The 214,698-nt window shown below is 45.9% G+C and overlaps 7 protein-coding genes and 1 pseudogene across 9 annotated transcripts; 7 read left to right on the forward strand and 1 right to left on the reverse strand.

Moving 5' to 3' along the window:
- Window positions 1-22,914: 22,914 nt before the first annotated feature.
- On the reverse strand, window positions 22,915-65,718 carry LOC122746409 (zinc finger protein 850-like). The gene is made up of 8 exons (XM_043991987.1): window positions 65,381-65,718; window positions 64,146-64,222; window positions 59,928-60,016; window positions 56,606-56,732; window positions 55,935-56,033; window positions 48,922-50,040; window positions 47,692-47,695; window positions 22,915-26,204 (listed from the first exon to the last, which is right to left on the reverse strand). The coding sequence occupies exons 1-8, from the start codon at window positions 65,491-65,493 to the stop codon at window positions 23,045-23,047; spliced, it is 4,788 nt and encodes a 1,595-aa protein (XP_043847922.1). The 5' UTR covers window positions 65,494-65,718; the 3' UTR covers window positions 22,915-23,044.
- On the forward strand, window positions 34,466-35,255 carry LOC122746251 (annotated as a pseudogene).
- A 2,048-nt stretch (window positions 65,719-67,766) lies between the features above and the next one.
- LOC122746408 (zinc finger protein 420-like) lies at window positions 67,767-97,567 on the forward strand. The gene is given in 6 exon segments (XM_043991986.1): window positions 67,767-68,294; window positions 72,599-72,725; window positions 73,428-73,523; window positions 77,445-78,847; window positions 95,898-97,301; window positions 97,303-97,567. Coding segments are annotated over 6 exon segments (3,270 nt in total). The 5' UTR covers window positions 67,767-68,258; the 3' UTR covers window positions 97,507-97,567.
- Window positions 87,052-91,851, forward strand: LOC122746407 (zinc finger protein 69 homolog). 2 transcript variants are annotated; one of them, XM_043991985.1, is made up of 4 exons: window positions 87,052-87,178; window positions 90,210-90,336; window positions 90,766-90,861; window positions 91,196-91,851. In XM_043991985.1, the coding sequence occupies exons 1-4, from the start codon at window positions 87,143-87,145 to the stop codon at window positions 91,405-91,407; spliced, it is 471 nt and encodes a 156-aa protein (XP_043847920.1). In that variant the 5' UTR covers window positions 87,052-87,142; the 3' UTR covers window positions 91,408-91,851. The 2 variants fall into 2 exon arrangements, with proteins under 2 accessions (XP_043847920.1, XP_043847919.1); XM_043991984.1 differs by having other exon boundaries at window positions 91,258-91,849.
- A 6,081-nt stretch (window positions 97,568-103,648) lies between the features above and the next one.
- On the forward strand, window positions 103,649-113,624 carry LOC122746400 (zinc finger protein 345-like). The gene is made up of 5 exons (XM_043991973.1): window positions 103,649-103,791; window positions 104,063-104,189; window positions 104,484-104,579; window positions 110,339-110,513; window positions 110,840-113,624. The coding sequence occupies exons 1-5, from the start codon at window positions 103,696-103,698 to the stop codon at window positions 112,374-112,376; spliced, it is 2,031 nt and encodes a 676-aa protein (XP_043847908.1). The 5' UTR covers window positions 103,649-103,695; the 3' UTR covers window positions 112,377-113,624.
- A 6,758-nt stretch (window positions 113,625-120,382) lies between these two features.
- LOC122748489 (zinc finger protein 420-like) lies at window positions 120,383-161,861 on the forward strand. The gene is made up of 12 exons (XM_043994109.1): window positions 120,383-120,471; window positions 121,507-121,591; window positions 123,782-123,877; window positions 128,533-128,659; window positions 129,272-129,367; window positions 132,546-133,928; window positions 147,772-147,939; window positions 148,006-148,249; window positions 148,469-148,745; window positions 151,099-151,225; window positions 158,791-158,965; window positions 160,613-161,861. The coding sequence occupies exons 1-12, from the start codon at window positions 120,383-120,385 to the stop codon at window positions 161,472-161,474; spliced, it is 3,729 nt and encodes a 1,242-aa protein (XP_043850044.1). The 3' UTR covers window positions 161,475-161,861.
- Window positions 161,862-165,196: 3,335 nt separating this feature from the next.
- On the forward strand, window positions 165,197-173,229 carry LOC122748490 (zinc finger protein 483-like). The gene is made up of 4 exons (XM_043994110.1): window positions 165,197-165,681; window positions 166,355-166,421; window positions 166,638-166,764; window positions 170,098-173,229. The coding sequence occupies exons 1-4, from the start codon at window positions 165,197-165,199 to the stop codon at window positions 170,487-170,489; spliced, it is 1,071 nt and encodes a 356-aa protein (XP_043850045.1). The 3' UTR covers window positions 170,490-173,229.
- Window positions 173,230-182,910: 9,681 nt separating this feature from the next.
- Window positions 182,911-197,535, forward strand: LOC122746396 (zinc finger protein 345-like). Of its 2 annotated transcripts, none has more exons than XM_043991968.1 (5): window positions 182,911-183,398; window positions 183,877-183,943; window positions 184,200-184,326; window positions 184,547-184,642; window positions 195,197-197,535. In XM_043991968.1, the coding sequence occupies exons 2-5, from the start codon at window positions 183,908-183,910 to the stop codon at window positions 197,248-197,250; spliced, it is 2,313 nt and encodes a 770-aa protein (XP_043847903.1). In that variant the 5' UTR covers window positions 182,911-183,398; window positions 183,877-183,907; the 3' UTR covers window positions 197,251-197,535. The 2 variants fall into 2 exon arrangements, with proteins under 2 accessions (XP_043847903.1, XP_043847904.1); XM_043991969.1 differs by having other exon boundaries at window positions 182,911-183,295.
- The last annotated feature ends 17,163 nt before the right edge of the window (window positions 197,536-214,698 follow it).

The raw sequence follows: 214,698 nt of genomic DNA on the forward strand, positions 1-214,698 counted from the left end.
TAGGGTCACACAGCCCGGTGTGGAGGCAGGATCAGAAGCCAGCCCTCGGTCCCCGGGGGTGAGGGGGGGGGCAGAGGCGGAGAGGCAACAGGGCTTGCCTCCAGGGGGCTTATAGTCTCTTCTCTCCCAAGAAACAGTCTAAGTAAATACAAAATTAAAGGATTGATCCATCCACACACTTTTTTTTTTTTGGTGAGGCAATTGGGGTTAAGTGACTTGCCCAGGGTCACACAGCTAGTATCCACACACTTTTAAATAAGCACTTACTCGTGAGAGGAACTGTGCTAAGGACATGGATACAAAGAAAGGCCAAATCACAACAAAGGCCCTGCCCTCCAGGAGTTTACATTCTAAGGGTTGGTTGAGCCAAGTAACTAAACAGGCAGGTGTGAAAGACTTCGAGGAGTGGCTTCCTCCTCCAAGGGCTTGTAGAGACTGTAGACGTGAGCGGTCCAGGGGCAGAGGGAAGAGGAGCAAGCCAGAATTCCAGACACAGGACGCCCAGTGCAAAGGGGATGGGTCTCTGTGCCAGCCTCACTGGACCGGGGAGTTCCTTGCACAGAAAAGGGTGATCAACAGGGTCAGATGCAGAGAGATGGAGAAAAAGCCTTTGGATTTGGCAATGTGTTCCTTGGTAACTTTAGAGAGGGCAGTTTCAGCCGAATGATGATGTTAGAAGCCAGATTGCAGAGGGTATAGAAGAATGTGAGAGGGGAGGAAGGCGAGGGGCCCAGTCTAGATGACCTTCTCAAGGAAATTAGCTGAGAAGCGAAAGAGAATTATAGGATGATAGGTCTCAGGAGGCATCATCATTCAGTCATGCCCAACTCCTGGTGACCCCAGGGGCCGTAATATCCACCGATTTGTCTTGGCAAGACATGGGAGTAGTTTGCCATTTCCTTCTCTAGTGGATTAAGTGGCTTGACCAGGGTTACAGAGCTAATGTCTGAGGCCACATTTGAACTCAGGTCGTCCTGACTCCAGGACCAGGGATCTATCCACTGAGCTGCCTCACTGCCTGCTAGCCGGAATGGTAAGATCTAAAAAGAATATTTTTAATGATGAGGGAGATTTGAGTATATGCAGATAGGAAGGAAGGGAGGTGGGGGGGGGGACTGAGAGCTGGCCCTACCACGAGCGGACAACTCTTCTCACCTAGGTAATCCCATGGTCTTATTGCTGTGTCTATTCTTTCTGGCTTCAGGTTCTATTGACCCTGGGCAAGTCACTTAACCCTCATTGCACTGCAAAGAAGAAGAAGAAGAAGAAGAATTCATTTAAAATATTCAAAAGTCTCAAATGCATTAGGTAGGTAGCTCAGACTGGATGCCCAGTAGACATTTAAAACCAAACATGACATGTCTAAAATGGACTCCTCGTCTTGCCCCAGCCCTCCCCACTCACACCTGCCATTACTGTGGGGAGCACCCAGTGGCAATTATAGTCATAGTACTGCCAGTTCCTGTTCAGATGGAGAAGCCATGACTTTCCTCCTGAAGGCAGTGCAAAGAGTCCTAGTTCTTGGTGTCTGTGAATCTGGGTTCAAATACCACTTCTGAGGACGCTAATTTTTTTTTTTGGCAAGGCAATGAGGGTTAAGGAACTTGCCCAAGGTCATATAGCTAGTAAGTGTTAAGTGTCTGAGGCTGGATTTGAACTCAGGTCCTCCTGACTCCAGGGCTGGTACTTTATCCACTGTGCCACCTAGCTGTACCCCTCCCCCTAAAAAAAATTTAAAGTGATTTGCTCAGGGTCACACAGTGTCTGAGACCAGATTCGAACTCAGGTCTTCCAAACTCCAGATGCAGTGCTCTATATACTGTGCCACCCAGCTGCCCCTGAAGATGCTGCTTTTGATCAAGTCTCTTCACTTCCCTGGCCTCCATTTCCTCACCAAAATAAGGGTTGGAATCCAATGGCCTCCAACATCCCTCCGAGCCTTGGAGGCTCTTCTTGTTCAGGGACAGCTCAGGGGCCTCCTGCACTTGGGCTTCCCAGGTTCCTGAAATGACTCCGCCTGGTGAAATGGAAGGTCCCAGTTCTCAGGGACTATTCTGCTGGTTCCTGTCCCCAGCTCCAAACATAGCCCCTTGCCTCTGCTGACTCTTGCACCTCCTGTCTCTTATCCTTCCCCCACCCTGACCCATCTCTGATTCCTTTGCAGGTCTATCAATTTCCCCTCTGCAGCATTTGTCCATTCTATCCTCTGACTCTGCCCCCATCCTGGTCCAGACCCTCAGCACCTCATAACCTGGATGTGTTGGGGGAGGGTCTGCCTGCTTCGAGTCTCTTCCCCTCTAATTCATCATCCTTTCAGCCACCAAAGTGATTTTCCTAAGGCCCAGGTCCGATGATGTCACCCCGACTCAGTAATCTCTAGTGTCCCTATTGCCTCCAGAAGCTCAGTTTTGTTGTGGGCCTAAGACAAAATGAGGATGCTCTTCCTGTGGAAAAAAGTCACTGGGTAAGGGGGGCAGGCATATCAAAGCTACCAAGGAAATTAATAGCAGGAAGCTGTTATGGGGTTCGGATTAAAATTAAACTGGCCAGCTAAACTGAAGGACACCTTGAAGGGATAAGCCCATTGGGTATGGCTGCTGCCTGAGTGGTGCCAAGGGGGCAGATAACTCCAGAAGTCAGGCCTACCTCCCCTTATTCCAGCTTCCCCCACCTGTCAGACGATCACCCCATCTATCCCTCCACCATCTGTCCTCTGTAAAAGCTTTTGCCTTTCTCCTGTTCAGGGAGACTGGTATCTTGGAGAACCGAGTCTCTGACCCATCTCCCCATGAGAAAAGTGCAAGCACTTCTCTCTTGGTTTCCTTTCTCTAGAGCCTAAATAAAAGGTTATTTTTTTCTAATTGGATTTGTGTGTGTGAGAGTGTAATTCTTTAAAGAGGAATACCCAAGGACCCCTACTGTGAGGGAAAAATCCATCCTCTTCTCAATAATTCTCAGGAACTCAGCAGCGAGGTGACAAAGGCTTTATTTTCTTCTCATGAGAAGGAGGCACCCTAGTGTGCAGCTAGTGGGTGCCCCAAAAGGGGGCTCGCAGGCCCTGTTTTATATCCTAGTCCCTAACGCGAATGGACTCTCCCCTTTTTCATCACTGGTCGGGGTTACAATCTATGAGCAAAAACTAGCTCATCAGAACGCAGTATTCCCACCCCTCTTCCTTGTATGGGCATAACTCAGGAGTGGACCTTATACTTCCTTATATGGACAGAACTCTGGAGAGGACCTATTTGAGACCAGGGCTCCTTGAACCATGTGACCTTGCTAACCTGAGGGGGAGGAGGGGATGTGAGACCTTTGTCCTACAAACAGGTCAGGGGGGGTATGACTGACTGTTATATCCACATTGAGAGGAGACAATTACCCATTTCTCACACCTACCAACCATTCCTCTCCTCCCCCCACCCAACAAAGACAAATGTTAATCAGGTGTGCTTCCTGGTGATAACCCAGAATTCAGGAATGTGGCCTCAACTGTTCCAAGTATCACCCAAACCCTCTATAAAAGCATGGTCTGTCTTCTCTCTGGTGGGGAGAGGTTAAGTCTTAGACTTACCTCCCAGCTACATTCCCTTGTGCCAAATAAAAACTTTTCTTTTATCTTTGATCAGGATGTATTTTTATTTCTTTAATTGAGGAAATCCAAGAAACAGCACTTCACCTCCCCCAGACAGTTTGACACTCAAAGACCTTCCTAATGTCATGGGGTGCAGAGCACCCCAGAAGTCTCTGGGGCACACCAAGGAATCTTCTCCTTGAGAAACTAAACCAGAGGACAGATACGCCTAGAGAGATAAGCTGAACCAAATCAGACTGAGCTAGCTTGGGATTCCCACCCTTCATTCTGGTCTCCCTTGGTGTCCTGAAGAGAAAGCCGAATTCCTTTAGTCACTACCAGTGGGGGATGGTCCTCCCTCACTAAAGGAATTTTCCTCAGTCAAATGGTCACCCCTCCCCCCATCAGTCCTCTATAAAAGTACCTGCCGGTCTCCTGTTCGAGGAGACTGGTACCTCTGAGCCACGTGCTTTGTGCCTATCTCCCCATGAGAAGTCCAGGGATTTCTCTTGGTTTCCCTTCCCCACCCTTCCCTTCCCTTGCCCCTAAATAAACTACCACCTTATTCTAACTGCTTTTGTGTGCAAGAGGGTATAATTCTTTAAAGAGGAATTCCTAAGGACCCCAACCCCTAACCCAACACCATACCCCATTTCCCCCATTACACTAGCCTAGCCGCCTCCTCCCTTTTTAGTTCCTGATCCAGTGACACTGGCCTCCTGGCTGTTCCCCCAAGACCCTCCATGTCCCCCTCTGGGCATTCTCCTCCTCCTGCACTGCTGACATCCCTGGCTTCCTTTTAGTCCCAACTAAAATCCCACCTTCTAAAGGAAGCCTGCCCTCAATCACTTTTTGTTTTGTTGTTTTGTTTTTTTTGTGGGGCAATGAGGGTTAAGTGACTTGCCCAGGGTCACACAGTAAGTGTCAAGTGTCTGAGGCCAGATTTTAACTCAGGTCCTCCTGAATCCAGGGCCAGTGCTTTATCCCCTGTGCCATCTAGCTGCCCATTCCCCAATCACTTTTTTTTTTTTTTAGTGAGGCAATTGGGGTTAAGTGACTTGCCCAGGGTCACACAGCTAGTAAGTGTTAAATGTCTGAGGCTGGATTTGAACTCAGGTAATCCTGAATCCAGGGCCAGTGCTCTATCCACTGTGCCACCTAGCTGCCCCCCCCCAATCACTTTTAATTCCAGTGCATTCCCTCAGTTATTTCCCATTTATCCTGATACAGTAGTTTTGTATATATTTATGTGCATCTTGTCTCCTCCATCAGAATGTAAGCTCCTTGAGGGCAGGGACTGGCCTTTGCTTCTTTTTGTATTCTGAGCACTTCGCAAGGAACATGGCCGCCCTTCAATGTCTACTCATCAACTGAGCCATCACAAAATGTGTTGCTATAAATATTGTGCAGTATAAGGGGTCTTTCTTCTTATTGATGGTTTCCTTGGGACATAAGCCCAATGCTGAAGTCTCTGGATCAAAAGGTATGGGTGTTTGTAGACTATTTATATAATATCAAATTGCTTTCCTAAATGGCTGGACAATTTCATAGCTCCACCAACAATGTATTAGTGTGCCTAAGCTTCCACAATCCCTCCAACATTGATGATTACCATTTTTTGTGATTCTAGTCAATTTGTAGAGTATGAGGTAAGACCTCAAAGTTGTTTTGAATTTCATTTTCTCTTATTATTTGAGATTTGGAGTATTTTTATGAGTGATTGTAAGTACTTTTCAGTGCAGTTCTTTTGAGAACTCTTTGTTCATATTGTTATGGGCCTAGCATACCGCAGAAGTTCTCTGGGGTAAATCAAAGAACTTTCTCCTTGAGAAACTAAATCAAAGGACAGACACACCTAACCAGTCTCCCCCACCCCTTGGGGAAATAAGATTAGGTGTGGTTGCTGCCTTTGAGGAGCAGAGTGAGATGGCTTGAGAGATCCAGAACTGACCCTCACCCAACTTCTCCCAGCCACCACCAGTGGGGGATATTCCTCCCTCAGTAGGGGAACTTTCCACAGTCAGAGGATCTCCTCATTGGACCACCATCGGACCTCTATAAAAGTATCTGCCTATCTCCTGCTCAAGAAGATAGGTATCTCAGAGCCACACCTCTGTGGCATGCCTTCTCCCCATGAGAAGTCCAAGGATTTCTCTCTTGGTCTCCTTTCCCTAGCACCCTAAATAAACTATTATTTTATTCTAATTGGATTTGTGTGCAAGAGGGTGTAATTAGTTAAAGAGGAATTCCTAAGAACCCCTATCCCGAACCCCTATCTCAAACCCCTACCCCTACTCCAAACCCCCATCTATTTCCCCATAACAATATTCTTTGACCACTTATCTAATGGGGAAATATTCATGTAGGCACATACATAGAATCTATATAACTCTTTCTCTATAAAACTCTGTGTGTGTGTGTGTGTGTGTGTGTGTGTGTGTGTGTGTGTGTGTATAATTTAAAACCTTGGATACCAAACCCTTATCAGGAAAATTTGACATAGAGATTCTTTTCCAATTCACCCACTCTCCTTATTCTAGATGCATAATATTATCTCTACAGAAACTTGTAAGTTTTGAGTAATCTTAAGTTTATCTATTTTATCTTTTGTAATTGCCTCTCTCGTTTGGCCATCTCCTACCCATGGCTGTGTGGTAAAAACTTTCATATTTTTTTACCACATTTATTTTAAATCTCACAGCTGTGAGAGGTATGTGATCTGTTTCTCTGCTAATTTTTTTTTCATAAAATGATCTTTACTATTAAGGCCATATATTCCTTTAATGTACTGTAAACTGTAGTATATGGTGTTGATCTAAATCCAGTTTCTTCAGGACTACTTTCTACTTTTTCCAGCAGTTTTTTATCAAATAGGGAGTTTCCTGAGGTATTTTACATTTTCAACAAGCACTGGTTTATTGAGTCTGATTGTTTCTGAATCTCCCCTTATGATCTATTCCATAACACATATCAGATGGTTTGATAATATAGTTTAAGGTCTAGAAGTGCTATCTGCCCTTTAGTCTTACTTTCTTTTCATACTTTCCCTTGATAGTCTTGTTCTTTTATTTTTCCAAATAATATTTTCATTATTTTATCAAGTTCTTTAAAGTATGTCTTTGGCAATTTGATTGCCACACATTAAAGGCACACGTTAATTTTGTAGTATTGTCATTTTTCATTATATTATCAGCCTCCATCTATTTAAATTGTTCTTTAGTTCTATAAGGAGCACTTCATAATTGAATCTATACAAGTCTTTTGGGTGCTTTGGTAGATTGGTTCCCAGATACTTTATACATCCTGTAATTATTTAGAGTGCAACTAGGGGGTGCAGTTTATAGAGTGCCAGGTCTGGAGGCAGGAAGATTCATCACCCCAAGTTCAAATCTGACCTCAAACACTAGCTGTGTGACACTGAGCAAGTCACTTAACCCTGTTTGCTTCAGTTTCTTCATCTGTAAAATGAGCTAGAGAAAGAAATGGCAAACCACTCCAGTATCTTTGCCAAGAAAGCTTCAAATGGGGTTATAAAGAGTCGAACTTAACTGAAATGACTGAACAACAAGTTATTTAGAGTGGGATTTTCTTTTTTATTATTGCTTCCTGTGTTCTATAATTGTTATATAGAAATGATGTTGATTTTAAGGGTCTTTTTTGTAGCTTACAACTTTATCAAACCTATTAATTGTCTCAGTTAGCATCTTTGCTGATTCTCTGGTATTTTCCAAACAAACCATCATATCTCATCAGTGAGCCAGGATAATTTACCTCCTTTTTGCCTATCTTCATTCCTTTAATTTCTTTTTCTTGTCCTACTATTGTTGCCAGTTATTTCCATAAATATATTAAATAATATTGGGAGGAGTGGGCATCCTTGCTTTTCTCCTGTATTCACTGGACTAGGTTCTAGTGTATCCCTATTCTAGATGACGCTTGTTTGGGGTTTTAGATAAATAATTTTTATGATATTTTAAAAATCCTTCTATGCAAACATTGTGCACAGAGACAGCATATTGTCTGATGAAGAACTGTGAATGACTTTACTATTTTCAACAATACAATAATCCAAGATAATACCAAAGGACTATTGATGAAACATACTATCCATCTCCAAAGAAAGAACTGATGTTGATGGAACAGACTGAAGCATGCTCTTTTTCACTTTCTTTCATTTTTTTCTTTTAAGCAAGTTTTCTTACACAAAATGACAACTACGGTAACATTTTACATAATCATACATGTATAACCCATATCTGATTGCTCACTGCCTCAGGAGGGGGGAGGGGAGGAAGGGAAAGAGGGATAAAAATTGGAACTCAGGGGGGCAGCTAGCTGGCACAGTGGATAAAGTGCTGGCCCTGGATTCAGGAGGACTTGAGTTCAAATCCAATCTCAGACACTTGATACTTACTAGCTGTGTGACCCTGGGCAAGTCAATTAACCCTCATTGCCTCACCAAAAAAAATTGGAACCCAAAACTATAAATAAAAATATTTATTACCAAAAAAACCCCTCTATGTCTATGCATTTTATGTTTTTTAGCATAAAAGATTGTTGTCCTTTGTCAAAGGATTTTTCTGCATCTATGGAGATGATCATGTGATTTTTTTGTGTTTGTGTTTTGATTATTATGTTAATGTTTTCCTAATGTTGAACTATCCTTGCATTACTCATATAAATCCCAATTGGTCATAATAAATTGTTTTCTTAGATAAGTCACTACAGTGTGATAGCATTTTGTTTAATTTTTTTTTAAATGATTACTAATGATATAAGCCTATGATGTGATGTGTGTGTGGTTTAGGTATTAGGACTATATTTGTTTCATAAAAGGATTATGGCAGAATACGTTTCAATTTTTTAGAATAATTTATGAAGTCTGGGCAATGTTTTTAAAAAATTTGATAGAATTCTATGAATCCAAAGGGACTAGCTTTTTCCTTGGGTAGTTACTTTGTAGCTAGATCTTTTTATTTTCTGAGATTGTGTTATTTAAGAATTCTGTCTGATCTTCTGATAGTTTTATTTTTGACAGTATTCCTCTATTTCTTTTGTGTTCCCAGTCTTAGCATGTGCACAATATGTTCTCATTATTCCTTTTATTTCTTTGGGCTTTCCTGTGATTTCACTTTGCTTATTTTATTGATTTGAATTTCTTTTTTAATCAGAGTAGCTAAGCATTTATTATTTTATTAGTGTTTTCAAAGAACTAGCTTTTAGTTTAATCGAACATTTCTTTAGTTTTGTTTCAAATTAATCTAATTTTTAATATCTCTTCATTTGTGCTTATTTTAGCATTATTTACTGATTTCAAAAATTAATGCATATTCAATTCATTAATCCTTTCCTTTTTAATGTTGTTAATGTACATTTTGTAAGGATATGATTTTTGCCAAGGACTGCATCTCAGAAATTTGGGGATGTTGTTTCATCATTACCATTTTCTTTTACAAAATTTTAAATTATTTTTATGATTTGTTCTTTGACTCACTTAATATTTAGGTTTCACTGTTCAGTTTCAACATGAGTTTGTATCTTTTGTTTTTAGTTCCTAACCCAAATTCTATTTTTATTTTGTTATGGTCTGCAAATAGTATATTAACTATTTCTGACCTTTAAAATTAGTTTGCAATATCTCTATGCCCTACATGGTCAATTTTTTAAAAAGTTCCATGTGGTGCTGAGAAATATATGAATATTCTTTTGCTATGCCTAAATACTTCCTCTGCCCATAAATCTGACAGATAATTCCATGCACTCTTAATTTGCTTATGTGTAAATCATGTACCCATTTTGACCTTATTTTACTATATAGTGTGAGATATTGGTCTATACTTAGTTTCTACCATACTGTATTTTCAATTTTCCCAGCAGCTTTTGTCAAATAATGAATTTTTGTTCCAAAAGCTTGGGATATTTGGGTTTATCATATACTAGATTACTATAGTGATTTACTATAGTGTAATTTGTACCTATTCTATTCCACTGATCCACCTTTCTATTTCTTAGCCAGTAACAGATGGTTTTGATAATTACCCCTTTATAATACAGTTTGAGATTTGCTCCATCTAGACAACTTTCTTTTGTATTTTTTCATTGATTCCCATGATATCCTTGAATTTTTGTTTTTCCAAATGAACTTTATTGCTATTTTTTCTAGCTCTATAAATTTTTTTTGATAGTTTGATTGGCATAGCACTAAATAAATTAACTTAGGTAGGATTGTCATTTTTATTATATTGGCTCGACCTACCCATGAGCAATTAATATTTTTCCAATTATTTAGAGCTATCTTTATTTGTGTGAAAAGTGTTTTGTAGTTCAGGTCATATAGTTCCTGTGTTTGTCTTGGCAGGTAGACTCCCAAGTATTTTATATTGGCCACAGTTATTTTAAATGGAATTTCTCTTTCTATATATTGTTGCTTGACTTTGTTGGTAATATATAAAAATGCTGATGATTTATCTGGGTTTATTTTGTATCCTGCAACTTTGCTAAAATTAATAATTTCAAGTAACTTTTTAGTTGATTCTCTAGGATTTTCTAAGTGTAACATCATATCATCTGCAAAAAGTGACAGTTTTTCCTCATCTTTAAAAAGTCAAACTGACCAATGATTTGTTTTTTCTATTTTCTTAAAGCCAACTCCTAGTTTTATTCATTAACTCAATGTTTTGTTTTTAGTTTTAATTTTATTAATCACTCCTTTGATCTTCTGGATTCCTATTTTGATTTTTAATTGAGAATTTTAATTTGTTCTCTTTAAAAAAAAAAACAAAATTCAATGCCCAATTCATTAAGCTAATATTTCTCGTGTTTTGAGATATATTTTCACCTAATCATCATCTTTATCATTATCTTTAATGATTGTTCTTTTTATTCACATACAACTGTAATGAGTTATCCATCATATTTAACTTATCTAAAATGCTATTCATCTCCTTAACTTCTTAATTTTGTGGATAAATTTAGAGTAACTGAGATCCTCCACTAATACAGTTTTCCTCCAATAATTAATTTAACTTTACCTTCAAGAATTTCAGTACTGTGATTTAGTGGATATATTTCAATATTCCCATTAATTCATTGTTTATGAAACCTTTTGGTGAAATGTAGTTTGCATTATTATTTTTAATTAGGTTTTTTGGGGGGTTTTTTTTGGGGGGGGTTGTGAGGCAATTGGGGTTACATGACTTGCCCAGGGTCACACAGCTAGTAAGTGTTAAGTATCTGAGGCCGGATTTGAACTCAGGCCTTCCTGAATCCAGGGCTGGTGCTCTATCTATTGCACCACCTAGTTTAAAAAAAAATTTTGCTTTCTTTAATCATTATTGTTACCCCTGTGTGGGATTTAAAATTGGATATAAGATCATTAAACTTCCCTTTTAACTTTTTCCCTTATATATCTCCCAGACCAGTAAGAAAGGAAGCCTCTGAGCTTTAATCAGAGAAGGATTAGCTTTTATTGTTTGGGAATTACTTAGCCAACAAACAGGTGATACTGATTAGGGAAATAGGAAAGTAGAAATACAAATCAATAGTCTTAGATCTAAGCTTAGTCTATATTCTTTTATAAAACCCACCGAATCCCAAAACTGCCTCTCAGGCTAAGAACCAGAGTCAAGCGCATGCCGCCACCAAGAACCAGAGCCATCAAATCCGAGCCAGCGTGTGCGAGCCAAGAGACTACTTCCATTCTCTACCCAGTTTTGTGGGGTTTTTTTGTTTTTTGGTTTTTTTTTAGTTAGGCAATTGGGGTTAAGTGACTTGCCCAGGGTCACACAGCTAGTAAGTGTTAAGTGTCTGAGGCCAGATTTGAACTCAGGTCCCCCTGACTCCAGGGCCGGTGCTCTATCCACTGCGCCACCTAGCTGCCCCTCTACTCAGTTTTTTAAGCTGGCGCCCCGGAAATCTTGGATGCTTGGCCATGCTCTCCTGGGCAGCAGCAGGCGCATGACTGTTTGTCACGGTCTCCTCCCCAAAAGGGCGGTCCTTCAAAAACCATTTCAGTAGTATGCGTTCAACTCTATTTTTTTGCCACATTCCCCCCTTTGCTTTCATTTGAAAAACGAAATATCCAAAAATAATATCCTATGCTATCTAATAATATGATAATATCAATATAGAAAAGAAGAAACGTTTTGTCCAGAGGGGCAGTCCCTCATGAATGCGACACTTTGAATTTGAAAAAAATACAGGAGTGCGAGGCTTCTCTGAAAAAGCATGGCTGGGAGAGGAGGGGATATTTATATTCCCTTGTGTAATTACCTTGCTGGCTCCTCGAAAAAGAAAAATAGAAAATCCACAAAAGCAAAGCATTAGCATGATCTTATCTCCCATTTGTCTGGTTAAACAGACTAAGATAAAAAATAGGGTAATTAGGGAGTTTAAAAGGTCCATTTGAAAAAATTTAAAGGGAAAACACCCGGCAATTCAGCAGTACTTCAGATTTAAAGGGACAGGGTAGGGAAAATTTCTTACCCAACCGGAAGATCAGAAGAGTGAGGCTCAGCTTTCCTCTTCGTGGTCAGCCATCTGTTAAGGGCTAAAATTCTAGCTAAACTATCTAAAATATCTAATGAGTGGTCACCAATAAATTATAAGCTTCAGCAAGAGTTAGACTTTTAAGCATTTATTGAGGAGAATAAGAATTTGGTAAAGAGAGAGAATGGCCTATATTCATCTATCTATTAAAGGGAGAGCACGTTTCTAGCTCCGCTCTCCACCAGAGTCCCCAGGAAAGAGAGCAAGACAGAGTGCCCAGCTCCCCCTTCCTCCTCCCACCAGCAAACATCACTTCCTGATGCCAAAGAAAAGACTCCTGGTCTTGCCCTCAAAGACCTTCACTTCATGGCAAAGCTTTTCTATAGTAAGTCTCCAGTAGGTGGCGTCATTCCAATCATTACACCTGCCTTTTTTTACTTTAGCTGAAGCGTGATAGATTTTGCTCTAGCCCTATTTAATTTTGTATGTGTTTTGTGTTTCCTATAAATAACATATTGTTGGCTTATGGTTTCTAGTCCGTTCTACTATCCACTCCTATTTTTATTTTTTATTTTTATTTTTATGGGTGTTCATCCCATTCACATTCACAGTGATGGTGACAGTGTATTTCCTTTCATCCTATTCACTTCTATTCTTTACTTTTATCCTGTCATCTCAAGTCTGTTTTGCTTCTGAGCACTGTCTCCATTAATTTCCCCTCTTTTTTATCACTCCATCCCCTCTTTTAGCTTTTCCTACTTTCCCTATTAGGTAAAGTGAATTTCTATACACAACTCTGTATTTATATTCTTTCTACTCTGAACCAGTTCAGATTAGAAGTTCGAGCATTGCCCACTTCTTCCCCTGCCCCAACCATTTCTCCCTCCATTGTAAAAACTCTTCCTTGTGGACTCTTTTATGTAAAATAATTTTCCTCATCTTTATTCTTTCTCCTTCTCACCCTTACACTTAGCCCCTCTTTCTCACTCTTCCATTTTTCTTTTGAGATCATTTCAACATAGCAGACTCACACCCATGCCTTCAAAACAGACTCCTTGGGGCAGCTAGGTGGTTCAGTGGATAGAGAACTGGCCCTGGAGTCAGGAGGACCTGAGTTCAAATCCAGCCTTAGACACTTGACACTTACTAGCTATATGACCCTGGGCAAGTCACTTAACCCCAATTGCCTCACTTAAAAAAAAAAAAAGACTCCTTCTAATTGGCGTAATGATGATAAAGTTCTTAGGGGTTATATATACCATCTTTCCATTTGGGAATCTAAACAGTTCAATGTCAAGTTCTTTATGATTTGTCACTCATATTTCTTTTTCTGCTAATTTTGAGCCTTGTGCTTGAATGTCAAATTTTCTATTTCATTCTGGTCTGTTCATCAGGAATGCTTGCAAGTCCCCAATTTCATTAAGTAACCATTTTTCCCCTTGGAGGATTACACTGGGGCAGCTAGGTGGCACAGTGGATAGAGTGCTGGCCCAAGAGTTAGGAAGACTCATCTTCCTGAGTTAAAATCTGGCCTCAGATACTTACTAGTTGTGCAACCCTGGGCAAGTCATTTAGTCTTATCTGCTTGAGTTTACTCAGCTGTAAAATGAGCTGGAAAAGGAAATGGCAAGCCACTCCAGTATCTTTGCCAAGAAAACCCTGTGATAAAATAATGGGATTTGGCAGATACCCAGGGGTCCCACCTGAGGATTGGTTTAGTATTGTTTGAATTGGGTGAGACTGAGAAACTAAGTACCTACTTAAGGGTGATTGGATAGAGACCACGCCTGGCTGGCCCTGAGTGATGTGTTATTTTCAGAGGCGGTATACTACTGACATCAGCAAGAGACCACTCTCAACTAATCAGCTTGAAGGACCTCCCCTTTCAGGGAGGGAGAGAGGAACTAGGAAGGAAAGGTTAGGGTACTGCCCCTTCATCTTTTTCGTTGAGGAACCAGCGTGGCAGCAGATGGAAGAAAAAGAAGGGTCCCCTGGTCATCCAGGACTTTTGGTGTGGTGAGGGATTTCACGTGGGATACTAGGAAAGGAAGAAGGCTTCTTTCTCTCTGGCTATATCGAATATATCCAAGCTAGGATTTTCATGCTATAAGGAATCTGTTCTCAATCTCTCTCTCTTCACTAACTTATGATATATCTTAATAAATCCTTAAAAGCCTAAACTCTTGCTGAATTTGTCAGTGATTTTAGCCAGCTTCCCCACAAAAAACTGGGGGGTGAGGCAGATTAGAACCCACATTTAGATTTTAAACAACACAACCCCAAATGGAATCATGAAGCATCAGACACAACTGAAAGGACTGAATAACAACAAAAGATTACACTGTTTATCTAAGTAAATTGTTCTTGATTGTAATCCTAGCACTTTGCCTTTCAGAGTAACATTCCAAGTCCTCTACTTCTTAAACATGGTAGATATTCAGTCTTGTGTGATCCTGACTAGGACTCCATGACATTTTTCTTCTTAATCTGGGAGCACTGGAATTTGGCTATAATATTCCTGAGAAATTTTACTTTGGGAACTCTTGTGTGAAGTGATCAGTGGAATCTTTCCATTTCTATTTTGCCCTCTGATTCTAGATTTTCAGGAGAATTTTCCTCTATAATTTCTTGAAATATGATAGCTATGGGGCAGCTAGGTGGCACACTGGATAGAGCACCGGCCCTGGATTCAGGAGGACCTGAGTTCAAATCCAGACTCAGACACTTAACACTTATTAGCTGTGTGACCCTGGGCAAGTCACTTAACCCCAATTGCCTCACCAAAAAAAAGAGAAAAGAAATATGATAGCTAGGGTATTCTTTTCCCCTTTAATCATAGGTTTCACATTGTCTAATAATTCTTAAAGTATTGCTCTTCAAACTGTTTTCTAGGAAAATTGTTTTTTTCTGAGGTACTTCCCATTTTGTTTATTTTTTGTCTTTTGACTTTGTTGTTTCTTCACAACCAATGTCATGGAATCATTAGTTTCCTCTTGACAAATTCTAATTTTTAAGAAATTATTTTCTTTGGTAAGGCTTCATCCTTTTTCATTTGGCCAATTATAAATTTTAAGGAATTATTCAGTATTTTTGTCTCTTTTATGAAGTTTTTAATTCTCTTTTCATAAATTTAAAATTTTTTTCTCATTTCTTACTCAATTTTTCCTCTATGACTCTTTTTGGTTTTTTTTTTCATCTTTTACTTTACTTTTTAAAAAATCTTAGTTCTTCTAGAAGTTCTTGTTCAGCTTAAATCCAATCTGTACTTTTCTTTGAGGTTTTGCTTATAGATGTTGTCAAGTCATTGTCTTCTTGATGTGTCTTGAGCTTCTCTGTCACTATAGCAGCTTTTTACACTTAGGGATTTTTGTTGTTGTTTGCTCATTTTCCCAGCCTATTTCTTGACTTTGGACTTTATGTTAGCATTGGGCTTTTTTTATCTCCAAGGGAGGTGACTAGACTGAATTTCAGGCTTTTATGTCCTTTTGTTTCCACAGCTAGGTCTGAAGTTCTGTCAATTTTCAGTACTTTCAAGGTGGTATGATCCAGGGAAAGTCCTAGCCACTGCCCTGGTCTGTGCTGTGGTTATTTCACAGATGGGGTCCCTGCTTCCTCAGCCTCAACTCCTCTCTGCCCTTGAACTGTGACCCATACCCACGTAGGGCCCTTGTTCCCTTGTGAGCACAAAACCACTTCTCTAACCTGAAAATGAGACTCATAAATGGGTGATGGGCACTGGAATTGCCAAATGATGTCTGGTCCTGTGCCAGGACTAGCACAGCATTTCCCTGTGAACTTTCTGACCAGGTGTTCAATCTCTTTAAACCCCCTGGGTGCTGAGTGCTCTTGGTACTGTTACTGCTGCTATCACTGCCTCCAATGCCCACAACTGGTGCCACTTCCATGCTCCCAACCAGAATTCATATTATTGCATACAAACTATTCTGTCTTCCTAAGTGGCAGTGGGTTAGAAAAATGACTGTCAATGTTTGTTGGTCATCTGTCTTAGCATTTAATTTGATGCACTTTTAAAAGTTGCTTAAAGGGGGTAGCTAGGTGGCACAGTGGATAGAGCACCAGCCCTGGATTCAGGAGCACCTGAGTTCAAATCCACCTTCAGACACTTAACACTTACTAGCTGTGTGACCCTGGGCAAGTCACTTAACCCCAATTGCCTCACCAAAAAAAAATTGCTCAAAGAGGAATGTAGGGAGAACTCAGTGAAAATGTTCCCTTTATTCTGTCATCTTGGCTCTGCCCCTCTCCCATCTCAACTCCCAAGGGCCAAATTCAGGCCCTTCCCTGGACTATTTTAATAGCCCCCAATTGTTCTATTTCTCCTTCATCCCTAATTCATCCTAAACAAAACTGATGAAGTAATCTTTCAAAGGTGTGAGTCTGACTCTATCATTCCCCTACTGACAAATCTTTGTTTCCTTCTTACCTCTAGGAGAAAATAGGACCTCCTCACCATAGAATTTTAGGCCCTGTCCAATATGGTCCCTGCCTACTTCACTTCTTCAACATGCAATTGGATAACATTAATTAAGTACCTGTTATGGGGTGGGTACTATGTCAAAAGCTGGGGACAAAAATAACAGACCCTTTCCTCAAGGAGCTTATACTCTAAAGGGGGAATATGACACAGTTAGAAAAGGGGGATGCCAACTGGGGAAACCTAGCATGGGGTATCATTACATTACTTGGAGTTCAAACCAAGCAGAGCTACAGATAGAAAATGGAAAGTTAGTTGGAAAGTCTCTATCAAGCCCTGCAATCAGAAGAAAGAGGAGGCTGAGGGAGTTGGAAAGGTATTCAGTATCCAGTGTTGAATTAAACAACACGATGATGATATTTCAGGTGATCAAGCCCCTGGATGGAGCATCATGTTCCTTGGAGTTCAAAACAATCAGAGCTGCTGATAGAAGCTCATCAGTTCTTCTGGTGTACTAACCATTCCAGGCAAAGTGTTCCTCCCATATGACATGCCATCTCTGCTATGACTGAAAAGTGGACTGTAATTCTGTAATTCTGTGACTTAGCCAAGAAAATGTTCTGCAACTTTTGGTCACAAAGGTTTCATAGTGGGGGCGGCTAGGTGGCGCAGTGAATAAAGCACCGGCCCTGGATTCAGGAGTACCTGAGTTCAAATCCGGCCTCAGACACTTGACACTTACTAGCTGTGTGACCCTGGGCAAGTCACTTAACCCCTGCTGCCCCACAAAAAAAACAAAAACAAAAACAAAAGGTTTCACAGCCATGTTCATTGCCCAAGTGGAGTGTGGCTAACTACTCCTATAGTCTTACAAATGGACATAAAAGACAAAGCAAAGTGTTTTTTTCCTCCTCTGTTGCTTTGAACCCAGCCACCTCCATGAATGACACCAGAACCATCAGAACCAAGAATGATATAACAGATTTCTTCAACATAAAACAGATAGTTAAAGATGTCTTTTATCCTGGAAAGGTCACAGTGCCCAAGGTCAAGGCTGAAATTTGAGAAAAACTGACCAAGATATACAAGTCTATATGTCATTTTTGGCTTTGAATTCAGAACCCATTTTGGTAGTGTCAAAATAAAAGGTTTTATGATTTATGATTCTCTTGAATATGGAGGGAAAAAATCCAGAGTAGATTCAAAGCATGGTCTCTATGAGAAGAAAATGGCATCAAGAAATAAGTAGAACACTTTTGGTTTTTGGTAGTTCACCTGCCTTTTAACCCATTCATTCACCAAATTGTACCTTGTTAACCAAGCATTACAAATGAACATTTCAGAACAACCTGCATATTTATAGTACTCTACTCGTATTAGGCAAATCACAGGAGTCAGTGCACGCACTGCTAATGGAATTAGCATGCGTTCATTTTTTGGGGGCATAGCATTTTCAAAGTACAAATCAAAATTGGGCACCTGAGCATGTTCATTGTTTTCCTGTACCTTGTGAAGTTTTCACTCGTAAATTCTAAGCCAGTGTATTTTTTTAAACCTGGTTTGTGTATATATAGTGATTATGGATACTAATTCATTGTAATTTACAATTTTCTATGTCAGTATAAAAATCCACCCGCCTTCTCCAACAGCAGAAGAGATGGGCCGCATGTCGCCGTGTCGTCCGTCTGGTGAAGGGGTCACTCCTACGTTACCTCTTGCACTCTTAGATGGAAATCAATTTTTCATTTCTGTAATAGAAAGTTCTTCACCTATTTTTACGTCATTTGTTTTTTCCTGACCAGTATTTAAAACCAAAAGGATACTCTGAACAATGGCCAACGATTTTTTAGAAATAGCCTCCCAAGCAGCGTACCTAAACATTACATTACATATAGAAATTTAAAAAATCAAATGTAAAAAAAAAAGAAATAAGTAGAACAGGGGGTAGCTAGGTGGCGCAGTGGATAAAGCACCGGCCCTGGATTCAGGAGGACCTGAGTTCAAATCCGGCCTCAGACACATGACACTTACTAGCTATGTGATCCTGGGCAAGTCACTTAACCCTTACCGCCTCACAAAAAAAAAAAGTAGAAGAGCAGAACTGTCTGTCTACTGGCTGCTTCCCTGGTGTCTACAAACATGTCCAAGTCTCCCCATCTTTAAAAAGAAAAAAAAAAATCTTACTTGATCCTCCCATCCCCACTATCATCCCTTGTCCCTTCTGCCTTTTGAGGTTATATTTCTCAAAAAAAGCCATCTGAAACAGGTACCTCCACTTTTTTTTCTTTCATATTCTCAATCCCTATTTGGTTTCTCAACATTCACCAAACTTTTCTCCAAAGTTTCCAGTGGTGCCTTAATTGCCAGATCCAATGGCCCCTTCTCAGTCCTCATTCCTCTTAACCTCTTATCAGCTTTTGACACTGCTGTTACACCTCTTTTCCTTGATATTCTCTTTTAGGACATTATTCTCTCTGGTTCTCTAACCTAACTTCTCATTTTCTCTCCTTTGCTGGATCTTCACCCAGGTCATTCCCACTAACTATAGGTATCCCACAGGGCTCTGTCCTGGGCCTTCTTCTGTTCTCCCTCAATCCTATTTTGCTTGTTCTCATCAGCTCCCAAGGATTCAATTATCATCTTTATGCTGATGATTCTCAAATCTACTTATTCGGCCCTAACTTCTCTGCTGACTTAGTCTCACATCTCCAAATAAATGCCTGAGACATCTCAAACTGGATCTCATAGACATCATGAACTCTACAAATCCCAAACTGAACTCATTCTTTCCCCACAAACTTTCGTATCAATGCTATGAACACTACTATTCTCCCAGGACCCCAGGCTCACAACCTAGGTGTCATCTTCAACTTCTCACTTAACTCCCTATATCCAATCTGTTCCCAAGCCTGTCAATTTCACCTTCATAACATCTCTTGCATAAGTCCTATTCTCTCCTCTAATACCACTCTTCTAGGCTCTCATCTCCTTATACCTGGACTGTTAAAAAAGCCTGCTGGTGAGTCTGCTTACCTCAAGGTTCTCCCCAGTCCAGCCCATCCTCCAGCAATTTTCCTAAAGCAGAGGTCTGAGTATGTCACCTTCCTACTCAATAAATTGCCTCCAAGATCAAAAACAAAATCCTTTGGTGTTCAAACCCTTTTATGACCTAGCACCCATCGTGCCTTCAGTCTTATACCATACACACCCCTGTACTCTTCATTCCAATGACACTGGCCTCCTTGCTGTTTCATAAACAAGACAATCCACTCCATGGAACTCTTGCCATTTTCTCTGGATGTCCCCCACATCTGAAATGATCTCCCTCATCTCTACCTCCTTGCTTCAAGTCCCAACTAAAATCTCACCTTCTACAAGAAATTCCCCAACCTCTCTTAAAGCAAGTATCTTACTCTGTTAACTACTTTCTTTTGATCCCATATGTATCATTTGCACATGGTGGTTTGCATGTTGTCTCCATTAAAATTATGAGTTCCTCCTTCCTTTGTATCTCCAGTGTTTGACACGTAGTAGGTACTTAATAAATGTGTATTGACTATTGATTTGAAAAACATAAGAGGAAATTAACTGAAACCAATGCTATGGGAAATCAAACGACAATGTGCTTCCTCTAAAGGATTTCTACTCATTCAGATATTCTGATTTTACAGTAAAGTATGCTCTGACTGAAATCCTCACATTCATTACATTCATTTTGGGTCTTTCTTTAAATTAATTTTTATTTTGCATTTATTAATCTTCACAAAACACTTCATTACACAAAAAAACAAAAGGTGATTGTATAGGGACCATTAAGTTCTGTTCACATAGCTTGCTTCTTTAAAGCATATATAAATTTTAACACAGTAATAATAAAATTAGCTTGAACATCTTTTTGGGGGGCTGAACTCTTTAAATGTTTTAACAATCCTTTAAAAAATCACAACCTATTATTATTCACAAACTCACACCAACCTGAACAGAAGCTTTCCTCATAATAGATGCAGTTTAGCAAAATAAATTAACATATTACCTATGTCTTGTGGTAAAGTCTTAAAATGATTTTCTCATTGTATACCTCCAGTCTATCACCTCTCTGACAAGGGATGGGTGGCATACTTCATTGCCAGTTTTCTGAAATCATGACTGGTCATTGCTTTGACAAGTACTGCCTTGCAAAGTTGTTTTATTTTAAATTATTGTGATCACTTTGTAAATCTGTTTCCTAGTTCTGTTCATTTCATTTTTGATCAGCTCATACAAGTCTTCCCAGCTCTCTCCAAATTTATTATGCTCATTTTTCCTTACAGTTTAATAATATTCCATTTCATTCACATACCACAATTTGATCATCTCGCAGTTGATGGACACCTGTTTCATTTAGGATACTTTGCTACAACAAAACATGCTGATATAAGTATTTTTGTACAGATTCTTTATATCTCTAATCTTTTGAAGATATATGCTGAGATATATGACTAGATCAGTTGTTTAGTGAATTTTTGACTTGTTTCAAATTGCTTTTCAGAATAGCTGGATCAATCCTTACCTCCCCCAAATATTACAACAGTACTGACTCACCACAGTCCATCAAACAATGCACACTTTTCATCTTTATTCATTACATTTCATTAACTCTGCTCTACAGTGGGCATGCTCATAAGTCTTCTCTGCAGTAGGCATTTTTGATTAAGAGTAAGAACTATCGGGCAGCTAGGTGACACAGTGGATACTGGGGGTAGAATCAGGAAGACTCATCTTCCTGAATTCAAATTTGGCCTTAATTTATCTATTTGACCCTAGACAAGTCACTCAATCCTGTTTCCCTTAGTCATCTGTAAAAAATGAGCCAGAAAAGGAAATGGCAAACCATTTATCTATCTTTGCCAAGAAAACCCTCAAATGGGATCACAAAAAGCTGAATGTGACAGAAACAACTGAACAAAGTCTGTGTTTTGAAGGGCTTTCCATACTGATTAAAAGTAAGTTTTCTCTCTTCAGTAGATAGATGTGAAAAGTAAGGCATTTGGAGGAAAAACTTTCCCTTAATAATTATTCATTAAGTTTCTCTCCAATGTGAACTCGCTGAGTAAAACACATTCTCAGTTGAAAGGACTTCTCATATTCATTAGGTTGCTCTCTAGTAACAATTATCTGACATAAAATAAGGCATGGGCTCTAAGGGAAAAACTGCTGATGCTCATTACATTCATAGTTTCTATGTAATAAGAAACATTTGATGTTGAATAAACTACAGCATCACCTTGAAGACTTTCCCACTCACTTTATTTACTGTCTAATGTGAATTCTTTGGGGAGTAAATTCTGTGTTCTAGTAGAAAGCATTCTCACATTCAATGAATTCAGGCTTCTCTCCATATGAATTATCTGATGTACATTAAGGTTTCCTCTTTTATCAAAAACCTAAGGACATTCATTACATTTTTAAGGTTTTTCTCCATGAGTAATTCTCTAATATATATTAAATTGTAGGCTTAGGCAAAAAGCGTTCCTGCAGTTATTAAATGTGTCAGACATCACTAGTATAGATTCTTCTTTTTTTTTTTTTTTCAGAGCAATGAGGGTTAAGTGACTTGCTCAGGGTCACACATCTAATAAATGGCAAGTGTCTTGAGGCTGGATTTGAACTCAGGTCCTCCTGAATCCAGGGCCAGTGCTTTATCTACTGTGCCACCTAGCTGCCCAGCCAGTATCAATTCTTAAAGGGCAAATATAGCATTGTGAAGTCTCAAAATCCAGAAGGCCTGGTTGCAAGTACCAACATTGACACATACTTAACCTGGGGAAGCCACCTGGTTCTACCAAGGCAACTCTCTATAGTTCAGGTGCAGAGAAGGCACAAAGCCTAATTTGATAGAATTTACTCATCTAGGAGCTTCCTGTATCAGCGAAGCAACAGGTCCAGTCCCTATGTGTAGCCCTTATGAGTTTTCTAATGTACATTATCATTTCCTCTCTGGCAGATCTTTGCACATTCATTAAATTTTAAAGAATTTCCCCTAACATAAATACTATGAGGTACACTAAGTTGTCAGCTCAGAGAGAATGCCTAATCACCTTCAATATATTTATAAAGTTTCTCTTAACGAATTGGTCAGAGGGCAGCTAGGTGTCACAGTGGATAGAACATTGGCCCTGGATTCAGGAGGACCTGAGTTCAAATCCAATCTCAGACACTTGACACTTATTAGCTGTGTGACCCTGGGCAAGTCACTTAACCCTCACTGCCATGCAAAAAAAAAAAAAAAGTAAATAGTCAAGAATGAATTGGCTGGGGGCAGCTAGGTGGCCCAGTGGATAAAGCACCAGCCCTGGATTCAGGAGGACCTGAGTCCATATCCAGCCTCAGACACTTGACACTTACTAGCTGTGTGACCCTGGGCAAGTCACTTAACCCTCATTGCCCCCCCCCAAATACGAATGAATTGGCTGATGTCAAAGAGAAAGGAGCTCTGGGCTCTGAAAGACCTTCTCACATTTATACAGCATCTTTCAAGTATGAATTGTCCAATGCTGAATAAGATTTGAGGTCTAGTCAAATTCCTTTCCATGTTCTTTAGGTTTCCCTCTGGTATGAATTATCTGATGTGCAATTAGATGTGGCCTCTGGCGGAAGAACTTCCCACATTCATTACATTTATAAGGCTTTTCTCCAAGATGAATTCTCCGATGAAGAAAAAGTTGTGAGCTCATTCTGAATGCCTTTCCACATTCCTTACAGTCATAAGGCTTCTCTCCAGTATGACTCCTCTGATGGGCAGTAAGATGTGCAGTCTGGCGGAAGAATTTCCCACATTCATTACATTTATAAGGTTTTTCTCCAGTATGAATTCTTTGATGGAGAATAAGCTCTGCATTTCGGCAGAAAGTCTTCCCACATTCATGACATTCATATGCTGTCTCTCCATTGTGAATCTTCTGATGTAGAGTAAGACTTCTACTCCGGACAAAGACCTTCCCACACTCACTACATTCATAAGATTTCTCTTCTACAGTATGAATTCTCTGATGTCGATTTAGGTCTGAGCTCTGGCGGAAGACCTTTCCACATTTATTACATTTATATGGCTTCTCTCCAGTATGAATTCTATGATGTGATATAAGATGTGCATTTTGTCGGAATGACTTCCCACATTCCTTACACTTATATGGTTTTTCACCAAGATGAATTCTTTGATGGAGCATAAGTTGTGAGTTTATTCTGAATGCCTTTCCACATTCCTTACACTCATAAGGCTTCTCTCCAGTATGACTCCTCTGATGTGCAGTAAGATGTGCAGTCTGGCGGAAGAATTTCCCACATTCATTACATTTATAAGGTTTCTCTCCAGTGTGAATTCTTTGATGGAGAATAAGTTCTGTGCTTCGGCAAAAAGCCTTCCCACATTCATCACATTCATATGCTGTCTCTCCATTGTGAATCTTGTGATGAAGAGTAAGACTTCTGCTCTGGACAAAGATCTTCCCACATTCACTGCATTTGTAAGACTTCTCTCCTCTGGTATGAATTTTCTGATGTACCTGAAGGTTTTTCTTCTGACTAAATACTTTTCCACAGTCATTACATTTATAAGGCTTTTCTCCAAGATGGATTCTCTGGTGTATATTGAGTTGTGAGCTCAATTGGAATGCCTTCCCACATTCCTTACAGTCATAAGGCTTCTCTCCAGTATGACTTCTCCGATGTACTGTAAGATGTGCAGTCTGGCGGAAGAATTTCCCACATTCATTACATTTATAAGGTTTCTCTCCAGTGTGAGTTCTCTGATGGAGAATAAGTTCTGTACTTTGACAGAAAGCCTTCCCACATTCATTACATTCATATGGTGTCTCTCCAGTATGAATCTTCTGATGAAGAGTAAGACTTCTACTCCGGGCAAAGGCCTTTCCACATTCACTACATTCATAAGGTTTTTCTCCAGTATGAATTCTCTGATGTTGAGTTAGGTCTGAGCTCCGGCGGAAGGCCTTTCCACATTTATTACATTTATATGGCTTCTCTCCAGTATGAATTCTATGATGTGAAATAAGATGTGCATTTTGTCGGAATGACTTCCCACATTCCTTACACTTATATGGTTTTTCACCAAGATGAATTCTTTGATGAAGAATAAGTTGTGAACTCATTCTGAATGCCTTTCCACATTCCTTACAGTCATAAGGCTTTTCTCCAGTATGACTCCTCTGATGGGCAGTAAGATGTGCGGTCTGGCGGAAGAATTTCCCACATTCATTACATTTATAAGGTTTCTCTCCAGTGTGAATTCTTTGATGGAGAATAAGTTCTATGCTTCGGCAGAAAGCCTTCCCACATTTATCACATTCATATGATGTCTCTCCAGTGTGAATCTTGTGATGAAGATTAAGACTTCTGCTCCGGACAAAACCCTTCCCACATTCACTGCATTTGTAAGATTTCTCTCTTCCAGTATGAATTCTCTGATGTTGAGCTAGGTCTGAGCTCTGGTAGAAGGCCCTTTCACATTTGTTACACTTATATGATTTCTCTCCGGTATGAATTTTCTGATGTATCTGAAGGTTTATCTTCCGAGTAAAGACCTTCCCACAGTCGGTGCATTTATAAGTTTTTTCTCCAAGATGAATTCTCTGGTGTATATTAAGCTGATGAAGCCTCTGATGTTGAGTAAGGTCTGAACTCTGGTAGAAGGCTTTTTCACATTTATTACATTCATATGGTTTTTCTCCAGCATGAATTCTCTGGTGTATCTTAAGGATTGTTTTCTGACAAAATACCTTCTCACATTCGTTACATTTATAAGGTTTTTCTCCAAGATGAATTCTCTGATGTAGACTAAGTTGTGAGCTCAGTCGGAAAGCTTTCCCACATTCATTACATCTGTGAGGTTTATCTCCAGTATGAATTGACTGATGTTCAATAAGCTTTGCTCTCCTTTGGAAGACCTTTCCACATTGATTACACTCATATGGCTTTTCTCCACTATGAATTCTCTGATGTTGAGTAAGGTGCGAACTCTGGTGGAAGGCTTTCCCACATTTATTACATTCAAAAGGTTTCTCTCCCGTGTGAATTCTCCAGTGAAGATTAAGGTTTCTGCTCTGGCTGAAGGCCTTCCCACATTCCTTACATTCATAAGGCTTCTCTCCAGTATGACTTCTGTGGTGTACAATAAGATGTGAATTCTGGCGGAAGAACTTCCCACATCTATGACATTCATATGGTTTTTCTTCAGTATGAATTCTCTGATGGAGAGTAAGTTCAGTACTTCTGCAGAAAGCCTTTCCACATTCATTACATTCAAAAGGTCTTTCTCCAGTATGACTTCTCTGATGTACTGTAAGATGTGCACTCTGGCGGAAAAACTTTCCACATTCATTACACTTATATGGTTTCTCTCCAGTGTGAATTCTCTGATGGAGAGTAAGTTCTGTACTTCGGCAGAAAGCCTTTCCACATTCATTACATTCATAAGGTTTCTCTCCAGTGTGACTTCTCTGATGTACACTAAGGTGTGCACTTTGGCGGAAAAATTTCCCACATTCTTCACATTTATATGGTTTCTCTCCAGTGTGAATTTTCTGATGGCGAATAAGATTTCTGCTTCTGCAGAAGAATTTCCCACAATCATTACATTTATAAGGTTTTTCTCCTGTATGAATTCTCTGATGCTGAATAAGCTCTGAGCTCTGATGGAACACCTTGCCACATTCACTATATTCATGAGGCTTCCCTCTAGAATGCATTCTATCGTTTTCAATAAGATCTGAATTGTAACTTAAGAAATAACTAAGTTCATTATGCTTGAAAATAATCTTATTCTTGGAAGAAGTCCTATCATCATATTCTTTTAGGTCTGAACATGGGCTTAAGCTGCCTCTAGAAATATCACATTCATATAGACTTTTTCCAATGCTTACACTCTGTGGTAGAAAAAGTACTGGTCGTGGTATTAAGTGTCTGTCATTTTTATCATATTCATTGCCTCTCACTTCATCTGGAGGTTTGTTTTGGATCATTTTTACTTGCTGGAAAAGTTTTTCCTTACTGCTCTGCTGTCTTTCTGACCTGGCATCAAATTCACAGGCTTCTTTCAACTTGAAGACGCAGGAATTATCCCTTATAAATCTTTCCTGGAATGAGTCTTCCAAAGAGAAGCCCAGCTTTAGAGATGACCTCTTGGTTTCAGTCCTAGTCATCCAATCTGAAAGAAATCAAACACATAAATCTCCTCTCATCTGTGTCCTCCATCAAGACTGCTACATTTGATTTGAATGAAAGAAACAAACCACCAGTAACATAAGCTTCTGTTAGGGAAAGAGTTGTGAAGGAAACTCTATCAGAAAGCTTCAGAAGCTCTTTATATGTGAATGTATTCGTACAAGTCAATATAAATTATTATTAACATTATTTAGAGGGAGCATCTAGGTGGCCCAGTGGATAAAGCACTGTCCCTAGATTCAAGAGGACCTAAGTTTAAATCCGGCCTCAGACACTTGACACTTACTAGCTATGTGGCCCTGGGCAAGTCACTTAACCCTCATTGCCCCACCAAAAAAAAAAAATACTAAAATAAAAATAATAAATTTCTAAATGGCAGAATATGGACAGTTAGAAGCTAGATGGAGAACACTCTGAGCTCAATGTAAATAACAAATCTGTTAATATTTACAACTTTCTGGGGCAGCTAGGTGGCACAGTGGATAGAGCACTGGCCCTGGATTCAAGAGGACCTGAGTTCAAATCTGGCCTCAGACACTTAACACATACTAGCTGTGTGACCCTGGGCAAGTCATTTAACCCCGATTGCCTCACCAAAAAAAAAATGTTTACAACTGTCAAACATCAGATGAAATGATCACTGAATGTCCAACTCCCTCATTTTAAAGAAGAAACAACTGAGACCAAAATGTTAACTAATTTGCTCAAGATCATAGCACTAATTAGCAGCAGTTCTCATCCTTGATCTCCTAAAACCTCCCTGTGTTCTTTTCACCACAATAGGCATACAGTAATTTATCAGATCCTGAGTTTTGACACAAAGACAAAAACTGAGGTCCAAACAGTTTAAGGTCCCCAGCACTCCAAGGCAGCAGACAGGTGGCACAGTGGATTGAAGGTTGGGCCTGGAGTCAGGAAAATCTTAATTCTAATCTGGTTTAAGACATTTAGTCGCTGTGTGACCATAGGCAAGTCCCTTAATCTCTCTTTACCTCAATTTCCCCAACTGTAAAACAGGGATAATAATAGCTCCTAACTCACAAAACTATTGTGACAAACAAATGAGTTATTTGCAAAGTGCTTTGCACAGTTCCTGGCATCCAGCCACACAGTAAGACATGCTTTTCCTTAACCCTTCTCTTATACTGCTGTGCCAATTTTGTAACCAATTTCCCGACTTCATGGCCTACTCCCCTCCTCTGTCCAAGGGGTCTGCAGCATACTCCTATAGCCATAGTCATAGTGAAATTTTCTCATCTCTCTCCATTCTTAAGGTTTCTCACAAGAAGATGTGTTCTCAAAATATGCTATTCTCCCATCCTTTCTTTTAACTCTATTTCCCTCCCATTAAGGAAGAGACATCTGTATGGACCTCAATTCTAGTCAAGAGTAGTCTCATGGACTGAATTTCATTGAGTCGTATTTACATATACTAGTTTAAGTTATTATGCTTTGCAAACAGAAAGTGGTCCTTCTAGGGGAGGGGGAGTGGTATATAAAGGATTTACATGATTATGGGATACATGGAAAATATAACAATCACTTTCATTACTTCCAATAACAGTAAACTTACATAAAAAAAATCTAAATAGAAACCTCATTTACAGAAACCAAAAAACAGGGCAGCTGGGTGGCACAGTGGATAAAGCACCGGCCCTCAATTCAGGAGGACCTGAGTTCAAATTTGGCCTCAGACACTTGACACTTACTAGCTGTGTGACCCTAGGCAAGTAACTTAACACTCATTGCCCCACCAAAAAAAAATAAAATAAAATAAATTGAGGAATTGAGCTAAACAGAGACTGAAAGTGGCTATCTTCCTCAGAGGAGAAACAGGTCCTCTTATTTAAAGTTAACATACAGGAAAATCACAAATACTGCAGAGATTGTAAGAAGAGTCAAAGTCACACAAGCCCATTGTGATAGAGGTGAGAATAAGAAGCTGCTGGAAAACAATTCAGAACTATACCCAAAATGTGACTAAACCGTGCACACCCTTTGAACCAGTACTAAGCCTATGCACGTGCAAAGAGCAAAGAGAGACCAAAAGGGCCCAATTTGTATGGAAATATTTACAGCAGTGAGGGCGTGTGCACACTAGCATGCTCACTCTCTCTCTCTCTCATCTCTCACTCTCTCCCTCTCATCTCTCTCTCTCTCTCTCTCTCTCTCTCTCTCTCTCTCTCTCTCTCTCTCTCTCTCTCTCTCTCTCTCCCTCTCTGTAGCAAAGAATTGGAAACTGTGCTTAGCCACCAACTGGGAAATGACTGAAAAAATAATGGAATACGAACATAAAAAAATACCACTGTTATATAAAAATGAAGCCAGAGACAGTTTCGAAGAAACCTAGGAAGACTCATATGAGCTAATGCAGTTAGAAGTGAGCAGAACTAGGGCATCAGTTTATACTGGAATAGCAACACTGTAAAATACTAAGACTTAAGAATTCTGATCAACCATAATTCCAAAGTCTCATGGTGAAACATGAGATCCACCTAGAGGTGATGGACTACTGCTCAGAATGAGGCATGCCCTTTCAGACAGAGCTAATGTGTTTTGCTTGAGTAGGCATATTTGTAACAAGTCTTGTTTTCTTAATAACTGAGAAAAAAATTAAAAATAAAAAAACCCTTAATAACTCAGAAAAAAATTTAAAATAAAGTTAACATCCACATTAAGGAAAGAGACTAAATGAATAATAAACTGTCCATGGGGGTCAAGACAAGAGCTATGTGGAGAATATGGAAACCCAAACGAAGGGAGGCAAAAGGATCAATGCCCTCTAAGGGCCTCTCTCTCCCTGAGCCCAGCAGGACACATGAGATCACATTTCTCAGAATCAACTGCGACTCTATGAAGAAGCTCATCCCATGTAGCCTTCATCAGTCCCTATGCTCCTGGGGGTCTGGCACAGGGACCCCCCTCCCATATTTAAAATGTTTCCCCATGGGAAGCAGCAGGACATGATGGAGAGGTTACAGGACAGTCAAGAGGTCTGGGATCCAAAGCCCGCCACACATACTTTCTAGCTGTCAACCCAGCAATGTCCCTGTACCCCAGCCAGCCTCAGTTTCCTCATCTGTAAAATGGAGATAAGGACCACAGTAGCACTGATCTCACAGGGTGGATGGGAGCCCAATGAGGTCAGCCGTTAGGACAAAGAGCAGGCTGCCCAGCAGCTGCCTGGGGTCACTCACTCACTCACCTGGACCACAGCTCCTTGGGACAACTGCCCGTGGCATCCAAGGCGCTTCCCCTCGCTCCAACTGCTCAATCACATGTGGTTTGGAAACTGCCAGTCCTGCTCAGGGGAAATGGGAGAGGGCTGGGGCCAGAGAAGAGCTCAGCGTCCCATCCCTAGGGCCCCTCCAGGACAGGTGGGCAGAGCTGGTCTGTGCCAGGCCCTGGTAGGGGGGCAGGCCCCGCACGTGGGGGGACTGACCCTGGGCTCAGAGAGAGATCTCATTCTCTGGGCCTGGGCCCCACTCAAAGCCTAAGACTCCCTCAGGGCTGCAGGTGCTGAACTGCCCAGGCCCTGGAGGAAGAATCTTGGGTCTGTAGGGACCAGTAGGGGAGAGAGGCCTGAGCCCAGGGTGCCCAGCTGTCTGAGGTCCTGAGGTCACCCAAGGATGAAGGACCTCTGGGCTCCTCTGCCCACTCCTCCGGCCCCCCAGGGCATGGACTCAGGGCGGGGAGCAGAGACCAAGTCCCAGGGGAGCCTCCTTACCCAGGCACACCAGGTTCCCATAGTTCTCCAGCATCACCTCTCGGTACAGCTCCTTCTGGGCAGGGTCCAGGTGACTCCACTCATCCTGGGAGAAGTCCACAGCCACGTCCCCGAATGTCACAGAGCCCTACAAGATGCAGGACACGTGGCTTCTCAGGAAGGAAGCTGGACAGCAGGCGACCCTTCCCACTGATGCCCACTCGGCTGTGGGGGATGGCAGAGGGGTCTGATTCTTGGTCCTGCATTCCAGGCCTGCCTCTGACCCACAGGACCCTCTGCTCTCATAGGCCCAGCAGGGAGGCGCCCCGGGCAGCTGCTCTGGCCTGTGTCCAGCGGGCTCTGCCCTCCCCAGGCAGACCCTCGGGGACTCCCCCCCCACCCTTTTGCAGATCGCTTGGCAGTCACTGTCCGGGGATGACAACAGCCTTGACCACCGAGGACACCCCCGGGAAGCCTGACAGGGCCCCTCTCTGGTATCCCCGGGAGTCTCTGCAGGAAGACCCTTCCCCAAAGCGAATGTCAGTGGGTCTTGGAGGCAGCCCCCTAAGGACGAGCCTCCCCCGTGGGCTCATGCCCAGTCCTGAGCCCCAGAGGGCCCCTCACCTGGGGGGACACAGGCGCCATCTCCTCCTCCCTCTGGGCCGCGTGTGCTCGAGGATGTCCAGCTGGGGAGGAAATGGCGAGAGGAGGGGTCAGGCTGGGCTGGGCAGCGTCTGGCGGGGCCGCGGGGCCGGCCCTTGGCCGCAGGGACAGGGGCATGGGCGCAGGAGGAAGCCCAGAGGCCCGAGGCTGGACGGGGGTGCCAGGGAGAGGGGGAGGCAGAGGAGCCTCGGGCCTCCTACCGGGGAGCGTCACTGCCCCCCGGTTTACAGGCGGGGAAACTGAGGCCGGTCTGGACTCTGGGCTTCCGGAGGGAGCTCTGGGCTGGGTAGCAATGTGCCCTCGGTCCCGGAACAGGTCAGAGCGCAGGCGCCCCTCAGCAGCCCAGGGCGCATGCGTGGAGGGGCTCAGGCTCGCACTGCGCACGCTCAGTTTAGCCTAACGGGAAAGAAGCCTCCCTTCAGCACCTGGAGCACCAGACTGGCCCCCCAGGCTCAGGGCTTGTGGCCCCAGCAGTGGCCTCAGCAGGGACTCAGGGAGCTGACGGAAATGACTCTAGCCCCTGAAGCTCGCGGGCCGCATGGCCTTCTGGGGAATGTAGTTCCATGTGCCTGGTCTTGCTGGCCCCTCCTACTCTCTGCCTTAGTCCCGGCAACTGGAGCCGGGCCCGCACGTGGAGGGAGCTGGGCCAGAGGCAGTGCCGCCTTCCAGCCGGGCAGGAGTTTCCTCCTCCTCCACCTCCTCCTGGTCCCGCCCCCCCACCCCAGGAAAGCCTCCCCTGAGGTCTTCTTTCCCCTCGGCCCCCTACTCACCTGGTCTAGGGAGCCCACTAGAGGAGCGGTGTGGAAGGGGAAACCAGCCCAAGTAGGACGGGGAAGTCTTGGTGTAGGCCGGAAGTGACGCTTCTTCCATCGCCCCGCCCCTGCCCCGCCCCGCCCCTCCCTGGTGTAGCTACCAACTTGCCTTAAGGAGAGGGGCATAGCTGGCGTTTGCCTGAGGCCAGGCTGGGTGTCCTTGGGCCTCAGTTACCCCATCTATGAAATGGGGGTTGAAATGCTCCTGCTGGGCCTCTGGCAGCCCTGTTTTTATTTATACATTAGAGAGATGTAAATATAAATATAGATATAGGGTATATTATATATAATATGTAATATAGAGAGATGGCTATAAATATAGATATATAGTATATCATATGTAATATAGAGATGGATATAGATATATAGTATATAATATATACAACAGATAAATATATAGTGTATTATATATAATATAGAGAGATAGAGAAATATTTATCTCTATCTGTGTATGTGTATGTGTATATGTATGTGTATATGTATATGTATATGTATGTGTATGTGTATGTGTATATGTATATGTATATGTATATGTTATAGGGCCTAGCATCCCAGAAGTTCTCTGGGGTACATCAAAGAACCTTCTCCTTGAGAAACTAAACCAAAGGACAGACACACCTAAAGAGATAAGTGGAACCTGATCAGGACTGAGCTAGCTCTGGGACCATCACCCTTCATTCCAGTCTCCCCCACCCCTGGGAAGATAAGATTAGGTGTGGCTGCTGCCTTTGTGGTGTGAAGAGGAGAGAGATGGCTTGAGAGATCCCAGTCACCCCCTCACCCAATTCCCTCAGCCACCATCAGTGGGGGATGGTCCTCCCTCAATAGGGGAACTTTCCACAGTCAGCCCATCACCTCATCAGACGCCATCAGACCTCTATAAAAGTATCTGCCTGTCTCCTGCTCCAGGAGATTGGTATCTCAGAGCCACGCTCTGTGCCATGCCTTCTCCCCATGAGAAGTCCAAGGATTTCTCTCTTGGTTTCCCTTCCCCAGCCCCTAAATAAACTATTATCTTATTCTATTGGATTTGTGTGCAGGAGGGTGTAATTCTTTAAAGAGGAATTCCTAAGGACCCCAAACCCCTACCCCTATCCCAAACTCCCTCCTCTATTTTCCCCACAACATATATATGTGTGTGTGTGTGTGTATGTGTATATATTATATATGTATGTATATATGTATATATATATTTAGAATTTTATTTTACCAAATGACATGTAAAAGACAAATTTTGATATCAATTTTTTTAAAACTTTGTGTCCCAAATTCTCTTCCTCCCTCTCTCCCTACCCCAAGCAATTCAATATAAGCTATATATGAGCAGTCATGCAAAACATTTCCACATTAGCCAGGTTGTAAAGGAAAACAGACAAAAACAAAACTTCAGATAAAGGAACCAACAAAAAATTATGCTTCCATCTGTATTCAGACACCATCAGTTCTTTCTCTGTAGATGAATGGAATTTTTCATAAGTCCTTCAGAATTGTCTTGGATCATTGTATTGCTGAAAATAACCAAGTCATTCACAGCAGAAAATCTCACAATATTGTTGTTATTTTGTATAAAATACATTTCACTTTGCATCAGCTCATGTGGGTCCTTACAGGTCTTTCTGATAGCATCCTACTCATCTTTTTTTTTTAAATAGTAAACTACATTTATATAGTACTTTAAAGAGAAATAAACCCATTGATTGTTGCAAGAACAGTAATAGATAACATTTATATAGTACCTTATACTTGACTAAGAATTTTCTTCACAATAGCCCAGCAAAGTATCATACATTCTGTCATAATCATCAATCAATCATCATCCATCAATCCTCATTAATCAATCCTCCTCTTCCTCCAACCATCAGCAATCCATCCACCAATCAATTATCATCATCAACATCATCACCTGAGATTACTCTTGCCTCTGCTTCAAAATTTTGTTCAGTTACTATTGTTAACTGTCTCCCTCCACCCTATTCCCTCCCTGTGATATTTACTCTATTTTCTATCTTCTTTCACCCCTCCCTCCTTAAAAGTGTTTTGCTTCTGACTGCCCCCTCCCCCACTCTGCCCTCCCTTCTTTCACCCCTCACTCCTTTTCCCCTTCCCCTCCTACTTTCCTGCAGGGTTAGATAGATTATGCCATCCAATTGAGTGTGTATGTTATACCCTCCTTGAGCTAACTGTCATAAGAGTAAGGTCTTTGAGCCAATTATGATGAGTGTAAGGCTCATTCACTACCCCACTCCTCCCCCATCTCAGTCCTGTTTATCTTAAGCAAGCCCTCCCATCCTCCCTTGGGCAAAGCTGAAGTCATTTTGTTATCCTCATCTTCACCATCTCCTGATGTCCACTCCCCTCAATCCTGACACCCCAAAGTCCCAACCCAGTGTCATTCACCACCTGACATGTGCCCTCTGGAATGTCTGTTCCATAGGCAGCAAATTTTCTTTCGTCTTAACTCATTTCCTCTCTCATTGGTTCCATCTTCTAGCAATCACTGGGACCCAGCTTCCCCTCATTCCCCTCATTCCCCTCATTCACTTTGGCTCATTGGTCAAGGTGGAGAAGTTGCAATGTGTGAGCCTAGTTCATGGATGACAGCAGCAAAAGTGCTCCCAGGTCTGCATTTATGTATTTATAGCAAATCTCATCTTCGAAGTAAGCTACAGGATCGTATCCATTTTTTTTCAACTTCCAATCTCTAATTCATTGCATTGGGAAGTTACAGTGATATAACAAAAGCATCAAAAGTATTTTAGGGACCGGCTCGCTGGGGGCTGTGGAGGCAGAGGACAAGGCTGGCTTTGCTCCCTCTGCCCTGGGCACTCAAGAGCAGCGAGTGCAATGCCCCTGGAGCCTCTGCTGCATATGAAAGAGAATTGTAGGCCTTTCAAGAATGTGGAGATTCAGGAGGAATGTGGTTTGGAGAAGAAAGTATGAACCAATTAATCAGGTGGATGGAAAAATGCAAGATTCCATTGGATGCATTTGTGCTTGACATTGGAACTGGACACAGGATCTTTCTGGCAAAATCGGGATACTCTGATATTACTGGAATTGATTATTCCCACTTGGCAATACAGCTTTCTGGAAGAATAATAGAAAAGGAAGGTTCATCTACCATCAAGTTACAGATGGGAAGACTTTGGGAAGCCTTCCACCAAACTAACTAGATTTCATATTTGCATTGACAAAGGAACCTTTGACGCCACCGGCCTGAATCTGGACCATGCACTTGAGAAGAGGAAGCAGTGTGTGAAGTCACTCTCCAGGGCATTGTGAGGTAACGGCTTCTTTCTCATAACTTCTTGTAACTGGACCAAGGATGAACTGCTAAATGAGTTCAGTGAAGTGCTGATATAACTGTACTCAAAACCAAGATTTATCTGTGGGTCGGCTTTGTGCTGATGAGTCTCCAAGCTTGAGCTGCTTGTGTTGTCTGTCCTTGGACCTGGACTTGAAGCTTCTCCACCTTGGAAAAAGCAGTGCTGTGGATAGAGTGACAGCCCAGGAGTCAGGAAGACCTGCATTCAAATCCAGCCTCACTCACTTACTAGCTGTGTGCCCCTGGGCAAGTCACTTCAGTCTGTTTGCCTCAGTTTCCTCATTTGTAAAATGATCTAGAGAAGGAAATTGATAGCAACCACTCCCAAGAAAACCCCAAAGGATCGCAGAGAGTCAGACATGACTAAACAACAACATGGGCCTATCAGAGCTTGTGTTCTATTGGCATAACCTCCTGGGACCCAGGGTTACCAACAACCCATGCGGAGGCACTGGACCTGGGTTTCAGACAAGGAAGCATTTGAAATAACAGGAATTCTTATAGGAGTGGCCGCCTTCTAGAAACAGAGAATTAACCTGGGTTCAACTCTCACCTCTGCCACTCACTGTTTGGGTGACCCTGTGCAAGCCACATAAATAAACCCTCAGTGTCCCAGGCAGACCCTGAAAACCCACTTGTAGAAGAGGTTCCCTGGTACACACGAGGCCTCCAGAAGTTCCTCACTGGCGATCTCTGATGCAGATGAAACCACAGGGTGTTCAAAAGCTCCAAACCGAACCAGGCTCCCTGTGGTTTTTAAATGAAGGCACATGTTCATGAAAAGGCTGCAGAAGTAAAGGGTGTCTGGTGGGGGGCAGACCGGCCGGACGACAACGTGGGTGATTCTTGTGGCCTTTCACTCATAGCCCCCAGTTCATCTGATTGGTGAGAAGTGGACACTTGGAAAGGAAGCATTGGGAAGAGTTTGGAGTCCAAGAAGCTGGAATCAAATTGTGCTCGGTAACAACCTTTATGACCTTGGGCAAGATACTCCTTTTTGGGTCGAATATGACCCATGGTCTCTAAGATCTTTTTCTGTTTGCAGTCCTGCAATCTTAGCTCATATCCTATTTCCTCTTCAACATACTTTCCTTTTTAAATTAAAATAAAAATGATACTTATTTCTCATTACAGTAAGTACCCTGTGTCCAAACAGAGCAGTAAGGGTATTTAGTAACATGTATATTATAGATAAACGAATAACTGAAAAAAAAGAAAAAACGATTTTTAAAAGAATAGTGGCAGAACTGCTAATGCTACGGAGAAGCAGAGACTTATGAGGAAACCCAAGGCGACGAAAGGTTTTTGTTTTAGTTATATTTGGGAAAAGAGGGCTTGGATCAAGGAAGGAATAGGGTCAATCAATCAACAAGCAACTCTGATTGGGCAGGCATTGTGCTAGATCCTGGAGACACAAGGACAAGAATGAATCATTCCTTGCCTTTAAGGAGCTTATAGCCTAGCCAAGAGAATACACCTAGAGCTTTATTTATTTGTTTGTTTGTTTGTGGAGCAGTGAGGGTTAAGTGACTCACCCAGGGTCACTCAGCTAGTAAGTGTCTGAGGTAGGGTTTGAACTCAGATCCTCCTGAATTCAGGGCCGGTGCTTTATCCACTTTACCCCCTAGCTGCCCCTAGAGTTATATTTAAAACAAAAGCTGAGGGGCAGCTAGGCAGCGCAGTGGATAAAGCACCGGCCCTGGATTCAAGAGGACCTGAGTTCAAATATGACCTCAGACACTTGACAATTATCTAGCTGTGTGACCCTGAGCAAGTCACTTAACTCCAATTGCCCCCCCCCCAAAAAAAGACCTGTTTGTACAAAACAGAAGCTGATTCAGGGTGAACTGATCAGTAGCTGTCAGGGAAACAGGAAAAACTTCATGTAGACAGTGACGCTTGAACTGAGTCTGGAAGGAAACAAGGGATCTCTTAGCAGCAGAACTGAGAAGGAAAGGCATTCCAGGCAAAGGGGGAGCTGGAGGGGAATGAATGGGGAATAGCAAACAGGCCAGTTTGGCTGGATCACAGTGTGCAGACGGAGAAATAAATTATGATAAGGTTGTCCATAGAAGTTGGAGTCAGGTATAAAGGGTTTTCTCTTTGATCCTAGAATATTGAATAGAGGGGTGACATGGTCAGGACTGCCTGCCCTTTAGGAAGACCACTTCAGTGATGATGGGAAGGAAAGACTAGAGTGAGAGACTAAACCAGAGGAGGGAAGCATGAGAGGAGACAAATTCTAGAGATCTTAGAAAAGGAGAAATGACTGTTTTTGTCAGCTGACTGGCTGTGGGAGGTCAGTAAGAGTGAGGGGTCAAGAATGACCTGAACTTGGTTGACTAGAAAGATTGTGGTGTCCTCAACAGAAATGGTAAAGTTTGATGGGGGTGAGGGGGTGGGCTTGGGGGCAAAGATAATGAGTTTTGGCTTAGATATGTTGACTTGGACATACCTATGGGACAACCAGTTTGAAATTTCTAGTAGGCAGTTGGTGACACTGAACTGAAACTCAAGAGACTAGGACCAGATCATTGGCACAGAAATGATCATTAAACTCATGTGAATTGATGAGGTCACCAAACACGGTTATAATTAGAGAAGACAGCCCAGTACAGAACCTGTGGGTATACCCAGTTAAAAGTCCTGATAGGGATAGCTGAGAAGCTGTTGTGATTACACTGGGAAATAAGGGAGGGGCCTCAAGGGATTGGCGGGCTAGTGCTCTGGTGACTAAGAGGACCCCCTTAGAGTGGGCTGTGCAGAAGCAGGAAGTCCTGGAGCTCAGATATCTCCCCTTCCTTCCCTCAGAGCTGAGCTCCCTCTGCCTTCCCTGTGGCTGAGAATAGTTTTCTCTTAACGATGAGGCTGGAAAGTAGAGTGCAAGGAGTTAAGGGGTGAGAGGAAAGTGGAGCACCGGATGTAGATGGTCTTCTCAAGGAGCCAACCACAAAAGGGAGAAGAAAAACAGGCTTACAGGGGCCACAACAGGATTGTGTTTGCAGGCAGCAGCCAATAGACAGGGACAGATTGAAAGTGTGTGAAAGAGATGACAGAGGGGACAGTGTTGGAGGAGATGGGACTTGTCCAGGTGGATGAGTCCACTTTGGCAAGAAGGGCCACTTCTTCATGTGGGATGGGGGTAAAGGAGGAGAAGGCATCGCAGTGATGTGAGATGAAGAGGGGAGAAAAGAAAGATCTCAGAAAATAGCCTCAAAGTTTTCTGCAAGAAATTGGACAAGTCTCTTCACTGAGAGGGTGGGGGAAGTGGGAGACTTGAGGAGGGATGAAAAGGTTGGGAAGAATCACTGTGGAGAGTGGGAGAATGAGTTAATTAGGGAGGTGTCAAAGGACTGCCCTGCAGGTGAGGTGCTCACCTAAACACACAGCTGTGTGATGTTCTCCACCTACATTCAGCAGCATGTACGCAGGCACGGAGGCAGAAGATGATGGGAGCAATGCAGGGTTGAGGTATTGGTAGGTTTGTGCGAAATGTTTATTGACTGACTTACAGCTTGCTGTATGTACTTACAACCACTGCCTGAATCAATGAATTGAGGTAGCGCTGCTCAATGTCCACTGGGCTTGTCTGCTCTACCAGACTGCACGATTGTGAGGGTGGAAAGAGAGCCTTCCTGGCGCTTGATGCCCAGGAGAGTCAGGGAGAGAATGTGAATGTCCAACAGACTGGAGGAGCTCACATCCCTCTCAGAAGAACCACGCCCCAGGCTGCAAAACAAATGCAGAATGCCATACATAATGCTGGATCATTGATCCCTTAAAAAAAAAAAGTTTAATTGATACTTAAAAGAACCTGTTGTCATTTCTCAATGCCTCCTATTACCCACCCCACACTGGCCATCCAGTGAATCCTCCTTTGCAACAAAGTAGAGTTAAGGTAAATGGACCAACCCACTGACCACATTTGACAAGGTGTGTCACATTTTGTGGTACCTTCTGTCTCCCACGGCTGGAGCATCACTGAGTCAACGGGTATGAACAATAGAGCCCCTTTCAGGCAGCTAGGTGGCACAGTGGATAGAGTACCGGCCCTGGATTCAGGAGGACCTGAATTCAAATCCAGCCCCAGACACTTAACACTTACTAGCTGTGTGACCCTGGGCAAGTCACTTAACCCCAATTGCCTCACCAAAAAAACAAAAAACAAATGAGCCCCCTTTCTAACTCTCAGATGCTCCCTGACTCAGTGATCTCATTAATGTATCTCCACCCATGTAAATGTTGTCCATGACTTTTCTTGGCTTCTAGCCCAGTTCTGGATTACTTTCCAGAAAGGATGAACCTGTTCACAGATCCACCAACCATGTATTGCCTTTTTTCCTGCAATCTCTCCAATGTTCATTGTTCCCACTCTTTATCATGTTGGCCAGTTTGCACAGTGAGACAAAAGCAAAGAGATGTTTCCATTGATCAGTTAGAAATTTGCTTCCATGGAAAGAGCACCGTTTTCTGAAGTGGAAAAAACTGAGTTCAAAGCCTGCCTCTGATGCCTCTGACACCTGTGTGGCTTGAGGCAAGTCACAATTTCCTTTGGCCTCAGTTTTAGAACCTTCCAACTCTAAATCTACAATTCTGTGACCCTATGAAGACATTCAACAAAGGAAATCAAAGCTCCCCAAAGGGATCTGTCTCATCCATGGTGTCCACAGCAGAATTCAAACCTGTATGGATGAGGCAGCTAGATGGCGCAGTGGTTAAAGCACTGGCCCTAGAGTCAGGAGGACCTGAGTTCAAATCCAGCCTCAGACACTTGATACTTACTAGCTGTGTGACCCTGGGCAAGTCACTTAACCCCCATTGCCCCGCCAAAATAAAACAAACAAACAAAAAAAAAACCCAGTAACTCCTGAGCCAGATAGACCAATCAGGAATAGTCACCTACTGAAGTTGGTAGGACCACATACAGAACCAAATCTGAAGCTATACTATAAAGCAGCAGTCATCAAAACTATTTGGTACTGGCTAAGAAATAGAGTGGTGGATCAATGGAATAGGTTAGGCACAGGAGACAAAGTAGTAAATGACTTTTGTAATCTACTGTTTGATAAACCCAAAGACTCCAGCTTCTGGGAGAGGAACTCAGTATTTGACAAAGACTGCTGGGAAAACTGGAAGAGAGTATGGCAGAAACTAGGCATAGACCAACATCTTACACCATATGCCAAAATAAGGTCAAAATGGATACATGATTGAGACAGAAAGGGTGATACGATAGGTAAGTCAGGAGAGGAAGGAATAGTTTTCTTCTGAGATCTATGGAGAGGAAAACAATTTATGTCCAAACAAGAGATAGAGAATATTATGAAATGCAAGATGAATCATTTTGATTACATTAAATTAAAAAGTGTTTGCACAAACAAAAGCCATGCAGCCAAAATTAGAAGGGAGGCAGAAAGCTGAGAAACAATTTTTACAGCCAGTGTTTCTGACAAAAGCCTCATTTCTAAAATATATAGGGGGGGGATTTTTAAAAACAAACAAAAAATATATAGGGAACTAAATCAAATTCATAAGAATGCAAGTCATTCTCCAATTAAGAAATGGTCAAAGGATATGAACAGTTTTCAGATGAAGAAATCAAATCTATCTATTGCCATATGAAAAAAATGCTCTAAATCACTATTGATTAGAGAAATGCAAATTAAAATAACTCTGAGGTACCACCTCACACCTATCAGATTGGCTAATATGGCAAAAAAAAAAAAGGAAAATAATAAATGATAAATGTTGGAGAAGCTGTGGAAAAATTGGAACACTAATGCATTGTTGTTGGAGCTGTGAACTAATCCAACTATTCTGGAGAGCAATTTGGAACTTTGCCCAAAGGGCTATGGGATAGTTCATACCCTTTGACCCAGGGGCAGCTAGGTGGTGCAGTGGATAAAGCACTGGCCCTGGATTCAGGAGTACCTGAGTTCAAATCCAGCCTCAGACACTTGACACTAGCTGTGTGACCTTGGGCAAGTCACTTAACTCCCATTGCCCCACACAAAACAAAACGAAACAAAAAACATACCCTTTGACCCAGTAATACCACTGCTCGGTCTGTATCCCAAAGAGATAATAGAAGAGGGGAATGTTTATAGCAGCTCTCTGTGTGGTGGCAAAGAACTGGAAATCGAGGGAATGCCCATCAATTGGGGAATAGCTAAACAAGTTTTGGTATATAAATGTAATGGAATACTATTGTGCTGTAAGAAACGATGAGCAGGAGGAGTTCAGAGAAACCTGGAAGGACTTACCTGAACTGATGCTGAGTAAGAGCAGAACCAGGGGAACATTGTACACAGCAACAGCAACATTGTGTGATGATCGATCAACTGTGATAGACTTGGCTCTTCTAAGCAGTGCAACGATCCAAGACAATTCTAAAGAACTCAGGATAGAAAATCTTCTTAACAACCAGAAAAGAGAACTGTGGATTCTAAATGCAGATTGAACCGTACTGTTTCTACTTTGGGGCTGTTTTTTATTTCCTTTTTTGAGGTTTTTCCCTTGTGCTCTGATTCTTCTTTCCCAATATGACTAATGCAGAAATATGGTTGGTTTGGGGTTTTTTGTCTGTTTTTGGTGAGGCAATTGGGGTTAAGTGACTTGCCCAGGGTCACATGGCTAGTAAGTGTCAAGTGTCTGAGGCCAGATTTGAACTCAAGTCCTCCTGAATCCAGGGCTGCTGCTCTATCCATTGTGCCACCTAGCTGCCCCTAATGCAGAAATATGTTTAATGTGATTGTACATATATAGCCTATATCAGATTGCTTTCTGTCTGGAGGAGGGGGGAGGGAAGAGAGGGAGGGAGACAAATTTGGAACTAAAAACTTACGAAAACAAATGTTGAAAACTACCCTTACATGTAACTGGAAAATAATAAAATAATTTTAGTTTTTAAAAAGGAGCATTTGTGGATAGAGCACCGGCCCTGGAGTCAGGAGTACCTGAGTTCAAATCCGGCCTCAGACACTTAACACTTACTAGCTGTGGGACCCTGGGCAAGTCACTTAACCCCAATTGCCTCACCAAAAAAAAAAAAAAGGAGGATTCATTCTCCTAGAGAAGACAATGCAGTGTGAAATGAACAACTACATGGGAATTTTAGGGTGGAGCTTAGTTATCCATCACCAGCAACCATCTACAGATGCAGTGACCAGAGTAATTCAGAGGGGGTGGGCAGGGCAGTCCCTGCCAGGGGGAAGGAGAAGAGCTCGTGCTGGGCAGCAGAGAAGCTCAGGAGCCCCTTCTGCCAGATACCAAATGAACTATCCTCACTGTTGTCTGAACACTTTTCTGCTTAGAACAACGTCCAAAGTGACCGGTCGCCTCATGACTCCACATGAAGTCACAAGGGAAGTTTTACAATGTGATCGAACAGCTGCAGAGCTTAGGGGAAGGCAGCAGGTAGCAGTTTGCCCCACCAGCTAGAAGTCATTCAACTTCTAGGCCAGACTTGGAAAATCATTTCCCCAAAATGCCCCAGTTATGCCGGCACCCAGCAGATTTCCCAACGCACAGCGGGGCTATGACTCTGGCTTCCGTGCCTGTGCCCTGGCTCTCCTCTGGCCTTTCGGTGCTCTGAAGACCCCAGTGCAGGCCACACATTGTGCTTGGGTCTCTGCAACCAGCTTGGCCATAGCCTTTCAGCAACAAAAACCTGCCTGGGCCTCCAGCCTGGAAGTGGCTTTGCTACAGAATGCTGAACTACCCTCGCCAAGGAAAATGGGCTCTGAAGGCCAGTGCCAGTCCAGAGAATGGAGCGACTGAGGACACAGGACAGGTCACCAGACCTGGGGGGGGCTGTGCCACCCTCCGCCATGCCTGAGGGAAGAGCCTAGAATCCACTTGGGCCACTTCTAAGCACCCAAATCAGTTTGGACAGAGACCTAGACTGTTGAACTGTGACTCGCCCAGCGTGGGAGCAGTCTGGGATCTAAAACCAATGAAGGAAGAGGGAGCAAAATGACCCTTTGTCTTCAGCAGATCTCTGCCAAACTAGGGCCCCCGAGAGCACGCTCCCAGGAAGGACTCTCTAGTGGCTTCCTGCAAATGCATAGTGGACCAAAGACATCACCCTGCTTGAACTCCCGCAGTGTAACAGGCACCTGCTCCCTGCTTAGACCCCCACTTAAGGGATGGGTCCCAAGCCAGTGGCTCTGACTCTCAGTGCTAAGGAGAAGCCTGTGGGGTCTACACCACTAACGCTCCAGTGCATGAGGGCCCCCTGACATCAGCAGTTCCATGCCCTCCAGAAACTTGGCCTGCCTCTCCCACAGATCCAGATGTTATCAGTGTCTGAGTGGTCTCAAAGAGAGCAAGATGGTGGGGAGGCGTGTGGGGAGACAGCGCTAAGAGGAAAGTGACTGACATCTGCTGCTGGAGGGTTTGCAGGTCCATCCTTCCACAGGTGCCTGGGCCTGCCCCTGTGGGCCCCTGGGGCCTGTTCCCTTCCACAGCCAACGCTCGAGCTCCAGGCTAGCTCCTGGTCTCCACTCCCACTGATGCCCCAGCAGCTCTGAGGACAGGGCTGTTAGGAAGGGGAGGACACTATGCCCCTCCTCCTGCCCACTCCCATCTCTACAGGCCTGTGGTCTCCTTGTACAGCTGCCTCCGCCTCGCAAATGGGAACTGATGGATTTTGTCCTTCTGTTTAAGGCCCCCAGAGGTGTGGTCCTCCAGTTTGCTGAGGGGCCGGAGATGCCCCTCTGGAAGCACATCAGTTACTCTGATTCCATCCTGGGCCTGCTGTGACCCTCCCAGCTGAGGTGGAGAAAGGAACCTTGGCCCCCTGGACCAACCCAACTGTGAGCACAGTCTATCTAAAACAAGAGCATCTTCTACTATACCCATGATGAAAAACTCACATAGTGTCCCCATTTAGAGGAATCCTACCTACAGAAATAATCGTCACAAAGCAAGGCAGCAGCAAAAGGGGATTTTGGCACCAGGGAAGTCAGACTCAGCACCACACGAAAGGAAACGGTTTTGCCAAATCAGTTCAGAATCACCAAGGACATGCATGGGTCGTGTCATTTGTGACTACCACACGTCACCCCATAAGGGACGTTTTGTGAGTGCTTATGCCTCATCCTCTAACATAGAATAATAAGAGCTAGCACTTACGTAACACTTTACGGTGCCCAAAGCATGTTATAAATATCTCGTTTGATTCTTATAACAAGCCTGGGGGGTAGGTGCTTAATGAGGGTTATGGAGGTTGTTCAGTAGAAGCAGCTAGTTGGCAGAGTGCTCGGAGGCAGGACCACTGAAGTCCCAATCTGCCCTCAGACACAACGCGCTTTGTGACTCCAGGCAGGGAATGTCACTCAATCTCTCTAGCCTCAGTTTCCTCCTTTGTAAAACAGGGATCATAGCTCCTATCTCACAAAGTTGTTGTAAGGATAATGAGACTATACTATAAAGTTTTGTTTTACAGAAAGATAGGCACACACACACACACACCAAAGACGTAGATCTCTGTTGCTCTGCAAACTCTGAAGTGATATGAAGGACGGCTTTTCCTGTTCTTGTTATTCTCTGGAGCCAGCTGAGGTATGTGGAGGGCTGAGGAGATGTTCCTAAGATCTAGGTTTTGAGTGGGAGCTCCTGCCGCTGGCCAGCAGCAGTGTGCACCTTTGGGGAAGAGGGTAGGGGCCTGGAGGCAGAGTCAAATCACATTTCCAACACTCCCTAGTTCTGTGACCCTGGAGCAAAGCAATCCCCCTCGGCCTCCTTGTCTTTGACTATAAGATAAGGGCATTAGGCTGGGTGGTCTTTTGAGATCCTCCCTGCTCTCAATCTGTTATCTTGTGAATCATGAAAATGGGGGAGGAAGTGGCAACCCTACACCTGGCAGGAGGTGTGTGTGGGGGGGGGCGCGCAGCACCAAAGCTGGCTGGCTGCCAGTCATCCTTACCATGCAAGCAGCAGAAGCCCCAGGCATTTCCCACAGCCAGTGGGTGCAACAGTGGGGCTGGGAGAAGGTACAAGCATCCACATTACCTCCAGAGGGTGAGTATCATCACATTAACATCACCAGCTGGCAGCAGTTGGGGCAGGAAGAGAAGCTTGAGCCCTAGATGGCTCACAAGCCTCTCTGCTACAAAAGGCCCTGTTGCTGAGGCATGCTGCAGGTGGAACACCAGGCTCAGAGGGCCCCCTCTCACAAGAAACTCCGGCCCTGACTTCACAAGGTTCATCCCAGAGAGGAATCAGGCTGTGTCTCCATCTCTGGCTCACTGTTCCCCGTGCTAGAGAAACTCCAGGAAAATCTCCAGAACAAAGCTAAAGCATAGCTTACGTCTCATCTTCCCCCAAAAGGACTCAATGCACAAAATGGGTGAGTTATAGGAAAGCTTTTTATTTCCTCCACCACAGAAAATGCTTCAGATACAAAAGATGAAAAGGCGAGCATTCACAAATGAACCACATTCACACCCCACTGACAGCCAGACTGGTGGAGCAGCTGTTTCTGGCCAGACCACAGCTTCCTTAGTCATCTCGGCTGCAGCACTCTCCTAGTGACTGGGGGGAAGGGGTTGATGGGCGAGATGGTGTCATTGTGAGGAACTCCTTCCCTCTGAGCAGGCAGCACCAACACAGAAACTTGGATTCGAGAACTCCCAGAGCTGGAAACATTGACCTCTGGGATTTGCTAGCGGAAAACAGGAAGCAGAAAGCAGCCAAGCACTCAGGCTTGCCCCCAAACACATTCTTATTCTTCTGTGTGTTCATGCCATACTGTGTTCACAATCCATGGAATATAAACACTTAAGGGATTCTTTATTCAACCAAAGTACCCAGACAAATCACCAAATGGCAGGAAATAAACGTAAGGCTACATCTCCCATCTACTATAGTGAAGGATGACAACTGACCATGGAGAGAACAGCTGCTCCAAACTCATGTTTGGTCAAGAGGAATGCCATCTGCACTTGAAATGACAGAATAATGATGGGAGTTGGCATCCAGCAAAAAGAGGCTGAAGAGAGCACCTGGCTGACCTTAGTAACCTGAAGTGACTGGGCCCAGATAAACAGAATCCTTAAGTACTGAAATTGCAAGCGTGATGTTCAGAGGTCAAGGGACCACTGAACTGGAGGACAAATGATGTTCTTCTATTCAAGAGCAGAAGAAAATGGAGTCTATGAACTATAGACCAGAGAGCTTGACTTCAATTCCTGGGAAAAATTCTAGAATAGATCATTAAAGACATAGTTGGCAAATATCTGGAAAGTGAAGCAGTGATCACAAAGAGTTCCATCAAGAATACATCCTGGGGGGCAGCTAGAATGGCACAGTGGTAAAGCACCCGCCCTGGATTCAGGAGTACCTGAATTCAAATCTGGCCTCAGACACTTAATACTTACTAGCTGTGTGACCCTGGGCAACTCACTTAACCCCAATTGCCTCACCAAAAAAAGAAAAAGAAAAAGAATACATCCTGGGGCAGCTAGGTGGTACAGGAGATAGAGCGCCAGCCCTGGAGTCAGGAGGACCTGAGTTCAAATCCAGCTTTAGACACTTAACACTGACTAGCTGTGTGACCCTGGGCAAGTCACTTAACCCTCATTGCCCTGAAAAAAAAACAAAAACAAAAACAAAAATACATCCTGGCAGACCATCCTCATTTCTAATAGGGAGAGGGCAGAATAAACTAGTAGATGAGGAGAGTGTTGTAAATATAGTTTACCTAGATTTTGGCAAGGCTTTTGGTAAAATATTCCATGAAATTCTTATGAAGACTGTAAAGGGATGCTTATTATGTGATAATCCAGTCAGATGGGTTAAGAATTGGTTGGATGGTTGGACTTGAGTGGTTGTTAGTGGCTCAATGTTAATCTGTTAGGAGGTCTCTAATGCAGTGCACCAAGGATCCTTGCTTGGCCTTGTGCTATTCAACATTTTTATCAACGACACGGATAAAGGCAGAGATGGTTTGTTGATATGTTGGGAAGGATTGTTAAATATAGTGGATGACAGTCAGAACTCAAAAGGATCATGCCAGGCTAGAGCACTGGACCAATTCCAACAAGATGACATTCAGTAGCGATCAATGTAAAATCTGGCACTTGGATACCAAAAGAAAAAGTAACTTTACAAGTTTAAGAAGTGGAGGCACACTGGGGCAGCTAGGTGGTACAGTAGATAGAGCACCAGCCTTGGATTCAGGAGGACCTGAGTTCAAATCCGGCCTCAGACACTTAATACTTACTAGCTGTGTGACCCTGGGCAAGTCACTTAGCCCCAATTACCTCACCCAAAAAATATATAAATAAATATTGTTAAAAAACAAAAAGAAGAAGAAGGGGAGGCACAGCAAGAGAGCAATTGTGAAAAAAAGACTGGGAGTTTCAGTGAAGTGTAAACTCATATGGATCAGCAGTGTGATGTGGTGGCATTTTGGGCTACTTTTAAGAGAGATATAGCTGGGGCAGCTAGGTAGCACAGTGGATAAAGCACTGGCCTTGGATTCAGGAGGACCTGAGTTCAAATCCAGCCTCAGACACTTGACACTTACTAGCTGTGTGACCCTGGGCAAGTCACTTAACCCTCATTGCCCTGCAAAAACAACAACAACAACAAAAAAAGAGAGAGAGAGAGAGATAGCTTCCTGGAATGGGAGAAATGCAATTGTACTCTGCCCTAATTGGACCACCTCTGGAATTCTGAGTGTGGTGTTTTATGAAGGGCATACAGAGGAAGGCAACATAGACAGGAAAGGGCTGGAGTCCATCCATCTCCTAGGAAGATGAACTGAAAGAAGTGGGTGTTTGACCTGGAGAAGAGAAGACTGGGGGAGGGGGTCAAGATAAGGCTCTTCAAGTACTTGGAGGGCTAGCATGTGGAGGAAAGATGAGATTTCTGTTTGACCTGAGAGACAGAACCAGGAGTCACAGTGGCAAAGAGGCTAATTTAGGCTGAGATCAGAAAAAACTTGCTAACAGTGAAAGCCATCCAAAGGTACAATGAACTTACAGAAAGGACAGATCCCCACTCCTTGGAGGTGACATGGCACCTGGATGGCCACTTGTTAGCTATGTTAGAGATTCCACTGGGGTAGTTGATGAGATCTCAAAGAACTCAAGATGTCCTATGATCCTGTTTTCTCTGAAGAAAAGCCTTCTCTCAAATATTCAATCCAATTCAAATATTTATTAAGCACTTTATTTCTTCCAAGGCCTTGCTAGACCCAGAGGATATAGACAAAACTGAGATGATTACTGCCTTGTAGGCACTTCCCACTACTGGAGGAAAACAATATGGATGTGCTAAAATAAGGACAAGATACACATCAAAGTTCTTGGGGGTGGGCAGGGGCCAATAACTGGGGAAGTCAGGAAATGGTTCTGGTGGAAGACACTTGAGCCATGCCTTAAAGGCAGGGAAGGATTTCAAAAGGAGAAGTGAGGAGAGAAGGCATTACAGGCTGTGCAAATTGATGGAAATGGGAGAGGAATGTCATATACTGGGACAATAAGCAACCCAACTTGACTGGAAGGAAAGATGTTGACCAGATATCTCTGATGTCGGCCAAACCGTATGCTCCAGCAGGCCACTCCACATCATGACATCTCTAATGCTGAGTAAACTTCTGACACTAATTACGTTCATAAACTTTCTTTCCACAATGAGTTTTCCGATGCTCAGAAAGTCCTCTGTTCTGGCGGAAATACTTCCCACAGTCACTACATTTATAAATTTTTGCTCCAGTATGAATGTTCTGATGATCAGTAAGTCCTGTCCTCTGGGAAAAGGCTTTACCACATTCATTGCATTTGTAAGGCTTCTCTCCAGTGTGGATCCTCTGGTGTCGAACAAGATCTGTCCTCTGACTAAAGGCCTTCCCACATTCATTACAGTCATAAGGTTTCTCTCCAGTGTGAATTTTCTGATGCTCCGTAAGTCCTTTCCTCTGGGAGAAGGCCTTACCACATTCTTTACATTTGTAAGGCTTCTCTCCAGTGTGAATTCTCTGATGTCGAATAAAATCTGTCCTCTGACTAAATGCTTTCCCACAGTCAGTACATACATATGGTTTTTCTCCAGTGTGAATTCTCTGATGCTCCGTAAGTCCTTTCCTCTGGGAGAAGGCCTTAGCACATTCACTGCATTTGTAAGGCTTCTCTCCAGTGTGAATCTTCTGATGCTCAGTAAGTCCCTTTCTCTGGCGAAAGGCCTTCCCACATCCATCACATTCATAAGGTTTCTCTCCAGTATGAATTGTCTTATGTTCAGTAAGGTGTGAGCTTTGCCGGAAGGCCTTCCCACATTCCTCACACACATAAGGCTTCTCTCCTGTATGAATTGCTTGATGTTTAATGAGCTGTGATCTCCAGCAGAAAGCCTTCTCACAATCATTACATTTATACTCTTTTGCTTTAGTACATATTCTCTGATTTTCAATAGGGGCTAAATTATACCTCAAGGATTTCCCACATTTGGTACACATAGAAAATATCTTCTTTGGGTACATTTTATTGCATTTTAACAAATGTGTGTACAGTCTAAACTTCTCTCTGTGTGTATCACATTTGCAGAAATCCTTTTCGACAGCTATTTTCTCTTGGGTCACATTGATTGGCTGGAGACCGATGCTTTGATCACCACTGATATAGGACGGTTTCTTCTGAGTGACTTTTACTTGCTGAGGGTGGCCCGCATGATTTCTCTGCTCTTTTGCTATCCAGGAGTCAGACTTCCAAGCTCCTTCCAAGTTGGAGACACAAAGACCATCTCTTGAGAGTCTCTTCTGGGATGACTGTTCTGGTTTTAGAAGCGATACCCTGGCTTCAAACATAGTTTCCCAACCTAAAAGAAAAAACAAATCTTGTAAATATCCCATTGGTCCTGCTGTATCACAAAGGCTTGTCTTCTATGTCCTCTCCATTAAGAAAAACTGACTTTTTTTTGTTTTTAAAATAAGAAACATTTTTCTTTATAGTTTTGAGTTCCTTTGTTTTTTTTGTGTGTGTGTGAAGCAATTGGGGTTAAGTGACTTGCTCAGGGTCACATAGCTAGTAACTGTTAAGTGTCTGAGGCCGGATTTGAACTCCTGAATTCAGGGCCAGTGCTCTATCCACTGCACCGCCTAGCTGCCCCTGGAGTTCAAATTTTTATCCCTCCTTCCCTCCCTCTCATCCCCCCTCCCTGAGGCAGTAAGCAATCAGATGTGTTATACATGTGCAATTATGTAAAACATTAGCATAATAGTAATTTTGCACAAGAAAACTTGAAAAGGAAAAAAAATTAAAGAAAGTGAAAAATTGCATGCTTCAGTCTGTGTTCAATCAATATCAGTTTTTAATTTGGAGGTGGAGAGTATGCTTCATTGTTAGACCTTTGGGATTGTCTTGGATCACTGGATTGTTGAGAATAGTTAAGTCATCCATAGTTCTTAATCAAACAATATTGCTGTCTCTGTGCACAATGTTCTCTTGGTTCTGCTCACTTCACTATACATAGAAAACTGACTAAGCCAATTTTAGCAATGCTCATTCCCTCAATTTATTTTTCTTGCTTAATTGCTACTGACAATATTTCTTATGGTAGGTCAAAGAAGAGTGCAAGGTGCATTCCTGACTTCCCATTAGATCTTTTTTTTTTTTTTTGCAGGGCAATGGGGGTTAAGTGACTTGTCTAGGGTCACACAGCTAGTAAGTGTCAAGTGTCTGAGGCCAGATTTGAACTCAGGTACTCCTGAATCCAAGGCCAGTACTTTATCCACTATGCCACCTCGCTGCCCCCCCCATTAGATCTTACTGACAAATTGTTCAATGTTTCTACCTTCCAAAAAATATTAACTCTTAACTGTAGATGAATGCTGTGAATCAAATTAAGGAAAGGTCCTTCAATTACTATGTGTTTTTAAAATAATTTTTAACATTTGTGCTATTTTGTTAAAGGTTATGTTTCTGAGAAAATTCTGTAGATTTTTGTTATTAATGTGATGAATTATTCTGGTTATAACAAGCTGAACCATCCTTGTATTGTTACCATAATTTTTAAAAATTGGGAATATATAACGATTTATTTAAAAATTTTTCATCGATATTCTTTAATGACATTGATCTCTAGTTCTCTCTTGTAGCTTTATCTCTTTATATATTCCCTTGCTTACCCCCTCCACTTTCTTGATATTGTTGAGGACACCTTCCTCCCAGTTCCTCCCAACCTAGAATTCATACTGGATTTCTTAGCATCTCTTACCAATCTGCTACCAAGGCCTACTGATTTCACCTGTGCAATATCTCCTCAATACTTCCCCTTCCAGCTGAGCCAGGAGAGCAAGCTGGGGTACTTCAGAGGGGGCCTGTCAAATGGACAGAGCAGAACGGCCTAAAGACCCAGCTCTGCTGAAGAGACAACAATGGCTGCTATGGCAGAGAAGGGGACAGACAGATGCAGCTCAGGAGCACTCCCCCTCTGCCTGCCTGCCCAACCCAGAGTACCTGATAGGCCAGACTGTTGACAGACTCACTTCTGGCCCACAGAAAAGCTAAGAACTGGGTCCTTTGCCTCATTCACTTGGACTGGACAGAACTAGTCTGTTTTTATGTTTTTTAAGTTTTAAGAAAAATGTTTCACTAGTGTTTTATATGGAAATGATATGACAGAAATTTAATCTTGTGCTGTATTCTTTCCAAAAAATGTGTTTTAAGATGATGCTATAAGGACAGCTAGGTGGCACAGTGGATAAAGCACCAGCCCTGGATTCAGGAGGACCCAAGTTCAAATCATGTCTTGGACACTTGACACTTACTAGCTGTGTGACCCTGGGCAAGTCACTTAACCCTTATTGCCCCGCAAAAAAAAAAAAAAAAAAGATGATGCTACTGGAGATATTTGTTCAGTTTCATATGCTGGAATATTAAGAATTTGAAGCACTTCTTATTCCTTATTCAGGAAGTTTTATGTGAGGGCATCTTAGCCCACTGAATTGGCAAATGGACACACATGAAATGCTTATGTGAAATAAACCCTCATTTGACTGCTGAATAAAAAGTATATGACCCCTTCTCTCAGCACCCAAAATAGATATATCAATGGAACAGACTAGACAAGGGAGAACCAGAAACAATAGAACTCAATAACAATCCAGTATCTGATAAAAACATAAGTTCCTTAGGGGGAAATTCTCTCTTTGATAAAAACCACTGGGAGAACTAGAAAGTTGTCTGGCAGAAATTAGGGGTGTAGATCAACACCTTATGCCACCCTCCCCAGTACTTTCTAAATGGATATGTGACTTTAATATGAAAGATTCTACCATAACATAGACCTCTCATAGCTATGGGCAAGAATGTATTCTTGGCCAAACAAGAGACAGAGGCAATCACCAAAGATAAAATAGATAACTTTGACTACAGGAAACTGAAAAGCCTTTGCATGAACAACATGACTACATCTAGGATAAGCCAGGAAGTGGTCTAATGGGGGGAAAAAAATCTGTGTATCAAATTTCTCTGATAAAGATTTAGATCAAAAAATATAAACAATGAACAGAAAGACCAATCGACATGCACAACAAATGTGTTTGAAGGATATGAACAAACAGTTCTCAAAAGAAAAACCATAAAATATTCACAACCACATGAAAGGTTGCTCCAAATCACCAATAATATGAGAAATAAAACCCCAAACCACCCTAAGGTTTCATCTTGCATCCTGCAAATTGGCAAAAATGACCAAAGATGGTGACAATCAGATGGGGAGGTTGTGAGAAGCTAGGCAATAAAACAAGAGACAAAATGGTTTCCAGAGAAGAGAATCTGTTTTGACAGACACTAAGGATTCTAATTAGGGGAGGGCATTTCAAGCCCTGGGGACAATGCAATGCCATGTATGGGGAATAGATGCTACACCATTCTACCAGACCAGAGAGGAAGTGATCAGAGATCAGACTGGGCACCTAAGGGGAAAACAGATTGGGGAAGGCTTGACATTTGAGTTCAAGGATCTCATGTTTTATCCTCCAGATCATTGTGACTGAGGACTGCCAGGCTGTAGGGGACCAAAGGGATGTATGTCATGGCTCTCCTACGCACTGGGAAGTTGCTGTGTTAAGTCAGCTTCACGTAGGCAAGGAATGTCAGGCTCTCCGGACCAGAATCAGGAGAGCAAACTTCAGCTACCACAGGTACCAAGGCTGGCAAACTTTCTAACCACGATGCTTCTGTGGCTGGTCACAGCCACGGCAAGCTTGTGAACCTGGGTAACTAGAAGGAGAGAGAGTGTCCGCAAAAGAAAAGAACAAATTCTGGAGAACAGATGGGTTATGGGGGGTAAATAGAATGCATGTTCTTTTGCTTTTACACTTTCTTTCCTGAACATGACAAACTTCAACATTTCCATGTACAAAAAGAAGGCAAAAAGAGAGTTGTATATGAGGCTGTGACCCTGTCATGTATAACTGGGCTCTACAAGTATGGATTAAATGTAACATGATAATACCAACACTGCCCCCTAGTCCGTCAAGGGAATGCTGGCTCCAGGGGGAACATTTATACCATATAAACACTGCAGAACTAGGCTAGGGCTACCAGTGAGGACTTGGTTTATTCATTTGCAGATTGCTGACACTTCAGTGACAAAGAAAATGTTAATCAGTTGGATTAAACATAAAAGTGACAGTGTCCCCTCCTGAATTCCCTCCAGCTACTCTTCGTGTGTTTTTTCCCAGTGTCACTGATGCCCTTTCCTTTCTTTTGGTAACCCAAGCACCACCATCTCCCCACCCCTGTGGTCACAGATAACTGCTGTCACACCCTGGTCCTCTGACAATGTCTGTACAGATGATGCCTCTTGGACAAGTGGACTATGTGGGCAACATAGTGGGTCTTCTGGAGACACAGCTGGACCCGTCACTGACCAGAGTTCATAGGTCTTTCCAAGGCCTTCCCTTTACATCCCTATAGCTGCTCAATGCAGTGTTCCCTTGGCTCTGCATCAGTTCAGGCAAGTCTTCAAAGATTTCTCAAGTCATCCCTTTGTTCCTTGTGATAAAATAATATTACTTTATTCACAAGACATAATTTTTGTAGCCATTCTCCAATTAATGGGCACCACTGTTTCCAGTGTTTCCTTTCTGCATTGCTCTCACCTCCTATGTTTTTGTCCCCAAAATGTTCCCTAGCTTTGGTCTTTGTACTGGGGTTGTCTTGCCCAGTTGGGACAGAAGCTCTTTGAAGCACATTTATTCATTCCTTCATTCACTGGTGGGTGAGCTGTGGAAAGCAGGAATACTGATAGCCCTCTGGTAGGGCTATGAAGTAAATTTCAAATAGATCTGTCTGTGTGTGTGTGTCTATGTACGTATGTATGTATGTATGTATTTTATATATGTGTGTGTATATATATATATATATATATATATGCATGCATACATACATACAGAGAGAGAGAGACTAGGAAAAGTGACTCAACTGTCTGTGTAATTTAAGATTCTAAATGTGGATTCTAATCTGTTCCCCCAGTTTTGGGGAAAACTGACTAAAATCACTGATAAAACGAGTTTAGGTTTTTAAGGGTTTATTGAAAAATAGAAAGAGAAAGATTGAGCACAGAATTCCAACAGCCTGGCATTGCTATCTTTCTTCAAATTTCCTGTGAAGTCCTCTGCCGCCACCACCCCCATCCAGTCAGGAACCCAAAAGCGCAAGCGCTCTCCGCGCAGGCTCTCTTTCCTCCTTCCTGTCTCCTCCCAGAAAATAGGAGGCTCCTCGAGTTGATTGGCTGGTAGCCTTGATAGACAGCACCCATGAGCAAACGTCACTTCCTGACGCCAAGGAAAAGCCACATGGCCTTGCCCTCTGAGGCATTTTCCTCATGGTGGAGCTTTCCTATAGTAAGTCTCCAGTAGGTGGCGCCATTCCAATCATTACACGTCACAGACCCAAACTTCCAATATACAGTATACGTTTAACCTCCATCTTTGTGGTAGCAAAACACTAGAAACCAAGGGGGTGACCGACCATCCATAGGGGAAAGGTCAAAGCCCAGCCTAAGGGGGGGGACAACATGTGAGCGACAGGATGACTTGGGAGGTGATCTCTGAGGAAAGGCAGTAGTTAGCCAAGAGACACGACGAGCAGAGCCACGTGCAAACCAGTCATCTTCCCCCTTGCAGCCTTCACTCCTCCTACCAAAGGCACCCCCCCCACCATCCCCGTCTCTTGGTTTGGAGTCTCAGGATTTTCCAGGACTCTGTCTCGCTCACCCCCACACCCAATCCCTTGCTGTTTCTGCCTCTGTGATGTCTCTTGCGTCTGACTCCACAGGCCAGCCTGACTGGCCTTCCTCACACGACACTCCATTTCCCATCACCTTGCCATTCCCCTGGCTGGCCCACACGCCTAGAATGAACTGCCTCCTTTCCTTTACAATGAAGCTCAAATGCCATTTTTGACATGAGCCCTTCTCGACCCCTCCCAAACTACTCATGTGCACAGATGTGTGTTTATTCACATAAGATGCTATGTTTTTGCATGCCCTTGTCTTTCCTATGTGAATGTATCCTCAGGACCCAGGGCAATGCCTGGCACCAAGGAGCTGCTGATGGACTGAAACTGAAAACTGGGGGCTAAGGCTGGTCTACGCCCCAGGGAAGGCAACAGAGAGAGCTGCCCAAGCATGTCCGCAGGGTCCCAACAACAAGAGGCCATTCCCTGCCGGTGGGCCTGGGCTCCTCGGCATCCCTCACTCACCTGGGCAGTGGCTGTTCCCTGAGTCATCTCCCTTGGGCATCCATGGGCCTTCTCCTCGCTCCAGCTGGTCAATCACCTCTGGCTGGGAAACTACAAGTCCTGTTCATTGGAAATGGGAAAGAGCCACAGAAGGCAGCTCAAAATCGGTCCCAACTCCCTCCTTTCTGAACCAGAGGCCCAGAGGGCGCTGGGGGCACAATGGCGAGGACAAGAAGTATGGGAAAATGTGCCACAGAATGGATTTGGGCTCAGAAAAGAAACGAGTGCACGGGACCGATGGCCTACTAAGAGGACGGGAGCTGGTCACTTCTCCGGGTGGTGCCTTGGGGGAGGGCACAGTGTCCAAGGGTGAATGGGCTACCAGTGGAGCACTGTGGCCCAGGCCCAGGGAAGGACCACAAAACACCTTCGGGTGTCTCTGGCCTGCAGTCCTCAGGCTACAAGCCCCTGCATAGCTCGCTCACTCTCTGGCCCTCCAGGTTTGGTCTTTACAACAAGGCCTCAAAAGTGCCTGCCTTCCAGCTGCAAACCCAGGAGCCTGTGTGGTTTTCTCTTGGGCACAAAAGAATTAATAACCAATGATGAACCTCTTATTTCTCTGGGCCAAATAACAAATTACTTGATGGGGAGGTGGCACAGACAGAGCCGGGGTCCCCAAGGAGCCCCCTTACCCAGGCACACCAGGTTGCAGTAGTTCTCCAGCATCACCTCCCGGTACAGCTCCTTCTGGGAAGGGCCCAGGCGCCTCCACTCTTCCCAGGTGAAGTCCACGGCCACGTCCTGGAATGTCACTGACTCCTGAAAGAACACAGGCATTTGTTCCCCTGACAGACTTAGGAGGGATTATGGGAGGGGTTCTCACTCCATTCAGTAAGTTCTTACTGTGTGCCTTGCACTGTGTTAACCACCGGGGTGACAAGGACACAGCCCCTACCTTAAGGAGATCCCCCTGGAATGGGGCAGACCACATGCAAACCACTACATCCAGACAAGATAGAGACAGTGGAAGTGGAGGTAATCTCAGAGGGGAGGCATTCAGTGTTAAGGCGGAGGGGAAATTGGGGTAGGAAAGCCTCCTACAAAACTGAGAATGGGAACTGAGCTAAGTGCTGAAGAAAGCCCGGGAAGCCAGAAAATGGAAGGAAAGAGCTCCAGGAATAGAGTTGGGAGACAGCGAGGGGGCCCAAGACCCCCAAAGTGAGTGGGCAAGGCCAAGGAGAGGTCAGAGAGGCAGGAGGAAGCAGCCTCCTTAAAGAGAAGAAAAGGGGACCGGCGCTGTACAAAGCTGCAGAGAAGTTCAGGCTGAGGGGCCCCTGGCACACACAGTTGGAAATACCCACTAGGCAACAGTGGAGCTTAGCAGAAAAGAAGCAGACCTACAGATGTGGGCATCGTCTGCATGAAGGTCACCGCCAGAGTGGTTCTGGGGAGACCGTGCTGATGCTGGGGCCAGCCGCTCGGCTTCCCTCAGCTCTAAACTGAGGCTAAGAAGAGGATAATCTAGAGGTGGCTGCTTTCTTCTTTAAGGACAGTCACATGTCGGTTTAACCTCCCAGCCAATGCCTCCATGCCAAGGTCTGGGACGCTCGAGGTGGACCAGGTTTCTGTCTGAGATGGGAGACCCATTGTCTTTGCCATTGCTTTTTCTTTTTTCATGGGGTCAGGAAAGGCCGTTTGAGCACCAAATGGGGACCGGTGAAGTGCTTTTGTAAATTTGTAAGATGCTTGTTTGGTGAATCTGCAAGACTCAATACTGGGGAAAACTGACTGCTCTGAGATGTTTTTCTGAGGCACTGCTGATGTCTCCCAGAGCCCCCAAGGGACTGTTCTGAACTGGGGACAAGAATCCTGTCCAGCGAACTCCTGTCTATTGGCTTGAGACATAAGAGAGGAGGGAAGAGGTTACGGGGCCTGGGCACATGCCCAGATCTCCTAAGATGGAGGCACTAGAGGCTGCGCAAACACTCAGATGTTCCACATGGCCTGCCACGTGGGAGGAAGTACCTTGGAAGGAGCTGTATGGCCCCACATTAGCTGGCTACATAGCCAGGACTGACGACCCATTTATCTACCTGACTGAGGCAGAGTAAAGGCCCTGGAAACTTGAAGCCAAGGATTCCAGGCTGGATGATGCCGCCAGCCCAGAAGGGAGGCTCCAAGAAGCCCAGGTCCTGAGGCAAAGCCCAGGGAGGCACCTTGGACTTGGAATTTGGTGGGACATACTGGGCAGAACCTCCCCAGAAACTGAGGGGCATAGAGGATGGTGTCCTCCGGGCATCGTGGGAGAATGTGTATTTGTTCTAGTTATAACTTTGAAATATTCCTCTGACTGTTAAGGGATAGATGGACCTGGTGTGCCAATACTCCTAACACTGGGGGAACACAGTGGATGGGGGCTTGAGCTAATGGGAGAGAGGAGAAAGGTCTCCCTTCCCCCAACTCCCAAACGGAACCAGAACCTGGGAAAGGGGCAAAATGTAACCCATTTGACCTTCAGGCAACAGGGAACAGAGAACCCATTACACATGAATTTAATGAAATATGTCTGTGAGGTCAAACTAATGACTGAATTACAGAGAAGCATGGGAAGATGTGCATAAACCGATGCAGAGCGAAGTGAGCAGAGCCAACAGAACACACAGCATGACGACAATAGTGCAAACAGAAAGTACAAGACAATAAACAACTGAATCCAGTGTCATTACAATAATCAAGCCTGGCCCCAGACAAGAACCAAAAAGGCATTTCCTTCTTTACAAAGACACCTCAAACTAGTTGTCTCACAGGCATCTGAAACCCAGCACGTCCAGCACAGAACTCATTTTCTTTCTCCAGAACTTCTCCCCCCCCCCCACCTATTTCCCTATTACTGTGGAGGGTAACCCCTTCCTCTCAGTCCCTCCCCAACCCCTCCCCACCAAAGCCAAGCTACTGCCAAGGCTTCTCACCTCCACCTCTACAGCATCCTGCGGCCGCCCTCATCACCTCTCCAATAGCCCCTCCTCCCCTCTGACCCTGCCCCACCTGGTGCATCCCCTCATGCCGTCATCCTCTGTTCTGCTGCCAATGTGATCTTTTTTGAGTTTAACTCTGACCCTATCACTCTTCTACTCGATCACCAAGGGGAAATCAATGTGAGCAGTGGGGAGGGGTTCTCTTTCTTCATCATCACCAGCCACAAATGCTGACCCTTGAGTACAAAGCGCTCAAAATCACCATCTGAGGAAGCAGCTTCTGTGGAGAAGGGGCCCACAGCCCCACCAAACCCTAACCATTTCCAGAGAGCAGGAAAGCCCGCTGAGCCAAAGCATCAGGGCACATTAGAGACTTGAGGAGCTCCCCTCAGACCCTGATGGAGACAGCTCTGAGCCTAAGAGCCTTGGCAAGGGCCAGACTTCCAGCCCAGTGGCCTCAGCCAAGCTGCTGGGAGACAGCCCCTGGCCTGGGAAGATGCATGCTGAGGGTGAACCACTCCTACAAGGGCTGCAGTCAAAGCTACTGAAGACCTAGAAAGGAATGTTCTAGACGGTAAAGTCCTTGGCCCTGTCCAATGGTTCCACATTAGAAACTGGCATCCCTTTTCAGTGGAGATGACATCTGCTTTGCAGCTTCCCCCAGAGGCCCAGGGGACCTTTGCCTCTAATTTGTGGCTGAAACCTTCCCAGGGTGTCATCTCCCCCATCAGAATGGGAACTCCCAGGGAAGAGGGGCAGGCGAACTGTTCTATCTCTGCCCCCAGGGCTGGGCAGACACTGAGCATTTAATCAGTGCTTCATTCTTTCAATCCTGTGACCTCCAGGATCAAACAGGGCTTTGGCTTTTAAACAGCCTTTTTACACTTCACTCCCTGTATGGATTCTACTAGCCAGTCACACCAGCCTCCTAGGATGCCCTCACTGCCACCTCCTGGCATCTCAGATCAGACCCCACCTTCTACAAGAGGCCTTTCCCAGTCCTTCTCAGGGCACTCCCTGAAAAAAAGTACCCAGTTACCTTGTATCTATCTTGTACGCACATTGTTGTTTGCATGTTGTCTCTTCTATCACAATGTAACCAAAATGTGGATGGTAGCACTTTCTGTACTATCAAAGAATTAGAAACAAAGTAGATGGACACTGATTAAGGAATGGCTAAACAAATTGTGGTATACTTATTTACTTTTTTTTTTTTTTTGCGGAGCAATGAGGGTTAAGTGACTTGCCCAGGGTCACATATCTAGTAGTGTCAAGTGTCTGAGGCAGGATTTGAACTCAGGTCCTCCTGAATCCAGGGCCGGTGCTTTATCCACTGTGTCACCTAGCTGCCCCTTGGTATATTTATTTAATGTAAAATTACTGTGTTGTACAGAAAGCTAGGAAACAATTTTTACAGCCAGTGTTTCTGATAAAAGCCTCCTTTTGAAAATATATACAGGGGGTGGCTAGATGGCGCAGTGGATAAAACACCGGCCCTGGATTCAGGAGTTCCTGAGTTCAAATCTGGCCTCAGACACTTGACACTTACTAGCTGTGTGACCTTGGGCAAGTCACTTAACCCCCATTGCCCCACAAAAAAAAATTTATATATATGTATATATATGTATATATATATATATATATACATATATATATATATATATACAGAACTAAATTTATATTGAAAGTCATTTCCCAATTGAGAAATGGTCAAAGGATACAAACAGGCAGTTTTCAGATGAAGAAATCAAAGCTATCTATTGCCATATGAAAAAATGTTCTAAATCACTACTGATTAGAGAAATGCAAATTAAAACAACTCTGAGGTACCACCTCACCCCTATCAGATTGGCTAATATGGCAAAAAAGGAAAATAACAAATGTTGGAGAAGCTGTGGAAAAAAATGGAACACTAATGTATTGTTGGTGGAGCTGAATCAACCATTCTGGAGAGCAATTTGGAACTATGTCCAAAGGGCTTTGAAGCTGTGCATACCCTTTGACCCAGCAATACCACTATTAGGTCTTTATCCCACTCAGAAACCAGACTGAAATGAATGGAGATGAGGAAGCAGAGGCTCTCCCAGGAGTTTGGCTGTGATGCCTTTAGGAGACAGCAGAGACAATGGAGTTTTAAGCATGAGAGAGACCTGGGCTTATGTGCAGGTGATGGGGAAGATGCCACCAGGTGAGGAGAGACAGACAACAGAGAGTAGTGAAATGACTGAGTGTAAGTTTCTGCAAGAGATAAGAGGGTTTAGATCAAGGGTACAAGGAAAGTAGATAAGAAAGAGCTGCTTCTGGGATGACACCAAGTAAAGAAGATGAGAGTTTGGGCAGGGAAGATAAAGATGATGGGATCTGAAATACAGAAGTGGGAAGAAGAGACAGCTCCTCATGCAGATACTTTGTTTCTGGTTGCATCCGTCAGTAAGCATTTCTTAAAAGCCTACATTGTGTCTAGGATTGTGCTAGGTCCTGGGAATTCAGAGACAAGAAGAGCTCAATCTAATGGGGAGATAATATGCAAACAATACAAACAGGATAATTGGGAAATAATCGAAAAGGAAAGCACTAGAATTAAGGGGAACTGAGAAAGGCTTCCTGTAGAAGGTAGGATTTTATTTGAAACTTGAAGGAAGCCAGAAAAGCCAGGAGGCAGAGAGGCATTTGAGGCATGGAGGACAGAGAGAATGCCCAGAGCTAAGAGATGGAGGGTCTTGTTCCTGAAACAACCAGGAAGCCAGGGTCACTGGATCAAAGAGTACACGTCAGGGAGCAAGGTGTAAGAAGACTGGAAAGGTAAGGGGGCCAGGTTAGGAAGGGATTTCTCTGAATGCCCAACAGAGCATTTTGTATATGTTCTTGGAGGCAATAGGGAGCCACAGGAGTCAGTGATATGGTCAGATCTGCACTTTAGGAAGATCACCTTAGTAGCTGAATGGACGATGAACTGGAGTGGGGAGAGACCTGAAGCAGTCAGACCCACCAGCACCTGCTGCCATAGTTCAAGCAAGAAGTGATGAGGAACTGCACCAAGGTCAGGGGAGTGTGAGAAAAGAGAAGGGGACATATTAGAGAGATGCTGCAGAGGTGAAATGGACCTGAGATGTAGTAGAGGTGAAATGAACCAGAGAAACTGCAGAGATGAAATGGACCAGAGATGCTGCAGAGGAGAAATGGACCAGAGATGCTGCAGAGGTGAAATGGACCAGAAATGCTGCAGAGGTGAAATGGACCAGAGATGTAGCAAAGGTGAAATGGACAGGTAGAGAGAGAGAGAGAAAGTGAGGAGTCTAGGATGACTCCTAGGCTGGGAGCCTGAGGGCCCAGGAGGAGGGGGGTCCCCTCAACAGGGATTGGGAAGTGTTAGAATATTTTTAAATTGACTAGCCAAATTTCCACAGAAGGTAGGAGGGAGGAGAGTTTGGGGAGAAAGATCATGGGTTCTGTTTTGGGAATGTTTAAGATGTCTCCTGGGCATCCAGCTTCTGATGTCTGAAAAGCAACTGGAGATTGGAGGTCAGCAGAGATCTTAAATCCATGGAGGTTGAGATGATCAACTGAAGCACTATGGAGGGAGAAGAGAAGAATGCCCAAGACAGGCCTGAGGAACACCCACAGTTAGAGGGGTGATCTGGAGGAGGATCCTGCAGAGGAGACAGGAGTGCTCAGCTCGGCAGGAGGAGAAGCAGAAGGGAATGGGTGTCCTGGAAACCCCGAGAGAATTATCAGGGAGCATGACCAGCAGTGTCAGGCAGCAAAGAGGCCAAGGAGAGTGAGGACTGAGAAAAGGCCACTTCAGTGGAAGGATGAAGTTTGAAGCCCAGTCGTAAGAGGTCAGGGAGAGATCGAGAGGAGAGAACGTGGAGGCACCAACTGCAGACAGCCTGCCTTTGGGAAGACCCACTGCACAGGGCAGAAGAGCTACAGGATGCCAGCAGGGATGGAAGGATCAGGACGGAGGAGACACGGGGGTGTGTGGGGAGCTGGGAAGGAGCCGGGGCAGCAGGACCTGGGAGATGAGGAGCATGAGTTAAGTTTTTGCAGCCTGAGGTTTCCAAGAGCCAGGGAGTCCAACAGTGAAAAGTCACTGAGTTGTTGGGAGCCCTGAGAGCTAGGCTAAGGGTAGAGTCAGGGCTGTGTGGCTTCCTCTGGGCGTTTAGCTGGGGGTGGGGAAGAGAAGAAACCCTAGGGCAGGTTGTGCCAAGGGCTGACAGGTAACAGAACATGCAGGATGGCAGGGATTCGAAAGCAGAGAAGACCCTGTCAAGTTGACTGCTTCACTCTAGCAGCTCGACCTCAGTGGGCAGAGCCAAGAGCTCTTCCCCAAACCTGTCCCTGCGGCCTCCCTCCGGGCCTGGTGCCAGGGGCCCACCTCACCACCCCTTCGTCCTTTCCAGCTCCCGACCCTGAGGGGTCTCAGCTCCTGGAAGGGAGCGGTCTTTCTTTTTTGTATTTGGAGCCCCAGCACTTAGCACAGGGCCTGGCACAGATTTTCTGACGAAATTAGAAAACCACCCTAAGCAGATGTCAGACTGTTATACTGAATTTTAATAAGACATGTGAATTTTAAAATTCCAAGTCATTCTTAGGTAAGTTTGTAGCATTTATCCTCCTGAAGCTGCGAAAGCTTCCAGCAGCACTCACACTTTTGGGACACCCCGCACACTTCAGTGGGTCTTGGCTCAGAAGAGGCAGAGCTCAGGGACCCTGAGAAAAGCAGCATTTTCTCAGCCTGGAGTCCTGGCTCAAGCCCATACATGGGGCAAATCACTGCCCAGGCCCATCTCAGTCTCCTCATCTGCAAAATGGGAGTGCCCACGCAGGGGCTGTGTATCAAGTACAAAAGGACAAGCCAGACGTCTTTTCCATCCTGTGAAACCATTCAAGTTCAGGACTGCACAAAGAGGAGCCACAAACTGAGTGACAGAGTCCTGTGGTACAGGCTAGCGGGCAGCCCTGCCCAGAGGGCATCTCCCAGGGAGGCAGCCCTCTGGGGGCATGGTCAGGTGTCTGTGCCACCAGACTCGGCAGCAAGGCACCAAATGCCCAAAATCCTACCTCAGACGCCTCCACCCCTCATCCATAACAGGGGGGGTCACAATAACCTGCCTCCCAGGAGGGTGGTGAGGAGGGAGTGCTGCAGCAATGCCAACAGACAGGAACACATCCTCTGGAGATCCTGTTTTCACTCTTACAGAACGAGTGGGTTGGGAGGGAAGCTCCATCCAAGAAAGGTCTAAGCCCCACTCACCTGGCAGGCCCTGGGAGTCAGGCACACGGGGGCCATTCTCTCTCCTTGGGGAAGAGTGGTGTTCTCCCGGGGCACAGCTGGGAAGAAAAGAGATCTATGAGGGGGGCCCCCGGCTGGGTCCCCCGGCCTCATGCCCACAGGCCCCTCCAGCCTCCCCAGGGGTACATGGGGGTCTGTGCTGCCTCCAGCTCGGCAAACATTTCTTAGGCTCTTCTCCATAAAAAGCCACGGGCGCGAAGGGGAGGCTAGGTGGCGCAGTGGATAAAGCACCGGCCCTGGATTCAGGAGTACCTGAGTTCAAATCTGCCTCAGACACTTGACACTTACTAGCTGTGACCCTGGGCAAGTCACTTAACCCCCATTGCCCCACCCAAAAAAAAAAAAAGCCACGGGCCCTGGCAAAGGCAAAAGGGAAGAAGCAGAACGTAAAGAGATATGGAAATCATTCCAATGGGCAGGGGAAGAACTCGGAACCAAGCCTGGAAGGAGTATGAAACATGGGGGACCGGGAAGACCCGGGTTCAAATCCAGCTTACGACACTCGCCAGGCAAGCCGCCTCCTCCCCCCTCTGCCCCAGCGTCCTCCCCGGTAAACGGGGGCTTATGGCACCTGCTCCCAAAGTTGGGGCGAAGATCCAATGAGCAGCCTCTGACCCAGTGAGTGCTACCCAAGTGCCAGGGGGCCCCATAATGGGGGGGCCGGGGAGGGGGGGTCATCCCCAATAAAGGTCACAGGACCCACACAGGGAAAGAGAACATCGAGGTCAAGGAGCCTGGGGGCCGGGAGGGGCTGGGGAGGTCACCCAGGCGGGGGAGGGGGCGGGAGACGTCTCCCAGCCCAAAAGGAGGAGGAGCCACAGCAGGCGCAGGAGCCCGGCGGGGAGGGGGGCCTCACCGCGCCCCCTCCCTGGAGACCCCTCCCCTCCCCACCCCGAGAGGACCAATGGACACGCCCGATAATACGGGAGGGGCGCCTGGTGGGCGAGGCAGGGAGGTCCCCGGCGCATGCGCCTCGATGGCAGCATCTCCTTCCCCCCCCCCCATGTCCCCCTACTCCTCGACTCCAGGGCTTTGCGTCCGTCCTCCCGCCCCGCCCGGCTAAGTTTCTGGCTCCCCCCTCACCCTGGGTTGGGGTGCAAGCCCCGGCCTACGCGACAGCGACGGAACACTTGGGTCAAACTGGGGCGGCCCCGACACCTAAAACGTGAAGCGCAGCGAAAGCGGAAATGACGCACTAGGTGGCTGCTGCCTTCTTCCTCTCGGCTCCATGGCGATTGAGTTGGTCGCCGAGTAGCATCCTGGGAAACGTAGTCTCAGACTGGGCCGCAGGTCCTTGTGCACTTGTCATTAGCCGGCAGGAGCTGCGCCCCCTGGGAGCCGTCTCTTGTTCTGGCCGGGTCACCTGTGGGACCGCATGAACCCCAGGACCCTTCCTAGAAACTTGAGGCGGTCCAATAGATAGAGCAGGGACTTGGGTTCAGATCCGGCCTCAGACACTTTTTGACCCTGGGCAGGTCGCTCAAGCCTCTGGCTCAGTTTCCTGCGCTATAAAACAATGAGAGCATATTTGTAAAGCACTAACCCTGACACTGGATAAATAAATGCCAGTTGTTGTTATCATCGGGTAGCTGGTGATGCATGTGGATGGAGTGCTGGGCTTGGAGTCAGGAAGACACTTCTTCCTGAGTTCAAATCCAGCCTCAGACACTTGCTAGCTGGGTGACCCTGGGCAGGTCACTTCACCCTATTTGCCTCGGGTTCCTCATCTGAAAAAGGAGCTGGAGAAGGAAGTGGCAAACCGCTCCAGCATCCTTGCCAAAAAGACCCCAAATGAGGCATGGCACATAAAAAGTCCTGAGACATTGTTTCTGGGTAATTAATCATGTCATTAATCCTGCTAGCAATAATCAATAAAAGGGGTCAGTGACACTCAAATGTCAGACCCTAGCATGACCTGTCAACAGGCAATCACAAATGCTCTCGAAATCCAGAAAAAAAAGAACTGTGGTATCTAGATGCAGATTGAACCATACTCGTCCCATTTAAAATTTTTTTCTCTTTTGAGGTTTTTGCTCTGATTCTTCTTTCACAGTATGACTAATGCAGAAATATGTTTAATGTGATTGTACATCTATAACCTATATCAGATTGCTGCTGTCTTGGGGAGGGGGGAGAAAAATTTGAAACTGAAATCTTATAAAAACAAATGTTGAAAACTATCTCTACATGTAACTGGAAAATAATAAAATACTTTTATGAAAAAAAAAATGTCACCTCCATCTACCCCTTTCTCTGACACTGCCACCCTTCTGGTGCACCTCACCTGGGCTGTGGCAATATCTGCCAGAGCATCTGCCTGCCTCAATTCTCTGCCATCTTCTAACCAGCTACTAAAGTGATTTTCCTAATGCCCAGGTCTGGTCATGTGATTCCCTACCCTATAAACTCCTCTGGCTCCCTATTGTCTCCAGGAGCAAATAGAAACCCTTTTGGCATTCAAAGCCTTTCCTGATCTGGCCCCTTCCCTGCATCCTACTCCCTCCCACAAAAAGAGTCCGCTGCAATCACGACACTGGCCTGGCTGTTGCATGCTCCATCTCTCACCTGAAGACATTTTCTCTGGCTCTCCTCCCATCCCTGGAACCCTCTCCCTCCTCCGATCTCACTACTGACCTCCCTGGCTTCAAGTCCCAGCTCCAATCCGACCTGTGTGTGGGTCAAGAAGCCATAGTTAGAACCTAACAGGGGACAACTGTTTGGTTTAAGGTTGGGAAAGGAGTACAAGGCTCTGTATGGCCACCACTTATGTCTCGGGCTCAACGATCTCTGCGGGCTCTCTTGCCCGCTTCGTCACCGTTATGGTTGGGCCGTGAGAGGCGGACTATAGGGAGAGCTGAGCGCCGCAGAACCGCTGCTTCTGAAGGGTGGGGCTGGAGAACTTTGGGGAGTCCCTTGGACAGCAAAGAGCTCGTCAGTCAAAGCTTAAAGGAAGGCGCTTTGGTCCAGCGTCCCGGAGATGGAAGGCAGAAGGGCCCTGGGGTCCCAGAGAATCCGGCCTCCTCGCGGAAGCCCCACCCCACCCCCACCCCTTGATGCCGGAGCGAATTCTCTTCCATTTCCTCGGTGCTTTGTCTGTCCGTGGCTCCGAAGCTAGACCTGGAGCTCGGGGAGCGGGGACTGCCTCGTGGATGGATCCCGGGGGCTTAATCGGCGCTTACTGAATGAATGGATAAGGGCTTAATAAATGCCGCGCACTGCACGGGGCTGCCGCCAGATGCGGGGGGCACCGCGGATCTTTGGGGCCCCTCGCTTCGGGGTTGGCACGGACAGCATTGGACTAGGTAAGGACCGGGGGCTGAGCGCCACCCAAGGCCCCCGGGCTACGGGCAAAGACGCGGGGCTCCCGGGCCTGCGCAGTCGCCGTCCCGGCCCCATGCCTACATTTCCCGGAAGCCCTTGCGGATGCGTCCGGGCAGGGTTTCGTCACATTCGCCCCGGCCAGCTCGGCAAGCGCTTGTGGCTGCTTCCGCTCCACTGGCGCGGAGCTCCGTATCCCCGCGTCTAGGGCGGGGTGACTCGGGGCCGGGGCCGGAAGGGGAGGGCGGACAGAGAAGACCCAAGGCCCGGTTCGCCCGGCGCCATTCTGGGGAGGGACCTGGAGAAGAGGAGCCGCGCTTCGTCCCGCCTCCCCGCACTCATTGGTCAGGCCGGGGATGGGGAGGTCTGTGACCAATCAAATATCACCTTGAGGACCTGCTTGTTCGAGGCGCTGAACGAATCGCCTCTCAGCCTGCCTAGTCTCGCTCTTGCCCCTCCCCTCCCCGCACGCCTGCTCCAGGATGCAGGCTCCCATTGGACAGCTCCCGGGGGTGGGATCAGGGCTGAGCCCGCCTCTCTGTCGGGTTTGGGCCCGTGCAGCGCGAGCGCTAGGTCTGCGGCGCGGCCGCCTGGCTCCCAGCTGCCAAGGTCAGTGCTCCGACCTTGGTCTCCCCGGCTCCGGGGCTCTCGGGCCTTCCCGGGGCAGGGGCGGAGGCGGGGCGGCCGCTCTCAGGCTTCCCCTCCCCCCGAGAAGACGAGGAGGAAGAGGCGGCGGCGGCGGCGGCGGCGGCAGCGATGGGCCCGGGGACCCTGCAGGCCGGGGCCAGCCAGGTGAGGGGCGGGCCCTTTGGGCCCGGAGCGGGCGCAGGCCCCTTTCCCCCGGCTCTCTCTCATTTTACAGAAGAGGAAGCCGAGGCCCAGAGCGAAAAGGGCCCGGGGAGCAGAGCGGCCTTACAGTAAGCAGCGGGGCCAAGACTGGAACCCAGGTCCTTACACTGTGGTGCCCCAGGTGCAGCCCCCCCCCAACCCTCCCCGCTCGGTTAGGGCCCCCCCTTCCCGAAGAGAATCCTCCGGCCTAGGTCAGTGCCCCCTCCCCCATCAGAGAATCCGGTCAGTGTCAAAACCCCCCCCCGCCCCCATTCATTTGTTTACGTGCCCACATCTATTGGATGAGGAGCTTTTCGTTCTAAGGGAAACGAGTGTAATAACGTGTCAGAAGTCAGTTGGGGAGAATATAGCCGACTCCACTCTGGTCCTCATGGTTGTTATTTTCATTCATTCATTTTTTTGGTCTGTTTTTTTGAGGCAATTGTAGTTAAATGACTTGCCCAGGGTCACACAGCTAGTAAGTGTTAAGTGAGGTCGGATTTGAACTCAGGTCCTCCTGACTCCAGGGCCGGTGCTTTATCACTGCCCTCTCATGGTTGTTATTACAGTTTCCTTCCTGCGTGATGCTCTTTGTCAGCTTTGTGGGGGCGGGCGGCTCTGCATTGGTACCTGCTTCTTTCTTCCCTGTCTATTTACATTTGCAAGACAAAATTCTCTTTGAATAGTTTCCGGAACCCCTCCTCTTCCCTTTATCTCAGACAAAGCCTGTGGCCTAGTAAATGGTGATTAATTCATTGACCTTTCCTTTGGTCCGTGCTCAGTAACATTTTTTCTTTTGTAATCGGTTTGATTACCAAATCGTTTCCTTTTGAAAGAAGTATACCCTTTAATGCCCATGTACCCTACCCATCTCTGTGGGTAAGGGAAGTCAGGAGGACTGTCATCTGTGTGATTGTGAGACACAGCTGGTGCTGTGTCACACTCTTAAGGTCTGCCTGGCTCCTTTGTTGGCTTATTTGTGCAGTGGCCAGTGAGAACCCTGAGTCTTGCAACAAATACCGGCAAATACTTGCAGCACACTTGGATTGACAAAGTACCCATCCACACAAGTGGCTGGTAGTTTGAGTCATGGTTATTCCTGTTTTATAGATGAGGGTACTGAGGTTTGGGAGAGAAAGTGACTTCCCAGTCAGTAGTGAAACATCCTTTGCCCCATCATTGTTATACTTTTATCATTATTACCTATGGGTTTTTTTGTTTTTGTGGGGCAATGGGGGTTAAGTGACTTGCCCAGGGTTACACAGCTGGTAAGTGTCAAGTGTCCAAGGCCAGATTTGAACTAAGGTACTCCTGAATCCAGGGCTGGTGCTTTATCCACTGCGCCACCTAGCCGTCCCCTAGGCTTTTTTTTAGTAGTCTTTTCTCCATCTCTGATGAAACTCTCCCTTGTATCACAGAAAACTTCAGCAAAATAAATGAACAAGCTCTGCAAAAGACTGGCCACCTTACTTCACCTGGGGGGACTGCCTTTCAGGCTTGTTTTCATTTATATAATTGTAGTCACTGCATATTTTGTTCTCTGGGTTCTGTGTATTTCACCCTGCATCAGTTTATGGAAATCTTCCAACATTTCTTTGAACTCATTCCTTATTTCTTAGGGTCCAATAACATTCCCTCATGTTCATCTACAGTTGGCCAACTGTTTCCCTGTCAGTGGAGATCTACTTTCTTTCTAGTTCTTTGCTGTCATCCAGTGCTACTATGAGTATTGGGAGATTTATTGGACCATTCTTAATGCCTTTGCCTTCTTTGGGGTATATGTATGCCCAGTATTGTGGGTCAAAAGGTGATTTTTCTTGCATCATTTCAGATTTTTTTTGGGGGGGCAGGGCAGTGAGTGTTAAGTGATTTGCCTAGGGTCACACAGCTAGTAAGTGTCAAGTGTCTGAGGCTGGATTTGAATTCAGGTCCTCCTGAATCCAGGGCTAGCGCTTTATCCACTGCGCTACCTAGCTGCCCCATATCATTTCAGATTTGATTTTTCAGAATGGTTGTAACTCCACCAGCCAAGTGTATGAGTGTGCTCGGCTTCCCTTAATCCCTCCAACACTGACCATTTCTGACTTTTTTCAGCTTTGCCAATTGGAGGTGTGAAGTGAAATCGCAGATTTGTTTTCATTTGTATTTTCTCTCACTGCTTATAGCAGTTTTTCATATGGCTGATGTGAGTTTGTAATTCTTGTAACTGTTAGTGTCTTTGGACACCCATAATTTATTGGGAACATCTCATTTTACAGAAGAGGAAACTGGCCTGGAGAGGGACATGACCTTCCCAATGTCCCACAGGGAGAGAACAGTGTGGGCAGGGGCAGAGAACCCGCAGAACTCCTTATAACCTTTCCTTTTGCCTTTTTCATCACAGCACATTACTAATGGCTGCCACCATGACCGAGAAGGGCTTTTTCTCTCTCTTTTGTCTCACCGTTTGAGCTACTCAAGGCATTACCTCCCAAGCCATAAGTGACTTAACAGCTGTTGTACACAGGATGGGAATGTTCTTAAAAGTATCTAACTTCTGGGCAAGGCTGTGTACTTTAGGGGATCTCCCTGGAAGATGTGACCTAGAGAGAAAGAGGTGATGGCAGAGGGGGATGTGCTAGTGAGGGGACCCTGACACTGACGTTCTCTTTGGAATACAGTTAGATTTTAATATCCAATGAGTACTGTGTTGTCTCTAATGGGAAGTTAGTATTTGGAGCAGGATGTATCTTCGTGTGCTGATGATCTCCAGTGTTTCATCCTGAGCATTAAGGGTCCTGGAGATGACCAGAGCACCCCCTTCCCTAAAATATTTTTGAGCGCACCCTTAACCTAGGCATATTTGCTTATTCATAAGGGATGTACGTGTATTGTACTATTAATTGTGCGCAAAAACTTGCATAAAAACCGAATGATTACAGGAAAAGTATATTGAAAATAATATTTGTTAGTGGGATACCACCCTTTTTGCTCTCATACAAATTATTATTAATAATGCTGTTTTTGTTTTTGTTTTTAGTGAGGCAATGGGGGTTAAGTGACTTGCCCAGGGTCACACAGCTAGTAAGTGTTAAGTGTCTGAGGCCGGATTTGAACCCAGGTCCTCCTGACTCCAGGGCTGGTGCTCTATCCACTGCGCCACCTAGCTGCCCCAATAATGCTGTTTTGATGAGAGCAGCGTATTAGAATGGGTTTTTTTTTGAGATTTGGGGTTAGTACTGTTTGGCATGCGGGCGACTTGAAGGTCGACTCTAAGCTTGTTTTATTTCAATAATACTTGTTTTTAGTGGCTGTCTAGCCTGGAGAATACTTCAGATCCAGATGGAAGAAGGGTGTTATTGGCAGGCTCACTAATTCCAGAGACTCACTTTTCATCCCTGCCCCCTGGTTCTATATATTTGTAAAGTTTTTGTTTTTGAAATTCAGGTAGTAAATTACTGTCTTCAAGGTGTTGTGTTTTTACGTTTCTAACAAATGAGTTTATAACCCACTGAAACTCTTCCTTTATGAGATTTTAAGATAAGTTAGAAATCTCCCAAATTTCCGTGGTAGATTTTAGTGCTTTTATCACTGATACATGGCATTTTCAGCACTCCACAGAGAAGAGGGTGATTGACCATGTCAGAGGCCACAGAGAGGTCAAGGAAGATGGGCGTGGAGAAGGGCCACTGAGTTTGGCAATTCTGAGATATCGGTAACTAGGAAAGAGCAGTTGCTGTTGAATGAAGAGTCTGTGATCATGAAGTTTGAGGTCCTGGATGACTAGAGGAGGAGGAGGAGGATGGGCAAGGGGGGGGGGGGTTGGGCAGAAAGACAACTTAAAACTTAAAGACACCTCTGGGTGTCGCTCATCCTGGCATGAGAGCGTGCCAGAGAAAATGGGGGTCCAGACTAGGTGATCAGCAGCAGGGGAGGAGGGTGTGGTTGTTCCCCCCACTCTCAGATGGGTCAGGCCCCCACCTTGGGGGCATCACGTATAGTGGTAAGAGTTCCTGCCCTACCCTGCTGGTGGCCTCTTGTGGAGGGAGGGGTTTTGTCCTCTGTGCGGTGAGGGTGCCTTCTCTGAGTTGTTGTGGAAAGGACTTTTTGTAAGTCAACCAGTGCAGCATAAGCCTGGGCCGCCGCGACCTTTCTGACATCTGATTCTCAATAAATATTTGACTTGGAGCATCTGGAGCGGCAGGGGATGTGAGCATCACTTCCTGTGCTTCCTCCCTGCCATTGGAAGGATGCTCCCTGGGCAAGCATGGCTGTCTTTGGTCTTTCAGGAGTCGGTGACCTTCAAGGATGTGGCTGTGGACTTCACCCTGGAGGAGTGGGAACACCTGGACCCACTTCAGAAGGAGCTGTACTGGGAGGTGATGCTGGAGAACTACAGGAACCTGGTGTGCCTGGGTAAGGAGGCTCCCCTGGCTCCCAGGCTTAGGCCTGAGGAGGGTCTGTGTGTCTCTGAAGGGGTCTGCAGTGGGGGGGGCATTTCCTGCAGAGACCCAAGGTGACTGGTCCTTTGGGGGCCGAGACACAGGGCACTGGTGCTACTTGCTTCAAGCGAGTGGATGTGAGATCCTCAATTTTACAGTGGACAGTGGGGGCCCAACCCCCACTGTGTTGTATTTGAAAACATTGTATTGATATCATGTGTATCCCCTTCCCTTCTGAGTATACCCCTTTCCCCTCCCTCCCTAGTAGGCCAACCCTTGAATAAAAAAGAGGAAAAATAATTAAAAGGTTGTTCCCCATCTCTAGACCCTGGGAATATTCTCTGGCTGTCCCCCGCACATGGAGCTTTCTCCCTGCTCACCCCCACCTCCTGGTCCCTCACACACCTCCAAGGCTGAGAGGATTTGAGCTCAGGTCCTCAGCTCCCCATTTGGTACCATTTCTGCTGACCCTCCCTCTCTGCCTCCTGCAGGCTTGTCCCTGTGGCTGTCCCTACCCGCCTCTCTGGTCCCTCAGATCCAAGGTTCTCCCATAATGCCATGAAGGCTTCTCATGCTCTTAGCAGGGTGTGGGTCAGATGGAAACATCTGGGGGCTGGCATTGAATTCAGAGGTGACAGTTCCCAGCCCTTAGCCCTTTGCCCTTTCCCCTGAGCAGGACTCGCAGCTTCCAAGCCGGATGTGATCGGACAGCTGGAGAGTGGGGAAGCACCATGGAGGCCAGGGGGAGAGGACCCCAGAAGCTGCTGGGCAGGTGAGTTATTCTGGGGCTGGGGCTCCCGCACCACACCTGCCCTTCCCTCCAAGAGGCCGTGAGGTCTCTTCAGGATTCCATCCTTTCAACCTGTTCTGTCCCTGGTCTGTGTTTCCTTCTGACCCTCCCTCCCCCACTCCCTCTGTGCTCCCCTTGGAGAAGGGCAGAAGGAGAACAAAAGCCCGGCCATAGCATTAGACAATGAGCAAGGTCCCTGTGGCCGCCGAGCTGCCCCTCAGCTCACCGGACAGTGTTAACAGTCCAGCTTCTGCTCACCTCCCTCTGCATCTGTTCAAGCAAGTCTCCCCCGGCTTCTCTGCAGCCTCTTCTCTGTGGGATTCTTCCCATCCTGTTCATGTCCACGCACAAGGCCTTGCTCCCACCTTGCTGCCAGCCCTCTTCTGCCTTGCAGCCCTTGATTCACCCAGAGGGTCAGTTAAGTCAGGAATGAGGACACGTCTTATCAGTCACTTCTGTATCTCTAAATCTTTGTGTTTTTAAGAAGGAATGTTTATGGATCTCTTTGGTTTTTTCCCCTCCCATTTAAGGTCAGTGCCTCACAATAGTCTTCTTTGTGCTGTCAGAACTTTTTTTTAAGTAGTTTTGGTCTCTGTGGTTCTTGGATTCTGCATTCGTCATTCCGTGTCATTCTTCATCTTCCCATTATATTGTGAAAAACAAACATCATGAATCTCCTTTGGTTTTGAATGACTTTTATTTTGAAGGTGTCCCTCCCACTTCCCTTACCTAGGTGACCGTCCCTTCTAACAGAGTGGAAAAGAGTGGACACAGAGCTGTTCAGCTGAGTTAGACAGGATGTGCACTATTAGTGAGGTGGCTCAGTGACACCTGGAGTCAGGAGACCTGAGTTCAAATCCAGCCTCCAGCACTTGCTAGCTGGGTGACCCTGGGCAAGTTACTTCTCTGTCTGCCTCAATTTCCTTACAAGTAAAATGGGAGTCATAGCCGTAGCTGCCCCCCCAGGGTTGTGGGGAGGTTCCATTGAGATAAGACTTGTGAAGTGCTTCTCACAGTACCTGGCACATAATAGCCCCTTAAGAAATGTTCATCCCCTTCATTCACTCTTTCCCTCCCTTCTGTGAAGCGTCTTAAGGACGGGGACCTGCCACCTCTGGGGGCCACCCATCCCTTCCACTTTGGGCAGCTCAGATGAATAGCAAGTTGTCCCTGCCTTCAAGCCTGAGTCACTCCTGCTTCTGCCAGAGAAGAGAGGTTGGATTCCCCTTGCACGCACTGTCCTGCTTGCCCCTCCTTCGCCTCCTCTGCCCTCCTGACGCAGCCCACAGGCACATGCTCTTCTGGGCCACATCACGCTCTGGGCTTGTGGAGTTGGTGCTTCCCTCGCCCTCACATTTTCAGAACAAGAAGGTGGTCTAACCATGCCTTGTTCCCATTAAATTTCGTCTTGGAGCATTTCAGCCAATTGCATCTTGTCAGTTTGGGCCCAGATCTCATTCCATGCCAAGATGTTAAATTCTGACTGCGCCTTCCTCTCTCTTGCTCTTCAACCTTCAGTCCTTTGCCAATCTGGTGAATGTGGCTTTTGCTTTATAAAAGCCAGTGATACAAACAGCACAGGACCACACACCAAGGCTGATCTTTTCTCCTTCATGGAAATATCAGATGACTCAAAGCTGTTCAGAACCCACCTGTTTGCTCTAACGTCCAATCCCCTTCTCTCTGTCCTTTCTCCAAAAGTAGCATAAGAGCCTTTTTCAAATGTTCCCCTAAAATCTAGGTGTGCTCACTCTCCAGCATCCTCCATGAAGCCATGTTGGCTCTTTGGAATCGCTTTTGGAATTCTTTCTAGATGTTCTCCAACTGACCACTTCCAGGTGTAGTCTAGAATCTTGCCATCACTGGTCTCTGCTTTGCAGGCTCCCTTCTCTTCCCTTTCATGATGATCAGGACCACATTTGGCTTTTACTCTTCCTGAAATTCCTCGGCGGGTTGGCGCAGTCTTTCAGAGACTTGGATAGTGGCTCAGCAGCCCCATCTGCCAGCCATATCAGGATTTCTGGATACATGGCTCATCTGACCAGGGCCCTTGAGCTCATTTGGACGACTAAGTCCTCTTGCCTGCCCTTTATTCCCTTTAGCTCTGTGCCTCTCCAGTCTGGAGATCTCTGCAGAGAAAATCAGGGTAAGAGCTGAACCTTTTGACCTCTCTGTGCCTGTCCTGTCTTCCCTTATTCCTTTGAAACTGTCCTTTCCTCCAACCAGCTTTAGTTCATGCTGATCTTTTTTATTCCTTTATTCCTTGATCCTCTTCTGAAAACACCCACTCCTCTATCCATCCCCCATTCCCCACCCATGTCAGCCAGCTCGCACCCATTACTTACCATCCAAATTGTCTTTCTGAAAATAGGAAACTTCTGGGGTTGTCCTCACCTTGATCCCTCATGTGCTGGTTTCCCCAGTGGAAATATATATGTCAGATTGCTTTCCCTCTTGGGAAGGAAGGGAGGGTGGGAGAAAAATTTGGGACCAAAAATCCTATGAAAACAAATGTCGAAAACTATCTTTACATGTAACTGGAAAATAATAAAATATTTTTATGATAAAAAAAAGTAAACAGGTGGCAGCTAGATGGTGCAGTGGATAAAGCACCGGCCCTGGATTCAGGAGGACCTGAGTTCAAATCTGACTTCAGACACTTGACACTTACTAGCCGTGTGACCCTGGGCATTTAACCCTCATTGCCCCACCAAAAAAAAAAAAAAAAAAAGGTAAAAAGGCAGACAAGTCTGTGTTGAGGGTATCCCCACCCCACAGCAGCTGCTTCAGCAGTCCAGGCCTGAGGTGATAAGGGCTTACAGTAGGGTGGGGGCAGCGTCAGAAGAGAGGAGGGGGTGCATATAAAAAGACAGAATTCACAGATTTGGGCAAGATTGGATATGGGCAGGGGTGAGAGAAAGTGAGGGGCTGAGAATGACACCTAGGTAGTGTGCATGGGTGTTTGGAAGGATAGTGGTGTCCTTGACAGTCATAGGGAAGGTAAGAAGAATTTGGAGAAAAGACAATATGACTACAACAATACATATTTGTGTAATGTTTTATGGTTTATAAAGCACTTTCCTCACAACAGTGCCCAGACAAAATGGTAGTGCTTGTCTTTCCTTTTAAAGTCCAACAGTCTTCTTTTTTCTTGTTGGAGGTCACGAAAGACAGAAATGGTTACAATAGAGAAACAAAATATTTACTTTTTTTTTTTTAGTGAGGCAATTGGGGTTAAGTGACTTGCCCAGGGTCACACAGCTAGTAAGTGTTAAGTGTCTGAGGCTGGATTTGAACTCAGGTACTCCTGACTCCAGGGCCGGTGCTCTATCCACTGTGCCACCTAGCTGCCCCAAATATTTACTTTTTTATCATAAAAGTATTGTATTGTTTTCCAGTTACATGTAAAGATATGTAAGGGGTAAAATTCTAGCTATACTGTCTAAAATATCCAATGAGTGGTCGCCAATAAATTATAAGCTTTAGCAAGAATTAGACTTTTAAGCATTTATTAAGGAGAATAAGAATTTGGTAAAGAGAGAGAGAAAGGCCTAGATTCCTCTATCTATTAAAGGGAGAGAATATTCCTAGCTCCGCTCTCTGCCAGAGTCCACACGAAAGAGCGAGCCAGCCTTCCCTTTCTTCCTCCCACAAGCAAATGTCACTTCCTGACACCAAAGAAAAGACACGTGGTCCTGCCCTCAGAGGTCCTCTCCTCATGTCAGAGCATTCCTACAGTAAGTCTCCAGCAGGTGGCATCATTCCAATGATTAAAGATAGTTTTCAACATCTGTTTTTATAGGATTTTTGGTCCCACATTTTTCTCTCACCCTCCCTCCCCAAAACAGAAAGCAATCAGATATTTTTACTTATTTATTTATATTTTTAAAAACTATCTTTCAGATTGGAAGAATAGCCTTGGGATGAATGAATCACCTCAAAAGCATTGCCTCTCCATGGAAGACTCATCTTCTGGAAGACACACAGAGGATGTTCCCTTTGTTTCCACATTGGGAGAAGCCTGGGAATGGGATGCCAGGTTGGAAAGGCAGCAGAGTGACGAGGACAGATATTCTGGACAAGGAAAACTCACCTGGAAGAAACCTTCCAATAATTTAAGAGGCAGTGAATATAAACAATGTGGCAAGAGTTTTGGACTGAGGACAGGTCTTTCACCACAACCAGGTGTCCGTAAGTGGGATACACGTAGTCGAGGCTTCAGACTATACTTAGAGCTAAGAAGATGTTACAGAATATTCTCAAGGAAGATATTCTCTCAGTACAATGAATGTGGGGAATCCATAATTTGTAACTCAAGTCTTTTTGAAAATCATAGAATATATACTAGAAAGAAACCTTTTGAATGTAATGAATGTGGGAAGGCCTTCTACCAGAGGGGACAACTCACTGCCCATCAGAGAATTCATACTGGAGAGAAACCTTATGAATGTCATCATTGTAAAAAGGCCTTCGGGAGGAAAACACACCTTACTGTACATCAGAGAATACATAGTGGAGAGAAACCATATGAATGTAGTGAGTGTGGGAAGGCCTTTCAACGGAATGCAATGCTTATTCAACACCAGAGGATTCACACCGGAGAGAAACCTTATGAATGTAGTGAGTGTGGGAAGGCCTTTCACCGGAGCTCAATGCTTATTCAGCACCAGAGGATTCACACCGGAGAGAAACCTTATGAATGTAGTGAGTGTGGGAATGTCTTTCGCTGGAGGACCTATCTTACTGTACACCAGAGAATTCATAGTGGAGAGAAACCTTATGCATGTAATGAATGTGGGAAAGCTTTCAGCCAAAGGTCACAGCTCACTCTGCATCAGAGAATGCACACTGGAGAGAAGCCTTATGAGTGCGATGAATGTGGTAAGGCCTTTTACCAGAGCACTGGACTGACTCTACATAAGAGAATTCATACTGGAGAGAAACCTTATGAGTGTGCAGAATGTGGGAAGGCATTTTACAGGAACAGAGGACTTAGTGCACACCGGAAAATTCACACTGGAGAGAAACCTTATGAGTGTAAAGAATGTGGGAAGGCCTTTCGACAGAGGTCGCAGCTGAGTCTGCATCAGATGATTCATACTGGAGAGAAACCTTATGAATGCAATGAATGTGGGAAGGCTTTCCGCTTGAGCCAAGGGCTTACTGAACACCAGAGAATTCACACTGGAGAGAAACCCTATGAATGTAATGAATGTGGGAAGGCCTTTCGACAGAGGTCTCAGCTTACTGTACATCAGAGGATTCATACTGGCCAGAAACCTTATAAATGTAGTGAATGTGGAAAGGCCTTTGGCCAGAGGGCACAACTTACTCGACATCAGAGAATCCACAGTGGATGTGATCCTTAGGAATGTTACATGTGCAAAGGCTTTCTGACAGAGCATGTGATTTACTGAACACCAGAGGATTCATGCTGAAGACAAACTTATGAATGTGGGAGTCTTCTAACAAAAAATGGGACTTTGTCAATATAAGATAACTCTTAGGGAGACATACTTAATGAATGCAATGATGTAGGTGCTTTTTTTTTTCATGATAGGAGAGGTTATAAATTTAATGTGGAAATCCTTTCATCAAGATCATAGAACTTATTGAACATGAAATAATCCATATTGGAGAAAAATATTATGAATACAAAGATTTTAGCCAGAGCCACAGTCCTTTAACTAAGAATTAGGGAATTTAAACTAAAACTCTGTAAGAGAAGTATATCTTTGACAATTATCTGTAAAAGTTCTTAAAACCTCTTCTCTCACCAGCCACCTTCCTCGAACATAGAAATTTGTGCATATCCAATTGTCATTTGCTATCTTACCCCCTTTCCTGAAAAATTCTGTGAATTGTCATCTATGGTGTTAGTCCTTCCTGTTACTGAGGAAGAGCCATCTCTACACTTGGCTAAAAATTCCTCCTTCCATACTTTTGCAGAATTCCCTCTGACTTCTTCAAGGACCTACCTTCAGCAGTCATCCAGTATCATGCCTCTGACCATCTACAGACATGCCCAGGTATTTTACTAGATAACAACCCAAAAGCAGCTATCCTTGGATCTTCTGCACCAGCCAGCTACAAGGCAATCTCTCTCCTGACAAGCCTTAAAAATCTGTCTCCAGGGGCAGCTAGGTGGCACAGTGGATAGAGCACTGACCCTGGAGTCAGGAGTACCTGAGTTCAAATCCGGCCTCAGACACTTAACACTTACTAGCTGTGTGACCCTGGGCAAGTCACTTAACCCCAATTGCCTCACTAAAAAAAAAAAAAATCTGTCTCCATCCAGTCCTTACCGTCCTCATTTCTTTCCATGCTTGGAAGGTCAGCTTGTGTCTCACACCCTATCCTGAAACCATTCCTTCAAAGTTCACCAATGGCTTCCTTTTCAATCCTTATTCTCTTTTATGCCTGTAAGATATCAGAAAGTAGGGCAACGTCTCTTCCTGGATAGTCTGTCCATCTTTGTCTTTCAGGAAACTCTACTCTTTCACTTCATAATAGCAACAGCTCATACTTTAAGTCATTTGATGTGAATAACCTCTTGAACCTCCCCACATGATCATGCCCAAAACCTCCAAATAATGCCAGAGGACAATTCCTGGAGCAGCAGAGTACACAAAAGGAAAGGGTGAGATCACAATCTGACGAGAGGGCTGAGTGGTTGGCTGGGAGAGGAGATTACAGGAGTCTCTGCTGGCACTGAGGTGGAATTTGGTAGTTTTACCCCTGCTGGGAACCAGGAAGCATTCTTGAGTGGTGGCAACCCAGGTTGGGGAGCGGCGCAGGCTTGCTGGAGCTAACAACCCAGAGAAACAATTTTTTTTCCTGGTTGAAAAGCACGTTGGCCTGGGGTTATTTACAGACCAGAGCACAGGCTAGATGAGTGAAGAACCTGCCTCTCCTTAAATCATACCATCTTGGACCCCCTGAAGCTTGGGACAGTGCATCCTGGAAGCAGTGTTCCACTTTAAGAAAGAATTAAGGGGGGCAGCTAGGTGGTGCAGTAGATAAAGCACTGGCCCTGGATTCAGGAGCACCTGAGTTCAAATCCAGCCTCAGACATGTGACACTTCTAGCTGTGTGATCCTGGGCAAGTCACTTAACCCTCATTGCCCTGCCCCCAAAAAAGAGTTAAGTCAAGAAATAAGATGGCAAGATGAGCAGACAGAAAAAGATGTGGACAAAAGAATGTTTCTTTGGTGACAAAGATCAAGGTGCACCCTCAAAAAAGGATAGCAACATCAGGGCTCCTACATCCAAAGCTTCCAAGAAAAAATATGAATTGGTCTCAGGCCATAGAAGCACACAAAAAGGACTATGAAGATAAAGTAAGAGAGGTAGAGGGAAAAAATGGAAAGAGAAATGAGAGTTGATATAGGAAAGTCATGAAAAAAGTCAACAACTTGAAAATCCAAATGGAAGCTAATGACTTTATGAGAAATCAAGACACAATAAAGCAAATCCAAATGAATGAAAAAATAGAAGGCAACGTGAAATATCTTCTTGGAAAAACAGCTGACCTAGAAAACAGATCCAGGAGAGATAATTTGAAAATTACTGGACTACCTGAAAACCATGATCAAAAAAGGAGCTTAGATATCATCTTCCAAGAGATTCAGAGAAAATTGCCCTGATATTCTAGAGGCAGAAGATAAAATAGAAATTGAAAGAATCCACTGATCACCTCCTGAAAGAGATTCCAAAATGAAAATTTCCAGGAATATTATAGCCAAATTCCAGAGATCCCAGGTCAAGGAGAAAATATTGCAAGCAGTCAGAAAGAAACAATTCAAGACCTGTGGAGCCAGTCAGGCTAGCACAAGATCAAGCAGTTTCTACATTAAAGGATCAGAGAGCATATGGAATATGATATTCCAGAGGGCAAAGGAATTGGGATTACAACCAAAAATCACCTGCCCAACAAAACTGTGTATAATCTTTCAGGGGGGAAAATGGGACTTCAATGAAAAAGGACTTTCAGGCATTTGTAATGAAAGGACCTGAACTGAATAGAAAATATATATGACTTTCATATACAAGACCCTAGAGAAGCACAAAAATATAAACAGAAAAAAGAAATCATGAGGGATGTTAAAAGCTTAAACTGTTTACATTCCAACATGAGAAGATGATATGTCTAACTTATAAAAGCTTTCTCAGTATTGGGGCAGATAATAGGAATAAATTTAGACAGGGCACAGGTGGGAATTGATTATGAAGGGGTGATATCTGTAAAGCATTTATTTGTTTATCAATTTTTTTGTGGGGTGGTCAGGGGTGGATGACATGCCCAGGGTCACACAGCTGGTGGGTGTCTTGTGTCTGAGGCTGGATTTGGGCTTGGGTCCTCCTGGGCCCAGGCGGGTGCTTTGCCCACTGTCACCTAGCTGCCCCATGATGACATCTTTAAAATAAGGGGGTGAGAGGATTGCATTGGGAGGAAGGAAAAAAGGAAGGTGGAATGGAGTAAAGAAGGGAAAGATGGGGGAGGAGCAGGGGAGTGAATGAGCCTTACAGTCATCAGAATTGGCTCAAAAAGGGAATAATATACCCACTCAAGTGGATATAGTAATATATCTTGCCCTGTGGGAAAGTGGGAGGGGAAAGGGAAGGGAGGGGAGATTGGAGATGGGGCAATCAGAAGCAAAACACTTGAGGAGGGATACGGTAAAAGAAGGTAGAAAATAGAGTAAATATCATGGGGAGTGAATAGGATGGAGGGAAACAGCAGTAGTAATGGAAAAAATTTGAAGCAGAGGCAAGAACAATGTAAGATGATGGTACTTTGCTGGGCTGTTGTGAAGAAAATTCTTTGTCAGGTATAAGGTACTATGTAAATGTTAGCTATTGTTGCAATAATCAATTTCATGTGTTTTGTAAGGAAATCTCCTTTGAAAGTACTATATAAATGTAATTTACTATTTAAAAAAAAAAAAAAGATGAGCAGGATGCTATCAGAAAAAATCCTGGAAGGACTTACATGAGCTGAAGGAAAGTGAAATGTAGTATACCATATTCAGGTGCATGCCCTTTCTGGAGAAAGAAATTTTTTCTTTTCTACTTTCACCTACTCCAAGTTTTTATTTTGAGTAAGTGGTTGTTTTGTCCCACTCACCAATCACATCATTGGTGGAAAATGACTTTCAGGGATACTCCCTAAGATGTAAAGGGATAGTTTTATATATGTGGCTCATGAATCTAATCAAAGTGCAGGGATCATCAGTAGGAGTCTCTTTTGCCCCTTCTGGGTATTGGTTCTTGGCTGAGTTAATGATTAAAGAGAAACCTGAGGAGTTGTTGGAAAGTGCTTCAGGTACATGGGAAGATGTGGACTCCCTTAGGTGGCCCTTGCTTTCCATGAAAGAGTTCACTGAGCCCTTCTCACCCAGTCATCAGTGCAGCTATCAATAAAGTCTGTCCTTAGTCCAAGAACCCAGTTTTGGATTGCAAAACTTGAAGCAAAAACCCAGAAAACACATAAGCATGCTTCTGTTTTCACTATTGCCACTAGATGTCGCCCGAGACCATGTGCTCACATTTCCCCAGCTGGACACCATGTATACCCAAATACATATAAAAATCAGATTGGGGGCAATTAAGTTTTGGTCCCTAACATCACCAGCTAGGGCAAAAAACCCTTAATACTGCCAGACTGGACAAGCACCAAGGTTCCAGTAGAGATATAGGACATCCCTCAGCACTGTGCATATTTAAAGTTGGTTACTTTGGCCCCCTAACCTATTTTTTTTGTTTGTTTTTGCGGGGCAATGGGGGTTAAGTGACTTGCCCAGGGTCAAACAGCTGGTAAGTGTCAAGTGTCTGAGGCCGGATTTGAACTCAGGTCCTCCTGACTCCAGGGCTGGTGCTTTATCCACTGCACCACCTAGCCAACCCCCCCCCAACCTATTTTGAGAGACCTTCATTAAAGGATGAGACTGTCTCGTGGAAACCAGACTGAACTTTTACATTCATCCATCCCTCTCCAATATTTCCAAATTCAAAAGTGGCACCTATTAATACAAATACATTCAAAACATACAAAATGAACCCCAACTTACTCTCTTGTCCAGAGGATATCTGAGTGTTCAATATTCTGGTGTAGAACTTAAGCAGTCATGGAATTTATAACAGAGAAATTTTCCCTTAGTGGAAAAATAATCCACTTGGGCCCAGAAGAGGGAAAAGGATTTTCTTTTGTTTTTTTCCCAAAGGCTCTGGGGGGAAGCTCACCTTGCCAAATCTCACCACTACCACCAACTGTCAGCATGTGATATTTAACAAAAAGGTAAATCGAGGTGTGTTTATCCAGGCAAAATTATGGTTTTATTAGTAGGGGTGCACCCCACCAGTAAAACAGGTCTCTTGAAGAACAAGATAAATCAGCTAGCAAGGGATCATGATTGGTTACACTGTGGAAGATGTGGGATTGAGACCATCTCTCTAAAGAATGCTTTTCCGAATTTTTATGGATCCTAGCTGCATCCTGACATCACGGCTAGGGACTTGGGGATGTAGACACACTGGTGACTGGGGATTAGATAAAACCATCTTTTAATTGACAAGGCCAAGGCTAAAGATGGGACATGGTCAGTTACTCCAATTCTCAAAGATAACATACAAACCTTGAAGGTGGTGATAAGATCATGTTTTATGAGAGTGTTAAACCTATAACAGGGACCGTGGGATAGCTTAGACTTTTGGCATTTAATTAGCTAGAGAGGATTAACCATTGAACTCATGAGCTTCACACAAAGAGGGTCATAGAATATGATTATGTAATAAAACCACTTACAGGGCAAAGTCAATTATAAGAAAATTATTTTAACAATACTATGTTTTCTGTGTTGTGGGCATTCTACTTAATGGCTCAATTGGTCTCTGCACATCAAAACCTATCTGGAGCCCATAGATTTTTGACAATTCAATAATATCAATCTGCATGTATTCAAATGGCAGGGTTGCTCATTTCCTTTCCTGCTCCCCTTTTGTCACAATTTCTTCCATGAGGAGTTGAACTGTTGACCAAAAAGGCAGCTAGTAACCACATGATGAGGCTTTGCATAAACGCTGGGGACAAGCCATAGCTGATTAATTTGTAGTACAATGGCCTTGGTTCCCATGTCTCTGGTCATGGAATTTTTTTTTTTTTTATGCAATGGAGCCCCAATCTGTCATGACCCACAGACCATTTCTGGTTACTCAGATATCAATTTCAGCACCTGCGACTAGTCAGTGGTCTGACTAGTCCAAGGGCTAAGGTTGAATGTTCCTGGAACTCCAGTTACCAAACTTCTACTGAGAGGTGATCTATCTTAAGGCCCCAAGTGATTCTCCTTCCTGTGTGGTGAAGTACAGAGAAGGGAAAGAGAAAACTGCACTGTGGCTACATCCTAAGAGAACTAAGAAAACTGGGCTCGGTCAAATAAATAAAGTGACTATACAGCTTTTTTGTACTCCTTTTCTAATCTTGAAATGAATCAGTTTGTTCCATGTAAGATTTTTAATTGCTGCTATTTGGCCCACATACAGGTTCCTCAGGAGACAAGATGATCAGGGACTCCAGTCTCTTTGAGGACTTGCCACATTTTGTTGTGATCCACACAAAGGCTTTAGTGTAGTCAATGAAACAGAAATAGATGTTTTTCTGGAACTCTTGCTTTCTCCATAATCCAATGAATGTTGTCTCTACTTCCTCTGCCTTTTTGGAAACCAGCCTGCTGGTTGAGGCAGTTGGGGTTAAGTGACTTGTCCAGGATCACATGGCTAATACGTGTTAAGTGTCTGAGGCTGAATTTGAACTCAAGTCCTCCTGACTCCAGGGTCGGTGCTCTATCCACTGTGCCACCTAGCTGCCCCTGGAGTGTGATCTTTTTTTTTTTTTTTTGCAGGGCAATGGGGGTTAAGTGACTTGCCCAGGATCACACAGCTACTAAGTGTCAAGTATCTGAAGCCAGATTTGAAGTCACATACTCCTGAATCCAGGGCCCCGTGCTTTATCCAATGAGCCACCTAGCTGCCCCTGGAGTGTGATCTTAAAGTACAGACCTTCTGCTCAGGATTGTTGACCAGTCAGGCCCCTGTGTTCAGGGGCAGACTCTGGAGAGGCAGCTATGGCCACAAGATCCATCTCTGGCCACGTGTGAGGTAATCCCAGTGAGACAAGGGAACAAAGACGGGGAGAGGGTCTCTGCTGTGAACAATCCTTAGCAACGGGCTCCATGGAAATAACACAAAAGCCCTCTTGTGTTCTTTCTTTAACCCAGAAGCCTCCTTCCCTAGGGAGAACACCTTGTCAGGCTCCCCTACACCCACAAGCTTTGTTGGGGAGAGGGGTGTTGTCATTCCTTCTTCATTTTCAAAGAGGATAATGTCTTGACTGGTTCCTGAATTGGATTTGGGTGAGCCAGAGTTGCACAAAGTTGTAGACCTCACTGTGTTTCAAACTCATTGAAGTCCAGTGGCAGGACAAAAGTCAGGGCAGCTGGCCATGGCCCTGGATGCAGTGAATGACCTTGGCACCTGCTTTATAGCCAATGGAACCAATGGTTCTCATCTGTCCATTCATGGGGGAAAGTTTTCCCATACTTGGGCTAGACACCCCCCCCCCCACCTCGCTGGAAATGAGCAAGATGGTAATCCACAAACCTTTTTGGAAGGGGGGAGGCGCTGTGCCTGCCGAGTGGCTTGGGACCTGGGGTGGCCCACGGTGGGCCCCAGGAAGAGGGGAGAGGGAGGGGGCCTGTACCAGGTCCTGGGGTGTCGGCAGGAGTTGGGGTACCCTATGAATCTGCACAGAGCCCCTTGGGGCTGGGGGCGGAGCATAAGTAAGCGTTGATTTCACACCCTCGGAGTACCAGACGTGCTTCCGGCTGTTCTTGTGTTCCATTTTCACGCCGCTGCTCTACCCAATGCCAGTTAGCTGCCTCTAAGACTGGGGGACGGAGGGGGAAAGGGGTTTTGTGTGTGTGAGGGAGATGGAGGAAATGGGGAAGTCCAGGTGGGCTTCCCCGGGAGGTGACGCCTTCTCCCGGCCGGGAGAAATTCGCAGTCGGGCTTAGGCGGCAGTGCCCGCAGGCTCAGGCATGCGCACATGTTATTTGAGCCTCCGGACTACGTTTCCCAGAAGGCTGCGCTCCCGTGGCTCCCGGTGGGGAGGGTGGCCTGAGAGTGGAGAGGGCTGCGCGGCTTTCACGCTCCTCCGTCACTTCCATCCTCTCCCGGGTGGACTCCGCTGCGTCCTTGGCTGTAGCCCCGGCCCCAGCCCTCGTGTCCGGGGCGGGGGTGAATGAGAGCCGGAGCCGGAAGGCGGGCCGAGTGAAGAGAGCGGTGGGGCCGAGGCTCAAGGCACCGGCTCCAGGAGCTGTGGGAACGGGAGGGGGAGGGTCGCCGGCGCGGATCAAGCCGAGCGTGCGCAGTGAGTCCTTCTTCAAGGTGCTTCTGCTGCCACGCTCTCCCGCGAGCGGGCGCGCCCATTGGCCAGGACCAAGGGGGTGGGGCCGCCTCGGCCCCAATCCGGAGCCAGCGCGAGGACCGGGGGCGTGGCCGTCTCTCGGCGTTTCATCCTCCTTTTCCATCAGTGTTGGGCAGGGATGGCCCCTGGGCCGCTGCCGGCAGCCGCCCTCCAGGTGAGCCTGCCGGGTAAACTGAGGCCCGGGCGACCCCAGGGGTGGGAGGTGTTTGGGCACAGAGGGGGCGGGGCTGGGGAGGACACCTCGCCCATCATCTCCCACCCCTTGCGTCGGATCTCTCTGTGGGCCTGGACTGGACAGCTGCCCCAGGACCCCAGGCTAGTGGGGTGGTGAGGGCGAGGTGGGGGAGATGCGGGCACAGACCCAGCCCCGCCCTGCAGATACCACCCCCAAAAGTGACACCTCCCTCCCCAAGCATCCTCCTGAGCCTCCCAGGGGGCTGCCCCTTCCCACCCACAGCCTAGAATCCTGCCCCCTTGGCCTGCGACCTCCTTCAGCCCAGGGCTTCCCTGCTGCCCACAAACAGCCCCCCATCTTTCCCTCCCTCCCCCCATCATTCTGTCCCCTCTTTTCCCTCGTTCTGCCCCATCTTTCTGTCATTCCCCCTATCTTTTCTTCCCCATCTTTCCCTCCGTCCCCCCATCTTTTTTTTTGTGTGTGGGGCAGTGGGGGTTAAGTGACTTGCCCAGGGTCACACAGCTAGTAAGTATCAAGTGTCTGAGGCCGGATTTGAACCCAGGTACTCCTGAATCCAGGGCCAGTGCTTTATCCACTGTGCCACCTAGCCACCCCCAACCGTCCCCCCATCTTTCCCTCCCTCTCCCCCCTTTCCCTCCCTTCTCAGCCTGATGCTGACGGGACTTTGGCCAAAATGCTCCCCTGGGTTTTCCTTAAGGGGTTTCTTCCAGACAGTGACTTTTCTCCTTACACTTCACCTCCTGGACAGTCTTCCTATTCTTATGACAGAAATGACACATAGATTCATAAAGCGCTTTTCAGGAATTACAGCGAGCACCCTCCCAACTCTGGGAGGGAGGCACTGTCAGGATTCCCCATTTTACATTGAGGAAGCTGAGGCTGGCAATGGCGATGGGACTGGGGTCACAGCTGGTAAACAGCTGAGGCTGGAGGGGAGCTCCTCTTCCTGGCTCTGGGCCCAGCCCAGATGCCCTTGAGCTTTCTTGATCTGCTTCTCTTGTTTTGCCGGGGGATCCCTGCCCTGGCTTGAACAAGGTTTGCTTGGTGCCTCTTGGCCAAACTGCTGGTTCTCCTTGTGATTCTTTCTTCCCTAGTTCTCATTTCTTTTCCTTCCTCCTCCTCTAGCACTCTCATTTAATTTGCGAAAACATTTTTGTATTTTCTAAAAAAGTTCTTGCTTCCTTTCTTTGAGGAGTTCAGCTGAATTTGTGCTCAAGCTGCTTTTCCTTGAGACTTGGCTAGTAGATGTTTTGGAGGCCTTCTCTCCTCCTGGATGTGTCTCTTGACCATCCCCGTCACCACAGTAACTTTTTCTGGAGCAATTCTTGTTTGTTTGTTTCCTCATTCTTCCACCCAGAGTCAGACTTTATATTAGGACTAGAGGGGAGGTGGCTACTCCTGATACTGCTGACAGATTCTAGGATCCAGCTCAGGCTGTTCCCCTGCGAGCTTTCAGTGTTCCCAGAGTGGTCTGATGCAGGACAAGGGCTGCTTGCTTACCCCTCGCTCTGAGCTCTACAACTTCCTGACCTGGTTTGGGGTCTGAGCAATATGCCTGTGGGCTTGCCACGTTTAGGGGTTCCAGTGGGACTGCCGTGGGACCCGGCTACTCTCGGCCAGCTGGAACGTTCTGCTGGTTCAAAGGAACAGAACTCTGGGCTTCTCTTTGGTGTGGGATTCCTTGAGGGCTTTAGTCTGGGCTAGAGGCTGGAACCGAGACCCTCCAAAAGGCTCCTAAATTGCTTTCATGGTCCCCCGAGTCTTCTCCTCCACAGGATGTGCATCCCAGGCCCTTCAGCTGATGCTCCGGAGGCCCCTCCCTGTCCTGGCCACCCTCCCCCACTCTGCCCTGCTTGCTCTCTGGCTCATCCAGAGCACCCTAGGGACTGAGCCCAGAACACAAGACTCTAGACATGGGGATGCTGTGGTTTGCTCCCAAACTTGGTCCTCCCTCAGTACACAGTCCCTTTGCTGAGGTGCCCCCCTGGGTGCAGAGCCCTTCCTCTAGCTGCTCTGGAACTGGGCAGCGAACCACCAAACTGCAGGTTGGGATCTGCCTTGGCACCCTGCCCTAGGTCAGGACCCCTGACCATAGACCTCTCTGTCTGACTCCTTTCTGCCATCTTGGCTACGCTCTGTAAAGTGCTTTGCAAACTTGAAAGCATTTTATAGCTTCTGCTGTTGTTAGTGTTGAGCATAAGGTGAGGGAGGTATATCTGTACTGGGCGGACTGAAAAAGAGCCAGAGGTCTTAGTAGACTGCAGACTGGACATGAGACAAAAACACAGCAGGAGAGCTGAGGGCCGGTGGATCCTGTGTTGGGTGGGCGTGGTGTCCAAGGGTCTTTCCGGCCTCTGCTCAGGCAGCATCTGGACTTCTATGTTCTGCCTGGGAGCGAACAGCAGGGGGCGGCCAGGACAGGGAAGGGTCCTGAGCTGAAGGCAAATCCTGGAGAGGAGAAGACTCTTGGGGGGAGGGGGGAGTGTTGAGGATGGTGGAAGGAGATAGAGCTGCTTTCTTGCTGAAGAGAGAGTGGGCTTGTTCTCTCTTGTTCTACTTTGACTTTTAGGGAATTAGAGCCATCCCCTCGTGGAACGGGGTGTTTCGGCTCCTAGCAGGCCACCCCTCACAAGGCTGGGTGAGCACGTGCCAGGGGTGGTGTAGACAGGATTCTTGTTCCCATGTGCTGGACCAGGCGGCCCTAAGAGTCTATGGTTCGGTACAACAGAGGCCTTGGACTTGCTGAGCTGTTGGGAGTTAAGAATAACCAAAAAGAGCCTCGTAAAGATGAGCTGTTCAGATTCTTGTGGTTGCATGACACGGTGTTCAAACTCAGCCTCAGAGAGAAACTCTAGAAATGATTGACCGGGACTCCCCGAAGCCCAACCTCCGTGAGAACTACTTGTCATCCCCACCAGCTTCCCCCTCTCCTCCCATGTTCTCCAGCGGGGCCGTCCTTGGGTGAACCCACGTGGATTTGGTATTTCAGGAATCCGTGACCTTCGATGACGTGGCCGTGGACTTCACCCTGGAGGAGTGGGGGCACCTGCACCCTCCTCAGAAGGAGCTGTACCGCGAAGTGATGCTGGAGAACTACAGGAACCTGGTCTGCCTGGGTGAGGACCCCTGCTGCTGCCCCTGGGACCCGCACTCGCCCGGGCAGTGACTCTGTGTCCTCTTAGTAAATGGTGTCAGGCTTCTTGGGCAATTGTCTGGCATCCAGAGCCGGAGATGCTCCAGAGAGAGGTTACTGAGGCTGCCCGATACCCGCTCTCAGGCGAGGGGTCTTTGTTTTGTGGCTCTGAAAACTGACTGCTTGACTATGTTGTCCCTCTTACGGTTCCAGGAATCTGCACGCATCCACAAGCCCTGTGGTCTCAGCAGGGGTGGGGCCTTGTTCTGAGGTGGGTCCGCTGTGTCCAGCACACCAACAAGAGCCCCCTGAGGCCATCTCTGTATCTCATCTAGACCTCCCGGGCATAGCCTTGTTCTCCCAAAATGAGGAAGGGCTCTTTTCCTAAGTCTTCCACGTTTTCACTTAACAGGCCTTGCTCTTTCTAAGCCAGATGTGATCTGCCAGTTGGAGAGAGGAGAAGCCCCTAGGCTGGCGGAGGGAGACGCCCCCAAGAGTGGCTGTGCAGGTGAGTGAGGGAAGGGAACAGGCCCGGTGTCCCTGTGACTGAGGCTCTGTCGTTCACTCCTTGGGAGTGGCCAGCCAGGTCGCAGCTCCCTTGGCACCTGCAGAGCAACGTCCTTCCAGACGGGCAGCTCTGCATGCACTAACGTGGGGCACCTAGAGTCGAATCCAGTCCTGGGAGGGCGAGGATGGCCCAGTGGTCACCTTCCTCATTGTGCTCTCCAACTCTCTGGAGGCGGGTGCCATTGCATCAGTCTTGGGCACTCCCACGGCATATACCGTTGACTCACCGAGACACCCACTGGGAGATTTAGCCTCATCTCCTCCTTTCCTTCCAGAGTTGGCTTTTGGAGCCCAGGTTCACCTCTTGACATTTGTCCCCGTTTCATTTAACCTGCAGTACCCACAGCCAGGTGTGGTCTTCTGGGTTCTGGGTCCCCCAACCTGCGGGCCTCAGAGCCCTGTGAACGAGGAGGAAGGCTCCCAAGCATCTTCCTGCTCAGGGCAGGCCTCAGCCATTTCTTTGAGAGCCCCAAAGGCCGGCTCATAGGCCCATGCTTTGTCTTCTGCCCCCTCTTCCCTCTGGGAGAAATCTGTGCCACTCTGGTCCTTGCCTAGTCTTGTGGCCCCTCATCAGTCAGCCAGCCGCCCGTGGGAGCCTTGGCGTGTCACCAGGAGAAGGCTGAGTGGTCTGCTAGGCCACCTGCAGCCTCCACAGCGGGCATTGGCGCAGAAGGGCGCTCCAGCAGGCCTGCGCTGGGCAGATTGAGGAGAGGGGGGTGGGTTAGGAGCCAGTGCCAGGCCTTGCTGCCCCGCACCCAGTGGTGTGTGCTCCTTCCCCTCAGGCCCGTCCTTCCCTGCTTGACTTGTCTCAATCCCCCACATCCCTGCTCCTGCCCCCATCCTATTTATTAGTGTTCCCCTTCCCTCTCTACCTCTCCAGTGTCTCTGACAGGGCTGTCTGTGTAGGCCATCAGAGGCATTGTTATTCATCTTCTCTTTCCCCCAAGTTTTAGTGACTTAAACTCTACAATAAAGTATTGCTGCTCACCCCCCAAGGCTCATTCTTTCATTCTGAAACTTGGAAACTTGCTACCCCTGAGGTCCTTAGTTCAGGAGCACATGCGGAGGGAGGATGAGGGACCAGAGAAGAGTCACAGAGGGGTGGGGCAGGTCAGCTCACCTTCCTGATGCTCAGGTGGTGACCTGGGAAGCTGGACTGTCCAAGTATCACAGTCGAGCGGGAGCTGAGGGATGAGCCTGTCACCCTCCAGGAGAATCATGAACCACGCTCTCTTATTGATGACCACCCACCCTCCGTGTCTCTTCTCACGGGGGAAGGGAGAGGAGCCAGTCTGGGACCTCCTGGGCTGGTCCTGCCTTCAATTGATGGTGTGGAGAAGCTGTGGGGCGGGTGGAGGCCTCGCAAGCCTGGAAAGGCCTCTGGCCTCGGCTTGGGCAACCTCGGGTGACCAGGAGAACTGCTCGAGCCTAAAAGGTATGTCCCTAGACTGGCAATATTTGGAGGAGCAGAGAGACATAAGTGCAGTGTGACACCCCTCTCAGAGGAGAGCTGGATGGACGCCCGGGGACCCCATCTGCTTCCTTCCAGGCAGGGGCCGATTAAAACCTCTCCTCCCAGCAGAGCATGTGTGTACACCTCCCAAGGACAGTGCACACTCACGCACGCACACGCATACAGCCACACACATCTGCACTGAGGCTCTTCCCAGCCCTGCCCCTGTTCAGGGCTCACTGCTAGAACAGGACACTTCTAGACTTTACCCCGTTGGTTCTTGGTGCAGCATTTTGGAATTTTGCCCAATAAAGCCCATAGAGCACAGACGGGCTCCTGGAGCTGCCGTGGGGGCTGCTGTGGGCACAGCCTGCCTTCAGCACTACCCTTAGCTGGCCAGGGCCTGGGGCTCTCCTCAGTCACCCGTGACTAGGAAAGGGGCTTGTATTTCGTAGTCCTTTTAGTCTGATGGGGGCTTTTAGACACCAGTGATTGAAACAGTTTTAAGTGGACGTGGAAGCTTAAGAAGAGAAACCCTTAGAATGTGTCAGCCCAAGCCAGGCACAGGCCTCACTCATAGGAGGCTACACAGCCATCTTGATAGCGGCTAGAGAGTAGGGGTGCCTGACCTCAAATTGGGGGGGTCCTAGATGACATTGGGTCAGCCCCCAAACACTATAAGCCTCGATTTTCTCATTTCACAAAGAATAACTGACTCCCCCAGCACCCACCCCCAAAAAGGCTAAGTTAGAATGTTGGTTGGAACACTTTATGATTGACAAATGACTATAAAAATATGAAGTCTCACCTTGGGCAAGAGATCTTTGGTAGACACCCCCCACCCCAGACTAACCCCAGGTTCTCCTGCTTGGACCTTGTTTGCTCACAGCTGGGCACATGGCCCGTCAGTCTGGGAGCTGCCTGAGGGCAGGGACGGCCTCTTTTGCATCCTCACCACTTAGCCAAGTACCTGGCATACTGAAGGTGCTTAATAAATGCTTGTGGCCACTATAACTTCTGGCCATCATATTTCTTGTTGCGGGATGCAGGAGTTAGGCCTGAGGAAACAGGAGTTACCTTTCTTCCAGTCTTTAACACGTTTGTTTGGTTTTTCCAGATTGGAGGACAGAGCCTGATGCCAAAGAGTCAGCTCCAAAGTTCAGGACTTTTCTGGAAAAATCAGCCCTGGATCAGCTCGGAAGGGATCATTCCCATGTGTCCAGGTGGGAAGAAGCTTTAGAATGTGATGCCAGGTGGGAAGGAAGAAAACAGCACTCTCAATGTTTTGGTGTCCCGTCTATGGGGGGAAGGGGTGCATGCACGTGTGTGCATGTGTGTGTGCATTGTATGTTTGTGTGTGCATGTGTGGGCATGCATATGTGTGTTTGTGTGCGTGTGTCCATGTTTGTGTGTGCTTGTGTGTGCATGTTTGTATGCACATGTGCGTGTGCGTGTGTGCATGCCAACATAGTTACAGGCATTGATGCTTGAAGGAAGAGTCAGATGCCACAGTTTTCATTTAAATCCTCCATCCCCAAGCAAGGTCTTTATATATTTAACGTATTCAGAAACAAATACAATTCCACAGTTGTTTCTAAGCAAAGGAAGGGAGTATAGGTAACCGTCTTTAGTTCATCAGATAGGAGAATAGTAACTTAAAATGTCCCAGGAACCTGGAGACTCGTTTTCTTGTATTTAGTCCAGTCAAGAATGGGGGGAAGGAAGATGGCTTTTTTCTGGATGAATCAAAGGAGCTTCATCAGGTCACGGCCCTAAGCGTTCTCCAGAGGCATCTGAGTTCTTTCCTGAACTTGAACTTACATTGATTTATCTTTTTGAATAAGGGTTCCTAACCTGGCGTCCATGAACTTTTGGGGTTTTTTTGGTGAGGCAATTGGGGTTAAGTGACTTGCCCAGGGTCACACAGCTAGTAAATGTTAAGTGTCTGAGGCTGGATTTGAACTTAGGTCCTTCGGACTCCAGGGCCAGTGCTCTATCCACTGCGCCACCTAGCTGCCCCCCCCCCCCCGTGAACTTATTTTGAAAAATATTTTGATAACTGTATCATCATACCATTGATTTCCTTTGCAATCCTAGGGATTTTATTTTGTGCATACAAAAACATGATTCTTTTTTTTTTAAAGATTCATAATTTATTGAATGCTATATTCACCAGCTAAATTCACCACTCAGTAAAGTAAAAGCAATTCTCTTTTTTGACCTTCTTGCCCCTAATTTAGGATAATTAAAAAAAAAAACCCTCCCCACTCCCCCTTCCCAAACACATTCAACTCAACATTCCATTATATTGTCCTTGGTATTCAATGCCAATCTCAGCTTGTACTAGGTTTTAGTTTTCCTGACATTCTTTTTTTTTTTTAAACATGATTCTTAAGCTTTCCTAGACTGCTGTGGGGGGTCTAACATACCCAGAAAGGTTAAGAACTTGTGCTTTACAAACAAGGATGTTAGAAAAGACTTTCAGGCTAGGACATTGTCTCCTTGGCATTCACGTAAGTATTGGAAAGGTTTACTAGATGAGTCCAAAGGCTTTAGGGGAGAAAATAGGTCTTCCTGATACATCTAAAAGAGGGAATGCAAGGTGCCTTTGTGTGCTTCCACAAAGGCTAAAAAAATGGCATCCCAAGAGATAGGTTATAGGAAATTAAATATTCTAAAGAAAAATCCCAATAAAGTAAGGGACTGCAAAAATATGTCTGAAGCCACAGTCTATGGCCAGTTCTCTTCCCTCAACAAAAAGTCTGTAGGGAAGAAGCCACGTGATTTTGGTTCCCAGAGAAATAATTATTCAATGTAATCTGTCCCTGCTTCTTTACAGAAGTGGAGGATCATGAGTATGGAGCATCGCATCTAACTTTTTTGATATATTGATCAGTTTTATGGGATTTTTTTCTTTATTATGAGAGATGGTTCTCTGGGAAGAAGGTTGGAAGGGATACAGTGGGAAACAGGCAATGAAAAATAACACAGGTGACTTAAAATACTAGGTATAAATAATTCATTTAAAAGGTTAAAAATATTTAGTTTAGGTCTTCACAAATGTAACAGAATCTGCTCAGAGTAATTATTTTCAAAGACTAATGACTATTTGCTATAATCAAATTTATAATCCAGACTCTGTTGGGCATTATAGGATGCATACTTAAAAGTTTTTTTGTTTTGCTTTTTTGGTGAGGTAATTGGGGTTAAGTGACTTGCCCAGGGTCACACAGCTAGTAAGTGTTAAGTGTCTGAGGCCGGATCTGAACTCAGGTCCTCCTGAATCCATTGCCGGTGCTCTATCCACTGCACCACCTAGCTGCCCCACTTAAAAGTTTTAAATGTAATAAATGTATGAAAGCTTTTAACTACAGTTCATCCATTCCCTTCACAGAATTCATACTTCTGAGAAAGCCTATAAATACAATGAATATGAGAAAACTTTCCACAAGAGCTCACAACTTATTGTACATCAGAAAATCCATACTAGCAAGAAACTTCATGAATGTAATGAGTGTGGGAAGACCTTCAGTGTGAGAACAGGTCTTACTCGTCATCAGAGAATTCACACCAGAGAGAAACCTTATGAGTGCAGTGAATGTTTGAAGGCCTTCAATCAGCGATCACACCTTACTCAGCATCAGAGACTTCATACAGGAGAGAGACCTTATGAATGTAACGAATGTGGGAAGACCTTCATTGTAAAAACAGGACTTATTCAACATCAGACAACTCATACTGGAGAGAAACCTTATGAATGTAATGAATGTGGAAAGGGCTTCAGTTTGAGGACAGATCTTACTCGGCATCAGAAACTTCATACCAGAGAGAAACCTTATGAATGTTTTGAATGTGGGAAGGCTTTCCACTGGAGCTCACACCTTACTCAACACCAGAGAATTCATACTGGAGAGAAACCTTATGAATGCAGTGAATGTGGTAAGGCTTTTCACCAGAGGTCAAGCCTTAATGAACATCAGAGAATTCACACTGGAGAGAAACCTTATGAATGTAATGAATGTGGGAAGGCTTTCAGTAGAAGCTCACGACTTATTGTACATCAGAGAATTCACACTGGAGAGAAACCTTATGAATGTAGTGAATGTGGGAAAGCCTTTAGCAAGAGCTCACAGCTTATTGTACACAAAAGAATTCATACTGGAGAGAAGCCTTATGAGTGTAATGAATGTGCAAAGGCTTTCAGAAGTAGCTCAGGACTTATTCAACATCAGACTACACATACTGGAGAGAAACCTTATGAATGTAATGAATGTGGGAAGCCCTTCAGCCATAGCTCACATCTTATTGTACATCAAAGAATTCATACAGGAGAGAAGCCTTATGAGTGTGATGAATGTGGGAAGACCTTCCGTTTGAAGACAAGTCTTACTCTTCATAAGAGAATTCATACTGGGGAGAAACCTTTTGAATGTAATGAATGTGGCAAGACCTTCAGTGTGAGAAAACGTCTTACTCTACATAAGAGAATTCATAGCCGAGAGAAAACTTTGGAATATTTAGAATGTGAGAAAACCTTCCATGGGACATCACAACTTACTCTACAGGAGAGAATTCATACTGGAGAGAAACGTTTTGAGTGTTTTGAATGTGGCAAAGCCTTCCATGGAAGCTCACAGCTTACTCTACATTGGAGAATTCATACTGGAGAGAAACCTTTTGACTGCAATGCCTGTGGCAAAGCCTTCAGGCAGAGATCACAGCTTACTGTACATCAGAAAATTCATACTGGAGAGAAACCTTATGAATGCAATGAATGTGGAAAGGCCTTCATCCGGACAACAGATCTCACTAGGCATCAGAGAATTCATACGGGGGAGAAACCTTATGAATGTAATGAATGTGGGAAAGCCTTTAGCCAGAGGTCACAACTTATTGTCCATCAAAGAATTCATTCTGGAGAGAAACCTTATGAATGTAATGAATGTGGGAAGTCCTTCAGTCAGAGATCCCAACTTATTGTACATCAAAGAATTCATACAAGAAAGAAACCTTATCCTCCTTTATCTTCTTTCAACAGTTAAGTATTTGACTCTAAGTCCTCTGTATGTCTGTATATTTCTCTCCTTTGTCTTTAGGTCATCACAGTTAAAGTTTTTCCCCTTTCATCTTTAACTGCACCTTCTCTCTCTTTGTTGTGTCTTGGTTTTTTTCTCATATGCATTAAATTGATTGTTCTCCAGGATGCTGTCCTGTTGCCTCTTCTCTTTTCCTTTTACTCCCTCTGTTGGGAGTCTACCCTGTTTGGGTAACTAGCATGTTTAACAACAAAAAAAAAGAACTTGTTGGGAAATAAGTCAAAGCCACGAGAATGAAAAGTGAAAGCTACAGGGTGACTTTGAGCAGTGGTTGGGCTGAGCCCCTTTCCCTTTTTGAAATGACTTCTACATTGTCTAAGGATTTTTCATTATTTTTATTGTGTTGGGGGAGAAGGCATAGAAATGGGGTGATGACTTTATCGTGGCATGGGTGAACTTTGTTGTCCCTTTAGTCTAAATATGCCCACTGCCGTTGTCAGTATCCTGCAGATCTTATTCTCTTTACCTGCAAGCCTGCCCTCTTCCAAACTTCTCCATTACCATTGAGGACATCGATACCTTTCCAGTTATCTGGGCATCATCCTTGTCTCCTTCCTTACACAACTTGACATTTCTTTTCTCTACAACTCTGGTATTTGTCCCCTTCTCTTCGCTCCCCTCACTCAGGCCTCTGCCACCCTTTTCCTAGATTATTGCAATAGTCATATTTTGTCTCACTGCCCCAAGTCTATAGCTAATCTGCTCCCCACACAACTGCCAAAGCACAGATCTGAGTATGCTACATGTCTACTCCCAAATGACTCCCTATTTTCTCCAAGATAAAATATAAAGCCCTTTGACCTTTATCCTTCTCCCACAACCTGGTACCTTTTGGCCAGTTGTATTTTTTAAGGAAATGTTTTCTTCAGTCAGTTTTTGTGCTTCCTTTTCCAAGCTTTTGACTCTTTTTAAATAATTTTCCTGCATAACTCTCATCTCTTTTCCCATTTTTTCTTCTACCTCTCTTATTTGATTTTTTTTTTTAGTGAGGCAATTGGGGTTAGGTGACTTGCCCAGGGTCACACAGCTAGTAAGTATTAAGTGTCTGAGGCTGGATTTGAATTCAGGTCCTCCTGACTCCAGGGCCGGTGCTCTATCCACTGCGCCATCTAGCTGCCCCTTATTTGATTTTTAATATCCTTTTTGAGCTCTTCTAAAAAGGCTTTTTGGTCTTCAGACCAATTCATACACTTCGAGGCTTCACATTGTAGGCACTTTGACAGTGTTGTCCTCATCTGAGTTTGTGTTTTGTTTTTCCCTGTCACCATAGAAGCTCTCTATGATAATGGTTCTTTTCTGTTTCTTACTCATATTTTAGCCTATTTTGTGACTTTTTTGTTTGTTTTTTGCGAGGCAGTGGGGGTTAAGTGACTTGCCCAGGGTCACACAGCTAGTAAGTGTTAAGTGTCTGAGGCCGAATTTGAACTCAGGTACTCCTGAATCCAGGGCCGGTGCTTTAACCACTGCGCCATCTAGCTGCCCCCCTATTTTGTGACTTTTAAAGTTGAGGTCTGCTCCTGGGGCATGGGGGCCACTGTTGCAAGCTTCTTGTACTGGGGAATAGGGGTCTGGTCACTGGAGTTCCTCTCTGAGGCCTCTGTGGCTTGCAAATTCCTCACTGCCCTGGACTTGCTCCCTGCACTGGGATGGCTTGGCCTAGTCAAGCCTGTCCTATGGATGGTTCTCTGGCTGGCAGTTTGCCCTCTCAACTGGGGCTGGGGGGGGGTGGTCTCACAACTGGCCTGCTGCACCACCAGCCTGCTGAGCCAGGACCAAGGGGCCTCAAGCTGCTCATCTGTGCTGTGGCCAAGAGCCTCCTGCTGACTTGCCCACCCCGCCCCCATGCTGGGCTGAGCTGGGCTGTGCTCCCCTTTCACCCAAGTGAAACAGACCTTTCCTGAAGTCTTCTAGATTATCTCAAGTTGGAAGATTGTCTCTCTCCATCTTTTTGTAGGTTCTGTAGTTTCAGAATCTGTTTAGAGGCTCGATTTAATGTTGTGTCTGAGGGAAACTCAGGAGAGCGCAGGCAACTTCCTGGCTTCTCTCCACCTTCTTGGCTCCACTCCCCCCCTACCTTTCTACCTTTCTGATCTTATACTTGACTTGCCTTGAAGCACTACTTGCTGTTCCTTAAACATAACATCTTTTGTCCCCACACCTGTATACTCCCTTTTTCTTAGGCCAGGAAGGCTTTCCCAACAGTCCCCTGACCTGTCCCACTATTTCCTTATTAAAGGAGCAGGTAAAGGGCCTTTCCTGGTACCCCTGGCCACTAGTGCCTATCTCCCATCGATTTAGTCCCTATGTTGTATGTACTTATTTATCCACGTCTCCCCCATCTGAATGTTACCTCCTTCAGGGTAGGGACTGTTTGGGTGTGGGTTGGCACATAGTAAGCATTTTTTAAAGTTCCTCTTAATATTTCAGTTAATCAAAATTTCCATGGTTCCATAGAATTAATCCATGATCCAAGATTAATACCCCTCATTCTATCCTCTCAATCATGCTGGTCTTTTCTGCATTAAATCCTGCCATTTGGTGTGAATACTGCACAACTCTGAAACCACTAAAAGGATGGGCAATGTATAAAGCTACGAAATGCTTCTCCAAAAGTTTCATTTGTGCTTCGTGTCATTGCAGTCATTTCTAGATGTTAACTTGCTCCCGACTCTCGCCTCTTCTGAACTTCACTATTTCTGCCCAGGGTGCTGCATCATTCCAGCCTCATGATCTCCCAAACCCGCAGCTATCACTCTCCCTAATCCCCCAGTATCCAATCAGTTACCAAGTCTTGTTGGCCCTCCCTCCCTCACCTCTCACACCCATGCTCTTCTCTCTCCATCAGCATGACGGCCAGCACTCTTGTCCCAGCCCTCAGCACCTTTCTCCTGTCCTAATCCCCCGGTCTCCTCACTGCTCTCCCTGTCTCTAATACACCCTCCACATATTCTGAAAGTTCAGAACTGATCATGTCACTCCTCAACTAGGGGAGAGCATTATGCTTTAAAAATGGGCTTGGCTGCGAAGAGGTAATCACTGCCAGATGTTGGAGATGGCTTTCCTGGTAAGGCCCTACATGAGTAGGAATTACTCATTACAAAGGAATTATTCAGCCACCTCTTGCTAGCAGTTTACTGAGATTAAGATGGATATTTGGGGACATGTGGAACATTTGGAAGCATGCTACTTTTCGGTAGCATAGGATGGCACAGTGGATGGAGTGCTGGGCCTGGAGTCAGGAAGACTTGTTTTCCTGAGTTTGAATCTGGCCTCAGACACTTACTAGCTGTGTGACCCTGAGCAAGTTACTTCATCCTGTCTGCCTCAGTTTCCTCATCTGTAAAATGAGCTGGAGAAGATGGCAAACCACCGCAGCATCTTTGCCAAGAAAACCCCAAATGGGGTCACAAAGAGCCAGCCACGATTGAAACAACCAAACAACAACAACACACTTTTCAGTACCATTAGTAAACTACTATTCTAGTATGGGGTATGAGGGTCCTATAAGAAGCACCTAGCATAGTATTTAACACACAACTGGTACTCAATGGTTGAATAGTTAACACTTGCCAAATATGCCCAGCATACATGTTACAAGTACTATACTTATTTCAAGGAAATTCTATGATGTGTGGATTATAATTACCCAATCTGCAAGAAAAACCACTGAGGGGCAGCTAGGTGGCGCAGTGGATAGAGCACCAGCCCTGGAATCAGGGGGACCTGAGTTCAAATCCGACCTCAGACACTTAACACTTACTAGCTGTGTGACCCTGGGCAAGTCACTTAACCCCAGTTGTCTCACTAAAAAAAAAAAGAAAGAAAAAAAGAAAAACCACTGAGGCAGGGCTCTGAGCCAATGGTACTTTATTAAAGGATCCATGGTCCCCTCTAGTTGGGACCTCATATTTTCCTCATGAAGTGAGATGCCTCCTTCCAGGGCTTTATTTTTATAAAGTTTGATACCAGACTTGAACATTTTAGAGGGGTTGGTTACACAAAATACAGAAGCCCTTGCTTCAAGGACAAAAATAATGTATCAGCCCCCAAATGGTCTAACAGTAGGGGGGTCTTGGATTGGGTGAAGCACAGGACATCTCCGCTGACTAAGTGGTCATGAGATAGTCACCTGCTCATGTTGGATGAGAGAGTGGTCCAGAGTGCTAGAAACATAAACTGAGGCACAATTCCCAGGCTGATGGATAAAGCACCGGCCCTGGATTCAGGAGGACCTGAGTTCAAATCCGGCCTCAGATACTTGACACTTACTAGCTGTGTGACCCTGGGCAAGTCACTTAACCCCAATCGACTCACAAAAAACAAAACAAAAAAGAATGAGTCAGGATAGTGGAAAAGTAGGGGCTGGTATTGTTTTAGGTCTTTAGGATCATTTAGCTTAAATGACTCCATATTGGAGTCCTATCATTTATAACTGCCACATCACACAACATATTTTTAAAAACTAGAATTATCACATTCTCCCTCCCGTCCACACCTTGCCGTTAGAAAAGAAAAGCCAAACCCTAATTTTAACTAGAATACTTAGTCAAGCAAGACAAACTCATGTTGGCTGTGAGTCATTCTACATGCAGAATCCATCTTTTCAAGAGGCAAGTAGTATGCTTCATCAGCAATCCTCTGGAATTGCTGGTCACAGTCAATAAATGAGAGGGAGGGGCAGCTAGGTGGCGAAGTGGATAGAGCACCGGCCTTGGAGTCAGGAGGACCTGAGTTCAAATCCGGCCTCAGACACTTGACACTTACTAGCTGTGTGACCCTGGGCAAGTCACTTAACCCCAACTGCCTCACTTTAAAAAAAATTTAAAAATAAATAAATAAATGAGAGGGAACCACTAGAGTTTACTGAGTAGGAGGGTTGACGTGGTCAGACCTGAGGGAGGATGGTTGGAGTGGGGAGAGAGGCAGGCGGCCTCCCGCAGCAGCTGCCGCAACGGTCCAGATGTGAGGTGAGGAGGCTCTGCGCCACCAAAGGGCAGTGTCACAGCAGAGAAGGGAGGGGGTGGTATTCAACAGATGACCTGAAGGTGGCACCACATGGGATATAAGGGGTGGGGGATAGCGAAGGGTCCAGGATGACTTCTAGGTCGTGAGCCTGGAGGACCCGGAGCATCCATGGTAGTGCCCCCTTCTCTAATAGGGCAGGTAGGTGGGGGAGGGGGGGAGTCGGGGGAAGGAGCCTGGATTCTGCTTCAGACGTTGGTGTAAGCTGTCTACTGGACGTGCAGTTCTAGATATCCGGAAGGCATCGGGAGATGCGGGGCTGGGGGTCAGCACAGGAGCTGGAGCAGGGCAGGGAGACGGGAGAGTCTTTGGCATAGATACGGTCATTCGATCCATGGCGGAGAGGAAGAAGAGACCAGGGTCAGGGACTGACCCCTGAGGGATGGTGGGGTTAGAGGAGGAGAAGGAGGAGGGACAGGGCGCTGTTTCTAGAAGGAGCGAGACCCCTGAGAATGAGGGGTGGGACCCCAAGCGAGGCGCCTGCGGCGGAGGACAGTGGGGAAGGGGCGGGCGGCGGGGGAAGGACTTGACAGCGGGCCGGCCATCTGCAGGAGGGGGCGGCTGGAACAGAACGGCCGCCTCTCCTTGAGACGCAGGGGATGGAGAAGACACTGACCGAAGACGTCTGGGACGTGTGAGAGGCGGGAGCGGGGCGGGGTTGAAGGCGGTCCGGCGGGAGCGGAGGTCCAGCGCCGTAGCCCGCCCTCCGCTCTCCGCCTTTCCCCTTCCCGTGGAGCCGCCCGACTACATTTCCCAGAAGGCCTCGCGGGCGCGGCTGCAGTACTCTGGGTGCGGTTCCGGTGCAGGAGCACCGCCTCCCCCATTATGCGTAACTTCCGGCCCTCCGTTCTGGGCGCAGGCTCTTGGCCGCCTCGGCTCCGTTCCTACAGCCATCGCTGTCGCCGGAGAACGAGCACCACTTCCGGGGGCAGGTGAGCGAATGCTGCAGGCCGAGCCGGGCCGGAGGAGGCGGGGGTCGAGATCCTCCCGGGAGGAGGGGGAGGGGAAGCGGAGGCGCTGATTGGTTAGCTAAAAGGGGTGTGAGGCCAGGAAACCAATCAGCGGCACGGCCACCACTGCGACGGGTTCTCGGGGTGGGGGGGGGAGAGTGAAGTCTGCTCGCGCACGCGCAGATCCCTCCCCTCCCGCCTCCCGGGGCCCCGAAGGACGGGGCGGGGGCGGGGCTGCCCCGAGCCCTGCCCCCATGCACGTGCTCACGGTTCCCTTTCCCTTCCCAGCTCCGCCCCCAGGACTCGGCCCGTCCCCCTGGAGAGAAGAGAGCATGGCCCCCGGGCGCGAGGTGAGCGAGCTGGCCAGCAGGGGGCGCTACCACGTGGGCACGGTGTGGGCGGGCTCTTGTAGGCACCTGGGTGCCCTGACGTAGCCCAGTCTTCTCAGCCTCTCCCCTGCCTCGCTCCCCCCCTCCCCCCTCCATCCCTCCTCTCCTCCCCTCCCTCCTCCCTTCCCCCCCAGGCCGGGGTGTCAGTGACAGCCAGGAGAGCCCCCCCCAACCCCCACCCCCTGTGGCAGGGCCAGTGTTCGGGTGAGCAGGTGTGCCCTTGGTGTTTCAGGGGGCCGTGAGCTTCCAGGACGTGGCTGTGACCTTCACCCCGGAGGAGTGGGGGCGCCTGGCCACCCCCCAGAAGGAGCTGTACCGGGAGGTGATGCTGGAGAACTACGGGCACTTGGCCTGCCTGGGTGAGGGGCCAGCTTGTGCCTGGGCGTCTTCCTTTCTTAGGATAAGCCCTGGGGAGCCTGACCCCCAATGATCCCCCTCCTTCCCTGGGCCTCCGGGCCCACCTGTTCCCAGGGGAAGGGTCTCGGCCGCCCCCTCCCACTCGGTGCTCCTTCAGCCCCAGGGTTCTGACCCGGCCCCTGCCATGTGGCACCCCCTGCCACCAGGCACAAAGTCTAGAGCATCCTTCAGTGGGGCTGAGGACCACCCTCTGGGAGCTCCTTGGGTGGCTGACAACAGATCTTTTCTGTGAACAGGCCTGGCCATCTCCAAGCCAGAGGTGATCTGCCAACTGGAGAGGGGGGAAGCCCCTTGGATGCCAGGGCGGGACAGCCCCCAGAGGCTACACGGAGGTGAGTCATCATCTGATCAAGCCGCAGCTCGATGGGGAAAACCCTTCAGGATGGGCCCGGTGGCCCTGTAGGAGGCTGCACAGAACCAGAAGGCATGGTGGGGCATTCTGAGCCTTCCCTTCTTCTCTCTGCTGGCATCCCTCCTGTCTCAGAGAGCTGAGCTCTCCCTCTTCCTCTGTGCGCAGTCAGCCCTGTGAAGAGGCAGCCACCTCTGGGTGCACCAGGCTATATGTGGTCACCTGGTGGGTGCCGGGCCTTGAGGCCCAGGGCAGTCTGCAGCCATTTTTCTGAGAGCTCTGAATGTTTTGGGAGGGTCTCTTTCCTTTGATTAACTTGGGCCTTGGAGGCCCGTCTTGGATGCAGGAGCATTGAGTGTAAGGGTATGGAGGGACTCTTAGCTCAAGCTGCCCATGGGCACCATCTTTTCTCTGTGGTCCCTGGAAGAGGGAGAGTGAGAGTGTTAGGTGTCCAAAGAAGCTGGAGAAGGCAGCTGCCTGAAGTGAAGGAGTTCTCTTGACAAGGACAAATTACTGATTCACCTGACAGATTTCCATTGGGCCAGAAGCAGGGGCTATTTTCTGTTTTAATTTTACGTAAACTATGAAGAGAGCGAATTTGAATACATTCAGTCCTTCCTTATCGCCCTAATGGGGACAGGATGGAGCCAAAGCAGTGTATTTGTCTGGTGTCTTGTGAATCTGACCAGAAGCAGGAGGGAGGTCCTTGTCTAGGCGTGTCCACCAACTTAGAGATGGGCATTGATGCTCCCCAGAAAGGGGCCTTGGTGAGGCCACAGTCTGGGCAGTGACAGAAGCAAGATGAAGGAGCGATCCCAAGGAAGAGCAGTGTGGTAGACCTCAGGACTTCACTGAGAGTTGGTAGGCTGAGATCTGTGATGGGATAAGTAAAAGGGGAGGGTGGGGTTGCTTTAACTATTAAGAAGCTATTGGGGGGGGGGTGCAGCTAGATGGCGCAGTGGATAGAGCACAGGCCCTGAAGTCAGGAGTACCTGAGTTCAAATCCGGCCTCAGACACTTAACACTTACTAGCTGTGTGACTCTGGGCAAGTCACTTAACCCCAATTGCCTCACTAAAAAAAAAAAAAGAAGGTATACAGGGCAGCTAGGTGGCGCAGTGGATAAAGCACCAGCCCTGGAGTCAGGAGGATCCGAGTTCAAATCCAGCCTCAGACATTTAACACTTAACTAACTGTGTGACCCTGGGCAAGTCACTTAACCCCAATTGCCTCATCACAAAAAAAAAAACACACAACAAATTTGGCTTCAGACACTTCCTAGCTGTGTGACCCTGGACAAGTCACTTAATCCTGTTTGCCTCAGTTTTCTCATCTGTAAAATGAACTGGAAGAGGAAATGGCGAACCACTCCCACATCTTTGCCAAGAAAACCCCAAATGGGGACATGAAGAGTCAGACATGCCTGAGAAATGACCCCATATATTTAGAGGTGAAGAAATCTGGGAGCCAGAAGGTGGAGACCGTGGGATGAAGGTCAGTAGAGGGACATTGTCCTCAGAAAGAGCTACTATAAACATTTTTGTTCCCAGAAGACTTTCTCCTCTTTCTTTGATTTCAGGCACAGACCTAGCAGCAGGACAGCTGGGTCAAAGGGCACCCGCTGCTTGGTCACTTTGCCTGTATCATTCCAAGTTGTTTTGCAGAGTAGTTGTAGATCCTCTAGCCGGGCATTGAGGTACCTCCAACATGTGTCATGGCCTCTTTGCCCATCTGTTGAGCGTGAAGTGGAATCTAGGATGTGGGGCTTCCCTTGAAAAAAAGCCTGTTCATTTCCTCATTAGGAGAATGGCTCTTATTCTCATCATTCAATTTGAACAATAATCATGACCAAAAAAAATCATGACAGCATTCCTACTGCCCTCCCTGTGTGTCAGGCCCTGTGCTGAGCACTTTACAAACACTGTCATCTCAGCTGATTTGCACAAGCACCCTGGGAAGTCGGTTTTATTGTTACTCCCACTTACACAAAGGAGAAAACTAGGGCAAATGGGGGTTAAATGACCAGGCCTGGTCCCTTCGCTAGGCAGTATCTGAGGCCAAATTTGGAGTCTAGGCCAAGTGCTGTGTCCACCATGTCCTCCCCTGTGCCTGACCCACATGCTTCTGTCTCTTGTCAATGCAGAGAAGCTTGCCGCAGAGTCTTCCCTCTTTATTGTTTCTTTTTTCATCTTGGCTTGATTGGATTTGTTTGTGCAAAGACTTTTTCATTTTGTGTCATCCAGATGATCCATTTTATCGTGATCCTTGCTATCCTTCATTGGGTCATGAGCTTTTCAGGTCTGTATCTGTTATTTTTTCCACGTTCCTCTAATTTTTTTGTGATATTGGTGACATTTTATATTTTGGTCACATCCCATTGGAGCTCATTTTGGCATATGGTGTGAAGTATTGGTCGGATCTCATTTCTTTCTCCTACTGTTCAGTTTTCCCTGCAGTTTTTGCCAAATAGCTGGTGCTTGTCATAGTGGATGGGATTTTCTGTTTCTCTAATTGAGTACTAGATAATTTGCTTTTGTATGCTGGGTACGCTGTCGTTCCCACTAATTGATCTTGCTGTTACTGAATCTTTTTAACATCTCTCATCTCTTGCCACCTCCCTGACTCTCATCACCTCACACCTGGACTATTATAGTAGCTGCTAGGGTGATCTGGAAGGGTCTGCCTGTCTCAAGTCTCTCCCCACTTCAGGGGACTCACGTGGCCTGTATTCCCCCATGTCCTTCCCTCTCAGAAAATCATTCCTTATGATAAAGCATTTAAGAAATTTTAGAAAGAGGAGTATGGAGAAAAAAAATTTCAGCAGAGTCCGTCAACATGTCAAACCACCTCATGTCAGATGGGATGTTCCACACTCATTACTCCCACTACTGCAAGGGAAGGGGGGAAGTAGCTTCTTCTGCCTCATTTTGGGAGCCAAGCTTGTTCAAACCACTGCCAACCACCTCCCCTCAGTCCCTGACGGAGATTAAGAGCCCCAGAAATCACAGCATCCACCAGCCCACAAGCCCTCCTTCTGTCCCAGCCCTGCAGCCAAGATCCACCAACCAGACCCTTGTGGAAGACCCAGAAGAGAAGGGCCTTGGCCCTGCCACATGCTTCAAAATCCCAAGTGGGTATGGCTTGACCAACAGACATAACATGAAGGAAGAGGAACCTCTGAGTGCTCTGTCTCTCCACATTACAATGTGAGTTCCTCTGGAGCTCTTTTTGTATTTCCAGAGCTGGGTGAAGCGCTTGGTATACAGTAAGTGCTTAATAAACCCTTTTTGTTCAGTTAGTCATGATAATGCTGTGACATTCTGTTCTCATTGTCTTGTGGTGGCACTTCTTTCTGCTTCTCTTGTAATTCTTATATGGTGCAGGGGACAAGAGCGTTCTTGGGACCCTGGGCCAGTCACTTCACCCTCTTTGCCTCATTTCCTCATCTGTAAAATGAGCTAGAGAAGGAAGTCACAAATCGCTCTAGTATCTTTGCCAAGAAAACCCCAAATGGGGTCACCGAGAGTAGGACACGACTGAAAAATGACCCAACAAAAATCCTTGTGTATGCTGTCTGTCTGACTTGTCTCCCCTCTCCCCCACCTCTATGTACCCTGTTTCTTTTTCTTTTCTTTTCTTTTCTTTTTTTTTTTTTTGGTAAGGCAATTGGGGTTAAGTGACTTGCCCAAGGTCACACAGCTAGTAGTTGTTAAGTGGCTGAGGCCAAATTTGAACTCAGGTCCTCCTGAATCCAGTGCTCTATCCACTGTGCCACCTAACTGCCCCTGCCCTGTTTCTTTTGAGGATGGTATACCTGTCCAAGCTATATGTAGTCCATCCATTCACAGGCTTCATTCGAGTCTCAGGCCTCTGTGATATTCCTTAGGGGAAATTTGGCTGCATGTGTCAGGACCTCTGCTTCCTGCTATTTGTGACTAAGTTTGGTCATTTGTTTATGCAGGCTTGAGTCCATGGGTTTGCAAATATTAACTCATTTGATCCTCACAACAGCCCTGGGAGGGGGGCGCTATTATAATCATTCCTATTTTATACTTGAGGAAAATAAACCAGACAGTCAGAAAGCATCTTCCCCAGAATCACAGCTACAAAGTGTCTGACTCCAAGCATGCTGAGCCACCTTGCTGCCAAAGGGTATGGATGTTTTAGTCAGCTTAATTCTATACTGCTTTTTAGAATGAGTGGACCAACCTGCTATTCCCCCAACAATGCAGCGGGAATCAAAGGCAAGTTTGATGGTCTGTAGCTTGTAAATTTCACCCTTTTCCTATTTTTGATAATCAGTGCAGTTTTTCCCCTCTGCTCTGGTGGCAACAATCCCATTCTCCATCTTCTTTCAATGATCACCTACAATGACATCCGCCAGTTATTTTAGTACACTGTATGTCATCTGGGCTTTTTTACTTTAGAGAGTTAGAAAGAGATAACCCAGTTCACTCCTCTGCAGGCTGCCCTCACTCCAGACTTTCTCTACCATGCCCTTTCACTGGTACCAGCCTCTATTCTCCCTTCCTCCATTTCCCCCTCCTCCTAACCCTCTTTTCAGCTCCATTTTATGTGTTGTCTTCCCTTAAAATATCTTTGAGGTCAGTAACTGTCTTTTCAATGATATTTGTATCTCTATTGCTTAGCACAGTGCCTGGCACATAGTGGTGTTTAATAAATGTTCATTGACTGGCTTACTGAATGTAGAGAGCAGGTGGGAGTTTGGCTCAGAAAAGAGAGGAGGGGACTGGGGTTTTGAGGGAAGGGAAGAAAAGAGATAACTGAGCCCCTTTGTTACTCTTGTCATTGTTCTAACTCTTAGCTTTGCCTTTATGATGAACAAGAAGGGTTTAAAGTCTTAGAAATTTAAAATCACCAGGATACTGAGATAGCCCAGTGTTACCTCACTTTAGATGCAAGAATACTCCAAATGTTCCCTTGAATTGGTGGCCATCCCACCTCTGCTTTGATGTTTCCAGATTGAATGAGAGCAATTTCTAGTGGAGAGGCAGTGCAGTGGGAGGAAATGAGCAGTGGGATGGAAGTTATTACTCTTCCTAATTTTGAGTCCTGTGATCACCAGCAAGTCACTTAGCCCCTCTCAGCTCAGTTTCCTCATTTGTGCAATAAGGGCACTGGCTAGATCAGGGATTTTTAAGAATTTTTTTTTTCTCTTGGACCCCTTGGACAACTTGGTGAAGCCCATGAACCTATTCTGACAATAATTTTTATGTAATGGAAAGAAATACTAAGTCTCAATTAGAACCTAGTGAAAATAAAGATGTCATATTCTTCCTTGACTTCATGGACCCTAAAAGGTTAAGAATCTCTAGACTGGATGGTCTCTGAGGTCTAGTCCAGCCCTAAGAATGGACAGCACTTATTGCTGGAATACCAGTCCTTCGATTAAGCCTAAAGGGGTCCCTGTGTAGTTTCTACTCTTTGATCCTACCTCTGCATGTCATAGGAGCACAGAATAAATGCCTGCTTTGTGGAGAAAGATAGTGTATTCTGATGAGAAATGCATGGAGCTTGTAGTCAAAAGTCCAGTTCCCTGGACTCAGCATTGACAGTGGTATTGGCATTGTGACCTTTTGGCAAGTCAGCAAATCATTCTAAACTTCACTTTCCTCATGTGGCAAAGGATTATGAGTGGGAAAGCTTTTGGTGAGTTCTAAAAACTGCAAATATAAGGTGGTATCAGAGAAGCAGGGTTATTGACACATTTTATTTCTTTCAGACTCAGAGGTGGTGTCTAAAACCAAGGAGCCAACTCCAAAGATTGCCGTTTCTGTGGAGGGATCATCCTTGGGAATGCTCACAAAAGACCTTTCCTGTGTCTTCAAGTTGGGAGAAACTTCAGAATGTGATGCCCAATTAAAGAGGAAGCAGAGACATGTGGAAAACCATTCTAGGCAAGTAAAAACCATCCTAAGGAAAAGTTCCATTTAAGCAAGAGGCCATGAAAGTAATAAAGATGGTAGAAGCTTCCATCTAGGGTCAGTCTCTTTTATACAAGGGAGAGTTTCTATAGGAAAGATATGTGTGATACCCAGATAAAAGAGTTTAAGATTCAAAGAGTCAATGAAGTTATTTTCTAAGTTAGAATGAATTGTGAAGTGCTTCAGTAGTCATTTAGGTCCTCTTGGTAATCATAGGATACATAATTAAAATAAACCTCATCAATGTAGTTAATGGGAAACCTTTTTAACTACAATTCATTTATTATTTCCCATCACAGAATTCACACTGTAGAGAAGCCCCGTAAATGTAGTGAATGTGGGAAGCCCTTTCGCCAGCGCTCACAACTTATTGAACATATGAGAATTCATACTGGAGAGAAACCTTATGCATGTAAGATATGTGGGAAGACCTTCAGACGGACCACAGGACTTATTCAACATCAGACAACTCATACTGGAGAGAGACCCTATGAATGTAATGAATGTGGGAAGGCTTTTACCCGAGTCACAGATCTTACTCGACATCAAAGAATTCATACTGGAGAAAAACCTTATGAATGTAAGGAATGTGGAAAGGCCTTCACCCAGATCATAGACCTTACTCGACATCAAAGAATACACACTGGAGAAAAACCTTATGAATGTTTTGAATGTGGGAAGGCCTACCATGGGAGCTCACAGCTTACTCGACATCAGAGAATTCATACTGGAGAAAAACCTTATGAATGCAATGACTGTGGAAAGGCTTTTAGCCAGAAGTCACAACTTACTGTACATCAGAGAATTCATACTGGAGAGAAACCTTATGAGTGCAAAGAATGTGGGAAAGCCTTTAGTCAGAGTTCACAACTTACTCTACATCAGAGAATTCATACTGGGGAAAAACCTTATGAATGCAAAGAATGTGGGAAAGCCTTCAGTCAGAGCTCACAACTTACTTTACATCAGAGTGTTCATACTGGAGTGAAGCCTTATGAATGTAATGAATGTCGGAAGGCCTTCAGTTGTTTCACAATACTTACTGAACACCAGAGAATTCATACTGGAGAGAGGCCTTATAAATGTAATGAATGTGGGAAAGCTTTCAGTCAGAGCTCACAACTTACTCTACATCATAGAATTCATACAGGAGAGAAACCTTATGAATGTAATGAATGTGGGAAGGCCTTCAGTCGTTTCACAATTCTTACTCAACATCAGAGAATTCATACAGGAGAAAAGCCTTATGAATGTAATGAATGTGGGAAGTCCTTCAGCTGGAGTACAGGACTTAGTAGGCATAAAGCGATTCATAATGGAGACAAACCTTATGAATGTAAGGAATGTGGAAAGGCCTTCCATGAGAGCTCACAGCTTATTCGACATCAAAGAATTCATACTGGAGAGAAACCATATGAATGTTTTGAATGTGGGAAGGCCTTTAGTAGGTTCACAATACTTACTCAACATCAAAGAATTCATACTGGAGAGAAACCTTATGAATGTTTTGAATGTGGAAAATCTTTTAGCAGGAGCTCACAGCTTACTCTACATCAGAGGATTCATACTGGAGAGAAACCTTACGAATGTTTTGAATGTGGCAAGGCTTTCAGCCAGAGTTCACAACTTATTCTGCATCAGAGAATTCATACTGGAGAAAAACCTTATGAATGTAATGACTGTGGGAAGGCCTTTCGTGATAGTTCCCAACTGTCTCGACATCAGAGAATTCACAATGAAAGGAAACCCTATGAATGTCAAGAATGTGGGAAGGCCTTCTGCCAGAGAATGGAGCTTACTATACATCAGACAATTCACATTAGAGAGAAACCTTAGATCTATTTTTTAGAAAAATGTGAAAAGGTCTTCCCTCCAGAGACCAGAACTTATTTGTCCTCAGATAATTCAAATTCATACTGGAGTATAGCCTTTAATTGGTAAAGCCTTATGAAAATAATGAATGTGAGAAGGATTTTATCTAGTGCATACTCTGATATTTATACAATATAATCTAGTGGGAAAATTATAGATAAAGCAAATTTCTGCCTAATTTTTCTTAGTGGCCATTATAAAACTTTTTATCTCCCAAATTCCCAACTATCTCCTCCCAATTCCCACACTGAGACTAGACTTCATTGCAAAAGTTGTGGTTATAATTTTTTGTTCTTATTTGTTTTTTAGCCAGTCCTTCTCTTAGCCTTTTTTTTTGCTACTCTCATTTTATATTTTAATATGTTTTTTGTTTTTACATTACAGTAATTTCTCTCCCCTTCCTTCTAGATGAAAATCTTTGTGTAAAAAAGAAAAACAATTGAGTAAATATGGACCATATACAACAGTATATAAGCTATTCTGAGATAGTCCATGAGCTCTCTGCTATGAGAGAAGCTCTGTTTCACGATCTCTCTCCTAAATCTTCATTGGTTTTTTTTTTTCATTTTTCAGAGTTCAACTTCCTTTTAGTGAACTTTTAATTGTCATTGTTGTCATCCTTGTTTTGTAGTGTTATTTGCATCTTCTTTTGCTCTGCACTACAAGTCTTCCTGTATTTCCTAGACTGCCTCATAATTATTAATATTCCATTACAGTTACATTAACAGTAATGAATTGGGAAAATCTGATTAGAAGTCAGCTCTTTCTACTCCTCAGATATTCTCAGAATCACTTTCTGCTTTCTTCAGGTTTCTAGTCACAGAGAACTCACAAATATAAAATTCTCTACCTCCAAACTTCACCCATCCTCTTTTAAGACCATTCCGGAAGCCATATCTTCTTATACTACTTCAGTCCATCTTCTACTGATTCCTTCCAAGCTGCTTACACACAAGGTCAGATGTCACCAATGCTTTTTTTAAAAAAAGCCACACTTGATCCACTTACCCCTTGTTTCTAAGCCAAGTCTTCTATTGCATCTGCTTCCTTGGAAGTCCTCAGAGACCTCATGCTCACTAAACATAGTGGCCATTTGTCAATTTTTATTTTCTTCTTTTCTTCTATGAATTAATCACCTTTTTTCACTGCCCTGTACTTTTACATACCTGGCCTCTAGGTGGTGCAGTGGATGGAGCACTGGCCCTGAAATTGGGAGGATCTGAGTTTAAATCTCACCTCAGACACTTTCTAATTGTGTGACCCTGGTCAAGTCACTTAACCTCAATTGCCTTAAAACATCTGAGACCATCTCTAGTCATCCTGATGTATATCTTGCCACTGGACCCAGATGGCTCCGGAGGAGAGACTAAGGTTGGTGACCTTGCACAGCCCTCCCTCACTTAACTCCAATTCAGTGCAAGTCATGACATCATCCTGATGTCATGGTCCTATTTGAGAATGAAGGACTAACAACAACAACTTTTACATACTCTCTACTCCCACTTCAGAAACATCCTACGTCGTTCTCCTGGGTCTTTAACTGACCCTTTTCTGTTCTTTCTTCTGACTATAATCTTTTCTTGATTCCTTAAATTGAACAGTTACCAAGGTTCTACTCTTGTCCCACCTTTTCTTTTCCCTGTATCCTCCCTGTTAGGAACTTCTTGCAGCCCTTTCAGAGTGTAAGAAGTAAAGGACAAACTTGCCAGCAAAAACACCCAGAATGCTCTTCATTACAAATCAAACCAAAAAATAAACAAAAAAGAAGTTAAGGAAGTGAATAAAATTCTGGAAAAAAATAGAATGGGAATAGAAAGAAGTATACCTTTTTCTCAGCAGTACATGGTACCTACACAAAATCCTCTTCATTGGTTTCCTAGTTTTTCAGTTACTTGGTGCCCACATTCCTTTTAGGATAAATGCATTCACTTTGTATGTTCTGTTTCCATTCTACATTAGTTTATAGCAACCTTTCCTTGTTTTTTCTGAATTCAATTAATAAGCATCAGTTAAGTGTATGCCAGGCACTGTGCTATGCTCAGGGCATACAAAGACTAAACTAATAAATCCCTTCCCTTGAGGCACTTACAATCTATTGGGGGAAACGCTAAGTCTATACAAAATATGTACACGTAAATACAAAGGAAGTGTCCAGAGTTTGGCAGCAGTTTTGGGGGTGAGGGGAGTGAGGAAGGTCTCAAGGATGAGGAGTTGAACTTTGAAGTTCTTCAAGGATTCTGAGAAGCAGAGCGGAAGAAGGACAACATTTTAGGCATGGAGTTCAGCCAATACAGAGCCAAACAAACAGGATAGGGTACCTTGTAGGAGGAGCAGCAAGGTCATTTAAGCTGGACTCCAGAATGGAAGGTAGGATAAACAGGAAGGTAGGTTGTGAACTGTGGAGTCTATATTTTATTCTAGAGGCAATAGGGATCTGTTGAAGCTTGTTCAACAGGGCAGTGGTATGGTCTAGAACTATTGCAGTCATCTGGGAGAGAGGGGATGAATGCCTGAACTAAGGAAGTAGCTGTGGGAGTGAAATGAAGGACACTGATTTGAAATCTAATGGCAGACTTAACCTTATTTGGTTGGGGGAAAGAGGGAGACTGAGTTGCAAAGGAAAATACTGAGGCTTTGAACTAAAATAGACTGGGTGATTAGCATGGTGATGATGCCTTTGATACAAACAGAGAAGTTTGGAAGAGGGTAGGATTTGGTGGAGGGAAAGACAGTACTTTTTTGGAAATGTTGCATTTGGAATGCCTGAGACATTTGGTTGGAAATGTCCAATAGCCAGCTGATGATTGTAGGATTGGAGCCCAGTGAAGGGACCAAGGCTGGATAAACATCTGGAAATTCTTCATATCTGTTACTTGCTACTATACAATATTCTATCACATTCATATGCTACAGTTTATCTAGCCATTTTCTAATCAATGGACACCTGCTTTATTTTCTGCTCTTTTGCATTCTTTCTCATCAGCATTTTATCTCAAGGAATATAGAAAATATTAGAACCCCAGACTGAGTAGATTTCAGCAAGAGGAGCCCACTCAAGGAGGCTCAAGAATGCCATCTTAGCAGGGAAGAACATGTTGGGGTTAAATAAAAGCTGAACCAAGGCTCTGAAAAGCAAGTGTAGTAAGGCTGTGACCTGGATGAGGGAGTGAGGGTCTAATCCCTGAAGTTTGGACTGGCCATGGGCAAGACTTTGCCCTGGATACCAAGGCCATCAGATTAAGTGTAATTGACAAAACAATGGCTGGAGTGACTTACGTGGAGGTCTTCCTGCTAATGAAAGGAAGGAGAGAGATGCCTTACTGAATATGGCATCCTGTAATTCTGGGAGAAGGGGAACCTTGACTCTTTTCTTAGAGGTGACAGCTGAAGCTGTTTAGTGCATCTCTCTGTGATCTTAGTGGCCCAAATGCAGGGAGTTACAAAGGCTTTAATTATCGCAGATGACCTACTGACTTCAAGACATGTGACTTCACTGGGTCTATCAGACATTCTTCCAGTCTCCCATGTTCTAAGCCTCTAAGGTCCTTTTTTGCTCTTCACACACACACACACACTCATTCCCAGTCTTGTCAATTTTTTTGTTTGTTTTGTTTTGTTTGTTTGTTTTAGTGAGGCAATTGGGGTCAAGTGACTTGCCCAGGGTCACACAGCAAGTGTTAAGTGTCTGAGGCCGGATCTGAACCCAGGTACTCCTGACTCCAGGGCTGGTGCTCTATCCACTGCGCCACCTAGCTGCCCCCCGTCTTGTCAATTTTACCCCCATATTACTACTCACATCTTTACTGTTGTTTCTGTAAGCTCCTAGCTGCCTCACCAGTCTGTAAACTGGCTGGAGCTTCCAATCTGTAAGGGTTTTTTTTAAAAAGATCCCCCAGGTTTGTTAAGCCCTGTACAGACAACCAATCTGTTAGGGCCTGCCCCCTCCCCACTGGCTTCTCCCAGACTGATAAGAAACAAGATTAAAAAGCCACCTTTCAAAAAAAGCAAAAACCAGAGCTTATTGAGGTGGAACAAACTTACAGATAAGCATAAAGAAAAATGGGAAATATGACCATAAATTTGATACACCGGACTCAGCTGCTTCTCTATCCCCTTGTGCGTCTCTTACCTGCCACCATGAACTCTTGATCTCTCCCCCTCTGTGGATGTGGCTGGCTGCTGCCACTGCCACCCTCCTCTCCCTAGCCCTGTAGTCGCTGCCTGCGCTTCCTCTCCTCTCCTCCCCATCACTCCCCTCTCTACTCGGTCACTCGCCTCTGTCTACCATCCCCTCTCCTCTTAAAAAAAAAAAAAAACCCTTCTCTCTCAGAAAACTCGGGCTGACCACCCACATACCCCAACCTAATTCACTGGCACCCCCAGGGGCTGAGCTCAAGGCTGGCTGGGGCATGGAGCCTTCGTTCAGGGCACGCCTGGAGGAGCTTGAGGTTTCCATGCATACCCCCCGGCTGGGTGGAGGGACCCGGGGCATGGCATGCCCAAGGCTTGCAGGGGAGGGAGGGGGGCGGAGGGAGCCATACGGGGCACCCCAAGGCTTGCTAATTTTAGCTTCTTACATTTCCCACTGCTACCTCCTCAGGAGAGGTCTTCATTATCACCTGTATGGTAACATAATGCTGCCTCATCCCTGGTTCATTTTTCTCTGAATTTTTCACATTCAGCATTTCTTATAGTGTAATAATATTCCATTATATTCACATACCACAATTTATACAGCTAATGACTAGTCAATGAACATCTAATGTGTTTTTAGTTCTTGGATACCACAAAAGTATCTTCAATTTTTTGTATACATGGGATACATGTATCCTCTATCCGTGACCTCTTTGGGGTTAAAGTTATATAGAGTTTAATGACTTTCTTCATCTGCTTCCAAATTGTTTTCCAGAATAATAGGACCAATTTACTGCTCTGTTAATGGGTCCTTAGTGAGATTGTCTTTCCATAGCCACTCCAACCCTTGCAATTTTTGTCTTTTCTAAAATTCTGTTTACCTCTTTAACTTCTTTCTTATTTATTTTATCTAGTTCTGAGAGGGAAAATTCAGATCCCTCACTAGTTTAGTTTTGTCTGTTTCCTCTTGTAACTCATTTAACTTGTCTAAGAATTTGGATGCTATACCACTTAGTGCATATATGTTTAGTGTTGATATTACTTCATTATCCATGGTGCCTTTTATCAAGATCCAGTTTACTTCTCTATCTCTTTTAATTAGATCTAATTTTGCTTTTGCTTTGTCTGAGATAAGGATTGCTACCCCTGCTTTTTTGACATCAGCTGAAGCAAAATATATTCTGCTCCAACCTTTTACCTCTACTCTGTGTGTATTCCTCTGCTTCAAATGTGTTTGTTGTAAACAACATATCTTAGGATTTTGGTTTTTATCTTTTTTTTTTTTTTTGCAGGGCAATGGGAGTTAAGTGACTTGCCCAGGGTCACACAGCTAGTAAGTGTCAAATGTCTGAGGCCAGATTTGAACTCAGGTACTCCTGAATCCAGGGCCAGTGCTTTATCCACTGTGCCACCTAGCTGCCCCCAGGATTCTGGTTTTTAATCCACTCCACTATTCGCTTCCATTTCATGTGACAGTTCATCCCATTCACATTCACAGTTATGATTACTATCTATTTCCCTCCATCCTATTTTCCCTGTTTGTACTCTTAAAAAATTCTTTCACCCTATTCCTCTTCACCAGTGTTTTGCTTCTGACCCCTGTTTCTCCCAACCTGCCCTCCCTTTTATCAGTCCCCCTTTTCTTTCCTCCCTGCTTTCCTCCCCTGCTTCTGCCCTCCTTTCTGTCAGTACCACCCCTTTCCCCTTACCCTTTTACTTCCTTAAAGAATAAACTAAGTTTCTTTATCCAAATGGGTATATAAATTATTCCCTCTTAAACCAAATCTGGTGAGATTAAGGTTCAAACAATGCTCACCCCTCCCTTCTTTCTATTGTATATGTGCTGCCAAAGTGAGCACCCCTTCTTTCTATTGTAGTAGGTTTTATGCCCTTCATATGATGTAATTAACCCCATTCCACCTCCCCTCCTTTCCCCCCCCATTCTCCTTTTATTCTGCCCCTTAAGTTTCTTTATATCATCACATCAAAGTCTGTTTAGTAACCATACCCTAGTAGAGATACAGATCTCAAGAGTTAAAAGTATTATCTTCCCTCATAGGGAACCTTATTGAATAACATTTTTTCCCCCATTTACCTTTTTATACTTCAGTCTTGTATTTGAAGATCAAATTTCTGTTCAGTTCTGGTCTTTTCTTCAGGAAACCTTGGAAGTCCCCTATTTCACTAAGTGGCCATCTTTTCCCCTGAAAAAGAATGCTCAGTTTTGCTGGATAGTTGATTCTTGGTTGTAATCAAAGCTCCTTTGCCTTCCAGAATATCATATTCCAAGCTTTGCGATCCTTTAATGTTGAAGCTGCTAGGTCCTATGCAATCCTGACTGTGGCTCCATGATATTTAAATTGTTTATTTCTGGCTGCTTGTAGTGTTTTCTCCTTCACGTGATAATTCTGATTTGGCTACAGTATTTCCTTGGAGTTTTCCTTTTGGGGGTCTCTTTCAGGAGGTGATCAGCAGATTCTTTCAATGACTATTCTATCCTTTGATTCTATAATATTAGGGCAGTTCTCCTTGATAATTTCCTGGAATATGGTATCTAGACTCTTTTTCTGATCATGGCTTTCAGGTAGTCCAATAATTCTCAAATTATCTCTCCTGGGTCTATTTTCCAGGTCAGTTGTCTTTCTAATGAGGTATTTCACGTGTTCTTCTATTTTTTTTATTCTGTTTGACTGATTCCTGGTGTCTCATGGAGTCATTAGCTTCCATCTATCCAATTCAAATTTTTAAGGCATTATTTTCTTCAGTAAATTTTTTTACTTCCTTTTCCATTTGACCAATTATTTTCCCCATTTGACCAATTGTAATCCATTTGGCCAATTATATTTTTTAAGGAATTGTTTTCTTCATTTTTCTGCTTCCTTTTCCAAGCTGTTGATTCTTTTTATATAATTTTCCTGTGTAACTTTCATTTCTCTCATTTCTTTTCCCATTTTTTCTTCCACTTCTCTCATTTGATGTTTAAAATCCTTTTTGAGCTCTTCCAAGAAGGCTTTTTGGTCTTGAGACCAATTCATCTTTCACCTTGAGGCTTCACATGTAGCCATTTTGAGGATATTGTCCTCATCTCAATTTATATTTTGGTCTCCCCTGTCAACACAGAAGCTCTCAATGGTAAGGGTCCTTTTCTGTTTCTTACTCATATTGTGGCTTACATTTTTTTTACCTTTAAAGTTGAGGTCTGCTCCTAGGGCACAGGGGCCACTGTTGCAAGCTTCTTGTGCTGGGGGATAGGAGCTGGGTCACTGGAGTTCTGCTCTGAGGCCTCCCTGCTCTGGGATGGCTTGGCCAAGACACACCTGTTCTTTGGGTGGTTCTTTAGGTGGTAGTTTTTCTTCTCAACTGGTGCTGGTGGCTCTCACAAGTGGCCTGCTGAGCCAGGACCAAGGGCCTCAGATGTTGTGCAGTGGCCAAGAGCATCCTTCGTGCTGCACTGCCCTGAGCCACACTGTGCTGCCCTGAGCTGCTCTGCACTCCCCTTTTGTGCAAGTGAGACCAACCTTTCCTGAAGTCTTCTAAATTATCTCTAGTTGGAAGATTATGTCTCTGTCTTTTTGTAAGTTCTGTCATTTCAGAATCCATTCAGAGGCTTAATTTAATGTTGTTTTTGAGGGAAACTCAGGAGGGAGAGGTCAGGTAATTTCCTGATTTCTCTCCATCATCTTTCCTGGTCTCTCTTTGCAATTTTTGTCTTTTGACAGTTTTTTAATCTTATGCAAATGAGTTGAAACCTTAGAGTTTACAAGAGGTCTTCAAGCAAAAGCTGGATCAGCACTAGTCATGGACCACCATGTTGTAGGGAGGATGGGTTGGAATAAATGAACTTTGACATCCCTTTCAACACCACATCTGTGAAAGTGCTTTGTAAGGCTCAGTACACTTCCTATACTGAGCCTCCAACTGACAGGTACACTAACCCATCCTTGGGTAGTAGGAACTGGGACATGTAAATACGAATGTCATTCAATGGACAATCCTTCAGTGGTGCAAGAGAGAAGTGAGAGAAGTAGAGTGTGATAAGTTGCCCCATCCTCCCAAGGAGAGAACCTTGGGGGATACTGTCACACAGTCATCATAATAATCTGTCCAGCAATAATGCTCAATAGCCCAGATAAGGCTGTCTGTAGTAATGGGAAAGTGAGGGGGTTCACTTGAGGGGAAAGATAATGAATTCTATTTTAGATTAATTGAGTTTAGCATGTCTACTGGGCATCCAGAGATGTCTGGAAAGCAATTGGAGATTTAAGACTGGAGGTCAACAGAGAAACTGAGGCAGGAAAGGTAGATTTGAGAATCATTATTTGAGCAAGAAGAAAAGGGGGCCCAGGAGAGAGCCCTGAGGACACCTATGGTCAGAGGGTGTGGTCTAGAGGACGATTGGGCAGAGGAGACAGAGGAGTGGTGGCCGGATCAATTGCAGGGCTAGTCAGAGGGTTAGGTTAGGGTTGGAGCTGGCTGTGTCTCAAAAGCCTAGAGAGAAGAGAGTATTAAGGAGGGAGAGAGTGACCCACCATGTCAAAGGCTACAGAGAACTCCAGGAGAAGAGACCATTACTAATTCCCTCTAGGCAAGGAATCCAGAGGCTGCCTTCCCTAGGGTCCAGACCAAAGGTCCAGCAGGGACCAAACCACGTTGGCTTGGGATGGGCTCAACACCAAGGTCAAGGTCAAAATCAAGGGTGTATCTTGAGGGATTTGCTTCTGTTCACAGCCCATGGAGAGGAAGCAGACACAAGGGCCAGAAGCTCTCAGCCTTCCCAGGCTCTATCTTTCCATGCATGCCCTGCACTCTCACTTATCCATGGCTGGGATGCTGGGGCGGGGAGAGGGAAAGAGGAAGAGGGGGGGAGATAAGAGGGGGGAAGGAGGGGGAGGGGAAAGAGGAGGAGGCCCTGGCCACTAGACTACGTTTCCCAGAAGGCCTTGGTCGTTGGGTGGAGCAGGTCCAGTTGCTTTTCCTCCACGTGGCAGCTGGCTCTGCCCTCAGTTGCCCCGAAGGCAGAGAAGTGCAGTGCACCCAAGGCCAAGGTGAGTGGGAACCAGAGGTGGGCGTTGGCTGTGGCCTCCCTGCCAAGGGTCTGGGAACCTCCTAGGAACCACAGACGACTGGGAGGGTTTGGGCGCTGGGCGGGGAGGCTGGCGCGTGTGCAGTAATCCCCCGCGCCCATTGGCCAGGCTTGGGGGCGCGGCGCAGGCTTGGAGCCAATCAGCTCGCCCCGGCTTCATCCCGCCCTCTTTCGCTCAGCAGACTGTGAGTGTTGGGTTCCTCGCCTTTTCTTCTTCCCAAGGTAAGGGCCTCCTGGGGACCCCGCCCATTAAGGAGTAAGCCCTGGGGGAATGAGACTCCCTCGGGGCGGGCACGGCCTAGGCAAAGGCCTGGAGGCTGGAGGTGCTGCGCAGTGGGGAGGCCGCCTTGGCCCAGTCATGTACTGCACTGAGGGCCTTGAAGGCCCATGCTGAGGGGCCTAACAGCTGTGCCCCAAGAATTCTGGGGGCACCAAGCGGAGCAAGAGCGGCCAGCACCGTCCGCGGGAAGGCGCAGGCCCCCGGGCAAAGCGGGCCTCTCTCCCTGGACGTCTTCTGCAGCCTGGTTCAAGACCCCTTCCTGGGGCAAAGCCCCAGGCCCCAGGCCCAGTGGGTGCAGAAGATGGGAGGCTGCAGCCTTGGGCACCCAGCTGTGGTCCTGGAGGCCCGGCGCCACGTGGGCCGTGCTGCCGCTCCCCAACCCTAATTTCTCTCCCCCCCCCATGCTACCACCCACCCCCTCCCTCCCCATGCTGCCGCCCCCCGCCTCCCACTCCCCCAGTGGAGGAGACGGCTGTCCCCTCTCTGCAGGGGTGGGGGTCACCAGAGCCACGGCCCAGGGGACGCTGCCCCATCCTGGGATGCGAGGAGGTTAAACGGCTCTCCTGGGCCCAGGGGCTAGCCGTGGCCAGGCATTCATTCATTCAGGACCAATGGGGCCCCCACAGGAGGAAGCCAAGAGGACAGTCCCGGGTCTGGGAGCTCACAGTCCCCTGCAGAAAGCTTGGAGATGACCCCAGAGGGAAGGGGTTCAAGAAGGCTTCTTAGGGGAGGCAGCATCTAAGCGGGACTGACGAAGGAGAGGCCGGGAGAGCGCTCTGGACCCTGGGGACAAGGCGACCAGACCTGGGGTGCAGAGAGAGGCGGGGTCGGGGCGGGGTGAGGAGGTGAGACCTGTGCTGCAGGGCAGGCAGGCAGTGGGAGGGACGCACCAGAAACTGGGGAGGGGGATTGCCTGGGAGGGTGCTGGCACTCTAGGCACCTTAGGGAGGGGTGATGACAGCAGATTGTACCAGCTAAGGGCGTGTCTGAGACGGGGAGGGAGGGGGGGGAAGAGACCAAGGGGAATCATCAGGGTCAGTGTGGAATCATGGCGGGGAGGGTGAAGTCCCTTAAGGTGAGGCTGTGAGCCACCCAGGGGAAGCCAGGGGAGTGTCCCCTAGACATCAGCCCAGATTGGAGTGACCCTCCTTGGAGAAGAGGCTACTGAGTGGTGGTGGCAGGAGAATGGGGAAAGGGTCCCAAAGAACAAGAGACACCCCGACTCCCCCCTCCCAGCAGTGCGGAGGGCATCCGGAGGAAAGGGCCAGAGGATGGGAGGGGGGTGGGGCAAGGCACCACAGGGAGCCAAGGGTAGGAAAGGAGAAGGGGGGGGTCTGGGAATCCCCGGATGGGGCTGCTGACCAGTGGAAGTGTGTTCAGCCTCGAGGATTTCCGGCTCCTATTCCTCCTCCACACCCACTCCTGTGCAGACTCCAGAGCGATGGGGGGGGGGGACAGCTGTAGATGAGCTGGGCCTAGGGCAGGGGGCACCCCTGTTCTCCCACTCCTCCGGCCGCACAGTCTTGGAGGGATCCTGGACTTCTCACTCTGGTCACGTGGGAGGACGTACCCAGTGAGCTCCCCGTGAATGCCGCTCAAACCTGACAGATGAAGACTGGGCAGGACCGTCCCTGAGGGCCCTCTTGGGCCACCTCCTCCCAGAAGCCTTCTGGGAGCTCTCCTTCTTGCTCCTTGATCAGTTGTTCCCTCCGCCCAGGGTCTCACACAGTAGGTCCCTATTTGGGGGGCTGACTTGCCTCCTTGCAGTATCCTGAGCTTCCCCCATCCCCTCAGCAGCAGGGGGGCACTGAAGGGTGTTTGCGGTGCTTGGGGCCCTGGGCCAGCTTGTCATGCTTCCCTTCTCCTTCCCAGGTCTGCATCTTGAGGACCCCTCTGTCCTTGCACAGCAGGTGGGAGCAGCCGGGGAGGAGCATGGCCCCTGTGCGGCTGGTAGCCCAGGCCCCCAAGGTGAGTGAGAGCCTGCTTTGCAGCGTCCTTCCCTCCCCCATCCTGGGACCCTCTGAATGGGAGAAAATGGAGCTGAGAGCTCATCCCTTCTTCTCTGTGCTTGTTTATTCTGCGCTGCTTCCTGATTGACCGTAAGCCCCTTGAGGGTGGGCACTGTGGTTTGGCCCCTGCAGGGTGGCTGGTCCAGCCAGCTCAGCTTTCCTAGATCGATGCATGTAGGGTTCTGGGATTCCTCGGGCAGCTCTCTCAGCGCCCCCCCCCACCTCACTTTCCCTCTCCCTCCACCCCAGGCCCCTCAGCCTGGGCCAGTCCTGGACTCAGGGGGAACACGCTGACTCCAGGCTGAGCAGTCTCTGCTGTCCCCATCCTGCACCTTGGCACGGTGCAGAAAGGAGGTCCTCCCGTGGGCACCTGAGAAAGATCCTGTGTCAATGGAGAGAACCTAGGGAAAGGCCCAGGTCGTGGGGTGGACCCAGACTAGGCTTGGGAGCCGGGAGGCATTTATTAAGCTCTTACTGTATGCTGGCCATGGGGCTGGGGTTACAAAGAGGGGCAAAGGACCTCACAGTGTCATGGGGGAGGTGCAGATGAGAGTCACAGCAGGGACAGGGAGCCGATGTCTGAGGGAAGGTCCAGCCATTGAGGGGGGGTAAGGAAGTGCCTGGGGCCGTGGGAGCCGAGGTGAGGAGAAAGAGCATCTAGTCCGGAGTCCGCCGGCCTAAAGGCTTCTGCCTGGTAGGTGGGGTACCTTGTGTGCAGAAGGGCTGGAGGGAGGCCTAGGAAGCCTGGGAGGGGAGCCAGCCTTTGTGGGCTTGGGTTCCATCTCAGAGGCATTTCTCTGAGTCGGGGGGTGATGGAGCAGCTCACTCAGAGGCTGAGTGGGGGAAGATAGACTGGAATGGGCAGAGACCGGGCAGGCAGGCCCCCAGCAGCCATTGCAGCCTCCCCAGCATGAGGAGGGGGGGCTTGGCACCGGCTTGGCATGGAGGGTGACCCCAAAGTGACGCACCCGGAGCAGTGGGAGGATACAGAAGATGGGAGGGGGCGGGGTTCAGGGGGCAGATCCCGAGTTTGGTTTTAGATGCCCTTGGGACACTCAGTAGGTCACAGACAGACTAGAGGTCAGCAGCAGGGATATATATGTGGGGCAGTGAGAGTTAAGTGACTTGCCCAGGGTCACACAGCTAGAAAGTGTCAAGTGTCTGAGGCCAGGGCCGGTGCTTTATCCTCTGCACCACCTCGCTGCCCCCTAGCAGGGATATACAAACATCTCGATAGTGCCCGCTTCATTCCGGGCACTGTGCTCTTAACAAATGCTCCCTCATTTGATCCTCCCAACAATCCTGTCGTTTGACACTTGAGGAAACTGAGGCAAACAGAGACACCCCCAGCTAGGAAGGGTCCGAGGCTGGATTTGAACTCGGGCTTTCCTGACTCAGTCCTAGTGCTGTGTGTGCTTCTGCCTCCAAGAGAGGTTAGCCCTGGATGAGTAGATTGAAGAGTCACCGGCAGAGAGATGGTCGCTGGATCCATGGGGGCTGATGAGATCCCCCAGGGAAGCTGGGCAGAGGCCTAGGACAGAGCCTGAGGGGCCCCTGTGGTTAGAGGGCATGGCCTGGAGGAGGGTCCACCCCCCCTGTCAGACAGGAAGGAGGAGAAGCGGGCGAGCCCAGGTGTCCTGAACAGCTGGAGAGGAGGCTAGTCACCATCGTCCAGGGCCGGAGAGGTCCAGGAGAAGGGGCCTCCTGGGGCCTTTGGAGAGGGCAGTGTGGGTGGGAGGAGACGCTGGGGCCCACGAGAGCTAAGCGGGAGGGAGGAGATGGCTCACCCATCGTAGACGCCCTCCCCGAGTTGGTGAGAGAAGAGGAGAGAGACCGGCCCCTGGGTATGTTTGGGGCCAGGGGAGCCAAGACCATAAGAGGGCCACAGGGAGGCGCTCCCCAGTCCTTCCCCAGGGTCTGTGTCTAGAGTGTAGCTGCTCCGTCCCAAATGTCACCCGGGGTGCCACCAGGCACAGAGTGCCAGGCCTGGAGTCAGGAAGACCCGAGACCAAACACTGATCAACTGCCGCCCCCCCCCCCTCTGCCTGCCACGGTTTCCTCAACTGTAAAATGGATGGCAGCCGCCACTTCCCAGAGTTGCTGCAGCGCTTAGCACAGTGCCCGGCACTCGGTGGGCACTTCACAAATGACTTCCCTGCCCCTCCTCTCCCTCCCCAGCTTCCTCTGAGTGTCCCTTTGATCATTGCTCACAGCACAGCCTCTTTACGTCATGTTCATAGACCACAGTTTGTTTAGACCTTTCCCAGTTGGCAGGTGCTCCCTTGACTTCCTGTCTTTACCAAGACTAAAGAAGAGCTGTAGGGATTCCCCACTTTCTTTGATCCCTTTGGGGCACAGGCCTAGCAGCGTTACCCTGGCAGAAACAGTGCCACGCCTTGGCGCACAGTCCATGTTGCTCACTGGAACAGCTGGACCGCTTCACAGCTTCCCCAATGGTGAATCTGTTTTTCCGTCCACCGATTGTCATCTTCCTTTTTGGTCACCTGATGCCTGAGTCGGAACCGCAGAAGTGCTTCGTGTTTCTTTAATAAATAGTGGTTTGGGGGGCAGCTAGATGGCGCAGTGGATAGAGCACTGGCCCTGGAGTCAGGAGTACCTGAGTTCAAATCCGGCCTCAGACACTTAACACTTACTAGCTGTGTGACCCTGGGCAAGTCACTTAACCCCAATTGCCTCACCAAAAAAATAAATAGATAGATAGATAGATAGATAGATAGATAGATAGATAGATAGATAGATAGATAGATAGATAGATAGATAGATAGATAGATAGATAGTGGTTTGGGCTATTTTTATACCGTTGTTGATAGCTCGGGTTTCTTCCTTGAAAACTGCTTCTTCACATCCTTTGGCCCTTGATCTGTTGAAGGGTGGATTGGGATCCGTTCCTTTTATGTCTTGGAAATGAAGCCTTTCGCTTCCTACCGAGTCGCTTGGAGGAGCTTCCTACCAATGTGCCCTCCCAGTTCCTTTTGCATTTGAACTTGGTTAGTTTGGTTTGTGCACAAGCTCTGCAATTTTCAGGCGTCCGGAGGCCCATGTTGTCTTTGTCGTGTGGTCCCAAGTCTTCTTTCTGTAGCCGCGAAACAGACATTTTCTGCCTTCCTCTTTTCCCTTGTTTTTGATGTGAGCCTTTATAGACACATCATGGACCCCAAAGAACTTCTCTTTCTTGGTAGCTGGTGGGAGATGCTGGTCTGTGCCTCATTTGGGCCACATTGCTTGCCAGTTTTCTCAGCGTTTTCTATTGCCCCTGGTCATCGGGGCTTGGGGGTTCATCAGATTCTATGCTCTTCTCTTCACTTCTTCCATAGGTAGTGTGCTTGATCTGTTCTGCTGACCAACCTCTCCATTTGGATGATGGTTGCTTCATAGTATAGTTTGAGATCCCCTTTCCTTCCCACTTTTTTTCAATATTTCTCTTGAGTTCCTTAATCTTATCTTCTTCAGATCAATTTGTTATTCTTTTTTCTAGCTCTATAAAATAACCGCTTAGTAATAAACTGGTAAATCGTGCCAAATAAATAAATTCATTTTGGTGGTATTGTCATATTTCTCCAAATGAATATTACTAATATTTTAACTATTTCTACAAAGTTCCAACTTAGCAATTTATTATTGGCATAGGAAAAAACCTCTGGTAGCTCAGCCCAGTCTTTGGTACAAAGTAATCACTTAATAAATGTCATTCAGTCGCTCGTTCACAGTGACGCAATCCTTCATTGCCTCTGATAACCTAGAGTGCAGAAATGTGTCTCTGCATGAGTCTGACACTGAATTCAGACTCAGTTTTCCCATCTACAAAACGGGACCTCCCTCACGGAGCTTGATTGTCCTTCGTTTCTAAGGTCAGGCTTACAGTCAGGGGCCGGGAGACTGTAAGCCCGGCTGGATCACTGCTCAGAGCCCCAGATGACCCTCAGCCTGTCAGTCATCAGATGAGTCACCAGCACGGGTGGGAGGTGCCACCACAAGTTCCTTCCATTGAGGAAATCTCAGGTGGGGGATGACCAAAACCAGAGTTTGTCCCTCTGAACTGTTAACAGCCTCGCCTTGTTGAGGGATTCGAATCTAGGACAACGTTGACCACCCAGGACATTCTCAGAAGCATATGGCCATCTGCCCAACCGCCTGACCTCCAGCTGCCCACCCTTGGGGCAGCTCCTCAGCGGGTACCTGGGACAGCCATCCTCATCCATGAGCTCCTGCTCCCCGACACCCGTAGCTCCTTTCCTAGCAGGCCCAGCAGTACTTTCCCAGCCATCTCCTGGCTGCCCTCCCTGCCAGGGGCCTCTCCATCCCTTCTACCTCTCCCAGCACTATGGGGGAGGGCAGGTCCAGCCGGTCCCCCTCTACATGGGATTCCCCCTTCTGGTGGCAGCGACTGTCCTGCTCTTTTTCTCTTTGTATCCCCACTGTATATTAATGCAGAACCAGGCACACAGTAAGCGCTCAATAAGCACTTTTTCATTCATTCATTCATTCATTCATTCACCCACCGTGAGCCCTGCACCCTGTACTCCTGCAGAGTTCTCTTCCCAGGTCTAGAGGTGGGAGGATTCCTGGGTAAATACAGATGTTTGGGTGTTTCAGGTATCAGTCACACTCCAGGACGTGTCCGTGGAATTCACTGGGGAGGAGTGGCGAAGCCTAACCCAGGCTCAGAAAGAGTTATACAAGGATGTGATGCTGGAGAACTATAAGAACATGGTCTACCTGGGTAAGGATGGCTGTCCCCTGTCTGAACCTGGCTCTGTGCCTCCTCCCTCAGTGAGTATTTGGGGGCAGGCATCTTGAGCTTTGAACACGGATTGTTTGACCTCGCCTTGTCACCAAGAGCCTCGTCATAAGGGGTCGAGTCCTGCTTAGCACCACTGGAAACTGGAACTCAGACTTGTCTGTGAGCATGTGCCTCCCTCCCTCACTGGTGCTGTGGGTTCAAAATTCTCCCTTAGCCTCCCAGGGTCCGTAGCTTACCGTGTCAGCTCTGAAGCCACTCCCCTGTGTTTCCTAGCCAGACAACGTAGAGCATCCTTTGGCAGCCTCGGGTCTCCCTGGCAGGCCTCCTTCCCCTCCACAGAGAGGGGACTGTGGCTGAATTCTTTCCCTATGTTTTTGCACATGCTTTTTAAAGATGCCACCCTCTGTTGCTGAACACCATCCCGCCCCAGTCCCATTGAACTCCCATGGGGAACAGGGTTAAACAAAGCCAAGCAACCAGCAGCCCCCACAGCATAAGCAGCCTCCGGTGGGTGCACAGGCCCACCCCTCTGCCTAGAGTAGGGAGGGCTGTCTTCCTTCTATTCCCAGCATCTCCATTTCCCCTGAGCAGGATTCACAGTCTCTAATCCAGATGTGATGTCCCAGCTGGAGCGAGGGGAAGCAGCTTGGACACCAGAGGGAGGCCGCCCCACAAGCACCTCTCCAGGTGAGTTTGGGAGACGAAGCAGCTCTGTCAGTCGTCCTCGCAGCAACCCCAGCATCATGGGCAAGCGCCAAGGTGCCTTCCTACAGCTTCGTCTCGTTGAGTGTAAGCGATCCTGGTGCAGCTGTCACCTCGGATGTCCCTCGGTCAAGGACACAGGGTTTCCTTTTCTGCTTTTCCTTGGCATTACCATGTCTTTAGCAGCTATCCTCATGTTCCACCTGCATCCATTCAATCTCTTTTTTTTGGGGGGGGGCACTGAGGGTTAAGTGACTTGCCTAAGGTCACACAACTGTCAGTGTCAAGTGTCTGAGACCAGATTTGAACTCAGGTCCTCCTGAGTCCAGGACTGGTGCTTTATCCACTGTGCCACCTAGCTGCCCCTGCCTTCATTCTCTTTTAATGAGTGTCTTACCCTAAAACAATTTGTAAATACCCTTCCTGCTTCTGTACCCCCTTCTGATGTTTCCTGTGTATTTTGAAGACAGATGTTGCTACTATTTAAAAAACTGTCTTGTCATCTTCATCCTCCTTTCTTCAACCTGAGTCACTTCATTCCATTTCCCCTTCATCCCATTTTCCCTGCTTAATGGCTGGGCCCTCAGAGCTCTGGGTTCATCTGCCCAAACTTGTTCCAGTTGTAGCCCCATTATGGGACTCAGATTTTGTACCCTCATTTTACCATTTCACATAGGGCTGCTATGAATACCTCTGGAGAGAGAGAGGTCTTGGTTTCCTTTTTTTTTGGACGGAGCAATGAGGGTTAAGTGACTTGCCCAGAGTCACACAGCTAGTAAGTGTCAAGTGTCTGAGGCCGGATCTGAACTCAGGTCCTCCTGAATCCAGGGCCAGTGCTCTATCCACTGTGCCACCTAGCTGCCCCCTAGGTCTTGGTTTCCTTGGACACTTGTAGGATGTACTTGTAGGAGCCGAATCGTGGCATGGTCAGTTTTAAAGCACCAGCCATATATTGACATGTTGCTTTTCAAAATTTTGCCCGTTCACAATGCTGTCATCAGTAGAATTGACTGTGCCTGCTTCTTGATAGGCCCATCTACAAGTTTATCATTTTTAACTGTTGTTATTCATCTTATCAGCATGTTGTGTGTGATGTTTAAAATCTAAATTGTGGTCGCCTTAAATTAGAAGCTTTAGCACCAGTCCTTGGGCATTAAACATTTATTAAAGCATACAGATGTTCTCATGGAGTTCAGAAAGTTAAGAAAAAAGCCTATTTAGCCTAGAGTTCCAGCCTGGTTGGGTTCTTCCTCAGGTCCTCCTCCACAAGCCTGCTTTAATCAGGAACTCTCTCCAGCAAGCTGATTGTGGAAGCTTTTTATAGGTCTGGAACAGAGGCGGTCCTTACACGCTGCTTCAAGCTGATTGGTTGGCATCATCAAATCCATTGGTTCTGAAGGTGTTCTCAAGGTGTGATTACAGTCCAGTTAACTTGAAGTAGGCTAATCAGCAGTTAATCACTCTCACTTGATTCAATCAGTCTAGATTAATCTCCAGGTGGGTCTTTGAGTATCTGCTAAACCTCATTATTTCATCACATGTGGAAACTCAGAATTGTTTTTCTTCTAACTTCTCTGATCATTCAAAAGTTTGACTCATGTTTCAGATTGTTATTGATAATTTGTAATGCCTGCTTTGACCATTTAAGTTTTTGGAGTTTGGACTCTTAAAATTCAATTCAATTGGGCAGCTAGGTGGTACAGTGGATAGAGTACAGGCCCTGGATTCAGGAGGACCTGAGTTCAAATCTGGCCTCAGACACTTAAAACTTACTAGCTGTGTGACTCTGGGCAAGTCACTTAAGCCCAATTGCCTCACTTTAAAAAAAAAATTCGATTCAATTACCATGAAGTCTGGAAATCAGATTTTTAGCAGAAATGTGTAAGGTAACAATGTTTTCATTGTATCTATTTCTTCCCCTTTTATCCTGGATGCCATGCCTTTTGTCGTATAGAACCTCTTCAGTTTGCTATAATCTAATTCATCTTCTTTGTCTCCTAGAATTTCTTCTATCTGTTGAATGGATAAGAATTTCCCTCTTCTCCACAATTATGATAAATGTTCCACAGTAGGAGGGATAACTTTGCAGAGTTCTCAGATCTAGAAAGAAGAGTGGGCCTGTGGGGTGACAGAGTCAGGATCCAAGAAGAATATGATGGGCTGGAATCCAGGGCCAGTGTAAACGGGAAGCCTCCCACCTGGGTGCCACCGAGCTAAAGGGCCGGCCGCCTTTCTTTAAAGAAAGAACTGGAGATTCGCACACTGGAAGCTAAATGTAATTAAAAAGCATGACCCGGTGCCAGGAAAGTGACTATGACCTGAGGGTGCCTGAAGGGAGGTGGCACGGGCAGAGGGCCAGGCCTTCTAGGCCAGCTGGAGAAGTGACCCTTCTCTTGGAGTGGAAAGTGAGGAGGGCTCGTTTGGGGGAAGCCAGGGAGCTGTTGGGTACCTGCCTCAGGATGGAGAGGATGCTGGAGAGACAACCGTTCAGCGGGGTCCTGTCATGGCATCACTGAGATTGTAGGGAGGTGTGTTCAGCAGCCTTGTGCTGGACAATAGGAGGGGAAGGAAGAAGATGCGGCCCCTACCAGGAGGCTCCTGCTCTGTGAGGTGATGAGTCCACCCTGTCTGCATCATTGCTTGCTCATCGCCCAGCAGTTCCCCTTCTCCTTCTTTAGTCTGCTCATCTGGTGACTCTGTCTCTCCTTGCCCATGTCCCCACAACCCCATGTCCATGTATTCCTCCTTCCTTCCTTCTTATCCTCTCCCCTCCCCCCAATAAAAGGAATGTATCTGCAAGTTGAAAAGCCATTCACTCTCTGTAGCTCTTATCTTCCATTTCCTTAATTCATTCAGATGTCAGCCACTTATACTATAGCAAGGCCTTGTTCATAAATCAAAACATTCATCCTTCTAATACTGTCCTGGGAAATCATTTAATCTTGAATCCATGTTTATTTACATGTCTTCATTGTCTGCCATCATATCTTTCCACAACATATACTGAGTAGCCTAATGCAAAGACAAAGGGAGCTGTGCTCCACCCACAACCCCAAGAGAGCAGGCTGGAGAAAAGTGACAAAGCCTGTGAGTAGCCAAAGGCCTGGGGAAGTGGAGGGAAAGAGACCAGGCTAATCATTCCCTTCCTTGTTCTTCCTTTCAGGGAGTAAAAGAGTTATTCAGCAGCAGAAAGTTTGTACGTCAGAGAAACGTTATCGATGTAATGACTGTGGGACAACATTCCTAGACTACAAACAGCTTGCCCAACATCAGAAAATTCGTCCTGGAAGAAAACTTTATGAATGTAATGAATGTGGGAAGTCCTTCCTGGAGAAATCCAAATTTATTGTGCATCAAAGAATTCATACTGGAGAAAAACCTTTTGGATGCAACAAATGTGGGAAGGTATTCCGCCAGAACTCGCAACTTATTCGACATCTGAGAATTCATACTGGAGAAAAACCTTATGAATGTATTAAATGTGGGAAGGGCTTTCACCAAAGCTCAGACCTTATTCGACATCATAAAATTCATATTGGAGAAAAGTGTTATAAATGTAAGGAATGTGAGAAGACTTTCCTTGAGAGCTCAGCACTTGTTCGACATCAAAGAATTCATAAAAGAAAGAAACCTTATGAATCCAATGAAAATGAGAAGACTGTCCATGAGTGCAAATACTTTACTGAACCTCAGAGAGTCCACGCAGGAGAAAAACCTTCCAAATGTATGGAATCCATTGGCAAGGAATTCAATTTAAAGAAACATCAGAAAACACATACTGGAGAGAAACCTTCTCAGTGGAATGAATGTAGGAAGGCCTGTGAGAATTCAGAATTCCCTGCATGTCAGAGAATTCAACATCTAGATAAACCTTACGGATGTAATAAATGTGAAAAGAGCTTTCACCAGAGGCCGGATCTCATTCATCATCAAAAACTTCATGTTGGAGATAAACCTTTTGAATGTTGTGAATGTGGGAAGGCCTTTCGCCTTAGGAAACAACTTGTTCAGCATCAGATAATTCATACTGAAGAGAAACCTTACAAATGTAATAAATGTGAGAAGACCTTTGGCCGGAGTGCACAACTTACTGTGCATCAGAGAATTCACACTGGAGAGAGACCCTATGAATGCAACGAATGTGAGAAAGCCTTCAATGAGAGCAAACAACTTATTGTACATCAGAGAATTCACAGTGGAGAGAAACCTTATGAGTGTGACAAATGTGAAAAGGCTTTCCGTCTGAAGACACAACTCACTAGACACCAGAGAATTCATACAGGAGAAAAGCCTTATGAATGTAAAGAATGTGGGAAGACTTTCCTGGAGAGCTCAGCACTTATTCGGCATCAGAGAGTTCATACTGGAGCAAAACCTTATGAATGCCAAAAATGTGGGAAGGCCTTTCGCCAGAGCTCACACCTTACTCAGCATCAGCGAACTCATACAGGAGAAAAACCTTATGAATGTAAAGAATGTGGAAAGGCCTTCAGTGTGAGGACACAACGTACTCGACATCAGAAATGTCACCTTAAAGAGAAATCTTATAAAGGAAATTAATCTAGAAGGCCTTTCCGGAAGAGTTAACAACTTATTCTCCATCTTATATACAGAACAGCCATTCATGTGCAAAGACTTTCCATTTGAGGACATCAAGGCTTACTTTACCTTAGGGCATCTATACTGGAGAAAGTCCCCCTAAAACAGGTGGGAAGTCCAGCCAAAGCACACAACTTTCTCATCATCAGAAAATTTATAGTGGAGAGAAACATTATCAACATAATATTTATGCCAAGAACTTCTGAGAAAGTAAAAAATGAAATGAGTAGCAGAGTATTAGAAGATTTACCAGTGTATTGAATATGGGAAGAATTTTTAAAGACTGAACATTAGAGAGAAATGTCTTAATGTCTTAAATGTAATGAATGGAAGAGGCTTTTCAACCAGGGTTTAAAATTTAATCCACATCAGGAGATTCACACTGGAAAGAAGCATTATGAAGGTGGGAAGGCCTTCTTCCAGGGTCAACCTTCTTAGCCTCAGAAAGGGAAGAAACATCTGCATGGTGATTATGAAAAGGCCATTTGAGAGAAAACAAAATCTTAATGAGTATCAGAAGATTCACAGTGGAGAGAAAACTCACCAATTCAGTGAATGTGGAGGGCCTTCATCAGAGTTCAGAACATACTCAACATCAGAAAATTCACAGTAGAGAAAAAAGGATTCTGGTGATTGTGGGAAACTTTCCACCACACCTCTCATCTTAAACAACATCAGGGAATGTTGTGTTTAGATGAGAAATTTTATGAGTGTAATGAATTTGGGAAGACCTTTCCCCAGAAATCACAGCCTTTCCTGATCAAAAAACTCATAATGGATAGAATGAATGTCTTCATTGGGGAAATGCTTTTCTCAGAAGCAAAAATCTTATTATCAGACATCTAGAAAGACTTTTATACAATATTATAAAGGAGATAAAACAACTAGGGAAATGGCAGCTGGGTAACAAAGTGGATAGAGCAGAGGGCCTGTAGTCAGGAAGCGCTGAGTTCGAATCTGGCCTCAGACACTTGTAATGTGATCAGGGACAAGTCACTTAAACCAGTTTGCCTCACTTTCTTCAACTGTAAAATGGAAATAATAGAACATCTCGGGGCTGTTGAGGGGATCAAATGAGATATGTGTAGAGTGCTTTAAAGTGCTATATAAATGTTAGTCATAATTATTAATGATGCATATGCTCATAGGAAGAGAAGAATCAATTGTCACTTATAAGGAGTGACTGATAAAAGGCTATGATACTTCATGCAGTTAAGGTAATTTAAATGAGAATAGTTATTTCGCAAGTTTAGATAGTTGCATTGATGTTGGATATTAAGTTTCTAAGAAATGTTGAGGGTACCTTAGAAACTGTCTCATCCAACCTGTCATTTTATGGATGAGTGAACTAAAGTCCAGAGAAGTTAGGGTTGAAAGCTAAGTCATCTGAATCTAAATGCAAATTGTCTTTCCCTACATCGCAGTGCCTACTAAGGGGACACAGACGGTTTGTTGTTGTTGTTGTTGTTGTTGTTGTTTTTGGCAGGGCAATGAGGGTTAAGTGACTTGCCCAGAGTCACACAACTAGTAAGTGTCAAGTGTCTGAGGCCGGATTTGAACTCAGGTCCTCCTGAATCCAGGGCCGGTGCTTTATCCACTGTGCCACCTAGGTGCCCACATATGATTTTTTTTTAACTACATATAAGGTATTTTATTTTTTCTGTTACATGTAAAGATAGTTCTCAACTTTTGTTTATACAAGCTTTCCAATTTCAGATTTTTCTCCCTCCCTCCCCTCCCTCCCCCCTCCCCTAGACAGCAGGTAATCTGATATAGGTTATATCTATATATCTATATACATATACATATATATATATATATACACACACACACATATATATATATACACATAATAACATTAATCCTATTTCTGCATTAATCCTATTATAAGAGAAAAAATCAGAGCAGTGATGCGAAACCTCAAAGTAGAAAAAAAAAACAACAGCACCCAAAACAAAAGAAATAGTATGGTTCAATCAGCATCTATACTCCACTGTTCTTTTTTTTTTTTTCTTGGATTTGGAGATCCTCTTCTATCATGAGTTCCCTGGAACTCTTCTGTACCATTGCATTGGTGAGAAGAATATAGTCCATCACAGTAGGTCAACACTCAATGCTGATGATACTGTGTACAATGTTCTGGTTCTGCTCATCTCACTCATCATCAGCTCACGTAAGACCCTCCAGGTTTCTCTGAACTCCTCCTGCTCATCATTTCTTACAGCACAATAGTATTCCATTGTATTCATATACCACAACTTGTCCAGCCATTCCCCAATTAATGGGCACCCCCTCAACTTCCAATTCCTTGCTACCACGTAAAGAGCAGCTATAAATATTTTTGTACATGTGGGTCCCTTTCCCCTTTCCATGATTTCTTTGGGAAAAAGACCTAAAAGTGGAATTGCTGGGTCAAAGGGTATGCACAGCTTTATCGCCCTTTGGGCATAATTCCAAATTGCTCTCCAGAATGGTTGGATCAGTTCACAGCTCCACCAACAATGCATTAGTGTTCCAATTTTTCTACAGCTTCTCCAACATTTATTATCTTCCTTTTTTGTCATTTTAGCCAATCTGATAGGTGTCAGGTGGTACCTCAGAGTTGTTTTCATTTGCATCTCTCTAATCATTAGAGATTTAGAGCATTTTTTCATATGGGAATAGATAGCTTTGGTTTCTTCATCAGAAAACTGCCTGTTCATATCCTTTGACCATTTCTCAATTGGGGAATGACTTGGATTCTTATAAATTTGATTTAGTTCCCTATATATTTTAGAGATGAGGCCTTTATCAGAAGTACTGGCCTCAAAAATTCTTTCCCAGCTTTCTGCCTCCCTTCTAATTTTGGATGCATTGCTTCTGTTTGTACAAAAATTTTTTAATTTAATAAAATCAAAATCATCCATTTTGCATTTTATAATATACTCTCTTGTTTGGTCAAAAACTGTTTTCCTTTCCAAAGATCTGATAGGTAGACTATTCCTTTCTCTCCTAATTTACCTATGGTATCACCTCTTATGTCCAAAATGTATCCATTTTGACTGCCGCTTTATAGTAAAGCTCCAGGCTTGGTACTGCTAACCCACCTTCCTGTGAATTTATTTTTCATTATTTCCCTGGATATTCTTCATTTTTTGTTTTTCCAGATGAATTTTGTTATTATTTTTTCTAGCTGTATAAAATAATTTTTAGGTAGTCTGGTTGGTATGGCACTGAATAAGTAAATTAATTTAGGCAGTATTGTCATTTTTACTATATTAGCTCTGCCTATCCATGAGCAATTGATATCTTTCCAATTATTTAGATCTGATTTGATTTGTGTGAAGAGTGTTTGGTAGTTGTGTTCATAGAGTTCCTGGGTTTGTCTTGGCAAGTAGACTCCCAAGTATTTTATATTATCTACCGTTACTTTAAATGAAATTTCTCTTTCTATCTCTTGCTGCTGGACTTTGTTGGTCATGTATAGAAATGCTGATGATTTATGTGGATTTATTTTATATCCTGCTACTTTGCTAAAGTTGTTAATTGTTTCGAGTAATTTTTGAGTTGATTCTCTAGGATTCTTTAAGTATACCATCATATCATCTGCAAAGAGTGATAGTTTTGTTTCCTCCTTGCCTATTCTAATTCCTTTAATTCCTTTCTCTTCTCTGATTGCTAAAGCTAACATTTCTAGGACAATATTAAATAATAGGGGTGATAATGGACATCCCTGCTTCACCCCTGATCTTATTGGGAAGGCCTCTAATTTATCTCCATTGCATATAATACTTGCTGATGGCTTTAGGTAGATACTGTTTATTATTCTAAGGAAAGCTCCACCTATTCCTAAACTCTCTAGTGTTTTTATTAGGAATGGGTGTTGTACTTTGTCAAAAGCCTTCTCTGCATCTATTGAGATAATCATATGATTTTGGTTGGTTTTCTTATTGATGTGGTTGATTATGTTAATAGTTTTTCTAATGTTGAACCAGCCCTGCATTCCTGGTATAAATCCCACTTGGTCATAGTGTATTATCTTGGTGATCGCTTGCTGTAATCTCCTTGCTAATATCTTATTTAAGATTTTAGCATCAATATTCATTAGGGAAATTGGTCTATAATTTTCTTTCTCTGTTTTTGCTTTGCCTGGTTTTGGTATCACCACCATATTTGTGTCATAAAACGAATTTGGTAGAACTCCTTCTTCACCTATTTTTCCAAATAATTTGTATAATATTGGAATTAATTGTTCTTTAAATGTTTGGTAAAATTCACCCGTAAACCTATCTGGCCCTGGGGATTTTTTCTTAGGGAGTTCATTAATGGCTTGTTCAATTTCTTTTTCTAATATGGGTTTATTTAAGGATTTTATTTCTTCTTTAGTTAACCTGGGCAGTTTGTATTTTTGTAAATATTCATCCATTTCATTTAGATTGTCAAATTTTTTGGCATACAGTTGGGCAAAATAATTCCTAATTATTGATTTAATTTCCACTTCATTGGTGGTAACATCACCCTTTTCATTTTTGATACTGGTAATTTGGTTTTCTTCTTTCTTTTTTTAATCAAATTAACCAATATTTTATCTATTTTATTGGTTTTTTCATAAAACCAGCTCTTAGTTTTATTGATTAATTCTATAGTTTTTTTGCTTTCAATCTTATTAATTTCTCCTTTAATTTTCAGGATCTCTAATTTAGTGTCTAATTGGGGATTTCTAATTTGTTCTTTTTCTAGCTTTTTAAGTTGCATGCCCAATTCATTAATCTCCTCTTTCTCTTTTTTATTCATGTAAGCATTTAGAGCTATAAATTTTCCCCTAAGCACTGCTTTGGCTGCATCCCATAGATTTTGGTATGTTGTCTCATTATTGTCATTCTCTTGGATAAAGTTATTGATTGTTTCTATGATTTCTTGTTTGGCCCATTCATTCTTTAGAATGAAATTATTTATTTTCCAATTGATTTTCATTCTACTTTTCCCTGGCTCTTTCTTACATGTAATTTTTATTGCATCATGATCTGAGAAGGATGCATTTACTATTTCTGCCTTTCTACATTTGACTATGATGTTTTTGTGCCCTAATACATGGTCAATTTTTGAAAATGTGCCATGTACTGCTGAGAAAAAGGTATATTCCTTTCTATCCCCATTCAATTTTCTCCAGACATCTATAATGTCTAACTTTTCTAGTAATCTATTCACCTCTTTCACTTCTTTCTTATTTTTCGGCTAGCTTTATCTAATTCTGAGAGGGGGAGATTCAGATCCCCCACTAGTATAGTATTACTGTCTAATTCCTCTTGTAACTCATTTAACTTCTCCTCTAAGAACTTGGATGCTATACCACTTGACGCATACATATTTAATATTGATATTACTTCATCATCTATAGTACCTTTAAGCAAGATGTAATTTCCTTCCTTATCTCTTTTAATGAGATCTATTTTTGCCTGCACTTTGTCTGAGATAAGGATTGCTACCCCTGCCTTTTTTACTTTAGCTGAGGCATAATATATTCTGCTCCAGCCTTTTACCTTTACTCTGTGTGTATCTCTCTGCTTCAAATGTGTTTCTTGTAAACAGCATATTGTAGGATTCTGGTTTTTAATCCACTCTGCAATTCACTTCCGTTTTATAGCAGAGTTCATCCCATTCACATTCACAGTTATTATTACTGACTGTCTATTCCCCTCCATTCTATTTACCCCTTTGTACTTTTCCCCCCTTCTTTCACCCTATTCCTCCTCACCGACATTTTTCTTCTTACCCCTGCCTCCCCCGATCTGCCCTCCCTTTTTATCACCCCCCTCTCTTTTCTTTACCCTTTTCTCCCTTGCTTTTGTCCTCCCTTCTATCAGTCCCCCCCCTTTCCCTTCCCCTTTTGCTTCCCTAAAGAATGAGTTAAGTTTCTTTATCCCAATGAACGTATATGTTATTCCCTCTTTGAGTCAAATCTAATGAGAATAGGGTTGAAACAATGTTCCCCCCTCCTTTCTTTCCCTCTATTGTAATAGGTTTTTTTCCCCCACCTCTTCATATGATATAATTCATCCCATTCCACCTCCCCTTTCCTCTCCTCCCCATAGACTCCCTTTTTAACCCCTTAATTCTTTTGTATCATCACATCAAAGACAATTTATATTTATACCCTCTATGTAAAGTCCTTCTCTCTGCCCAAATACATTTACAGTTCTTAAGAGTTATGAGTATTATCTTCCTGTGTAGGGATATAAACAGTTTAACCTAATAGGGTAACCTTTTTTTCCCCCCTCTGTTTACCTTTTTAAACTTCTCTTGAGTCTTGTATGTTGAGATCAAATTTTCTATTCAGTTCTGGTCTTTTCACCAGGAAAGATTGAAAGTCCCCAATGTCATTAAATGTCCATCTTTTCCCCTGAAAGAAAATGCACATTTTTGCTGGGTAATAGATTCTCGGCTGCAATCCAAGCTCCTTTGCCTTCCGGAATATCATATTCCAAGCCTTGCGGTCCTTTAATGTTGAAGCTGCCAGGTCCTGAGCAATCCTGACTGTGGCTCCATGATATTTAAATTGCTTCTTTCTGGCTGCTTGGAGTATTTTCTCCTTCACCTGATAATTCTGTAATTTGGCTACAATATTCCTTGGAGTTTTCCTTTTGGGGTCTCTTTTAGGAGGTGATCGGTGGATTCTTTCAATGATGATTTTATCTTCTGATTCTATGATATCAGGGCAGTTCTCCTTAATAATTTCCTGGAATATGGTGTCTAGATTCTTTTTCTGGTCATGGCTTTCAGGCAGTCCAATGATTCTCAAATTGTCTCTCCTCGATCTGTTTTCCAGATCAGTTGTCTTTCCAATGAGGTATTTCACATTTTCTTCTATTTTTTCATTTTTTTGATTCTGCTTGACTGATTCCTGGTGTCTCATGGATTCCTTATCTTCCAACTGTCCCACTTTAATTTTTAAGGCTTTGTTTTCTTCAGTGAGATTATGCACCTTTTTTTCCATTTGGCCAAGTGAATTTTTTAAGGTATTGTTTTCTTCAGTGAGATTATGCACCCTTTCTTCCATTTGGCCAAATGAATTTTTTAAGGCTTTGTTTTCTTCAGTGAAATTATGTGCTTCCTTTTCCAAGCTGCTGATTCTTTTTTCATAGTTTTCTTGTTTTGCTTTCATTTCTCTCCCCATTTTTTCTTCTATCTCTCGCAATTGATTTTTAAAATCCTTTTTGAGCTCTTCCAGGAAGGCTTTTTGTTCTTGAGACCAATTCACCTGCCTTCGTGAGGCTTCATATGTAGGCAATTTGAGGCTATTGTCCTCATCTGAGTTTGTGTTGGCTTCTTCCCTATTGATACAGAAGCTCTCAATGGAGAGGGTTCTTTTTTGCTTCTTACTCATTATTGCAGCTTATTTACTTATTTTTTAAGTTGAGGTCTGCTCTGGGGGCCCCAGGGTCCCTGTTTTGGGCTTCTTGTGCAGGGGTATAGATGCTGTGTGACCGGGTTTTTACTCTGAGGCCTTTATGGTGTGTGGAGATCCCCCGCCCTGCACTTCCTGTCTGGTCATCCCTAGCTCTACCTATACAGCAAGTCTCCATCATGTATAAGCAGCTTCAGGCCACCAGGAATTAAAATGGATCTGAACTTTTTTTTTTTTTGCAGGGCAATGAGGGTTAAGTGACTTGCCCAGGGTCACACAGCTAGTTAAGTGTCATGTGTCTGAGGCTGGACTTGAACTCAGGTCCTCCTGAATCCAGGGCCAATGCTTTATCCACTGCATCACCTAGCTGCCCTGGATCTGAACTTTTAAGAGGCTAAGTTAAGTTGAAAACCAGGGTTTTATGGTACATAACCTCAAATGGGCCCTCATTGCTGCCAGGCAATCCTTTAACACCTCCCTAATTGACTCTCAAAAACACTATCCTTCTTTAAAAACCTCCCAGTTGGGGCAGCTAGGTGGCGCAGTGGATAGAGCACCGGCCCTGGAGTCAGGAGGACCTGAGTTCAAATCCGGCCTCAGACACTTAACACTTACTAGCTGTGTGACCCTAGGCAAGTCACTTAACCCCAATTGCCTCACTAAAAAAAAAAAAAACAACCCTCCCAGTTTCCCTCCCCTGGCCTGAGGGAGTATTTCAATTTCAATTAAAAAAAATTTTTTTTTTGGTGGGGCAATGAGTGGCAAGTATCTGAGGCAGGATTTGAACTCCGGTCCTCCTGAATCCAGGGCCAGTGCTTTATCCACTGCACCACATAGCTACCCCTGAGGGAGTATTTCTAAAATGCTTAGCCCAGTGCTTGTCATTACTATGGTAGATGCTTTATAAATGCTTATTCCCTTCCTAGTCCTTCACCCTTTTTCACATGAAGGGCACAAGTTGATCCCATTCTCTCTGGTACTTTGCCCCCCACTCCCCAACATGCCCATTCTAACTTATTTTCAGTCTCTCCCTGTTTACTAGCTGCTTCTTTCTTCATTCGTACCATCTTCTTCATACTTGACCTGTCCCTGAAGGACAGATATCTCTTCCCTTGTGTAGATAAACTCTTCTCCTCACCTCTCTGATCTCATTGTTCAGCTGAATCTACCATCTTCAAACATACCAGTGACTTCTTACTTGTTCAATCTAATGCTGTTTTCCTCAGATCTCATCTTTTACTTCCCTGGCAGTCCTGCCTGGCCGTCCCACCTGGGCTTCCCGGGCTGGCTCTCCCATCTGTCTGACCATCCCCTCAGTCAGCCTCGCTGGGTCATCCCCAGGGCTCTGTCTTAGGCCCTCTTCTCTGGTTTGTTTCACTGGGTGGTCTTAGCAGTTTCCATGGTTTTGATTGTCTTCTCGGCTGATGGTTCCCAAATGTCTCAGACATCTTGAACTAGATGTTCTAGAAATAAATCCAACACACCCCAAACTGAGCACGTTATTTTCCTCCAGGTCCTCCCCACCCCTAAATTTCTCCTGATGTCCAGGGTAACATTAGTCATTCCAGATCACAACCTAAGTGTTATCCTCAATCACTCTCACACCCCGTGTATGATCAGTTGTCAAGTCTTGTTGATTTTACCTTTGTAACAACTCTTGTATTCCACCCTCTCCTCTGACACTGCCCTTACGCTCTTACTCCTGAATTATATTGCATTGCTGGTTGATCTCCCTGCATCAAGTTTCTCCCCACCACGTAGTTTTAATTCAATAAACATTTATTAAGTACCTACTATGTGCCAGGCACTGTGCCAAGCACATGTTAAATCCCTGATTGATTGTACTTTGAGCTCCTTGAGAGCATGGACTCTCTTTTGCCTTGTGGGAATTTATTGTGATTTGGGGGCCCTGCCTTTGGGCTGAGATTAAAAGGCCTTAGGCCCTCAGGGGTTTTTTCTGTGTAAGAGCTGGGGCCCCTCCCCCTCCACTTCAGCCAACCTGGAAAGCCCTGTGGGCCTTACTGGATGCCAGGTCAGAGGGCTGGGGAAAAAGCCCCAGCTCCCTCTACCCTGAGGGGATCTACCCCAGAGACCCCGGGCTCGTACAGGCCGGCCTCTGGCGTAGCCCATGCGGAGGTCCCAGGCACACAGCAGGGGGCAGGATCCCCTTGAGCCCTGGGTGTGGTGTACACGGGAGACTCGAGCCCCCCTGGCCACAGCCCTACCTTGGCCGGGGGATTAGTTTGGTGTGTGCAGGCCGCAGAGAGCCTGAGGTTTGAGGGGAGAGAAGGAAGATATATATCGAGGAGTTAGACAGTAAGGGAGGACAGACAGAAAGAGGTCACTGGAGGACTTAGGAAGAAAACGCAAGGAGAAGCAAGTCAGTTCGTCACTACGGCTGACAGAGACTGAGAAAGAGCTAGCAAGAAGGTAGAGACGCTGAGGGAGGCAGACAAAGAACGGTATGGAGAAAGGGCTTTTTTTTTCAGTGAATCATTAAATAGTAGGCTCCCTGTATCATAACTGCTTGGAAGCCCCAAAAGCAGCCTGGCAAAAATTTGGTTTAGACCAGCATCTTACACCATCTTCCACAAGTTATAAGGGAATACATGACCTGATTATTAAAGATCATGCCATTTTAAAAATTGGAAATCAATCATATAATTCTCACAGCTATGGGTAAGAGGTGCATTCTTAGCCAAGCAAGGGACAATTACAAAAGATAATTGATTATTTTGATTGTATGAAACTGAAAAGCTGCTCAACACATCTGGGCAGCTAGGGGGCACAGTGAATAGAGTGGTAGGCCTGGGGTCAGGAAGACTCATCTTCTTGAGTTCAAGTCTGGCCTCAGCTGGAGGAGTAATTGGTAAATCACTCCAGTATGTGTGTCAAGAAAACCCCAAATGAGGTCATGAAGAGTTGGGCACAACTGAAAGATGATTGAACAACAATTCAATGCATTTAGGATATGAAGGGAAGCAGTTGAATGGGGTGAAATTTTTGTATCAAATATCTTGGGAAAGAGCTTGGTATCCAAAATATAGACAGTGTGAACACACACACACACATATCGAAAGTGATTAGTAGATAAGTGGTCAAAGAATTAATAAACAAGAGAACTATTAACCATATGAAGTATTCTGTCACTAATAATAAGAGAAATACACATCAAAACAACTCAGACGTTTCACTTTACACACCTCCCCCCCTTCAAATTGGCAAAAATGACCAGAAAATGGAACATTTTTGGAGGGGCCATGAGAAGGTAGGCACACTACTGCAATTTGGGTGAAGCTGGAATTATGCATCCAAAATGACTAAAATACCCACACCCTTTGACCTGATAATTCCACTACTAGGCATATAATGCAAGGAATATCACAGCATTTTTTGTATCAAAAAACTGGGAATGAAGTATATTTGCACATTTATTTGGGGAATAGCTTAAACAACTTGAATTCAATGAAATATAACTAAACTCCAATAAACTATGAATATGATGAAGAGAAGCATGGAAAGACTTAAATGAACTGATGCAGTGAAGTTAGCAGAGCCAAGAAAACAATATACACAACAATGTAAATGGAAAGAACAACCACTAAACAGTTTAATGTTACAAAAATTACCAAAAAACCAAGTGTACCACATAAAACATCTCCTTCCTTTACAGAAGTAGGAGGTCCATGGCTGTGTAATAGTGTATGTGATTTTAGGATTTTTTGTTTTGTTTTGGTTTTGGTGAGTTAATTGGGGTTATGTGACTTGCCCAGGATCACAGAGCCAGTAAGTGTTAAGTGTCTGAGGCTGGATTTGAACTCAGGTCCTCCTGACTCCAGGGCTGCTGCTCTATCCACTGCACCACCTAGCTGCCCCAGGATTTTTTAATATATGTTATGGACCCAGAGCACCCCAGAAGTTTTCTGCAGTACATCAAAAAACCTTCTCCTTGAAAAACTAAACCAGAGGACAGATACACCTAAAGAGATAAGTGGAACCAGATGGGACTGAGCTAGCTCTGGGACCCCCACCCTTCACTGCAGTCTCCTCCACCCCTGGGGAGATAAGATTAGCTGTGGCTGCTTCCTTTGTGTCCAGAGGAGAGAGATGGCTTGAGAGATCTGCAGCCACTCCTCACCCAACTCTTCCAGCCACCACCAGTGGGGGATGGTCCTCCCTCACTAAGGGAACTTTCCACAGTCAGATGGCCACCCCCATCAGTCCTCTATAAAAGCATCTGCCTGTCTCCTGCTCGAGGAGATCAGTACCTCAGAGCCACACTCTGTGCCATGCCTTTCTCCCCATGAGAAGAAGTCCGGTGATTTCTCTCTTGGTTTCCCTTCCCTTGCCCCTAAATAAACGACTCGCTTATTCTAATTGCTTTTGTGTGCAGGACGGTATAATTCTTTTTTTTTTTTTTTTTTAGTGAGGCAATTGGGGTTAAGTGACTTGCCCAGGGTCACACAGCTAGTAAGTGTTAAGTGTCTGAGGCCAGATTTGAACTCAGGTACTCCTGACTCCATGGCTGGTGCTCTATCCACTGCGCCATCTAGCTGCCCCAGGACGGTATAATTCTTTAAAGAGGAATTCCTAAGGATCCCAAACTCCTACCCCTACCCAAACCCCCTACCCTATTTTTCCCATGACATATATTGATGTTTTGCTGATTTTTTTTAATCTTTAAAAATATTATTATATAGGATGGCTCTCTTGGTGGGAGAAGGGAAGTGATACTGGGGGGAATATAAGCAATGTAAAAAACAAACAAAAATCAATAAAAATGTAGTTTTTAAATATGGTCAACCACTGATCTCTGAGGCATTCCAGGGGAAATCTGCTTCTAAACTTACATTGAATTTTTTTGTTTGTTGTTTTGTTTTGTTTTATTTTGTTCTTGTGAGGCAATTGGGGTTAAGTGACTTGCCCAGGGTCACACAGCTAGTAAGTGTTAAGTGTCTGAGGTCGAATTTGAACTCAGATCCTCCTGACTCCAGGGCCAGTGCTCTATCCACTGTGCCACCTAGCTGCCCTTACATTGAATTATTAATAGCTATTCTTTGAGGTCAGACATTTAGAAAATTCCAAACCACCCAGTTCTACACTCATCCAAGCCTCATTTGTCCATATTTGCCACAAAAATGACATGAGAGTCTTTGTCAAATGTGCCAACAGAATCTAGGTGAAAATAGGTCAGAAGACAGACAGAAATGTACAGCTTCCCAAAATAGAACAGCACCTTCTGAGAGAGCAAAAAACCCCAACCCCCCAAAAACCAAACAACACCTGAAAACAAAGTAGATGGCCATTGATTTGGGGTATACTATTGATTGTACATTAATGAAATATTACTCAACTATAAGAAAATAAATAGGAAGAATTTATAGAGTGGGGAGATGTGAAGTGATGTAGAGTGAAGTAAGCAGAACCAGGAAAACAATGGGCATAAATACAAAATATGCATAGAAATAACCACAAAAACTAAATACCATGTTGCCACAGGGAAATTGGTTGGTGTGGGGGTCCTTAGGTATTCCTCTTTAAAGACTTACACCCTCTCACACAAAAATCCAATTAGAATAAAATAATCTTTTATTTATTTTTTTTTTGCGGGGCAATGGGGGTTAAGTGACTTGCCCAGGGTCACACAGCTAGTCAGTGTCAAGTGTCTAAGGCCGGATTTGAACTCAGGTCCTCCTGAATCCAGGACCAGTGCTTTATCCACTGCACCACCTAGCTGCCCCCATAATCTTTTATTTAAGGGCTTGAGAAAGGAAACCTCAAGAGGGGTTTCAAGGGGAGATGGTTCAGAGGTAGTTCTCTGAGATACCTATCTCCTCGAGCAGGAGAAAGGCAAAAGCTTCTATAGATGGTAGATGGGGTGATCACCACCTGACAACGGAAAGTTCCCTTTGGGGGGTGGGGAAAGACTTGAGTGAGGAGGTGGTTCTGACTTCTGGAGTTCTCTCTGTCCCTTGGCACAGATCAGGCAGCAGCCACGAGCCCAGTGGGCTCTTGCCTCTCAAGGTGTGTCTGTCTTCCAAGGAGTTACCCCAGACCCATGTCCTTTCGTTTAGCTTGGCCAGTTAAACTTTAATAGTCCTGACCCCATAACAATATGAGCAAGACTGACCCCAGAAAAGAGTTGAGGAAATGTGCCCGCCCCAAATCTACTGGTTCCTTCCTTGCTTCTTATAAACACACCTGTCTCCTCGACTCCACCCTCCCTGCTAGGTATCGATCTATTTCTCCTCTACTCAGTTAAATTCCTCGAAAAAGCGATCTACTCTGTCTGCATTTACTCAGCTCATGCCTTCTTCACCCTGCCGGCTTCAACTCCTTTTGTGTGTGGTCTTCCCCCCACTAGATTGCAAGCTGTTTAGCGGTTGGGGTTCTCTTGTACCCCCAGCCTTGGAGCGTATGGGGTGTTGGGAGAGGACTCGCACCTCGGCTGAGGGCTGCCCATGTATCCCTGGTGTCCACCCGCCGCCCAGCTCCCACCAGTGGCTGCACCATGCACAGTGGCCACGCCCGGTAAGTCATCTGGGCATGCAGGCCAACCCAGGGGAGCTACGAGGTGTCTGCCCCTAGCACGTGGAGCCTTCCGCCGGGGGAAGGAGCGGATGAGAACCGTGTGTTCCAGACGGCACGGAGACAGCTGAAGGCGGCACTACCGAGCCCCGGGTTGGGTCGGACACCTCCGACGCCAAGGCCATCCTGGGCATCCCGGCCCTGACCAGCCGCCAGCCTTTGCGCTGCTACGCCCCGCTTAAGTCCGGTTCATGCACAGGTCAAGACACCCCCCCCCCCATTGAAGCCACTGGTCCTCTCCCCAAACGGAGGAGGCACAAAAACACGCCCAGCCGGGACACAGTGCCGGGCACACAGTGAGCACTGGATGCCCATTGGCGGACGGCGCCCTGCTAAAAGCGCACGCCCGTGTCCACTAGCCTGTCCACCCACGGGGCGCCCGTAAACAGGAGGCGCTTCCTAAATACTCGCTGCCCCTGCCCGCGTCCACACTAGCCGCACCACGGCAATAGCCTCTAGGCTGGAAGGCAGGGATGGGCTCCCTGGGCATGCGCACGCCGCCCCCACACCCTCAGCCTCGCACTGTGTTTCCTTTCAAAGCTCGGCTTCCCTCGCTGGGCAGTTGTCATGGAAACGGAGAGGGCTGGGCCAAGAAATCGAAGATTCTATCTCGGATTGGACACGCGAACTGAGGAGGCGGGAGGAAAGTGGGAGCCTGTGTCGTCACTTCCGCCTCTCCCTGTTCTCCCTCCGCCCCCGCCATCCTCGTCCCGCTCGCGGGCGCTCCGGTTCCTCCCTGTCCTCAGCCGCTGCTGCTGCCACCAGGGTCCGACCCCTGCGTCCTGGGCCGGGGTGAGTCGGGCCTGAGGCCTGACTGGGAGGAGGGGGCGGGGACTCTCAGCGCCTGGTTTCGGAGCCTCAGGGAAGGGGAGGCGGGGCTTCAGTCTGGAACGATCTGCGCCTGCGCGGTTCAATTCGACGGTCCAGTCGGAGCCACGCCTTCTCCGTGAGCGGGTTAGCTCATTGGTCGGCGTGTGGGGGCGCGGCTTGGGAACCAATCAGCGGCGTCTCTGTTTCCCCCGCCCCTCCCCTGCGCGTGGCTTTCCTCTCTGTCCCCCTACACTGCTTTGTCCCTGCTTGAGCGGGAGAATGGGGGTTGGAGAGGGGTCTGACCTCTGACCTCTTCCTCTTTCTCCTGAGGCTCAGACCCTTACACCCTTACCCCCCTCACACACCTGCTGAGGCACCCCATCATCTCCCCCATCCTTCCCCTGTACGGGGGTGCAGTCCATGCCCCCTCACGCACCTGCTGGGCCCAGGACCCTTCTGATGGTCCACGTCTGGTGTCGTGTCCCAGTGTCTTCTTCTCTCACAACCGCCTCCGTGTCTGCCCTTGGGGGCCCAGGATCTGGTTCCTGAAAGCGGGTCGGGGGCCAGGGCCCATCCTTGTTCTCTGGGTTTTCCCTGCAGAATCTTGCATGGAACTGGCCCAAGTCCTGAGCAGCACTGAGGCCCAGTCAGGACGGGCCTTTTAGGCTCTTAGAAGCTGCTCCAGGCTGATTCTGGGCCGTGTGAGTGCCCCCACCCTCCACCCAGCAGCTCCAGGGTTCACTCCTGAACATGCTGCCGTGGGCTGACTTCTCCTGGGGGAAGCTCCATTCCACCTCTCATGCTCCCCCTTACTCCCCCAGATTGGCATCCTGAGGACTGTCCTTCCCCAGCAGGAGGGAGCCCAGAGGAAGGGTAAATGGTCCGGCTCCTAATGGCAGGGGCTCACCAGGTACCCATGATCTTTCTCAAATGGCATCTCTGCCCTTAAGGTGCTGTAACCTGAGAAACTGGGGCCATCCTAGAATCACATTGAAAACTGCCCAGCTAGTGAGCAACAAGTACAAGATTCGAACCCAGGTCTTGAGACCAGAGGTGCCCCAAGTATCGACAAGGGATCAGGTCCCTTGGCTTGGCCCCTGGGATAGAACAACTGACAGATTTAGGCAAAAGGGAAGTGATGCAGGGCCCCTCTTAGGGGGCCTCCCATCCCCCGTTTCCTATTCTGGGCATGTTCACTCTTCCTGGTTTTGCTTCCTGTAGGAGGGGGCACCACAACCCCATGAGGACCATCTTCTCTCAAACCGCAGCTTTGTGAAATTGCAAATTCTACCCTTCTTCCTTCTGCATTCATATTTGTCTCGAGCTCCCTGCCTGTTTCTTATTTAATGCTCAGACTCCTTTGGGGGTATTCGGGTTCTGAGGGATCCTGGCCTCTGTAACATGGAGCAGAGATGCTGGAGATGAGGCCAGCAGGGTGGAGCGACTGGCCCAGGGTCCCCAGCACCCCACCCACGGGCCACCGGGCAGCCCCTTCCCACAACTGGTTATTCCCTCTTTATCCTCCCTAGAGCTCCAAGATGCCTGAGGGAAAGAATTGGCCTTTGCCTCTTTTTGTACCCCAGCACTTGGCACGGTGCCCGAGGCATGGCAGGCTCTGGATAGATGTTCATTGATCGAATGAAGATCTGGCCCAGGGGACAGAGAAGGAGGAGAGCCAGGAGAGAAGGGAAGGACCCACAGTGTCCCAGGCCGCCGGGAGGCCAGGAGGAGGAGGACTGGGCCGAGGCCCTTTGGTGGGATGATGAGTCCAGGAGGCAGAGCAGCTGGTGTAAACGGCTCCCTCTAGCAGGCGGCGTAGACAGTGGTGAGGCCATCAGGACTGCCCACAGGCATCCAGGACTGGGTACTCCCGTTGTCCGCTTCTGGGCCAACCATGTCCTCAGGAAAGACCCCACAAAGCCGAGTCACGTGTGCCCGAGGGCGGGCAGAGCAGACAGGGCAGGGCTTGGAGAGGAGGCTGGCACCAGACTTCTGCAGAAAGTTCTGCTTGGTCTTGGGGGCAGAAGTGAGCCCAGGCAGGAGCTGCCAAGAGACAGGCTTCTGCCTGAGAGGGAAGGAGCGCCCCGGAGCTGCAGGGGGATACAGAGGACATCAGTGACTGCACACATGGGCGGGCTGGGGAGGCCGCTGACCTCCCTCCTGGGGCCCTGTCGGCCTCTGGCTTCCCTTGGGCTTTCTAAACTGTCAGATGTAAACCATGAGGATTCTTGTTTCTTGTACCCAGCTCGCCCTGAAGCTGGGCCTGATCCTGCAGGTCCCTGCTGTGGTCCCAGAGATGGTCCCTGAGTGAGCACCAATGTCTTCTGGCCTGCAGGAGCCGGTGACCTTCGGGGGCGTGGCCGTGGACTTCACCCGGGAGGAGTGGCAGCACCTGGACCCTGCCCAGATGGAGCTGTACCAGGAGGTGATGCGGGAGACCCACAGGAATCTCACCTGCCTGGGTGAGGACCCCAGGCTGCCTCTGGGCCCGACTGCAGGGCAGGCTCTGGCAGGTTGAGTCCAGACATGGTCGGTTCTCCACAGGCCCTCCTGTGCGGAGGTTGTACCCCCTGCCCCGGTCCAAGGGCAGCTACAAGTGAGAGGAGTCTGAGGAGATGCCCTGGGGGTGGCCTTGGCCATGGCGGGCCTCCTTTGGAGGCCTGGCACAGAGGACAGGCTGTGTGTGGGGGGAGCCGTTGGAGAGCTGCCACTTTTCAGATCTCTAGCACGGGGTCAGTAGGTAGTAAGTGCGGCAGGGGCCGGCGTTTATGTCCCACCTTACCTGGTCCTCACTCAGTCCCAAGAGGCAGGGACTGTTATCACCCCCATTTTACAGATGAGGAAGTTGAAGTGGGCAGAGGTGAGGTGACTGCCCCAGGGTCACCCAGGGAGAAAGTTCTGGAGGCAGGGCTTGGAAGGCAGGTCTGGCTGACTCCAGGCTGGCGCTCAGCTAGCTGAGAATGGCCTGATCTGGCCGCCCGGCCCCAGCCCTTCCCATTTCCCCTGAGCAGTACTGATAGCCTCCAAACCACCTGGGATCTTTCAGTTGGAGAGAGGGGAAGTGCCTTGGATGCCTGAGGGCATCAGCCCAGGGAACCCCTGTGCAGGTAAGTGAGAAGCCCAGGGCCCTCCCCTTCAGGCAGAGCATCCCAGGCTCTGTTGGTGAAGGCGGATGACTGAGTTCACCTTGAGAGAACACGTTAAGGTTTACAGACTGCTTCACGAACATGGTGACCCTCCCAAGAACCCCATGAAATGGGGGCTCTGGTGACCCCCATCTTACAGTCAAGGAAACCGAGGCAAAGAGTGGGGATCCTATAGCTCAGGGTCCCGTGACAGGCAGGATTTGCACTCTCATCCTTCTAACACCAGGCTTGGTGCACTCTCCTTTACCCCAGATAGGTCAGACACACAGGCTGTGGTCTGCCATGGCTCACAGCATTCCCGAGTATGACCCAAACCGGGTGAAAATGGGATTGGGAACTGCTTAACAAAACAAATGAAGATACAATAACACGGCCTGCTGGGGCCCCTTCCCATGGGAGTCTGACCCTGCCCCCTCCCCCGGCTGCCTCCGAGGCACAGACGGCCAGAATGTTGTCTTCACCCTGTGTTCTGAGGTCTCATAAATCAGGAGGCAGGACTAGGGTCCGAGGGGTGATTTGTCATCCCCTAACATCTCATGTGGGGACGAGCAACTTGTAGAGCAATGATGGCCACTCCCAAATAGACAGCTGTGTTCGCTGGTAGGTTGGAGCCAGCACTGGAGCTGGAATCCTGGGTTCGAATCCTGCTTTTGACACCTACCCTCTGACCATAAGCCAATCGCATCACCTCGCTGACCTCAGTTTCCTCCTCGGTAAATGGGCCTCTGTCCTCAGGCTTCTGTGAGACATGAATAAGGTGTATGAGGCACTGTGAGAAAATGAAAGCAATAGGTAAATGTCATTTGTCATTTTAATAGTAATGATAATAATCATAATAATAATAGCTAGCATTAACACAGTGCTTACTATGTGCCAGGTACTGGGCTAAGCACATGTGATCCTCACAAATTCCTTAGCAGGTTGGAGCTGTTATTATCTCCATTTCACAGATGAGGAAACTGAGGCAAATGGAAGCTAAGTGACTTGCCCTGGGTCACCCAGATGGGAAGTGTCTAAGGTCTTCCCAACTCTAGGCCTGGCACTCTGTACACTGTGGCGCCCCCTTGCAGCCCCTAGTAATAATTCTACCCGTGTCTCTTTCTCTTTCTCATCCTGATTTCTGTTAGCAAAGCCAGAATTAAATTTTTATTTTGAATCAGATTAGGTCTTTTTGGATTTAATATGTTTCCTGTAAACAATTTATATTTCATTTCCCTTTTAATCTAATTTCTCTTTTCCCTTTTATGGGAGAGTTACTTCCATTTCTATTTAGCATTACACTTGTTAAGTTTGCATTTTCTTTAGCCATTCTACCAGAAAAGAACACACACTTTCATTATTATTATTTCTATTATTAATCCAGACTTGAAACTACTCTAAATGCAGTCCCTCTGTCTCATATGAATAACCAGGTGAGTTTTTTTAAGGGGCATTCTGGGTGCCTCCTTTTAATATTACTTTCCTTTTCCTCTTCGTTTTTTGTTTTATCTTTCATATTTCTTCAAAGGAAGCCCCCTTCTGAAAATTTTTTAATAAAAGTATTTTATTATTTTCCAGTTACATGTAAGGATAGTTTTCAACATTTGTTTTCATAGGATTTTTAGTTCCAAATTTTTCTCCCACCCTTCCTTCCCTCCCTCTTCCCCAAGATGGAAAGCAATCTGATAGAGGTTATATATATATATATATACAATCACATTAAACATATTTCTGCATTAGTCATACTGTGAAAGAAGAATCAGAACAAAAGGGGAAAACCTCAAAAAAGAAGGGGGAAAAACAGCCCAAAAGTAGAAACAGTCTGGTTCAATCTGCATTCAGAATCCACAGTTCTTTTTTCTGGATGTTAAGAAGATTATCTATCATGAGTTCTTTGAAATTGTTTTGGATCATTGCACTGCTGAGAAGAGCCAAGTCTATCACAATTGTTCATCACACAATGTTGCTGTTACTGTGTACAATGTTCTCCTGGTTCTGATCCTCTCAGTCAGCATCAGTTCATGTAAGTCCCTCCAGATTTCTCTGAACTCCCCCTGCTCATCACTACTTTCAGCACAATAGTATTCCATGACATTCATATACCACAACTTGTTTAGCTATTCCCCAATTGATGGGCATTTCCTCGATTTCCAATTCTTTGCCACCACAAAGAGAGCTGCTATAAATATTTTTTGTACATGTGTGTCCTTTTCCCTCTTCTGTGATCTCTTTGGGATATAGACCTAGTAGTGGTATTCCTGGGTCAAAGGGTATGAACAGTCCCATAGCCCTTTGGGCATAGTTCCAAATTGCTCTCTAGAATTGTTGCATCGGTTCACAGCTCCACCAACAATGCATTAGTGTTCCAATTTTTCCACAGCTTCTCAAATATTTATTATTTTCCTTTTTTTGTCATATTAGCCCATCTGATAGGTATGAGTTGATCCCTCAGAGTTGTTCTAATTTGCCTTTCTCTGATCAGTAGTGATTTAGAGCATTTTTTCATATGGCAATGGATAACTTTGATTTCTTCCTCTGAAAACTGCCTGTTCATATCCTTTGACCATTTCTCAACTGGGCCCTTCTGAAAGTTCTAGTAATTTAACCAGTCCAGTACTCTGCATGTTCTCATGGTTTTTTTGGCAACAGATTTACTAAAAATTGGGTAACGTGGGAGACTTGTTTGTTACTTTTAGACTTTTTAAAGTCGATCTCTCTCATCTTTTCAAAATCTTTTTGTTTCTCAAATGTCCGTCTCCTGCTTTCCCAAAGACAAAACAAAACACAGGCCTTGCCTGCTCTTAGGGAGTTGATATTATACTAGGAGGACTTTTTTTCACCAGTCTGTGATTTTATGGGAATTCCAGTGAGCAAGCTCTCTCTAATGAAGCCGGTTGGCACTTTCTCTGCCACTTAGGGCCTCTCAAAGATGTCTGGGCACCAGCTGATGTGTCTTGATCAGACACCCCCAGCCAGGATGTTACAGAGACAGGACTTCTGGACTCTGTCCTTTACACTGATGAGAAGAATATGCAGAAAAATATGGATGTGATGATGGAGAAGGGGGGAGGGACCGAGAAAAGTGTCCATAGAAATTGGCCTGTGAACTGAGCAGGATCCAGAGAAAGAAAGACACAGAGAGACAGAGAGGAGAGAAGCTGGGGAGCGTCTTCCCATGGAGGCAGCCCAGGGAACGTCCATCCATCCTCCCACAGATCCAAAGAGAGCTTGTAGGAGATGAGGCACAGTGTGGAAAAAAAGCAAGAACCAAGCCCTGATTTAAAAAGCTCAAGTGGAAGTGATGATGAGTGTGAAGAATACAAGAGAGGCCCCTGGACGCCTGTAGCTACTCCCTCCAAGCCTCCCATCCCCCCGTTTCCTATTCTGGGCTCTTCACTCTTCCTGGCTTTGTTTCCTGTGGGACGGGGCCCCACAACCCCATGAGGACCATCTTCTCTCAAACCCCAGCTTTGTGAAATTGCAAATTCCACCCTTCTTCCTTCTGCACTCCCATTTGTCCCCGGTCTGGTCTCACTGTCTTTGTTTCCTATTTAATGCTCAGGCTTCTTTGGGGTTGTTCAGGTTTTGAGGAGTCCTGGCCTCTTCTCCCCCTTTTAGAGTGTTAGTGTTCAGTCATCAGGGGCTTCCTTGGGTGCTCAGATACACTCCCTTTTCTGGACTCTCAAGTTTATAATTCTCAGCCCTTCGCCAGCGTTTGTCTTTTCCTCAGAAATCTGAGGGACAGAAGTTGTTCTTGTTTGTAAGTGTCTTTTGCCTTTTGAAATATTCCAGGATCTCCTCTCTTTGATAGCAGCAGCTGGGGCAGCTAGATGAAGCAGTGGATAAATCACTGGCCCTGGATTCAGGAGGATCTGAGTTCAAATCTGGCCTCAAACACTTGACACTTACTAGCTGTATGACCCTGGGCAAATCACTTAACCCTCATTGCCCCGAAAAAAAAAAAAAGATAGCAGCAGCTGCCAGGTCTGATGAGTCCTTGGTACCTGAGCTGCTATTTCTGGAGACTGACAGTGTTTTTCTTTTGATGTGAAAGCTCTCGATTTGGGCTGTGATGTTCTCGAGATTTTTCCTTTCAGGTGGCAGGCAGTTAGTGGGTTATTTATATCTTCACTTTACCCTCTGGTTCTAATAGACCTGGGCAGTGTTCATTTATGATTTCTTGAAGTAGAATGTCCAGACTTTTTTTTCCATTTATTTTTCCACCAATTACATGTAAAAACAATTTTAATATCCATTTAAAAAACTTTTTGTTCCAAATTCTCTTCCTCCTCCCCCCTTTAAGAACACAAGCAATTCAGTATAAGTTATACATGTGTAGTCATGCAAAACATTTCTACATTAGTCAGGTTGTGAAAGAAAATAGACCAAAAAAGTTAAGAAAAAGAAACTTTAAAATGATGCTTCAATCTGTATTCAGACACCATCAGTTCTTTCTCTGGAGATGGATCGCATTTTTCCTAAGTCCTTCAAAGTTAGTTGTCCTGGATCATTGTAATGCTGAGAATAGCTATAGACTTTTTTTTTGATTCACGGTCTCCTGGAAGTCCAGTGTTTGACATGCTGGTGGAGAAAGAGGCCTGAAGCATCACTGTATGCAATAGAGAGAGAGGACCAGACTCCTCCCTGGTATGAGAACTGCCTCCAGGGGAGCCATGGGTTTTGTGGGTCTGAATTATGGAATGGGAGGGCACATAAAGGGGAGGAAGGAGAGCAGGCAGGGTCCTGTCACCGTGAAAGGCCGCCAGAAGGGCAGGGCCAAAGTCTTCGAGGCAGTAATGGAGACATTATTTAAAAGAGGGAACTCAAATTGGGTAATTTAGGAGCTTGGATCCCATGAAGAAAACTGAGCCTAGAGAAGGACTAACATAGAAAGACCATGATGTAAAAGAACAAAAGTCTGGAATAGAAGGAAGAAGGGAAGGAGAATTTTTTTTTTTTAGAAAAAGGTACAGAAAATGAAATTTTAAAAGCTAACAAAAGACATTGAAGGGAGGAAGTGGTATTTTACTTGACTGAGGGGAAAAAGAGGGCAAAGAATGAAATAACTAGGTCAATGGAAGAAAGGGGAAGTGATCAATGAGTGTAATAGAGGCCCAGGAGTCAGGAAAGAGGTCACAAATTGGAAGGGGTAGTTTAAGGCTAAAAGGAAGAAAGTCAGTGGAGCAAAGGTTGCCTTAAAGTTAAGCTAAGATGGCTAAAGAAGAAAAGTTCTGTCATAAAGGAGGAAGAGAAAGAAACCTGAATTCAGGACTCTGCATTGCCCCTGTGAGCCCTGCTGGATGTCCAGATTCTCATTTCCTACTACCTTCCTGGTCTTTGTTAACTGTCTAATAATAGTCCTCCTCTTTCTCCCCTTCCTTATCTTCCTTAGGGTTAGAGTAGGAGGCATTTTAGGAAGGAAGCCCCAGGGCCACATCTAACAGCATTTGCAGTATCCCACCCTGATAAGGCCCTGCCTCATAAAGGGGTAAGAGGTGCATTTTCTCAAATCTTCTCTGACACTATATGTGGTCGTTTTGGGAGGTTTTTTTTTTGTGTGTGTGTGTGTGTGAGGCAATTGGGGTTAGGTGACTTGCCTAGGATCACACAGCTAGTTAAGTGTCTGAGGCCGGATTTGAACTCAGGTCCTCCTGACTCCAGGGCCTGTGCTCTATCCACTGTGCCACCTAGCTGCCCCTATACATGGTTGTTTTAGTTACACAGGTGTTCACTTGTATTGTTGTCGTCATTGGTTTAATTATTATCCAAAGGTCTACTGAAGTCACTTTGCATGGGTTCATACAGGTCTTCCTGTGCTTCCCTGTGTTCATCATAGTCCTCCCCTCTTAAAGCACAGTAGCATTTCCTTATACTCCTGTGCCATGATTTATTTAATGATTTCCCAATCAATGGGCATTGACTTCGTTTCCAGTTCTTTGATACCTCACAAGTGCTGCTGTGAGCATTTTGGTGGAGGTGGGGCCCTTTTGTCTTTGATCTTACTGAGGTCTCTGGGTAAAAGGACCAGGATAGTCTAGTTACTCTCTTGGCATAATTCCAAATTGCTTTCCAAATTCACAGCTACGCCAGTGGTATGTTAGTGTGTCTCTCTTTCCTCAGCCCCTCAGCATGAACCAAAATGATATGGGTGGAAATACTTAATTTGCGTGAGATGAATCCTAAGGGGGTTTTGTTATTAGTGATTTAGAGTAATCTTTCATATAGCTGGTATGTTTGTGATTTTTCTTTTGAGAATTTTTCTGTTCACATCCTTTTGACCCCTTGGAATATATGGTCTTCAGGTCTAGCTCAAAGTGGCCTCCCTGTGGCTTCCTTCCACCTGTTGGTCCATATTCTGTCCTTTAGAATTATACATATGATGACTGAATGAATGAAGCATTTATCATCAATCAATTAACCACCATGTATTAAACACCTGCTGTGTACTAAGCTCTGGGGATACAAATAATGGCAACAACAACAAAAACTAAACAAAAACCCCCTCCCTGCCAGGGCTGAGGAGAGGTGCAGTGAATTCTGGCTGGGCCATCTTGATTGGGGGCAACACAGGAAAGTCACCAGTCAGGACAGGGAGCATCATGAGACCTTGAATTTTGTCCCCATTTGGCACAAGCGAGCATATCACCAAATCACTCTCCTTCTTAGTTTCTTTAGTGGGAAAAGTAGTAACTGAGCGAGCTCAAAAGCATCCATGGGAAAGGGTTTTTTGAGTTGTAAACGACTATACAAGTCTACAGCAGTTTTCACTATTTTTTCTAGCCTACAGAATTAGAAAAGGCGGAACACAGGGCTAAGGGAAGTGCAGTTGCCTTTCTCTGAGGGAGGGGGCAGGGCTCTTTGTGTGTCTCTTCTCTGTCGTCTCTCTAATTGATTGTTTCCAGATGCTGAGGTGATGCTTGAAGGCAAGGGATCCACTTCAAAGTCTGGAATGTCAGCTAAAGAGTCGTCTCAGGAAAGCTGCACCCGGGATTGTCTCTCTGGCTCCAGTTTAAAAGAAGTTTCTAAATCTGCCCCCAGGTTGGAGTGGCAAAAGAAGAATGCAGAAAAGCCGTCTGGGTAAGTTAAAGTCATCTGAAGGAACCCCCATTAAAGATGGCGGGAGCTTCTCCCTTAGACCAATCCTTTGTCTGTAGTCCGTGAGGTTTAAAATGGGATACGAGAGCATTAACCTCCCCTTTAGCCTTTCCCTTATTTATCTCCCAGACCAGTAAGTGGAAGAAGCCTCCAGCTTTAGTTAGAGCTTTTATTGTTTGGGAATTACAAGGTGATGTTGATTAGAGGGACAGGAAAGTAGAAATACAAACAAATGGTCTTAAATCTAAGCTTAGTCTATATTCTGTATAGAACTCACCAAAAACCATATAGGAATCACCAAAAAACCCAAGGCCACCTCTGAAGCACCCAAACTGGGCCGAGTCATACTTCAGTCAGCATCTGTGTGTGCAGCGCAAACAGCGGACAAGGAGAACCGACAAAAGACCTCACTTCTGTTCTCTCCTTGCCTTTTAAGCTCGCACCCTGGAAGTGGAGTGCTTAGCAGCCAGACTGGCGTGGGGAGCCCATGCATGGCCTTTCATCAAGGTCTCCTCCCCAAAGGGTAGTCCTTCAAAAACTGGCATCTTTCCGTTATCGCTAACCTACTGTTTAAAACTTTCACTTTTGTGGATAAAGCACCGGCCCTGGATTCAGGAGGACCTGAGTTCAAATCTGGCCTCAGACACTTGATACTTACTAGCTGTGAGACCCTGGGCAAGTCACCTAAGCCCCATTGCCCTGCAAAACAAACAAAAAAAACCACCTTTCACTTTTTACCACAAGTCACTGGCATCAATGGAAAGGGATCTCCATGAATGTGCGGTCTAGAGAAAGAACTGGAGGAGAGGTTTTTCAGACCTCAGTAAAGGTGCCAGGTGATGATGATGATGAGAAATTAAAATAGTAATTATTGTTGTTTATTGTTTTTATTAACATTTTATAGTACTTTAAGGTTTATGGGTTTTTTTGTTTTATTTTGTTTTGTTTTGTTTTTTAGTGTGGCAATTGGGGTTAAGTGACTTGCCCAGGGTCACACAGCTAGTAAGTGTTAAGTGTCTGAGGCCGGATTTGAACTCAGGTACTCCTGACTCCAGGGCCAGTGCTCTATCCACTGCGCCACCTAGCTGCCCCCACTTTAAGGTTTACAGTGCACTTGAAAAGATTCTCATTTGAGCCTCACAACAACCCTGGAAAGGAGATGCTGTGATTATTCCCATATCACGTGACTTTTCAGGGTCCCACAACTAGACAGTATCAGAATCGGGATTTGAATTCAGGCCTTCCTGCCTTCAAGTGTCATGTTTTCTCCACTGTGCCACCAAGGGGCCCAGTTATTCACACAAATGATATTTTAAGTGGAACATTCTAGATTTAGAATCTTTGATATTATCTAGTTCATTCCATCACTACCCACTTATTTTGCAGACTGTTTAAATTAGCCTCCAAGAAGTGAATTGACTAACCCATCATCATACAGGTAAGTGACGGAATCAGAATTCAAACCCTGACCATCCAGCTCCAGGTCCTGCAGTCTTTCCATTGTACCACAATCCCGAAATTAGAATTCAGAATTTATTGAACAGAATAGAATACACACCTGACAAGAAACCTCATGGAAGTTATGAATTAAGAATTTAACCACAGTCCATCTGTTCCTTCCCATCACAGGATTCGTCCTGGAGAGAAATCCCATCAATGTCACGAGTGTGGGATGAACTTCCGCCATAACTCACAGCTTTCTCGGCACCAGAGAATTCACACTGGAGAGAAGCCTTACAAGTGTGAAGAATGTGAAAAGGCCTTCAGTCGGAACACACAACTTTCTCGTCATCAGAAAATCCACACTGGAGAGAAGCCTTATGAATGTAATGAGTGTAGAAAGACCTTCCGTGAGAGCAAGCAGCTTTCTCGGCACCAGAGAATTCACACTGGAGAGAAACCATATGGGTGTAATGAATGTGGAAAGACCTTCAGTAGGAGCACAGGACTTACTGAACATCAGAGAATTCACACTGGAGAGAAACCTTATGAATGTAATGAGTGTGGGAAAACCTTCCGAGAGAGCAAGCAGCTTACTCGACACCAGAGAATTCACACTGAAGAGAAACCTTATGAATGTAATGAATGTGGGAAGGCCTTCCGCTGGAGAACAGAACTTACTTCTCATCGAAGAATTCATACTGGAGAGAAGCCATATGAGTGCAGTGAATGTGGCAAGGCCTTCCGCCTGAGTGCACACCTTATTCAACATCAGAGTATCCACACTGGGGAGAAACCTTATGAATGTAATGAATGTGGGAAGGCCTTCCGCTGGATCACAGGGCTGACTTCCCATCACAGGATTCACACTGGAGAGAAGCCATATGAGTGCAGCATATGTGGGAAGGCCTTCCGCTGGAGAACGGTTCTCACTTCCCATCACAGGATCCATATGGGAGAAAAACCATTTGAATGTCATGAATGTGGGAAGGCTTTCCGCCTAAGCAAACATCTGATTCAACACCAGAGAATTCACAGTGAAGCCTTTTGAATGGCAATGCCTTATAAAGTTAATGAATGAAGACTTCAGCCAGGACACACTGAGAATTCACACCTAGGTAAAGGCCTATAGATAAAGAAATCCCCTGGATAGTGTCACACAGCACCTGTTTTTCTTTTCAGGTCCCCAGATATCTGCCAACTTTATCACCTGTGCTTGTATGAGATGACTTAGACTGCTACTACTATGTTCTCTGTGAATCTGATGGCACTTGCTTCCTCCAAACCACTTCTCAGACGCCTTCAAAAGCATTATCCTCACTCTTCACCTTCCCTTCTAACAGAGAGGAAGAAGTATTCTCCCTCCTTGCTGAAACGAAATTGCCTGCTAACACCTAAGAGCCTGCCTGCCTGCCTCCCCCTCCCCCTCCCCATTCCCTCTTCCTCTCCCTCCCACTTCCTCTTCCCCTCCCCCTCCCTCTCCCCCTCCCCCTCTCTCTTCCCCTCCCCCTCCCCTCCCCACTCCCTCTCTCCCCCTCCCCCTCCCTCTTCCTCTTCCCCTCCCCCTCCCTCTCCCTCTCCCCTTCCCTCTCCCCCTGCCCCTCCCCCTCCCTCTCTCCCTCCCACTTTCTCTCCTCCTCCCCCTCCCCCTCCCTCGCTCCCTCCCACTTCCTCTGCCCCTCCCCCTTCCTCTCCCCTTCCCTCTCCCTCTCCCCCTCCCTCTTCCCACTTGCCTTTGAATTAACTGATCAGACATAGCCAAAACTAGATCCTTTACCCCTGGTTTCTTTCTCAACAACTTTGTGAAATTTCTAGCCAAGTCATCAGTGCTATTCTAGTCACTCAGTATGTTGGCTTTTGGTGGTAGGGCTTCCTTATCTTCCTTTCCTCCTCTTCAGTATTTGACACCATTGCCCACCCGCTTCCCTTCAGTTCACACTCTCCTCCCTCTTGGTCTCTTCTGGATTCCTTGTCTTATTCACACCCCCTTAAGTTTGGTGTCCCCCCAAGGTGCTACCCTTGGTCTTCTAGTCTCCCTTTGGGGAATCTCATTCACTCCTGTTGTAGATTAAAGACAAACTTGCATGGTTTGCGGGAGTTTGGAGAAGGGACAGGGAGGCGCAAGGTAGCAGACATGGGACCCTTTGTGCATTTAGAGGCAGCTATTGAGTTTATGCCTAGGGACCAGTCAAGCCTTTGGTGTTTCTTGTCTGGGGTATGTAGGGTATTCAGAGAGGATCAGCAGGCCTGGTGGGAGGGCTCACTGAGACCCACTTTTGGTTACCCACCTGTGGCTCCAAGGAGCTGGAGCATGGGCAGTGTGGCCCCACCCTGGCAGAGGGCTAAACAAGGTTAGAGAGAGGTCTTCCCCGAGCATATGAAGACTGGCTCCCTGGTGGAACAGGCAGAGGGGAAAGATTTGTCCCGATGGGCCACGAAGGTGGCTGGGGCAGGCACCGTGGAGCATTCAGAGCTTGGTGGGACTTTGAAGATGCCACGGTCACCCACTGCTTCCTGGGCCATCGCCAGTTGTTCTGACTTTTGCCCTGCCGCCAGACCTTGGTGACTGTGGAAGAGAGTGAGGCCAATGCCTCTCTCTCTCCCAAGACCAATCCCTCTGCGTGAGTCTTTCATCTCCTCTTATCACCTTCTATCATTCCTTCCTTCTCCCTGATCTTAATTCCTTCCTTCCCTGCTGCCTAGAAACGGCCGTCTTCCTCCCTCCTTTGAAAATACCTTCACTTAGGGGCAGCTGGGTGGCGCAGTGGATAGAGCACCGACCTTGGATTCAGGAGGAGGACCTGAGTTCAAATCCGGCCTCAGACACTTGACACTTACTAGCTGTGTGACCCTGGGCAAGTCACTTAACCCTGCTGGATCCCTTACCTCTCCTCCCTGTCACAACCACAGTCCTTGAAACCAACCATCCAGACTCCCTGTCTATGGTTTTTACTCGCTTCTTGACCCTTTGCCATCTGGTATCCCCACTTCCCATTCAGCTGGGATTATGACCCTGATTGATCATTGTCTAACTGGTCAACCCCATGAACTTTCCTTGGGCCCATCCCCTCCTTCCTGGGTTCTGTGACCCTTCTTCCCTGGCTCTCCTTGGCTGTCTGTGCTGCAGCCTCCTTTGGGGGTTCTTCACTAACGTCCCACTGAATAAGCCTGGCATTCCCCGGGCTCTGTCCTCCTCCCCCCTCTAATAGGCTGTCTCGTCCCGAGAGCTACAGTGGACTCTTGTCATCCTTCCACAGGTCTTTATTGAACTTGCCTAAGAGAAGTGTCTAGTCAGCTGTCTCAGGTGTTTGGGGTGTCTCAAGCCTCACTATCTTCCCAGACCCCCCATCTTTTAAAGGCACCACACCTTGTCATCCTCCTCTCTTCCAGGCTTGCTGAAGCAAGGCAAGAGGTGGCACGGGCCAGGCAAGTCAGACCTTTACCACCACTGTGACCATTGGCTCCCTCTAGAGATAACCCAAGGGCCCCCCAAACCACTGGCCCTGCTTCTGCCCTAACCATTGCAGAGTGCTACCCTCGATATCCCAGTCAACATCAGCCCCAAATGCCCACAGACTGGTGGATCTGCGCCCCCCCCCCATCACTGGCCTTGCGTTGCCATCCATCCAGGTAAGCAACCTAATGGAGCCGTAACTGAGAAAGTACCTCTATAGCCCTCCCTTCCAGGAGCAGCTACTAAAGACCCTGAAAAGAAATGTCTCACACCAGAATTCTTGGTACAAATGGTTATCTGAACTGGATATATTTTATAAGCGGAAATGATGTAGAGAAAGACGACCATCGGCTTTGCCACTGCACCCTAAGGACCATGGGACCTCTCTGTCTCACTAGCAGCCGAGAAGTTCCCTGTGTGTTTTCTCCCCGTTAGATTGTGAGCTCCCTGAGGGCAGGAACATCCATACCAGCTTGTAGCAGAGTAAGCCCTCAATAAAGGCTTTCACTCCTTCACTGTTCTCCTCTGGACCCGGCTCCCCAGCTGCGCAGCCTTTGATCCCTATTCAGGCCTATCTCAGCAGCCTCCCCATTGGATGTACTTTCTTTCCTCCAACTCCTGCCCCCGGGGCTGCCACAGCGCTACCCCCCTTCTTCCCCCCCCCCCTTGACGTGTAAGGACCTTCACAAAGTGGTCTGTTTGGGGAAAACGGCCGGCGGCACCCCATGGGCACCCCGTCTGTCTGCCTCTGTGACTGCCTAGTCAACGCGGGTAGGAAAGTGCCCCCCTTCCCCTCATACGATGGGCTACTGACTCCCTAATTACAGCACAGGTAACTGAGCATCATACACCAAGGGAATCTGGGGCGGAGGAGCGCGCGCGCGCGTGTGTGTGTGTGTGTGTGTGTGTGTGTGTGTGTGTGTGTGTGTGTGTTCACCCAGGGCGGAGGAGCGCGCGCGCGCGCGTGTGTGTGTGTGTGTGTGTGTGTGTGTGTGTGTGTGTGTGTGTGTGTGTGTGTGTTCACCCAGGTGAAGCCCCCCCCCCAAAAAAAAAAAGTAGAGGAATCCAAGCCGGGTTGAAAGCAGAAGTTTTGTCAGGAGGAAAACCAGACCCTAGGGCTGGGCCCCCAGTACCAGGTAGCCAGGAGAGGCCGGGGGGAGGGGGGGGGGAGGGGGTGTCTGCTTGCACACCATAAAGGGGAGTTTCAGGGAGGGCGGGGGGAAGAGGGTGGACAGCCTTTCCCAGGAATAGGCCGACTTGGAAGCAGGATATTTTGCAGAACAGTTGACAGCGAGGCTGGTTCGGGCCAGTGGGGGCGCATGCCCATGCGCACGCCCACGCTCGAGCGCCCACAGCACTCCCACGCCATCGGGCTCCCTCCCACCGCAGGGACCCAATGGCACCAGGACTCCGAGCGCGCCCGGACCTCGGGACTACACTTCCCAGAAGGCCGCGCGTGGAGGTTCTGGGCGGGGTTCCGGCTCGGTCTCCATGGTGAAGCCACTTCCTCCCGTCCCGCGCCTAGCGATCTTGGGCGCGCGCTCGCAGCCGGCTCCGCTCTGCTCCGTCCTCGACTGCTCTGGGCCGGACTAAGTGGGAGCGGGGGCAGGCCAGAGCTGGGTGGATGGGGGAGCATACGGGGAAGGAAGGTGGGCGGGGAGGGGTGGAGAGAGCCGCACCGGCCCAGTCACACTCCGAGCCCCGCCACCTCCGCCAACGAGAGCTTCCGTTGGCTGGACCTCGGGGCGAAGGAGCCAATCAGCAGGGGCCCCGCTATCTCCCCGCCCCTCCTGAGGGAGAGCAGGTAAGAAGCAGAGACTAGGAAGGGCCAGGGAGCGGCGGCACCGCTGATTGGATCCCAGGGCGTCCAATGGTTGTGCCCGCTCGGGGAGGAGGGGCGGGGCGAGGGTAGTTAACCAGGCTCAGATGCAGACCTCCCGAAGGGACCTGGGAACAGAGTTGCTATGTCCCTATGCGGCTCCCTCACCTGCTCTGGCTCCCTGATGCACTAGGAGAGCCGCCAGCCCCTTCCGCCCTCCAGAACCAGCCCCCCTTTCTTTGGGCATCCCCCACTATCTCCCTCCCTCACCTGCTATAGCTCCCTAGTGCCCTGGGAGAGACCTCAGCCCCCCAGGGCCAGCTCCCTTTCGCTGGTCATCCCCCACTGCCCCCATTCCCCACATATGATGATAGCTCCCTGCTGCCTTGGGAGAGACCCCAGGCCCCATTTCCCTGGGCATCCCCCACTATCTCCCTCCTGCACCTGCTATAGCTCCCTAGTGCCCTGGGGGAGACCCTCTGGGTATCCCCCCCTCTCCCCCGCTGGCTTGCCTCCCATGGCCACACCCAACCAGCCCAGATGCCCCTCCTTCCCTTGCCCCATCCAGCAGGGAGGCCTGCCCCGTGCCCCTCCGCAGTACCCTGGGGGTGGTGAGCAGACAATCCTGTCTTTCTCATGGCTGCCCTTCCCTTCTCAGCTCAGCCTCGGCCCGGAGGAGGGGGCCAGGCATGGCGCCCATGCTGCAGACCACAGGGATCCACCTGGTGAGTGCGGGAGTCCACCTGGGGGAGGAGGCTGGGAGGGGCGAGAGGGGAAGGGGAGGCAGGGGGGGTGACCTCCGGGGCCCTCCACCCTGCAGTGGATGGAGCAAGGACCGCACTTCAGGGGAGGGGCAGCCGTTCAGGGAGGGACCTGGGCCCACCAGCGCTTGGGGCAGGAGCCAGGTGGCCTTGGGCTCCTCACGGTCTTGGGTGTTTCAGGAATCGGTGACCTTCGGGGATGTGGCCGTGACCTTCACCCCCGAGGAGTGGGGGCACCTGCACCCCTCCCAGAAGGAGCTCTACCGAGAAGGGATGCTAGAGAACTACAGGCACCTGGTCTGCCTGGGTGAGGACCCCCGCCGCCCCTTGGCTTTCTTCCCTGGGCAGTGCCGGGCATGGGCGGGCACCAGGCTCCTTGTTCCCAGATGAGAAGGACAGCCTCCCCATGGTGGGCCTCCCTTTGCGGGGTCTCCTCAGGGCCAGCCCAGGGACCCCCCACACACAACCCGCAGAGCCTCCCCAAGGGTCCCAGGAAGCAGCTGTGCAGGTGAGTGAGGTGCCTGCCCCTGGGCAGCAGGAGGCCGGCAGAGACCCCTGGGGAAGCCCCTTGCCCATGCACCCTGGCCTATGGCCCAGACTGCCTGGCAGGCCAGAGCCCCCAGGGCTTCCTGTGAGCACATTGTGGCCCCAGAGTCTGCCCCAACAATCCCCCCCAAGGCCGGCCCTGACCCCTGCCTCAAGAGAACTTTGTTCCTGGCTACTGTGGGTGGGCCCTGGGCCCTGACCCTCTGGGGCGCTCGTGTCTGGGCTGATGCTTCTCCAGGCCGCCCCTCCTGTGCCAAGCTCTCTCCCAACCTCCAGGCTGGACTGTCTCCCTGCTCCTGGGCCACCTGGGTGTCCTGGGGGCCTCTGAGACTCAGCAGGTCCTACCCGGGCTCATTCCCCTTCCCCCTCTCCCCTCCCCCACTATCCTGCCTTGACTCGGGATGGCAGCACCTTCCTCCCAGTGCGCAGGACCCTCTCCAAGGTGACACCCCAACTCCTCCCTTTCTCTCACTCCTCCCAGAGCCATTCTGATGCCAAATCCTGCCCGTTGGACCGTGTCGCAGCTCTTGTGCGTGCCCCCTTCTCTCCTTTGACACCTCCCAGGCTAGACTCTTGTCACTTCACTCCTAGTCTGCTGCAGCAGCCTGCTGGGGGCCTGTCCACCTCCAGGGTCCCCCTCTCTGTCTGTCTTCCACTTCCTAACATGCAGGTCTAACCCATCCTTAGACCCCGAGTCGCCGGATGCCTCAGGACCGAGTATAAAGCCCTTTGTCTGTCTCCTGGCTCCTCCCAAGCCTTGGAGTCTGCCCTGCCACCCAGTGACACTGGCTTCCAGATCCCAAGTCTGGGGGCGTTTTCTGTGTCTTCCATGCCTGCAACGTTCTCTCGCATCCCCTCTGCTGGCTTCCTGCAAGTCCCAGCTAAAATCTCCCCTTCCATAGGAAGCCTCTCCTCACGTCCCGAGATGACCTCCCAGGGACCCTGAGCACCCCTGCTTTGTCTGGGGCTGTTTGCGGGCTGTTCTTCCTGGGATGACTTTGGATGGCCAGCACTTAGGACAGTGCTGGGCACACTGGAGGTATAGTCAGGCTGTCCTGTTCATGGGATGCATGGGTAGTTTGCAGGCTCTGGTCTGAAACGTCAGCCTGCCCTGAATTCTGTGGGGTGGGGTCCTAGCCAGGAGCCTCCGCTGATGTTGGAAAGTGCCAGGAGGCGTTCATAAAACTGGCGCAGTGCCCACTGCACCAGCATGTCAGCAAGCATCTGTGAGGGTTTACTGTGTGCTGGGGATGCGTAGAAGGGGAGTCACAGCCCCTGCCCTGGAGGAGCTCACATTCTAATGGGAGACCCTGTGGGAATCCCCTACAGGGTAAAGAGAGGCAGGAAATTGGGAAAGACCCCTTGTTTTATTTTATTTATTTTTAAATCATAAACATATTTTATATTTTCCAGTTACATGTAAAGGTAGTTTTCAACATGTGGGTTTTTTTGTTCATTCTTTTTTTTTTTTTTTTTTTTTTTGGGCAGGGCAATGGGGGTTAAGTGACTTGCCCAGGGTCACACAGCTAGTAAGTGTCAAGTGTCTGAGGCCAGATTTGAACTCAGGTACTCCTGAATCCCAGGCCGGTGCTTTATCCACTGCGCCATCTAGCTGCCCCCATTCTTTTTTTTTTTTGATGGGGTAATGAGGGTTAAGTGACTTGCCCAGGGTCACACAGCTAGTAAGTGTCATGTGCCTGAGGCCAAATTTGAACTCAGGTCCTCCTGAATCCAGGGCTGGTACTTTATCCCCTGCGCCACACTCAACATTTGTTTTCATAAGATTTCTAGTTGCAAATTTTTCTCCCTCTTTCTCTTCCCTCCTCCCTCCCCAAGACAGAAAGCAATCTGATATAGGTTATATGTGTACAATCACATTAAATGTATTTCTGCATTAGTCATGCTGTGAAAGAAGAATCAGAACATAAGGGGAAAACCTCAAAAAAGAAAACAAAAAAATAGACATAGTATGGTTCAATCTGCATTCAGAATCCACAATTCTTTTTTTCTGGATGTGGAGAGCAGCATTTTCCATCATGAATCCTTTGCAATTGTCTCAGATCATTGTACTGCTGAGAAGAGCCAAGTCTGTCACAGTGAATCATCACACAATGTTGCTGTTACGGTGTACAATGTTCTCCTGGTTCTGCTCACTTCACTCAGCATCACAAATTCTCTTTTGGAAAGGTTGATTTTGAGATGTCAGTAAGTCAGGGTTCTCCTACTGAGCAGGAGGGTGATGTGGTCAGACCTAGGATCTTTGACAGTTGAGGGAAGGAAGATTGGAGAGGGAAGAGACCTAAGGCAAGGTGACTGCTTAGGTAGGAATCAGAATGCACTGGGTGAATGAGGGCAGAGAGAAGGGTGACTCTGAGAGATCTTGTCGAGGTAGAAATGAGGTTTGGCCCCCCGATTGAATATGTGAGGTGGAAGAGTGAAGAGGTGAGGCTGTGATCGCCCTTGCAAACCCCAGTGACTGGAAGGATGTTGGGTGAGTTTTGAATGAATCAGGAGAGGCATTGGGGTGAGATCCCCAGGACGAAACATCTGGGGGCCATGTCTGGAGTAACGTGTTTCTGTTTGGAGCACCGCGTTCTTGCAAAGACCTAGCCAAGCTGAAGCCTTTCCTAAGAAGGTGACCAGATGTGGGGAGGCCTGGGGAGCACGCCATGCCAGTATTTGTGCAAGGACTAGAAAAAGATACAGGGAGGGAAGGAGAACTGAAGGAGGACTTCATTGGTGGTGCTTTCGTTCAAGCCACCCAGTCTTCACCGGCACTCTGTTTAGGTCCCCCATTTGACTCAGATGGCAGCTATTTTTGTCCAAGTAAGGTCTTGCTCATATTTTCATTATAGCTTCTGGAAATAAATTGACCCTTAGTGCCCCCTTTAAGTAACAAAACTCTCTGCAATTTTGTCATTCATGCCACAAATCAAGTTGATTAATATTGTCTTGCTTTGCCCAGATGGCAGAAGTTGGAGCAGCATTCTGTCCTGTAAATTTGTTTAGTTTTTATTGAAGGAGAAAACAAAATAAGAGAGTTTATGTAAAATGTTAAGAATAGCAGATGTTTACATTTTTTTATTTCTTTCAGGTCAGAAGCCTAGGCCTAAAGCCAAGGAGTCCTCTCCACAGCTGGGCCTTTCTATGGAAGAATCATTTCAGAAAGTACTCACCAGGGATAGTCTCTCTGTTTCAAGCTTGGGAGAAATCTGGGGACATGATGCCAGATTGAAGAAAGAGCAGAAAGATCAAAAGGAACACACCCAACAAAAAACCATTACTCATAGGAGGCCTTCCAATGAAGCAAGTATCCATGAACATAAAAAACATGGGGAAAGCATTGGTCTGTGGCCAGGCCTTTTTCCAGAACAAAGAGAACCTGTAGGAAATAATCTGCAGAAGTGGGATACACATCCAAAGAATTTCAGGCTATGCTCAGCCCTAAAAAATGTAACAGACCATGCTCAAAAAAACATTTTCTAAATTTAAGGAATATGGGGAATCATTCAGTGATGCTTCAGACCTTCTGGAAAATCATAGAAAATATAATGGAGTAAAAGCTTGCATATGTAATGAGTGTGGGAAGAGCTTTCAGAAGATATGTCTTATTCAGCATAAGAGTAGTCATACTGGAGAGAGACCCTATGGGTGTGATCAGTGTGGGAAGTCTTTTCACCAAAGTGGACATCTTATGCAACATCGGTCAGTTCATACAGGAGAGAAACCTTTTGAATGTAATGAATGTTTTAAGGTTTTTCACCTGAGCACAGGGCTTACTGAACATCAGAAAATCCATACTGGAAAGAAACCTTATGAATGTAATGAATGTGGGAAGGTCTTCCATCACAGTTCTCTTCTCATTCAGCATCAAAGAATTCATACTGGAGAGAAACCTTATGAATGTGGAAAAGCCTTCCGCTATAGCTCATATCTTACTCAACATCACATGATTCATACTGGAAAGAAACCTTATCAATGTTATGAATGTGGAAAGGTCTTTTGAGACAGCTCACAGCTTACTAAATATCAGACAATTCATACTGGAGAGAAACCCTATAAATGTAATGAATGTGGGGAGGGGTTCTGCCATAGTATTCAACATATTGTACATCAGACAATTCATACTGGAGAGAAACCTTACAAATGTAGTGAATGTGGGAATGCCTTCTGCCAGGGTTCACAGCTTACAACTCATCAGAGAATTCATACTGGAGAAAAACTTTATAAATGTAATGAATGTGGTAAGGCTTTCTGCTTGGGCACAGGCCTTAGTGAACACCAGAGAATTCACACTGGAGAAAAACCTTATAAATGCAGTGAATGTGGAAAGGCCTTCTGCCATAGCTCACACCTTACCCTACACCAGAGAATTCATAGTGGAGAGAAACCTTGTGAATGTAATGAATGTGGAAAAGCCTTCCTCAAAAGCTCCTATCTTATTTGACATCAGATGATTCATACTGGAAAGAAACCTTATCAATGTTATGAATGTGGAAAGGCCTTTCGAGATAGCTCACAGCTTACTAGACATCAGAGAATTCATACTGGTGAAAAACCTTATGAGTGTAGTGAATGTGGAAAGACCTTCTGCCAGAGCACACAACTCACAGCACATCAGAAAATTCATACTGGACAGAAGCCTTATGAGTGTAATGAATGTGGGAAGACTTTTCACCTGAGCACACATCTTACAGTACATCAGAAAATTCATACTGGAGAGAAGCCTTATGTGTGTAATTAATGTAGGAAGACTTTTCACTTGTGCTTACAACTTACTGTACACCAGACAATTCATACTGGAGAGAAACCTTACAAATGTAGTGAATGTGACAAGATCTTCCGCCAGAGTTCACAGCTTACTCGACATCAGAGAGTTCATATTGGAGAGAAACCTTATGAATATAATGAGTGTGGGAAGGCTTTCTGCATTAGCACATACCTTAATCTACATCAGAAAATTCACAATAGAGAAAACCCTTTTGAATATAATGAAAATGGTGAGGTTTTCTAAGAGACCATAGATCTTATTGGATATCAGAAAATTTGTCCTTGAGAGAAATCTTGAGATTTTAATGAATGTAGCTAAGCCTGCCATTAAACAGGCTTTATTCAATATTGGGAAATTGATAGTGGAGAGAAACTATGAATGTAATGACTGAGGGAAAACTTTCCTGCAGAGTAAATACCTTTCTCATCATAAGTCCATATTAGTGAAAAGATCCTCATGAATATAATGAATTTTTAAAAGCCTCTGCCCAAACAGATAACTTATTGACCTTGAGGTAGTTCCAACAGGAGAAAGGACTGATTGTTAGAATTTCCATAGCTTTGAAGTTGGAAAGGACTTTAAAGGTCACCTAGTCACAGAATCACAGAATTTGAGAGCTGTAAGTGATGTCAGGACTATCCCAACCTAGACACTAGGTGTCCCCACTATAACATATTAAACGTGGTCATCCAGAAAACCTGCAAGGAGGGGGAGCCCACTATTTCTCATGGCAGGCCATTTTTTGGGGTGGCTCTAATTATTACAGTTATTCCTAGTATCAAAACTAAATTTACCCCCTTGCAGCTCCAACACATTACTGCTTATTCTGCCTTCTGCAGCCAAAGAGAACAGGTTTAATCCCTCTTCCATAGGATAGCTATTGAAATACTTGAAGATATCCTCTGAGACATCCCCAGGATAAATATGAGCCCCTACTTCAATTGATTCTTAGGCTATGTACTCAAGGCCCATCCCTACTCTGTTCTCCTTTAACACTCTCCACTTTGTCAATAACCTTCTTCAAATGGTGCCTAGAACTGAACACAATCCACCAGATGAGGTCTGATGACAGGACAGTGGGGATGATCATCTCCCTTTTTCCTGGAAGTTATGCCCCTCAACAGAGACCAAGATTACTGTTTGGGACAAACCGCCTCAGTTTATCCAAGTAACTCGAGGAGAACACCAAGTCAAGCAGAGACAGATTTATTACATCCTCATGAGGACGGGCAAAACCCAATTACACATTGAAGTCTTGCAAAGATATGCCCAATCTTTTAGGTTTTTATAGTAATCTTGAAAAGGACTGTCCCCACGTACACTTAGGGTGGATGAGCTCACAATCTAATATCCAATCCTGTCTCTCCCAAAATGCATACCCAGCTCATGATCCATTTATGGAGACATGTCCAAGAACAAAGGGGAGAAGGGGAAGGGGTACAAGTCTGAGGAATGTCAAAGAAAGAGGGAGGCAGAAATCACTCCCTTATCTGACTACAATTTATCATGACAGGGACTGGGGTTCTGACATGTGAGAGGGGAGTTTTTTATTACAGGCCATAAACTAAGGTGTAGCTGGCATGTGGGAACTAAGCAGAAGTAAAGTAAATAGTGCTAATTGGTAGAACTGTGACAAGTAATAAAACTTACTGGGGGACTGGATATCTCCCAGACCCCATTCCCAAAGTTTACAGAACTGTCCCAAGTCCATTATCTCAACAATAAAACTTAAAGGAGACAGTGAGAATTTGACAAGCAATAACTTTTAGGCAAAGCAAGAGGCTAGCTATTCTGGGCAGGGCTAGGTATCTTTCAGACTCCATCCTCAGAGTTTAATCTGACTCAAATCCATAATTGTCCCACACAATTGCATTAGGTGTTTTAGCTGACACATCATTTCAGTCGCCACCACTCCAGCACCACCACCCCACACACACACACACACAGTTTTCAGACCAACTGCTTTATAGCTCAGGGGTTCTTAACCTGTGGTCTGTGAACTTTTAAAATATCTATTTAGATTGTATTTCAATGTAATGGGTTTACTTTGCCTTCCTATATATTTTATAATTTAAAAAATAATTTCATAAAAATGATTGCTTTTTATGAAAGCCTGAGAAGGGCTTCATAGGCTTCATTAGACTGCCGGATGGTTCCATGGCACAAAAAAGAAACTTTGCTCTAGCTGCATGTCCCACATTTTCTCCCTTTCAAGTTGATTCAGCACATTTTAGTATAATTCAATTCAAGGAGCCACTTCATTCTCATTAAGGACGCTCATTGATAGGAGGCCTCTTAAGTGCCTACTTTGTTCTAGGCATTGGGAATACAAACACAAAACTGCAACAATCCCTGCTCCCTAGGTTCTTACATTCTATACTTAATATGTAATATCTATAGAGATGATAGGAAATGCATCTCAAATGATGGCTTCCAGGTCACATGACCAGTGATATGGAAGACTAGATATTGTCAACAACTCATACTCTACCCAGTGCCTTCCTTGGGGCCCTTCAGGCATTTCTGAATCAAACCTGCCCCCCAAATTGCCACCTCCTTTCTGATCTGAGTCAGGCCTTCCTGAGTCTCACAGGACATAGCATCCCTGTCTACCATGAGATTGGACCTCAGGGAAGAGCCTAGAGCAGTCTAAATGCTGTCCTCCCTCAATGTTAATGTTCTATCTCAGTTAAAACATATATAACATAAACAAAAGGGAGATACTGAATAAACCATTAGAGAATTTAGAGTTAAAAGGTTTCTAGCACTCACTAGCTGTGTGACCCTGGGCAAGTCACTTAACCCCAATTGCCTCACTAAAAAAAAAAAAAGTTTTCTAGCACTTTCTAAATGGGGCAACTAAAGAATATACATTTTTTGTTATTCTGTGGCACTTTTACAAAAATAGACCAAGTATTAAGACTCAGAGAAATTGCAAATAACTAAAATAGAAGAAATACTTGGCATCCTTTATGGAAGGAAGGAAATAAACATATATATATATACACACACACACACACACACACACACACACACACACGCTGAGAGATATAAATGATGTGTGCTCTCATTTAAGCAGGCCACATTGCTCAACCTTCCAAGAACCCTCCCCCTCCCTTTTCCCTCTTCTACCCAGCTGGCAGTTACAGTTGCCTAGGGCAGATAACCGGAAGGCCATCAAATCCCTGTCCAATCAGAAGTTGTCCCACAAGGATGATTTCTCCTCAGAATCAGGGAGATTAGTGTACTACCCCAAACCAGTCCCTCTGTGTCTGGTCGTCAACCCCAAATTGCACTGCACTTGCTTAATAAGGTTTGTACATAGTATCTAACACACCCTGGGTGGAGATTTAACATAATTAGACATGCATCATATGATCAGGGTGGGGGTACATGTTTAGGAGTTAATATGAAGTAGGCATTGGGAGTAGCCAGCCTATGGTGAGATGGGAAAGGGACTTTGCCTGAGATCTAGAATAACAAGGGAAGTTTGCACCACTCTTCTAGAGTGCATGCTCATTCTCCCAAGGTTATAATAAAAGCCTTCATCCGTGCTCTGCTGCAAGTCTTATTATTTGTAAATACTTTACTTCCAACATACACTACTATGGAATTGGCATGATGCAGACCATAATGAAATAAAATAGTAAATCAGGAAGTACAAGAAAAGACAACTAAATGGAGACAATAATGAAATTTTAAATTATGAATGTGTCAAAAAACATGCCATTGAAAACTATGTAAGAGATGATGATGAGACAACCAAAACTTCTAGAATGTAGCAAAAGCAATCCTCAGGGGGAAATTATATCCCCAAAACACATAATAAAAGAGCATTAGTGAACTGAATGTACATTTTAAGAAATTACAAATCCAATTAAAAAAAGCCAAAAAAGCCAAGAAATGAAATTCTTAAAATTAGAGGAGAAATAGATCTTTTTGGGGAATGAAAAAGACTATAGAACTGTTAAGGCTAAAATTTAGTCCCGAAACAGCCAACAAAGTTGATAAACCTTTACCCAAGCTGACTAAAACAAGAAAAATCAAATAAGATAAAAGTGAACAAAATAAAATCACAATGAACTCAGTATAGAAACGTCAGAATCCACTATTCACATGTATACGGCTTAGGAAACAGAGGTTAAAAGAAATAGATTACCTATAAAAATATACCAAACAGATTCTAAGTAATCTAGTCTCAGAAAAGGAAAATGAACTAAAAGGGGGTATGTGGGAGGACTTGTGATACAGAAGGATTTATAAATGTTCTATCAAACTTTTAGAAAACAGTATGCTAAAAATATTCTCAATAATTCTTTAAGAGGGGCCACTAGGTGGAGCAGTGGATCAAGCATGCATAACCCGACTTTTTGCATACCCCAATCACCCAGGATGGAGTCACCCATGCAGGAGGTAGCAGGGACCTTCCTTCCTCACCACAGGGGTGGGAGTGGCCTCTTGACATGGTGGGCAAGGCAAGAATAACTCCATCTTTGAAGCCAGCAGATGGGGACAATCTTGTTCTCTCTTCCAGTGGTGTGTCTATTCATTCAAACCATGGGTACCAGGCACTAAGCTGGGTATGGGTCCCCTTCCCGGCCTGGTGGCCTCAATAATCAGACTTGGCATTTTGATCTGTTGGATTTGTCCTTTTCATTTCGAGGCACAGTAATAGAGCCCCAGACATGGGAGCTCCAGACATGGCAAGATGAGAAGTTGGGGAAAGGAAGAGTGTGTAGCCAATGAAGGGTGATGGCCTCAGGGTCATAAGACAGACAGCAAATGGATAGTAATGACTTGGAGCAAGACTCAGCAGGCTGCCAAGACCTTGGGAAGAGAGTGAGGCACCAGGAGGTCAGGACTGGGGGATAGGGATTTTCTAGAGGGCAGGAGGAAAGAGGAGGAGAAGGGAAAGGAAAAGCGGTGGTGTCCCGGGCAGCACCATGCAGCAATTTGTGGTTCTCCATCCAGACTGAGAGAGGTGACCCCTGGATGGAGAGTCTGTGTCTGTAGCACGTGGCCCGAGAGGAGGGGCAATGAGAGAAAGCCAACTGGAGTCAAGGGGCCACAACCTAGACCTGTCACTTAGGCTGTGGTCCAAATGAAGGGCAGTGGCCAATGCCGCCCTTCTGCATGTCGGTGGGGTTTTGTTTGGCTAAGAACACACTGGGGCATTGAATAGCTTTTCTTCAAAGTTCCGGTGGTTGGCCCCAACCACTGTAGACCTGGCAGATCTACAGCTCTGAGGACCACACAGGAACAGTGACTTCGTGGCACAGGGGTGGGAATTCTCCCTGCCCCAGCCCCTTGTTAGAGAATGATGAAGAAATGATGACTTGGCTCTTCAGATTGCCTGGCCCAGAAAGCCCTTCATCTTGCCAGCTGCTCCATCCCTGGAACTCCCTCCCTTGAAGTCCCTTCCACCCTTCTCTATGCCTTCCCCCTCTGATGGGACGACTCCTCCCTAAGAAGACCACAGCCCCCACTCTCTCCACAGTCCTGCACAAGGTAGTAGGCCCTGCCTTTGTTTCATTTTAGGTGTTGGCTCCCCACATTGCAACTAGCTCTTTGAGGGCAGACGCTATGGTCCTTTCTGCTTGTGTTTGCATTGCCAGCAGTGGACACAGGGCCTGGCATAGAGCGGGGCAAGCCAAAGGCTTCCCGACTGACTGAGGAAGGGGTTTCAGAGTTTGTAACTATGAGTGAAAGATTCATGAGCAGTGGAAGATCAAGGGGCCGGCCACCTCTAGAGGAGTCAAAGCATCCTTAGGAGGTTGGAGTCATCAAAGAATCTGTCCAAGCTCTGGGCTTGTCAACAGCAGAGGATTTTACTAGTGACTGGGCCCGACAGCAAAATCGTCCCGACTTTCCAGGTTCAGGAACAAGGTGACAAAGCCAACCCTTGTGCCTGCATCCAAGGGGCAGCAGCGGCCGGGCTAGTGGGGGGTGGTACACGAAGCCCAGAGAGGGGGTTGGCTCTCCCCCCAGTGACCATGTCATGAGGAAGACTAAAAGAGTTGTAGGAAAATGTGTCCACGCAGGGGCAGAAAGAGACCAACTGGGGACAAACAGGGACACAGAAAGACAGTCACAAGAAGAAAGAGAATAGCTTCGAGGCATAAAACCGCCGGAAGTCAAGAAAGAAGAGGAGGGACTGAAATGTGTCACCTGTGGCCTCCAGGAAGGCCCTCTGGGAAGCAGGGAGCCTGAGTCTGCCTATTGCCCAGCCCTGTTCTCTCCGTGGGCTTCTTGCCACCATTATACTTGCTTCCCTGGGGCCGGTGGGAAAGCATGGCCCAGGCTTTGGGCACTCAAGGTTTCCTGGCACCTGTTCCTTCTAGACCACCTTAGCAAGCAGCTTTGCTAAAAGTTCACCAAGTCTATTGGCTGAAAATAGATTGTGTGAGAATATGAGAGCATGGGTTGATCTTCCTAAGGTTCAGTGTCCTGAAGTTACCTCACATCAACAGGAGACTACTCTCAACCAATCAGCTTGAAGCAGTGTGGGAGGCAGTTGGTTTTGTGAATTGGTGGTTGGAACCTGGTGAGAAGTGGAGCTCTGATCACTCCTGGAGGGTAGTGAGGCTTTCCTATTCTTTCAGAGACACTTGTTCTCTCTTTGTTAACCTCTAATATATATTTTTTGTTTTTTGGGAGTTTTTTTGGTGAGGCAATTGGGGTTAAGTGACTTGCCCACGGTCACACAGCTAGTAAGTATCAAATGTCTGAGGCCAGATTTGAACTCAAGGTACTCCTGACTCCAGGGCCAGTGCTCTATCCACTGTGCCACCTAGCTGCCCCAACCTCTAATATATTTTAATAAATGTTTAATGCCTAAACTGTGAAACTGTTGTCCTAGTTAGCTTCCCCCACAGGGGGACAGATAGGGTGAGCACACACATTTAGTTTTACCCGTCACAGTTTTGGTGAGTCAGCCAGGAGCTGAACCTACAATCTTCTGATCTTCACGTTGGGTAAGAAATTTTCCCCTATTTCCATATTTCTGTCCATTTAAGTTTTCTTTTTCTTTCTTTCTTTCCTCCTTTCTTTCCTTCTTTCTTTTTTTTGTGGGGCAATGGGGGTTAAGTGACTTGCCCAGGGTCACACAGCTAGTAAGTGTCAAGTGTTTGAGGTTGCCTTTGAACTCAGGTCCTTCTGAATCCAGGGTCGGTGCTTTATCCACTGCGCCACCTAGCTGCCCCCCCTTTAAGTTTTCAAATGGGTCTCTTCAGCCTCCTAAGTACTTTAGTCTGGTTAATCAGACAAGCTGAGGTTAAGATCATGTTTAAACTTGGTCGGTTTGAATTTGAATATTCTATTCCTATTTTTATTTTTACCTTTTTTTTTTGTTTGGTGGTAAGGAAAGTTTTGAATATTACGGAGAGAATTAGAAATAGCGTACCCTAAGACTCCCCATGAGGAAAGCTACTCATGGATTGGGATGAGGGGAAACTGACAGTGAAATCAACCATGACCAAGGGAAATCTTATTGGACTGTGTTTTATATGACATAGCTTATTAAAGGAAGAATGGCCGGAACATGGGTCATTTAATCCTCAAACATTGAGGCATTTACAAGGAATTGTCTGCCACTAGCCACCTAAATATTGACTTTATTGGAAAGTCTGGAGTAAAGCAAGCAGAAAACTGATACAAGGGGCTACAGGAGAAGGGGAATCCACACCTGAGTTTGAAACTGAGCCTGTTTCTCAGGCTGGAATGCCAAATAGCCCAACTTCTATTTCCTCTACAGAAAATTCACCTTTGGAAGAGAGAGAAAAGCCCAAAATTCTTCCCCTTCCAGAGATCTTCACCCATAACCAAAAGGGTGCTGTAGTAAAGCTCAGACAATATACACCTTTAGGGCTCAAAGATCTGATATCATGGAAACAAAATATTCCTAAATTTGATGAGGATCCCACAACAGTGATCAGCCAGTTTAGAGCAATTTTCAGAGGATATCAGCCCATTTGGGGTGATGTTATTGATTTCATGAAAACAATATTATCCCCAGGGGAAAGAGCTGATATATTAACTGTAGCAAACTCCTTAGAAACATCAGGAAAAGTTACTATTCAATGGCCTTTAGAAGACCCTAACTGGGACCCCAATATCCCTGAGCATTTTGATGAATTGCAGGAAGCAAGGGAAACATTGTTGAAGGCAACAGAATCCTATGCTAGCAAGACTGATAACTGGGGCAGCTAGGTGGTACAGTGGATAGAGCACCGGCCCTGGATTCAGGAGGACCTGAGTTCAAATCCGAACACAGATACTTAACACTTACTAGCTGTGTGACCCTGCACAAGTCAAATAACCCCAATTGCCTCATCAAAAAAACCTCAAAAAACAAAGAAAGAAAGAAAGACTGAAAACTGGCAAAAAATTTATATTAACAGTTCAGGAACCTAATGAAAGACCTAATAGATTTTATGATAGATTGTGTAAGAGTGCCAAACAATATACTAGATTGGATCCATTAGATTCTAGAGATGCCCACTTTATCTCTAACCATTTTGTGCATCAATCTTTGCCAGAAATACGGAAATATTTTGAAAGGCAGTGTCCAGGTGGGAATGCCAGAATTAAAGAAATAGCAACATATATTTATGTTTGGGTTTTTTTTGTTTGTTTTTGTTTGTTTGTTTTTTAGTGAGGCAATTGGAGTTAAGTGACTTGCCCAGGGTCACACAGCTAGTAAGTGTTAAGTGTCTGAGGCTGAATTTGAACTCAGGTACTCCTGACTCCAGGGCCGGTGCTCTATCCACTGCGCCATCTAGCTGCCCACAACATATATTTATGAAGAAAATGAGAGGGAAGAAAAGAACAGGCAGAGCATTTTAGCTCCATTACAGGAAACCACGAGGCAGCAAGGTCAGGCAGTTGAGAATCGCTATCAACCCCCTAGATTTTCCTATTACTGCAATAGATGGGGACGCATAATGGGGTACTGTAGAATTAGGCAAAGGGAATTTAGACAGATGATGACTGGTGAATTTAGAAACCCCTTCAGGGGGCAGAATCAAAACAGTTATGGCTGATAATAGATTGGAAACACACTGCTGGGAATAAAGTACCTCACCTCTACCATCCCTAATGCTAAGCCCTCAGGAATTCTGCTCCCAGGGGCCCCTAGGACCCCAGCAGAGGGCAGGAGTCATCAGCCTTCAGCCCCTGGCACACCAGGGCCAGAGGGAGTTCAGCAATAAGGCCTAGGAGAATGAGGGAGCACCCTTACCAGGGCCAGGGAACAGCGAGCATCTGGAGCAAGTCATGGCTTCCAGTCTCGAACTCTGCATCCCAAACACATGGGGAGACGCTTCTCATCCCTCCTGCCAACACTTCCTTCTGCTTCCTTCCTCAGTCTCTTTTTGATTCCGGGCCCAGGGAAGAAGCCGTCTGTGGCTCAGACTGCCCGTCTGTCTTCCTCCAACACGAATAGAATGCTCTGGACAGACCTTGTCAGAACCCACGGTGAGCCTTCCCAGCTTTGTCCAGCCTCAGCACCCTGCCCCATAGGGCGCAGCTCTCTGCCATAGTCTCAGATTAAAGGAAATCTGACACTGACCCTAAATCCGATAGATTGAATGACCGCCCCTATGCTGACCTGCCTCTCGGACATCTCAACCTGGACACCAATAGACATCTGAAACTCAGCATGTCCCAAACTAGACCCCTTATCTTTGCCCCCAAGCTCTCTTTGATGCTTTCTCCCCCAGCCACCTCCCCTATTCCTGATGGCAGCCAGAGACAACCACAGTATATAGAGGGCAGGGCCTGGATTCAGGAGGACCTGAGTTCCAATCCAGCCTCAGACACTTGCTAGCTGGGTGACCCTGGGCCAATCACTTGACCTGTTTCCTTCAGTTCCTTTGTCTGTAGAATGGGGACATTGACAGCCCCTGCCCTCCTGTGCTGTTGCCAGGACCCAGTGAGGTAACTGTAAAGTGCTGAGCACGATGCCTGTGGCTTGTAAAGCTGCACACTTGTTAGCCAACTCCAGTGTTGTTACTGTCTTGGGCAACACTGGGGCTGCCAGGTGGCGCCATATTACAGAGAGCACCCCAGGCCCAGGAGTCAAGAAGACTCCTCTTCCTGAGTTCCAATCTGGCCTCAGACCTTACTGGCTGGGTGACCCTGGGCCAGTCACTTCCCCCTGCTTGCCTCAGTTTCCTCATCTGTCAAATGGCCAGCCACTTCAGACACGGGGTCACAAAGGATCAGACATGACTGAACACCCACCTTTGGGACAAGCACTTAAGAGGGCTCTGCAATTCTTTTGTTGTTTTGTTTTTTGCAGGGCAATAGGGGTTAAGTGACTTGCCCAGGGTCGCACACTAGTAAGTGTGAAGTGTCTGAGGCCGGATTTGAACTCAGCTCCTCCTGAATCCAGGGCCGGTGCTCTATCCACTGCACCACCTAGCTGCCCCCTGGGCTCTGCAATTCTTAAGGGAAAGGGCATGGGCAGGGCTTCGCTCAGGAAATGAAGAAAGGGTCTTCACATTCCTGTGCTTGCTGCTCCAGGTGCCAAGACCCATCTTTACAACCCAGCCAGGTGCAGGAACGCAGGAATCAATCAGTGTGTCACTCAATTAGCATTTAATAAACACCTACTGTGTGCCAGGCATGGAGGGAAAAGACAGGCCCTGCCCTCAAGGACCTTACAGTCTAATGGAGTCACTGTGGGCGTCCAGTGGGGACAGACTGGGACATGCCCCGGCTGCCGCATTCGGTCAGAGGCAGGAGACAAGAACAGATGAGCAGAGGATGAGCAGAGGTGGCCCAGAAGGGGACCCATGAATGAGCTGCGATCTGCCCTAGTGGAGAGACTCTCCAGGAACCAGTTCACATGGAGGCCACATTATTTACACTTCGGCCTCCAAGGAGGAAACACCTGCTCCGAACAACCTCCACACCCAGGCCCAAGTCCAGGGCAGGTTCGGGTTAGGGCCCTGGCTAGGGAAAACACGTTCGCAGTAGGTCCCTGCCTCAGAGACAATGGAAACCGGCAGGACTCTACGGGAGCACGCAAGCCGGGGCTGCGGACTACATTTCCCAGAAGGGAAAGCGCGGAGGCTCTGGCCGAGTTTCCGGCGAGGTCTCCATGGCAACGGCACTTCCGTCCCCAAACTGGCAGCACCCGTCCTTGTCGAGCCTGGCAGCCTCGGTTCTATTCCGTACTCAGCCACCGCCAGGGCTCGAGCCTTAGGGCTTGGCGCGGGGTAAGTGGGAGCCGGGCCCAGGGCCGGAGACAGGCAGAAGACGGGACAACGGGGTCGGGTCATGGCGCCTGCACCTGTTCTCCAGGACAACAAAGAAGAAAAGTAGGCGTGGAGTGGGGGGGACTTCCAGAATCGCCACCCAGAGGGAGCCACGCCTGCGCAGTCAGACGCCTAGCTCCGCCTCCAGCATTGCCTTTAGCCCCGCCCCTCCTCGAGAAAACACGCCCATTGGTCGATCCTCGAGGACGGGGGCCAATCAGCGGCTTCGCTGCTTCCCCGCCCCCCCTTTGGGAGAGCAGGTGCAGAGCCAGGAGCTGGCTTTGAGAAGGGGAGGAGACTGGGGGGGCGGGGTCCAGGCAGCAGCCCTTTAAGGAGTTCTTCAGGCAGTACAGTGACCCCCAGGTGAGGGGACAGACTGACCTCCCAGGTGCAGGCTCCCTGTGAGTCACTGCCCTGCTCCCGCACCTGCTATAGTTCCCTGCTGCCTTGGGAGAGACCCCAACCCCCCAGAGCCAGCCCCCTTTCCCTGGGCATCCCCCACTATCTCCCTCCCTCACCTGCTATAGCTCCCTAGTGCCCTGGGAGAGACCCCAGCCCCCCAGGGCCAGTCCCCTTTCCCTGGGCATCCCCCACTATCTCCCTCCTGCACCTGCTATAGCTCCCTAGTGCCCTGGGGGAGACCCGAGTCCCCCAGAGCCAGCCCCCTTTCCCTGGGCATCCCCCGTTGCCCTGCCTCCCATGGCCACACCCAACCAGCCTGGATGCCCCTCCTTCCCTTGCCCCATCCAGCAGGGAGGCCTGCCCCGTGCCCCTCCGCAGTGCCCTGGGGGGGGGTGGGCACACAATCCTGTCTTTCTCATGGCTGCCCTTCCCTTCTCAGCTCGGCCTCGGCCCGGAGGAGGGGGCCAGGCATGGCGCCCATGCTGCAGACCTCGGGGACCCACCTGGTGAGTGCGGGAGTCCACCTGGGGGAGGAGGCTGGGAGGGGCGAGAGGGGAAGGGGAGAAGGAGGGAGAGGAGGTGGGGGGGGTGACCACCGGGGCCCTCCGCCCTGCAGTGGATGGAGCAAAGACCGCTCCTTCAGGGGAGGGGCGGTGGTTCAGGGAGGGACCTGGACCCACCGCCCGTTGTCCGGGTGACAGAGCCAGCGCTTGGGGGAGGAGCCAGGGGGCCTCGGGCTCCTCACGGTCTTGGGTGTTTCAGGAATCGGTGACCTTCGGGGATGTGGCCGTGACCTTCACCCCCGAGGAGTGGGGGCACCTGCACCCCTCCCAGAAGGAGCTCTACCGAGAAGTGATGCTGGAGAACTACGGGCACCTGGTCTGCCTGGGTGAGGACCCCCGCCGCCCCTTGGCTTTCCTCCCTGGGCAGTGCCGGGCATGGGCAGGCACCAGGCTCCTTGTTCCCAGATGAGGACAGCCTCCCCATAGTGGGCCTCCCTCTGCGGGGTCTCCTCAGGGCCAGCCCAGGGACCCCCCCACACACAACCCGAAGAGCCTCCCCAAGGCCTCCCCTCAAGCCTCACCCTGTCTCCTGTCTCCCCTGAGCAGGACTTGCCTGTTCCAAACCTGATGTGATTGAGCAGCTGGAGCGAGGAGAAGCCCCTTGGAGACCAGAGGGAGGGATCCCAGGAAGCAGCTGTGCAGGTGAGTGAGGTGCCTGCCCCTGGGCAGCAGGAGGCCGGCAGAGACCCCTGGGGAAGCCCCTTGCCCATGCGCCCTGGCCTCTGGGAAGGGCCCAGACTGCCTGGCAGGCCAGAGCCCCCAGGGCTTCCTGTGAGCACGTTGTGGCCCCAGGGTCTGCCCCCACTCTCCCCCTCAAGGCCAGCCCTGATCGCTGCCTCAAGAGAACTTTGTTCCTGGCTACTGTGGGTGGCCCCTGGGCCCTGACCCTCTGGGGTGCTCGTGTCTGGGCTGATGCTTCTCCAGGCCGCCCCTCCTGTGCCAAGCTCTTTGCTGACTTCCAGGCTGCATTGTCTCCCTGCTCATGGGCCACCTGGGTGTCCTGGGGGCCTCAGACTCAGCAGGTCCTACCCAGGCTCATTCCCCTTCCCCCAAACCCTCACAAGGTTTTCCTGACAATGAACTTTCTGAGCACTTTGTCTGAGACAGGGCAACCCAGCCCTTCCCTCCCCACACCATTGGCTGCATGCGTGTGTCCGGCCTCTGGGGCTGCCCCATTCCTGGTAGAGAGGCACCAGGCTCTGAAGGGGTGACTCCCCTTGGCTGTGGCTCTGGCTGTGTCCTTTTCACGTTGTTTCAGAAAGGCTCGCACCTGTGCCCATCTCTGCCACCCTTGCCCATGCCTCCGTACACTGCCAGTGCTGAGTCTTGTTGTCCTGGCACCTTTGCTCAGATATGATGGCAAAGGGGTCTCTCAAGGCGTAGTCTCCTCTGGTGGTGGGAAACCTCTCTGAACCAAGGCTTTGTCTCCTCACCGTTTATCACAGAGCTGAGTCCTGAGCCTGGGCTTTGCTGGGAGAACAGCAGTACCCTGGCATTTCCTTTCCTCCTCAGTCGGCTTTCCCCCCAAGGAGACAAAGCAGTCCAGAAAGCTTGTCATCGTTCCTGCATTTTAAGGACGGGGCCCTCTTTCTGGATCACTAGTTCTTGCCCTTCCTTTCTCCCTCAAATCTTCCCTCCTCTCCCATTAACAATCAAGGAAAAGGAAACTCTTCTAACAAATGAGGCCAGAAGTGGACGTCTTTTTGTACCCGAGTCGGTCACCTCTTTGTCAAGAGGTGAATAGTAGGTTTCATTCTGTGTCCTCTTGGATGCTCAGCACCTTGGTCACTTGATGTGTCCAGGATTCTCTGATACCATCTCTTCTTTCATTTTAGGGTGTGATAATAATCTGTTCCATTCATGGGCTGTTCTGTGTTCAGCCAGGCCCCAATCAGGGACACCTGCTCCATCTCTGATTCTTTGCTACAACAAAAAGTGCTGCCGTCAATATCTTTGTAAATGGGGGTTCTTTGGATTCTTTGAGGTAGAATTGCCGAGTCAGAGGGTTTATGCAGGTTGGTGAATCTCTGGGTTTAGTTCTGAATGGATCTCCAGAAGGGTTGGCTTGGCCTGATTGACCACTCCACCAACAGTGCATTGGTATAACCTTCCTCCAGCAATTTTCCTTTTATCATCTTTGCTAATCTGATGGGTGTGAGGCGACACCCCAGGGTTGATTTCATTTGTATTTCATTTAATAGAGTTATTTGGAGCATCCCTATGGTTGTTGATAATTTGGGTTTCTTCATGTTGCATTGAAAATTACTGTTGACAGGCAGCTAGGTGGCGCAGTGGATAAAGCACCAGGCCTGGATTCAGGAGGACCTGAGTTCAAATCCCACCTCAGACACTTGACACTTACTAGCTGTGTGACCCTGGGCAAGTCACTTAACCCTCATTGCCCCACCAAAAAAACAAAAAAGAAAATGACTCTCGACACCAGTTTGAGGTAAGTATATATTAATTTGTTAGTATTACAGCAGTAAAGGATTGACCACGTGTCTCCCTAATTCCGCACGGTCCCAGGCCATGTGATAGAGAAGGCAGAGAGAGAGTTTCTCCATGTCAGTTAGCAGGAGCAGGAGAAAAGCCCCTGAGAGACCCATGTGGTCTCCCAGAGAGACAGCATGTCATCTCAAGGAGACTCAAGAGAGAGCCGGAGACCGAGACCATGTGCCCTCATTCCAGGAGAGACCCAGAAAATGCCCCAAAGCCCTCCTGTGGCATTGTCCAAGGGTTTTTATCCTCTTTTGATAGAGGCAGATACATTGATCAAAGCTAATTGGGTCATTATACATCAAACAAATCTAATTGGTTAGACTTATTCAAATCTATTGGTTCACATGACTGGAAGGTGGTCTATATTAAAATCAATTCCAGAGGTGACTTCTGGGAATGAAGTGCAAAAATCCTTCATTCAAGATCCATTATCTAGGAGTGGTTTAATTATTCAGTCCTTCAGCTATCTAGACAAAAGAATCTATCTCAATTCCTTGTGTTCCCTTAAGTTTGTCCTAGATGAGTTTTGATGAAGTTTCTCAAGGAGAACTCAACTTTCTGGAGGCGGGGGGGGGGGGGGGGGGGGGGGGGGGCGGGGAAGAGAAAGGACTGATCCATGGGTCCCCCATGAGATCAATTATTAATAATTATTTTTTCCCATTCACTTGAGAACCGTCTGTTCACATCATATGTGACCATTTATTGACCCAGGAATGGCTCTTTTTCTCATATATGTCAGATATCAGACCTTCATCAGAGAAACTTGTAAAGATTTTTGTTTTTAGTTATCTGTTTTTCTTGCAATTTTACCTGCATTGATTTTGTTTGTCCAAGAGACCCATGTGGTCTCCCAGAGAGACAGCATGTCGTCTCAAGGAGACCCAAAACAGAGCAGGGGAGTGAGTCTGAGACCATGTGCTCTCATTTCAATTTATATAATCCAAACTGTCCATTTTGTCTTCTGTATTCTTTTTTATCTCTTGTTTGGTCATGAATCCTTCCCTTATCCAGAGTAGTAAAAACTCTTTCCTTTCCTGTCCCTCTAATTTGTTTGCAATGTGTCCTCTTCTATCTAAGTCACAAATCCATTTGGAGTTCTTGGTGATATATCATGGGAATTTGTTGAGCTAAACTTCATTCCTGCCAGACTACTTTCCCTTTTTCCCTAACACTTTTGTTGGCGAGTGAGCCCTCTTCTTGCAGTTGGGTTTTTGGTATTGACCAAACTGCATGATCGTGTTTGTTTGCTTCTGTGTCTGCTTCCACAATCGGCTTTTCTGTTTTCACCAATAGGAAATAAATTGGATGGGGATGATATGACATTTTAATTTGAGATATATTTCAGTGGCCCTCTGACTTTCCCATTATTTCAGCATTTCCCTTGAAATTCTTGATCTTTTGTTCATTTAGAGGAATTTATTCTCATTTGAGTCGTATAACAGCGTTTTTTTTGATCATTTGAATGGTATAACTCTGAATAAGTAAATTAATATATATGGTATTGTCACTTTCATCATATTGACATTGCCTGGCCAAGAGCAATAAATATTTCTACAATTTCTTTAGGTCTGTCTTGGTTTCCGTAAAGAGTGTTTTGTGGTTAGTTAGTGTTATTGGGGGAAATAGTGGGGGGTAGGGGTGTCCTTAGGAATTCTTCTTTAAACAATTACACCCTGTTGCACACAAATACACTTAGAATAAAATAATATTTTATTTAGGAGTTAGAGGAAGGCAACCAAGAGAGAAGTCAGACTTCTCTCAAGGGTAGATAGCATGGCACAGAGACATGGTTCTCTGAGATATCTGTCTCCTCAAGCAGGAGAAAAGCAAATACTTTTACAGACATCTGATGGTGGAGGGACCAGTGGGGTGATCATCTGACTGTGTCCAGTTCCCTTTGTGGGTGGGGAAAGCTTGAGTGAAGCTTGAAGTGGAGAACTTCTGGAGTTATCTCTGTCCCCTTGATGCCACCCAGGCAGCAGCCACACTTAATGGGATGATCACCTTGAGGGCTAGGGGAGGCTGGTCTTGAGGTGTGTCTGTCCTTTGGTTTGCTTTCTCAAGGAGAAGGTTCAGTCAGCTGGACAGGTTAAACTTTAATAGCTCTAACCCTTAACAGTCCGTCAGCAAGCAGTTATTAAGTGCCTACTTTGAGCCAGGCACTGGGCTAAGGGTTAGAAAACTAAGAAAGGCAAAAGCCAGTCCCTACTCTGAAGGATGTCCCAATCTGATGGGGGAGACCATTTGAAAACACTTGTAAATCAGAAAGGAATGAGCAGAGGGAACACACGGCCATTGAGGGAGAGCAAGAAAGGCTTCTCATGGAAGATGCAATTTTGGCATTTCCTTTCCTCCTCAGTTGGAATGTGTAGGAAGCCAGGAGCTGGAGCGGAGCAGAAAGAACATTCCAGCATGGGGGATGGCCAGAGAGAAGGCCCCGGGCCGGTCCAGGGCTTCTCTAGGAGGCCAGGGTCACAGGGTCACAGAGGAAGGTGCAAGGGGAAGGGAAGGAGGATGTTTGGAGCCCAGAGGTCGGGAGCCCCTGGAGATTTGTGAATGGAGGGGGAGATGGTCCGATTTGTACTTCAGGAAGAACCTTGGACAGAAGAATGAAGCTTAGGCTGGACTGGAGAGAGACGAGGAGGGTGGAAGTACGTGTGGGCTGCTGCAGTGGCCCAAACGTCAAGCGATGAGGACCTGCATCGCCCACCCTGGCGACAGCGTCAGAGGAGAGCAAGCATGGAGCGGGTGAGGCTGAGGATGACACCTTGGTGCTGGTTTGGAAGGGGGTCAGATCTGAACTCGTTGGCTAGAAGGGGTCTGTAGAGCACCCCCTTGAGAGGCGTAATGGGGGGCTGGCAGGGAGAGCCTGGATGTCAGGTCAGGGCTGGCTTAAGTCGACTTTGAGAATCTAGCAGAGATGATCAATCACCAATAGTATGGAAGGAGAAAAGAGGACAGGGCCTGAGGGGACACCTGTGGTGTGTCCTGGGGGGGCCTGGAAGAAGATCCACAGTCAGGGAGGAGGAGATCAAGGATATAAGCAGGCCCTGGAAATGGAGGTGATGACAGTGTCAGAGGCTGCACAGAGGCATGAAGACTGAGGGCTGAGGAACAGGCCATTAGATGTGGAAGCTAAGAGCTCATGGTGACTTTGGAGAGAGCAGATTCAGAGGAATGATGACACTGGAAGCCATACTGGAGACAGGTTAAAAGAGGGGCAGGATGGGACAGCTAGGTGGCGCCATGGTTAGAGCACCAGCCCTGGATTCAGGAGGACCTGAGTTCAAATTTGGCTTCAGACACTTGACATTTACTAGCTGTGTGACCCTGGGCAAGTCACTTAACCCCAATTGCCTCACTTTAAAAAAAAAAAAGAGTGGCAGGATGGGGGCAGTTAGGTGGTGCAGTGGATAAAGCACTGGCCCTGGATTCAAGAGGACCTGAGTTCAAATCTGGCTTCAGACACTTGACATTTACTAGCTGTGTGACCCTGGGCAAGTCACTTAACCCCATTGCCCCACAAAAAAAAAAAAGTGGCAGGAGAAAGTGGAGGTGCTTCTTATAGATGCCTTGACAAGGGAGGAGAAGAGAAAGGAGAGGTATCTTTTTTTTTTTAAATTTTTTTTTAAACTTTTTTTTTTATAAGTGAGGCAATTGGGGTTAAGTGACTTGCCCAGGGTCACACAGCCAGTAAGTGTTAAGTGTCCGAGGCCAGATTTGAACTCAGGTACTCCTGACTCCAGGGCCGGTGCTCTATCCACTGCGCCACCTAGCTGCCCCTGAGAGGTATCTTTTTAAAAATAATATTTTATTATTTTTCCTAATTACATGTAAAAAATTTAACATTTGTTTTCTAAAATTTTGAGTTTTCTCTCTCTCCCCGCTCCCTCCCTCTCTCCCCTCTCTGCCTTCCTCTCTCCCTCTCTCCCCTCTCTGCCTTCCTCTCTCCCTCTCTCCCCTTCCTCCTCCCTGAGATGGCAAGCAATTTGATATAGGTTATACATGTGCAATCCTGCAAAACATATTTACATATCAGTCATGTTGTAAAAGAAAACAGACTCTTCCCCCAAAAAAAAACACAAAAAAAGAAAGTTAAAAATACTGTGCTTTGAGCTGCATTCAGACTCCATCAGTTCTTTCTCTGCATGTGAATAGTATTGTCTTGGATCATTGTATTGCTGAGAAGAGCCAAGTCATTCACAGTCACACATCCTGCAATGTTGCTGTTACAGTGTACAATGTTCTCCTGGCTCTGCTTACTTTACTTTGCATCAGTTCATGTGGGTCTTTCTGGATTTTTCTGAAATCACCTTGCTTGTCATTTCAGTATTCCATTACCACCGTATACCACAGAGTGTTCAGCCATTCCCTAGCTGATGGACGTCTGAGAAGGGAGATGTCTATTGTGGATGGATGTTTCAAGCGAGGGATTTTTAGGATGAGAGAAAGGTGTGTGTTTGTAGGCCACGATGTGGCAGCCAGCCTAAGAGGAGAGGCCTGAAGATGGCGAGAGGGTGGTGATGGTGGAGGTGATCACCTCCTCACCCGGCATCACGCCATGAAGGCAGAGAAGTCTACTCATCCATCATGGTGGTGCAGCCATGGGGAAGCGAGGGGCTTCTGGAGCATCGCTCTGTTTCTTACACGTCAAGGACAGGTTTTGTGAGAATGGGGGAGATGTAAGTGTGTTTGTAGGCAGCAAGGCTGGAGCCAGGAGAGTAGGGTGATAGGGCAGTCAGCTGCGGAAGATGGGAATGAGGGGGACAGCAGGAAAGTGTAGGAGAGAGCAGAGGACAATGTCTGAGTCATGGCAGATGACGAGGGGGCAAGATTTTTCTTTCAGTGAAATATGTGATGAGGTTCTCAGCTGAGGGTGAAGAAGAAGGGCACCTTACATTGTAAGGTTTAGGGGTAGCAAGGACCTTGAGAGGAGAACATAGGATAGACCTGGGTCAACCCCCCAAGGGGTCACAACAGGGAAGGAATGAGAATGTAGCCAGGGAGAAATGAGGGCCTGAAAAAACAAACAAACAGGTGAAGGGAGGGAGGTCTTGGTGAGGTCAAAGAACAGGGTGAGGGGTCATCAGGCACCGGCGGTCAGACAACAGAACTGCTGAACTCTTGCCTATGGAAGTGAAACACTTGGGGTGGGGGATGGCAGGACCTTGGGTATGACTGTCTTTCTGTATAGCCACAGTCAAGTGGAGGAGTAGGCCATGGGAGAATAGTTTGAGAAACTGGGAAGGTCGCATACTTCAGGAAGTAACAGTGTGTATGTTGAACTTCTTTATGATGAGGGAAAGATTTGAGGTGGAAAGACCATGGACAAAGTGCTGAACTTCATAGAGAATGGCCTGTCAGGATCCAGAGTGGGCGATCTGTTTGCATTGAATGAACCTCAAAGTGGGAAAGATTGTTTAGTGATGGTGGCGGAGGGAGCATCTGAAAGTGACCATGGGGAGCATGGAGGAGTCCTACTCCCCCACCTTGACCAGGGAGTCAGGGGGTACTGGAATAGGTGGCAAGGGGAGAGGACCAGGTCTCTGAGTGACAGAAGACAGAAACAGGGAGAAACAGGATTAAAAGGAAAAGAAGTTTGCTCATTGCTGAGCAGGCATTCCATAGGTTACTGTAGAAAGAGTGGGGGGTCTGGAGCTTGACCCTGGGACCTTGGGTTGAGGTGGATGGGAGTAAGTAAGCTGGCAGCTGGGCGTGGAGGACAGGGTCACAGGGTCCGCAAGGCAGCAGCTGGTGGTCCAGCATCACTGAGCTAGAGAGAGGGTAAGTCGGAGGGATTCCAGGCTGAGTTTTGCTGGTTAGAGAGAGGACTGGAGGGAGAGACAGGTGATAAAACAGTTCAAGGTCTTCTGTGGAGATCCAGCCTCATAGCAAGGGAAGTTGTGTCCTGTGAAGCCCTGGAAGGCTCAGCTCACAACGGGGAGCCTGGAGGTGTGTGGGCAGCAGTTCCTGCCTGTGCTAGAGAAGGGTTGTGTGAGGGCTGGGAAGTGGAGGAAGTAGAAGGAATCTTAGGCCGTGACGGGCCTTCCACAGAAGGCTTTGTTCTCCTAAATCTACTCTCCTGCTAAGAGAGGTAGTGCTACCTGGTGTATAGAGATCCAGGGAGACCTGGGGTCAGGCCCTGCCTCTGACCCATACTGTGTGTGACCCTGAACAATACCCTTAGCCTCTCAGTGACAGAGGCAGCTAAGGCTAGACCTGGCAGAGAAGGGCCCAGCCTGCACTAGTGGAGGGAGGTTCCTTGTCAGCACCGGACAGATCAGCATGCCTCTGCCCCTGGTAAGTCTTTCTGTCTTTCCTGCTTCCCGGATGGATTATCTTATTAGTTGTGTTCAGCTGTCCCCTTTCCTTTGCTCACGGTAAATTACAAGACCTAATTTGTGGTGCTTTCGTCCAAGCCACCCAGTCTTCACTGGCACTCTGTTTAGGTCCCCTATTTGACTCAGATGGCAGCTATTTTTGTCAGAGTAAGGTCTTGTTCTTCATTCCATTGCTCATATTTTCATTATAGCTTTTGGAAATAAATGAAGCCTTAATTAGGATTCCTTAGTTTCTATTTAGAATTTTATTTTCCCAAATTACATGTAAAAGACAAATTTTGACATCAAATTTTAAAAAACTTTGTGTTCCAAATTTTCTTCTTCCCTCCCCCCCTACCCTGCCCAAGAACTCAAGCAATTCAATATAAGCTATATATGAGCAGTCATGCAAAACATTTCCACATTAGCCAGGTTGTGAAAGAAAACAGACAGAAAACAAAACTTCAGATATAGGAACCAACAAAAAATTGTGCTTCAATCTGTATTCAGATACCATCAGTTCTCTCTCTATAGATGGATTGCATTTTTTATAAGAACTTCAGAGTTGTCTTGGATGAATGCATTGCTGAAAATAACCAAGTCATTCACAGCAGATCATTTCAGAATATTGCTGTTATTTTGTATACAGTACATTTCACTTTGCATCAGCTCATGCATGTCCTTCCAGGTCTTTCTGATAGCATCCTGCTCATCATTTTTTTTTTGGTGGGGCAGTGAGGGTTAAGTGACTTGCCCAGGGTCACACAGCTAGTTAGTGTCAAGTGTTTGAGGCCGGATTTGAACTCAGGTCCTCCTGACTCCAGGGCTGGTGCTCTATCCACTGCACCACCTAGCTGCCCCCCATCATTTTTTATAGTAAGCTACATTTATATGGTACTTTAAAGAGAGATTTCCTTACCATAAACCCATGAGGTTGATTATTGCAACAACAGTAATAGATAACATTTATATAGTATCTTACACCTGACAAAAGAATTTTCTTCACAATGTCCAGCAAAGTAAGCACCATACATTTTGTTATCATCATCATCCATCGATCCTCATCATCAATCAGTCCTCATCTTCCTCCAATCACCATCAATCCATCAGTCATCATCATCTTACATTACTCTTGCCTCTGCTTCAAAATTGTTTTCACAGTTATTATTAACTGTCTCCCTCCCTGTGATATTTACTCTATTTTCTATCTTCTTTCACCCCTCCCTCCTCAAAAGTGTTTTGCTTCTGACTGCCCCTCCCCTACTCTGCCCTCCCTTCTTTTACTTCTCCCTCCTTATCCCCTTCCCCTCCTAAGGATTAGATAGATTACTCCACCTAATTGAGTGTGTATGTTATTCCCCCCTTGAGACAACTCTGGTGAGAGTAAGGTCTTTGAGCCTACTCTGATGAGTGTAAGGCTCATTCACTGCCCCACTCCTCCCCCTTCTCTCCCCTGACTCCATAAGCCCTTTCCTGCTTCTTTCATGTGAGATTTCACCCCATTCTACCTCTCTCCTTCCCCCTCTCCCAGTGCAATCCTCTCCTCCCTCAATTTTACCCTAAAGGTGTCATCATGGGGCAGCTAGGTGACACAGTGGACAAAGCACCCACCCTGGACCCAGGAGGACCCAAGCCCAAATCCGGCCTCAGACACAAGACACTCACCAACTCCACGACCCTAGGCATGCCACCCAACCCTGACTTCCCCACAAGGAAAATGATAAAAAATAAATGCTTTACAGATATCATCCCTTCATAATCAATTCCCCACCTGTGCCCTCTGTTTAAATTTATTCCTATCATCTGCCCTAATACTGAGAAAGTTCTTATGATTTATACGTATCATCTTCTCATGTAGGAATGTAAACAGTTTAAGGTTTTAACATCCCTAATGATTTCTTTTTCCTGTTTACCTTCTTATGCTTCTCTAGGGTCTTGTATTTGAAAGTCAAATTTTCTATTCAGTTCAGGTCTTTTCATCACAAATACCTGAAAGTTCTCTTTTTCATTGAAGTCCCATTTTCCCCCCTGAAAGATTATACTCAGTTTTGCTAGGTAGGTGATTTTTGCTTGCAATCCCAATTCCTTTGCTCTCTGGATTATCGTATTCCATGCCCTCTGATCCTTTAATGTAGAAGCTGTTAGATCCTGAATTAGCATCCCTTAAAATACACTAATGGCCTACTGGTCTGCCAATTCATGTCACATGCTGAATTGGTTTGACTTGTTTTTTCTTGGTCCCAAAAGGCAGTAGTAGGGGCATCATTCTCTCATGCAAAGATCGCTAGTTATTGAGGGAAGAGACAGAAAATAGGAGACTACATGTAAAACTAGCTGAATAAAGGGTATTTTTGTGTTGTGTTTTTTTTTTTTCCAGATTGGGATCCTAGGTGTGAAACAAAGACCTCACCTCCAAAACTGGGCCTTTCTGTGCAAGAATCATCCCAGGAAAGACTCACCAAGAATAGTTCTTTCATATCCAGATTGGGAGAAAACCAGGCAAGTGATATAAGGTTACTAAGACAGCAAAAGGATAAGAAGAAGCCTTCCAGACAAAAACCCAGTATCCAAAGGAAAAGTTCCAGCCAAGTGAGAAACCATAAGTATGACCAATGTGATAGAAGCTTGAGTCCAGGATCTATTGTTTTAGCACAACAAAGAGAATCAGCAGGAAAGAGTCTCCGCAAACATGATAAACATAGAAAGAACCTCAAAATACATTCAGATAAAAGAAAATGTAATAAAATATGCCCCAAAAAGACATTTTCTAAATTTAAAGAATGTGATGAATCCTTCAGTAACAATTCAGACATCAATGAAAGTGAGAAAACTGAAAAGAAACCTTTTGTATGTAATGAATGTGGGAAAGGCTTCTTTCAGAAGATGTGTCTTATTCAGCATAAGAGAAGTCATACTGGAGAGAGACCTTATGAGTGTGGTCAGTGTGGGAAGGCCTTCTATCAGCAAGGACACCTCATTCAACATCAGTCAATTCATACAGGAGAAAAACCTTATAAATGTAATGAATGTTCTAAAGTCTTTCGCCTGAGCACAGGGCTTGTTGAACATCAGAAAATTCACACAGGAGAGAAACCTTATAAATGTAATGAATGTGGGAAGGCCTTCCGCCATGGATCCCATCTAACTCAACATCAGAGAATTCATACTGGAGAGAAACCTTATGAATGTAATGAATGTGGAAAGACCTTCCGTCATAGTTCACACCTTACTCAACATCAAAGAATTCATACTGGAGATAGACCTTATAAATGTACCGAATGTGGAAAGGCCTTCCGTCATGGTTCACAGCTTACTCAACATCAAAGAATCCACACTGGAGAGAAACCTTATGAATGTAAAGTCTGTGGGAAGGCCTTCCGACAGAGTACACAACTTACTGCACATCAGACAATTCACACTGGAGAGAAACCTTATGAATGTAATGAGTGTGGGAAGGTCTTCCGCCAGAGTATACAACTTACTACACATCAGAGAATTCATACTGGAGAAAAACCTTATGAATGTAATGAATGTGGGAAATCCTTCCGTTTAGGCACAAGCCTTAGTGAACATCAGAGAATTCATACTGGAGAGAAACCTTATAAATGTAATGAATGTGGAAAGGCCTTCCGCCTAGGCACAAGACTCAGTGAACACCAGAGAATTCATACTGGAGAGAAACCTTATGAATGTTCTGAGTGTGGAAAGGCCTTTGGCCACAGCTCACAGCTTACTCTACACCAGAGAATTCATACTGGAGAGAAACCTTATGAATGTAAGGAATGTGGCAAGTCTTTCAGGCAGAGTATACAGCTTACCCTGCACCAGAGGATTCATACTGGGGAGAAACCTTATGAGTGCAATGAATGTGGGAAGACCTTCCGCCAGAGCACACAACTTACTGTACATCAGAAAATTCATAGTGGAGAGAAACCTTATAAATGTGATGAATGTGGGAAGACCTTCAGACAAAACACACAACTCACTGTACATCAGACAATTCATAGTGGAGAGAAACCTTATAAGTGTTTGGAATGTGGCAAGTTCTTCCGCCTGAGCACAGGACTTAGCGAACATCAGAGAATTCATACTGGAGAAAAACCATACAATTGTAATGAATGTGGAAAGACCTTCCGCCACAGTTCACACCTTACACGCCATCACATGATACATACTGGGAAAAAACCTTTTGAATGTAGTGAATGTGGAAAGTCCTTTCCCCAAAGTGCACAACTTACCAGGCATGAGAGAATTCATACTAGAGAGAAGCCCTATAAATGTTTTGAATGTGAAAAGGCCTTCCGCCAGTACTCACAGCTGACTCGGCATAATAGAATTCATACAAAAGATAAACCTAATGAATATAGCAAACGTGGGAAGGCTTTTAGAGAGCCCAGAGCTCTTAATAGAAATCAAAACCTGCATCCTTGAGAGAAATGTTGTGAGATGAATGTAAGAATAGTAGGGAGCTGGTTGGAACTGTCAGCTAGGAAGCACAGTGGATAGACCCCAGACCTGGAATTAGGAAAAACTGAGTTCAAATCTGGCCTCAGAACTTTCCCAGCTATTTGACACTGAGCAAGTTAATAGTTAATCTCTGTCAGCCTCAGTTTTCTCATCTTTAAATGATAATACCACCATCTACCTCTCAATATTGTAAAGGTAAAATGTAGTATTACAGTATTAAGTAAAAATGAGATAATAACATTTTAAAGTACTTAGCAAAACTTAAAAACACTGTGTATATATGTATATATATATATATAATCTATCAAAACAATAATAACTAATTCTTGTTGAGTAACTGAATATTTGCCTGTGTTTAAATAGGACTTATTCAACATTGAGGAATATATAATATTGAGAAACCATATGAAAGTAGTGATTGAGGAAAGGCCTTCTCCCAGAGTAAATGGTCAGTTGATACTAGAGAAAGAACCAATGTGAATGGAATAGATGTGGAAAGACCTTCAGCCAGAACATATAACTTACTGACCATCAGACAATTTGAACTGGAAGGAAGCCTAATTCCTTGGATTTTCATAAATGTCAAGCTGTAACTGTCCTGGTGACCATCTGGCCTAGTTCCCTTTATGTTAAAGATGAGAAGACTGAAAGCTAAGGAGTTTAAATGATGTGAAGCCAGGTCATTAGTGGCAGAATCTGGATATGAACAAAAATATTTCAACTCCAAATCCAGTGTTCTTCCTACAGTGTCAGACTGAATTCATCCAGAGCCATGGGAGACAATTTAACCTAAATGGAAGCTCTACAAATAAGGCATTTTCCTGTCTAGTTTCTCCACAGGGGTTGTTGTACACCATTTCCTGAGAACTCAGGTTCCCAGCCATCTCCTTCCTTCACATGGAAGGTGATTGAGACTTTTTCAATCTGACCTTCTCTGAGACCTCACAAATCCCTAGCCTTCCCCCTCTACTCCTGCCTTCAGTAGACCACCAACCATCCCCCTCCCTCAACCTGTACCAATGTAAACAGAGTTTGGGGACTGAAGGCTTCCTTGATGCAGCTCTGAAAACAGTGATTTTGCAATTCCTTTATCCCATTCCTATTAAATCAAGAAGATTCACTGCTCCCTTCCCTAAATCCGAGGTGTTTCTCTGCTTCCCCACCCCCACCCCCGAGACCACAAAGAGCCTCTTTCTCCACTCCCACACTTGAGTTTAACCAAAATCTCTCAGGTGGTACAGCAGCTCCAACTTAAGCCAGCTCATGTTTGTGTGATCTGGACAATCCACCTCTCCTATCCCTTAAAGTGTTATCAAAAACAAAGCTTTCTGCCCAAAAATGTTCATCACAATGTTGTTTGTAGTAAAAAAAAAAAAAAAGAAAGAAAAGAAAAGAAAGCTGGGATGACCCAGAGAGAGCAGAAGTGCTGGGATGGAGGCCTGTGGCGTGCAATTGCTAGTATCTGTGCAGCACTTTGAAGGTTTGCAAAGCACTTTACAAGTATCAGCTCATTAGACTCTCAGAACAACCTTGTTAGGTAGGTATTAGCATTGATTCCATTTTACAGATGAGGAAACTGAGGCAGAGGTTTAAGTGACTTGTCCCTGAAGATAGCTAGTAAGCATCTGAGGCAGAGTTTACACTTAGGATATCCTCCTCCATGTCCAACCTGATCCAGTGTGCTACCTACTTGTCCAATAATAATACCTACCATTTACATAATGGTTTAAAGATTCCAAAGTGCTCTACAAATTTCATTTTTCCATAGAACAATCTGGGAAGTGGATGCTATTATTATCCCAATTTTACAGTTGAGGAAACTGACACATAATATAAATGACTCAGAGTTAAACAGCTAGTAAGTGTCTGAGGTTGGATTTGAACTCAGGTCTCCCTGATACCATGTCCAGCACTCCATCTACTGCACCATCAATTCACAGGGGTGGGACATGAATGGTGATCTGGCAAAGGATATGTAAGAATCCATTAGGAAAGGAACCAGGACAAACTGATCCTCCTCAAACAAGTCTCATGATGTTCTCCCCTACACCCCCTTTAAGGAGCCCCATTGGCTCCCAATTCCCTATGGGATCAAATAGAAAACCCACTTTGACATTTAAAACCCTTCACAACTTTGCTGTCTTCCTTTACCTTCCTCTCTTGCCCATCCTCTTCCACCCAATGACATTGGCCTCCTTACAAAACTCATTTCATCTCTGGAGTCAGAGCATTTTCACTGGCTCTCCCTCATGCTTGGAAATCTTTCCCTCTTCATCTCCACCTCCACCTCCACGTGGCTTCCTTTGGGTCCCAGCTAAAACCTTTCCTCATACTGCTTAATATGACAGCCTTCCACTTTTGTCTCCAATTTAACCTGTATACATCTGGTTTATATTTGGAGTTTTTTTTTTAGCAGGATACTGGAGTGGTTTGACATTTCCTTCAGCTCATTTTACATATGAGGAAACTGAGGCAAACAAGGGTATGTGACTTTTTCAAGGTCACACAGCTGGTAAGTATCTGAAGCCAGATTTGAACTCATCAAGATGAGTCTTCCTGACTCAAGGCTTGTCACTCTATCCACTGTGCCACTTAGTTGCCCCAGCCATATCCAATATCTTTCATCTACAAGAGTAAAGATTACATACAGAGTGGCTCAGAACAGAGGCCTGTAGTCATGTCTAACTTGGCCTGATAAGGGGAGAGCTGAGGACTTTCCTCCTCTCTCTAAGGAAGAGAGTGACCAAAGGCTCAAGCAATGTTAGTAGCCTGCAGAAGAAATACACAGAGATAAGAGAAGCAGGGTGCATGCAGGGAGTAGCTAGCAGTCCAGGTTGGCATGAAGAGAGAGTAGTATAAGTATATACAAGGATGGAAGGTTAGGGTGCACCCAGATTTTTTTAAATTAAATTTTATTTTCCCCATTATTCAAAATCTACATTTTCTCTCTCCTCCCTCCTCCCACTTCCTAACCCCCTGAACTGAGAAAGAGGAAGACAAAGCCTTTGTTACAGACACATCTAATCAAACAAAACAAGTTCCAATATTGGCCACACAGAAACCATGTGGTCTCAATCTGCACTTAGTCTATCACCTATTAGGAGGTGAGTCCTCTGGAATTGTAGTTTATCTTTGGTCATTGTTCCTGAGTCTTTCAAAGTTGTTTGTCTACAATATTATTGTCACTGTGTACATTGTTCTCCTGGTTTTTCTCAACTTCACTTTTTATCACTTCTTTCAACTCATGCCAGGTTTCTCTGAAACTGTCTCCATAATTCCTTACAGCTAGATCTTGATTAATGTGAGTTCAAATAATGAGAAATTTCATTTAGGGTAGATTAGAACATGATACCAAGGTGCATTTATTGTAAGCCAAAATTCACTTAATGTTACATGTTGGAGGTTGTTGAAACGAAGGCTTTAACAAACTACTGTTGCCCGTCTACACTTGCCTATTGTCATATGTGGATATGATGGGCTCCTGTGTAACATGCATTGCATTAATTTTTTTAAAAAAGAACCTTTAACAAAATGGACAAAAGGGAGAATACTTCAGATGGAAATACTACCAGCACAAGAAAGAAATTTATCATATTACATTATGACAAAAAGTTGATGTAATTGAACAGAATGGATGTGGTCACAGTAACTAAAATCATCTAAGATACTGACTGCTTGAATCTGCGGTATGGAATATCTTAAAGCATGCGGGTGAAATCAAAGAAAAGGTTAATTTGCAGCAGGTTTTTGTGGTTTGAAAACAAGGGACAGGGACAGCTAGGTAGTACAGTGGTAAAGCACCGGCTCTAGATTCGGGAGGATCTGAGTTCAAATTCATCCTCAGACACTTGACACTCACTGTGTTACCCCAGGAAAGTTGCTTAAGTCACTTAACCCTCATTGCCCTGCAAAAAAAAAAAAAGTTGTTTTGCATGACTGCTCATGTAGAGCTTATATTGAATTGCTTGAGTTCTTGGGGGGTGGGGAGGGAGGGAGGAAGAAAATTTGGAACAGAAAGTTTTTTTAAAAATTGATGTCAAAGTTTGTATTTTACATGTAATTTGGGAAAAATAAAATTCTAAGTCTAAGAAAACAAGGGGGAAAAATAAAAAAGAAAACAAGGGATAGATGTATTATGATGACTGAAGTGAAGCATCTTTGGTCTATATGCATTGAAGATTGCAATCAAAAATGCATTCATCTTAGCAGAGCACTTATTCAGGCAAAAAACTTCAAGTTTGCTTAAGGAAGTAAAAGAAAATAGAAATAAAGTAGACAGTGAAGAAACTTATTGCAAGAGTTGTTTGAGTTGATTGCTTTAAAAATCAAGTTTAATTGTATAACGTTCAAATGACTACAAAGGGGCCAGAGCACAGGAGGGTGCAGCAGCCAAATGTTCCAATGTTTTGAAGAAAACAGCTGAAGCAGGTGGATACAGATCAACAAAATTTGAATATGGATGAAAGGATAAGGATCTGGAAGGGTGCCTTCCAGAACTTAAATTTCATTTCATTTTTCCCTCAATTACATGTAAACAAAAATGTTAATCTTTATTTTAAAAAATTTGGAGTTCCATATTCTCTCCTTCCCTCCCACCACCCTCCTTGAGAAGGCAAGCAATTTGATATAGATTATACATGTTGTTGGCGTTGGTGTTTAGTCATTTTCACTTGTGCCCAACTCTCGGTGACCCCATTTGGAGTTTTCTTGTCAGAGATAATGGAGTATTTGTCATTTCCCAGTATGACTCATTTTGCAAACAAGGAACTGAGGCAAACAGGGTTAAGTGACTTGCCCAGGGTCACACAACTGGTAAGTGTCTGGGGCCAGATTTGTACTCTGGAAAAGCAGTCTTCCTGACTTCAGGCCTGGTGCTCTGTGCACTGTGGAGCTACCTAGCGGCCCTAAACTGAGGTGAGAGAGGTTAAGTGACTTGTCCTTTGTCCCAGTATAAAGAGAGAGTGAAAGCTAAGTGCTCTTTCCATCATACCTTACTTCCTCTCTGTTTTCATTGCATTGAATAACTTCTACTTAATTATATCCTTTCTTCTAATCTAGTCTTGAATTTTCCTTTTAGCAGTATGCTTTTAGCAGGATCTGACTTTATCAGTGATCTGACTTCAAACAGACGGATGCTTCAGAAATCATTCCCATGTTATTACTGAGGCATTTCTGATATGTTGAATTCTAATCAGTTACCTTTTAATGTTTGTGATGCCCCATCCTGAGGGAGACAAATTTGAAACTAGAAATCTTATAAAAATAAATGTTCAAAACTATCTCTACATGTAACTAGAAAATTTAAAAAAGATTTTTTAAAAAGCAGGTTTTTCATTCCATACACTCAGGAGTGGGGCTACTGAGCCATCACACATTTCCCTTTCTTGATTCTAAATCATATTTCTAACTCTTCTATGTCTGCTGTCATATGTCACCTTGTGTCAAATTATATGTGCATTTGTTTTAGGCAATTTCGTTTTTTTAAAAAATATCATCCCAGGGGCAGCTAGGTGGTGCAGTGGATAGAGCACCGGCCCTGGAGTCAGGAGTACCTGAGTTCAAATCTGGCCTCAGACACTTAACACTTACTAGCTGTGTGACCCTGGGCAAGTCACTTAACCCCAATTGCCTCACCAAAAAAAAAATCATCCTGTGCAATAGATGTTACCACATAAGCTTCCATTTCCTTCCTAGTAGCCTTTTGGCATAGGCTTATTATGAGTACTTCTTGACAAAATTTGTGAGCATCCTATGAAATAGTTGTTTCTGGTTTCCTTGAGTGCATGAAGCCAGTAACTTGGTAAGTTTCTCTATTGGGTTCTCCATGGAGAACATGTGAATTGTCTTTCCATTAAGATACTTTTATGTTTTTTTGCTTTTGTTTATAGTGATAATGGTTTATTATAATGATCTGGTTCATTGACTCTTATTTTTCTTTTATTTCCAGTTATATGCAAAGATAGCTTTCAACATCCATCTTAAGATTTTCAGTGCTTGGCAACACCAAATTCCTAAGGTGGGAAGAGAGCTTTTTCCCTTGGGAGAGTTTAAGGTGCCTTGAGGTTTGGGGTCCCTTATGCCACAATATTCCCCCCTCTCATTTCTGGAGAGAAAGGGGCAAAGGTCCATCTCCTGTAGCTTCTACAAGGCTGAAAAATGGAGCATAGAGACATCCCTGTCGGTTAAGGAGAGAGGGAGTGAAAAGTTTAATGGGCACAGTCCGAGGGTCCCAAGGACACAGTTATTGATTCAGTGAAGGCTTTAATCCTAGAACTGACTAAAGAAGTGACAGTATTACAAGCACAAGGTCCACACAGCAAGATGCATGCAATGATCAAAAGTATAGGTATGAAAGAAGCAAGTAGTGAAAACAACCGTGAAGTCCAGGAGGGAGGGCTGGAGAACAATTGGCTGTGAGGGGCCACCATGATATACATGCAACACTAAATATTCGGAACCTTGCATGTGCTGCCTTCAGCAGCCAGTAATAGTCTGAGGCAATCCTATTGTCCGTTACTACATTGGCCAAAGAATCCAGGGACTCTCGGGGGTCCTCAAGGCCCAAAGCAGTTTTGTTAGAAATCTTTTCAGTTGCTAAGGTGAGATTAGTCAGGGTGGCCTCATGGTCTCCCTCACCAAAGGAAGGGCAGGGGCCAAAGTTTTACGGATCGACCAAAGGAAATTGTCCCAAGACCCCCTTTTTGCCCGATGCCTTCCTCAGGAGGGAAAGAGCCCAGAGGGTTCTGATGTAGAGAAATAGTTAGGACTGCGGACAGAAAAGATTCCTCAGGAGACCATCCCGGCACAAAGAATGATGACTTCGTCCAAGATGCCAGGGGTGTCATATAATAATCACAAATAAACCTATATCCTGGAGGAGCACAGATAGGTCATTTGATTGACCTTAACAATCGAGTAACATTAGTCTCCCACTCAGAAGAATTGTCGCAGGAGACAAGCATACCAGGTGGGAGGCCTGCCTGCAATAGGGTGTTTCCTTGAAACTACAGGCATGGGATGTGGCCTAGAAGCATTAAGACCATGAGGTGGGGGTCAAGAGAGTTCTCTTCCCTCTGTGGATGTCTCTTACATACCCAGCTATCTGAAGGTCCTGCCTTAGCTACTGATTCTCCTAATGGAATCAGGACATTATCACTCGAGGGAAAAGAGAGAGCCCAGAGGATGGTGAGGGGAGTGGCCCCAGGTGGGATGGTTCAGACCCTGAGGCAGCAGGCAGGTAGGAACAATAGGTACAAGGAGCAAGCAGAAAAGTCAAAAGTCAAAATAAGGAGGGTACAAAGAAGAGAGGAGGAATACTCATTCCAGCGTGTCTGTTGATGGAAGAGAAATTTGAGATCCTTGACCAGTTCACAGAAATATATGTCCTTTTCCTCACTGTTTCATTCTGAGGGGACAAAGGGTTTTTTTTTGGCAGGGCAATGAGGGTTAAGTGACTTGCCCAGGGTCATACAGCTAGTAAGTGTGAAGTGTCTGAGGCTGGATTTGAATTCAGGTCCTTCTGAATCCAAGGCCAGTGCTTTATCCCCTGCGCCACCTAGCTGCCCCTGACAAAAGAGTTTTTAATGCAAGGAACATAAATCCATATATTCTGCCCCTCAAGCTTTACAGCTGTGGGTGTTGAGATATTATATCCTTGCATTGTGCTCTACAGACTACTTGTGCTGATTATAGCAATATGCCATAAAAGAAAAAGAAAGGAAATTATTATAATAGCCCGGATAAAACATCCTTAGCTCTGTTTGATTTCAGGTAAGAGTCACAAGTGATAATTTCAACTCATAGCCAGATAGATTCGATGGGGACCCTCTCATCAGGGCACTAGTTGGTTCTGTCCTGTTTTCCAAGTTTTCAGAAACACCAGGTCCCCTGGTTGGACTGGGCGTTGAGATTCCTGCCAACCCTCCTATAAAGGTTTGGGAAGGGTTTAACTGGCATAATCTCTGAGGGCTTGGTGAATGGGCCCAAGTTGTTTAGAAAACTGAGTAAGGGCATGTGTTTCTGAGTCTAGAAGAGAGCTGAAAGGGACTTAGTTCCAGATTAGCTCAAGGAACTGTGAGAGATTGGTGTTTCTCTCAGAGGAACCATATCCTGATTGTATATTTTGTTATTTCCCTAGTTTCTAGTTTACATCCTGCCATTGTATAACATCAGGGACACATAGGCTATACCATAAATCTTAGCCCCCCAGCTTGAGCTCATTGTCAGAGCATACTATACATCATGCTGTTCTCTCATTGGGTTATGTTTGGGACAAGCTGCCTCAGTTTACCCAAATAACTCGAGGAGACCACCAAGTCAAGCAGAGACAGATTTATTACATCCTCATGAGGACGGGCAAAACCCAATTACACACTGAAGTCTTGCAAAGATAGGCCCAGTCCTCTAGGTTTTTATAGTCATCTTGAAAAGGACTGTCCCCACATACACCTAAGGTGGATGAGCTCACAATCTAACATCCAATCCTGTCTCACCCAAGGTGCGTGCCCAGCTTGTGATCCATGTATGGAGACACGTCCAAGAACAAAGGGGAGAAGGGGAAGGGGTACAAATCTGAGGAATGTCAAAGAAAGAGGGAGGCAGAAATCACTCCCTTATCTGACTGCAATTAATCCATGACAGGGACTGGGGTTTTGATATGTGAGAGAGGAATAAGCCGACTAGTTTATTACAAGCCATAAACTAAGGTGTAGCTGGCATGTGGGAACTAAGCAGAAGTAAAGTAAATAGTGCTAATTGGTAGAACTGTGACAAGTAATAAAATTTACTGGGGGACTGGATATCTCCCAGACCCCATCCCCAAAGTTTACAGAACTGTCCCAAGTCCATTATCTCAACAATAAAACTTAAAGGAGACAGTGAGAATTTGACAAGCAATAACTTTTAGGCAAAGTGAGAGGCTAGCTATTGGGGGGGGGGGCTAGGTATCTTTCAGAATCCATCCTCAGAGTTTAATTGTCCCACACAGGTTAGATGTCATGTATAGATTGTAAGTCCTGATGACCATCTAGTGGGAATCAGAAAAAGGTGGGAGTATTGCTTTAGAATCATATAATACTTTGTTTCTGAAGTTGTGGGTGCACTCACCATACATGGTTGTGTGCCTCTTTCTCGAGAAAGAAATTAATTTTTTTTTCGTTAAATCTTGAGCTCCAGGTATTTATTTTGAGACTGGTCTATTGTCCCACACAGAGCCGTTCTAACTCAGGGGAGTACAAGGGGAGTACAAGGGGAGTGCACAGACCCAACAGTCTTTGCTTCCTCACAGAGCTTGGTAAGGGTCAATCATCTGAGTAATCTGGGAGATGAAGGCAGGACCATTATCCTTCTGGAGTGATTTGGGAAGGCCAAACCTAGGAGTTATTTCATTAAGAAGGGCTTTTGTTCCATCCTGCCCTTTCTCTGCTCTCCTGAGAAAGGCTTCTACCCATCCAGTAAAGATCTGCAAACACTAAGAGGACCCTAACCCTTTCACAAAGTGATAGGTGAGTCAGATCTGTGTGCCAATCTCACCCTGGTCTTTCCCCTCACCTTTGGATTGGTTTAAGGAGAGGGGGAGGTTTGAGGGTCCTGGTGGTAATAGTTTGGGCACAGAGGGCACAGGAATTGCAGGCACCTTGGATGATCTTAGAGATGCCCTTGCCTGTAAAGAGAGACTTTACTAAAGTGGTTAGAGCTTCCCTGCCCAGGTGAGTGGAAATGTGGAGGCCCACTGCAAATCTCCACATTAGATTCCTGGGAAGAATGAGCAATCCACAAGGAATTTCCCCCTGTATCCTTGGTGGGAAAAACCTTGAATTTAGCCTGTTAGTCTTCTTCTTGGTATAGGAAGGAGAAATCCCTTGGGGCACAGTCGGGTGCAGGGGGCCAGGCCCAGGGCAGACAGGCCAATAGGCTGGGTAAGGTCTGCCCTGTGACTCTCTTTTACTATGGAGGAGTTGATCGCTTGGCGCCCTTGGCAGCGCATAACAGGCCTGACTGGGCAGGTTTATGACTTCAAGTAGGCCCAGAATCTCCTTTCCAGGAGAATTCTTTGAGGTCACTAGCCCTCATGGAAAACAGGAAATGCAGAACTATCTTTAACCTAAATAAACCCTACTCATTACCATTTCCGCGGATATCCGACGGCTCCCCAACGCTCCCCGCAGTACAGAGCGCGGGCACCTGGCCGCGCCAGTGGAACTTCTCCCGGTGCTTCACCCGGGGGTTCCTGTCCATCTTCTTCCTCCTGGGCGTCGGCCCCTTGTTCTTGGCCATCTGGTAGCTGATGGCCCGCTTGGCGCCGAGCTCGGCCTCCTCCTCCTCTTCCTGGGGCGCCTTTCTCTTTGCCTCGAGCCTCGGAGTGGGGCTCTGGGGGCCGCCTCCTCCCGGCCCGGCCGCTGCAGTGCGCCCAGGAGGTGGCGGTAGGCCAGCAGGCGCTCCATGACCGGAGGCTGCGCACTAGGTAGAAGCAGTAGAGCAGGCACAGTCGGTGCTTGGCCCACAGGAGGCGGCCTGCGGTCTGCGGCCTGCTCCAGGCCTAGCTCCTCCCGCGCCTCCCGCAGCTTGGCCTTCAGATCGCCCAGCAGCTCCCGCAGCCCCGGAGCCTCCCTGCACAGCAGCCGGCAGCCGGCCCAGGTCCTTGGCCACATGGGTTGGGGCCTCTCTGGGTGGCGGCCCGGCCTCCTGGCTGAAGGCTTGCACCCAGCCCAGGCCCACGTCGTCCTCGCGCAGGGCCTGGGCCAGGCGGCGCTAGACGAGCCGCTGCCTCCTGCTGGCTTTGCCACCCCGGCCCTTGTAGGCGCCACAGTCCATGTTGTAGTAGAGCTGCTTCCTCTGGCCCCACGACAGGCTGGGGTCGGCGACCAAACAGTTTCTTCTAAACCAAAACGGAAGATACCCAGTTAATTTATCCTTATCATCCCGTGTAAGCATTAGCAGGCAGATGGCAAACCTGAGTATTAATGTATCTAGTTCTTTGGCATATCGAGCGACCATACATTTAGACTGAAAAAAGTCAGATATTATATCCTTGCATTGTGCTCCTATGCTCTACTGACTACTTGTGCTGATTATAGCAATATGCCATAAAAGAAAAAGAAAGGAAATTATTATAATAGCCCGGATAAAACATACTTAGCTGTTTGATGTCAGGTAAGAGTCACAAGCGAAAACCAGTCGTGAAGTAATAATTTCACCTCAGAGCCAGATAGATTCAGGAATAGCCAGATGGGAAACATTTCCTATTCAGCAGGAACACAATGGGGAAACTGAGCCAGAAGGATCCTACCTTACCTGTAACAACATATTCTCTCTAACTCATGGCTTTCTCTCAAGTGGTGGATTACTGACAATGATCCATCACACAACTATACCTGAATTCAAAACTCAAAACAATATCAATTATAATCCCAAAATATTTTATCTTAAAAAGCAAATTTCTACTCTCATGGAGTTGTAATGAGGAAAAAAAGTTTACCAGGAGACTCACCCATGTAAGAAATTTCACATAACAACTTTCACTTGTTTTTCTCCTTTTCTTCTTCTTGAGTTTAAACTTATCCTTGTGTAAAAAACAATCATTAGAAATTAATTCTATATAATAAGCAACCATATAAAACCATTCTGTGTCTAGGAATTTCATAATTAACATAGACTATAACCAAAATGGGTAGGAGTCTTATATAATTTACAGTTGTTTCTCGTTTTAAAACAAACACACGAATTTGAAAGTCACTTTAAAATTAACCAGTACTTTACTTTAGTTTGCAAGACTCAGTAAATATCCAACTAGATGTTCCAGTCAAACTTAATTGCTTTTTGGTTCTTCCAGGATTCCCACAGACCTTTTAATTGCAGGCAGGAACTTAAAGTGACAGCACACTCCTTTTTTTTTTTTCTCAAAAGTTTACTCTCAAATCTCTGTTTACACTGTCAGTGCAAACTAGGGACAACTTTCTTTTTACTTGCTTTCACCAATCAAAAAAAAATTCTCTGGACTTATTCTCTCTCATCCACCCCTCTGATACCAATGCAGTCAACATCAGGGAGGGAAAGATATAGAGAATGAGGGTTAAGTGACTTGCCCAGGGTCACACAGCTAGTAAGTGTCAAGTGTCTGAGGCCAGATTTGAACTCAGGTCCTCCTGAATTCAGGGCCAGTGTTTTATCTACTGCTCCACCTAGCTACTACCCCTACTATTTCCCCTTTTTAAAAAAATATCTAATACTATAAAGTGGCAATTATCAAAACTGTTTGGCACTGTCTAAGAAACAGAGTGGTGGATCAGTGGAATAGGTTAGGCACAGGAGACACAGTAGTAAATGACTATAGTAATCTACTATTTGATAAACCCAAAGACTCCAGCTTTTGGGATAAGAACTCAGTATTTGACAAAAACTACTGGAAAACTGAAAGATAGGATGGTAGAAACTAGGCATAGACTAACATCTTACAGCATACCAAAATAAGGTCAAAATGGGTACATGATTTAGAAATAAAGGGTGATATCATAGGTAAATTAGGAGAGCAAGGAATAGTTTACCTCTCAGATCTATGGAGAAAAGAACAATTTATGACCAAACAAGAGATAGAGAATATTATGAAATACAAAATGGAAAACTTAGATTACATTAAATTAAAAAGGGTTTGTACAAACAGAAACAATGCAGCCAAAATTAGAAGGGAGGCAGAAAGCTGGGAAACAATTTTTATAGCCAGTGTTTCTGACAAAGGCCTCATTTCTAAAATATATAGGGAACTAAATCAAATTTATTAGAATGCAAGTCATTCCCCAATTGAGAAATAGTCAAAGGATGTCAATAGGCAGTTTTCAGATGAAGAAATCAAAGCTATCTATTTAAAAAATGCTCTAAATCACTATTGATTAAAGAAATGCATATTAAAACAACTCTGAGGTACCACCTCACACCTATCACATTGACTAATATGGCAAAAAAGGAAAATAATAAATGTTGGAGAAGCTGTGGAAAAATTGGAACACTAATGCATTGTTGGTGGAGCTGTGAACTGATCCAACGATTCTGGAGAGCAATTTGGAATTATGCCCAAAGGGCTATGGGATGGTTCATACTCTTTGACCCTGTGGTACCACTGCTATGTCTGTATCCCAAAGAGATCATAGAAGAGGGAAAGGGACCCACATATTCAAAAATATTTATAGCAGCTCTCTTTGTGGTGGCAAAAAACTTGAAATTGAGGGACTGCCCATCAATTGGGGAATGGCTAAACAACTTGTGGTATATGAATATCATGGAATACTATTGTGCTATAAGAAATGATGAGCAGGCAGATTTTTTAAAAGACCTGGAAAGATTTAAGAGGACTGATGCTGAGTGAAGTCAGCAGAACCAGGAGAACACTGTACACAGTAACAACAACATTGTGTGATGATCAGCTGTGATAGACTCAGCTCTTCTCAGCAATACAATGATCCAAGACAACTCCAAAGGTCTAGTGATGGAAAATGTTCTCCACATCCAGAAAAAAGAACTGTGGATTCTGAATGCAGATTGAACCATACCATTTCTATGTTTTTGGTTGTTTTATTTTTTGAGATTTTCCCCTTTTGTTCTGATTCTTTTTTTTACAACATGACTAATGCATAAATAGGTTTAATGTGATTGTGTGTGTGTGTGTATATATATATATATATCTCCCATATCAGATTGCTTTCTGTCTTGTGGAGGGGGGAGGGAAGGGAGGGAGAAAAATTTGGAACTCAAAATCTTATAAAAACAAACGTTGAGGGGCAGCTAGGTAGCACAGTGGATAGAGCACCAGCTCTGGATTCAGGATGACCTGAGTTTAAATCTGGCCTCAGACACTTGACACTTACTAGCTGTGTGACCCTGGGCAATTCACTTAACCCCAATTGCCTCACAAAAAATAAAATAAAATTTAATTTAATTTAATTTAAAAATGTATGTAACTCCAAATAGCTTAGTTAATAGTATAAGTTAGTACTTCAGAACATGTGGTTAGCAGACCAACAGCTTCCTAACCCATTCATTCCTTCCCCCCTTTTTTTGAACAGCATACCTAAAAAAAAATAGGAACTTTTAAAACTTGAAACAAAACCAATTAATACAAATCAGGTGTTCTCAGTTTAGTTGCTTTTGCTCTATACTTTATACAGAACAAGTGGGATTTCAAATGCTCTGGCTTTTCCCCCCCTTTTGCACTGCTGAGAAGAGCTTAGTCTATCACAGTTGTTCATCACACAATGTTGCTGTTACTGTGTACATTGTTCTCCTGGTTCTGATCCTCTCAGTCAGCATCAGTTCATGTAAGTCCTTCCAGGTTTCTCTGAACTCTTCCTGCTCATCATTTCTTGTAACACAATAGTATTCCATTGCATTCATAGAACACAACTTGTTTAGCCATTCCCCAATTGATGGGTATTTCCTCGATTTCCAATTCTTTGCCACCACGAAGAGAACTGCTATAAATATTTTGTACATGTGGGTTCTTTTCCCTCTTCTATGATCTCTTTGTGATACAGACCTAGCAGTGGTACCACTAGGTCAAAGGGTATGAAAAGTCCCATAGCCCTTTGGGCATAGTTCCAAATTGCCATCCAGAATGGTTGGATCAGTTTCACAGCTCCACCAACAATGCATTAGTGTTCCAATTTTTCCACAGGTTCTCCAACATTTTTTGCCACATCAGCCAATCTCATAGGTGTGAGGTAATACCTCAGAGTTGTTTTAATTTGCCTTTCTCTGATCCATAGTGATTTAGAGCATTTTTTTCATATAGCAATAGATAGCTTTGATTTTTTCATCAGAAAACTGCCTGTTCATATCCTTTGACCATTTCACAATTGGGGAATGACTTACATTCTTATAAATCTGATTTAGTCCCCCATATATTTTAGAAATGAGGCCTTTATCAGAAATACTGGCTGTAAAAATTATTTCCTAGTTTTTTGCGTCCCTTCTCATTTTGGCTGCATTGCTTCTGTTTGTACAAAACCTTTTTAATTCAATGTAATCAAAATCTTCCATCTTGCATTTATATGAAACATATTCTAGTCTTTTTTCTGTATGCAATTTGGGATTGAAATTGCTTATTTCATCTCTTCTTGTTTGTTATCAAGCATCTTAAAGCAAATTCATTTGTTTAGCATTAACTTAGGGATGAAAAGAATCTATTTAACGTGGGTACAAGTATAGTTAATGCTTGTTATCTAGGATATATGATCCTTGAGAAGTGAATTAACTTGAAGTACTGATTGTTGGAATTTGCCATTATTATTCCAAATTTGACTCCAGGTATGATCAATTGAGACATGGTGCCAGCAATCCTATGAGGTTTTTACAGGTGTGCACTGCAGGTGGAATTCTTATGGGAAAGGCTGGGAGAACAACTTTTGGCAAAGGCTGAGGTAGGATTCTCCTGACTCAATTTCCCCAATCTGACATATGGAATAAAAATTATCCCACCAGGGGCAGCTAGGTGGCACAGTGGATAGAGCACTGACCCTGGATTCAGGAGGACCTGAGTTCAAATCTGACCTCAGACACTTAACACTTACTAGCTGTGTGACCCTGGGCAAGTCACTTAACCCCAATTGCCCCGCAAAAAAAAAAAGAGAAAGAAAGGAAGGAAGGAAGGAAGGAAGGAAGGAAGGAAGGAAGGAAGGAAGGAAGGAAGGAAGGAAGGAAGGAAGGAAGGAAGGAAGGAAGGAAGGAAGGAAGGAAGGAAGGAAAGAAGGAAGGAAGGAAAGAAGGAAGGAAGGAAGAAAGAAAGAAAGAAAGAAAGAAAGAAAGAAAGAAAGAAAGAAAGAAAGAAAGAAAGAAAGAAAGAAAGAAAGAAAGAAAGAAAGAAAGAAAGAAAGAAAGAAAGAAAGAAAGAAAGAAAGGAAGAAAAATGATCCCACCTGGCTGATTTTAAGCCTGACCTACTTCAACTGGCTGTCTGCAAAACTCTTGACTGGAGTGGACATGAAGTTTGGGGAAGTATTATTCTCTGAGAGCTTTGTCTCTTTTCTTTTATGGCAAATTCCTATAATCATGTCATTTGATCAGAATGAACACAATATTGGCTCTTCATGCCTTAGGTTAATACTATAATATCTGGGTGACATACAGGTATACGATTCATACTGTTTAACCTAGAAATTCTCATTTAAATTCTAAACAACTAAAATGTATAAGCATCTAGCTTTGTCACATGTCTGTTATTGGTTATGCATTTTTAGACTGAATCAGAAACATCTTGTTTGTTTTTGGGTTTTTTTTGAGGCAATTGGGGTTAAGTGACTTGCCCAGGGTCACACAGCTAGTATGTGTTAAGTGTCTGAGGCCAGATTTGAACTCAGGTCCTCCTGACTCCAGGCTGGTGCTCTATCCACTGTGCCACCTAGATGCCCCCTTAAGTTTGTTTTGAAGAAAAGAATTTTAATGTCACCAGTTTTCTCAGAGGGGGTAACTTATAGAATGTTTTGTTACACCTGTGGAAAAATCAACTTTAAGTTTATTATGTAATGTGGAAATAACACCTGTCTGTAGGGCATGTCCTGTAATAAAAATATGGTTTATTATGGACAACTTATTTGACATGCACTGTTTTGAAACAAATTACTTAAATGTCATCCTAAGTGCTTTACTACAATTAAAGTTAATTTGGTAATTTATATGTAAGTTCATTTGTAGTCACCTTCTTACAAAAGTATTGTGTAACCCAAGTTTTATGTGAAGATTAGATTTTAAACAATTGAGTAGAGGCAGCTAGGTGGCACAGTGGATAAAGCAACAGCCCTGGATTCAGGAGGACCTGAGTTCAAATCCGGCCTCAGACACTTTACACTTACTAGCTGTGTGACCCTGGGCAAGTCACTTAACTCCCATGGCCCTGCAAAAAAAACCAAAACCCCCCCCAAAAAATTGAGCAGAAATTTTTGGAGAAATAAGGTCAAATATACACACACACATATGTATATATGTGTGTGAATGTAATTTGGAAAGGGTTAAAAGTTCTGCTTTCTATAGTATTAGGAAATATTTAGCTTGTATGTCTTATGTGTATCCCTTTGGCTTGACACAATGTTTGTGTCAGATACGAAATTAGATATAGTTGTGAACAGCATGGGACACTCATGTTATAAACACTTATGGACTAGTTTTCGGAAAAGCAGAATTTGAGAGACCATACCAATCTGGTTTTTTTGTTTGTTTGTTTGGGTTTTTTGAAGGGCGATGAGGGTTAAGTGTGTAAAGAATTAATTGTTATTTGAAGTTACTTGTAAGAGATTTTGATAGGAGCATCTGAGGCGTCTCTACAAGAAATTTGAAGGCAGAGAAATAACCCTATTGAAGAGGAGAGGTCCCCTGGAGATAAAACATCTTCCAGACTGCCCCATGAAAAGTAGTTCCAGAGACCAGACAATT

This window comes from Dromiciops gliroides, chromosome 3 (genome assembly GCF_019393635.1).
Source record: "Dromiciops gliroides isolate mDroGli1 chromosome 3, mDroGli1.pri, whole genome shotgun sequence".
NCBI classification, from domain to species: domain Eukaryota; kingdom Metazoa; phylum Chordata; class Mammalia; order Microbiotheria; family Microbiotheriidae; genus Dromiciops; species Dromiciops gliroides.

Coding starts and splice junctions, on each gene's coding strand:
- LOC122746396 (XM_043991968.1), top strand. CDS start 183,908: ATGGCGCCCATGCTGCAGACCTCGGGGACCCACCTG. Junction 183,944..184,199: donor AGACCTCGGGGACCCACCTG/GTGAGTGCGGGA, acceptor TGGGTGTTTCAG/GAATCGGTGACCTTCGGGGA. Junction 184,327..184,546: donor CGGGCACCTGGTCTGCCTGG/GTGAGGACCCCC, acceptor TCCCCTGAGCAG/GACTTGCCTGTTCCAAACCT.
- LOC122748489 (XM_043994109.1), top strand. CDS start 120,383: ATGAACTTTGACATCCCTTTCAACACCACATCTGTGAAAGTGCTTTGT. Junction 148,250..148,468: donor GACACAGTGCCGGGCACACA/GTGAGCACTGGA, acceptor CCACACCCTCAG/CCTCGCACTGTGTTTCCTTT. Junction 148,746..151,098: donor CCCCTGCGTCCTGGGCCGGG/GTGAGTCGGGCC, acceptor TCTGGCCTGCAG/GAGCCGGTGACCTTCGGGGG.
- LOC122746409 (XM_043991987.1), bottom strand. CDS start 65,493: ATGACAAGTGCACAAGGACCTGCGGCCCAGTCTGAGACTACGTTTCCC. Junction 56,733..59,927: donor GCGTACAAGATAGATACAAG/GTAACTGGGTAC, acceptor GTGTTCTTTCAG/GAGTCAGTGACATTCCAGGA. Junction 50,041..55,934: donor AGGGAACAGCCACTGCCCAG/GTGAGTGAGGGA, acceptor TTTTTCTTTTAG/GTTGGGAAACTATGTTTGAA.
- LOC122746400 (XM_043991973.1), top strand. CDS start 103,696: ATGCACGTGCTCACGGTTCCCTTTCCCTTCCCAGCTCCGCCCCCAGGA. Junction 104,190..104,483: donor CGGGCACTTGGCCTGCCTGG/GTGAGGGGCCAG, acceptor TTCTGTGAACAG/GCCTGGCCATCTCCAAGCCA. Junction 110,514..110,839: donor CATGTGGAAAACCATTCTAG/GCAAGTAAAAAC, acceptor TTCCCATCACAG/AATTCACACTGTAGAGAAGC.
- LOC122746407 (XM_043991984.1), top strand. CDS start 87,143: ATGGCCCCTGGGCCGCTGCCGGCAGCCGCCCTCCAG. Junction 87,179..90,209: donor TGCCGGCAGCCGCCCTCCAG/GTGAGCCTGCCG, acceptor TTGGTATTTCAG/GAATCCGTGACCTTCGATGA. Junction 90,337..90,765: donor CAGGAACCTGGTCTGCCTGG/GTGAGGACCCCT, acceptor TTCACTTAACAG/GCCTTGCTCTTTCTAAGCCA.
- LOC122748490 (XM_043994110.1), top strand. CDS start 165,197: ATGCCCATGCGCACGCCCACGCTCGAGCGCCCACAGCACTCCCACGCC. Junction 165,682..166,354: donor CCCCTCCTGAGGGAGAGCAG/GTAAGAAGCAGA, acceptor TTCCCTTCTCAG/CTCAGCCTCGGCCCGGAGGA. Junction 166,765..170,097: donor CAGGCACCTGGTCTGCCTGG/GTGAGGACCCCC, acceptor TATTTCTTTCAG/GTCAGAAGCCTAGGCCTAAA.